General features: G+C 40.5%; 2 protein-coding genes and 4 long non-coding RNA genes across 13 annotated transcripts; all 6 read right to left on the reverse strand.

The window, feature by feature from the left end:
• Positions 1-336: 336 nt before the first annotated feature.
• LOC115768119 lies at positions 337-1,419 on the reverse strand. The gene is made up of 6 exons (XR_004018484.1): positions 1,310-1,419; positions 1,088-1,252; positions 967-1,010; positions 570-735; positions 467-515; positions 337-409 (listed from the first exon to the last, which is right to left on the reverse strand). It is a non-coding gene; the product is annotated as an uncharacterized LOC115768119 (long non-coding RNA).
• Positions 1,420-7,424: 6,005 nt separating this feature from the next.
• LOC115768117 lies at positions 7,425-8,734 on the reverse strand. Its single transcript, XR_004018483.1, has 7 exons — positions 8,625-8,734; positions 8,403-8,567; positions 8,282-8,325; positions 7,885-8,050; positions 7,782-7,830; positions 7,653-7,724; positions 7,425-7,581 (listed from the first exon to the last, which is right to left on the reverse strand). It is a non-coding gene; the product is annotated as an uncharacterized LOC115768117 (long non-coding RNA).
• Positions 8,735-14,740: 6,006 nt separating this feature from the next.
• Positions 14,741-16,029, reverse strand: LOC115768118. 3 transcript variants are annotated; one of them, XM_030712619.1, is made up of 5 exons: positions 15,449-15,490; positions 15,201-15,368; positions 15,098-15,146; positions 14,969-15,040; positions 14,741-14,897 (listed from the first exon to the last, which is right to left on the reverse strand). In XM_030712619.1, the coding sequence occupies exons 1-4, from the start codon at positions 15,471-15,473 to the stop codon at positions 14,989-14,991; spliced, it is 294 nt and encodes a 97-aa protein (XP_030568479.1). In that variant the 5' UTR covers positions 15,474-15,490; the 3' UTR covers positions 14,741-14,897; positions 14,969-14,988. The 3 variants fall into 3 exon arrangements, with proteins under 3 accessions (XP_030568479.1, XP_030568476.1, XP_030568477.1); XM_030712616.1 differs by lacking the exons at positions 14,741-14,897; positions 14,969-15,040 and adding exons at positions 15,575-15,618; positions 15,696-15,860; positions 15,918-16,029 and having other exon boundaries at positions 15,085-15,368; positions 15,468-15,487; XM_030712617.1 differs by lacking the exons at positions 14,741-14,897; positions 14,969-15,040; positions 15,449-15,490 and adding exons at positions 15,575-15,618; positions 15,696-15,860; positions 15,918-16,029 and having other exon boundaries at positions 15,085-15,343.
• Positions 16,030-22,033: 6,004 nt separating this feature from the next.
• On the reverse strand, positions 22,034-23,137 carry LOC115768120. Of its 2 annotated transcripts, XR_004018485.1 has the most exons (6): positions 23,007-23,137; positions 22,891-22,934; positions 22,494-22,659; positions 22,391-22,439; positions 22,262-22,333; positions 22,034-22,190 (listed from the first exon to the last, which is right to left on the reverse strand). It is a non-coding gene; the product is annotated as an uncharacterized LOC115768120 (long non-coding RNA). The 2 variants fall into 2 exon arrangements; XR_004018486.1 differs by lacking the exons at positions 22,891-22,934; positions 23,007-23,137 and adding an exon at positions 22,765-22,812 and having other exon boundaries at positions 22,494-22,684.
• Positions 23,138-28,132: 4,995 nt separating this feature from the next.
• On the reverse strand, positions 28,133-29,631 carry LOC115768113. 2 transcript variants are annotated; one of them, XR_004018477.1, is made up of 7 exons: positions 29,496-29,631; positions 29,274-29,438; positions 29,158-29,201; positions 28,761-28,926; positions 28,658-28,706; positions 28,529-28,600; positions 28,133-28,456 (listed from the first exon to the last, which is right to left on the reverse strand). It is a non-coding gene; the product is annotated as an uncharacterized LOC115768113 (long non-coding RNA). The 2 variants fall into 2 exon arrangements; XR_004018478.1 differs by lacking the exons at positions 29,158-29,201; positions 29,274-29,438; positions 29,496-29,631 and adding an exon at positions 29,032-29,079 and having other exon boundaries at positions 28,761-28,951.
• A 37,632-nt stretch (positions 29,632-67,263) lies between these two features.
• On the reverse strand, positions 67,264-178,375 carry LOC115768110 (ran-binding protein 16). 4 transcript variants are annotated; one of them, XR_004018471.1, is made up of 18 exons: positions 178,168-178,375; positions 177,118-177,513; positions 176,828-177,057; positions 135,204-135,303; positions 134,935-135,150; positions 134,735-134,881; positions 133,999-134,678; positions 133,646-133,938; positions 133,435-133,588; positions 132,943-133,348; positions 132,737-132,875; positions 132,604-132,681; positions 132,484-132,545; positions 120,746-120,885; positions 120,571-120,690; positions 95,109-95,179; positions 72,492-72,607; positions 67,270-67,400 (listed from the first exon to the last, which is right to left on the reverse strand). XR_004018471.1 is itself a non-coding variant. In XM_030712614.1 (17 exons), exons 1-17 carry the CDS (start codon positions 178,005-178,007, stop codon positions 67,351-67,353), a joined length of 3,291 nt encoding a protein of 1,096 aa, XP_030568474.1. In that variant the 5' UTR covers positions 178,008-178,022; the 3' UTR covers positions 67,264-67,350. The 4 variants fall into 4 exon arrangements, 1 of the variants encoding a protein (XP_030568474.1); XR_004018470.1 differs by lacking the exon at positions 178,168-178,375 and adding an exon at positions 177,999-178,022; XM_030712614.1 differs by lacking the exons at positions 72,492-72,607; positions 178,168-178,375 and adding an exon at positions 177,999-178,022 and having other exon boundaries at positions 67,264-67,400.
• Between the last annotated feature and the right edge of the window lie 99,417 nt (positions 178,376-277,792).

The following is a 277,792-nucleotide window of genomic DNA, read 5'->3' on the forward strand; positions in this document are numbered from 1 at the left end:
AAAAAAAAAAATTAACGGTTCCGGCAACAAAGGGACCAGCTCCCGCACCTCAGCGGCACACACCAGCCATATCCGCGACGCCGCCAGCCAAGTGTCGGCGTAATCCACGAGACGGACGGACGAGCCATCACGGACCGGACGCCAACAGCGAAGAAGCGGCCACAGGCGAGACCACGCCCACATCCTCCGAGTGAGTCCGTTTCATTTTTGCCCATCCTCGTTCGAGCCCATGGCAGAGATATGATGGAGGCTACTGACCGTACTCCCTGAAAAAGAACAGAGTTTTTTTGTCGTTAAATTTAGTTTTTTTGTATTTATAAATCATGTCCATACTTACATAGGCACTTACGCCGAGTTTCACTTTAGAGTGCGAACGGTGAGGGAATTTCCAAGGGTGATGCATCTGCGCCTGTAAAAGATAAACATTTAAAATTAACACTTGCGCGAACTATGCTCACATACTTACCTAATTGGAATTATCCATTTACATCGCCCCTTACCTCCCCCAGAGAGCTCTTTAGGTAGGGTAAGGTAGAATTAAGCGATTTAATACAATTCATATCACCTACCTGTTGCACGACCGATATTCGTGGCATACCCAGTTTTGCGTAGTTGTGTGGGCACATTGGTCCTAAATTGGCGCAACGTTTGCATCCAAATTTCCTTCGTGCGTGTTTTGTTTTTGCGGCGACTAGCAGTATCCTGGTAGAATTTCGTCGCCTGTTCCACTTAGTGCTGTTAAAATGAAAAAAAGAGAATTCTAGAAGATAAGAGAAAAATTTAGGCATTAATACACTTTGTCCATAAGTATAAATATAAATATGCAATATTAATACACACCCGTGTAAGAAACGTTCACGTGCATAAGTGTTAATTCATCTGGACGGAGACCTCATGCAAATCAGAAAGGAATAAAAGAAATATTAAGGCCAATAATTATAAGAATGCACAAACCATTATACGCACCTGTGAAGCTAACCAAATATCCACTTGTAAGAGATTCGAAATAGCTGCAAAGATAAATGCCATAAGCAATGCTTATAATTGTTATTCACTTTAAGAAAATTATATATATACAATTATATACCGTATCTGATGAGAGAAATGTTCGGTTAAATTTTCTTCGTTGGGGAGAATTGGCATAACAGCCGGCACAGGCTGATGGCCATCTAATGGACAAAATGAGGAAGACGAGTGTAGGTGCTCGTCTCATGGTTGGGCGGGTACGCTGGGTCCGGAACCGGGGCCCGATCTGGAAGAGTAAGGTGGATTAATTGTGTTTTTTGTAAATTTATATTGAGTGTCTCACCTTTGTTGTTTACATTTTCATAGTTGTTACAGCTGTTTATTTTGTTCATGAGTTAGAAGTTCCGATTGTTTGACGTTATCGATTTGTGGCTCGTTTTGCATAGTGCTGTGTAAGTCTGTTTTGCTACAGACGTGTAGCTTTGTTGTTATCGATTGTGCGTGCCAGGGATGGGAGTACACCCAGAGAAACCGATGAGCCAGCCGGCGCGGCCCACAGAGAAACAAGCAGTTCCGTAACAATATGGCGCCCAACTTGAAGAAGCACTCGGCTTCTTTGAAGTCGTTGCGTAATCATAGAAAAACAAATACGATATAAATGAAGGTACAGAGAAAAGGATTCCTTTGGCTTCAGGACCCACACCGCTGAAGTCTTATGTGGCACGAGTAGGGAGCTCATAATCGCGCAGCGTGACGTGGAATCCGAGAAGCACGACGAAAGTAGAGAGTATCCATAAACATGAGAAGTTTTCTCTTAGTGGTTGATGACGGTAAGTCACGTTTGCATGTTGGCGAAACGTTCGCGTTCAAGGTAGCGTTCCTTGACGAATGCTTAAGTGTTGTCCACTGTCCAGATTATGCGTAGATTAGTTAGCCTGTGTTAGGATTTCTTCCCCAAGTATTTGAAATTAATTAGAAAGAAAAAAATTTAATTTTGTAAATGTTTTTGTGGTCGATGTGTTTGAAATTATTATTCTCTATTAGTAAGATTTGTTAGTGGGTGTTTATTTATTTATAAATTTATTAGGAATATTGGTAACGTTTTGTTTAAGGGTAGCAATTTTTGTAGAAGAGAGGGGTACAGTTCTCGGAAGGGATAAGTATGGCTGAGGAACAGGTGTCTGATTGGGCTTCTGACGCTGATGGGGCGTCGGCTCTGCCACCGCCGCGCCCGGCTGGGGGACTGGTGCGAACGCCAATGAATTTCCGGGGATTTCCAGAGAGACAGATCTCAAATCGGCGGCAAAAGCGGCGATCGCTCAGGCCCACCAAACGTATCGGCATGCTCTGCCATCTGGCATCAGCGAGTCCATCCGCGAGGAGATGCGAGCTGGCTTCATGGAAATTATGAAGGGCATCATTGATGTGCTCAGGCCGCCAGACTAACACTGCGCCGAACCCGCCGAGACATGTCGAGCCGGGACCACGAACAGGCGCCATCCCGAAAGAACGGGAAGTGTTCCAGCGCGAGGCATTTCCACCACCGGTGCCACCGAAGCCACATAGACAAGGCGCACGAGGGGCGGAGTATTCGTCCAGCAGCCCAGTTTACGTCGCAGATGCTCAGTCGAGGAACTGGCGTAACTCGAATAACCGCCATTTCCGAGTAGAGGACCGGAGAGCGGATGATTTTCAACCGGAGGAGGCGTACGCCAACGTACAAGAAACGGCGTACATGAAGCTCGAGCGGTGGAACGTCTAGTTTGATGCCTGGAGTTCCTGCAGAGGCAGTATCAATGCCCGTGGAAGGAGGTCCTGCGCGGTTTCCACCTGCTCCTGACCGGCCGCGCCCGCGAGTGGTATTGGATGCACGTGCGGCATTCTAGGGTCGACAGCTGGATGCAACTGCGACATGCCCTCTTGGACAGGTTCCGGGGCTACCAGACGGAACACGATGTGATACAGGAGCTATTACAACGAGAGCAACAGGCCAGCGAAGGGGTAGATAGTTATATCCACCACATGCTTCAACTCGCCGCGCGACTCCAGAAGCCGCTGAGAGACCGCGAGCTGGTGAAGATTATAAAGCGTGGTTTGAAAGAAAGTCTGGCGAAATATATCTATGCCATGGACGTGCTCACCGTGGATGAACTGCGCCAAGAGTGCCTAGAAGTGGAGAGGCACATGGGTCGTAGAAGCCGGACGGGGTACCTGCAGCCGTCGCGTTGTCCACAAGGGACGAGGCCCGTAGTCCACGAGGTTGAAGTACCACCACAACGTACAGAAACGCCGCCGGGAGAACTGGAGGAAGCATTCGTGCGAGGCAGGAACTCATCCCGACTTGTATGCTGGAACTGCAGACAATTCGATCACGTCTTTAGAGACTGCCTGTCCAAGGAGCGGAAAATATTCTGCTATAGGTGTGGAAAGCCGGACACTTTCCAGTGCGAAAACTGTCCGGAAAACCCCAGAGGGAGCGCGGTGATGGCGGGGCAGACGCGTTCCGGGACGGCGACCGCGGGGAAGCAGGAGAGGGGTACCTACAAAAGCCAATAATCATGGAAAAGGAGACGGAGAGTTGGAATAAGGATCAGGATAAGGCGTATTATAATAATAATATAAGCAAAGGAGGAACACTTAGGGGCTTACCGTATGAAGAACGTGTTCGGGCATACATGTCGGCCCGAAATAGAATTTTTGGTGAGCGACAGGTGGAAGGGATGACACTAGCCAACCGGAGAGTGGTGAAGGCACGTGCGCGCTTCCGCAGACGCAGGATTACCCGGCGCCAGGTCGTCGAAGCGGTGAGACGGGAGGATTGTATAGACCCACGCGTATTTGCCGAAGTGGAAGTCGCCGGGGCCAAGATGAAAGGGTTGCTGGACACGGGGGCCTCAGTCAGTCTGTTGGGACGAGGATGCCGGAAGTTAGTGGAGGAACTGGGATGGGAAGCGCGGCCTTACGAATCGATGGTGAGGACAGCGGCGGGTGCCAATCGCCCAATTTTAGGTCGCGTGGTTCTGCCTGTGAAATACGAGAATAGAAAGGAAAATATCGTATTTTACATGTGCCCGGACCTGCGACAGGAACTATACCTGGGGATCGATTTCTGGCGGGCCTTTGAGATTGTACCAGAGCTGCTCGGTCCGGCCAGAAAGCCAGGAACACCACCAGAGGCATCTGAGGAAACGGTAGCGAACCCAGAGGTGGCATATTACCGGGACGACGACGACTGCGCGGCGGATTCGGAAATGTGGGACCTGGACAACGATCTGAAGAGTCAGTTGGAAAGCGTGAAGCGCAGATTTCTCCAATTTGAGAAGGATGGCCTAGGGAAAACTCACCTGCTCCAGCACCGAATTCAGCTGATCGAGGGAGCAGAACCCGTGAAGGACAGACATTATCCGCTGTCTCCGGCCAAACAAGTGATCGTGTGGGCCGAGGTGGATAAAATGCTAAAGTTAGGCATCATCGAGGAGAGTGACAGCCCCTGGAGCAACTGGACGACGGTGGTGATGAGGCCTGGGAAGAACAGGTTTTGCTTAGATGCCAGGAAACTAAACGGTGTGACGGTAAAGGACGCTTACCCGCTTCCATGCATCGAGGGCATCTTATCGCGAATCGACGAGACTCATTTTATCTCTCGACCTTAAGTTCGCGTTCTGGGAAATCGAGATGGAGGAGAAGAGCAGGGCGTATACGGCGTTTACCGTACCAGGGAGGCCGCTGTACCAGTTTCGCCACATGCCATTCGGGCTCTGCAACGCCGCTCAACAACTTTGCAGGCTCATGGACAAGGTAATCCCGGCGAATCTGAGGTCCAACGTGTTCGTATACCTAGACGATTTGCTGATAATATCGGCAGATTTTCCAACGCACCTAAAATACTTGGAACTGGTGGCCGAGTGTCTGAGGAACGCGAACCTCACCATAGGCATGGCGAAGTCAAAATTCTGCTTCCGTAACCTAAACTACCTGGGTTTCATCATAGGCGGCGGGACGCTGCGCAGGGATCCGGGAAGAGTAGAAGCGATCCGAAACATCCCGAATCCGAGGACGGTCAAGGAACTACGAAGCTTCTTAGGTACAGCGGGGTGGTATCGACGATTCATAAAGAACTTCGCCGAGATCTCAGTACCGTTGAGTGATGATGCCCTTAAGAAGAGAACGGGTCGATTTGTGTTGAGTGACGAGGCCGTGGATGCCATGGAAAGCTTGAAGTTAGCCCTCACCACTGCCCCGGTGTTAGTTCACGCGGATTTTCGAAGACCATTCCGAGCCGTGTTGTTCCAGCTAGACGACGAGCAACAGGAAAGGCCGATCGCATTCTTCTCGACCAAACTCAACAAGCACCAGATCAACTATTCGGTGACCGAGAAGGAATGCCTAGCCGCCAAGCTGGCCATACATCGATTTCGACCGTACGTGGAGATGATGCCGTTCACGGTAATCACCGATCATGCGAGCCTGCAGTGGCTTATGAGTCTCAAAGACTTGAGCGGGAGACGTCAGCTCATGGAGGCATGAGGAAAACGCTGCATGCGCTGCGCAGGCGATATTATTGGCCCAACATGGCCATACAAGTCAGGTATTATGTACGGAAATGCGAGACATGCAAGGAGACCAAGGCACAAAACTACCGGATGCAGGTCGGCATTGGGGAAGAAGTGCGCACCGACCGCCCCTTCCAGAAGCTTTATATCGACTTCTTGGGGAAGAATCCACGGTCGAAACGAGGGCATGCGTGGATATTCGTCGTCGTAGACCACTTCTCGAAATTAACCTTCCTGAAGGCCATGAGGGTAGCCACCGCGGCGGATGTCGTTTACTTCCTAGTGCATGAGGTGTTCTTCAAATTTGGCGTGCCGGAAGTGATCCATTCGGATAATGGACGACAATTCGTGTCAAAGTCGTTCGATGCCATGGTCCAGGCGTTTGGCATTACCCACCTGCGCACACCAGTGTATTCGCCTCAGAGCAACGCCGCCGAACGCGTGAACCACACAGTGCTGTCTGCAATCAGAACCTACCTGGGTCAGGATCATCGGGATTGGGACGCGTACCTACCAGAGGTGGAAGTGGCGATCCGGAATGTGGTCCACAGCGCTACGGGAGTGACTCCGTTTTTCGCGGTCTTTGGACAGCAGATGTACCTGAATGGTTCCAGTTACAAACTGGCCAGGAAGCTGAGATCATTGGCCGATCACAGTATCCTGACCTTGACGCGAAGGACAGACTGGCTGTAATCCGAAGCCAAGTCAAGGACCACCTGCACACCGCATACGAGCGAAGCCGCCAACGATACAACCACCGTGCGCGCCAGCTCCATCTGGAACCGGGACAGGAAGTGTGGAGGCGCAACTTTGCACTAAGCAGCTTCGGCAAAGCCTTCAATGCCAAGTTCGCCCGGAAATTCTTGAAGAGCCGAGTCGTCCGAGCCGTGGGCACCAATGCCTACGAGTTAGAAGATCTCCAGGGACGCATGCTAGGCGTCGTCCACGCAAAAGATATACGAACATAATCGTAGTTTGCTCACCTCAATGCCAGGCAATGGCGGCGGCAGCGCCCGTCCTCCCTGTTTTGTTTTTTTTTTTTCGGGTCGGTGCGAAATATGGATTGGCCTACGTTGGGCATCGTTATTAGCCGGCTGGGTCAATCCATGAAATGCGCACGCAGATTCCTTGTAATGGTCATTCATGTCATTACAATAATCTGCGTGGTGATGTTGCATTTGACGTTATCGGTAGCACCGAGGGTTTCCTAGTTGGTTGCGTGCGATATTATCGGCCACGCCGATATCTTTTCGCCATAGGATCGGAGTATGCGGGGTGAAGCGGCGCCCACGGCGGAGCCCAAATTTTTGAAGGGTGGCAACGCCAGACTTGCGATCCACGGCGCCAATAGCGACGATTGCTATTGGCCGCTCAGTTCGCTCTTAAAGGGAATATGAATTGAGTGGATCGCATGCCCTTGTATATGCCCTTGACCGTCATATGGGCCATTGACCCAAAAAAATGCAGCTGTGCAGATGTGCAGCAACGGTGCCCGCATCGCATATGTATGCGTGTGCCGAAATTCGGCACCGATGATGTTGCTGCCCAAATGTAATGAGAGTTCGATTTTGTCAGCGGTCCACAGCGGACGTACCGGCTCACCGTTAAGAAAATCTGAAAATTGGATATTTTATTTTGCCGGCTAAGGGCATGTGCTTAAAAAAAAAGAGGAATAGAAAATATCAAATCACACTTGTTTTTTGAGGAGGTTTCTTTATTAGTAAATCGCTTAACCCTTATGTGCTAAGGTATTGCAAAAAAAAGAACTTAAAACCTAAGTGCGACGAGACAAGCAAAAAAAAAAAAATTAACGGTTCCGGCAACAAAGGGACCAGCTCCCGCACCTCAGCGGCACACACCAGCCATATCCGCGACGCCGCCAGCCAAGTGTCGGCGTAATCTACGAGACGGACGGACGAGCCATCACGGACCGGACGCCAACAGCGAAGAAGCGGCCACAGGCGAGACCACGCCCACATCCTCCGAGTGAGTCCGTTTCATTTTTGCCCATCCTCGTTCGAGCCCATGGCAGAGATATGATGGAGGCTCCTGACCGTACTCCCTGAAAAAGAACAGAGTTTTTTTGTCGTTAAATTTAGTTTTTTTGTATTTATAAATCATGTCCATACTTACATAGGCACTTACGCCGAGTTTCACTTTAGAGTGCGAACGGTGAGGGAATTTCCAAGGGTGATGCATCTGCGCCTGTAAAAGATAAACATTTAAAATTAACACTTGCGCGAACTATGCTCACATACTTACCTAATTGGAATTATCCATTTACATCGCCCCTTACCTCCCCCAGAGAGCTCTTTAGGTAGGGTAAGGTAGAATTAAGCGATTTAATACAATTCATATCACCTACCTGTTGCACGACCGATATTCGTGGCATACCCAGTTTTGCGTAGTTGTGTGGGCACATTGGTCCTAAATTGGCGCAACGTTTGCATCCAAATTTCCTTCGTGCGTGTTTTGTTTTTGCGGCGACTAGCAGTATCCTGGTAGAATTTCGTCGCCTGTTCCACTTAGTGCTGTTAAAATGAAAAAAAGAGAATTCTAGAAGATAAGAGAAAAATTTAGGCATTAATACACTTTGTCCATAAGTATAAATATAAATATGCAATATTAATACGCACCCGTGTAAGAAACGTTCACGTGCATAAGTGTTAATTCATCTGGACGGAGACCTCATGCAAATCAGAAAGGAATAAAAGAAATATTAAGGCCAATAATTATAAGAATGCACAAACCATTATACGCACCTGTGAAGCTAACCAAATATCCACTTGTAAGAGATTCGAAATAGCTGCAAAGATAAATGCCATAAGCAATGCTTATAATTGTTATTCACTTTAAGAAAATTATATATATACAATTATATACCGTATCTGATGAGAGAAATGTTCGGTTAAATTTTCTTCGTTGGGGAGAATTGGCATAACAGCCGGCACAGGCTGATGGCCATCTAATGGACAAAATGAGGAAGACGAGTGTAGGTGCTCGTCTCATGGTTGGGCGGGTACGCTGGGTCCGGAACCGGGGCCCGATCTGGAAGAGTAAGGTGGATTAATTGTGTTTTTTGTAAATTTATATTGAGTGTCTCACCTTTGTTGTTTACATTTTCATAGTTGTTACAGCTGTTTATTTTGTTCATGAGTTAGAAGTTCCGATTGTTTGACGTTATCGATTTGTGGCTCGTTTTGCATAGTGCTGTGTAAGTCTGTTTTGCTACAGACGTGTAGCTTTGTTGTTATCGATTGTGCGTGCCAGGGATGGGAGTACACCCAGAGAAACCGATGAGCCAGCCGGCGCGGCCCACAGAGAAACAAGCAGTTCCGTAACAATATGGCGCCCAACTTGAAGAAGCACTCGGCTTCTTTGAAGTCGTTGCGTAATCATAGAAAAACAAATACGATATAAATGAAGGTACAGAGAAAAGGATTCCTTTGGCTTCAGGACCCACACCGCTGAAGTCTTATGTGGCACGAGTAGGGAGCTCATAATCGCGCAGCGTGACGTGGAATCCGAGAAGCACGACGAAAGTAGAGAGTATCCATAAACATGAGAAGTTTTCTCTTAGTGGTTGATGACGGTAAGTCACGTTTGCATGTTGGCGAAACGTTCGCGTTCAAGGTAGCGTTCCTTGACGAATGCTTAAGTGTTGTCCACTGTCCAGATTATGCGTAGATTAGTTAGCCTGTGTTAGGATTTCTTCCCCAAGTATTTGAAATTAATTAGAAAGAAAAAAATTTAATTTTGTAAATGTTTTTGTGGTCGATGTGTTTGAAATTATTATTCTCTATTAGTAAGATTTGTTAGTGGGTGTTTATTTATTTATAAATTTATTAGGAATATTGGTAACGTTTTGTTTAAGGGTAGCAATTTTTGTAGAAGAGAGGGGTACAGTTCTCGGAAGGGATAAGTATGGCTGAGGAACAGGTGTCTGATTGGGCTTCTGACGCTGATGGGGCGTCGGCTCTGCCACCGCCGCGCCCGGCTGGGGGACTGGTGCGAACGCCAATGAATTTCCGGGGATTTCCAGAGAGACAGATCTCAAATCGGCGGCAAAAGCGGCGATCGCTCAGGCCCACCAAACGTATCGGCATGCTCTGCCATCTGGCATCAGCGAGTCCATCCGCGAGGAGATGCGAGCTGGCTTCATGGAAATTATGAAGGGCATCATTGATGTGCTCAGGCCGCCAGACTAACACTGCGCCGAACCCGCCGAGACATGTCGAGCCGGGACCACGAACAGGCGCCATCCCGAAAGAACGGGAAGTGTTCCAGCGCGAGGCATTTCCACCACCGGTGCCACCGAAGCCACATAGACAAGGCGCACGAGGGGCGGAGTATTCGTCCAGCAGCCCAGTTTACGTCGCAGATGCTCAGTCGAGGAACTGGCGTAACTCGAATAACCGCCATTTCCGAGTAGAGGACCGGAGAGCGGATGATTTTCAACCGGAGGAGGCGTACGCCAACGTACAAGAAACGGCGTACATGAAGCTCGAGCGGTGGAACGTCTAGTTTGATGCCTGGAGTTCCTGCAGAGGCAGTATCAATGCCCGTGGAAGGAGGTCCTGCGCGGTTTCCACCTGCTCCTGACCGGCCGCGCCCGCGAGTGGTATTGGATGCACGTGCGGCATTCTAGGGTCGACAGCTGGATGCAACTGCGACATGCCCTCTTGGACAGGTTCCGGGGCTACCAGACGGAACACGATGTGATACAGGAGCTATTACAACGAGAGCAACAGGCCAGCGAAGGGGTAGATAGTTATATCCACCACATGCTTCAACTCGCCGCGCGACTCCAGAAGCCGCTGAGAGACCGCGAGCTGGTGAAGATTATAAAGCGTGGTTTGAAAGAAAGTCTGGCGAAATATATCTATGCCATGGACGTGCTCACCGTGGATGAACTGCGCCAAGAGTGCCTAGAAGTGGAGAGGCACATGGGTCGTAGAAGCCGGACGGGGTACCTGCAGCCGTCGCGTTGTCCACAAGGGACGAGGCCCGTAGTCCACGAGGTTGAAGTACCACCACAACGTACAGAAACGCCGCCGGGAGAACTGGAGGAAGCATTCGTGCGAGGCAGGAACTCATCCCGACTTGTATGCTGGAACTGCAGACAATTCGATCACGTCTTTAGAGACTGCCTGTCCAAGGAGCGGAAAATATTCTGCTATAGGTGTGGAAAGCCGGACACTTTCCAGTGCGAAAACTGTCCGGAAAACCCCAGAGGGAGCGCGGTGATGGCGGGGCAGACGCGTTCCGGGACGGCGACCGCGGGGAAGCAGGAGAGGGGTACCTACAAAAGCCAATAATCATGGAAAAGGAGACGGAGAGTTGGAATAAGGATCAGGATAAGGCGTATTATAATAATAATATAAGCAAAGGAGGAACACTTAGGGGCTTACCGTATGAAGAACGTGTTCGGGCATACATGTCGGCCCGAAATAGAATTTTTGGTGAGCGACAGGTGGAAGGGATGACACTAGCCAACCGGAGAGTGGTGAAGGCACGTGCGCGCTTCCGCAGACGCAGGATTACCCGGCGCCAGGTCGTCGAAGCGGTGAGACGGGAGGATTGTATAGACCCACGCGTATTTGCCGAAGTGGAAGTCGCCGGGGCCAAGATGAAAGGGTTGCTGGACACGGGGGCCTCAGTCAGTCTGTTGGGACGAGGATGCCGGAAGTTAGTGGAGGAACTGGGATGGGAAGCGCGGCCTTACGAATCGATGGTGAGGACAGCGGCGGGTGCCAATCGCCCAATTTTAGGTCGCGTGGTTCTGCCTGTGAAATACGAGAATAGAAAGGAAAATATCGTATTTTACATGTGCCCGGACCTGCGACAGGAACTATACCTGGGGATCGATTTCTGGCGGGCCCTTGAGATTGTACCAGAGCTGCTCGGTCCGGCCAGAAAGCCAGGAACACCACCAGAGGCATCTGAGGAAACGGTAGCGAACCCAGAGGTGGCATATTACCGGGACGACGACGACTGCGCGGCGGATTCGGAAATGTGGGACCTGGACAACGATCAGAAGAGTCAGTTGGAAAGCGTGAAGCGCAGATTTCTCCAATTTGAGAAGGATGGCCTAGGGAAAACTCACCTGCTCCAGCACCGAATTCAGCTGATCGAGGGAGCAGAACCCGTGAAGGACAGACATTATCCGCTGTCTCCGGCCAAACAAGTGATCGTGTGGGCCGAGGTGGATAAAATGCTAAAGTTAGGCATCATCGAGGAGAGTGACAGCCCCTGGAGCAACTGGACGACGGTGGTGATGAGGCCTGGGAAGAACAGGTTTTGCTTAGATGCCAGGAAACTAAACGGTGTGACGGTAAAGGACGCTTACCCGCTTCCATGCATCGAGGGCATCTTATCGCGAATCGACGAGACTCATTTTATCTCTCGACCTTAAGTTCGCGTTCTGGCAAATCGAGATGGAGGAGAAGAGCAGGGCGTATACGGCGTTTACCGTACCAGGGAGGCCGCTGTACCAGTTTCGCCACATGCCATTCGGGCTCTGCAACGCCGCTCAACAACTTTGCAGGCTCATGGACAAGGTAATCCCGGCGAATCTGAGGTCCAACGTGTTCGTATACCTAGACGATTTGCTGATAATATCGGCAGATTTTCCAACGCACCTAAAATACTTGGAACTGGTGGCCGAGTGTCTGAGGAACGCGAACCTCACCATAGGCATGGCGAAGTCAAAATTCTGCTTCCGTAACCTAAACTACCTGGGTTTCATCATAGGCGGCGGGACGCTGCGCAGGGATCCGGGAAGAGTAGAAGCGATCCGAAACATCCCGAATCCGAGGACGGTCAAGGAACTACGAAGCTTCTTAGGTACAGCGGGGTGGTATCGACGATTCATAAAGAACTTCGCCGAGATCTCAGTACCGTTGAGTGATGATGCCCTTAAGAAGAGAACGGGTAGATTTGTGTTGAGTGACGAGGCCGTGGATGCCATGGAAAGCTTGAAGTTAGCCCTCACCACTGCCCCGGTGTTAGTTCACGCGGATTTTCGAAGACCATTCCGAGCCGTGTTGTTCCAGCTAGACGACGAGCAACAGGAAAGGCCGATCGCATTCTTCTCGACCAAACTCAACAAGCACCAGATCAACTATTCGGTGACCGAGAAGGAATGCCTAGCCGCCAAGCTGGCCATACATCGATTTCGACCGTACGTGGAGATGATGCCGTTCACGGTAATCACCGATCATGCGAGCCTGCAGTGGCTTATGAGTCTCAAAGACTTGAGCGGGAGACGTCAGCTCATGGAGGCATGAGGAAAACGCTGCATGCGCTGCGCAGGCGATATTATTGGCCCAACATGGCCATACAAGTCAGGTATTATGTACGGAAATGCGAGACATGCAAGGAGACCAAGGCACAAAACTACCGGATGCAGGTCGGCATTGGGGAAGAAGTGCGCACCGACCGCCCCTTCCAGAAGCTTTATATCGACTTCTTGGGGAAGAATCCACGGTCGAAACGAGGGCATGCGTGGATATTCGTCGTCGTAGACCACTTCTCGAAATTAACCTTCCTGAAGGCCATGAGGGTAGCCACCGCGGCGGATGTCGTTTACTTCCTAGTGCATGAGGTGTTCTTCAAATTTGGCGTGCCGGAAGTGATCCATTCGGATAATGGACGACAATTCGTGTCAAAGTCGTTCGATGCCATGGTCCAGGCGTTTGGCATTACCCACCTGCGCACACCAGTGTATTCGCCTCAGAGCAACGCCGCCGAACGCGTGAACCACACAGTGCTGTCTGCAATCAGAACCTACCTGGGTCAGGATCATCGGGATTGGGACGCGTACCTACCAGAGGTGGAAGTGGCGATCCGGAATGTGGTCCACAGCGCTACGGGAGTGACTCCGTTTTTCGCGGTCTTTGGACAGCAGATGTACCTGAATGGTTCCAGTTACAAACTGGCCAGGAAGCTGAGATCATTGGCCGATCACAGTATCCTGACCTTGACGCGAAGGACAGACTGGCTGTAATCCGAAGCCAAGTCAAGGACCACCTGCACACCGCATACGAGCGAAGCCGCCAACGATACAACCACCGTGCGCGCCAGCTCCATCTGGAACCGGGACAGGAAGTGTGGAGGCGCAACTTTGCACTAAGCAGCTTCGGCAAAGCCTTCAATGCCAAGTTCGCCCGGAAATTCTTGAAGAGCCGAGTCGTCCGAGCCGTGGGCACCAATGCCTACGAGTTAGAAGATCTCCAGGGACGCATGCTAGGCGTCTTCCACGCAAAAGATATACGAACATAATCGTAGTTTGCTCACCTCAATGCCAGGCAATGGCGGCGGCAGCGCCCGTCCTCCCTGTTTTGTTTTTTTTTTTTTCGGGTCGGTGCGAAATATGGATTGGCCTACGTTGGGCATCGTTATTAGCCGGCTGGGTCAATCCATGAAATGCGCACGCAGATTCCTTGTAATGGTCATTCATGTCATTACAATAATCTGCGTGGTGATGTTGCATTTGACGTTATCGGTAGCACCGAGGGTTTCCTAGTTGGTTGCGTGCGATATTATCGGCCACGCCGATATCTTTTCGCCATAGGATCGGAGTATGCGGGGTGAAGCGGCGCCCACGGCGGAGCCCAAATTTTTGAAGGGTGGCAACGCCAGACTTGCGATCCACGGCGCCAATAGCGACGATTGCTATTGGCCGCTCAGTTCGCTCTTAAAGGGAATATGAATTGAGTGGATCGCATGCCCTTGTATATGCCCTTGACCGTCATATGGGCCATTGACCCAAAAAAATGCAGCTGTGCAGATGTGCAGCAACGGTGCCCGCATCGCATATGTATGCGTGTGCCGAAATTCGGCACCGATGATGTTGCTGCCCAAATGTAATGAGAGTTCGATTTTGTCAGCGGTCCACAGCGGACGTACCGGCTCACCGTTAAGAAAATCTGAAAATTGGATATTTTATTTTGCCGGCTAAGGGCATGTGCTTAAAAAAAAAGAGGAATAGAAAATATCAAATCACACTTGTTTTTTGAGGAGGTTTCTTTATTAGTAAATCGCTTAACCCTTATGTGCTAAGGTATTGCAAAAAAAAGAACTTAAAACCTAAGTGCGACGAGACAAGCAAAAAAAAAAAAATTAACGGTTCCGGCAACAAAGGGACCAGCTCCCGCACCTCAGCGGCACACACCAGCCATATCCGCGACGCCGCCAGCCAAGTGTCGGCGTAATCTACGAGACGGACGGACGAGCCATCACGGACCGGACGCCAACAGCGAAGAAGCGGCCACAGGCGAGACCACGCCCACATCCTCCGAGTGAGTCCGTTTCATTTTTGCCCATCCTCGTTCGAGCCCATGGCAGAGATATGATGGAGGCTCCTGACCGTACTCCCTGAAAAAGAACAGAGTTTTTTTGTCGTTAAATTTAGTTTTTTTGTATTTATAAATCATGTCCATACTTACATAGGCACTTACGCCGAGTTTCACTTTAGAGTGCGAACGGTGAGGGAATTTCCAAGGGTGATGCATCTGCGCCTGTAAAAGATAAACATTTAAAATTAACACTTGCGCGAACTATGCTCACATACTTACCTAATTGGAATTATCCATTTACATCGCCCCTTACCTCCCCCAGAGAGCTCTTTAGGTAGGGTAAGGTAGAATTAAGCGATTTAATACAATTCATATCACCTACCTGTTGCACGACCGATATTCGTGGCATACCCAGTTTTGCGTAGTTGTGTGGGCACATTGGTCCTAAATTGGCGCAACGTTTGCATCCAAATTTCCTTCGTGCGTGTTTTGTTGGTAGAATTTCGTCGCCTGTTCCACTTAGTGCTGTTAAAATGAAAAAAAGAGAATTCTAGAAGATAAGAGAAAAATTTAGGCATTAATACACTTTGTCCATAAGTATAAATATAAATATGCAATATTAATACGCACCCGTGTAAGAAACGTTCACGTGCATAAGTGTTAATTCATCTGGACGGAGACCTCATGCAAATCAGAAAGGAATAAAAGAAATATTAAGGCCAATAATTATAAGAATGCACAAACCATTATACGCACCTGTGAAGCTAACCAAATATCCACTTGTAAGAGATTCGAAATAGCTGCAAAGATAAATGCCATAAGCAATGCTTATAATTGTTATTCACTTTAAGAAAATTATATATATACAATTATATACCGTATCTGATGAGAGAAATGTTCGGTTAAATTTTCTTCGTTGGGGAGAATTGGCATAACAGCCGGCACAGGCTGATGGCCATCTAATGGACAAAATGAGGAAGACGAGTGTAGGTGCTCGTCTCATGGTTGGGCGGGTACGCTGGGTCCGGAACCGGGGCCCGATCTGGAAGAGTAAGGTGGATTAATTGTGTTTTTTGTAAATTTATATTGAGTGTCTCACCTTTGTTGTTTACATTTTCATAGTTGTTACAGCTGTTTATTTTGTTCATGAGTTAGAAGTTCCGATTGTTTGACGTTATCGATTTGTGGCTCGTTTTGCATAGTGCTGTGTAAGTCTGTTTTGCTACAGACGTGTAGCTTTGTTGTTATCGATTGTGCGTGCCAGGGATGGGAGTACACCCAGAGAAACCGATGAGCCAGCCGGCGCGGCCCACAGAGAAACAAGCAGTTCCGTAACAATATGGCGCCCAACTTGAAGAAGCACTCGGCTTCTTTGAAGTCGTTGCGTAATCATAGAAAAACAAATACGATATAAATGAAGGTACAGAGAAAAGGATTCCTTTGGCTTCAGGACCCACACCGCTGAAGTCTTATGTGGCACGAGTAGGGAGCTCATAATCGCGCAGCGTGACGTGGAATCCGAGAAGCACGACGAAAGTAGAGAGTATCCATAAACATGAGAAGTTTTCTCTTAGTGGTTGATGACGGTAAGTCACGTTTGCATGTTGGCGAAACGTTCGCGTTCAAGGTAGCGTTCCTTGACGAATGCTTAAGTGTTGTCCACTGTCCAGATTATGCGTAGATTAGTTAGCCTGTGTTAGGATTTCTTCCCCAAGTATTTGAAATTAATTAGAAAGAAAAAAATTTAATTTTGTAAATGTTTTTGTGGTCGATGTGTTTGAAATTATTATTCTCTATTAGTAAGATTTGTTAGTGGGTGTTTATTTATTTATAAATTTATTAGGAATATTGGTAACGTTTTGTTTAAGGGTAGCAATTTTTGTAGAAGAGAGGGGTACAGTTCTCGGAAGGGATAAGTATGGCTGAGGAACAGGTGTCTGATTGGGCTTCTGACGCTGATGGGGCGTCGGCTCTGCCACCGCCGCGCCCGGCTGGGGGACTGGTGCGAACGCCAATGAATTTCCGGGGATTTCCAGAGAGACAGATCTCAAATCGGCGGCAAAAGCGGCGATCGCTCAGGCCCACCAAACGTATCGGCATGCTCTGCCATCTGGCATCAGCGAGTCCATCCGCGAGGAGATGCGAGCTGGCTTCATGGAAATTATGAAGGGCATCATTGATGTGCTCAGGCCGCCAGACTAACACTGCGCCGAACCCGCCGAGACATGTCGAGCCGGGACCACGAACAGGCGCCATCCCGAAAGAACGGGAAGTGTTCCAGCGCGAGGCATTTCCACCACCGGTGCCACCGAAGCCACATAGACAAGGCGCACGAGGGGCGGAGTATTCGTCCAGCAGCCCAGTTTACGTCGCAGATGCTCAGTCGAGGAACTGGCGTAACTCGAATAACCGCCATTTCCGAGTAGAGGACCGGAGAGCGGATGATTTTCAACCGGAGGAGGCGTACGCCAACGTACAAGAAACGGCGTACATGAAGCTCGAGCGGTGGAACGTCTAGTTTGATGCCTGGAGTTCCTGCAGAGGCAGTATCAATGCCCGTGGAAGGAGGTCCTGCGCGGTTTCCACCTGCTCCTGACCGGCCGCGCCCGCGAGTGGTATTGGATGCACGTGCGGCATTCTAGGGTCGACAGCTGGATGCAACTGCGACATGCCCTCTTGGACAGGTTCCGGGGCTACCAGACGGAACACGATGTGATACAGGAGCTATTACAACGAGAGCAACAGGCCAGCGAAGGGGTAGATAGTTATATCCACCACATGCTTCAACTCGCCGCGCGACTCCAGAAGCCGCTGAGAGACCGCGAGCTGGTGAAGATTATAAAGCGTGGTTTGAAAGAAAGTCTGGCGAAATATATCTATGCCATGGACGTGCTCACCGTGGATGAACTGCGCCAAGAGTGCCTAGAAGTGGAGAGGCACATGGGTCGTAGAAGCCGGACGGGGTACCTGCAGCCGTCGCGTTGTCCACAAGGGACGAGGCCCGTAGTCCACGAGGTTGAAGTACCACCACAACGTACAGAAACGCCGCCGGGAGAACTGGAGGAAGCATTCGTGCGAGGCAGGAACTCATCCCGACTTGTATGCTGGAACTGCAGACAATTCGATCACGTCTTTAGAGACTGCCTGTCCAAGGAGCGGAAAATATTCTGCTATAGGTGTGGAAAGCCGGCCACTTTCCAGTGCGAAAACTGTCCGGAAAACCCCAGAGGGAGCGCGGTGATGGCGGGGCAGACGCGTTCCGGGACGGCGACCGCGGGGAAGCAGGAGAGGGGTACCTACAAAAGCCAATAATCATGGAAAAGGAGACGGAGAGTTGGAATAAGGATCAGGATAAGGCGTATTATAATAATAATATAAGCAAAGGAGGAACACTTAGGGGCTTACCGTATGAAGAACGTGTTCGGGCATACATGTCGGCCCGAAATAGAATTTTTGGTGAGCGACAGGTGGAAGGGATGACACTAGCCAACCGGAGAGTGGTGAAGGCACGTGCGCGCTTCCGCAGACGCAGGATTACCCGGCGCCAGGTCGTCGAAGCGGTGAGACGGGAGGATTGTATAGACCCACGCGTATTTGCCGAAGTGGAAGTCGCCGGGGCCAAGATGAAAGGGTTGCTGGACACGGGGGCCTCAGTCAGTCTGTTGGGACGAGGATGCCGGAAGTTAGTGGAGGAACTGGGATGGGAAGCGCGGCCTTACGAATCGATGGTGAGGACAGCGGCGGGTGCCAATCGCCCAATTTTAGGTCGCGTGGTTCTGCCTGTGAAATACGAGAATAGAAAGGAAAATATCGTATTTTACATGTGCCCGGACCTGCGACAGGAACTATACCTGGGGATCGATTTCTGGCGGGCCCTTGAGATTGTACCAGAGCTGCTCGGTCCGGCCAGAAAGCCAGGAACACCACCAGAGGCATCTGAGGAAACGGTAGCGAACCCAGAGGTGGCATATTACCGGGACGACGACGACTGCGCGGCGGATTCGGAAATGTGGGACCTGGACAACGATCAGAAGAGTCAGTTGGAAAGCGTGAAGCGCAGATTTCTCCAATTTGAGAAGGATGGCCTAGGGAAAACTCACCTGCTCCAGCACCGAATTCAGCTGATCGAGGGAGCAGAACCCGTGAAGGACAGACATTATCCGCTGTCTCCGGCCAAACAAGTGATCGTGTGGGCCGAGGTGGATAAAATGCTAAAGTTAGGCATCATCGAGGAGAGTGACAGCCCCTGGAGCAACTGGACGACGGTGGTGATGAGGCCTGGGAAGAACAGGTTTTGCTTAGATGCCAGGAAACTAAACGGTGTGACGGTAAAGGACGCTTACCCGCTTCCATGCATCGAGGGCATCTTATCGCGAATCGACGAGACTCATTTTATCTCTCGACCTTAAGTTCGCGTTCTGGCAAATCGAGATGGAGGAGAAGAGCAGGGCGTATACGGCGTTTACCGTACCAGGGAGGCCGCTGTACCAGTTTCGCCACATGCCATTCGGGCTCTGCAACGCCGCTCAACAACTTTGCAGGCTCATGGACAAGGTAATCCCGGCGAATCTGAGGTCCAACGTGTTCGTATACCTAGACGATTTGCTGATAATATCGGCAGATTTTCCAACGCACCTAAAATACTTGGAACTGGTGGCCGAGTGTCTGAGGAACGCGAACCTCACCATAGGCATGGCGAAGTCAAAATTCTGCTTCCGTAACCTAAACTACCTGGGTTTCATCATAGGCGGCGGGACGCTGCGCAGGGATCCGGGAAGAGTAGAAGCGATCCGAAACATCCCGAATCCGAGGACGGTCAAGGAACTACGAAGCTTCTTAGATACAGCGGGGTGGTATCGACGATTCATAAAGAACTTCGCCGAGATCTCAGTACCGTTGAGTGATGATGCCCTTAAGAAGAGAACGGGTAGATTTGTGTTGAGTGACGAGGCCGTGGATGCCATGGAAAGCTTGAAGTTAGCCCTCACCACTGCCCCGGTGTTAGTTCACGCGGATTTTCGAAGACCATTCCGAGCCGTGTTGTTCCAGCTAGACGACGAGCAACAGGAAAGGCCGATCGCATTCTTCTCGACCAAACTCAACAAGCACCAGATCAACTATTCGGTGACCGAGAAGGAATGCCTAGCCGCCAAGCTGGCCATACATCGATTTCGACCGTACGTGGAGATGATGCCGTTCACGGTAATCACCGATCATGCGAGCCTGCAGTGGCTTATGAGTCTCAAAGACTTGAGCGGGAGACGTCAGCTCATGGAGGCATGAGGAAAACGCTGCATGCGCTGCGCAGGCGATATTATTGGCCCAACATGGCCATACAAGTCAGGTATTATGTACGGAAATGCGAGACATGCAAGGAGACCAAGGCACAAAACTACCGGATGCAGGTCGGCATTGGGGAAGAAGTGCGCACCGACCGCCCCTTCCAGAAGCTTTATATCGACTTCTTGGGGAAGAATCCACGGTCGAAACGAGGGCATGCGTGGATATTCGTCGTCGTAGACCACTTCTCGAAATTAACCTTCCTGAAGGCCATGAGGGTAGCCACCGCGGCGGATGTCGTTTACTTCCTAGTGCATGAGGTGTTCTTCAAATTTGGCGTGCCGGAAGTGATCCATTCGGATAATGGACGACAATTCGTGTCAAAGTCGTTCGATGCCATGGTCCAGGCGTTTGGCATTACCCACCTGCGCACACCAGTGTATTCGCCTCAGAGCAACGCCGCCGAACGCGTGAACCACACAGTGCTGTCTGCAATCAGAACCTACCTGGGTCAGGATCATCGGGATTGGGACGCGTACCTACCAGAGGTGGAAGTGGCGATCCGGAATGTGGTCCACAGCGCTACGGGAGTGACTCCGTTTTTCGCGGTCTTTGGACAGCAGATGTACCTGAATGGTTCCAGTTACAAACTGGCCAGGAAGCTGAGATCATTGGCCGATCACAGTATCCTGACCTTGACGCGAAGGACAGACTGGCTGTAATCCGAAGCCAAGTCAAGGACCACCTGCACACCGCATACGAGCGAAGCCGCCAACGATACAACCACCGTGCGCGCCAGCTCCATCTGGAACCGGGACAGGAAGTGTGGAGGCGCAACTTTGCACTAAGCAGCTTCGGCAAAGCCTTCAATGCCAAGTTCGCCCGGAAATTCTTGAAGAGCCGAGTCGTCCGAGCCGTGGGCACCAATGCCTACGAGTTAGAAGATCTCCAGGGACGCATGCTAGGCGTCTTCCACGCAAAAGATATACGAACATAATCGTAGTTTGCTCACCTCAATGCCAGGCAATGGCGGCGGCAGCGCCCGTCCTCCCTGTTTTGTTTTTTTTTTTTTCGGGTCGGTGCGAAATATGGATTGGCCTACGTTGGGCATCGTTATTAGCCGGCTGGGTCAATCCATGAAATGCGCACGCAGATTCCTTGTAATGGTCATTCATGTCATTACAATAATCTGCGTGGTGATGTTGCATTTGACGTTATCGGTAGCACCGAGGGTTTCCTAGTTGGTTGCGTGCGATATTATCGGCCACGCCGATATCTTTTCGCCATAGGATCGGAGTATGCGGGGTGAAGCGGCGCCCACGGCGGAGCCCAAATTTTTGAAGGGTGGCAACGCCAGACTTGCGATCCACGGCGCCAATAGCGACGATTGCTATTGGCCGCTCAGTTCGCTCTTAAAGGGAATATGAATTGAGTGGATCGCATGCCCTTGTATATGCCCTTGACCGTCATATGGGCCATTGACCCAAAAAAATGCAGCTGTGCAGATGTGCAGCAACGGTGCCCGCATCGCATATGTATGCGTGTGCCGAAATTCGGCACCGATGATGTTGCTGCCCAAATGTAATGAGAGTTCGATTTTGTCAGCGGTCCACAGCGGACGTACCGGCTCACCGTTAAGAAAATCTGAAAATTGGATATTTTATTTTGCCGGCTAAGGGCATGTGCTTAAAAAAAAAGAGGAATAGAAAATATCAAATCACACTTGTTTTTTGAGGAGGTTTCTTTATTAGTAAATCGCTTAACCCTTATGTGCTAAGGTATTGCAAAAAAAAGAACTTAAAACCTAAGTGCGACGAGACAAGCAAAAAAAAAAAAATTAACGGTTCCGGCAACAAAGGGACCAGCTCCCGCACCTCAGCGGCACACACCAGCCATATCCGCGACGCCGCCAGCCAAGTGTCGGCGTAATCTACGAGACGGACGGACGAGCCATCACGGACCGGACGCCAACAGCGAAGAAGCGGCCACAGGCGAGACCACGCCCACATCCTCCGAGTGAGTCCGTTTCATTTTTGCCCATCCTCGTTCGAGCCCATGGCAGAGATATGATGGAGGCTCCTGACCGTACTCCCTGAAAAAGAACAGAGTTTTTTTGTCGTTAAATTTAGTTTTTTTGTATTTATAAATCATGTCCATACTTACATAGGCACTTACGCCGAGTTTCACTTTAGAGTGCGAACGGTGAGGGAATTTCCAAGGGTGATGCATCTGCGCCTGTAAAAGATAAACATTTAAAATTAACACTTGCGCGAACTATGCTCACATACTTACCTAATTGGAATTATCCATTTACATCGCCCCTTACCTCCCCCAGAGAGCTCTTTAGGTAGGGTAAGGTAGAATTAAGCGATTTAATACAATTCATATCACCTACCTGTTGCACGACCGATATTCGTGGCATACCCAGTTTTGCGTAGTTGTGTGGGCACATTGGTCCTAAATTGGCGCAACGTTTGCATCCAAATTTCCTTCGTGCGTGTTTTGTTTTTGCGGCGACTAGCAGTATCCTGGTAGAATTTCGTCGCCTGTTCCACTTAGTGCTGTTAAAATGAAAAAAAGAGAATTCTAGAAGATAAGAGAAAAATTTAGGCATTAATACACTTTGTCCATAAGTATAAATATAAATATGCAATATTAATACGCACCCGTGTAAGAAACGTTCACGTGCATAAGTGTTAATTCATCTGGACGGAGACCTCATGCAAATCAGAAAGGAATAAAAGAAATATTAAGGCCAATAATTATAAGAATGCACAAACCATTATACGCACCTGTGAAGCTAACCAAATATCCTCTTGTAAGAGATTCGAAATAGCTGCAAAGATAAATGCCATAAGCAATGCTTATAAGTGTTATTCACTTTAAGAAAACGCAACCAATTATATACCGTATCTGATGAGAGAAATGTTCGGTTAAATTTTCTTCGTTGGGGAGAATTGGCATAACAGCCGGCACAGGCTGATGGCCATCTAATGGACAAAATGAGGAAGACGAGTGTAGGTGCTCGTCTCATGGTTGGGCGGGTACGCTGGGTCCGGAACCGGGGCCCGATCTGGAAGAGTAAGGTGGATTAATTGTGTTTTTTGTAAATTTATATTGAGTGTCTCACCTTTGTTGTTTACATTTTCATAGTTGTTACAGCTGTTTATTTTGTTCATGAGTTAGAAGTTCCGATTGTTTGACGTTATCGTTCATAATATATTTGCATAGTGCTGTGTAAGTCTGTTTTGCTACAGACGTGTAGCTTTGTTGTTATCGATTGTGCGGACTGCGGGCCAGGGATGGGACTACACCCAGAGAAACCGATGAGCCAGCCGGCGCGGCCCACAGAGAAACAAGCAGTTCCGTAACAATATGGCGCCCAACTTGAAGAAGCACTCGGCTTCTTTGAAGTCGTTGCGTAATCATAGAAAAACAAATACGATATAAATGAAGGTACAGAGAAAAGGATTCCTTTGGCTTCAGGACCCACACCGCTGAAGTCTTATGTGGCACGAGTAGGGAGCTCATAATCGCGCAGCGTGACGTGGAATCCGAGAAGCACGACGAAAGTAGAGAGTATCCATAAACATGAGAAGTTTTCTCTTAGTGGTTGATGACGGTAAGTCACGTTTGCATGTTGGCGAAACGTTCGCGTTCAAGGTAGCGTTCCTTGAATGCCGTTCGTCAGTCAAACTGACGAGCTGAGCATTTGACGAATGCTTAAGTGTTGTCCACTGTCCAGATTATGCGTAGATTAGTTAGCCTGTGTTAGGATTTCTTCCCCAAGTATTTGAAATTAATTAGAAAGAAAAAAATTTAATTTTGTAAATGTTTTTGTGGTCGATGTGTATGAAATTATTATTCTCTATTAGTAAGATTTGTTAGTGGGTGTTTATTTATTTATAAATTTATTATGAATATTGGTAACGTTTTGTTTAAGGGTAGCAATTTTTGTAGAAGAGAGGGGTACAGTTCTCAGAAGGGATAAGTATGGCTGAGGAACAGGTGTCTGATTGGGCTTCTGACGCTGATGGGGCGTCGGCTCTGCCACCGCCGCGCCCGGCTGGGGGACTGGTGCGAACGCCAATGAATTTCCGGGGATTTCCAGAGAGACAGATCTCAAATCGGCGGCAAAAGCGGCGATCGCTCAGGCCCACCAAACGTATCGGCATGCTCTGCCATCTGGCATCAGCGAGTCCATCCGCGAGGAGATGCGAGCTGGCTTCATGGAAATTATGAAGGGCATCATTGATGTGCTCAGGCCGCCAGACTAACACTGCGCCGAACCCGCCGAGACATGTCGAGCCGGGACCACGAACAGGCGCCATCCCGAAAGAACGGGAAGTGTTCCAGCGCGAGGCATTTCCACCACCGGTGCCACCGAAGCCACATAGATAAGGCGCACGAGGGGCGGAGTATTCGTCCAGCAGCCCAGTTTACGTCGCAGATGCTCAGTCGAGGAACTGGCGTAACTCGAATAACCGCCATTTCCGAGTAGAGGACCGGAGAGCGGATGATTTTCAACCGGAGGAGGCGTACGCCAACGTACAAGAAACGGCGTACATGAAGCTCGAGCGGTGGAACGTCAAGTTTGATGCCTGGAGTTCCTGCAGAGGCAGTATCAATGCCCGTGGAAGGAGGTCCTGCGCGGTTTCCACCTGCTCCTGACCGGCCGCGCCCGCGAGTGGTATTGGATGCACGTGCGGCATTCTAGGGTCGACAGCTGGATGCAACTGCGACATGCCCTCTTGGACAGGTTCCGGGGCTACCAGACGGAACACGATGTGATACAGGAGCTATTACAACGAGAGCAACAGGCCAGCGAAGGCGTCGCGTTGTCCACAAGGGACGAGGCCCGTAGCCCACGAGGTTGAAGTACCACCACAACGTACAGAAACGCCGCCGGGAGAACTGGAGGAAGCATTCGTGCGAGGCAGGAACTCATCCCGACTTGTATGCTGGAACTGCAGACAATTCGATCACGTCTTTAGAGACTGCCTGTCCAAGGAGCGGAAAATATTCTGCTATAGGTGTGGAAAGCCGGACACTTTCCAGTGCGAAAACTGTCCGGGAAGCCCCAGAGGGAGCGCGGTGATGGCGGGGCAGACGCGTTCCGGGACGGCGACCGCGGGGAAGCAGGAGAGGGGTACCTACAAAAGCCAATAATCATGGAAAAGGAGACGGAGAGTTGGAATAAGGATCAGGATAAGGCGTATTATAATAATAATATAAGCAAAGGAGGAACACTTAGGGGCTTACCGTATGAAGAACGTGTTCGGGCATACATGTCGGCCCGAAATAGAATTTTTGGTGAGCGGCAGGTGGAAGGGATGACACTAGCCAACCGGAGAGTGGTGAAGGCACGTGCGCGCTTCCGCAGACGCAGGATTACCCGGCGCCAGGTCGTCGAAGCGGTGAGACGGGAGGATTGTATAGACCCACGCGTATTTGCCGAAGTGGAAGTCGCCGGGGCCAAGATGAAAGGGTTGCTGGACACGGGGGCCTCAGTCAGTCTGTTGGGACGAGGATGCCGGAAGTTAGTGGAGGAACTGGGATGGGAAGCGCGGCCTTACGAATCGATGGTGAGGACAGCGGCGGGTGCCAATCGCCCAATTTTAGGTCGCGTGGTTCTGCCTGTGAAATACGAGAATAGAAAGGAAAATATCGTATTTTACATGTGCCCGGACCTGCGACAGGAACTATACCTGGGGATCGATTTCTGGCGGGCCTTTGAGATTGTACCAGAGCTGCTCGGTCCGGCCAGAAAGCCAGGAACACCACCAGAGGCATCTGAGGAAACGGTAGCGAACCCAGAGGTGGCATATTACCGGGACGACGACGACTGCGCGGCGGATTCGGAAATGTGGGACCTGGACAACGATCAGAAGAGTCAGTTGGAAAGCGTGAAGCGCAGATTTCTCCAATTTGAGAAGGATGGCCTAGGGAAAACTCACCTGCTCCAGCACCGAATTCAGCTGATCGAGGGAACAGAACCCGTGAAGGACAGACATTATCCGCTGTCTTCATCCAATGCGACGCGTCTCACTACGGAGTAGGAGCCGTGTTGTTCCAGCTAGACGACGAGCAACAGGAAAGGCCGATCGCATTCTCCTCGACCAAACTCAACAAGCACCAGATCAACTATTCGGTGACCGAGAAGGAATGCCTAGCCGCCAAGCTGGCCATACATCGATTTCGACCGTACGTGGAGATGATGCCGTTCACGGTAATCACCGATCATGCGAGCCTGCAGTGGCTTATGAGTCTCAAAGACTTGAGCGGGAGACGTCAGCTCATGGAGGCATGAGGAAAACGCTGCATGCGCTGCGCAGGCGATATTATTGGCCCAACATGGCCATACAAGTCAGGTATTATGTACGGAAATGCGAGACATGCAAGGAGACCAAGGCACAAAACTACCGGATGCAGGTCGGCATTGGGGAAGAAGTGCGCACCGACCGCCCCTTCCAGAAGCTTTATATCGACTTCTTGGGGAAGAATCCACGGTCGAAACGAGGGCATGCGTGGATATTCGTCGTCGTAAACCACTTCTCGAAATTTACCTTCCTGAAGGCCATGAGGGTAGCCACCGCGGCGGATGTCGTTTACTTCCTAGTGCATGATGTGTTCTTCAAATTTGGCGTGCCGTTCGATGCTACTGTCCAGGCGTTTGGCATTACCCACCTGCGCACACCAGTGTATTCGCCTCAGAGCAACGCCGCCGAACGCGTGAACCACACAGTGCTGTCTGCAATCAGAACCTACCTGGGTCAGGATCATCGGGATTGGGACGCGTACCTACCAGAGGTGGAAGTGGCGATCCGGAATGTGGTCCACAGCGCTACGGGAGTTACTCCGTTTTTCGCGGTCTTTGGACAGCAGATGTACCTGAATGGTTCCAGTTACAAACTGGCCAGGAAGCTGAGATCATTGGCCGATCACAGTATTCCTGGCCTTGACGCGAAGGACAGACTGGCTGTAATCCGAAGCCAAGTCAAGGACCACCTGCACACCGCATACGAGCGAAGCCGCCAACGATACGACCACCGTGCGCGCCAGCTCCATCTGGAACCGGGACAGGAAGTGTGGAGGCGCAACTTTGCACTAAGCAGCTTCGGCAAAGCCTTCAATGCCAAGTTCGCCCTGAAATTCTTGAAGAGCCGAGTCGTCCGAGCCGTGGGCACCAATGCCTACGAGTTAGAAGATCTCCAGGGACGCATGCTGGGCGTCTTCCACGCAAAAGATATACGAACATAATCGTAGTTTGCTCACCTCAATGCCAGGCAATGGCGGCGGCAGCGCCCGTCCTCCCTGTTTTGTTTTTGTTTTTTCGGGTCGGTGCGAAATATGGATTGGCCTACGTTGGGCATCGTTATTAGCCGGCTGGGTCAATCCATGAAATGCGCACGCAGATTCCTTGTAATGGTCATTCATGTCATTACAATAATCTGCGTGGTGATGTTGCATTTGACGTTATCGGTAGCACCGAGGGTTTCCTAGTTGGTTGCGTGCGATATTATCGGCCACGCCGATATCTTTTCGCCATAGGATCAGAGTATGCGGGGTGAAGCGGCGCCCACGGCGGAGCCCAAATTTTTGAAGGGTGGCAACGCCAGACTTGCGATCCACGGCGCCAATAGCGACGATTGCTATTGGCCGCTCAGTTCGCTCTTAAAGGGAATATGAATTGAGTGGATCGCATGCCCTTGTATATGCCCTTGACCGTCATATGGGCCATTGACCCAAAAAAATGCAGCTGTGCAGATGTGCAGCAACGGTGCCCGCCTCGCATATGTATGCGTGTGCCGAAATTCGGCACCGATGATGTTGCTGCCCAAATGTTATGAGAGTTCGATTTTGTCAGCGGTCCACAGCGGACGTACCGGCTCACCGTTAAGAAAATCTGAAAATTGGATATTTTATTTTGCCGGCTAAGGGCATGTGCTTAAAAAAAAAAAGAGGAATAGAAAATATCAAATCACACTTGTTTTTTGAGGAGGTTTCTTTATTAGTAAATCGCTTAACCCTTATGTGCTAAGGTATTGCAAAAGAAAGAACTTAAAACCTAAGTGCGACGAGACAAGCAAAAAAAAAAAAAAATTAACGGTTCCGGCAACAAAGGGACCAGCTCCCGCACCTCAGCGGCACACACCAGCCATATCCCCGACGCCGCCAGCCAAATGTCGGCGTAATCCACGGGACGGACGGACGAGCCATCACGGACCGGACGCCAACACCGAAGAAGCGGTCACAGGCGAGACCACGCCCACATCCTCCGAGTGAGTCCGTTTCATTTTTGCCCATCCTCGTTCGAGCACTTGGCAGAGATATGATGGAGTCTCCTGACCGTACTCCCTGAAAAAGAACAGAGTTTTTTTTTGTCGTTAAATTTAGTTTTTTGTATTTATAAATCATGTCCATACTTACATAGGCACTTACGCCGAGTTTCACTTAAGAGTGCGAACGTTGACGGAATTTCCAAAGGTGATGCATCTGCGCCTGTAAAAGATAAACATTTAAAATTAACACTTGCGCGAACTATGCTCACATACTTACCTAATTGGAATTATCCATTTACATCGCCCCTTACCTCCCCCAGAGAGCTCTTTAGGTAGGGTAAGGTAGAATTAAGCGATTTAATACAATTCATATCACCTACCTGTTGCACGACCGATATTCGTGGCATACCCAGTTTTGCGTAGTTGTGTGGGCACATTGGTCCTAAATTGGCGCAACGTTTGCATCCAAATTTCCTTCGTGCGTGTTTTGTTTTTGCGGCGACTAGCAGTATCCTGGTAGAATTTCGTCGCCTGTTCCACTTAGTGCTGTTAAAATGAAAAAAAGAGAATTCTAGAAGATAAGAGAAAAATTTAGGCATTAATACACTTTGTCCATAAGTATAAATATAAATATGCAATATTAATACGCACCCGTGTAAGAAACGTTCACGTGCATAAGTGTTAATTCATCTGGACGGAGACCTCATGCAAATCAGAAAGGAATAAAAGAAATATTAAGGCCAATAATTATAAGAATGCACAAACCATTATACGCACCTGTGAAGCTAACCAAATATCCTCTTGTAAGAGATTCGAAATAGCTGCAAAGATAAATGCCATAAGCAATGCTTATAATTGTTATTCACTTTAAGAAAACGCAACCAATTATATACCGTATCTGATGAGAGAAATGTTCGGTTAAATTTCCTTCGTTGGGGAGAATTGGCATAACAGCCGGCACAGGCTGATGGCCATCTAATTTACAAAATGAGGGAGACGAGTGTAGGTGCTCGTCTCATGGTTGGGCGGGTACGCTGGGTCCGGAACCGGGGCCCGATCTGGAAGAGTAAGGTGGATTAATAGTGTTTTTTGTAAATTTATATTGAGTGTCTCACCTTTGTTGTTTACATTTTCATAGTTGTTACAGCTGTTTATTTTGTTCATGAGTTAGAAGTTCCGATTGTTTGACGTTATCGATTTGTGGCTCGTTTTGCATAGTGCTGTGTAAGTCTGTTTTGCTACAGACGTGTAGCTTTGTTGTTATCGATTGTGCGGACTGCGGGCCAGGGATGGGACTACACCCAGAGAAACCGATGAGCCAGCCGGCGCGGCCCACAGAGAAACAAGCAGTTCCGTAACAAATTATGATATATATATAAACACAAAATTAAAATTTTACTATTTTTCTATCCTTATTGGACTAAATGTACTCTCTAAGAATAAAAACAAGACCAGATATTAATATACATAAATTAAGAAAACCCTTTATAATTATGTTTCAAAAGGAGGGAGATGTGGTATGCACATATCGAGAGTACACTGTGCTCAGCACTATGTCCAGTATATACTTCATATATACTTGCATAAGATATATGTGTGCATACATACATATATACGCTTGCATAAGCTATATATGTGCACAACACGCTCTATTCTACCAGCGACGTTTTCGCTGCTTACATATAAGCTACATATATTCGTTTCATATGTTATATATAAAACAACCTGTATACAAAGGGCAGCGCTGCCACCAAGGACTGCTCAGCTTTAGGCTTAGTAATACTTAATACCAAAATGTAAAGACAGATTGATAAAAGTGTCCGGAGCGATAAGAACAGTCGCTCCTTCTAAAACTCGTAATATAACTGAAAAAAAACGGGTTATTTCCGACAGAATAAATAACGACAAAAGAGAACACCTGCATTTAGGTTTCTTCGCACCGAGCAAAAACACTTTTCGTTCTTTTTTTTCGCACAAGTTCTTCCACGAGCACTGAACAGAAAAAAAAAAAACTGCCAAAGTGTCTTTTGTGGATATGCATGTTTTTTTTTTTTTGTTTCTTTTTTTTCCATTAATTATTAAATGGGTGTTTGCTTATAACATAAGTATATACATGTACACATAAGCATCGTGCCATCTTTCTCTCCCACTCTCGCTATAGCTTTCATTGATCTCGTCTCACGACAACAACAAGAAAAGACACTTTTCGCTTCCACTTTTTTCGTTTTGCTCATCGAGAGACACTTATTTTCTGTGCGATCGGCCGAATGTGTTCTGTTAAGATGTTACTGTTAGACAGAACAGTGTGTATTGTTCAAGCAAAAGCAGAAAAAAAAGAACAGAGTACACAAGCGCAACGAAAAAAATATGTTCTATAGAGAGCGATGCAGATCGCATTGAAAATAAGTGTTGACTGTTATTTGCGACCTCTGCTCCTATCTACTATTGCATATAAAAGAACCAATCATTCCGTCACTAAGAGAAAACCGATAGAAATAGTGCACTCAGCCTCAATAGAGATAGAATCCAACTCCAAAAAGCCCAAGACAAGAGCCTCAAGCAATCAAATAAAAATAGGTCACATAGGGAATTCCAAACAAGAGAACGAGTATGGCTAAAAGCAAACAAACGACGGTACAAAGTCAACACCATTATGTACTGAAGAAACGATCTACTCCGACCTTGGCACGAAGGTTCTTATTAAAGAGAGGGTGGCCTATAAGGACAACCTCAAGTAGCACGATTATAGATTTCTCTATTATTTAAGCAAAAAACGTTTATTGCATTTCTTCCAAGATACATTTACCATTAACATCCCTCTAGCCTCATGTTTATTAATTCTGATATCAATCGCACTTACGACTGCGACAATGAAACTGACAAATTACACTCACTCCGACTACATACCCGTAGCAGATGGTGACGTGCCTATGTGGGACAAGTATGGTTACCTAGGACAGACTACGAACATGACAACGAACGAGACTTACGTGGACGAGACCGGGGAGAACACTATGTACTTATTCAACCAGGAACACGTCAAGGAAGTACTCACTACAGACCTTGCACTTATCGACACATTAGTAACTAAAAGTTAATCATAGACAATCTAGCAGTATAAATAAAGATCAAAGTTTGGAGTTCCTGCTACTGCTTTTAAAGCTGTTACTAAAAGAGTAAACAGCTTTAAAAGCAGTAGCAGGAACTCCAGACTTTGACCATTGGGAGCAAATAAAGTCTAGGCATATGCGGTTAATAGATTCTGAAACCAGACAAATAGAAATAAATACGAAGCTACAAACGAAACTCAACGAACTAACAAAGACCTTAGATTCGATACATAAAACTGACGGGACCTCTAAAGATCACCTCTACGAAACATTTTAAGCAAAAAATAGAATGATAATAACAGATTTAGAAAATTTAATCCACGCCATCACTCTGGCTAAAATAAACCCGATCAGCCCAGCAATATTGGATGAAATTGATATAAAAGAAATGATCTTCAAACATTTTAGAAATGCTACTGTAGCAGACATATTAGAAGTAGCTAGCATTACAAAATAACTAAATATTATATTTGCTAATTAAATACCCAAATCCTGAATTAGCCTGTAAGAAAATTAACATTTTTCCCGTCCAACATTCCAATAGAATTTTAGATCTACGCCGTCGGTGAATGCGATGCGGCGGTGAGTTCCACGTTCTGCAGGAAGCTAAGATCACCGAACTGCGTTCAGCAGCTCATATCCGGAACTCTTGCAAAGTGCAGCACTCGCCCGGGATATCTGAGCCCGCTTACCATAGATGACGGCGCGATCATCATCAACGATGCGATCGGCACTATCACAGACAATGCTGGCACAACAACAACAATATATAGTATAGTATAGTATTTCAATCCAATAGCATTATTTACATATTAATCGACTATCCTAAAGTTAAGGTAATATGTAAGAAAGCCATAATATTTTCCGTGACACACAACAACACCGTACTGCAAATGCATGACAACGTAGTGGCGGAATGCGACGATGGAATCTTGGCTGTCATAGAGTGCACTACAATTGACTATGCGACGTTCTGCAAACAGGTAACTCATGAAACCTGTGTTCGCGGAATATATGCATGTGGATCAGTTGTATGCCACAACCCAGTCACCTGGAGCCGATCACGCTAGTGGATTAGGGGATAATAATCGTCAACACACAATTCGCAAGAGTCGGCATAGCTGACGTGCTCGATCGCATAGCTATAAAAACACCAAATATTTGAACCACAACAAAGCTCCCCTAGTGTGGTAGCGGGGAGGTGGCGATAGGTATAAAATGAAATATACTTGAAATATCTATAATATTCTAGAAGCAACATATCATGTTTGGTGGCTCTAGCTCTTATTATTAACTCAATTTGCTAAAAAAAAAAAGGATGTCGATATCGATTGCTTGGAAACGGATTATCGATTATCGGAAACAAACAAACTAACGGACGGGCAGAGAGACGGACATGGCTAGATCGACTCGGCTATTGATGCTGATCAAGAATATATATTCTTTATGGGGTCGGAGATGCTTCCTTCTGCCTGTTACATACATTTGGATTTTTTATCGATTGCTAGGAAACGGAGCAAGTTATCGATTATCGGAAACAAACTCGATCTGCGCGGGAACTAGGAGCATCAACATCTAAAATTTCAAGTCTCTAGCTCTTATAGGTTCTGAGATCCTTGCGTTCATACATACGGACGGACGGACGGGCGGATGGGTGGACGGATAGACAGACGGACATGGCTAGATCGACTCGGCTATTGATGCTGATCAAGAATATATACTTTATGGGGTCGAAGATGCTTCCTTCTGCCTGTTACAGACATTTGGATTTTGCACAAATACAATATACCCTTGTACCCATTTTTAATGGGTTCAGGTTATAAAAATAATGTTCGCGTTACTCAAGGTAATTCAGAAAGCGAGCAGACTCCTTCAGGTATTCAAAGCAACTAAAATTTGTACACACAACTAATCTCAATCTCAGCATATTTATAAAAATTAATAAGAACAAGTAAGAGGTTCTAGTCGGGAGCTCCCGACTAGGGGATACCCTGAACCCTCTTCTTCCAACATCAAATGAATATATATATTCTATTTCAGAAGCTCAAGTTTGGTGACTCTAGCTATTATTGTTTACCAAAATTGCCCAAAAAACAGGATATCGATATCGATTTTTATCGATTGCTTGGAAACTGAGCAAGTTATCGATAATCGGAAACAAACTTGATCTGCGCGGGAACTAGGATCATCTACATCTACATTTCTAGCTCTTATAGGTTCTGAGATCCTTGCGTTCATACATACGGACGGATGGACGGACTTATACTTTATGGGGTCGGAGGAAGATGCTTCCTTCTGCCTGTTTTATACATTTGGATTTTGCACAAATACAATATACCCTTATACCCATTTTTAATGGGTTCAGGGTATAAAAATACAGGTAAAAATTTAACTTATAAATAGAAGTTAACGAGCGTCACTCCCAAGAAGACATTGAACTACCCTCGCACACTAGAGCGACAAAATTATAGAGCAGCCCACGCTCATATAACGTTTCGGAGTAGTCGCTTGTCATTACCTTTAAACTGGGCATTCTTAGCTTAAGTTCTATGTCTTAGTTCTTGAAGTTTCAGTTTTGTATGAATATTTGAAGAGCTCGATGCTCGAATAAAGTACTTGTTCCGCCAAATGACGTGAAATATAAATATCATTTTCTGAATTGCTGAGCCACAAGGTCAGTAATAGGAATCCAAATTCCCACCTTAATCCTTGTCTTCAACTGAAGGCAAAGTACATCCTGAAGACGGTTTACATCTCAGAGTGACACCGGCAAGGTTCTTCGCTGGATACTCAACTTCCCATAACTGGCGCCCAATGGATTTTAACATAAGAACCCAAATACTCCCAAAGAGAAACATGTAAGTGAGCGATTAGCGTTTTTTGACTTCAATATTCAAAAAGATAAAATATAAGAATTGCAAGTGAATTGTAAAGCTAATTCTAAACACTGTGTGCTAATTATTTCGGGTTAATTGATTTGCTTTGAAACATAAAGATCATATGTAAGACCATTCCTTTGTTTCTGACCACTCTGCAATTTCATGGTATTAATAGTGCTCACATTTATGCCCATGAGTTGGGCAAGAATTTGACAGTGACGATAGCGAAAAAGCAGGCTTTCGCTCTCAGCTGCTAGACAATATAGAAATAGAAATGAACCCCGAACAGATCCGCTGAACAAGAGCAGCGCTTAAGACGACAGTTTTAGTGGAACTTAGCGTAGTCAAATCCCAAGTAGTGCATTACAGATACCTGCACCTCGTGTCGAACCATACGATAAAATTACAATTGATCCGAATGTTAAATGTGAAGTGAGACTTGACATAGTGAAGTTCGTACCAACCTTCGCGAGGGTGCAGATCGAGTATGTGGCCTGGAGGCAAGCTGCCTTGGACGCATATGAGATTTCCCAACGCTGCAAGGGTAGCGAAACCCACTATCTATTCTTCGAAATAAAGTGTGCGGTGAAGCTAGATCGATCCTAACATCCCACAATACCGTACCTAACATCGCCGCGATCATCGCAGACAAGACGTCTCTACGCGTACTTAGACAGCAACTAGAAATGGTCAGGCAAGGTAACTTATGCTTGATGGACTATTATGACGAGGTTGAGAAGAAGCTCACCCTCGTCACTAACAAAATTGTCATGACACATGATGAACAAGCTGCCACGATCTTAAATTCTGAGGTCAGAGATGATGCTCTACACGCGTTCATGTCAGGTCTTCAGAGACCTCTGAAGGCGTTCGTGTTGCCAGCTCAGCCCAAAGATTTGTCGTCAGCATTAGCTTTGGCCCGTGAGGCTGAATATAGCATAGAAAGGAGCATATTTACTGCTTCTTATGCCAATGCAATTGAAGATAGGGGACAGCCTAATGAAAATAACAAACAGGGAAATCGCCAACCGGCGACACCAAACAGAGGCCAAGAAAAAAACCCACATTACGTAGGGAAACAACCTCTGTATAAGACACAACAGGGGAATAACATAAATCACAAGGGCCAAGAGGGTCAGCCAAGTCAGCCCTAACCCATGGAAGTCGACTCCTCAATGTCCCATTTCCGACAAGCAACTAACTGGGCCAAAATCCAAAACTCTTCAAATATTTGCGAATCACAAAAATGGCAGAACACGTCAGAACGAGTATCTGGTCAAAGGCGGCAACGTGTCAATAATATAACCTAACAAAACGCAAATACCGATCAGCAGTACACAGCCGCAGCTGAAGCCGCCGCCATAGAAATCGAAAACGATGTCGATTCAAATGACGGAAACGACATGATGAATTTTTTAGGGAACGTTCCCAACTGCCGTTTATCGAACGACAGTTGGCTAGCAGAAAACTAAAAATCCTGATAGACAAGAGCATAACACTTGTCGACACCCCATTCACTGTGAACTCCATTCATGGGTCCAGTGAAATAAAGAAAAAATGTTGAATGAAAATTCTTGGACAAATAGCACCATTTTTTATTTTAGACACCCTCAATACATTTGATGCCATCGTAGGTTTCGATCTGCTAACGCAGGCTGGTGTCACTTTAATTTTTTAAACCAATTATATAACCTACGGTAACAGGAGCGGACCACTAAAATTTCACTCGTGCGATAATGTGAATTTCACTCGAGTTAATGACATGGTAGTCCCCGAAAATGTAAGCGATGAATTAGGCTGATGGTAAAAAGAATTAAGGCATTTTCTACCTTGTAGCGTATATGCCTTAAAAGAACTCCCAGTATTCATATATAAAGTATGTGGCACTTTGTTGCATACAATAACAAATATACATTAAATAAGCCCAGAGCCACTTTACATATTGGCTCTGGCTCATATTCAGCAGCGCGGTTCACTAGCCCCGCTAGCTGACCGTCTGAGCGCATTCCATGAACAATACATATATGTTCACTAGTACAGGCATAAGCTAGCTACTCCCCCTCCCTCTCTTTGTAGCTGTAAATCAATAACATCATAAGAACATATATGTATCCATAGGCTAAGCTCATGACTTTAATTTTGAATAATTTCATTCTGAATATGAGCACCAAACTGCACTGACGCGCTTTGGCTTTTTATTAAATACTTATTACATGATAACACTTATTACACGGTGACCATGTTTAATTCATGAATTATTACGGAATATATTACATGGCGACCGTGACATGACATGGTCACGAATCCCTGCCTGGAGGCAGTAGACCAAGGGGAAAAGGAACTTCATGGTCAACAACGAGGCCCTCTATAACACCTGACGACGGCAGAACTTGGACATTGTGCGTCCCATATTCTGACCTGCCGAAAGTCATGAGAATGAGTCCACAGGATTGCAAAGGCTAGGCGATACTCTGAACCCTCTTCTTCCAACATCAAATGCATATATACATTCTATTCTATTTTAGAAGCTATATGTCAAGTTCGGTGACTCTAGCTCTTATTATTTACCAAAATTGACCAAAACAGGATATCGATATCGATTGCTTGGAAATGGAGTAAGTTATCAATTATCGGAAAGATTCTCGATCTGCGCAGGCACTAGGAGCACCTACATATAAAATTTCAAGTCTTTTGCTCTTATAGGTTCTGAGATCCTTGCATTCATACATACGGACGGACGGACGGACAGACAGACGGGCATGGCTAGATCGACTCGGCTATTGATGCTGATCAAGAATATATATACTTTATGGGGTCGGAGATGCTTCCTTCTGCCTGTTGCATACATTTGCATTTTGCACAAATACAAAATACCCTTTTACCCATTTTTAATGATCATAGGGAAAATTTAGAAGAATTGCAAGAATTGCAATTGCAGAAATATTCTCTACAAAAGCATCAATTTCTGCTATGATTAAAAACTGCGAACATGATAAACTCCGTATAATCTTGGAAGCAGGAAACTTCGTCACTTTCAATGAAGTCATGGGTAAATATATCCATGTCAGCACTGAAATGACTGGAAGTAGCAGTACAGTAATGTACCACAGAGGCAGAGGTAGAGGTAATAATTACCAAAGTACCCAAAGAGGTAGACCAAATGGTCGCGGTAACTATAACCAAAATTACCAGAACCATAACAGCAACAATAGAGGACATTATAGAGCTAATGCCCGTGGTAATAACAGAGGAAGGAATAATTCCAACCGAGGTAACAACCACAACTATAACAATGGCAACTATAATGGCAATAATACTGTTTGAGTTACTCAGACTAACTCGGAAAACCAGCAGAACCCTTAAGATATTCACCAAGAAACACAAAAGTACACACTATTAATTTAAGCCTCAGTATCTTTATAAGAATTAATAGTGAAAAAACAGTTAACAAATTGACCTTATTAATAGATACTGGTGCAGAAATTTCAATACTCAAAGAAAATGTCGATATATTCGACAATATAAATACAAGTAAGAGGTTCTAGTCGGGAGCTCAAGACTAGGGGATACCCTGAAACCTCTTCTTCCAACATCAAATGCATATATATATTCTATTTTAGAAGCTAGATGTCAAGTTTTGTGACTCTAGCTCTTATTATTTACCAAAATTGCCCACAAAACAGGATATCGAAATCGGTTTTATCGATTGCTTGGAAACGGAGTGAGTTATCGATTACCGGAAACAAACTCAATCTGCGCAAGCACTAGGAGCACCTACATCTAAAATAAAAATCTCTAGCTTTATAGGTTCTGAGATCTTTGCGTTCATACAAACGGACGGACGGACGCACGGACAGACAAACGGACATGGCTAGATCGACTCGGCTATTGAAGCTGATCAAAAATATATATGATCAAAAATATTTATGGGGTCGGAGATGCTGTTACATACATTTGCATTTTGCACAAATACAATATACCCTTATACCCATTTTTAATGAGTTCGGGGTATAAAAATCACTACTCAAATATCAGGAATTGGCGAAGGTTCTATATTTTCAAGAGATTTAGCATTTGTGGAGCTCACTTCAGGTAAATATATAATTCCGCACGATTTCCTTTTAGGCGAAGAAAATTTTCCAATACCTAGTGATGGCATTGTAGGAATAGACTTCATAAAAAAATCCAATAGTCAGATTTTACACAAAACTCTCTCAGGATAACTTAAATTTTCCAATAAAATTATCAACAATCCATACTTGTGACAATAATGCCACAATACTGCCCATTCTGAAGTCGTCCGTCAGATTAAAATATCAACAATAAGAAATCGTCTTTTTCAACGAGCAATGGCTCCTATCGTTTTTCACGAATTTGAAAGTTCTAAAAATAGCGCCAAATTCGTTTCAATGAATGATGACCAACGCTTTTTTTGGATTAGATCCTTCATCAGAACCTTAGATCCTAGATCAGTCATCGGTTGTTCTGAAAAACATATGATCAGAAATTTAACGAAAATGTTTGACTTATGCAGGAATCACAACCTTAAATTATATCCAGAAAAACGCACTTTATTCATGCACGAAGTGACTTTTCTAGGTCATTAGGTATTTTACCAGATGACAAAAGGTACATTAAAAATACCCAGTCCCTACGGACGCTGATAGCTTTGTAAATCGATTAAAAGAAAGTAAGATTTGAATGGTCTTATGAATGTCAAACCGCATTTGAATATCTAAAGAAAGCTCTAATAAAAGCTACGTTACTAGAGTGTCCTGATTTTAGCAAAGAATTTTGCATAATGGCAGATCTGTTCTAACCCAAACTTATGATAAACAACTTCCCGTAGCATACGCTTCACGTTCATTCACAAATGGTGAAATACCACAGAACAAGAATTAGCAGCAATTCATTGGGAAATTACCCAATTACCCAAATATATGGTCAACATTTCGCTATTAATACAAATGACAGACCAATTATTTATTTTCAATTGTAAGTCCCCGTTCAAAATTAACTACCATGAGGCGAATGAATTTAGAAGGAGTATGAATTTACTGTGGAATATCTCAAGGCAAAAGATCATTGTTTTGCAAATGCGTAATCTAGAATAACCATCAAAAATTTACAAAATACAAAACAAATGTCTTGAAAGTGTAACGAACACGACGGCTACGCTGGGCGCGTCTCGCCTAACACTCGTGTTGTGCATTGGAAGCGTAACCCGTCTACGGGTTCCGACCGTGCTCAGGGAAGTGGCGTGGGTTCTTTTGCTCCCTAACACACTCGACGCGTCAAGTATAATAAAGAAAGAAAGTAGACAGTGTTAAGGTATGACGGAATACCATGATATATAGGGAGCGACTACGATCTGCAAGCAGAATATATCATATAGAGCCGAGGAGCTAAGGTGTCGGCTACCCTCGGTCTTCACCCACCCTACCTGTAGCTGCATCTGCGACTGTCATTGCAACTACCCTGTTGTATGCGATATTATTTACCTAAGGTGCCCAAAAAGGAATTAAGATTTCATCTTATCATATAATTGTATTCAAAGAAGATTTAAATTCATGATCGTACGCCATTATACATTATGTGAGAAGAACAACGTTTTTCTGTTTGTTTTTTTTTTATTAAACTAAACTCAATCTGTGCAAAAACACACATGAATGGGATTACACTTCGAAACTAATATGAAGTTAAGTCACTACTGATCTGAATGATCCACAAAAGTTATATGTAATTACGAAGGCTGATTAGGAGTACACCCGCTGACTATAACCGCGATTCAAACAATACGTACAATTCGATATGTTGGCTTATTACCTTTTGTTCTTTCATACAGTACTCACTACTTTAGTATGATCAAACGATGTCAGCAGGCCTGTTGACGACGATGATGTGCTGTGGACTCTTAATTGAACTGTGTAACGTAGAAATATAGTAGTCAGCGACATATACATGCTAAATCAGGATCGAAAGACAATGTCAGCGATATAAAACGGAAAGAATTGCAATTTAAATTTCATGTGTACTTATGCCCTTTGCTTATACCTACGGCCAGTATGCCGTTTAACAATTATATCAGATGTTGTAAGTCCGAGTGAGGGTGCGCACTGGTTAGCTATCCACCAGATCTGCGCTCAAGAATGTCCGGGAATCGATGGGTCGAATACGTGGGCACGTTGGTCTGCCTGTCCGTGCAGCAAGAACTATTGGTTAGCGAGGTTCAAAGCTTATCTGCAGAAAATGAGACGATGCTGAAATCTTGGTTCGGCCTTAAAAAATTCGCTCTTTGGTGCTTTGGGATTTGGCTTTGGCTCCGATAAGGCCTACGCGTTATGCGTAATTTTTCTTTTTGCCAGGCAATAACGCAGCTCCGCGCTTTAGCCTGCACCTTTCTACGACTTCCACCCACAGGAAAGGCACCCCACGACTCCAGTAACGATCCCTTGGTGATGATTCTGCACTGCCGCAATTTGTTAATTGCTGGCTGTGTGAGAATATGATGCATGCTAAATGTGCAGGTCTCACTGGGCGTGATTGCGGTGGCTTGCGTTGGTCGTGACAAGAATGCATCGACAAGCAAATTGATTTCTCTAGAATGTATAATTCTGTGAGAAGTCAATTCTTAAAATTAAATAATGTGGCTAAGCAGCTCTCGAGTAATTTTGACTCGAGCTTCGAGTTGCTTGGCAAATATAAATTTGAGTCCCCAACCAATCGCCGGTTGGAGCCTCAACTTTTGCAATTGCCCTCTACGTCTGTTCAGACACCTACGACTTTGTTGTCCCTTCCTAGCAACTTGGAGGTATCTCCAATGTTGTCTTTATCGCCTTCTCCAAGCGACTGTCCAATTACCCCTGTTTCAACCCCTGTACTAGTCCCAGTAGAGCCCGTACCTGATCCCGTCCCAATTAATCAAACTGCCTCAGCCCCATCAACTCCTGGCCGCAAAGGTAGACCTGCGCGCAATTTTGCCCAGATTGTTAAAAACAATCATTGTGCCTCGTTAGCTCCCCCAACTCCTGTATTACCTACAGCCCCATCAGCGCCTACTTTAACGGTAGTTGCCCCTCGTAGGCAAGTCTTTGTGTCTCGACTTTCGTCGGACACCACTTCTGAGTCATTGGCAGCCTATATTGCTAGCAAATCTTCCGCTAGCGTGTCAATAACTAAATTTAATTTCTCCACCCTTCGTGAAATATCATCATTCAAAATAAATGTTTCACATGAAATGTTCCCAATCATTTGTGATCCCAAATTTTGGTCTCCACACATGATTGTTCACGAGTTCAAGCCTAAAAAGCGTAACCAGCCTGTCACCCTTCCAGTCCCTTCAATACAGGGTACCATTTCTGCCCCAAAAAACTAGCTTCATCTTCTGACCAAATCTTTATTTATTATCAGAATGTCAGAGGTCTCATATCAAAGCTTAAAAATCTTTTCATGGCCAGCACTTCCTTTGATCCGGATATAATAGCATTTTCAGAAACATGGTTAAACTCAACCATATCTGATTTTGAGATTTTACCGAATAACTTTATTTTGTTTAGAAATGATCGGCCGACTCGAGGTGGTGGGGTGTTAATTGCCATTAAAGCCACTCTCCAGTCTGAACTATTCTGTTTTAGTACGCCTACTGACGTCTCAGTTAAGGTGTCTTTTCCTACACGGAATATCTATGTAACATGCTCTTATGTCCCACCTTCTTCTGATATTCAAGTTTATATGAATCATATTACTTGTATTAAAGAAGTTTCTTCACACGTGCGTGATAGTGACCTATTTATGGTGTTGGGTGATTTTAATTTGCCCAACATCTCTTGGTCATTATTTACTGCCAAAAATTATCTAGTGCCCTCAGCACAGCACGATTTTATAGACTGCATGCTTGATCTTTCGTTGTTTCAAATCAATTCAATTTCTAATCATTTGATTAGAACACTTGACCTTGTATTTGTTAACGACTACCTTATTTCTAATGTGTCTAGGTCCCCTCCTTTATCTCTTCCTGAGGATGTCTATCATCCAACTTTAGAGATTGCAATGCTAAATTGCAATCCTTTCATTTCGTGCTCATCACCCAATAAGCCCCGCTATTGCTTTCGCAAAGGAAATTATTCTTTGCTGAATCAGCTTATTTATTCAACCGATTGGTCTTTCTTATATGACTCAGTTGATATGAATACAGCCATTAATTTTTTTTACATCACCCTAATCTCCCTCTTAGATGTGTGTATTCCTAAGTCAATTCCTTCGACTACTTTTGCAAAACCACCCTGGTTTACTACCAGATTATCACATCTAAAAAATGTAAAATCCAAATATTTTTAAAAGTTTAAAAAGTCTGGTTCGTGTACAGACTTGGCTAAATATTCCATAGCCAAGTCGAACTTCTTTCTTCTTAATTCTCAATGCTTGTAAAGGGCAATTTGCCCGAAATCCGAGACAGTTTTATAATTTTGTAAACTTGAAGCGTAAATCTTCAAGTTTGCCATCTTCTTTTTTTCTTGGCTTGGATAAAGCTAGCAATGACACTGATTCTGCTAACCTCTTTGCTAATTTTTTCCAATCAACTTACTCTTCAGTCTGTCCTAATACTAATGCTTACCCTTATACTATTTCTTCCGCAAGTTATATACCTCCTCTAATTATTTCACACTCCTCTCTCCTATTAGCTATAAACTCTTTAAAGTCTTCTTACTCTCCTGGGCCGGACAATATTCCTAGTTGTCTACTCAAGGAGTGTAGTTCTTCCCTTCTTTATCCATTGCTAAAGCTTTTTAATCTATCCCTTGAAACTTCTGTCTTTCCATCTCTTTGGAAAGAATCTTATATCATTCCTCTTCACAAGAAAGGTGGGAAGGCTGATATACGAAATTACAGGGGCATTGCAAAACTGTCCGCTATTCCTAAATTATTTGAAAAAATAATCACTTCGAATTTGCAGCATTTCTGCAAATCAGTTGTTTCCCCTGTTCAACATGGATTCGTAAAGAATCGGTCAACTACGACCAATCTGCTTGAGTTTACTTCCTTGGTAAACGATGCTTTCCTTTCGAAAATGCAAACTGATGTCATTTACACTGACTTCAGTAAGACGTTTGACTCTGTGCACCATGACATTTTACTTTTTAAACTTAACCGAATAGGTTTCCCCCTGTCTCTTCTGCTTTGGATTAATTCTTATTTAAAAGGTAGGACCCAAAGAGTAATGCTGAGGCTGACTACCTCTAAACGGGTTCACGTTACTTCTGGTGTTCCTCAAGGTAGTCATCTTGGACCTTTACTCTTTACTCTTTTTATAAATGATCTCCCCTCTGTTATATCACATGCCCGTGTACTCATGTATGCGGACGATGTCAAACTTTTTCTATCATACACTAATCCCCTACATCATTCTCGTCTACAAGACGATTTGAACGCTATGCAACTATGGTGTTCGGCCAATCAATTGCATCTAAACTGTTCAAAGTGTATGTTTATGACTTTTAATCGTACTACACCTTATCTTGTCAGTTATACAATCGACAATATCCCTTTGCAACGTATACTAACAGTTAAGGATCTAGGCGTAATTTTTGATTCTAAACTCTGTTTCAATCTTCACATAGATACCATCGTTAATGAGGCAAAAGGTGTACTTGGATTCATTAAACGATGGTCTAAAGAGTTTAACGATCCTTTTATAACAAAACTTCTGTACATCTCTCTTGTTCGCCCTATCCTTGAATACTGCTCTTGCATCTGGTCTCCACAGTATAACAACAGCCAGGATCGTATTGAATCTGTTCAGAAGCAATTTCTGCTTTTTGCCTTACGAGGTTTAAATTGGGACCCTAATCTTCGGTTGCCGTCCTACTCCAGCAGACTGCTTCTTCTCAACCTTCCGTCGTTAACCAACCGTAGGACAATTCTCGGTGTTGTCCTTCTACATAAGTTGATTATTGGCGACATAGATTCTCCTTTTCTGCTAGGGCGTCTTCAATTCTCTGTTCCGGCTAGACCAACCAGAAATTATCACCCCTTTTTACTATCTACGTGCACAACAGACTACGCTATGCACAATCCTTTTCGCGTGCTATGTAAAAATTATAATAGTTTGCATCACGTTTTCTCTACCGAACTGTCTCTACCCCTAATAAAATCGTTGCTTTCAGGATACCTTCGGGAAGTCGCTGACCATTCCCAGCTATGAGCAGGGGCATAGCTTGCCGGACAGGCTGAAAAATTTTCCCCCACCGGGTCGGTGATTTCCCATTACTTTTCTCTCTGTCCTATCTACTTAACACTCTTTATCTAACTTACATTGCTTTACTTTATTAACAATCTTCTTACTTTCATTTTTCCTATTTATTGTATTTTCTTTATTAATATAGCAAATTAAGATTATTTCAATGTTACTTGAGAACACTTTTTTCCTACTTACAACCTTCTGCTTAGATGTAGGCTCTAATAGCGTCACTGACAAAATTAGCTGTGAAAAGGGGCACAGCTGGCCGGACTGGCAAATAAAACACCTCCATCGGTCGGTGATGCTATTTAGAAAATTGTATCCTTTAACTAGGCTTTTAGCATAAAATTCTATTGTATAATCTATTGAATAATGAGGAAGACACTCGTTTTGTCGACCATTAATAAATAAATAAATAAAAAATAAATAAATAAAATTTGTCAGTGTCCGAATTCCGAAAATTTACTTTATTCCGGTGAAAGTTTATAACCAAGCTCTCGGGAGCGAATGATGTCTATATCACCCCTTTTTTTCGGGGACTTTGCACCTATTTTCCTTCCTTTTTTTTTCTCCGAGCTTGAGTGCCGATATACGTGGGCTTACTACGCCCACGTGAAAAATTGAATTTAATAATTTTTAAAGCAACCTAAACCAACTGTACTCGTTAGCGATTAAAATGGAAAACAATGACGCCACGCCAAAACTAAAAGAGGCAATTATGCATTCACCCAAGACACGATATTTTCATTCGCAACGGCGTCATTAACATAGGTCATGGTCACTCTGGTTATGTTATTAACCTACGCTGATCATATGTAATTGCATAAATGTTATGGTACAGTGCAGCCCATTGAAGTTGGTTGCGAACAGCTGATCATACCAATGGCAATGTATGTTTATGTTTACAGAAATAAAACTTATCACCCCATAACAACGCAGGTTTAATCGAAAGGATTAACTAATACTGAGATAAAAGCTGAAAAAGGGGTGATTACTTACATTCCCAAATGTCTTTAGCATGGTATTGACCAAGTTCTTTTCTCTTGATGTCTTCTAACAAATATATACATTTACCAATTTTTCGTTTGATACGTGCCTTAGTTCCAACTGGTGCAAATTTTGCGTTGAAATGCTTACCTTAGCTTAAAACGAAGTTGCGTTTTATTACTTTTTGAGCGACTTCAAAAGAACGAGGGCGTGTGCGTAAGTTATACTTTCGCAAATTCTTTTCATATGCCTTATCAATGTGTTTTTGAATATTGGAACGTATCAAGGGAAATTCGTCTGCTCGATCGAGTTTTAATTGCCCTTCATTCAGCATGTTGACGCTTTTGCGCAACTTGTAATCATTGCCGTGCTTAATCATATTTTGCCCAAACAGAACGAAGTATGGAGAAATCCCAATAGACTGGTGTATGGTGTTTCGTAACAAACTATTTATACTACTTATGTATACATCCCGTAGGCTTTGGTCGGACCGAATATATGTGCGCAAAGCAACATTAATCGAACGATTAACTCTTTCCACCGCGTTTACCTGTGGCGAGTATACACCGGTACACATATGCTGTATGCCATACTTCGACAAGAGTGAGGAGAATTCCAGGCTTTTAAATTGAGTGCCATTGTCACTCACTATTATCTCGGGTACGTCAAAACAGTCAAAAATATCTTTTTGCAGTATATCTACCACTACTTTGGCATTGAGCCTTTTTATGGGCTTGAGCAATGTGAACTTTGAGTAGTGATCCAGAATGACGAATATACCAATGTTTCGTTTTGTTTGATGGTGGGTCAGACCAACAAAGTCGACATATAACCTTTGGAAAGGCCTTTCACTGACCACTTGGTTTCCCATTGTAGGCTTATGGCATCGATTAGGAACTTTCGACGTTTGACAGAACTCACAGTGGCGTATATACTCGCATACGTCAACCACCATGTTCGGCCAGTACAAATGTATGCGAATACATTCCAAACATGTGGCCATCCCACAATGCGCGGATGTTGGTTTATCATGTGCTGCTTTCATAACATTTAAGCGTAATTCAGATGGCACAAATAATTTTCAACCCTTCATGTTCTCATCTAAACTAGTAGCTGAGGATTCATTTCGGAAATATATATAATCATCTACAACTCGAAAATCTGGCAAGTTGGAACGAATAATATTATCTTTTAGCCGGCAGTATTCATTGGATCGAAATGCCTCCGAAGACAAGTCCATTTCAGGGTATAGCTCTAGGTCCACCGCAGCTACTTCGTCTGCTGACTCAAATGCACGGGAAAGCGTGTCTGCGACCACATTCTCACTACCCTTGCGATGTTCGATAGAAAAATGATATCCTTGCAATCTGAATGACCATCTAGCTAGTCTACCACTTAGATCTTTTTGGTTCATTAGCCAACGTAAGCTTGCATGATCAGTCACGACTTTAAAATCGTGTCCTTCGATGTACATGCGAAATTTTCTTACATCCAATACAACGGCAAGACATTCGAGTTTCGTAACGGAATAATTTTGCTGCGCTTTATTTAGTTTTTTCGATATGTATGCGATGGGTCGCTCGATTCCTGACTCATCACATTGGGCTAACAGCCCACCTACGCCATGAATGGAAGCGTCGCATTGGACTATAAAAGGCTTTTCATAGTTTGCGTTTATCAAGAACGGTGTTGAGGGTAATTTTCTTTTGATTTCTTCAACCGAAGTTTGATCATTATCATTCCAAGCAAATGACGTGCCCTTTAACAATTCTGTGAGGTGAAAGATAATCGACGAATACTGAGGGATAAACCGTTGATACCGACCGGTCATTCCTAGAAATCGTCTCAGCTGTCTTTTTGTTGACGGCACTAGAAAATCTGCAACTGCTTGAACTCTAGCCGGATTAGGCTGCAAGGTACCTTCACCTACGATGTAACCAAGATATTCCACTTTTTTTAGACAAAAATTACTTTTACGGATATTAATGGTCAAACCTGCCCTACGCAATCGTGTTGCGATCTCAGCCAAATGAATTAAGTGTTCATCAAAACTTTGCGATAATACAAGTAAATCATCCAAATAAACCATAACATGACCTTTCATGTCGTAAGGAATTTCTTGATCCATCAATCGGCTCATGGTCTGCGGTGCATTGCACAATCCGAATGGCATTCGCTTAAATTGATATAGCGGCCTGTTCGGGATAGTGAATGCTGTTTTTGCCCGCGATGATTCATCCAAACAGATTTGGCAAAAGGCATCTTTTAAATCGATTTTCGACACACAATGTGCAGGAGTAAGTCACTTATCTAGCCATCTAAATTTTGTATAGGATAAGCATCCTTACTGGTCACTTCATTTACCTTGCGGCAGTCTAAACAAAATCGGACTTTTCCAGGCTTAACAATCAATATCGCGGGAGATGACCATGCGGAATATGGAGCTTCTTCAATGACTCCAAGTTTGATTATCCTATCTACTTCTTCGCACAAAAATTTTTTACTTGCTGGTGATAACGGATAAAACCTCTGTTTTATGGGCTTGGCATCCCCAGTATCGATGATATGCTCTACAAGAGTAGTCTTTCCTAGACCATCACTTTCAAACGAAGGAAACCGATTATAACCGTTTCTTTTAGGCTAGTGTTAACGATAACTGATTCGACTTCACTTCTTCGAAGTCCACTGAATTCAATGTATTCGAATGATGTTCTAAAATGCCAAATGCTCTCCAGAAATCTATTCCACAGAGAACGTTTTCCTTGATAGTAGGGACAATAAAGAATTCGAAATTATTTGCAATGGAGTTATAAACAATAGGAATTGAAATGGAACCTACAACATGTTGTTTTTGTCCGTCTGCGGTTCTCACATCGCCTTTTATTTTGTTAAAGTAAATTTTCGCATCGAGATTTTATTCGCTAAACTCCCTCCAATCACGCTCTTCGTAGCCCCACTATCTAACAAGGCTAAGTAATGCTGATTGAATATTTCCAAATTCGTGAACGGCCGCACATCGTTTGATCGATGATCAATTGCTGAAATACGATGCTTATTTAGCGAGCGTCGCAGAGTCCATAGGTTTCTTAGTCTCTCTGACGAACGAGGCTTAAATTCAACTTTAGGTTCTGAAGCGGAAATAGTTGCTCTACGGTCTAAATATTCGTGTAAACGGACGTGGTAAGGTTTATGTTTTGTCTGACACGGTTTTGATAAGTCTGGTGTGAAGGTAGAATCAGGTGTTAAGGTATCTTTATTTAAGTCTGGATCCGAGGCTATTGACGACGGACATTCGCGTTTAAGAGTCGACGAAGGTCCGCCGGAGAGTTTTCCGAAACAGGGTTACACTTTCTACAAGTGGGTTTGTAAATATCAACGGCACCACAGGCGTAACAAAATACGCGACGAGCTTTTAAACATTCTTTATATCTGTGTCCCTTTCCTCGCAGTTCCAGCAAATCAATTTTTCCGGATAATGTATAGCATTTAAGTCCCCAGTTTCTACCAGATTCTGCGTAACATCCGTCATTGTTGTATCTTCATGGACTATCTCGTTGACTACTCGTTGTAGTTTAATTGGTCGAGAAATTGGTTTGGAAAGGTAATTCGAATAAAACGCTTCATGCTTGTAACATTCCTTGCGTAATGTCGCAAGACTCGGAGTATTTACATGAAATAGTTCGTGTCTTAATTCTGGTTTTAGGTTGCGCTTGACATTGATCACTAACTCTGAGTCTGACATTGGATCCCGTAACGAATCTGACAAGGCAAGAATCGTATCAAAAAATTTATCAAAGCTTTCGGACCCTCGTTGTTTGCGTCTTCTAACCATGTCTTTTATGTCTTCGTATGATCTGTGATCTTTATATCTTTCTCCCAAGCATGTGGACAAATTGAACCAGCCTGTTTGGTCAGTCGTACATTGATATCTCCAAAAAAAATGTCAAAGCTGGTCCGGTAAACAGCAAATTGGCAAACTCATATTACAACCTAAAATTGCCATTTAAACATTGTGAAGTCAAGCAATTTATGTGATATATAAAGTCGTCGACTGGGATATAACTAGCCACGCCTGAAAACCGGACTTCCCAATTGGATATGACACTCGATATTTTGTCGGGCCTATCGACTGCGTATTCACGTCTCGCATCAGAGTGAACACTAGCATTCGGTAATCTCGAAGCGTTGTTCGATCGCGGTGCATCACGTGGAAAATCATTTTCCCATTCTAATTGGGGTTCCTCACGTGGCTCCTGATACAAGTTTAAGTGCGGCATTTAATTCTTCGGACAAATAGGACGCCATTTCAGCCTTATGGGCTTCCAATATCTTACTGATAAGCAACTGCACAAGCTGTTTTGACAAACCAAGCGATTCCCTTGAAGGTTGGGTGTTTCGCTATCCCGCTTGCTCCCGAGAGTTGGTCGGCCCACTAGGACGACCTCTAGCGGCTTTAGGAGTATTTCGAGCATTACCGCGGGTAATAGTTCGGGACCGAGGAACGGCCCCAGTATTTGTAGGTCTTTGTGAAGCTACTGCATTCAAGTCACTGCTATCTTCGAATAATTCTCGACTACAAACTCGTTTGCAAGTGGGATATGTCTCATTGCTTCTTAACCATTGATTTAGGCAGTTTCGATGAAATTTATGAGCACATGGAGCTTCTACAATGTCTGCATCACCAATCGATGATTCATTGCAAATAGTACACACTGCAGGTGCTTCGCTGAGAGTTAAATTTTCCTGACTACGAACGACAGCCATCATCAATAAATCGATTATAATTGGTCAAAGAGTTAAATGGGAATTGATCCCGAAAGGATTTTAATTTTAAGATCTATACAAGAAGCGCTAATGATAATTAATAATAATTTTACGGCAAAAAGAAAAGATTTAAGGCACATCGATAGTAATATAACAATATAATAACATTTTATAACATGGGACTTATCCTTAGGTAAATACATCGCCTAATCTAAATCTCTATGTTTGATATATCTCCTTACGAAAGCAAGCAAACTATTTTACTAAATTAGTGTTGAGTTGTCTGAACTAATTTGAAGAGGGACGAATCGAAATTACCCAACCAGAACAATTCTCAATTCAACTAGAACAAACGGACTGTTGGTAGAGAACCGACTCGAATTCAGATCTAAAAGTCCTAAATGAATCAAAAGTGGCGAAAACATAATAAGATTTCTCGTGGAGCAGTATAACTGATCCACCAACAAAATCGCTCGACGATTTACTTCCTGGTCTGGCTCCAACAAAAGACATCAGAATACCAGCAGTTCCAAGCGAAGATAAATGTCGGCACGGAAACTAAAATTATATGGATGGTATATTGTGATAAGGATAGAAAGAAGGGTGAAAGCTAGCATGGACTTAACGTAGGATCGTCCACATTGGCTCGTGACAAATCATGTAACGAACAATGCTATAGGCTCTCTCCTAAGTTCTTGTGGGCCAATTCCGGATATCGGGGGTGAGAAGCGGAAGAGCAGAAGCTCGGGCCGCACGTTGGGCGCCATTTTCTTATTATTATATCATGTAACGAACACGACGGCTACGCTGGGCGCGTCTCGCCTAACACTCGTTTTGTGCATGGGGAGCGTAATCCGTCTACGGGTTCCGACCGTGCTCAGGGAAGTGGCGTGGGTTCTTTTGCTCCCTAACACACTCGACGCGTCAAGTATAATAAAGAAAAAAAGTAGACAGAGTTAAGGTATGACGGAATACCACGATATATAGGGAGCGACTGAGATCTGCAAGCAGAATATATCATATAGAGCCGAGGAGCTAAGATGTCGGCTACCCTCGGTCTTCACCCACCCTACCTGTAGCTGCATCTGCGACTGTCATTGCAACTACCCTGTTGTATGCGACATTATTTACCTAAGGTGCCCAAAAAGGAATTAAGATTTCATCTTATCATATAATTGTATTCAAAGAAGATTTAAATTCATGATCGTACGCCTTTATACATTATGTGAGAAGAAAAACGTTTTTCTGTTTGTTTTTTTTTTTATTAAACTAAACTCAATCTGTGCAAAAACACACATGAATGGGATTACACTTCGAAACTAATATGAAGTTAAGTCACTACTGATCTGAATGATCCACAAAAGTTATATGTAATTACGAAGGCTGATTAGGAGTACACCCGCTGACTATAACCGCGATTCAAACAATACGTACAATTCGATATGTTGGCTTATTACCTTTTGTTCTTTCATACAGTACTCACTACTTTTGTATGATCCAACGATGTCAGCAGGCCTGTTGACGACGATGATGTGCTGTGGACTCTTAATTGAACTGTGTAACGTAGAAATATAGTAGTCAGCGACATATACATGCTAAATCAGGATCGAAAGACAATGTCAGCGATATAAAACGGAAAGAATTGCAATTTAAATTTCATGTGCACTCATGCCCTTCGCTTATACCTACGGCCAGTATGCCGTTTAACAATTATATCAGATGTTGTAAATCCGAGTGAGGGTGCGCACTGGTTAGCTATCCACCAGATCTGCGCTCAAGAATGTCCGGGAATCGATGGGTCGAATACGTGGTCACGTTGATCTGCCTGTCCGTGCAGCAAGAACTATTGGTTAGCGAGGTTCAAAGCTTATTTGCAGAAAATGAGACGATGCTGAAATCTTGGATCGGCCTTAGGAAATTCGCTCCCTGCTACCAGTGTAGATTGTCGCTTTTTGGTGCTTTGGGCTTGGCTTTGGCTCCGATAAGGCCTACGCGTTATGCGTAATTTTTCTTTTTGGCACGCAATAACGCAGCTCCGCGCTTTAGCCTGCACCTTTCTACGACTTCCATCCACAGGAAAGGCACCCCACGACTCCAGTAACGATCCCTTGGTGAAGATTTGTCAGTGTCCGAATTCCGAAAATTTACTTTATTCCGGTGAAAGTTTATAACCAAGCTCTCGGGAGCGAATGATGTCTATATCACCCCTTTTTTTCGGGGACTTTGCACCTTTTTTCCTTCCTTTTTTTTTCTCCGAGCTTGAGTGCCGATATACGTTGGCTTAATACGCCCACGTGAAAAATTGAATTTAATAATTTTTAAAGCAACCTAAACCGACTGTACTCGTTAGCGATTGAAATGGAAAACAATGACGCCACGCCAAAACTAAAAGAGGCAGTTATGCATTCACCCAAGACACGATATTTTCATTCGCAACGGCGTCATTAACATAGGTCATGGTCACTCTGGTTATGTTATTAACCTACGCTGATCATATGTAATTGCATAAATTTTATGGTGCAGTGCTACCTACATTGAAGTTGGTTGCGAACAGCTGATCATACCAATGGCAATGTATGTTTATGTTTACAGAAATAAATCTCATCACCCCATCACAAAAGTCACTACAAGACACCAAAGTAGGCAAAAATCCTGCGCAGGAAAAGAACAAGGATATTTGCCAAGGCAAAGCCATAACAATGGTTTCTCAGCCCAAAGTCATCAAAAACTACGATATACGAAAAATAGTGAAAAATAATTGCACGTAACAAATATTGCCTATTGATGCATTGTAAAAAGATTGTTGCAAGAATTGAGATTAGCGACATTTATACTAATGGAACTCTCGACTCAGGTCAATTTTTCCAAAGGCTTGAAAGAAGCCGGTGTAATAAGAATCAGCCAAATCAAAGTAGTACCGAGCGAAAAGATCTTTGAATTAATTTCCATTGATACTTTTAAACAGATGGGCAATACATATCTTAAAAAACTCAGAGTAGCTCTACTAAAGCCGATAACCCAAACAGTAAAAAACAAGTAAGAGGTTCTAGTCGGGAGTTCCCGACTAGGGGATACCCTGAACCCTCTTCTCCAACATCAAAAGCATATATGTATATATTCAATTTTAGAAGCTATATGTCAAGTTTGGTGACTCTAGCTCTTATTATTTACCAAAATTGCCCAAAAAACAGGATATCGACATCGATTTTAATCGATTGCTTGGAAACGGAGTAAGTTATCGATTATCGGAAACAAACTCGATCATCTCTAGCTCTTATAGGTTCTGAGATCCTTGCGTTCATACATGCGGACGGACGGACGGACGGACATGGCTAGATCGACTCGGCTATTTATGCTGATCAAGAATATATATACTTTATGAGGTCGGAGATGCTTCCTTCTGCCTGTTACATACATTTGGCTTTCGCACAAATACAATATACCCTTATACCCATTATTAATGGGTTCAGGGTATAAAAATAGATATTATAACATTAACAGCACACCATCACCAAACAGTTGGTACTGTTAAGAGAAGCCGTAGAATGTTCAGTGAGTATATACATACGTTCTTATATATCAGTAGATAAAACTGATTGGGACGTATGGCTTCAATATTTATTTATTGTTACAATACAACCCCATCAATGGCACATAATTATTGTTAGTTTTTAGCAAAAACCCTAACCTACCAAATTATTTTGATAGCATAGATCAAATAGAACCACTTTATAATGTCGAAGATTACGCAAAGGAATCTAAATATAAATTAGAAGTAGCCTATAAAAGAACTAGAATAATGATAGATAAACATAAGCAAACAATAAGGAACTATTTGGCATGAAAACATTAGAGCTTAATTTTAGTATATGAGAAAGTACTTTAACTTTTAAATAATTAAGTAGGTAATAAATTAGAAAATAAATGCCTAAGACCATATACGGTAGTAAAGATACAAAGGGTAAGGAACAAAAAGTTCACAAGAATAGACTACAAATTTTTAATGCATAGTATATATAAATTTACTTTATGAATTCGAATTTGGAAAGAAAACAGAGGCCTGATCAGCCAATCAAAAAATATATATGCATATAATTTTAATGACATTTTTCTTTTTAAATACTTTATTTAATTTTTAAATCCATATATTGTTTTATACATATTACAATTTTAATTAAAAAATATAACACAATTTTTGTTTTTTTTATAATTAAGTTCATTAACTAACTACACATTTATAATATTGCGTTATTTCTCTAAAAAGGGAGGTGTAGCGTATAAAGACAAGTTAACCACTTACTATTGGTATTTGCTGACCCAGTGCTCTGGGGAAGCCAATGACCAGAGTCATGATCGCGGCGGATATGTCCCAACTATGTTGCCAGCCGCGACGATCATTCGACCGCACTTTTGGGGACAGTGACGGCGGCTCTGCGACAGCGACGGCGACCCCGCGGTAGCGACGGCGACTCCGCGGCAGCGACGGCGCCTCAGGCTAGCTTTGCTTATTGAAACCAAAATGATATGTCATTAGTCAAAATTTGGATATGAATAAAGCGTAGGGTACCGCTCCGTTGCATATACAACTCGTCTTAGTTAACTGAACTGCATTTTAAATGTAAATAACCAAAACAATAAAACTGCATTTATAAATGCAATTTTTTGATAAAAGACAATAAAAGATCGCAGCAACAAAACAACAAATGAAATAAAAAAGAACTCGAGAAATAAATCTACAAAAAAACCACGCGCAGAAATAAAGCCACAATACAACGTTCAGCGAAGAATACTTTTGAGATGGGAGCGAGGGGGTTCATCGTAACTTAGATTAGCCATAGAATCATGTAAGTGACTGCGACGTAAGAAAAGACATTGGATATAATTTCAAGCCTATGCGCTAGTTCACTGCTTGAGATATATCATCTAACAGAGTTTTACAAAAAAATATATAACAAAAAAAAATTCTATAAATATCAACAATTTGTTAAACCTAGTTCGCCACAAAAGAAACCATCTATTTCGAGAATTTATTTTATAATAATTCGAAAAACTTTAAATCCCTCTATGTGATGAACGGTGCTTAAAATATTGTTTAGGTTCGAATGATCTTGATGTGACTTCGATGCACACGATCAGGGACATTACGACAGCGACGATAGTGTTTTAGTACGTTTAATAGGAGGATTTGACACTTTACAGATATCAAGGTGTGCTGTTCCGATTGAACCAAACACAAAAATAGATTAAGCTTTGGATCCGGAGAAGTTACGCATGATAATTGATGCCGCAGTGCAGAGCGCGCTCGCAGCACTAGCGCAGGAATTCGTGAATAGGGAAGCTATGCTAAGGCAGGAGCTTGAACGTCAAATTTCGCAGGTGTCAAGTAGGTTAAGAAACACACAACTTTCGGTACCGAAAGTGCAAGAGGCCGATATCATAGAGGGGGTTGAATGCAACGAGCCGCTTAGCGTGGTAAAGTGCCTTACTGAGTTATATGAAACTTAGGGCCCTTACGTATCTTGAAGCCAGGCCGTGCTTGGTGCTTACAGACTTTTCAGAAAATACGACGGAAGCTCCCGTCACTATCAAGCCATCTCAATAATTAGAAGTAAAATCAGAGGTTCAGCGGACGCAGTTCTCGCTTCATTTAACACACCGTTAAGCTTCGAGGCCGTCATAGCAAGATTGGACTTCACGTATAGCGACAAGCGGCCTATCCATGTGATCGAGCATGAAATGGGCACACTTAGGCAGGGCGACATGTGTTACTATAATACTACGATGAAGTTGAAAAGAAACTCACGTTACCCACAAACAAGGCCGATAGGACTTATTATATGACTCTGGCAACGGACATGTGTGAGAAATTTAGGAGTGACGCGCTTCATTACTCGTCTCTGGACTTAAAATACAAAAAAAAAGCCAAGAATAGGGCTCGAGGCGATAGAGCCCAAAGGCCCATGGAATCGACCCTTCTTCTTCAAAGGATGCGTAGCCCACAAACTATCAAAAAACCTAGGGCTCAGCTAAGTTTAATTGAAACCAGAGTCAGGGAAATAAGCGTCCCGCCGGATCTGACCGCACGACAGGTCAAAGGAGGCAAAGGGTGGATTGCATTCAAGTTAGCGATTCAGAGGTCGCGGAATATAACGACTCAGCACAAGAGGTGTCGGGCGAGCAAGAGGATGAACATGGCGTAGATTAAGAAAGCGATAGAGCTAATTTTTTAGGGTAAGGTCCCTGCTGCCGTTCAGAGAGCGAAGAATACCGGGACAGATATGAGATTCTTTATGGGTGCGTCCAAAAATTACATCAGGCCGCACAAACGCCTACAAGGCGTCATCCCTGTCGAATCCTCTTTTGTCGTCCATTCCATTTATGGGTCAAACAACATCGCTGAAAAATGCAAATTGTCCATGTTTAGGTGCGACACGTTTTTTTTCCTACTTGATTCCTTATCCACGTTCGATGGAATCATAGGGTTGGACCTGGTCAAGCAGGTGGGCGCAGGCGGTAAAGCAGGCGTTGTAGTACTAAAAATGAACGAAAGTCAATTACACGATGAACAGATAAATCGAGGCATCACCACAAAACAATTACCGACAAATACCCGATGACAAACATCACCATGATATTGTCTTATCTGGTAGGGCCAAATACTTTACGACGCTCGACCTGAAATCAAGTTATCACCAATGAAGTGTGTATATGACTTAAAAGAACACCCTATATACAAATATAAAGTATGCGACACTTTGTCGCATACAATAACAATTATACATTAAACAAGCCCAGAGCCACTTTATAAATTGGCTCTGGATCATATTACGCAGCGTAGTCACTAGCCTCTCTAGCTGACCGTTTATGCTCACGCTGCACATCCCACGCTCCGTCAGAGCGCATTTCATATGCAACATATATGCTCACCAACACAGGCATATGAAAGCTACTTACTCTCCCTCTCTTTGTAGCTGTTAACCAATAACATCATAAGTATATAAGTTAACACATAAGAGTTACCCGTAAATACAATACATAAGAACACCAAAACACTTTGTTTATCCATTCGCTCCAAACGCATTCCGCTGACACAGAAGTTCAGCGCCCCGACTGTTTTGTCGGCACCAGCAACGTGACACTTGACTATATCGCAAGTGGCTACGGTAGCGCTTATGCTGAATTGGCTTGCCGACTGCAACTTTGTAGCTTATGGATTTTTGTAGCTTTGGATTTCCGCCTTTAAGTTTAGCTATATGCCTTTCTTGTATTTTTGAGTTCAGTTCTGTGAAACGCGCAAACATATAAGACGCTAATTAACATTGCTCCGGCAATAAAGTCGTAATCATTATCTTTTATTATTATCGCCTAGTCCAAGACTAGCGATAGGGGGTTAAGTCACCTCCGCAACATAATAACTACAAGAGGTATCAGCGGTGGACCAGGAACAGACATCGCAGTCGCTACGTGGGACAGCACAACCATGTAAGTTTGTTGAAAACTAAGTTTTCAAATCAATAAAAAGAGCAAAAATATAAAAATATAATATATATAAAATATATAAATATAAAAGTGTAGTTGTGACAATTAAAAACGATAGCTCAAATTTAACCACTGCATTCTATCGCTTATTCGAATTGAATTTTATATATGTGTTTCATGCTCATTCAAAAAAATCAAGTTAGTGAATTGAAATAATAAAATAGCAGGCACATGAGCTTTGATATAAACAGACACATAAAGGTGGAGTGCGATAGTGATTGCGACATTGGCTTGAAAACAGAAAACAATAGCCAGGTACAGAACCACAGCTTTAGCCAAGTGCAGACTCCTGACGTGTCTCACTTTAGACAGATACGAAACCACAATCTTAGCCAAGTCCAGATCCCTGACGCTAGCCCAGCACACAACCAAACGATCATGGACCCAGACTTCATACAAGGTTTAATTGAGAATGCTGTTACCCAAGCTCTTTCTCAGCAAGAACAAAGGTTCCAGTCCCAGCTAGACGCCGTGGCATTAAAAGTAAACAACTTATGCATTGCAACGCCACAAGTGCAAAGTTATCGAAGAATTTCTGTCCAACCAGAAATCAAACGCGACATCCGTCTCGACATTATAAAGTCTGTCCCCGAGTTTGAAGGCGGCTCTGATAAATACGTGCATAGAGGCAATCAACCTGTGATGCTTACGAGCTGTTTAAGCCATTTAATGGCAGCTGCGCTCACTATCAAGCCGTCACAATAATTAGGAACAAGATCAGAGGGGCGGCAAGAGCAGTTTTTGTTTCGCACAATACAGTGCCCAACTTTGACGCTATAATAGCCAGGTTAGACTGTTCCTAGGCTGACAAGACATCGCTACGATTGTTGGGGCAGGGACTTGAGATGGTCAGGCAAGGCGATTTATGCCTTATGGAATATTATGACGAGGTTGAAAAAAAGTTAACACTTGTCACAAATAAAATTGTCATGACACATGAGACCGAGCAAGCCACATTGCTCAATTAGGTAGTTAGGTCAGATGCGCTTCACGCATTTATTTCTGGCATGAAAAAATTGCTTAAAGCGGTAGTTTTCCCGGCATAGCCGATAGAGTTACCATCCGCTTTGTCGCTGGCCAGAGAAGCTGAGGCAAGCATAGAGCGAAGCGTGTTTTCAGCTACGTATGCCAAGGCTATGGCCGAAAGAGAGCAGGTCAGGGAAGAGAACAGGAATCGCCCACAGGGTTCATGGCAGGAAAAATTCGGAAATCCTGAGCGTGGACATGAAAGGAATCCACATTATTTAAAAAAACAACAGACCAATAATGACCATGGCCCCAAGAAAAAAATAAGAGGGAGGAGTCAAGTCAAAAGCCCGAACCGATGGAAATCGATTCATCTTCCAAATTCAAGCAACGCACATCTGACCCAGGAATACCCAGGAAGAGCAAGAGCCCAATTATACAAACGCTGCAGAAGCCGCCGTAGCTGACATTAAAGATGACAGTGAGGCAGGCTACGACAATGACTCGGTTATTTTTTAGGGAACGCTCCCGGCTGCCTTTCATCAAGCGGCAGCTGGGTGGGTAAACAATAAAAATCCTGATAGACACAGGGGCGGCAAAAAACTACGTTAATCCCGTAAAGGAGCTAAAAAACGTAGTTCCTGTCGAAAAACCCTTTACCGTAAGCTCGATACACGGTTCGAGCGAGGTAAAACAAAAATGCCTCATGAACATATTTGGCCAAGTATCCCCATTTTTTATGCTAGACACTCTCACCTCATTTGATGCCATTATAGGCTTCGACTTGCTAACGGGAGCTGGAGTAGCATTAAATTTACAGGAGAGCACGCTCTGTTATAAAGATAAGTCTGAACAGATACAATATCACAACTGTGAAGGTGTAAATTTCACAGATGTAGACGATATTAAACTCTGTTAGCAAAAAGTTCAAGGCTATGATGTTAAAGAGGACAAGGGCATTTTCGACCTGTAACGAGGCACTTCCTTTCAACACTTCTGTCAATGCCACTATTCGAACCACAGACAACGATCCGGTGTATTCAAAATTATACCCGCACCCTATGGGAGTTTCAGATTTCGTAAAAACTAAATCAAACAATTGCTAAAAGACGGTATAATTAGACCATCCAAAAAGCCATGCAACAGCCCTTCTTGGGTCGTCGACAAAAAAGGTTTCGACCCCAACGGCAACAAAAACAAACGATTGGTAATCGACTTTAGGAAGCTCAGTGAACGAACGATCGATACCCAATGCCGAGTATTCCCATGATTTTAGCAAATGTGGGACAGGCAAAGTTTTTCACGACCCTCAACTTAAAATTGGGTTACCACCAAATTTATTTAGCAGAACATGATCAATGAGGGAAAATACATGTTCTGCCGATTGCCTTTCGGACTGAAAAATGCGGGAAGAATTTTTCAAAGGGCCATCGATGATGTCCTCAGAGAACACATAGGGAAGTTTTGCTATGTGTACGTTGACGACGTCATAATTTTTTCCGCGAACGAAGCTGATCACGTCCGGCACATAAACACGGTGTTGGAATGTCTGTGCAATGCTAACATGCGCGTTTCTCCCGAAAAGACAAAGTTTTTTTAAAGAAAGCGTCGAGTTTCTGGGATTCGTAGTAACAAAAAACGGGGTCAGAACCTGAAAAGGTGAAAACCATGCAGGAATTCCCTGAGCCAAAAAACTTGACCCTTTATTAAAGATTTTGCAGCAATAGCTAGGCCAATGACCAACATTCTCAAAGGAGAAAACGGCTCCGTGAGTAAACGCATGTCCAAAAAGGTCTCAGTTGAGTTCGATGAAACTCAACATGCCTTCGAAACCTTGAGGAGTATTTTGGCATCAGAAGATGTAATCCTCATGTACTCGGACTTTAAAAAAGCCTTTGATTTGACCACATACGCTTCTTCTATGGACGGCATCGGTGCCGTTTTGCCTCAAGATAGTAGGCCAATAACTATGAATTCCAAAACACTCAAATAGCGAATCTCATTACGCTACAAACGGAAGAGAGTTGCTGGCCATAGTATGGGCTTTAGGGAAGTTACAAAATTATCTATATGGGATAAGGGAAATAAATATATTCACCGACCATCAGCCCCTTACTTTCGCTGTTTTTGATAGAAATACAAATGCTAAATAAAAAGATGGAAAGCATTCATTAACGAACACAACGTCAAGGTGTCTTACAAACCGGGTAAGGAAAATTTTGTGGCCGATGCCTTATCCAGACAAAACGTGAACGCAATGCAAGACGAGCCCTTATCGGACGCTGCAATCATTCACAGTAAGACATCGTAAACCTACACGATAGAGGCAACTGACAAGCCTTTAAATTGCTTTAAAAACCAAATTTTCTTAAAAAAGGCATGTTTCCCACTACAAAGGAAAATGATAATCTTCGGCAAAAAAAATTTGCCACATCATTAGCTTCGTGGATGCAGATGCAGATGCAGATGCAGTCAACGCAATTCACTGCGATCTTCCAACGCTCGTTAGCTTTCAACACGAACTCGTGTTAAACTTCCCAGCCACTAAGTTGTGGCATAGCAAGAACTATGTGTCAGATATTACTGACAAAAACGATCAATTGGAACTCGTTACGACAGAACTTAACCGAGCGCACAGAGCCGCACAGGAAAATGTTAAGCAAGTCCTTCGTGACTATATTTTTCCCAAAATGACTAATTTGGCAAATGAAGTTGTCACAAATTGCAAAATATGCACAAAAACAAAATTTGATAGACATCCACAAAAACAAAAACTTGGAGTCTCACCAATACTTTCATATGCTGGCGAAATGTTGCATATGGACATTTTTTCCACCGATAAGAAGTTTTTCATTACTTGTGTAGACAAATTCTCTAAATTCGCTGTCGTCCAACCAATCCCGTCACTTACAATAATTGACTTAAAAATGCCCATTATTCAGCTAATCCATCTGTTCCCTAAACAAAAACAATATTCTGCGATAACGAAGCAGCATTCAATTCTGAAACAATAGTGCCACTTCTGAAAAATAACTACGACATAGACATCGTTAACTCGCCACCGTTACATAGTATTTCCAATGGTCAGCTAGAAAGATTTCATAGCACCTTGACGGACATAGCTCGGAGCCTAAAAATTGATAAGAAAGCCAACGATACGATTGAGCTAATTATGAGGGCAACAGTGGAGTATAAAAAGTCAATCCACTCGGTCACGAACCAAAACCCGCTGGATGTCATACATGCCACATCTGTCGAATTTAGACAGAAAATAAAAAAAAAATCGAAAAGGCACAGCAAGCTGTACTTGATAGATGTAATGCAGCCAGACACAACAGGGTTTTTGAGGTGGGCGAAAAGGTTCTGGTAAAGACGAACCGCAGATTGGGAAACAAGCTATCGCCCCTCTATATTGAAAAGAAAGTCGAGGCAGATCTGGGGACAACGGTCCTCATTGGGGTAAGAATTGTTCATAAGGACAGCCTCCGTTAGCACCGTAGTTTGTTTTCTCTGTTTTTTAACGTGTTCTTTTACAATTAAATTAAATTTTTTATTCTTAGGTCCACATACGTAATCGGTAGTGGAAAAGGTTTTTTTCGCCACTTCACAGGGTGGTCCATAAGACAACCTAAGGTAGCAGTCAGGAAAATCAGTTAGAATAAGAGAGAATTGAGTTCATATTACTATTTTTACAGGATTCAATCTGCAATCTTGTTAATGCTAGGTTTAGTACAGAGTCGGATCATCGACTATTCGCATTCTATTTATATTCCGATAATAGACGGAAAGGTATTGGTATGGGAACAAAGGGACTACTTGAGGCATTCAAGTAACCAGACGGAATTTAATGCCATTGCAGATGATACCGAAGAACTTATAGAGCTATTCCCACAATCTCACATGCGGAAATTATTAGATGCAGATATAGATCATACTAAGAGCTTACTGTCCGTTGTTGAAATACACCATAGAATGGCCGTAAGCCTAGATTTCCAAGGCTCGGCGTTAAAGGTCATAGCAGGCACACCTGATGCCTCCGACTTCGAAAAGATTAGATGGTCCGAGTCCCAATTAATCGATGCAAGCAATAGGCAATTGATTATCAACTCAGAGACGCAAAGGCAAGTCAACAAACTAACTGACGCAGTAAATGAAATACTAAAAGCAAAAAAGAATAATTTAGTGGACCCACCGCATTTATATGAAACATTATTAGCAAGAAATATAATATTAGTTAATCAAATATCGAATCTAATTCTCACAATTACATTAGCTAAAGCCAATATAATAAATCCAACTATTTTGAATGGACACCCAATAGAAGTCTCCATAGTTAGCCTTACAGAAGCGTCTAAAATTAAGGTCCTCCAGTCTGAAAATGTAGTCCACATATTAATAGCCTATCCTAGGGTAAAATTAATCTGCAAGACGATTACTGTCTATCCCGTGTCCCACCAACATGTCGCACTACAAATGCAAGACGACACCGTAGCCGATTGCAACGATGACATACTTGCAGTCAACGAGTGCGTGTCAACAACCTACGCCTCCGTTTGTAAGATCACAGCACACGACTCCTGCGCACGAGCATTATACACTGGCAGCCTCTTGCCGAACACAACCGAGCCACCTCGAGCCAGTCGCATTAATAGACGATGGTGCCATCATCATCAACGAAAGCACAGCTGAAGTGAGCACTGACGATGGCCCAGAGGTCGTAACAAACGGGACCCACCTCGTCACCTTCCAAATCTCCGCTACCATCAATGGCACAAAATACGCGAACGAGCGCGAGATCATAGGGAAGGCACCAGGCATCGCGGGGTCACCTGTACTCAACATCATCGGTCATGACCCGGTTTTAAGCATGCCTCAACTCCAACGGATAAATAACCATAATCTCCAGGTCATTACCAACTTTAAAAATGAGTTGGCATCCACAGACACATCCAAGCATCTGGCCACAGTCGGCGTGGCTCTCAGCATTACCATCAGCAGCTTCATTATCATCTGGCTAGTTGTAAAAAAATGGTAGACTTCGAGCAAGGTGAAAAGGATCATCAATAGCTATAAGGTGACCGAGGACGGTCAGAAACTTGAGGGGGGAGTAGTTTACACATAAGAGTTACACGTAAATACAATACATAAGAACACCAAAACACTTTGTTTATCCATTCGCTCCAAACGCATTCCGCTGACACAGAAGTTCAGCGCCCCGACTTTGTAGCTTTGGATTTCCGCCTTTAAGTTTAGCTATATGCCTTTCTTGTATTTTTGAGTTCAGAACTGTGAAATGCGCAAACATATAAGTCGCTAATTAACATTGCTCCGGCAATAAAGTCGTAATCATTTTCTATTATTATTATCGCCTAGTCCAAGACTAGCGATAGGGGGTTAAGTCACCTCCGCACCTCACCGGTGGACCAGGAGCAGACATCGCAGTCGCTACGTGGGAGCGCACAACTTCATAATTTATTCATGTATCCATAGGCTAAGTGCATTATATTTACTTTGAATAAATTCAATTCCAAAACCGAAATCAATCAGCACTGAAGTGCTTATGTTGTTATTGAAAAACATTTAATACATTTTTATACACCAGATTACTCTGGCAGACACGATCGCGAAAAAACCGGCTTTTTCGATTAACGGTGAAAAGTACGAATTTAGGCGACTTCCCTTTAGTTTCAAGAATGCAGCAAGCATTTTTCAAAGAACCATAAATGACGTTCTTCGCGAGCAGATTCGAAAGTCGTACTGCGTTTATGTCGATGTTGTCATCGTTTTTTCGGAAAACGAGTCCGATCATGTTTGGCATGTCGACTGGGTTTTAAGAAGTCTTTTAGACGCGAACGTGCGCGTGGCACACAAGAAGTCAAAATGTTCAAAAGAAAGCGTCGAATATCTCTACTTTATAGTGACTAAAGATGGTGCGAAGGCAGATCCAAAAAAAGGTACCATTCGGTAATACCGAGTACGGAGTTCGGTGTAAGATCTTTTTTGGGGTTGGCAAGTTATTACCGCTGCTTTTTCAGCAATAGCGAAAGCAATCTCCGACAAAATAAAAGGAAGCTAACTAACTAAGCATCGTCTGGGCATTGGGCAAATTGTGACACTTTCTATTCGGTATTAGGGATGTTGGATATTGGCTGCACCAGGTGCGGAGCCCCAAACTGCCCGTAGATATATGCGGTCTGCGGCGTGGTTACCAACCGAGCCGGCTTTAAGGGTTTTGCACGATTGATGGGAATGAGGAGGTTAGCAAACGAATCCCAGTTCACGAGCGGGGTTGTTCATTTTAAACTTTAACCTTTATTGAACTTAACCTAAAAAACTATAATTATTAATTTGACCTACATAGAGCATACGTCCGTTGACTAGGACTGACGCTCACAGACTTCAACATATGTCGCAAATTCCGCTGTTACTAAGTGTGCAAATTCAAAGCTCAATAGAATTACGAAATACAAGAAAATAAGATAACTTAAAGTGACAGGACTGAATGCTCGAGCGCTTGAGGGAGCCACTAAATTCAACTCAACTCAACCGTGATAGCGCGTGATCAATTGAGTGATAAGACATTACTCAAATGCGGCTGATCTAAGCGCAGGTGCATTTTCATTAATCGCTCTTTTCATGCGCTCTCTTATAATATCCGCTCTTAGGCTGGCGCAATTGCTCTTGCTGATAGGCTGTAGCCCAAACAAGGGATATAAACATTTTCACTAACCACCAGCCTAGCCTCTCACGTTCTCGGTATTTGAGAGAAATCCCAATGCAAAAATACAGCGCTGGAAAGCGCGCAGGGGCCAAGCTATGCTATAAGGCTGGTAAAGAAATTCATGTAGCTCACGCGCTGTCTCGCCAGAACGTGAACACCCTACAGAGCAATCGCGATGAGCTAGAATCTGACGCGGCAACGATTCTCAATCAATTGTCCCTGTCTTATACATTCGATTCGACGGAGAATCCTCTAAATTGCTTTCGAAACCAGATTGTATTAGCGGACGTACGCTTTCCTCTAAAAAGGAATTTCAACCTTTTCATCAATAGGGACGGCCCCTGTACAACAATAAAGACCGTCATTAACCCAAACTTACATACCACTGTACTCTTCCAGCTTTGGATAGTTTCCCACACCAGTTAAAAAGGGCCTTTCCAACTACGAAGTTTGGGTAAACATTTCGTAGCCGGCGTGTCCAGTGGTAGAAGAGAAATTATCAAAACATTAGAGCACATAGGGCGGCCCAGGAGAATGTTGATCTGTTTCGGAATACTATTTTTCTAAAATGAACAAATTGGGTAACGAGGTTGTCTTGAATTGTAAGATTTACACAAGAGCAAAATACGACAGACAACCGCCAGTCCCCTCACAAACCGTAGAAGTGTTACATATTGACAATTTTTCTACGGACAAAAAATTCTTCCTTACTTGCGAAGACAAATTCTCAAAGTTTACGGTGGTCCAGCCTACCGCATCTCGAACGATAGAAGACTCGAGACCGTCTCTGCTGGTGTTAATGAACAATGAGCTCGCATTCAAGTCAGAGACCATTAGGTCTCTGCTATTGAATAATTATGGCGTAAGCGTGCTAAACGCGCCTTCCCTTCTCAGCACGTCTAATCGGCAGGTAGAGCGCTTTCATATAGCCAGGTGCTTAACGCTTCAAAGGGGTATAGTTGGCGAGGTTAGGGGTAAGATAGTAGGGCCCAAATTCAGCAGAACGCCAGGGTTCACCAAAGGTGACAGAACAGAGTCTTTGAAGTGGGTGAAAAGGTCCTGGTAAAGATAATCCGCAGATTGGGCAACAAGCTATCGCCTTTGAGTGTCGAAAAAAGGTTGAAGTGGACTTGGAGGCAACGGTTCTTATCGAGGGGAGAGTGGTCCACAAGGACAACCTCCGTTGACGTTTTTAAAAATAAAAACAATTTTACATAACCCTTTAATAATATTAGTTTCAAAATTTCAGGATTACGTTTATCAATCTTTCAATCATGACCATGACGACGGCACGGGTGACGCACGTGCACTGCATACCAATCACGGACGGGGACACAACAATGACTGAAGAGACTATGAAACTAACGGGACTACTTCAACATTCACATAAAAGGAAATTGCAGGAAGTTGACACTGGACATGTACTAGACATGTTGTCCGCTCTCGATGTGCACCATCGAAAGGTGAGAAGCCTTGACTTCTTGGGAACAGCCCTTAAGGCTGTAGCGGGCACTCTGGACGCAAACGACTTTAGGAAAACATAACTGACGAAGAGGCAGCTGGTCACTAGAAGCAATAGACAAATTTCCATAAATTCCAGCAAACTGGAAGCTGTTAGCTAACTCAAACTGTATTTGTGAATACATATAAAAACAAATGAAAGTGCATTTATAAATGAATTAATTTATATATAATTCTTACATAGATTGTGTTGTGATAGGTTTTTGACAGGTAACACTAGTAGAAGACATCCAATTTTGCCGACATTTATACCGACATTGAGTAGCTTGTTTCAGTATAGGCCTGGTAAAAACTTTCTGAAAATAATCACAAATAAAATTTTTCTTTCAGTAAAAGTCAATATATTTATTCAGTAAAAATGCTTTTGTTACTGCCGAAAGCTGTCGGGAATGCCGAAACTACGTTTTTCGTCAAAGCCGAAAATTGCAGAACACTTGGTTTTTCGCAGGTAATGGAAATGAACACTTACTTGCGTTACAAATAAGAGATATGGGCTATCGAATTACATCCTAATAAGTTTGAGTTTACTTTTCATTTTCATTCATTTCATTCATAGCTCGCGTTCAAGCTTGACTTTGAATTACACTACTTAGTTTTCGAGCGTATTCTTTTATGATTAATAGTCATCCGCCAGCACTTGGCATAACGTTCTGTAGAACAAATTTAAAAGCAAGTACATGTAAACCGACAATGAAGCATATCACTGTAAAAAGTCCTTGCAGCAGGATTATGCTAGTGCACTTCTTGGTATATCTTTGGGTGCAGCGGTACCAACTCCTGTAACGACGTTAGCTGGTCGTGACTGAGGGAAGTGTTAACAAAGCATAACATTAACATAACAGACGTGACAGCTACAACACGCAGTACGAGTCCTCAAGACTGGCTACCAGAGTCTGGCATCTACGACGAGTACACCCAAGACAGCCACAGCCGATGAACAGTACCACAGAAATGCCAACGCCAGATACGATCTGTGCGCAGGCTAGAAACATAGCATTAACGACTGGCACGCACATAAGTTATGCTCCCTTATGGGCGCCAACAGGACCTGGGGAGCATCCTACATACCACTCCTTCGAGTTCTATACAAGCCGTGCGTAAGCTGGGGAGTCATATGTCACCAGCCGGCGATCTACTTCCCGTATAATCAACTCGGGAAAAGACAAAACAAGGCATTCGAGTGTATTGTATTTAACGAGTTCAAGCAAGTAATATTGACCGAAAGCGGGGAATCGTTTTACTAAATATGGTTAACGTTAAATCCACCAGCGGCTTCCCACATGGGGGCCGAATCAAAAAAGAAAATGTTGTATATCATCTACCCAGCAATGAACCCCACAGAGCTTTTGAGCACCTTATGTGAAGTGCACTTTATAAATAACCCACAACTACTCACGTTCGTGTCAAACCAAAGACGATGAAACCAACAACGCTCAATACGTAATAATGATCTTGCGGGCGCAAAAAGTGGCTCGCCAAACGACCTTCTGCTCGGCGGTTTCCTCCTGTTAGTCGTCAAGAATATGATACACAGCAACAAAATCAAAAACATTATTGGTGAAGGCGATCATCAGAACGTGGTGTACGTCAGGAGTATTAGAGACCAACAAGCTCGAAGCGAGAAACAATTTACCGGTGAACGAGCGGCCATGTAATGCCAAAAGTACAGGGGCTTACCGCTAAAGCCGCCTAATTTGCACATTTGCAGATTATTTTCTGCATCTTCTTTGCCGTTATACTTGGTTTGGCTCATATGCTGGAAGGTCATCAGGCTTAATTTACGCCAGCTGGTTGTCGTTCTAAAGTATGCTCGGGAATACCCTTTACCATAATTGGAAAGAGTAATTGTACTTTAACCCTAGTATCTTTTTTAAAATAAGGTGCGTAACGAAATTATTCGAAACTATTAAAATCTTACTTTAAACACCCGCCAAATCGAAAATGTTATTTTATCAACTCACACAATGGAATAAAATGAGAATGTGCAATAGAGAACCATTAATTCTATTTTACCCTGGAAAAGTCCCGTTAGATTAGCTTAGTTTTTGTTTTTTTCTTTGTTTATTCCTCAATAATGGATGAAAAATAGCATACATTTTTATTACAACACAGTTGGCTTAGGTGTAGATGTTGGCTTAGCTTAGATGTTTCGCCAAGCCTGCTTGAGTTCTCAGGCTTTATCGTTTTGAATAAGGCTTTATCGTCACGTGGGGGACTCTGGGGCGTCTCATATGTCGTGGTTTCCCTCCCCTACATGCAAAGCGGTGATCAGGATGGCCAATGTGATCCATAAGCCTTGCAAGTCGGGCGACAATCAGTCATTCCCAAACCTTCGACAAGGAAGGCAGACGACAGATCGGACGAGATGACTCAGGGTCATATTACGGCTTGCCCGACTTATGGATCATATAAATTCTCGCTAACTTCCACTGGGCAGGTAGGTGTTGCGTCCTTAATATGGCGCCTTCAGTACGAAGTGGCATATTCCATCATGGCCCGGAGCTTTAGTCCTAGGAAGGACTTTGACGACGTTGATTACGTTGATCCACGCGGATGGAACAGATAGGTGGTGACATCTGTATCGGAGTCTCCAACGCTCGCGTAGTCAAATCGAGCTCTTCTAGGGAGGCCGAATCGAATGTTGAAAACCGTTCCTCCAGGTGGCTGTCGAAGGTGTCACCGTATTATCTAGTACTGGCGTCTGACAGCAGAATTATTCAGATGGTGTGTTTTTATATTAGGACCTCCAGCTCTAGTACTTTAACTGAAATGCCATTGGCATTCCAGATTCGAAATATTTAAGCATTTGCCAAATCGAAAATGTTGTTTTATCAACTCACACGATGGAATACAATGAGAATGCAAAGGGTAATTTAATATAGAAAATTGTTACATTCTATTTGTAGCCTATGCTGGAATTAGATTTGCTACTGAAAGTCGAAAAAGTTAACGAAATTTTAGAAATTAATTGGTCGAACATGCTGCGTAATCAATTGTTTTTTTAAAAATCAGGAAGGATACGGCAAAAATAATAATACTGGACAATAATCCAACCTGTCTGGCCGCACCAAGCGTCAAATTTTGAAAAAAGGAAGTAATTCGACCTTGTCGTATCGTCAACTTGCTACATACAGCAGCATTCCAATGTCCCCAATGTGAGTTTTTCGTACTTTGAATACATCCAAATATATAGTCCAAGGAATAATGAAGAAGAAGTTAACTATCAAAAATCACCATAAAGCAGCACGACTTGAATTCACTTTCAAATACCTTGATTCGTGCTAGGACTTGGTAAGGAATTGTCTTGCAATGTTACATGCAACATAAGTTTTTTAAATATGTTTTTTATAAAAGGTTATTTTTTCCCGTTGGCGAAGCAGGTGTATTGCGACAATGAGCTCTCATTCAAGTCAGAGACCATTAGGTCTCTGCTATTGAATAATTATGGCGTAAACGTGCTAAACGCGCCTCCCCTTCTTAGCACGTCTAATCGGCAGGTAGAACGCTTTCATATAGCCAGGTGCTTAACGCTTCAAAGGGGTATAGTTGACACGGACGACCTTATCCTACAGGCCACTATCGAGTGTAATAGATCAATCCACTCAGTGTTTGATGAAAGGCATAAGGACATCTTGCTTAACTCTTCGCCTAAAGGTACCCGCGAGGTTAGGGGTAAGATAGTAGGGGCCCAAATTCAGCAGAACGCCAGGGCTATCCAAAGGCGCCAGAACAGAGTCTTTGAAGTAGGTGAAAAGGTCCTGGTAAAGATAATCCGCAGATTGGGCAACAAGCCATCGCCTTTGAGTGTCGAAAATGGTTGAAGCGGACTTGGAGGCAACGGTTCTTATTGAGGGGAGGGTGGTCCGCAAGGACAACCTCCGTTGACGTTTTTAAAAAGAGAAACAATTTTTCATTACCCTTTAATAATATTGGTTTCAAAAATTCAGGATTACGTTTATTATACTTTCAATCATGACCATGACGACGGCACGGGTGACGCACGTGCACTACATACCAATCACGGACGGGGACACAACAATGACTGAAGAGACTATAAAACTAACGGGACTATATCCACAATTCCCATAAGAGGAAATTGCAGGAAGTTGACACTGGACATGTACTGGACATGTTGTCCACTCTTTATGTACACCATCGAAAAGTGAGAAGTCTTTTGACGTCTTAGGAATATCCCTAAGGGTTGTAGCGGGCATTCTGGACGTAAATTTCCATAAATTATAAAGTGCAAGAAAAGGTTAACCAACTGACCGACTCAGTAAAATTCTCAAATCCTCAAAAGATAAGCAGGCTAACTTAGGCTATTTTTTTTAAGCCCAGCACACGCTACAGAATGATGATAACAGAAATAGGGACACTTATGCTTACTTTAACTTTAGAAAAATTTAAACGAAATAAATAACAAAATTTGATCACTTTTATTTAATGAATATTCTCACTTACGAAGTTACAGGACAAATAACAGACATTTTTAAAGTATCTAATTTTAAAGTAGAACATAAGAACAATGTAATAAATCATAAGTCAGTTCCCTATAATAAGCAAGCAACACAGAAAGATAATCATTTTCTCAGTCGCCCTCAATGGTTTCGTACGGCAATTTTAGCTGTAGCAATTTGTTCACAAACAGCAAGTGCCACATTCTGCAAGCAGTCCGAAAGGATCCATTGTGGGCAAGGTCTTCATGTAGGAGGTACGGCTCATTGTCAAACGAGTCACCGAGTCACCTCGCCCCTGTCAACATAATGGATGACGGCAATACTTAGCTAGCACGAGTGCGCTGCGATAAAAATAGATGGGACAAACCTTGTCACCTTCACGTCCCATGCCGCTGTAAATGGCACACGATACTTAAATCGAATGAACGTGCAAAATCGGTACCCGGCAGAAGCGGCATCCCCGTTACTAAACATCAGCAGTCATGACCCGGTGCTCAGCGTTCCTTACATTCATCGTCTGAGTGAGGAGAAACTTAACTACATCAGAGAGATTAAAGACAGTGTCGCAGTCGGAAACAAATCGGCAATTTTTTTCGATATATTGTTGTTTGCTTGTGCTGTGGGAGCTGGAGCCTACTGGTTTCATCAGCTGGTGATCAGAGTCTTGATCGCGGCGGATGTGTCGCAACTAAATTGCCGGCCACGAGAGTCATCCGATATACACACGAGGCGCTAACACTGCACATTTGACGACAGCGACGGCGACTCATTTCAGTAGTCCAAGTTGAGATATGAATAGAGCGAGGTGTATCGACCCTTTATATAATTCACTCACTCTAGTTAGCTAACTCAAACTGCATTTGTGAATGCAAATAATCGAACCAAATGAAAGTACATTTATAAATGAATTAATTTATATATAATTCTTACATCAATTGTGTTATGATAGGTTTTTGACAGGTAACACTAGTAGAAGACATCAAATTTTTCCGACATTTATACCGATATTGAGTAGTTTGTTTCAGTATAGGCCTGGTAAAAACTTTCTGAAAATAATCACAAATAAAATTTTTCTTTCAGTAAAAGTCAATATATTTATTTAGCAAAAATGCTATTATTACTGCCGAAAGCTGTCGGTAATGCCGAAACTACGTTTTTCGTCAAAGCCGAAAATTGCAGAACATTTGGTTTGTCGCAGGTAATGGAAATGAACACCTACTTGCGTTACAAATAAGAGATATGGGCTATCGAATTACATCCTAATCAGTTTAAGTTTACTTTGGTAACGGATAGCAACACGATTTAATTCATAGCTCGCGTTCAAGTTTGACTTTGAATTACACTACTTATTTTTCGAGTGTATTCTTTCATGATAAATAGTCATCCGCCAGCATTTGGCATAACGTTCTGTAGAACAAATTTAAAAGCAAGTACATGTAAACCGACAATGAAGTATATCACTGTAAAAGGCCTTGTAGCAGGATTATGCAATATAGGGCAATTCTTGGCATATCATTGGGAGCGGTACCAACTCCTGTAACGACGTTAGCTGGTCGTGACTGAGGGAAGTGTGTTAACAAAGCATAAGATAAACATAACAGACGTGACAGCTACAACACGCAGTACGAGTCCTCAAGACTGGCTACCAGAGTCTCGCTAGCCAGTCTGGGACTCATCTTTGGAAGCAAGCGTCTACGACGAGTACACAACCGATGAGCAGTACCACAGAATTGCCCACGCCAGAAACGATCAGTGTGCAGGCTAGAAACATAGCATCAACGACTTGCAAGCAGATAAGATGTGCTCCCTTATGGGCGCCAACAGGACCCGGGGAGCATCCTACATACCACGCCTTCGAGTTATGTACAAGCCGTGCGTAAGCTGGGGAGTCATATGTCACCAGCCGGCGATCTTCTTCCCGTATAATCAACTTGGGAAAAGACAAAACAAGGCATTCGAGTGTATTGTTTTTCCCGAAAACGGGTAATTGGGGAATAAATTCGGTTCGGATCAAAAAAAAATAAAGTGTATACATCTACCCAGCAATGAACCCCACGGATGCAGAGCTTTTAAGCACCTTATGTGAAGTGCACTTTATAAATAACGCACAACCACTCACGTTCGCGAAGGCGAGTGGTCATCAGAACGTGGTGTACCTCAGGAGCATTAGAGGCCAGCAAGCTCGAAACGAGAAACAATTTACCGCTGAACGAATGTTAATGCCAAAACGATAGATTATTTTCTGAATCTTCTTTACCGTTATACTTGTGTAGTGTGTATATGCATTAAATAACACCCTGTTGCATACAATAACAAACATAAAGCCAAAAGCGCAGAGCCGCTTGAGTTTATTGACTCAGGCTCATATTACGCAGCGTGAACTGCGAGTACTCTAGCTGGCCGTTTAGCTGACGGCGCATATCCCATGCTTGACTTATGTACCAAGAGTACCATATATGTATTCACAAATGCATGCACATACCACACACTCTCTCTCTTTTAACTATGCTCTGCTGCGACAGATACCTATACCTATATCTAAGGTTTTGAAGCGGACAGAGTTCCGAATAAAGAACATTCCAAAAATGATTATAAATCAGCATTGACGTGCATGAACTTTTTCTCTACATGGCGACCTTGACAGGACGTCACCCAACGAGGGAACAGTCTATACAATAACAACAGTAACAAGATGGAAGAGCATCAGCAATAACAACAGCTAATAAAACAAACGACAATCGGCAAGGAGCCGTCACCTGGAAACGACGCAATCCAGAAACAAAATAGTACTTGGAGCCGCAGCTACAGCAGCAGAAACAACAACAGCAACAACGTCACATGGCAAACAACGAATCGAAAACTTATGTTATCGCGCTGCTGAAGGCAAAGGTCGAGGACAAGGCCCGCCAACAGCGATTAGCGGAGGAAGTGAACGAGGAAGGTACGAAAACTAACAATTGTCTCAGTTCAAATAACTAATTAACACTTTGTAGTGTAACTTTATTCTAAGTAAAATGTTTTAAACTTGACATTTGATAATGTAAACTACAAAGTGTTCCCCTTTCGAGTTCATAAAATTCATTTATAACACAAATTGAAGTGAGATATAAAGTTTTGATTTAAATATCACAAATTGATTATTCAAACTTTTAAATTGCAAATCAATTATTCAAATTTGTATACTTCAAGCCTTTAAAACGGAGGTATTATTCACACTCCATAATCATCTCCCTTGGTCCACCATGGGATTAATAGACGCAAACACGGTGGATTATACAAAGTGCACAATAGGTGCTTAAAGAAAAAATATATGAGTGCAAACGACTTAGATAAAATAAAATAAAAAAAAACGATAATTTCTTTTTGATTTTGATGTCTCCTCAAAACACTCAATGGCTACGAACAAAGCGATAGCTGAAGTTTATTTACGAGACCCACATTTTAGGGAAAGAGTTCAGCAATTTACTGCAACTCCAATAAGTATATACGAACTTATGTGTCTATATATGGAATCTCGATCACCCATCTCTGATACATTGCTCAAAAACGCAAAAAGGAATAGTATTAAGTACTATGCTTGGTATACAAGCGAAATCAGTAATTAAAGAACACCCAATATTAGGCAGAACGTTAGATTTTGTAGCATTAAAAAAAACACACAACAATTAGAACACCCTATTTTAGGACCTCCTGACATTATTATTTTGCGTTTGCACAGATAAATTAAAAATGTCTCTAAATGGAATTGAGGCAAATCGTTACCATTCTTAGGGGACAACGTGAGTAGTTTAATAAATCTTTCAAGTGCCTTAACTAAAGCGCACCTGCCTCAAACGAGACAGAGCTAAAACACGTTAAAATGCTTGTAGATTCCTACAATATCAGCCGTCCACTTATATGTGACAATGCAACAAAACTAAAAGATTTGCATTTAACACAATCAGTTGAGGCATTAAGCACGTTGAGAGAAAACATTAAACGAATTTCGGAAAGACATAATATAACAATATTCCTTCCAAATTCTCTTAACACTTCAGCATCATTCGAGGGGAAACTACTTTCAATTCCAGCTGATACTGAACCATCAGATTCTAAAGTAAATACCCAATCAATTGACAACACAATGGCCCTAACAGCTATAAGTTTTCTCAAACTAGCCTCATCGCTCTTACCAGAGTTTGATGGAATGGCAGAAAACTTACAAAGCTTCAAAGATGCTTCGAGTCTTATGGACTCTATAAGAGAAGATCATGAAGCAACAGCTGTCAGTCTTATAAAGACAATCTAAAAAGCCATACACGAAACTTGATAAGCGATGAAAAAACAATCGCCGAAATAATATCAAAATTATCAAGAACGTTAAAAGGAGAATCAGTTGAATTATTATCAGCTAAACTCCTAAGCCTACAGCAAAAGAACAAAACTGCCAACACTTATGCACAAGAAGTTGAGTACCTGGCAAAAGCTCAAGCACCAAATAAAACACAACCCAAGCTGTAAAGGCCATGATCAAGAACTGCGCTGTAGATAGGGTAAAACTTATCATGCAGGCAGGCACATTCAATAACTAATACTGTCCTTTATTACCAAAATTACTCTCCTCGTGGAGGAAACCGCGGCAGAGGCAATTATAGAGGCCGACCATACAACAGAGGTGGCTGCAGAACTACCAATAATAATGGTAATAGAAACAAACAATGACAATAACAGAGGCAATCGGCGAAGCAGCTTATATAAAGACGGCTCAAACAGAGGACCCAGATAGCAAAACCAGATCCGAGTTGCACAAGGCAACTCGGAAAACCAACAAACCCCCTTGAGCAACGAATAATAAAAATTTTGCTATGTCTCAGTAGTCACATCAAAAAAACAATGGGAAAAATAATATTCCATTAACTCTGCTAGTAGATACAGGAGCAAATGTCTCGATTTTAAAGAACAATAAAACAGATTCAAATATAAATCAAGACTACAGAACAAGTATCACAGGAATCGGACAGGGAACAAATGAATCAATTGGACAGTCCACAATTGATCTACTTTTCGACTACTTTTTAATCAGTTACAATTTGCAAGTAGTCCACAATGAATTTTCCATACCTTGCGGTGGAATTCTTGGACTCGACTTAATCAGAAAATTCAATTGCAAATTAGATTACCAACATGATGAATTCATCATGAAACCTGAATCACTTAATTATCAAATACATGTACCGCTATTACATAATGATATTGTTAACTCAATATTATTACCAGCTAGATAAGATGTAATGAGAATATTTACGCTTCTGATAAATGAAGATACAGGAAATACACGCTTGGGTATTAATTGCAAACAGTATCGTAACAAGTAATAGCGCAATAGTCCGTATTTTAAATACAACTAGCAAAAATATAAAAATTCAAAATCCCAAAATAAAATTTGAGAATAAGAATATGAAATCAAAATAAATAACATTAATACCAGCAATAGAACAAATGAAGTCATAAATAAATTAAAATTCCCTGTCCAATTTAAAAACAAGCTTATGTATCAAATAGAGTGAAATATTTGGTCTAGAAACAGATACAATTTCAAGTCATAATTTTTATAAACTAAAATTAAGATTAGCAGACAAAACACCCGCGTATATTAAAAACTACAGAAATGCAGAAACAGAAAAACCAGAAATGAACAGGAAGGTCGAAAAACTAATAACATGGTATAGAGAACCAAAGACAATCTAAGCACTAAGATGAGTAACGCCCATACATTTGCATGCGACGAAATATTTCTAGCCTGGCTTCCTAAACTGGCTTTTACGAGTTCGCACGACATGGCAGTCGACTGCTGTTCATTTAGACGAGCAGCGAAATTAGTCGCCAGCCTGCCTTCAGCAAAGCTGGTCGATGGTGTTTTGCGTCGCTTCGTTTTCGAAGTACATTGAGCAAAAAAGTTTTGAATTTACGATCGACGCAAAGCACTTTTGGTTTATCCATGAAATACATGCTTTATTAATATGATATATTACCCTAGATACTAACGATAACTTTTACAGGAAAATTTAAGAATTAAATAATTTTTACACAAGGCGCATCTTGTGCAATAACTATGTTAAGAAAATAGCACACATAGATTGATTACACTTTTGTTTTTGGACAGTGTATTCTTGTCTCAGCCAATGGCGCGCAAGCACCTTTAGTTGTATGCGTGAATTATGCATGTATAAAAACTTTAAAATATGTATATATGTGTTGTTATTTACTACTCTAGCTTTAGCTGGCAAGAAATAACTTTTCTTAGTTTTCAACTGCTGATCATGACCTACCCCAATGTATTCACATATGAATGCATGTTGTGTACTGAGGTTGCCTCCGTAGTATATTATAATTAAATTAATATTATTTTTAATTAATATAAATTAAACAAGTAAGAGGTTCTAGTCGGGAGCTCCCGACTAGGGGATAACCTGAACCCTGTTCTTCTAACATCAAATGCATATATTTATTCTATTTTAGAAGCTATATGTCAAGTTTGGTGACTCTAGCTCTTATTATTTACCAAAATTGCCCAAAAAACAGGATATCGATATAGATTTTTATCGATTGCTTGAAAACGGAGGAAGTTATCGATTATCGGAAACAAACACGATCTGCGCGGGAACTAGGAGCATCTACATCTAAAATTTCTCTAGCTCTTATAGGTTCTGAGATCCTTGCGTTCATACATACGGACGGATGGACGGACGGACGGACGGACAGACAGACGGATATGGCTAGATCGACTCGGCTATTGATGCTGATCAAGAATATAAATACTTTATGGGGTCGGAGATGCTTCCTTCTGCCTGTTACATACATTTGGCTTTTGCACAAATACAATATACCCTTATACCCATTTTTAATGGGTTCAGGGTATAATTAAGAAATAAAAGAGCAAACTTATTTTCTTAAAGATAAATTTTATAAATTGTATTTTTTAATTGAATTATTTTTTATTCGAATTATAAAGTACAAAGTCGCCGCTAACTAAATGTTGGGTCCAAATTCATATTAATTTATACAAATTAATATTTGATTTGTATTTTTAGCACTCTTTTATTTCTTAATAATTGGGAAAATAAAAATAATATTTTAATTTAAAGACATTATATAAATATTTGCATCGACTTAGCAATACATATTTTTTATGAAGCAAACCTCAGTACAAGAGACTTTGCCAGAGCAGTGGATAACAACACATTCGTGTATGCTGTTATGTATGTATATTCACACGCATGCAAACATAATTGTTTGCACGGCCCTCATAGAGCCAAAGCTGAGAGTACATTCTATTTGCAGCTTTTTTGCTCTCTCGGCTGTGAGAGCGCAATGATACAGATTTCGTTTGCGTTTTCAAAAATCAAGCTGCATAGAAACATTTTGTTGTATGGCGTTTACTCATCTTACTTTTCATAGAACCATCTATCTCAGAATACAATAGCGCACTTCTCTTGAACCCCTCTCTCTTGGTAGAAATCTCTCCCAAATTCAAAGGAAAACAAAGATTAGTAGTTGATTATCGCCAAATTAGGACGAGCTTAATATATTTAATGTCTCGATCTTATGTCAGGTTTTCACCAAATTGAACTAGATGAAAAATATAAAAATATAACATCATTTTTAACGAGCACTGGCTCTTATCGCTTCACGCGGTTACCATATGGTCTTAAGGTAGCACCAAATTCATTTATGCGAATGATGACACTTGCATTTTCAGGCCTAGAGCCATCCCAAGCATTTCTCTATATGGATGTTCAAGTAGTTATTCGCTGCTCAGAGCAGCACATGTTCAAGAACTTGACAAACTTATTTGATCTTTGTCGAAAACATAGTTTTAAATTAAACGTAGAGAAATGTGCGTTTTTCATGCACGAGGTAACATTCCTTGGGCATATGTGCAAATTAACCAATTAGTGGCTACTAATTGGAAAAAAATATATTTTTAAGTGGGAGGCTGAAGGCTTCCGATTTATTTGAATCCAAGATTAGAACTAAAGTACAATTGTGAACTTATGCTGCAAGTCAGCTATGGTTATGATAAAGCTTATTCTCTTAAAGCTTAAAAGCTCGCGGTGATCTTATGCTGCGAATCAGCTATGTTTATGTTAGCAATAGCTTTCTAGAGACTGGGTCTTTAGTTTACGTTATGAATTGCGCATGAGAATATGAATTATGTTTACGTCAACAGTTGCATTTTAGAGACTGGGTCTTTAGTTTACGTTATGAATTGCGCATTAGAATATGAATCTTTATGTTAAGTGGTTGCGCTGTTATGTTTATGTTAGAGCCGGGGATCTGTATATTTATGTTAGCAAATCTGCAGCGTAGTGATTAAAACGGGTCTAATAAGTCTGAAAGGGCTAAGTAATTGGGATAGCGACTTATATTAAAATGTTGTTTATGATTGCAATAAGAATAGCCTTGCGGGCTGGGTGATAACTCCTCCCTTTCTTAAAAAGAATCGTCCCCGATTCTTAATGATTTCTTTTTAAAGATTCAATTTGTTCGTTTAATTGGTTTAATATGTCAAGCTCTGTTTCTGTAGTGTGAGTGTTATGGTACTTTTGATTACTTGACGATTTCAATGTCAGCATTTTGAGGGGGTTTGGATTTATTAAAGGGCAGCGTTTAAGAAGCTTTACCATAGTAAAAATAAAAATTAATATAAATAATAAAAAGGTTATTTTTGAATGATTACTTTCTAATTTTATAACAATTTTTGATAGTATATTTGTATTTTCTAATTGAAGTTCCGTATTATTAGTAACTTGATATTCACTTACTAAGTAGTTTGTGAATTTATTGTGTTTTACATAATTAAGAATTTTTTCTTTTACATTGGTGTAGGTAACATTGTTTATGGTTACTATGGTTTTAAATGTAACAAGGTAAATGCCTGTAAGCCAGGTTTCGTTAATACAGTTTGTGCCTGAAACTAAAATAGAGCCGTCTGTTATAAATTCTATTGGTTTATTTTTTTCGAATAATTTTATACAACTTGTAAATTTTTTATTAAGGAGATTTACAAAACAGTTTGGTTCAATGTTAATGTGGGCAAAACTATTATAAATTTCACTTTTAAAGTTATCAATGAGGTAAAACGTGTTATTACATTTAGCAATTTTGTCGTTAACGAAAAATTTTCCATCTCTTTGGGATATGGCTTTAGCGTGGTATAACTTACAATTGTAATTAATTGTTGGGTATTTTATAAAAACTATGATTAAACCTTGGCATGAAACGATCGAAAAAGAGGAAATGTCTAAAAGATCGATTAGAGTGATATTGAGTGTTTCGTGATTAAATATATTTATCATGTCTTGTTTATTTAAGATTTTTGGATTCAATAATCTGGCTTTAGAAAATGTGATAGTATCCAGCAGATTTTGTAGGTCAAGTAATAACAACTTAAGTCGATATTTTTTCATAAATAATTCCTGATTAAATTTAATATCTCTTAAAAGATTTGTGATTTTAGTGACTTCTTTGAAAATTGCAGAATTGATTTGATTTTGCTTATTATTGTTTTGAACAAGTTCATTGATTTTAGTTTGGATAGTTATCATGTCATCATGGTCTGGTGTTCCTGTAATCCATTTAAAAATTGTGCCTAGTTCATTGATACTACGTTTGGCAATTTTGTGAGGTGTAAGTTCAGAAAGGAGTGTTTTGATTAAATTCAATTCCAAGGTTACTTCCCAATCAATTGTATTGTTTTTGTTTTTATAAAAATTTAATTCTTTTTCAAAAATATCGTTATAAAAACTTAGATTAGTAACGTGAAAAACTTCTCCGTATGCTTCGTATAAAAAAAGATTATCTGTATCCTCAAGTAGGACATAGTCATCATTTGAATAATTAATAATGTCTGCACCGCAAAACGGCAGTAAAACAGATAAGATACATAAAATGTGCATTCTAAAAATACATTAAAAAAACAAAAAAATTGGTTAGAATTTGATATTGTCTTTGTGAATAATACGATCCCTATTGTTTATTTTGACTTTATTTCCTAAGTCTTCTTTAACTACCTGTTTTTTGAATCTAGGTTGTAGTTTGTTTCGTTCGCCATGTTTTTTTTCATAAATTATTTCACCTACTTGGTAATTTTTTGGTGACCTCTTTTTGTTATGGTACTCTAACATTTTGGCTTGGGCTGATTTTAATTTTTCTGACAATTTTGAGTGTTCCATTTTGTTAAATAATATGTCACATGGTTTTTGTTGAGTTGTCGATTGAATTGTGTTGTTATACTCTTTAACTGCTCGGTATACGACTTCGGAATGATCCATTATATTGTATTCTTCTTGAATGCAACGAGAAATTTCGATAATTGTTGAATGAACTCTTTCTACCTGACCGTTGCTTAAACTGTGTCTGGGGTCTGCATGATAAATCGCTATACCTGAACGAGACATTGACGATTTGAATTGTGTCGAAGAAAACGTAGGTTCGTTGTCCATCATTATGGATTTAGCGAAAGGAAAAGTTTGGATAAGTTCCAACACTTTGTTTGCCATATCTGATTTGTCATTGATTTCCTTAATTACTAAAAATTTAGAATATGCGTCTAGGCATGTCAAGAATGTTAATTTTTGGGCATAAAAAATGTCAATATGTAATTGTTCACCTTCTCTCTCCGAAATAGGGGCTTTAGAAATAGGAATTTGCTTAGGGTTTCTGTTATATTTATTTTTATTACAAATTTCACAATAGCGTATGTGTTGCTTAAGGGTTTTATATAGTGTTGGCCAATAATAGTGTTTGAGAATTTGCTTAAGATTTTCGTCCAAACCTCTATGAGCACGTGCGTGTGTTTCTTCTATTATAATTTCTTGGTCATTTTTGTTTTCGATGTCTAGGACAAACTTTTTAGTAAATACAAATTTGTTGTTAAAAGTGTTTTTTAATGAGTTTTGGATTTCGTATAAATCTTCGAGACTGCAATGAACTCCTGTAGTCAGGTTTGGTTGAAGAAATTCTTTAAGTATGATTATTAAATTGTGTACTGTGTCGTATTCTATAATATGTCTTGTTTTGTTAAAAACTTCATATTTTTCGTGAATTGTTATGTTGTTTTTAGAAACAAGTAATTGTTGTTTAAATTGGTTCAATGGTTTGTGTGTTTCTTCAATTACGTTTAATGTTCTTATCTCTCCTCTAATATCTGTTCTAAAAGGGAGACATGTTTGAATCTGAGAATGCTTTGTTTCTATTTGTTGACGACTTGTTGCTCAAGGATATTCAAATTATCCATTTCATTAATGGAATGATTTATTTTGCATAAAGAAGAACTTGTTGTAGAGGATACCGACATCTTTCGACGTCTGCTCTTTTTGCGTTTTAATTTCTTTAGCTTTCCTTCATTAGGAATATCGTCAACTTTAGTTATTTCGATACGTGTGTTATCAGCGTCACTTAAAGACGATGATTCTGTATCGGATACATTAAATAAAGACAATGATTTACATTTCCCACTTTGGTAGTTCAAATATGAAGCAACGTTATAGGCTTCGTCTGAACTTTTTAAATGGCCAACCGTTTCTTGGACATGTTTTGTAAAATTAATATTTTCCTTTTTGTTATTATAAAACAAAATTCCCTTTGACAAGTCGATTACTGCCTTAATCTCCTTTAGTAGATTATAACCGACTAATAGATCTGCCTCTAGATTATTAATTTCATAAAATCTGTGGCGTTTGCCAAACATGTTTATGTTATGAAAATGAGTTATGATACTGTAGCCATTTACAGTTTTAATTCTTTTTTTTATAACTAATTCTTCTGCGTTATCGTATATACCCTTTTTTATATAACAAGCGGTGGCACCGGTGTCAATTAATATTTTTAAAGTTTTATTTATTTTTTTGTCTACTCTGAAAATGTGGGGGAGTTCTCCCCCTCTTCTTCTAAAAAATGGTCTTCCTCGAGGTTATTGATACGCATGAGTTTGTTAGGTTGCTGAACCGAAGGGGGAGCGTATTCCCGTTTCTTTGGTTGAGCCGAATTTCGATTTTGGGGATACGGATAAGGTGTATTCTGTAGTTGTATGGATTTGTCTACATCTATGGGCTCCGGTGGAGGTTGAGGAGTCTTGTTGCTTTGCGCAAAAATTTGATTTTGTGGAACTTGATTGAACCTTAAGTGATTGTCATACCTTTTATTAGGTTGTTTTGGGGATTCAGCTTTCTTTTGCTGATTGTTATGCCCTGGGCTTAGATTGTTACGTTGATGGGTATTTGTGAAATGATGGTAAGCGAAGTTAGCTCTTTGGTAGTTCGCTTCCAGTTCCTGAGCTTTTGCCAACGCATTAGGCAAATTTTCAGGTTTAAGGGAGAACAAAACTTTTGATAAAGAACCGTTAAGACCTGTGATGAAAATTCTTAAAGCGTTGTCTCTGTTTTTCTTGTTCATTTCTGTAATGATGTTAGCTTTGTCACCATACGTCATAATCGTTTTGTTTATCAAAAGGGTTAGTTTTTTATTAACTAGATTGTAATATTCGAGAACGGATAAGTTACCCTGTCGTAAAATACTTAACTCCTGTTCTATTATGTAGATTGGTCGTCTATCACTGTATGCGAAATCCAACCTTGCAAGTATAGCTTCAAAATTAAGAACGGTACCGTGATTAGTCAAGGTGTCATTAGCTTTACCTGTTATTTTATTTCTCAATATTGTTAAAGCACCTACGTACTTCCTACTTCCTTCTTTATACATTCGCATGGCACAGCAAGCGGCTTCGCGCCAACTAACATATGCATTATAGCTGCCCGAGAATTCTGGTATAGACTTGATAACGTCAAAAGATTCATCGCAACGAATAAGGTCATTTATTTCAGTAACCTTATATTCTTGTTCATTATTAGACGAAAGAGTGATTTGTAATTTCAATTCTGCAATTTGCTCTTGAAGCAAATTTTTAAAGTAAATGATGATGGCTCACGTAAAAGATCTTTCTTTATGGGTGATTATATATATGTCGTTCAAGTCTTCCTTCCTTCCTTCTGGGTTTAAGGTCTTCTTTTATGGGGGTCTCAGGTTGACGTGATATTTTTTAGTTGGTTAAAAGTTTTTGATTGATGGAAAAAATGTTGTTGGCGAAAATATTCGCTTCGCTTCTTTGATCGGGTAATTTTTTTGAAATGTTTTCATTTAACTTGAACAGGAAATGTGATTTCACTTTTAAGTCTTGTGAACAGTTAATATTTCCAGCTCAGGGTATTTTCACTACTCTTCAAGTTTTCAGAAACAGGGTATTTCCGTTCGTCGGAAATTTGTAATGTTTCTTTTAGAGGCACTCACTATTTTCGTTCTTAGAAAATTTTTGATGCTCTTTTTTTTTTAAAAACAATCTTGAACTGGTAAATCGGCACTTTTGCTCACTCGCGAATCACTAAGGATTTTGTTTCTTTTAATTATCCTTTTTTTGTGTTTATAATCGCGAGCCCCACGTTGGGCGCCAATTAACCAATTAGTGGCTACTAATTGGAAAAAAATATATTTTTAAGTGGGAAGCTGAAGGCTTCCGATTTATTTGAATCCAAGATTAGAACAAAAGTACAATTGTGAACTTATGCTGCAAGTCAGCTATGGTTATGATAAAGCTTATTCTCTTAAAGCTTAAAAGCTCGCGGTGATCTTATGCTGCGAATCAGCTATGTTTATGTTAGCAATAGCGTTCTAGAGACTGGGTCTTTAGTTTACGTTATGAATTGCGCATGAGAATATGAATTATGTTTACGTCAGCAGTTGCATTCTAGAGACTGGGTCTTTAGTTTACGTTATGAATTGCGCATTAGAATATGAATCTTTATGTTAAGTGGTTGCGCTGTTATGTTTATGTTAGAGCCGGGGATCTGTATATTTATGTTAGCAAATCTGCAGCGTAGTGATTAAAACGGGTCTAATAAGTCTGAAAGGGCTAAGTAATTGGGATAGCGACTTATATTGAAATGTTGTTTATGATTGCAATAAGAATTGCCTTGCGGGCTGGGTGATAACTTGCACAGAACATGGCAGCCTTCCAGATGACAAAAAGTACGATGTTATAAGAAACTATCCAACCCCTGTAATTGCTACAGAAGATTTATACACACACGTCATTCGACTAGAATGTGCAGAAACAATGTCCAATTTGAATGGACAAAAGAATGCGAAGATGCATTTAAATATTGACAAACGGCATTAATGAAACCCACATTATTGCAATACCCTGACTTCAGCAAAGAATTTTGGATGACCACAGATGCAAGTAAACATGCATGTGGTGCTGTTCTATCCCAAGAGCACAACGGTGTGCAATTGCCAATTGCATACGCATCCCGAGCTTTCACACAGGGAGAAAGCAATATATTAACTACAGAGCAGGAATTAGCTGCTATACATTGGGCAATAAAACACTTCAAATCATATGCTTATGGAAGGTATTTCTTAGTTAAAACAGACCATAGACCCCCAACCCATTTGTTTTCGATGAAAAATCCCACATCAGGATGAGACTAGACTTAGAAGAATACCAATTTACGGTAGAATACCTCAAGGCCAAAGATAACCACTTAGCGGATGCATTATGCCGCATAAACATAGATACACTAATTGACATGAATAGGAAATATTAATGGTTCAAACAAGATCATCAAAACAACAGAAAAACATCTGCGCAGATGACAAAATAAAATTGCAAAAAAATCTAAAAGAGCCTAATGTCTATGAAGTCGTTAGTAACGACGTAAAGAAATTTGTGAAACAAAAATTCGGTAAAATAAATTGTTTACTTAAAAGAGGAAAACGAATCATTTCACAATGTTCAGTTAATGATTTGTACTCCAATGGAAAATTCGACTTAGGTCAATTTTTTCAAATTTTTTTAATTCAGAAGCCGGAATACATAAAATTGCTAACTTACAGTTGTCACCAAATGAAAAAAATTTCGAATTAGTATCATTAAATTAATTTAAAAATATGGGAAAAAAAATTTAATTACATTTAAAGTAGCGCTACTAACAAAAGTGACACAAATAGACAAAAATGGCGAAAGTCAAATAAAAGCAATACTGTCGAAATATCATAATGATCCTATAGAGGGAAGCCATACAGGGATTTCGCATACCTTGTTAAAAATTGAGAAATACTATTACTGTCCCCAAATGACTAAGACCATTACAAAGTATGTGAAAACTTGTGTGAAATGACAATTAGAAAAAACCAAAATACACACTAAAGCGCCAATGATATTAACGAATACCCCAAACACTGCATTTGATGCCGTTTTAATAGACACAATCGGTCCATTCCCTTGTACAGAGAATGGCAACGAGTACGCAATTACTATAATATACAAGTACGGTCCTATGAAGATGTTCATAACGGACATTGGTACTGAATACACAAATTCGCTAATACAGGTAATTTATTGCAAGTGTATGAATATAAGTAATATACAATCAACAGCACATTATCACCAAACAGTAAAAAGAAGTCATCGAACACTTAACGAATTTATTCGTTCATGTATTTCGATTGACAAAGACGATTGGAACATATGGTTGAATTACTTCACATATTGTTTCAACACTACACCATCGACAGTACATGAATACTATCCATACGAACTTGCTTATGGTAGATTACCAAGACAGTTCATAGAATATAATAACCAAACCAGAATTGACCCGATATATAACATAGACGAATACGTAAAAAACTTATCTGCCACAAAGTAACTATCAATATATAATTACAAATATATATATATATATAAAAACAAAAAACAAAAACTATCGTTACCAAAATTTTATTTAATAATACATTCCTTTTACAATCGGGAAAAAAGGATATATGCACATACATTTCAAATATATTATATAAAGTAAAAATCGAAGGAGTAAGAATCTAGGAATGCAAGATTAACTTTATATATTCGAGATTAGTTTGGAACACCATCGCTATTCGTTTATAGCAAGTCATCAGGCTTAATGGATGAAATATAGCATACACATACATACCAATACCAATACCAATACCAATACCAATACCAATACCAATACCAATACCAATACCAATACCAATACCAATACCAATACCAATACCAATACCAATACCAATACCAATACCAATACCAATACCAATACCAATACCAATACCAATACCAATACCAATACCAATACCAATACCAATACCAATAGCAATACTAATACTGGTCAAGATTCCTAAACAATCGGTCCGGCAAACACAACACAATCTTCGTCTGAACAATGCCGCCAGTTCATCAAGCTGTATCGCTAATCAAAATCTAGACATTTATCTTCTACAGCAAAATCAACGAGTCCACCATTCGTGCTACAGCCGTGGAAACATATCCAAGGACTCCCGTTGGCTGATCCTCAATACTATTGATATATAAACGCACCAATCAAATGCATCGAGCATATCCATTAAAAAAATACCGAAACGCAATTGACAGGCGTCACATTCGAACCAAGCACGCAGTGTTCGTGACATCCAGCAAAACGCCCGTTTATTGCGATAGAAGTAGACTATACGGTAGCAACTGAGCTTAAAGCTTCGATCGCCCCCGTTGTTTCAGGGAAAACAAAGCACGGCAGTCAAAAACGGTACATCTCAAAAATCTGTCATTTACCTATTATCGCCTTTTTTTATGTAGGGCAACTGAATGCCCTACAATTGGACGTCGGTAATCTTAATATACGAAAATGTCACATTCAGCGTGTACTGCGCTCAGCAGCCTTCAAGAAGGTATTAAGTTTTATTATAGTATTGTCATGAAATGTGTAACACATAGAAGGCGACATCTGCGACCAGACAGTACATGTGTCGGAGCCACCCTATGCGGACTAATCGCTCAGTTTTAAGGGTATAATATACTTCCCATAGCAACGATCGGTCGAAAAAAAATATAAATAATAGTTTTATTTATTTTCAAATATGTTATTTAATCAAACTAAGCATTTATCGGCTTCACTACGCTCTACACAGATGTACAAAATCTAATTTATATCAGACCAGAAACGATCGGTCCACCATAAAGTTTTTGTATTTAAAGCTTTTTTGTTTTCATGTTGTATAGAAAAAAGTTTGGATTATTTAGTTAACTTAGCTGCTTCTGTTTGAGTCAAATCTCATAAAGGCCGCACAAGTTTATTTTGTAGCTCATTAGGCCGCCAAAATATCTGTATTCCAAGATAGTTTCACCAAAGTCAGAAATTACGAGATTTTATCCTTGCACATTCTGGAAAGCCATAAGGCAAATGCTAACAAGAGCATAGGGTCCTTGGCGTGTCGAAGATTGTCGCAATATCTCGTTCCCATATAAATCGCATTCTGATATGGCTGAAGGTATGAGGCATGCATTTCCCTTGGTTGAAGAAAGTTGCTAGTTCTACATAATCAGAGATAACTATTTTTTTTTTTAAGAATGCTATTAAATTGAAATTTAAGCATACGAGAAAGCAAACCAAGCTGCATCTTGACTTGGAAGAAGAAGGTTCGGGTTATCAAGTATAAAGTATATAAAGTACTCTTACTGTGTTCTTACACAATATTTTTCGGAAAAATTACCTTCATTTACGATTGCTTTTGCATGATTGGAATATAATATGATAGGAATATAAGACACAGCTTAATTGGGAGAAGCATTCGGAATAGAGTTAAGATAGGAGTAAAAGCCACAAGTCCATTTAGAGAGGTATACGAAAAAGCCGCTAATTCAATAGCTTGTTTAATTTGAGATCAACTGTTCAAATCAATTATGAATGTCATGGAATGTATGAAGTTTGCCATCCTTACAAATAAATACGATTAGTGACATACTGGACATATACGTAAAATTCTGGGACGAATTACCACTTACGACGAACGCCTTACTTAACAGAATACTACCACATAGTAAGCAACACAAAGAAAGTGACCGAATTGTACCTGCAGACCCACATGCTTCAATTACTGCAGTTCGATTGGGGTATTTAGAACCATTGCTATTCGTTTTAAACGCGCACCCCGATTTCCACCAAGGAGAGATGGATTTTCCAAAAAGTGTGAAGCACTCCTCACACTAATGAGAACAACGATCTTTGAAAATGCGTTTGAGGCCGATCAGGTGGTAAACAAAAAGGTTTCATACAAACATTTTCGCTAAAAATGTAATGGGTGGAATTTCCCAAATCGCTGAAACACGTATTTAATACATTCTTTTATAGAGCTCTGAAAGTAAGTTTGAAGCAAACCGTATCCGCAAAAGCGATGAGCTTGCGCCTCGTGCGGGGTATTACGGGCAAGGTTGCAGACCGGTATGACGCACTGTCAGCATCATACGCCAGTTGACCGAACTGGAGTTCGTCGGCCTCGCCTACTCAGTTGGACTGCGGAGTGAATGTAACTTGTTAATTACTCCCCCCTTTAAAACAAGGGCAATCTCGACCGTTACATATGCTGCCATCACCTCCTATATATCGCGGGCTTCTCGTCATTTCTTCATGCACTGCCAGAGGAAGATTGAGCCGCCGATGAATACAATTATTCCAATTCCAACGAAGATGAAACTTCGTCCCTGATCTGCTGGATGACATGCAGATTCTGCTCATTTAGTCGGTGTAGAAGTGTAAGGCTCAGTACTGGATCGTATCCGGCAGTGTTTAGGAGCGACGTGGATGCGAATCCAGAGAATTTTCCCTCAACATTGTCGCGATTAATGAACTTGGTTCCATTCACCAACACTGTGAGGTCGAATATGATGAATATGAGGTCGACTATTGTGGACGCTTTTTTAGCCGGGAAATTGTTGATGGTGATCACCCCGTCTTCGACAATCGTAATGGGTTCCAGATGGCTGGGCTGCGATTGGCAGTGGATGACGTTTTCTGCCTGTAAGCCACGAGCGCAGGTGTTGCATGTCACAAGTTCGCACAACGTCGAATACGTTCGTGGGACGCTATTTGTGACAGCTATGGTATTACCCCCACCACATTCCACTAAGATACTGTCTAATATTTCCAAGACTGTGTGACTATGCTCTACGGTGAATATTTGGATTTGCTTGAATAAGAACTTAACTCAGGGTATTTAAAAATGCAGTGTATGATGCTATCAGACTGTAAAATCTTAATATTAGATACTTCCATTAAGCTAATTACAAGGATATCTATGAGTTGTTCATTTAGAATAGACTTCAAATCAGCGTGATCTAAGATAGTTGGATTTGTAATGTTTTCCTTACCAAGAGTTATTGTGTGCATAAGATTCTGAACTACGGTAATTTACATTCTGTTCCGGGCTAAAAGTAATTCGTAAAGATTCGACCGGAATCAATCTGATCCCAATTTTATGCTTTCATGATTTTGTTTATTATATTAGTCATACGGTTTATCTAATCGACTCAATCTGTTGAACGATAGAAAACTTAGAAAATTTGTCTATACATGACAGAAAATACTTCTAATCGGATGGGAAAATATCGGTACGGGTCCTTTCCCCAGTGTGAAGTGGGATTGGTGTTTCACCAGGCTCTTCTTTCTGTGGGTGTTCGTTCAAAAGCTTTGGGTATAGCGGATAATTTGGAAATACCTCTAAAGTTTTCGACAGCGGACTTACTCCCTTTCGGAAAATATAAAGTGTTTACGAACAATTCAAAAAGTTTTAAAACATGTTTATATAATGCTGCAGCGCAGCTTTGCATGATGTTTTTAGAGGCCAATATGTTTGAACTTGTCGAATGCATGACGTTGGGGTTCATTTAATTTTAATAGCATTTTCTTAGATGGGTGTTAACTAACTAAGCCGTTTCAGCCTTGAGGATACTAGAGAGCGGCTGCGCAATGAAAGTGAAGACTTTTACAATTCGCAAAACTTCATCAATATAAAATATGCTACCTGCGTTTTCAGTACAAATGGGAGTCAAAAGAACTCATACCTCCCTCCGTTAACAGAAAGTGAGGTCGTTTCGCGATCGCGTTCTGAAATCAGAATTTGATTATAGGACTTTAGATTCAGTGTTGCGAAACATCTGATTTTTTCCTAATTTTTTAAAATCATAGAAATATCTAGAATCGGGTAAAGTATTTTCATTTAGTTTACGAAAGTCTATAACCATCTGCTTTTTCTTATTACCCAGCTCGTCCTTTCCCTTTTAGTCGACCACCTATATTGGATTATTATAGAGGGATCGTGACTCTCTGATAATGTCGCTCGTTGGAAAGTCTGCTATCCCAGGAGTTTCGAAGTCGGCTTCTCCCATTGGGTAGGGATATATCAGCTATCAGTAAGAATATGCTTAACATTATTAACTTTGCTTAAGTGTACATTTTTGCATCTTTGGTATTGTATCTTTTCTAATACATTCCCAAATTTGATTTCAATGACCTTTAAGCTGATATAGGAGTCTATATGCGTTAACAGATCTAACTAGTGAGTTTAACAAGAAGAATGGGCTGCTTATGCTAAATACTTTCAACAAGCATTTGTGTGATATTATTTGATCCGCAAAGAAAAATAGAATCTACAGAGACTAAGTTTATTAACCCTGTTACTTCCGTTACATTTCGCTGTACGGACAGCAGTAGTGGCATTAATATCATTACTTCTTCTTGAACAACATGGTTTACCGTTTGCCAGCTTTACCCGAAGACCCGCTCTGAAGTATATACTCTTTTTCCTGCCCGTGCATTTAAATTCTGCATTCCCGAACATTGTTGTTGCTGATGGATAGTGTGCTGCCTGAACCTTGAAATGGAAACGTCTACATCCATTGGCTCCGCGGATTCTTTTTCACTTTTCTTGTGTCTTTGGGATTGTTCGGCTTGGCACTGATCACCATGTTGACTATTGAAGGAACGGCATTAACCCTGTCCGTAGTGGACCCTGTTCTTTTGAGGGAAGGAGGGAACGTATCTAAAAAGTTAAATTTTATCGATCTGTGTATACTTTACGAGAGTCATCATATCAAATTTTGTGCCTTTACCTCTGCTTTGTGCACAAAACGGGATTTCGATACCGATTTAATCAATCAATAAATTTCCTACGGCTGCAAAATAAGAAGCTACGTTTAAAATGTATGGGCTAGATCGTCGCATTTATACATACGAGGGGACGAAAGGACGTACATGTGCTGTCTGTTCAAACTACTGGATCGCATAAAAACAAACAGACGGGCGGACAGATGGACGGAGACGGACAAAGGTATATCAACTCAGAAGTCGATTCCGATCTATATATACTCTTTAACGGTTTTAGAGATTCCTTATGGACGTTGTAAATTTCATGACTATACCCCAAACAAAAGTATAAAAAAAAATATACTTATAAATACACGTATATCTTTGAAAAGGGGAATGTATTTCATGTATTTCAAACACTTTACACATGCGCTCTAAACTACCCTTCGTACATCGTACTTGTACTCTTGGAACTGCATGCAGGTAAAATATATGCATGAGAACGCCTCAAATCTAATACGATGTTAGTACTTGAGAATTCAAGGTTTGACCACTTACCATAGATGCGTCAAACACCAAAATAATACTACTATTTTGTTATGCGCAGAGAGAAACAAACTGCTGAGAGTGGCAGCCGAACGCCGGCCTCGAAGCCGAACGCTCAGTAGGAAGCCGCATCTTGCTCAGCGCTCAACATCGCTGCGGCATATGTGTGTATGCATGTGCATCGTGTGCTTCTCATTTTCCCTGGATAGCTTTTCAAAAAACCACGAGATCTACAAATATACATACATATGTTTATGTTGTGTTGATGTGCGCACAAGAAGATCAGGGCGTTTGTCGCGAGCCAGAGATTTATTCTTCAATGGGCTGGTGCTGCCTTCTGTTTTTTGGCAGATTCTTTTGTGCCTGTGGTGGCAAAATGCACACACATTTAAATGCTCTATTATGTATTCGTTCGTCCAGTCAGGCATAATGAAAAGAATCTGAATTATTTTTATTCAAAAAAATCTTAAATGACCTAATTGAAATATAAATATTTCATATTATAATTATTTTGTTTGTTTTGGGGACCTTTTTTGTTAAAATAAAAAAAATGGAATTCATATTTCTACAAGGGTAATTGATCGTTGGCTTTTCGAAGAATTCAGACAAAATACCAAAAAAGGAAACTGTTCAATACTTGCGATATGATATAAATTAGATTACTTAGAGTATGCCTTCTCTTTCGAGTGAACAGTTTTGTGAAATTATTAAAGGGTTCCTGTGCAAAATTACTATGTGCCATGCTTGTTGTTGGTAAGGGTACCTGTACGTTGGCATTTGTGCATGTAAGCATTTTGCGCCGGCGAAGCACGCACACTTACACAATTTTCTATATGGATGGAAGCAATTATGCGTTTGTGTACCTGTTGGTTTCCTGCCCGTCTGATGCAAATTTGACAGGATTTGATGTTTTTGGGCTATCTGAATTTCGAGCTGTTTACAAACACAAATGTGTGCGAATGAGCAGAGTTTGTCGTGAGTTAGAGATATTTTCTTCAATGGATGCACGGTCTTCGTTTTTTTTTAAGCATGCCTGCGCTGAGCTTGCGGCCGCAAAAGGCACATATGTATGTGTGAACCGTCAATGAAACCAGGAGAATAACACATGTCACTAGTTTGCATTTTTATATGGATGCACACGCATGCTAGACATTCTGCCCGTTAACACCCTGTCATAAAACCCTTTAACCCTTTAACATTTTTACAATTTCAATAAATTCATAGGAAGATCACTTGCATTTTTCGCATATCAAAGTGCAAACAAGTGACAAGTGTGTGCACAAGTAGAAAGGCACAAAAGTGAACATTTTCCAATTTTGGTACTTTTCAGAATTCTTCGACAAGCCAACGATGAGTTACTCTTGCAGAAATACGACTTAGATTTTTTTGTGTAAGCAAAATAGGTCGCCCAAAACAAACAAAATAATTATAATGTATAAAATATAAATATTTCATTTGGGCCATTTAAGTTTTTATTGAAAAAAAATAAATCAGATTCTTCTCATTATGCCTGACTGGACGAACAAATGTATAATAGAGCATTTGAATGTGTGTGCTTTTTGATACCGCAGGCACAAAAGGGTCTACCAAAAAACCGAAGGCAACGCCAGCCCATTGAAAAAATCTCTGGCTCACAACAAACTGATCTACTTGCTCTACTTATTCACACAACACAAAAAATGTATGTTTGTATATCTCGTGGTTTTTTGAAGAGCTATGCAGGAGCGCAAACCCATGAGTGAGAGCGAAGCACACGCTTCACATGTATACACACATATGTTTTTGGGCTGTACAAATTTAAAACTAACATACATATATTTCAAAAAGCATTAGCCGCAGCGGCGTTGTGCGCTGAGCGAGTTGCGTCTTCATACTGAGCAGTCGATCTCTCTGGGCATAACAAAACGGTCGCAAGCACCCATGGGGTCCACTTTAATCAATTTATCGTGTTTCGATTATTTTGCGGATTGAAGTATATATCTATTTTATCCATAAGTTAAATGTTGTGATGTTATTGACGTGTTTTACATACCTGTCGAATATGTTGCCGATTTTGGTAGATTAACTACGTCTCGTCGAAACGTCGATAGATTTTGTGTGAACCTAAGAATGGTATAAAAAATAGTGATTAAGACTTGCGAACTTAATATACCGATATTTCAACAGCTGTATGTGTATATATAGAGGCGTACTTTTGTAAGTGTAAGAAATGTCGTGGCCAGAAATGTCGAAGAACTGAACAGAATGGTGATCATGTCGAAATGTACACGGTTAACTAAAGTTCCGTTCATTCTTCTCTCTTTCTTCTATTAGACATCTTGTTTCCCAGTTAAATGTGGTTTTCACATATTATGCAATTATTTCTTATCTTATAAGTTTTTTTTTTTTTGTGCAACATGAATTTCCCCTAAACAAACCCCTTTAAAATTCCTAGTAGCTACAAGGACGCCAAATCCATCGTAAAGAAACGATAACAGCCCTAAAAACGTGACATTTACTGAACTCACACCAACTACAGTAGAAAATCCAAAATTATCACCATTATCACCATTTATAATTGTAAAAAAATCAGAAAGAAAATTTACTTTAAAATAATAAGTGCCCACTTATTCTTTATCAGCTTTTATTTACCGCATATAATATCCCACTATATTTTATAAAAAGTTTTCTTTCATTATTACAATGAAATATAAATTCCAACAATTACCGTGAAGTACTAGTAATTGATAGCAATATATAGGGGATTTAATAAACTATTATATTCCTGTCTATTTGGGGATTATATACATCAAAGTAATTATTATGAACATTACTTAAACGCAATTTAACACTGAGAAAACTCTTTAAATATTAAATTTAAATATTAATTTAAGTCGACTGCAGAGTGTAAAAACCGACATAAATTTCTTTGCAGACGTGTAAATCCCTCAAACGAAATTTATTTTTAAGCTTTAATTATTAAAAAGTAATATAATTTTTATTTTAAGGTAAATAAAAAGCTGCAAGCGTTGGTAAATAAATAAAATTAACCAAAAAAAAATAGGTAGGATGTAATAACTTAATATGGTGGTGCTGGAAGAAGCAGAAACGGAAAAAATCTCTCTAGCACAAACATCAACAACCAGAGTCTCATGATCAAAGATAATTGTTTGCTATCCACCGAACCTATCCTAAATAATAACTAATCATAAAAGCAAGCGGATCATTTTACAAATAAGGATTCGGTACAAAAAAGCAAATGTTTTTGTAATTAATTTTCTGTTATTAGCAAGCAAATATTGTACGTTAATATCTTATTGTACCTTTGTATATAATTCCAATTTCTCTCAGAGAGAGTTTATTATTAGAACCTGTTTTAATTATCTCTTTTTTTGGCGCTCCCCGGCGCATATACTTGTTTTTGTGTGTGTTCACTTTTGAATAACTTAATTGTGTATCGCGCACGCATAAATTTTTGTTATTGCTTATCGATCCAAACAAGCATATTTTTAGTTTGGCCGTAGTCATGTTGTGCCGTAAAACATTGCACATTCAAGCAAGCTGACGATTCTACACAGCCACATTGTAAATTACTTTCAAAACTTGTATAAAGTCTATCAAAGAAAGAATAAAATGGTTTCCGACCTTGTTAGCCCTGTGGTGAGAATCGTAAATTAAACATTTGACAAATACTTAACATTTTCAAAGATCTTCTCAGATGAGTTTGAAGCTGATCCGCTAAATTTACACAGTTGCGTGTGGAAACTCCAATATCGCTAGGACACGAACTCATTCTGATTTAATGATTCCAAAAAAACTTGATTCCAATAGAGAAAAAAATTAATACCGTACAATTAATTTAAATGATTGGATTGTTAACAAAATGCTTTCAACAACCTTTTTTTTTTTACCAATTTACTGCATTTATGCATTGAATTTCCAAAATAGCTGAAACATATTTTTATTAAGTTTTAATGAAGAGATTTGAAAATAAGTTTGAAGCTGTTTGGACCAATCTTAAAGCTTATCCTAAAAACTCGGACTCGCCTTTTCCATCCAACAGGCCTGCATTTTTTGAAAAGCAGGCGTTTCAAATTAAATTTGACACATCACCAATAAACTCTTGGCCCCCATTTCCACATAGGAAGGACAGATTTTTAAACAAGTAAGAGGTACTAGTCGGGAGCTCCCGACTAGGGAATACCCTGAACCCTCTTATTCCAACACTAAAGTTGTTGCATTAATGTTTTCGCTAGCTGCCCATCCAATTGCGCAGTTTTTGTATATTCTCAAAAAGTCAATTGCATTAAAATTGTGGCTTAAATTGGTTGGCAATATAAGATGGGTTATTAACTTGATTTATAGCTCTGGGGTGGTAGCGGGGAGATGGCGATAGGTTAAAAATGAAAGATACTTGACATATATATAATATTCTAGAAGCAACATATCATGTTTGGTTATTATTATTTACCCACTTTGCTCAAAAAACAGGATGTCTATATCGATTTTTATCGATTGCTTGAAAACGGAGTAAGTTATCGATCATCGGAAACAAACTCGATCTGCGCAGGCACTAGGAGGACCTACATCTAAAATTTCTAGCTCTTATAGGTTCTGAGATCCTTGCGTTCATACATACGGACAGACGGACAGACAGACAGACGGACAGACTGACAGACAGACATGGCTAGATCGACTCGGCTATTGATGCTGATTAAGAATATATATACTATATGGGGTCGGAGGGAGATGCTTCCTTCTGCCTGTTTTATACATTTGCATTTTGCACAAATACAATATACCCTTTTTACCTATTTTTAATGGGTTCAGGGTATAAAAATCGGAAAACACCCCTCGGAAGAATTTGAACAAAGATCTTTGAAGTCAGCCAGTTTTAAAAATTTGGGGTTAAATGTGGAGGTATTACTAGGAATAATTGCGACAAGATCGTTGACACTGCCAAGAAGGTTACTTTGACCAAAGACAATATAAACACTAAGATGAGTAACGCGCATACATTTTAATGCGACGCAAAATTTCTAGCCTGGCCTTTCATCTGGCCTTTGAGGCTTCGTACGGCATGCCTGCCGACTGGTTGTTCGTTCTCCAAAGACCAGACGAACGAATGCCGAAGTCGCGGCTTGCTGATGCTGACACGAGCTACGAAGTTAGTCGCCAGCCTGCCTTCAGCAAAGCTGGTCGATGCTGCTTTGCGTCGCTTCGTTTTCGAAGTACATTGAGCGAAAAAGTTTAGAGCTTACGATCGACGCAAAGTGCTTGTGCTTTATCCATGAAATGCATGCTTTATTTAAATGATATATTGCCCTAGATATTAACAAATAATTTTACAGGAAAATTGAAGAACTTTTATAATTTTTACACAAGGCGCTTCTTGCGCAATAACTATGTTAAGAAAATAGTACACATAGATTGATTTCAGTCTTCTTTTTGGGCAGTGTATGCTCGAGAAAAGTTCTTGTCTCAGCCAATAGCGTGCGTGCACCTTTCGTTGTATGCGTGAATTATAAATGCATAAGAACTATAAAGTATGTATGTATGTGTTGTTATTCACTGCTCTGGCTTTAGCTGGCAAGAAATTAATTTTGTTAGTTTTCTAACGCAGATCATGACCTATTCCAAATTTGTGTCGATATATGAATGCATTTTGTGTACTGAGGTTGGCTCCGCAGAAAATATGTATTTCTAAGTCGATGCAAATATTTACATAATTTCTTTAAATTAAATTAATATTATTTTTATTCTCCAATTAAGAAATAAAAGAGGGCTAAAAAATACAATTACATTTCAAGTCGACTCGAAGGTCATATTTAGTTATGACCCCATTATAATTATAATGGCCTCCTCGCGGTGTTCCCTGGGTACCGATTTTGCATCGGTAGCTAATTCGAGCGGCGACTTTGTTCTTTATAATTCGAACAAATAATAATAAAATAAAAAAAATAAAAATTACTTAAATGTATCTTTGAAAACAAGAAATTTGCACTTTTATTTGCTTAATTTTTTTGTATTACTTAAAAATAATAATAATTTAATTAATAATTTCAAATATAAAAAATTACATAAATATTTGCATCGACTTAAAAATACATATTTTGTACGGAGCCAACCTCAGTACACAAAATGCATTCATATATCAACAGATATTTTGGGTAGGCCGTGATCTGTGCTTAAAAACTACGAAAATTGTTTCTTTGCCAGCCAGAGACCGCCAGAGCAGTGGAAAGCAACACATTCAAATATGCTTCTATGTATGTATATTCACACGCATACAAACATAATTGCTTGCACGGCCCTTATAGAGCCGAAGCTGAGAGCACATTCTATTTTTAGCTTTTTCGTTCTCTCGGCTGTGAGAGCGCAATGCTACAGATTTCGTTTTCGTTCTCAATTTTCAAAAAATCAAGCTGCATAGTAGCATTTTGTTGTATGGCGTTACTCATCTTAGTGTTTATATTGTCTTTGCTTTGACTCTATCCTTAAGTTGCAAATTAAAATTTGTTATCTCCACCTAATTGACTGTCACAGAGTCTCAATTCTTTACTTAGTCTTTTAAACCTGCATAAATATCTTCGCCGCTTTTGGACGTGCTTGGGAACATCCCCAATGTAGCCGTTATCACTTCTCCAAGGGATTGTTGTAATATCACCCCTGTGGTATGAGATATGCATAAAGACCCTTCCTTGGAATCTGCCACGATCCACGAAACTGAAGCACCTTTAGTTTCTGGATGCAGAGATAGATCCGCGCGCAATACAGCCCAATCCATTTTTTCTTGCGGATCTATTTCAAAACTATATATCTCGATTCCTCATGAAATGTCTTTCAAAATAAATTAGTATTATGATTCTTTCCAAATCTTTTGTGATCCTAAATGTAATGTAATTAAGAGGCTCTAGTCGGAAACCTTTGCAATCATCGAATGCAGCTCGAACCCTTAACCAACCGAACTATATGCCACCGCTTCAACTCTACTCGACAACAATTAATTTTTAATGCAAAAACAACGAATTAAAACAGAAGCACATAGCACAGAATACTATGCAATCACAATTGCAAATCTGGTGATTTGCACCCAACAAATTAGACAATTGTAGAGGGGATTTCTAGTTCAATTTGCTGAATAAGTTCACTCGTTCATTTTCTGGCCGTGAACTAAATCGGTCATTTAGTTCACTCGTTCAGCTATTCAGTCGGTCGTGAACGATGAATTCTGCTCAGCTATTCAGTCGGTCATGAACTATTCGCTTAGCTCAGTTATGCAGTCAAATCAAAAGTGAAATTATCTTTTATGTTTATTAAGAACTGAACATCTCAAAAGAATGTATCGTTCAGGAACGGCTGAACTGCTGAGTTGCATTCAACGTTCATGACCGACTGAACGAGTATCAAGAATGTATCGTTCAGAATGTATCGTTCATGTTGTCGCGAGGGCAAGGTTAGAGGTCTTAAGCTCGTAAGCCTGTACTTAGAATCTCTTGCTTTTAATTTTCACATTATAAACATTAACTGATTGATGTCAAGAGATAGATCACTTAATTTAAACTTCATGTTGGATTCATTCGACAGTGTTGTTCACTTAATGAAATTAAAAAATGTAAAGTCGAGTTGTTATAAAAGGTTTAAGAAATCGGGTAATCATGATTTATGCCGTTATGCAGTTGCCAGATCAATCTTTTTTAGCAAAATTTCATATGCCATTAGGAGTACCTTCGCCTTTGTCGCCTCCAGTGTGCACAGAGCCCTAAGCAATTTTTTTTACTTTAACTCTAAACGTAAGACATCTAATTTGCCAGCTTCAGTTAAGTTTGCAGATGAAAGCAAAAATACTTGGCATTGCCGATTTGCTCGCAAAATTTTTTTAACGTCCTACTTTTCCTCTAAGTGTAATAAAAATCGGCGTTACCCTTATTAGTTACAGAGGTCAAACTGCATCTTAAATCCTATTATTACTTCTCAGCGGCCTTACCACAATCAAGCTGGTATACATACCAGGCACTGATATTGTTCCCGCTTCTGTGCTGCAGCACTATGTTTACCTGTCTTAAAACTTTTTGTATTGTCTGTAAACACTTTATCTTTTCGGACCATTTGGAATGAATCGTTTATTACCCGTCTCCATAAGAAAAGGAGAAAGTCCTATTTCGAAAACTATAAAGGTATTTAAAAATTATCCGCTATACCTTAAGGGTTCCGCAAGGTAGTCATCTTGGACCGCTACTCTTAAATCTTTTAATCAATGACCTGCGCTCGATGCTGTCTCACTCTCGAGTACTAATGTATGTTAATGATGTGAAGTTATGCCTTGCAAAACTGCCTTTCAGTCAAGTCAACCTGTTAAATTTCAACTATTTGAACTGCAAGGTAATGACTTTATAGAAGACTTCCCCAAATGGATTCTTACAACCTAAGCTATCCCGCTCGATTGTGTCAACAGTATCACTAATGAAGTTAGTGATCTAGGTGTCATTCTTGATCACAAACTAAAATTTGTGGCCAATATGGCCAGAATTGTTTTGGGTTTCATCAAATGATGGTCAAAGAATTTTGTACAGAAACAATTCTTGTTGTTTGCCGTTCGTTGTTTAAATTGGGATCCTCGTGAGCGGTTACTGTTATAATCCAGTAGACTCCTGCTTTAATTAATCGTAGAACCATGATTGGTGTAATTTATTCAGTTGTTAATTATGGGTGAAATTGACTTTTCTAGGTTGACTAGGCAATTAAATTTCTCTATTCCTTCTAGAATAACACGTAATTATACACCTTTATCGCTTCAATTTTGTTCAATTAACTTTGAGTTGCATTTATCGTTTAGTGATTATAATAAGCATTATAGAGTATTCTGCTCGGAGTCCTCCCTTCCTCTTATAGTCATATATTCTTAATTATTTAGCAAGTAGATAGTTCTGGCATGTACTCGTTTTGTACACGCTTTAGTCCTTTGTGGCTCTTGTCGTTGTGGTTGGGTGGCAGGTGGGACGCAGCACATTGCATCGGGATTTGCGCGAAAAAAAGGCATACAATTTGCTAAACGTATAAAATAATCTTTTATCGTTCGCTTAAAGAATTATAAAAACAACTTCAGAAACTAAAAATCAGTAACTAATTACAGACTTTTTGACAACAAAAGAACCAATTAACACCAAAAAAAAATTCAACATTTCAAACAATTATTTGTCCAGTTATTGCTAATTTCAATTACAAATTTTAAAGGTTGCACCTCTGGACTGAAATAAACATAAGTGCAGCATAAGTCTTTTGATATATTCGTATATTCTCTAAAATTCGGCCATCTAGATCATCCTATTATAGCCCGGTGTGGGTAGTAAATAAAAAAACGAACGGACGAACGTGAAAACGTGAAAAAATCGAATCGATAAAGGTTTAAGAAAACTTAACAAAGAAAAACCATCGACAATAAATATCCCATGCCGATACAAGACAATTCATACTTGTTTAAAAAAAAACAAGAGGTTCTAGTCGGGAGCTCCCAACTAGGGAATACCCTGAACCCTCTTATTCCAACGCCAGAACGCATTTCGCGCAACGCGCTCGTTTGAAGTAATAAAGCCAAATTAAAAAAAAGTTCCCTTGGCAGGGTTCGAACTCGCAACTAACCGTATTACTTGCTGACGACTCTACTCAACAGACAAACCAGCACCAAAAAAAATAGTTTCCCAGGTAGGGCTCGAACTCACGACAGACCGCAACACTTGATATGCCTGTACTTAACAGTCACACCAATAATTAAGTATTATCGAGAAAAACACCAACTAAAATACTGTTAGAATGCGATAGAATGCAAAAGAGACGCACATGAATGAGTGTGTGTACATGTATACACAAATTATTGATGTTTTCTCTAGCTGTGCCATCCGATTGCGCAGTTACATATAACTTTGGTTTTCTCTTAACTGATCTTAATGAAATTTTCTACAGTATATTTTATTGTACAATAGAATAGTTGTGTATTCTCAAAAAGTCAATTGCATTAAAATTGTGGCTTAGATTTGTTGGCAATATAAACGGAGTAAGTTATCGATTATCGGAAACAAACTCGATCTGCGCAGGCACTAGGAGGACCTACATCTATAATTTCAGGTATCTAGCTCTTATAGGTTCTGAGATCCTTGCGTTTATACATACGGACAGACAGACAGACGGACATGGCTAGATCGACTCGGCTGTTGATGCTGATCAAGAATATATATACTTTATGGGGTCGGAGATGCTTCCTTCTGCCTGTTACATATATTTGCATTTGGCACAAATACATTATACCCTTTTTACCCATTTTCAATGGGTTCAGGGTATAAAATTGCAGTTCGCGCAACGCGAAAATCACACGTCCTGGACGGCCTCTTGAAGCCGATGTGGATTAAATAAAGTCGTTCCTCGGTGCAAATCGTCGAATAACAACTCATAAGATTGCTGAATGGTTAAATTTATCTAACGCTACCGTTCACAAGCACTTGTCTAGGATTAATTTCGAAGCATGGGTTCCTCATGTTCTTACAGAACGAAATTTGCTTCGTCGCATTTACGACTGTGATTTGGTTATCAAACGTCAAAGAAGTGATCCACTTTTTAAGCGCATTATTACTGACGACGAAAAGTGGGTTGCTTACAAGAATGTAAAGCGTAAGAGATCATGGTCTAAAAAGGATGAATCAGCTAAAACCACTTCGTAGGCCTATAATCACCAAAAAAAAGGTTATGTTGTTTGTTTGGTGGGATTTCAAAGGAACCGATTATTTTGAGCTTTTGCCCGACAAACCACGATTAAATCTTAAGTGTATTGTGATCAGCTGAACAAATTGAGTGATGCAGTCAAACAGAAGAGGCCAGAATTGAGCAATAGAAAAGGTGTAGTGTTCCACCAGGATAATGCGAAACCTCATACAAGTTTGATGTCTCGCCAAAAGCGTTTGCAGCTTGAATGGGATGTGCTACCACACCCGCCATATTCTCCAGACTTTGCACCTTCGAACTATTGTTCCGGTCTCTGCAAAATTTTTTGGATGGGAGAACCATGACCTCAAATCAGGACGTCAAAAAACACTTGGATCGGTGTTGCATTGATCAAATATTTTATGAGCGGGGGATCAATCTCTTGCCCGAGAGATGGCAAAAGGTATTGGATCAAATTGGAGAATAAACAATTTCATTAAATGTTTTACACAATAAAAAAATCGTGTTTAATTTGCACTAAAAAAAACGAAATTACTTAGTGAACGACCCAATATTAATACTTTATTAAAAAATAGAGTACAACAAGACAATACACTTTTTTATGAACAAAAGAAAACTTGAAGTTATTCGCATTCCACACTAGAATTCCAAGTATAAATGCGATATTAAATGATCAAAAAAGGGTTTAATATCTAATTGGGTTCTGGATAAAAGCCTGAATTTAAGTTCCCATTAAGACAGAACGTTAACAAAAGTTACGCAAGCTTTCTGGCCTTTTGTAAGTTCAGCAAAGTTACGAGACTGACTTCACTGCGCCTACATATTAAATACGTCGTTAAACTAAATATTAACGGATTCTTTGCAACAGACTTCGGACAAGTTAACTTACTAACCACGTTTCCTGACCAGAAAGATTCAGATAACATCTGGTACTGTTAAAAAAAACAAGTACGACAAGCTAGGGTACTTTTTAATCGCTAGAGATTTTTCGAATATATAACTTAACTTGCTGTTATCCTATCTGACAGTGCACAACAAGATCAAATATTATCGCCACAAAATGCACATCTGCCTATAGGAAAACGAATCAACCTTGCACACTCTCTGTGATTGTCCAGCCATTACTTGTGATAGGACGAAATGATTTGCTTTCGTAATTTCGCTCGCTTCTTACCGTCCGATCTTTATAAAATATTCATATAGTGTTTCACAATATGGAGGAAACGGGTGGTAGCCTAAAGGTGAATTTCTGGATCTTTTAGAGATCGAATTATGCTCAAAAATTAGGATTTGGATATCGATTCCATGCAAACAGTAAAAGTTATCTTTTATTTAAAGAAACCTCTTTCTGTATGGGCATTAGGGGCATTATGGCTTCCTAGATCGACGTGTTCATACATACAGACGGACGGACCGACAGACAGACGGAGAAGGCTAGAACGAATCGACTTTTGATGAAGTTATGAATGAAGATATGAATGATAAAGTGGTCCGATATTGATAAGATTTTTCCGGTTTTGGTCAAAAAATCTCGAATAACAAAAAAATGTTTTCATACAAAAACTTGATTCAAGAATATATATACTTAACAGGGTCTGTGATGCTTCCATCTATTTATTACATATCACATATACGTTGCGGCTGTGCTGTTTTTTCCGTTAGCTCTGCACTCTTCGCATTTTTTTGATTTAACTCGGTGTTTATGTCCGATCTTTATAAAATGAGTTGGGCCGAGTTGGGCCAAGAGTTCTTAAATAACAGAAAATCTTTTCATACAACAACTTAATACTTGACAATATATACTTAATATAGTCGTTGATGCTTCTATCTGTCTGTTACATACATATCACAAGTTACGCCGCGGCTGTACAGCTTTTTCCTTTTTTCTTATGGAAATTTTTGATTTTTTTTCGGTTTTTATTTTCCGAGCTTTATATAGTTCATAAGGCATAAATATGATAGTCAAAATATTTTCGTGGAACGGAGAGAGGTATTCAAACATATATATAACTGTGTAGTCTATACGAGGGCTGACATATCAAAACTGGTGTAGATATGGTCCTTGATATGCTCAATAAGCAGGATATCGAAGAATTAAAAAAATCCTAATCTGAGAGAGAAATTCAAGCGGAATTTCTGTTTTTTTTTTTTTTGTTGGGTCTCGAAAGATCTCCGCCCTGAAACATGCGGGCGAACAGACAAACGGACATGGCTAACGAATCGGTTAATGATGCTGCCACCTTCGACATTTTCGCAAAACTGTTATGCATTTTCTTTACCCATTTTCATAGGTTCAGAGTGTCTAGCCCAATCTGAAGTCTCCTAACAAATATTTTTTTGAACTAAACTTTTACACTTTCATCCATACAGAAGGTTTCAAAACTTAATCACAACCACAAAAACAAGTAAGAGGTTCTAGTCGGGTGCTCCCGACTAGGGGATACCCTGGACCCCTTTTATTCCAACACCAAATAAATTAATAAAAAAAAGTTCCCTTGGCAGGGCTCGAATTTGCAACTGACCGCATTACTTACTGTCGACTCTATGTAATGCGACTCTCAACAGCCACACCAGCAAAAAAAAAAAATAATAATACTTTCCCCGGTAGGGTTCGAACTCGCGACAGACCGCACCACTTGCTATGCCTCTACTCAGCAGCCACACCAACAATTAAGTACTTATGATAAAAAAAGGAACTAAAATAACATTGCAAAACAAAAGATGCAATTACCATGAATGTGTGTGTGTACATGTATACAGAAATTCTTAAAGCTGCTGCCCCATTCAATTGCGCAGTTGCATATAACTTTGGTTTTTCTTAACCGATCTTTATGAAATTTTCTACAGTATATCTTATTGTACCATAGAATATTTGTGTATTCTGAAAAAATCAATTGCATTTAAATTGTGGTTTAAATTGGTTGGCAATAAAAGTTGGGTTATTAACTTGATTTATAGCTCTGGGGTGGTAGCGGGGAGGTGGCGATAGGTATGACATGAAAGATACTTGAAATATCTATAATATTCTAGAAGCAACATATCATGTTTGGTGGCTCTAGCTCTTATTATTTACCCAATTTGCTAAAAAAAAAGAGGATGTCGATATCGATTTTTATCGATTGCTTGGAAACGGAGTAAGTTATCGATTATCGGAAACAAATTCGATCTGCGCGGGAACTGGAGCATCTACATCTAAAATTTCAAGTCTCTAGCTCTTATAGGTTCTGAGATCCTTTGACTCATACATACGGACGGACGGACGGACGGACACAACAGCCGATGGAATTATTACTCACCCTGCTGTCAAGCCAACTAACCTTGTCATTAAATTTATTACACTACTCGGGCGTTCCTGAATTACAGGGTGGGGAATGTTACGGTGCGAAGTGAAAATAGCTGTTGTCACTAAGTCCTACTGGGTCTCGAATTTTTTTGTAAGCAGCGCTCGCTTCATGAACTGGAAGCGCACCGTTAGAATTAGTTTGTACAAACAAAAGTAAATTTGCTTGTTCTCGAGGTTTATTTTGTGAAAGCGATCAGAAGCGCATGCGGATTCGAATGTAAGTCTTATAAATTTGTAAAATATAAGTTGTTAAATAATGGAAAAATCGTACCGTACACCACCGAAATAGTTGTTTGTTTTAGACGCTAGGAATCTCTGCCAAGTACGCGAGCCGGTACAAGTCTCGCTGCTATCAAGATTACAATTACATTACAAAAACACCGACTAAGCGGCGTACGTTTCCTGTAAAAAAACTAAAATCAATCAATTTCGCCACCATTGTTCGACAATGCCTAAGAAAGTATAATCTAAAGTGGAAAGTCCGGAACAGCAGTACTTTGTTAAAAATTGAAGGCCCAGAAATATATTTGCTTCCGTATCGCTAATGAAGCCGACGCTTTCAATTTTTGGCACTTATGTTTAGTCTATGAGCATAATTGTAATTTGCATGCACTAATGTTAAACCGGTTTAAAGAATGTTATTATCTAGTGCTTTTGAACAAATGTTTAATTAATTTGAAAAGTTATTTGTCATTACAATTTTTAGTTTAGCTCATTCGTTGTCGTTTCCCCCCTCTTGTCATCACCCGCAATCACTGTAAATTATAGACTTGACATAGACCAAGCATTTGAGATAAGTTAACACCTAAATTACCCAAAATTCCTCAAACGCAACAACACCAATTCGATAAAAGTTTCACTAGTTTCTAATTAAGATATTAAGACCAGTTTGTATTTGTAACTCATTGTAAGCACATAGTGCTGATAAATATTTCAATAAAATATGTTCTCATAATATCAACGAGCTACTTAGTTAAGCAGACCTGGACGCTAAAATATTTTGCCATGTTTCGTTCTCTCCTTAACTGGGAAAATTATGGTGTTGCCTTATGCAACATTCTGCAGAGAAACAGGATATCGGTACTTTAGAATATCAATTTAACACGCTAGTTCAAGGCAGGGATAATATTACGCCTTATTATCAAAAAACTTACGAGATTCTTCTATTAGTCCTAGACAAAATCGACTGCTTAGATTATAACGAGGTATTGATTGCAATGACCAATTCTTATAGACATGAGGCATTAGACAAGTTCATAAGTGGGTTATACGGCAACTTGCCAAGTCTGTTAAACGTTAAAAGACCGAAAAGCTTGTCAGAAGCCTTGAATATCTGCCTTAAGTTAGACAACCTAAATTTTGGGGCGAATCAGGGTAAGACTATGCAAGTTAACAACAAATAAATTCATACAGTCCCAATAAGAAGCATTGCAACACCTCATAACCTCCTCGCGCCGACTGGCAACCGCCGAAAATACCAAGAAGAATTGCCCAACGGGCCAACAACATCAGCAGCGACGCCGCTGCCAACGCTGCTGCGCTAAGCCATAGGGTACTAGGGCTAGAATTGATTTAAGTTTATTTAGTTGCAAATTAACATCAAATAAAGGAAGTCTTGCTTCCCTGAAATTATATTTTATTTATCGTTTAATAAACTTTGGAACTAACTTGCATAACACCTTGTCGCATAATGTGGTCCGCATAAAGTAGAGGCTACGTAACCAAAACTTTTTTCCAGAAATATCTCATTTTGAAAAGGGTCATCCTAGATTCGTACAACAGCAACAACAATTTCCACCCTCATTACCACCAAGACGTCAACTTCCTCCTTTACCGAGGGAGGTAGATTATTTCTGAAGAACGCGCCAAGTTAATTATCAAAATATACCTCAAACAGCAGTTCAGCGTCCAAGTATGACACAGCAGAGTTATAGACAAACAGCACCGCCAATGAAACGACCTCTTTCTTAGGCTAAGAAGCAATAAAGAGTTTTTAATACAGAAGTTATCACTGAAGACGAACAGGATGATGAAGAAAAACTAGTTATTTACAATCTTAAGTATGCTATGATTGATAATTAAGAGAAAGTTCTCAGTTGAGAGTGTTTGACGTGTTTTATTTGTGCTCCTAGATTTTTATATATTTTTGCGCTTTGATCCTGCTTTTTGCATTTTTGGTGCTTTATTTAAAAAGCTTTTTTAATTTGTGCAAAGTGTTATGTGTTGTGCAGCGTAAGCCTTGTAATTTTTGCATTTAATAAACGCGGCGTCAGTTCCGTTTTGTTGTTATTGCCTGTTTTGATTCTTTTGCTTTGGTGCTCGCCGGTGCATACACTTGTTTGTGCGTGTGTTCGCTTCTGCATATTTCTGCTTGTGCATCGCGCTCTCGCAAAATTTTGCTGTTGCTTTTCGCTTCAAACAATTTGTTTGTGTACGAATAATTATTTTTTGAGTGTTTGGTTTCTCTATTTTTGTGCACCGTTTTCGTTTTGCTCTGCGCTCTCGCAACTTGCATACGCATTTAATAATTATGTCGTGCTGTAAGAAACTGTGCACGTTTAAGCAAGCTCATGATTCTGCACTGCCGCAATTTGTTAATTGCTGGCTGTGTGAGAATATGATGCATGCTAAATGTGCAGGTCTCACTGGGCGTGATCGCGACAAAATCGACGGACGGACGGACAGACAGACAGACAGACAGACAGACGGACATTTCTAGATCGACTCGGCTGTTGATGCTGATCAAGAATATATATACTTTATGGGGTCGGGAATGCTTCCTTCTGCCTGTTACATATATTTACATTTTGCACTAATACAATATACCCTTTTTACCCATTTTTATTGGGTTCAGGGTATAAAAAGCGTAACCAGCCTGTCACCCTTCCAGTCCATTTAATACAGGGAACCATTTCTGCCCCAAAAAACTAACTTTTTCTTTTGACCAAATTTTTATTCATTATCAGAATGTCAGAGGTCTCATTTCCAAGCTTAAAAATCTTTTCATGGCCAGCACTTCCTTCGATTCGAATATAATAGCATTTTCAGAAACATGGTTAAACTCAACCATATCTGATTTTGAGATTTTACCGAATAACTTTATTTTGTTTAGAAATGATCGGCCGACTCGAGGTGGTGGGGTGTTAATTGCCATTAAAGCCACTCTCCAGTCTGAACTATTCTGTTTTAGTACGCCTACTGACGCTGAGATTGTCTCAGTTAAGGTGTCTTTTCCTACACGGAATATCTATGTAACATGCTCTTATGTCCCACCTTCTTCTGATATTCAAATTTATGAATCATATTACTTGTATTAAAGAAGTTTCTTCACACGTGCGTGATGATGACCTATTAATTGTGTTGGGTGATTTTAATTTGCCCAACATCTCTTGGTCATTATTTACTGCCAAAAATTATCTAGTGCCCTCAGCACAGCACGATTCTATAGACTGCATGCTTGATCTTTCGTTGTTTCAAATCAATTCAATTTCTAATCATTTGATTAGAACACTTGACCTTGTATTTGTTAACGACTACCTTATTTCTAATGTGTCTAGGAGTAGTAAAGGAGGGGACCTTTATCTCTTCCTGAGGATGTATATCACCCTACTTTAGAGATTGCAATGTTCAATTGTAATCCTCTCATTTCATGTTCATCAGCCAATTAGTCCCGCCGTTGCTTTCACAAAGGAAATTCTTCATTGCAGAATCAGCTTATTTATGCAACCGATTGGTCTTTCTTATGTGACATGGTTGATATGAATACTACTATTAATTTGTTTTATAATACCCTAACTCCCTCTTAGATATGTGTATTGCCAGGTCAATTCCTTCGACTACTTCTTCAAAGCCACCCTGGTTTACTCCCAGATTGTCAAGTCTAAAAAATTTAAAATATAAATATTTAAAAAAGTTGAAAAAGTCTAGTTCGTGTACAGACTTGGCTACATATTCTATAGCCAAGTCGATCTTCTTTTTTCCGAATTCTCAATGCTATGAGAATTATCTAACTCGTTACTTTTTAAACTTGACCGAATAGCTTTCCCTCCGTCTCTTTTGCTTTTGATTAATTTTTATTTAAAAGTTAGGACCCAAAGAGTAATGCTGAGGCTGACTACCTCTAAACAGGTTCACGTTACTTCTGGTGTTCCTTAAGGTAGTCATCTTGGACCTTTACTCTTTACTCTCTTTATAAATGGTCGTGTACTCATGTATGCGGACGATGTGAAACTTATTCTATCATACACTAATCCCCTACATCAGTCTCGTCTACAAGACGATTTGAACGCTAAGCAACTTTGGTGTTCGGCCAATCAATTACATCTGAATTGTTCAAAGTGTATGTTTATGACATTTAATCGTACCACACCTTATCTTGTCAGTTATACAATCGACAATACCACATTGCAACGTATACTAACAGTTAAGGGTCTAGGCGCTCTTTCTAATTCTAAACTTAGCTTCAATCTGCATATATGTAGATACCATCGTTAATGAGGCAAAAGGTGTACTTGGATTCATTATATGATGGTCTAAAGAGTTTAACTATGCTTTAATAACGAAATTTCTGTACATCTCTCTTGTTCGCTCTATCCTTGAATACTGCTCTTGCATCTGGTCTCCGCAGTAAAACAATAGCCGGGATCGTATTGAATCTGTCCAGAAGCAAATTCTGCTTTCTGCCTTACTAGGATTAAATTAGGACCCTAATCTTCGGTTGCCATCCTACTCCAGCAGGCTGCTTCTTCTCAACCTTCCGTCGTTAACCAACCATAGGACAATTCTCGGTGTTGTCCTTCTACATAAGTTGATTGTTGGCGATATAGATTCTCCTTTTCTGCTAGGGCGTTTTAAATTCTCTGTTCCGGCTAGACCAACCAGATATTATCGCCCCTTATTCTTATATACGTGCACAACAGACTACGCTATGCACAATCCTTTTCGCGTGCTCTGTAAAAATTATAAAAGTTTGCATCACATTTCCTCTACCGAACTTTCTCTACCCCTAATAAAATCGTTGCTTTCAGGATACCTTCGGGAAGTCACTGACCATTCCCAGCTATGAGCAGGGACAAAGCTTGCCGGACAGGCTGTAAATTTTCCCTCACCGGGTCGGTGATTTCCCATTAGTTTCCCTTTGCTATCTCTTTATCCTTAACTTAACACTCTATATACATACATACCAAAGTCACCAAACATGATATGTTGCTTCTAAAATATTATATATATATATCAAGTATCTTTTATTTTATACCTATCGCCACCTCCCCGCTACCACCCAAGAGCTATAAATCAATTTAATAACCCAAGTTGTATTGCCAACCAATTAAAACCACAATTTAAATGCAAATTATCTTTTGAGAATACACAAATATTCTGTGGTACAATAAGATGTACTGTAGAAAATTTCATTAAGATCGGATTTTGTTTTGTTTTTTTGGTATTTTGACTGCGCACGTGTTTGCGACGCAAATTCCAAGAATATCTGTACATGTATACAGATACAATAAGATGTACTGTAGAAAATTTCATTTAGATCGGATTTTGTTTTGTTTTTTTTTGGTATTTTGACTGCGCACGTGTTTGCGACGCGAATTCCAAGAATATCTATACATGTATACAGATACACACACACATACGTGCGCGTCTGCTTCGAATTCTATGAACAACATTGTAATTGCGATTGTATTGTTTTCTATGGTGCTCTTTAAATTCGTTTTTTTTTCCTCACTGAGACTTAATCAATGGTGTGGATGTTGAGTAGAGGCGGTGGCATGTGGTGTGGTCTGTCGCGAGTTCGAGCCCTGCCGAGGAAAATATTTTTATTTTTTTTTTTGGCTGCTGTAGCTGTTGAGTGAAGACGGCGGCAAGTAGTGCGGTAAGTTGCGAGTGTAAACCCTGCCAAGGGAAAATTTTTTTTTTTAATTTATCTTTATTACTACAAACGAGCGCGTAGCGCGGACTGCAGTTGCTGTTGGAATAAGAGGGTTCAGGGTATCCCCTAGTCGGGAGCTCCCGACTAGAACCTTTTACTTGTTATTTATCCAATTTGCTCAAAAAACAGGATGTCGACATTGATTTTTATCGATTGCTTGGAAACGGAGTAAGTTATCGGTTATCGGAAACAAACTCGATCTGCGCAGGCACTAGGAGGACCTACAACTAAAATTTCAAGTCTCTAGCTCTCTAGACCGACAGACGGACATGGCTAGATCTTTATGAGGTCGGAGAGGCTTCCTTCTGCCTGTTACATACATTTACATTTTGCACAAATACAATATCCCCTTTTTACCCATATTTCATGGGTTCAGGGTATAAAAAAGAAATAATAATAATTATGGAGTAGACACCCAGAAAAATACGAAATAGCCGACAATGTGAATTGTTTACACGAAATCTATCCTCATTGGCTTACCTAGAGGTAGAAATAAGAAATAGATAAAATGTAACATTTTTAGTAGATACCAATAAAAATACAAATTATGTCAAACCTTTCTTTAATGACATATGTTTTGCAGCAAAATCAATGGGAGCCAAAACCAACATTACTCAATACGCAAATATTGATATTTTTGGCAGCGGGATAGGTAAAATAGAATTTTTTCTCTTATCAGAGCTAAGAACTTTTGACGAAATCATAGGTCACGACACTATAAAAAGTCTAAAAGCTATAATAAATGCGCCCGAAAGTTATTTTACCTTATTACAAAATTTCAAAAACAAAACAAAACAACTATCTATGGAACAAAGAACCAACATAGAACTTAGACTCTCGCATTCAAATCACAAAGCTAACCAAACGATAAAGTAAATAGTTATAGAATGCCCAGGTTTTTTGACATTCGTTACTTAATAAAAGGGTGAAATAAAAACAAATGTCGATAATATAGTCCATTCGAAGCCCTATACTTACCCTATGGCATTAAAATAATAAACAGCCAAATTAAGGAATTATTAGCCGACAACATTATTCGCCCGTCGCGAGCCTCATATAGTCTTTTGGATTTTATAGTACCAAAAACAGAAAACGCGTCGGACAAAAAAAATGTCGCACTGTAATTGGTTATAGGAAATTGGTTATAGAATGATTGGTTGAAAGAAATAAATATTACTGACAGGTAACCAATACCAGAGATAAAAGGCATTTTATCTTACCTCGGTGAGAACAATTTTATTACCACTATCGACCCTAAAAGCAGATTTTATCAATTCATGCTGAAAGATTCCGAGATAGAAAAGATAACTTTTTCAATAAATAGTGGTAAATTCTAATGCTTATGACTCCCCTTCGGGTTACTCAATGCTCCAGCTATTTTTCAAACTACTCTTGATGACATATCAAGATAACATATTGGAGCAGGATGCAATGTTGACATAGACGACATCCTTATATTAGGAAAAACAAAAGAACTTTTAAAAACCTACGAGGGGTTTTCGAGACGCTCGAAAGAGCTAATATCACAGTCCAACTAGACAAATGCGAATTTCTGATAGATAATTTAGAATTTTTAGGATTCATTAGCAAAGGTGGTTTAAAAACCAACCAAAAAAAATGTAAAAGCAATAGCTAATTTTTCTAAAGCAAAAACAATCAATGACCTACGTTAATTTTTAGGGATGTCAGCATATTATCGCAGGTTCATTAAAGTGTAATAATAAAACCATTAACTACGCTACTTAGAGGAGAGCCGGGTAGAGTTTCTAAAAACAATCTCAACAAGAAATGTTATAATTTTTTAGATATTGATTATTTAGTCCACTATGAACAGTACCGAAAGCTTTTTTCATTTAATAAACTCAGTATACATCCCAATAAATGCTTTTAAAAATCAAATATTCCTTGAAATTGATGAACATTCGTCATACAAGATCAAAATAAAATTTCCACCTTACCACCAACACATAATTAAAGAGAAAGAATGCTCGACTGAAAAATTTAAACATTTACTTGAAATCCTGCAGTTATCAATTGTATCAAAACAACAGAACCAAATATGCTGAAAATCCAAAGCATTTACCCATTACATTTTTCGAACTATTATGTACGCTTTACCCAAATTGTAGTAGAAGACATAACGAGCGAACAGGAGCAGCAATATATCATAATAAAACAAGTAAGAGGTTCTAGTCGGGAGCTCCCGACTAGGGGATACCCTGAACCCTCTTCTTCCAACATCAAATGCATATATATATTCTATTTTAGAAGCTATATGTCAAGTTTGGTGACTCTAGCTCTTATTATTTACCGAAATTGCCCAAAAAACAGGATATCGATATCGATTTTTATCGATTGCTTGGAAACGGAGTAAGTTATCGATTATCGGAAACAAACTCGATCTGCGCGGGCACTAGGAGCACCTACATCAAAAACTTCAAGTCTCTAGCTCTAATTGGTTCTGAGATCCTTGCGTTCATACATACGGACGGATGGACGGGCGGAGGGACAGACAGACGGACATGGGTAGATCGACTCGGCTATTTATGGTGATCAAGAATATATATACTTTATGGGGTCGGAGATACTTCCTTCTGCGTGTTACATACGTTTGGCTTTCGCACAAATACGATATACCCTTATACCCATTTTTAATGGGTTCAGGGTATAACAAGTAAGAGGTTCTAGTCGGGAGCTCCCGACTAGGGGATACCCTGAACCCTCTTCTTCCAACATCAAATGCATATATATATTCTATTTTATAAGCTATGTGTCAAGTTTGGGCAATTTTAGTAAATAATAAGAGCTAGAGTTATTATTTACCAAAATTGCCCAAAAAACAGGATATCGATATTGATTTTTATCGATTGCTTGGAAACGGAGCAAGTTATCGATTATCGGAAACAAACTCGATCTGCGCGGGAACTAGGAGCATCTACATCTAAAATTTCAAGTCTCTTTGGATTTTGCACAAATACAATATACCCTTATACCCATTTTTAATGGGTTCAGGGTATAAACACTCAATAGAGCACAGAGGAAAGATAAAGAAAATTGACATCAATTTTAGAAACACTATACATTCCATCTATGGAACAACAAACTAACAACTACTTAAACTGTGTACAATATGCAAAGAAAATAAATATGAACGTCACCCAAATAATATAAATCAGAAGAACCCCCTAAGCCTAATTTCCAGCCCAAGTAGTAGTAGCTTAGCCATTAGAAAACGAGTATTGAGGCGATCAGAAGTAGGGAAAATTTTTTTTATTTCGGACAACAAAAAGAAAAACTAGAAACATTAAATATGAAAAACTCAAGAAAAAACGCAGGACTTAGATTTCCGCAACAAACGCAAAAAAGTATGCAGAGTATGGACTAAAATATCTAAGGTTTTAAAGAAAAACTAGTAAAAGAAAACAAACATTCAACCGTGACTACACAAGCTGGAAAAAATAGTCGACAAAAATCTTATAAGAATTTAAAAATTGATCTTCCTTCCTCTGCTTAATAGGTTCAGCTCATCCTGCAATGCCACATATGAAACATTGGATTATTTCATGTCCGAGGTAGCTATCATTGAGTTCGGCGATGGTGAAGTACAGTCAGGAAATTTTCACAATTAAAATATAAAATAGATTTAGCTAAGAAGATGTAAGGTAGATTTAGTTAAGAAGATTATAGTAATGTAAATTTCGCCATACATTTGGCAAAAAATACTTTTATAATACCCGAAGAAGAAACAAGAGCTATAAGTAACATTTTTACAGAAGAGAATATTTTTAACAATATAAAAAAGAGGCTTTAGTGTTCCAAATATTACAATCGCATTGAATGCCGAAAAACTTATTTATGTTATTGACATTTTAAAACAGATAAGGAAATTTGCACACTTACAGTTCAAACTTATATACAATTAAGAGGTCCTACTCGGGAATTCCCGAATAAGGGATACCTTGAGCCCTATTCTATCAATGCTAAATTTAGTTCGCGCTAAGCGCTCGTTTGCTTTAGCAGTAATAAAAAAAAAAGGAAAAATAAATAATAGTTTCCTCGGTAGGGTTCAAACTCGCAACGGACCACATCAATTGCCGCCGCTTCTACTCAACACCAACACCAATAATTGAATCTTAATAAGAAAAAAAGAATTAAAATAGCATCACAGAAAAGAATACAATCGCAATTCCAATGCTGTTGATAAAATTCAAAGAAGAAGTGCATGGATGTGTGTGTGTGCATGTGTACGGCAATTCTTGCAATTTGCGCCAGCTGCCCCAAGCTCGTGACCAGCCAAAACCCATTTTTTATAATAGCTTCTGTATTTCTTGACCGATCTTGATGAATATTTCAACAGAAAATCTTATTGTACTATAAAATATTCGTATATTCTCATAAAGTTAATCGCATTTAAATTGTGGCTTAAATTGGTGCTACTTTCTAAATAATTTGCAATTTAATTCAGATCCCAATTAGCTTGGTAACTTCTTTGAGTTTTTTTGTGGCTTGAAAGACGCTTATTTTAAGATCCCGAGCTAAGGCGAAAGTTCTTGAAATTCATGGAAGCATATTAACGTTAGGTCACATGTCTGATCATCTAGATCAGATTCCAACTACTCCGCAATACTTCATTACGCTTCAGTGTGTCATAAGGCCACAAAGCATATCGACGAAGATATGGCTTGTTTTCGAAGTCTAATTTGATTTAGACTCTAGCTGACATAAAAAAATGCATATGCAGGTCACGGTACATAAAGCAGATCGAGATTTCCAGATCGTAGTGTAAAGAAAGAACCCATCCGAGTACGTACTGCGCCGCACTTTTCCATTTTTGCAAATACGGTATTTCTAGAGCTAAGTGAGATGAGCGAGTCAACACACCCTGAAGCTACCGACGTAATCAGGCACGATTTTTATGTTGAGGATTTATTTACTGGTGCTAAAGGCGTAGAGAACCTTCAGACGATTGAGTTTGAAGTATTGTAAATTCTACAAAACGCTGGTTTTGAACAATTCAAATGGCATTTAAATTCCCGTAATAAACACAGCCAAACCCATAACAATCTCAAGGCCTAACATAACCAAAACACTTAGCGTGATGTTGTTGCCGAATGAAGATGCTTTTCAATTTAAGCTAGACATTTCATTCATAGGTCTCAGAGGCTACTTATCCGCTTGTCCTGTGAAGGCCTCTGATCAAAAAGGATCCTACTCAAAGCGCTTTGGCTTCACAAATTACTCTGGGATGATGCCATTTCTCGGAATTCGGAAACTGAAATCAACTTTGATTGTTGCAAAGAATACCATGAAATGGGTTTACACTGCCAACTTCACCGATCGCGATACTTGGATTTGCCAACGCTTCAATAAGAGCGTTTGGCGCATGCGTAAATAAACGCAACCATTCTGCATAGGGTTCAATTCGGAAGTCACACTTAATTGTGTCGAATTGAGTGGCTGAAACCCAAGAGTAGACAGAGAACGCTGAATGGCGCCGTGAACCTACAATGCAAAACGCAGCAGATATCGTTTGTAGACGCTGAGATGTTGACGAGTTACTTGTTTCGACTCGGTTTGATAAACCTTTATTTTTAAAGGAATGAAGATAATCCCGTTAACCAACATCTGATGACAGATGAGATGCGTACCATAGAAGTACGCAAAACAGATGTTTGACTATCAGCTATGGTATACCGATCAGATATCTCTGAAACTATCGAACTATTAAAAATAAAGCAGTACAATACAACAAAATAGTTACAAGTCATCCAACGAACCAAATTTAAAGATGAAATAGATAGGATACCAACGGGCATTTTTACATGAGTATAATGGATCTTGGTGCTTGGACTTGCAAATGCTCCTCTTTCGTATGATGCCAAGCTTCCACTACTACTGAATAAAAGCTCGCAAATCGCTGGAGGCTTTATTAGATACCTACGTTTGATGAACTTTCATGCTGGCCCAAAAACACTCGGGAGTCTTCTTTGCGAGTTACTTGAACGGAAACCTCGTCTGCTTACCCAAATTATAGGAAATTTACCAGCAAATTTACCGTCGTTATGGTAGTAGAAATATGCATGGCCAGTGCTTTCAAATTTAAAAGGTAGATCCACAAGATGGTGCGACTGCGATGTTAATAAAGCCCACAAGCGCTACATGGTGGCCGGTGTTATTGCGATATGCGTCATTAATATAATTTGGTTTAATTTGATGTCGGCTTGGGGCGGAGCGAGATCGCAAAAAAGCTTTAGTCACTCACTCATTGATCGAACTCGCCTTGCTTCGCCACCGTATCTAAATGTATCCATAAGAATTTTTTTAAGACCATCTTCAGTTTTGTTATATATACTTATATACATTTTCAGTATCTAAGGTAATATATTTTTCATAAAAAAAACATATATCAATTGTTCAATGTACGTCGCAAATGAAGTGTCGAAAATCAGCATCGACCAAATTTGCCAATTGACTTCGTTGTATGTATCAGCATCAAAATATGAACTAACCCTTTTTATACACTGAACCCATTGAAAATGGGTAAAAAGGGTATATTGTATTTGTGCGAAATTCAAATGTATGTAACAGGCAGAAGGAAGCATCCGACCCCATAAAGTATTTATATTCTTGATCAGCATCAATAGCCGAGTCGATCTAGCCACGTCCATCTGTTTGTCCGTCCGTCCGTCCGTATATATGAACGCAAGGATCTCAGAACCTATAAGAGCTAGAGACTTGAAATTTTAGATAAAGATGCTCCTACTTGTTTTCTATTTGTGTTGTCAATTTCCACTTAGAGAGCTTATCTATCCTTTGCGAAAAAATGTGTTTGAAATGTCAAGCATTCATTTGTTATTGCATTTTACAAGGCGAACAAGTAAGAGGTTTTAGTCGGGAGCTCCCGACTAGGGGATACCCTGAACCCCCTTCTTCCAACATCAAATGAATATATATATTCTATTTTAGAAGCTATATGACAAGTTTGGTGATTTCAGCTCTAATTATTTACCAAAATTGCTAAAAAAAAAAACAAGATGTCAATATCGATTTTTATAGATTGCTTGGAAACGGAGTAAGTTATCGATTATCGGAAACAAACTCGATCTGCGCGGAAACTAGGAGCACCTACATCTAAAATTTCAAGTCACTAGCTCTTATAGGCTCTGATATCCTTGCGTTCATACATACGGACGGACGGACAGACAGACGGACATGGCTAGATCGACTCGGCTATTGGTGCTGATCATGAATATATATACTTTATGGGGTCGGAGATGCTTCCTTCTGCCTGTTACATACATTTGGATTTTGCACAAATACAATATACCCATTTTTAATGGGTTCAGGGTATAACAAGTAAGAGGTTCTAGTCGGGAGCTCCAACCATATTAATATTCAACGATATTCAACTCGATATTTGCATTTTTGCACATATAAATATCAGATATAGAAACAGATCAAATTCAACCACAAACATACTTTTTCTACATGTTTAAAAACATATTTTCAATATTTGCATCTTACTTTTCCTTATTTTTACTGGACACATTGCGCTCTATACCAAGCATCAAGTCTTCAAACCACTGGGCCATTGTCTGTTGTTTTTCAACAGGTTGTCCACGTATAATAGTTTCCTTCAGTGAGCTTTAACAGAGTCATTATTGGACACGTTAATTATTGTTTTAGGTTATAACCTTACCGATAATAATCCTCGTAGAGCAGTATAAGTACCAATAATGGGCGAGACATAGACCATTGGTTCCGACAGTCCTCAGCCAGTACATTGTTCAACAATGAGGACATCATGCTTTGCAGTAGCTCAGAATTTAGTTCAACTACCTGTAAACGTAAAGTAAGCCGACGAATTCGTAGTCAAATAAATACTGAAATAAGAAAGAACGGCAAAAATCGGCATGCCGAAATTTATGTATTCAAAGACTTGTGGCTTTTATACAAAAGCTTTGTTATCGACTAATTGTTTCTATAGGAGCTATATTACAAAATATTGCGATTTGATTCTGGCTTGTACATATTAGGATAATAGTGTGGCTCGCGAGTGGCAGACACGGCAATATCGACTCGACTAATACATATCAAGAATATGTATATACTTTATAAGATCGGAGAGCTTTCTATCTATGCGCTACATTGATGCTATTTGTTTATTCTGATTTTTAAAATGAACAACAAAATAACATACATTCATGTGAGTTGCCTTTTAGTTCATTTAATTGAATTTTAATCATTTTTCAATTTAATAATACTCGTATCCTAAAACTCATTAAATAGATAAAAATGAATGAATAGATAAAATAAAGTGTTCAGCTTAAGCAAGTGAGCACGAAAAATGTTCATATACTAGGTATATCCTAGTCAACTAGAGCAGTTTTACTTTTTCTTTTTGTTGTTTGCGATATTTGGCAGGGTAAACGTAGATAAGCCGTTGACTCACTAACTTGTCTAATTTAAGAGTGTTAATCGCTGCAAATCATTTATGAAAGTCATCCAATGTAAGGACTAAGCCATCCTAACAAATAAATAGAATTTGTGACAAATAGAAAGCCAAGAAGCCTTAATATCATCAGCACTTCTTTAACGGTTATAGACTTATACTTATCAAAGTTAACACAGCTTCTGCAAACAAACAATAGGCCATGGTCTGATTGTCTTAAGCAGCTTGTAGAGACAGAATTTGAACACAACACATTTGTATGAGACCCTGGTAGCGCGCAAAAGATTATTGAGTATGGAAGTTCAAAACGTCATTGTCTCCATTACTTTAGCAAAGACAAACTATATAAATCCAGTTATTTTGATTTAGATAAGAAGTTAAACAGTTGGTTCGCAAATGTTAGCGTCAATGACATGGTACAACCTAACATAAAGGTAGTTTTAGTTGGTTGTACCATATTAATGGTGTGGTAATCGACATGAAAATCAACATAGTTCCTATGCCCGAAAGGAGTCGATGACAATGCAGCTCATCAACATACCTTATGTTCTAAAAGGTGACCCAACCCAGTACTTGCGATTAACCTCTTTACGATGAAGGCGTGGCGCTTTGAAATCAATAGTACCTTCCTCGCCACGACGAGCGTTACGCTACAACAACCAGTTCCAAGTTCGCATACCGAAACGATATTACCAACGAGAAAGTAAGGATATCTTCGGCACGCTGAAGAATTAATGCCCTTATTATATTAAGTGAAACTTGAAAATGTTGAGTTTGTTGAAAATAATTTTAAAAACCGAATATTGGCCAATAGATCCTACTATTCCACCGATCCTATATGATTTAGTGCTCGGATGTTGATAAGATTTTTCAAATTTGTAGGGAACTAAGTGAAACTTAGAAATGCCAAGTGTGGGTAAGATATCTTCAAATTCAAAATTGTTTCTTATACAAGACTCTACACTTTGGACCGATCGTTCCTATGACAGCTATATGATATAGTTGTCCGACGTAAATAAGATTATGCAAACATTTAGGGAGCATACTAAAGCCTTAAAGTAAAATGCTTGGGTAAGATATCTTGATAATTAAAAAAGTTTTACTAATAAGTACTAAATTTTCTATGATATAGAAGACCAATCTTGATGAACTTTTGAATGCCAAGTTTGGGTAAAATATCTTTAGTCACCTACAGTCTGAAAGTGATTTAAATCGAGTTCCTATTTATTCAAACAGATTAGCTCTAGTATCTTCTGAATTAAAATGAAAGAGTTAGCCTGAATCAACCTCGTACTTAAAGTCATATTTGGGTTTTGACGGTGGAAACTGAATTTAAAAAGCACCACATTATATATTACCACTAACCAAACAATATATAGACTAGACATCTAGTGGATAATGCTGGAGCCACACGTTTTATAAGCGGCTGGTCGAAAATCGACTTCGTTTTTGTTCAACTTCGAGACACGCACGCACGCTCAGACAGCACCTGAGTAAGAAATACATATGACTTGTGTGATAGAACGGCATCGCTGCTCTTTTTATTTGCTCACACTACAGAAAACTGCTTTGACTTACTCTCAGTGCTCTTTCAATTTGTCTGTGTGGGTATGTACCGCACAAGCATAAATGCACACAAATTCAATTTTTCTCAAAAGTCGGTGGTTATCTTCCCTTTTGAAGGGACGATTAATATGAAATAGTGAAAGGGTTTGCCATGTCGATGCGAAATTCTTGCATTGTAGCTCGTTATCGTTGGTAAGGGTACCTATGCGTTGGCATGTGTGCATTTAAAATATTTTTGACTCGCTATTCACGCATACTTGCATATTTTGTATATGAATAAAAGCATTTATGCGCTTGTGTGCCTGTTGGTTGCCTGCCTGCCTGTCCCTTGCAAATTTAACAAGATTTGAAGTTTTTGTGATTCTGAATTTCTATCTACTTATTCCTAATGCTGTTTCTTGTACAAGCCTGGCGACATTTAACTTGATTCTAAGCGCATTATAGGACACTGAGTTCTTGTCAAAATAAAACTATATGTAAACATTGGATTTATTTTGCAGGATAAGGAGGCGGTATCGAAAAAATAAATATACTCTATGTACATACATGTGTGTATACTGTGAAGTATAGTACTAAGAGTCGAGTTTGGCGAATTTTACCGATTGAGTTTCCAAGCAACTTTCCAATGATTGAAAACAAACTCATTCTGTATTTAAAATTTTAAATCTCTTGCTACCATAGGGTCTGAGACCGACAAGTTTATTTATACGGACGGACGCGTGGAGAGACTGACAGACAGGAGGACAGTAGAAAGGCCACACGCGCTCCTGCAAATCAAAATAATATCTGTCGGGCAATTTTAAATTACTCATATATATTTATACATCAAGAAACGTGAGTTTTTTATTCACATATCCTACAATCACAATGTATTTATACCCTAAAATAATTGAAAATGGGTAAGAAGAGAATAATGATTTTGTGCAAACGAATTGAACAGGCAGCAAGAAGCATCCCCTACACTGTGTCGATCTGGCCATGTTCTTTGTCTGTCTCTCAGGCAGACTCTATTTATAAACGCGACTATCTCTGAAACCATAATATCAAAACTAAAATTTTGAATTTGGATCCACATAAAACCGCGCAGTACACTAAATTTAGGTTGTACACAAAATTAAAATGGAACAAAATTTGTAGACAATAACCACAGATATATATGGCGAAAGAATCCCATAGTGTGTGTCTAGGAAAAGTTCGGCATGGGGTTCAGGGAATCTCAAAGTCGGCGCCTTTACATATATGTATTATTTTTCGTAATGGGTTCCAGATGGTTGGGCTAAGACACATTGGGCGACGCTCCCTGTATGTAAGCTACGAACGCAGGTGTTGCGTTTCGTAAGGTCGAATAGGTTGTTGGGACGCAATTTGTGACAGCTTCGGTATTACCTCCATCACCGTTCCAGTAAGATGCTGTCTGAGATTTGCAAGACTGTCTGCTTATGTTTTACGGGGAATATTTGGAGTTCAATATACATTCAATAATGTAGTGGATGATGCTATCGGACTGTAAAATTGATTGATCACCACCTGTCTGTTATTTGACTCCATGAATTGTCACTCGGACCACTTAATTTTTTCGAAACCGGAGACTGCCACAATTTTTAGCGCTGTGCCTAAAAAGTCGAAACTTATCGCCAACCTTTTGTGCACTTGTAACTTGGACAATAAGTTGCTTCTGTGCTCGAAATCTATGTCTACGAGTTTTCGCATGTGAAACTGTGAAAAAAGTCTCTTCTTGGTAAAAATAGCATAAGTAACTGCGAGAGAAAAAAGTACCACCAGTATAAGGGTATTTATCTCAATATGTCCTTGTGAATTACCTTCCAGTTTATTAAGACAGCGGTCCCAAAGTCTACCCCGAATTTTTGTTTCACGCACAAGGGACTAGCTTATTGCCAACTCTTCTGTTTGTGTTTACTAAGGCATTGCCTCATACTTCAAATGCTCTGTTTTGTCTTGTCTGGTTTTCCATAGACCGCTGAATGTTTTGTGCCTATTGAATTCTAGCTCTAAGCTGTTCTTGCCACCCTGGTTCGGGATTGAACAATACGTCAATTGGTCTTCGATTAGTAACAGAGTGAATTGTGCGGATATATTTGACCGCGGCTAGCAAAATCATCTTAGATTTATTGTATATTCCCCTTCCTATCTTTAAACACCTTGCCAATTTTATGTACGTACTGTGCTGAGATTGGTGTTAGTTCGTTTTTGCAGATTAAAACAATTTCGATGGCTAACTTTGTCATTTTGGAAAAATAGTAATTGGGAAAAATATAGTAATGATATTGACCTGTTTAACATTCTCTTGAGCAACTCTGTGCGCTGATGTGTTCCGCCGTGAGAATCTCACGCATCTCGTTACTGTAAACAAGTAAGAGGTTCTAGTCGGGAGCTCCCGACTTTGGGATACCCTGAACCCTCTTATTCCAACATCAAATGCATATACATATTCTATTTTAGAAGCTATATGTCAAGTTTGGTGACTCTAGCCCTTATTATTTACCAAAATTGCCCAAAAAACAGTATGTAGATATCGCAAAAGATTATTGAGTATGGAAGTTCAAAACGTCATTGTCTCCATTACTTTAGCAAAGACAAACTATATAAATCCAGTTATTTTGATTTAGATAAGAAGTTAAACAGTTGGTTCGCAAATGTTAGCGTCAATGACATGGTACAACCTAACATAAAGGTAGTTTTAGTTGGTTGTACCATATTAATGGTGTGGTAATCGACATGAAAATCAACATAGTTCCTATGCCCGAAAGGAGTCGATGACAATGCAGCTCATCAACATACCTTATGTTCTAAAAGGTGACCCAACCCAGTACTTGCGATTAACCTCTTTACGATGAAGGCGTGGCGCTTTGAAATCAATAGTACCTTCCTCGCCACGACGAGCGTTACGCTACAACAACCAGTTCCAAGTTCGCATACCGAAACGATATTACCAACGAGAAAGTAAGGATATCTTCGGCACGCTGAAGAATTAATGCCCTTATTATATTAAGTGAAACTTGAAAATGTTGAGTTTGTTGAAAATAATTTTAAAAACCGAATATTGGCCAATAGATCCTACTATTCCACCGATCCTATATGATTTAGTGCTCGGATGTTGATAAGATTTTTCAAATTTGTAGGGAACTAAGTGAAACTTAGAAATGCCAAGTGTGGGTAAGATATCTTCAAATTCAAAATTGTTTCTTATACAAGACTCTACACTTTGGACCGATCGTTCCTATGACAGCTATATGATATAGTTGTCCGACGTAAATAAGATTATGCAAACATTTAGGGAGCATACTAAAGCCTTAAAGTAAAATGCTTGGGTAAGATATCTTGATAATTAAAAAAGTTTTACTAATAAGTACTAAATTTTCTATGATATAGAAGACCAATCTTGATGAAATTTTGCATATATGCAAGGAGCATAGTGAACTTTTGAATGCCAAGTTTGGGTAAAATATCTTTAGTCACCTACAGTCTGAAAGTGATTCAAATCGAGTTCCTATTTATTCAAACAGATTAGCTCTAGTATCTTCTGAATTAAAATGAAAGAGTTAGCCTGAATCAACCTCGTACTTAAAGTACCACCAGTATAAGGGTATTTATCTCAATATGTCCTTGTGAATTACCTTCCAGTTTATTAAGACAGCGGTCCCAAAGTCTACCCCGAATTTTTGTTTCACGCACAAGGGACTAGCTTATTGCCAACTCTTCTGTTTGTGTTTACTAAGGCATTGCCTCATACTTCAAATGCTCTGTTTTGTCTTGTCTGGTTTTCCATAGACCGCTGAATGTTTTGTGCCTATTGAATTCTAGCTCTAAGCTGTTCTTGCCACCCTGGTTCGGGATTGAACAATACGTCAATTGGTCTTCGATTAGTAACAGAGTGAATTGTGCGGATATATTTGACCGCGGCTAGCAAAATCATCTTAGATTTATTGTATATTCCCCTTCCTATCTTTAAACACCTTGCCAATTTTATGTACGTACTGTGCTGAGATTGGTGTTAGTTCGTTTTTGCAGATTAAAACAATTTCGATGGCTAACTTTGTCATTTTGGAAAAATAGTAATTGGGAAAAATATAGTAATGATATTGACCTGTTTAACATTCTCTTGAGCAACTCTGTGCGCTGATGTGTTCCGCCGTGAGAATCTCACGCATCTCGTTACTGTAAACAAGTAAGAGGTTCTAGTCGGGAGCTCCCGACTTTGGGATACCCTGAACCCTCTTATTCCAACATCAAATGCATATACATATTCTATTTTAGAAGCTATATGTCAAGTTTGGTGACTCTAGCCCTTATTATTTACCAAAATTGCCCAAAAAACAGTATGTAGATATCGATTTTTATCGATTGCTTGAAAACGGAGTAAGTTATCGATTATCGGAAACAAACTCGATCTGCGCGGGAACTAGGAGCATCTACATCTAAAATTTCAAGTCTCTAGCTCTTATAGGTTCTGAGATCCTTTGACTCATGCATACGGACGGACGGACGGACATGGCTAGATCGACTCGGCTATTGATGCTGATCAAGAATATATATACTTTATGGGGTCGGCGATGCTTCCTTCTGCCTGTTACATACATTTGGATTTTGCACAAATACAATATACCCTTATACCCATTTTTAATGGGTTCAGGGTATAAAAAGTCCGATACATAATGTCTGGGTTAACCAACGCTTTTACCCCATATAGAACTGGCTTTAGCACTGAACTGTATTACATGGTGCGTTTTGTTGCCGAACATAATGAAGTTGCGCTTGGAGGGGAAACGGGCTTCTACAATTTTTAATTTCTAAAACAGTTCCACGGCTTTTCATCTGCTTCGATCGTGTTGGTCATGGACAGCTCACTGTGAATAGTGGCTGCATCAGACGTTTCACACTGGTATTCTAGCACGTTGACGTTTTGTAACGACAAGTCATCAGCGACATTTTATAGCCATCACCATTGAATTTTATCAATTCGTATAAGAGCATTGTAATTTCAATTGTTACTCTATGATATTCTGTGCTGTGTATATTTTCTAATATTATAATTCATTTTTTTCTCGTCCATAATGAATTGTTACGGTTATCGAGGTATCGGCAAGTGGTGTGGCATGTTATGAGTTAAAGTCTTAATGAGGCAACAATTTTTTATTTATACTGCTAAAGCAAACAAGCTCATAACGCTAGCTGCATTTGGTGTTGGTAGAAGAGGGTTTAGGGTATCCCTTAGTCGGGTATTTTCGACTAGAAAATCATGATTGTTTAATTTTTTTATTACAGCTAAAGCAAACGAGATCATAGTGCGAAGTGCATTAGATGTTGGAAGAAAAGGGTTCAGCGTCTTATATAGATTATAGTATATTTTCACAAATTGCTTTAAATTTGTGGCTTTGGTTAGTTGGTATGGGGTGACGACGGGGGTGACGATAGCCACTATTTTAGAAGCTATATGTCATGTTTGATGACACTAGCTCTTGAAACCTAATATATTCGCCTAAACAACATAATTTTATATCGATTCTTATCGACTGTTTAAGGTATATGGCGATGGCAATCGGTTAAAGGTAGTTGTGAGTTTAATACTGGCAGAGAGAACTAACTTTTTTTATTTTAAATTTATATTTATTAATTAATGCTAGTACGTAATAAATAGGATAAGCAAGTATAAATACTCTAATGGGAGTATTCGATTAAGGGATAACCTGAATTTTCTCCTGTATATACTCTACTAGAGCCATTGTATGAATATATTTTAGTGGCTGTAGCTCTTAAAATCAAAGAGATGCTCAATAATGTAGACATCCATTTTGTATATAATGCATTGAAACGAGAAAAATTATCGATGATTTTAATAAAACTCGTACAGAGAACCTACATTCAAAATATATAGGCTTAAGCTGTTATAGCTTCGAATCGAACTTACATACGGACGCAAATGGCCAAGCGCAGCATCCACTATTGATGCCGACCAATATTGTGTACACTTTTTAGGTCAGAGATGTTTTCTTCAGCCTGTGACATATATTTGCACAAAATCATTATACCCTTTTAACCCAAGGCGGCCGCCTTGCATGTATGTATCTCGCTCAGGCCAAAAGAAGAAGAATACAGGGCAGTGAGCAGCAATCGCGGTCAAATGAAGCTCTCCCTCTTTCTGCTAGCTGATCGCCTGTGATGCCAATACGAATCACATGATATGGGAAGCTACAAGCGTCAACCAAATGGGTAAGTGCCTTCACACTACATTAATAGTAATAACATAAGCCTACTAGATCGGGATAATGACTGCTCTATCGGTCAAATCAATAAAAATAGCGGATTATATCAGGCGGCTTCATGATAACATTGAACTTTAAGAGAGTTGTTGAAAACCTAAGACGGGCAGCAAGAAAGCCGTTCAAGCAACGAAAAGATGGTACGGCTCCTTGACTCACCTAGAAATCTGCTCTAATAGATGAGGATAAATAATAGTGTTAGTCGAACGGAAACTGAAGAAGAATGACAAGTCTTCCAGAGGCGATTGTTGTAAAAAAGACTATTGAAAAAGATCACATTAAACACAAGGTAAACCAGCAAACCAGGAACCTCACTTCCCAGAGTGTATGGTTGTGTGGCCATAGAAAGATGTAGCCGATGCGTCCAACCATACTTCTTGCTTATTAATTTAGGCAAGTGCACTCAGGTTCGAGTTGTGTTTAGCATATCAGCATATGATCCCGGCTAGCATATCAGGGAGATTATTCTTAAGCAAAATCTAAAACCACACTCGAGAAGGTTTTTAGTGCTTAACAGATTGCATTGGTAGCCTTCATCGCCACATTCGGTGCCTTCCATAGTCTAAAACTATGTCTTGATCCGACCATTTCGGAGCGAATGCCAAAATTCTCAAATTAAGCTCATTGATGTTGTCATCGATAAAAGGTTACTACGTAACCTCGTCAAACTACATTAATTTGTTTCACTTGGAAGAGGTATCTTTCTCTACAGAAGCCTCACTTAAATAACCCTACTGTAAAATTTTCACATCAGGCTAGATACAGATACAACAACCATACTTATACCATGCCTGTGGAGACTTATTGGAAAGAACATGGGAGCTCCGTTTTAAAATGATGTACTGATCTCTTAATACTCTGATTATGGTACGGATGTATGCCCGACTGAACGATAATAGAGCATGTTTATAAAAGTGGGATTTTTCCTGCCACAGGTACAAAATGGATCTAAAGAAGTAAGCAGCGTCAACCCATTAAATAAAATATCTCTGTCTCGCGGCGAATTTATTGTTCGACTTGTGCGTACATCCACACAAACATACAAATGTATGTTTGTAGATTTCGGGGCTGTTTGTCCAGCTAGGTAGAACGAAATGCATTCAAGTGCACATAGTTAAGAGTGAGAGCGAGACACATATATGTCTCTGGGATGTAAGCACATTCTGCATCCTGCATTCACTTATTCCTTAGTTTGAAGCCTCTTCATATTGTTTGTTTTGTGCTTGTATACATTTGCAGACATGTGAGAATAGTAAAGCTCGTAAATGATATGTTTGATGAAAATATCTTGGAAAACAAAATAATAACATACTTAAACCTTAAATGCCGAGTTGGTCGAGATATTTTGAAAGGAAAAAAGTTCGTACAAGTAACTAATATTCGACCGAACGTTCTAATGGCAGTTATATAATATAGTCCGATTCGGACGTTATCGACATATATGCTGCCTGAAACAGAAATAAGGAAAATATGGACTTTTACAAACTACCAGGGTATAAAATTATGAACTCAAACAGGCATTTCAACTGAGAGAGTGATCGAAACAAACAGATGGCTAACACACACAAGACAGGCAGATGCGGATGTCATTACGAACCATAACAAGGTTCGCCCCCTTTTAATCCCCTTGGGTCTATCAGATCTTCCCGGTCGTCACGCAACGCTGTTTCGAAATTTTTATTTTTGTCACTTAATCCACCTACTTAGAGCGACCTTTACTTGGGCATGCATTCCACTCTTCTTGAAGAGTCAATTTGCTATTTATCTCCTAACAAGGTAATCGTGATTTTGATTAACCCAAATCCTACCGACCTAGTAGTCTCTCCTCTTTTCTCTTAAGGACAGGTCAAAGCCTGCCCCTGGGAAGAGTTTCTGTCTCCCTAACTCATCAGACCATTTTGGAGCTATCATCTTTCAATCTGAGATTCATGCCATTGAGGTTTTATCAGTTTAAATATTGGAAAATGTCTACAATGGACCATGAAAGTAGCAGATTCCTTTAACAGCTTCTGAGACACAACAAAGTCACACTTTGCTGGGTCCCTGGTTCATCCAGGTTAATGTAGCGGACGAGCTCGCCTGAGCAGGATCGGGATAGGGCTTTCTGTGGAGGGCAGATAGCTTTCAGACGAAACCATAAAAGCCTCGACACTCTAACTAAGAACTTAGCCAAGCTAAGGTGCTTATTAATCCTTCACTAGTTCATCGAATTGGCAGGTTCCAAAGAGATGACTTGAGTTAGACTTGTGATACGAGGAAACATCTAGGGAAAAGTTATGCATTACTATTATTTGAAAGCAAACCGAAACGAGCATATGCCACATTAGAGCAAAATAGGGTCCATGCTTATTAATTAATTAAATGTGAGTTTTACACTCTTAAGGAGTGTAGTAAATAAAAAAATTTGTAGATGGTATATATCAAATCAAGTACAAAATATTGAAAATACGAGCGTCTTCCATTCTATGAGAGCTACATATTTGGTATAATACGTCAATATTATCAGATTTTTGAGTTCAGTTAATTCCTAATATAAACATAGCTTGTAAAACAAAAAAATAGTTTTTGCGAAATCTTAATATTCACTTAATGCCTTTTTATACCCTAAACCCATTATAAATGGGTATAAGGGTATATTGTATTTGTGCAAAATCTAAATGTATGTAACATGCAGAAGGAAGCATTTCCGACCCCATAAAGTATATATATTCTTGAGTCGATCTAGCCATGTCCGTCTGTCTGTCTGTCTTATTATTTACCAAAATTGCCCCAAAAACAGGATATCAATATCGATTTCTATCGATTGCTTGAAAACTGACTAAGTTATCGATTATCGAGAACAAACTCGATCTGCGCAGGCACTAGGAGCACCTACATATAAAATTTCAAGTCCCTAGCTCTTATAGGTTCTGAGATCCTTGCGTTCATACACACGGACAGACGGGAGACAGACAGACGGACATGGCTAGATCGACTCGGCTATTGATGCTGATCAAGAATATATATACTTTATGGGGTCGGAGATGGTTCCTTCTGCCTGTAACATACATTTACATTTTGGACAAATACAATATACCCTTTTTACCCATTTTAAGTGGGTTCAGGGTATAAAAAGTAGTAGGCACAGAAAAATAAACATACCTTGAGAAATTGTGAATTTTCTCGTGTCAAACTTCGTAGCTTCTTGTTTGGGAATGTTGAAACTGTAACGAAAAAGAAGAAATAATAAATGTATAACGACATAGTTTTGTTTAGATATACTTTTTAGTTGAAGCTGCTTAAAGATGTACGATACAATGCTATCTAAAATAGTGCAACAGCTGATATAAATTGCCGAATCTGCAATAAAAAGAAGTTTAACACTGTACATATATGTTGAGAAAATTATATATACCTAGTGCGGCAAGGCCTTTTGTCAGACTTTCCAATACATACACAAATGCGCGTGGTTCTAAGGTGGCAAGATATGTCACATGATCCTGAGATAGGCAGTTTAATAAATTGTAATAAGCCGAGGCCAATTTCGGGTATTCCTATTTATTTTGTATATTTCCAAGTCTGTTATTTATATTTTTATTTAACTTATTAAATTTTAATTACCAATAAATCACTTTGCCGTATGGACAGAATAAGCTTGGCGACAATGTCAAGAACATTATGTAATGTATCATCACCATATAATTTAAACACACCACAGTTGACATAGTTGCCTCCAAGCGCATTTTTTAAAATCAAGAAGCAGATTGATATTCCCTTTAGTTTCATTGGGTAAAGTTGATCAGTTGACACCTCCAGATGTAGAATACGATTGCCATATATGCAAATAAGTTTTGATGCCTCGCGAAACAGCAAAATACCCATAGGGCTAGAAACGTTTCCGGCTAAACGCTGTGTGCGGCAATGCACTAACTCAGCAAATAACTTTAAGACAGGGGTAGTAATAGCAGGCTCATGCGCCCACAGTTCCACCGCACGAAGCAATATGGGTAAGTAATCAGTGTAGTAACTACAAAGAATAAAATATCAAAAGCTAGTCAACTCAGAAAAAAATGTTTAAAAAACATATTAAATATTGTTGGTTGTTACACGCACAGCCATTCAAAAAGCATAGTGTATTGGATACGAGCATTAAGCGGCAATGCTAAACCACGCAAGTCGCGGGCTAACCCAATAATCGCTTTTTTGACCTCATCATTTGGAAAACTTTTTGTATCCATTAGCACGTTTCCAAGTGATTCAAACTGATCTAAAAAAATACAGAAAATAATACATTCTTCAACATTTTTTTAAGGGGCTTATTTACTTGTAAGTGGTGTAAGAAAATTGTAGAAACGTTCTTCATCCTCGCCCAAATCAAACATTAATAAACGACTTAAGGCAGTGTAAAACATTGTCCGACAACGCATTTCGTTCAGAGATGAGCTCGTACCAAGAAAAGGAAAGTGTTCGCTTGTGTGATGTGTTAACATGAATTGAACTTCCTCTAAGCGAGCCAATTTACGCACTGAATTAAAGTGCACTGACAGATCGGATAATAACACTAAAGTTTTTGTAATTATTTGCTCAGAACGACCCCAAAACTTCAGGTTAGTTATGCTAAAAAAAATAGAAAAGGATAATGTTACTTTTTTGAAATCTAGTAAAGACAATACATACATTTTACGGTTTATAAAACTTAGCAACATTTGCTCATCATTTAGTCCAAAAACTTCATTAAGGCGCTTGTAAACAGTTGCTTTTTGTGCCTGGTCACTGCTATGCATTTTCCGAACCTGATCTAAAAAGCTCAAAATGGCCAGTTCCAGCTTCTCACAACCAGTTTGAGGAAGACGTGAGTCAGTTAAACTCATAAGTTGCAGTACACGAATAACAAGCTCTGCATCCATATTGTCATGTTCATCACTGGTGGTCACAGAAAGTCTCCCCACAATGGCCGAACCAATTATATAAACCAACCAAGTCAATTGCAACTCATGGACCGTAATATCTATAGGGTTTGCATTGAGGCTCTGTATGAGATTTTCGTACTCACGTGCCTTTTGATCAAAATGTTGTACAAGAAGGTTGCAAGTCTTATTGTACTCGCAACGCTCGATTACCGATAACTGTTCAAGCTGTTGTTGTACCATACAAAGATCGTCTAAGGGATCCTCCATATTATCACGTACAATTAAAGGCACAGCCTCTAGACGGGACTCAATGTATGCTTTTATCACTTCAGGTGTATATGTGCCAAGTAAATGCGGATCCGGCGATTTGACGTACGGTACTGAAGCAACCATACGCTGCCATAGAGTAAGTAAATAGTGCACGCTATTTGGAGCAAAGAGCCACATCTGCAAATGTGAACAATGTCCATTTTTTTTAAGCCTTTAACCGAAAATATACTCACATGTAACGATTGTACCGTAAACTTCGCGATTAATTCTATGGCTTCGGGGTAGCAAGGAACAGCAATGAGTTCCCCAAGTTGATAATTGGATTTCAGACGCGCTAGCAAACGACAAAATTCATGGTAATTATCTGGATCGCTAAGACCCTAAAATAAATATTTAAGACATTGGTGTTAATAAGAAGTAGTTACAAACTTACGTGTAAGTTTCTGAGTATATTTTTGACTCCTTCAACTAAGTTGGTCAGAAATTTCGTTCGCTCTGAGTTACTAAACAGAGATCGACGTACAGATGTCATTTGTACTAGGCACGAAAGTGAATAACTAGCTAAACCATTCGGTAAAATTTGATATAAATCGAAGAATAATTTTAATGTGTTTGTGTCAAGAAAAGCAGGACGCCAAGCTGTTGGTATCTAAGGAGTATCGATAATTATTTAAATTATATGTTTTTTAAAATGTAACATACCTGGACATTGTTCATATCATCAGCTGACTCATCAGTGGAACTACCAATAAAGTCAAAGCTCAGGCAGTTTTTTGTTAATCGTAAGACTTGGGATATTAGCCTGCACAAAAACCAAAATTCAAGCAAAATGATTTACCATTGGATATTATTTGCATAAATTAATCTTATTAGACTATTTGAAATAAGCTACTTATCAGTTCAGTATAATACAACTTAAATTTTTTAATTAATGGCCAGCCATACAGAAAAGATTTGCTTTTGTTTACATTATTCAAAAAAAGCTTTGAAATTAACAACAACCATAAACATCATGTGCTTGTGTCTAATCCAAGCGCTTAAGATTCGTAAAGCCCCTGGATCTGATGAACTGGACAGCAGAACAATAAAGCTGCTCCCCACCAAAGGCATACTCTTCATTGTGCTCTTATATAATTCAATGCTTCGAGTCGGACACTTCCCAAGGCAATGGAAAAGCGCTCTGATTGCCATGATTCCAAAACCCAAAAAATCGCTCACGCAAGTCGAATCTTATCGACAAATCAGCCTGCTTCCGACCCTCTCCAAAATATTCGAAAGAATATTAATGGCCAGAGTGTCGGAACTGGATTGTGTTAAGCGCAACAAGCGTTTGACCGAGTGTGGCACAAAGGACTCCTGTTCAAAATAAAAACTTTGCTTCCCCCCTCTCTTTTTCATATAATCCACAGCTTCCTCAAAAACAGAAAGTTTTTAGTTGTAGTCGACGGCACGTTCTCTGCAGTGCAGTGTCCTTGCTCCGTGGCTCTACACTGTTTATACAGCCGACATGCCGACGGTGGACCCGACGACACTGGAGCATCCCGATAGCTTCAACCTCGCCACGTTCGCCGACGATACAGCAATCCTCTCAAAAGCCAGCTGTGTTTACCAAGCCACTGACCAACTACAAGAATACCTGCACGAGTTTGAGACGTGGGCAACAAAGTGGCGAATTGCCATCAACAGGCAAAAATCAATATGCTGCACATTCGCGATCCGGAGAGATACCTCGCCAGGAGTAATCCTCCAAGACGAAATTTTTGATCATAAAGACGGCCATCGCTACCTGGGAGCCTACCTTGATCGCAGGTTCACTTGGAGCAAACACATCGCAACAACATGCCACAGCGTACGTCAAAAACTAAAAAGTATGGCTTGGCTCCTTAAGGCAAGCAGCAAGCTTTCTCTGAGCTATAAGGTGCTGCTTTATAAAACCCTCCTGGCCCCAGTCTGGCGCTATGCAAGCCAAATTTTCGGCACGACAGCATAATCTCACTTGAGGCAAATAAGTGTCTTCCAAGCGAAGGTTCTCAGACTGAGTGCTGGGGCTCCCTGGTACATCCGCAACCGGGCCCTAGCAAGAGACTTAAAGATCCCCTTGGTGGGCGACCTTCTACGTCAGCAGTCCACCAGCTACATGGCCCGTCTTTCTGCCCACCCCAATATATTGGCTAGAAGACTTTTCAGTAGAAAGCGACGGAGACTGCGCAGAATCCACCCCATCGACCTCCCAAACCGCTAGGTTAGCTAGGTTAAGATGCTCATGTATAGTATCAATAAATTAGCTAATAAAAAAGAAAAAAAAAAAAAAAAGCTTGTGTCTGGTTTGATGGAAGGCCTTTCCGATGTACTGTTTTCGGCCCAACCTCCGAACTTGCTATCAGCAATCACAATTGCCCAAGAAATGAAGTTAAATTAACAGGTACGCCTCTATGGTAAGCTATACTATCAGCCTAAAAGAAAACGTTACTGATAAACGTTACAACGTTACTGATAAATTGACAATAAAACCAAGATTTAACGAAATATGTGAATAACGTTTTCGCCTTAACGGACAAAACAGAAGTACATAATATTCTCAAAGAACTGAACTTTCATAAACACATTAAAAGTAGAAGTGATCTGGAGAAATATGAGAAAATGACAGATTAAGCCTCTATAGGATTTAAACTTGACCTTTCACTTAAGATTAGGTGTCCGTTTCCTCTGGACAAATACTTAACTATAACTCAAACCAACGAAGTATAACAATAAATACAGAAATTAGCTGTATGAGAAAGATGGCCAACGTAACGTACACAACATACTACAAACAAATCGGGTAAGAATGTAATTAAAACAGAATGTAATTATTAGACAAGACAACAAATCACAACACGAAAACCTACAGAGCCTACGAAAATATACAAATATCAGAACGTCTGAGGAACTGCTTCAAGAAACAAGAAATAAAAGAAGCACACAAGGCTAATACTTTCTTCAACAATAAAGAAAATAAGACAAAAATTCCAATAATGGACAAAAGTCATGTAATTACAAAATACCATGTTGGGGGAACAACAAAAATTACAATATCGTGTACATCGGCACAACAAATCAAAACTAAAAAAAAAAAACAAGGATAACCCAACACAAATCGGACTTTAAGTCATCACAATTATATAAAAAGCAAAACTAATGACCCACTGTATGAAAAGTAACCACACAGCAAACTTTGATGCAACAACAATACTATTTTACGAACAACACTACAACAAGCGATATACATTAGATATATTACTCAACATAAACACACCAAAGAACAAACGACAAATTATACACAGAAAATTGCACTCATTTGTATCAAAAATAAATTTAAAAACTGTTCCCGCAATAGGACTCGAACTCGTAACAGACCACACTATTTGCTACCGTCTCTACTCAACAGCCATACCAACAATTAATTGCCTATTAAAATAAAACGAGTTAAAATAACAGTATATACACACAGCCCAGAACACAATACAATTGCATCTGCAACGCTGTCTGTCAAATGTATACAGAAATTCTAGCAATTTGCGCTAGCTACCGTAAACACGTTAGTAACTTTTGTGTTTCTTACCTGATCTTCATGAATTTTTCGACAGTAGATCATCAAAATGATGAAATCAAACTTCAATAAAATTGTTGCTCGAATCGGTGGGCAATGCAAATTACTTGAATTTAGCTATGTGGTGATAGCGGGGTGGTGGCGATAACCATAAAATAATAGATACTTGATATATAGTTAAGAAGTAACCCTCGCTTAGTTGTTAAGGTAACCCTCTGTGTGTTGACACAAAACTCTTGAGTTCAGAGCTCTAGCTGCAACAGTCAGTGGCGGCAACCATAAACTTTTGCTATGTCGCAAGAGATTTCGTTATCGCCTGCGATTATGCTTCAATTCATTGTCTTTAGCTTGCAAGCAATTGCGTAATTGGCTCCCAACAGTTATAGAAACAACACTCTAAGTTAGTGCTAATACACTAACCAGAACATGTAAGTTCAACAAAGTCTCTTCAAATCAAATTGCAAATTAAATTCAAGCTGACAGAAGCAGAGTGATTGAGAAAATCAAATTAAATTATATAAAAGCAAGTAAGAGGATCTAGTCGGGAGCTCCCGACTAGGGGATACCCTGAACCCTCTTATTCCAACACCAAATTCAGCTCGCGCTACGCTTTTTTTTGCTTTAGTAGAAACAAAGATAAATTTAAAAAAAAATGTTGCCTTGGCAAGGTGCGAACTCGCAACTAACCACATTACTTGCCGCCGTCTCTACTCAACAGCCACACCAGCCACAAAAACAAAAAATAACAAGTGAGAGGTTCTAGTCGGGAGCTCCCGACTAGGCGATGCCCCGAACCCTCTTCTTCCAACTTCAAATGCATATATATATTCTATTTTAGAAGCTATATGTCAAGTTTGGTGACTCTAGCTCTTATTATTTACCAAAATTGCCCAAAAAACAGGATATCGATATCGATTTTTATCGATTGCTTGAAAACGGAGTAAGTTTTCGATTATCGGAAACAATCTGTGCAGGCACTAGGAGCACCTACATCTAAAATTTTAAGTCTCTAGCTCTTATAGGTTCTGAGATCCTCGCGTTCATACATACGGACGGACGGACGGACAGACAGACAGACGGACATGGCTAAATTGACTCGGCTATTGATGCTGATCAAGAATATATATACTTTATGGGGTCGGAGATGCTTCCTTCTGCCTGTTACATACATTTGGATTTTGCACAAATACAATATACCCTTATACCCATTTTTAATGGGTTCAGGGTATAAAAATTTCCTTGGTAGGTCTTGAACTCACGATAGACAACACCACTTGGCACCGTCCTACATTGAGTAGCCACACCCATAATTGAGTCCTGTTGAGAGAAAAACGAAATAAAATAGCAGCACAGAGCGCAATACAATCGCAATACAGAAATTCTTGCAATTTGCGCTGGTGCCGCAAACACGTGTTTCCTAACCGATCTTCATGAAATTTTCTACAGTATATTTTATTGTACCATAGAATATTTGTGTATTCTCAAAATGTTAATTGCATTTAAATTGTGGCTTAAATTGGTTGGCAATACAAGTTGGGGTAATAAAGTTATTAAATTTATAGTGCTCTTGGGTGGTGGCGGGGAGGTGGCGATCGGTATAAAATGAAAGATACTTGATATATATAATATTCTAGAAGCAACATATCAAGATTCCGATATCGATTTTTATCGATTACTAAACGGAGTAAGTTATCGATTATCGGAAACAAACTCGATCTGCGCATGGACTAGCTCTTCTCTCTTCTAGCTCTTATAGTTTCTAAGATCCTTGCGTTCATACATACGGACGGACAGACGGACGGACGGACAGACAGACGGACATGGCTAGATCGTCCCGGCTGTTGATGCTGATCTAGAATACATATAATTTATGAGAAGAGAAGCTTCTGCATGTTTTACATTTTGCACAAAAACATTATACCCCTTCTACCCATTTTTAATAGGTTCAAGGTATAATAAATAAAGTGTCAGATTGTTTCTCTTGCCGACTTTGAATAATCGGTCGCCATCAAAAAATTATAACCATACGTGAAGTGTCCACTAATAGGCATTTGCGACAAGCTAATCAGTTGGTCCCATACAGGGAAGTACAAGTTGAATACGACAGTGATGACGGTTGGGACGGAGAACCCATTAATAGTAATCAAACACACAAGCAAATAGAAACAATCATGTACGCAAGCCAAGTACAGCCTTTCAGTTCCGTTCAGTGCTGTGGAAACCCAGATAAACGTGTAGAAACACCCCAAATTAAAACATACCAAAAAATATCAGTGAAATTGTACATAAGATGCGACATACCACTAGATATTTTAAAGTCAATCGCCGACTTTGACGACACCCACGACGAATATGTGGCGTGGCGGCAATCAGCCACTGACGCTTACGAACTGTTTACGCCATTTAGCGGCATTAATGCACATTCATAGGCGGTAGCTATTATTTTGAATCAAGTCAGAGGGTCTGCGAGAACATTGCTAGTTTCGCACAACACAGTGCTAAACTTCGACGCTATAACAGCAAGGTTGGACTGTATGTTTGCGATAAAACACCGATACACCTCCTGCGACAGGGGCTTGAGATGGTTAGGCAGGGCGACTTAGGTCTAATGCACTACTACGAAGAGGTCGAACGAAAGTTGACCCTCGTAACTAATAAAATTGTAACGTCACATGATCGAGTAAGCGCGGAGTTACTCAACAAAGAAGTTAGTCCCTGAACGCAATTGTATTTTCTGCACAGCCGAAAGATTTGCCATCCGCACTAGCTCTAACAGAAGCAAGCATTGAACGAAGCATGTTTTCGACTTCGTACGCCAGAGCCATCAAGGAAAGAGCTCTGGCTACTAAGCACAACAAAAATCGCACACAAAATAGGCAGGGGAAGAGAAAAAAAGCTAAAGCTTTTTAATCCATCCCTTGAAACTTCTGTCTTTCCATCTCTTTGGAAAGAATCATTCATCATTCCTCTCCACAAGAAAGATGGAAAGTCTGATATACAAAACCGCTGACCGCTATTCCTAAATTATTTGAAAAAATAATAACTTCGAATTTGCAGCATGTCTGCAAATCAGTTGTTTCTCCTGTTCAACGTGGATTCGTACAGAATCGGTAAACTACGACCAATCTGCTTGAGTTTACTTTGACTCTGTGCACCATGACATTTTACTTTTTAAACTTGACCGAATAGGTTTCCCTCCGACTCTTTTTCTTTGGATTAGTTCTTATGGCTGACTACCTTTAAACAGGTTCACGTTACTTCAGGTTTTCCTTAAGGTAGCCATCTTGGACCCTTACTTTTTACTCTTTTTATAAATGATCGCCCCTCTGTTATATCACATGCTCGTGTACATCATTCTCGTCCACAAGAAGATTTGAATGGTAAGCAACGTTGGTGTTCGGCCAATCAATTACATCTGAATTGTTCAAAGTGTATGTTTATGACATTTAATCGTACCACACCTTATCTTGTCGACAATACCCCATTGCAACGTATACTAACAGTTAAGGATCTAGGCACTCTTTTTGATTCTTAACTTAGCTTCAATCTGCATATAGATACTATCGTTAATGAGGCAAAACGTGCACTTGGATTCAATAAACGATGGTCTAAAGAGCTTAACGATGCTTTTATGACGAAACGTCTGTACATCTCTCTTGTCTGGTCTCCGCAGTATAACAATAGCCGGGATCGTATTGAATCTGTTCAGAAGCAATTTCTGCTTTCTGCCTTACTGGGTTTAAATTGGGACCCTAATCTTCGGTTGCCATCCTCATCCAGCAGGCTGCTTCTTCTTAATCTTCCGTCGTTAACCAACAGTAGGACAATTCTCGGTGTTGTCCTTCTATTCTGATTGTTGGCGATATGGATTCTCCTTTTCTGCTAGGGCGTCTTCAATTCTCTGTTCCGGCTAGACCAAACAGAAATTATCGCCCCTTATTCCTATATACGTGCACAACAGACTACGCTATGCACAATCCTTTTCGCGAGCTATGTAAAAATTATAAAAGTTTGCATAACGTTTTCTCTACCGAACTTTCTCTACCTTCGCACGGGATGTAAATTTTCCCTCACCGGGTCGGTGATATCCCATTACTTTCCCATTGCTATCTCTTTATCCTTAACGTAACACTTTATATATCCAGTATACATTTCTTTACTTTATTAACTATCTTCTTACTTTCTTTTTACCAATATATTGTATTTTCTTATTATAGCAAATTAAGATTATTTTAATTTTACTTAAGAACACTTTTTTTCTACTTACACATTTCTTCTAAGATGTAGGCTCTAATAGTGTCACTGACAAAAAAAAATAAAAATAAAAAAATAAAACACCTCCATCGGTTGGTGATGCTATTAGCAAATTGTGTTCTCTAACTAGACTTTTAGCATTTAATTTCAATTATGTATGTATAATCTATTGAATAGTGAGGAAGACAGTCGTTTTGTCGACCATTAATAAATAAATAAATGAAATGAACTAGAAGCTGACCCCGAAAAAGTAAGAACCATACAAGAGCACATAGAAACAAAAAACTTGTACTGCCTAAGATCATTTATGGGTTTTGTCAGTTACTACAGGATTAGAGATTTTGCAGCCATAGTAAGACCATTAACAGACACACTGAAAGGCGAAAATGGGTCAGTCAGCAAGCACAGGTCCGGAATGGTTGCAGTTGAGTTTAATGAAATGCATGAAATGCACGATGCATTTGAACGCCTACGAAATATTTTGGCATCACAAGATGTCACACTCATGTACCCAGATTGCAAACTCCCTTTTGAGCTAACCACAGATGCCTCCGCAAATGTCATTAGAGCGGGTTTATCCCAAGGAGGTCGACCAATAACCATGATTTCCCGAACTCTAAAACAATGCGAGCTAAGCTATGCCACAAATAAGGAGGAACTACTAGCAATAGTTTAGGCTCTGGGTAAACTACAGAATTTCTTGTACGGTACGAAAGAAATAAAGATCTTCACTGTGACCGTCAACCCTTCATCTTTGCAATCTCGGACAGAAACATAAACGCCAAAATAAAGATGTGGAACACGTATATAGGCGAGCACGATGCAAAAATGTTCTACAAGCCAGGGAAAGAACATTTTGTAGCAGACGCCTTATCGCGGCAGAACACAAGTCTGTAAACTGCTTCAGGAACCATTAAATTCTGGAAGGGGCACGCTATCCGCTAAAACGAAGCCTCATACTCTTTGGCAGCAAGACCCGCCATTTCATCAGTTTCATTGACAAAAACACTCTATTTGAGACTCTTTAATAAGTTATTAACCCAGATGTTGTAAATGCAATGCATTGCGATTTACTAACTATGCTTAGCTTTTAACACAGTTTAGTGTTAAGCTTCCCGGCAACCAAATTTTAGCACTGCAAGAATGTCATATCAGATATAACAGACAAAAACGAACAGTTAGGAATAATAACTGCCGAGCACAACCGTGCACATCGGGTCGCTCAAGAGAAAGTCAAACAAATCAATCCATGACTACTACTTTAAAAAAAGAGTAAGTTGGCCAATGAAGTCGTTAAAAAACTGCATAGTTTGCACCAAAGCCAAATATGACAGGCATCCAAAAAAACAGGAACTTGGGATAACACCAGTTCCTTCATATGCAGGCGAAATGCTGCATATTGATATTTGGTCCACTGACAAGAAGCAATTTCTAACATGCATCGACAAATTTTCCAAATTTGCGGTTGTGCAACCAGTGACGCCACGAACAATAATTGACTCAAAAATGCCCATCACCAGTTGGATGGTGAATTTATTACCAAACATCAAAACAATTGCCATAACGAGGCCGAATTCAACCCGGAAACTATCACTTCGCTTCTTAAGAATAATTATGGTATAGATGTTGCGCCTCCACTCAACAGCACCTCAAACGGACAGGTAGAGCGTTTCTACAGCACCTTGACAGAAAACGCAAGGTGCCTAAAAATCGACAAAAAAAAAAATTGAAGACACAATTGATTTGATCATGAGGGCGACAGTAGAGTACAATAGGACACTACACTCAGTCACAAACTAAATCCCCATCGATGTCATACATTCAGCAGCCAAAGAATTCCGGCAAGTCATAAAAGATAAAAAAACAAAAGCACAATTAACTAACATTAATAGATTCGAAGTAGACGAAACGGTGTTCCACAAGGACAGCCTCACGTGAAGCTTGCCTTTCGAAACTTCAATTGAAACAGTTTAATGTTAGAACTAAGATGCACAAGAGCCTAACCTCTTTCCGTTACAGGTTTGGGGGAACGATCTTCTTTATAACAGGAATAGCGAACGCTAGGATTGCCGACTATTCACACTCCAACTATATAGTTTCAAATAATCTCGCTGTTCCCATACCAGTGCATTCCCGCCTAATATGGGTATATACCCATGGTATGGGATCAGCGAGATTGTTTGAAACATTCAAACAACTTAACGGATTTTTCGAACATCGCAAATGATACGGAAGAGTTGTCCGAATTATTTCCACAGTCGCACATGCGAAAATTATTAGACGTAAAGGCAGATAAACCAGCTCACGAAAATACAAAAATTGATACTCACAATCACTCTCGCCATAGTAAGCCCAACTGTTTTCGACCATAACAATCTGAAGTCGCTGGTTGAACACACCATAGATGTCTACATAGTTAGTTTAATGAAGCAGCCACCATTAAAATCTTTCATTCCGAAAATATTACACAAATAATAATCGCAAACCCCAGATTTAAGTTTATTTGTAAGAAACTCACTGTATTTCCAGTATCTCACCAGCACACTGTTCTACAACTACAAGATGATACCGTGGCTAAATGCGAGGATGACACCTTAGCAATTACATTTTGCAAGCTGGCGAACCATGACACCTGCGCACGGGCCCTGCAACGGGGGGCACAGTCGTTTGCCACTGGCAACTCAGCTATCTACGGCCGATTGTACTGGTGGACAAAGGCGTCATAATCGTCAACGAGAGCCCGGCCCAAATCAGCACTGACGACAGCTCCTTAATATCAACAAATGGCACACATCTCGTCACCTTTAATCAACGGCACTAAATATGTGAACCACGATCCAGTTTTGAGCATGCCACTCCTCCATAGGATGAATAGTTAGAGCTTACACACCATCTAGGAGTTCAAGGAAGAAATGGCGTCGGCTGGGCCACCCAAGGTTTGGTTCGCCGCTGGAATAGGGGTCAGCCTCATTTTCACCAGCTCTCTGCTCCTTTTCCAAATGTTAAGGAGAAAACGAGACTCAAGAGAAATACAGGAGGTCATTGATAAGTTTAGTACGACCGAGGACGGTCTTAACCTTGAGGGGGAGAAGTTGACAAGTAACCCTCACTTAGTTGTTAAGGTAACCCTCATGTGTGTTGACACATGTCGCTGAGTCGGCTTTCCGACCATGAGAGTAATGCTTTAATTAAGTGTCTTTAGCTTAAGCTGCACAAATATTGTAATAGCAATTCCGTTCTGTTCACACATTCAACAAACGCACTGCTTCTGAAATACATTACTCCGGCATTGCCGCATTTTATATCATATTATTTTAATATTTAATATTATTTTACGCCATAATGCCAGCGATTGGAAAGCTTCAAGCCACAACCTTAGATTCCAGTATAAATGTGGAGGACTTAATCTTCGGAGACTCAGCCACTGGACTGCCTCCGAATTCCTTCAATCTCGCCAGCGACGCCGATACCTAGAGGAAGTGACGGCGCACGCAGGCAATTGCGTAATTGATATACTATTATAGAACCTACAAATCATGTTTGGTGACTCTAGCTTTTATAATTACGAGATTTGCTCAAAAAACAGGAATCCGATATAGATTTATATCGATTGCTTGGAAATGGGGCAAGTCATCGACTACCGGAAACAAAGTCGCACTGCACGGGCACTAGGAGGACCTACGCTCAAATTCAAGTCTCTAGCTCTTATAGGTTCTGAGATCCTTGCATTCATACATACGGACGGTCAGACACACGATGCTGATCAAGAATATATATACTTTATGGGGTCGGAGATGGTTCCTTCTGTTTGTTTCATACATTTGTACAAATCTTACCCATTTTTAATGGGTTCAGGGTATAAAAATGGAATGGTCGCCAAAACCAGCATTAAAAAAAATATTAAGCAGTATCTTTAAGGTCCCAAAATATTAAACGGATAGTCGGAGGAATTTCGGGGAATAAAGTTAAAGAATGCAAATCTCCGGTAGTCTAATTGGGTATACTACAAATATTATTAGTTTCACATTTTTAAACACATTTAAATCTTAATATTACACATTTGCACCTTACGGCATTGAGTTTATACCTGGTCAGCTGATTTCATGTAAACTGGCTTGTGTAGCACATATATCTAAGTCAATTTTATCGTTGACTCGAATTTACCCGTGTGGCCACTCCCAATGTATTGCTTTATTTTTCATACAATCATATGATTTGTTACATAAGTTGATTTCGCCAACATTGCCGGGTATTTTGTAAATTAATTAATTTTGTCTATAAATTATACTGGCTCCATTGCAAATATGTAAAAGCTGTTTAAAGACAGTATACAAAAAGGCAGAAGGAGAAATATATATATATATATATATATATATTAGGTATGATGCATATATAGATGAAGTTAACATATATATATTCTTGATCAGAATGAACAGCTATGTCGATCTAGATATGTAGGGCACTTCGTATATTAACGCGTCCACCTTGAAAATTAAATAGGTTAGAGAGTTGAAATTATAATAGAGGTATTTATTAAAGGAAGTTAAAATGTTTGTAGAGCCAAAGGCAATATAAACACTAAGATGAGTGACGCCGATATATTTCAATGCGAAGCAAAATTTGTATCCTGGCTTTTCATCTAGTTTTATGCTCTTCAAACGACTTTCAGCCGACTGACCTTTTGCTCGCCAGACGAACGAGTGCCGAGGTCGCATCTTGTTGATGCTGACACGTGTAACGAAGTCAGTCGCACGACTGCCTTTAGCAAAGCTGGGAGATGGTGCTCTGTATCGATTCGTTATCGAAGCACATTGAGCGAAAAAGTTTTGTACATAAGCTTTGATTAATTCAAGCTAAGCATGTTTTATATGAGAACCTTGGCAACAACTATCTTCATACAATGAATAAATTGACTTTATTTTATTTTTGCACAGTATATGCTGGAGAGTAGTTCTTGTCTCAGCTAAAGGCGTGCAAGCACGTATGTTTGCATATGTGAATTGTAGTGTATATATGCCCTAAATGGACACCCTGTATGTATTATCGGCACTTTCTTGCATACAATAACAATTATACATATAACAGCCCAGAGCCACTTGAATATATTAGCTCTGGCTCATATAAGCAGCGCGTCTCGCCAGCCATTCGCTGACCGTTTATGCATACGCTGCATATCCTCGCTCCGTCTGGAGCGTGAGCAATACATATGCTCACCAATACAGGCACATGCACACTATACTCTCAAACATAAGAACTTTCTGTTGCGACAGAGCTATACATAAGTATACGCCACTTAAGTATTAGGCTAAGCGCTTCTGAATATTAAAATAAAAGAACATTCCAAAAACCAAAGTTAGAGAGCACTGACATGCTTCGTTATTATTTTCAAAACATTAAACAACCCGGATATTACATGGCGACCGTGACAATGTGCATCAATTATAAGAAGTGAAAATTCAACAACGGCGCAGATGCAGCGACGCATATAAGACAATATATTACAACTGCGCAGATGCCGAAGATAAAATAAGTTTATGTGTAAGTAAGGTGTGTGACTTAAGTGCATTATATGTCCGTACGCATCACTCTTGATGAGAACAGGGCGCGCCAACTTTTAATCAGAGAAACGGAAACGGAAAGAAGTTGAAGATACATTAAAAAAGTAACCCAAGAATATAATATATCAGTGGCCACTATGGCCATATTAGAAGCAAAGTCGGTGGATTCCACCGCTAATGTTATAAATAACGTTCAAGTAGAAACTCCAGATCAAAAGCTAATTATAATAATAATAACAGTAGTTATAAAATTTATAAATTGCACAATAAATATCTTAAAAAGAAGTATTTAAGCAGAGCAACAGATCTGTATAATATATAAAAATATGAAAGTAAAGTAAAGACAGACAAGAGAGATCAAAAATAATAAAGAATATAACTTAAAAAAAAGCAATATATATATATCAGGCAAAATAATGAAAAAAGAACTAGAAGAAATAGAGCAGAGACAAGATACAACAATTATCCACAATTTCGAGTAAGAGCAATTAGCCTCTTACAAAAACATAGAGAATACATTTCTATAAATGATTTCGAAAATGAATATATAGAAACCTTTAATTTTATTTTTTTATACCCTGAACCCATTAAAAATGTGTATAAGGGTATATTGTATTTGTGCGAAAGCCAAATGTATGTAACAGGCAGAAGGAAGCATCTCCGACCCCATAAAGTATATATATTCTTGATCAGCATCAATAGCCGAGTCGATCTAGCCATGTCCGCCTGTCTGTCCGTCCGTCCGTATGTATGAGTCAAAGGATCTCAGAACCTATAATAGCTAGAGAAATTTTAGATGTAGATGCTCCTAGTTCCCGCGCAGATCGAGTTAGTTTTCGATAATCGATAACTTACTCCGTTTCCAAGCAATCGATAAAAATCGATATCGAAATCCTGGTTTTTTTTAGCAAATTGGGTAAATAATAAGAGCTAGAGCCACCAAACATGATATGTTGCTTCTAGAATATTATAGATATTTCAAGTATCTTTCATTTCATACCTATCGCCACCTCCCCGCTACCACCACAGAGCTATAAATCAAGTAATAACCCAACTTTTATTGCCAACCAATTTAAACCACAATTTAAATGCAATTGATTTTTTTCAGAATACACAAATATTCTATGGTACAATAAGATATACTGTAGAAAATTTCATAAAGATCGGTTAAGAAAAACCAAAGTTATATGCAACTGCGCAATTGGGGCAGCAGCTTTAAGAATTTCTGTATACATGTACACACACACATTCATGCGCGTCTGCTTCGCATTCTAATAGCATGGTAATTGCATCTTTTTTTTGTAATGTTATTTTAGTTTTTTTTATCATAAGTACTTAATTAATTATTGGTGTGGCTGCTGAGTAGAGGCATAGCAAGTGGTGCGGTCTGTCGCGAGTTCGAGCCCTATCGGGGAAAGTATTATTTTTGTTTTTTTTTGCTGGTGTGGCTGTTGAGTAGAGTCGACAGTAAGTAATGCGGCCAGTTGCAAATTCGAGCCCTGCCAAGGGAACTTTTTTTTATTAATTTATTTGGTGTAGGAATAAGAGGGTTCAGGGTATCCCATAGTCGGGAGCTCCCGACTAGAACCTCTTACTTGTTTATATTTAATTTTTCTAATTTTAAAGACAAATTTGAAAAGTCTTATAAATTGTCGAACAGAGCAATACTTCTCAACAAAAACTAAAAAAAAAAATTTATTTTTTCTGACACAAAACATTCCTTTATTAAAACAATCGCCTATTAACCGCCAACAGCCAACAGCCAACAAAAAGCTGATTTACAATACCAGTTTGCATCGAACTTATTACTAAGCTCTTCAATAAATGCCTCAAGTTCGGGCATTTTCCAGCGCAATGGAAAAGAGCGCAAGTAGTCATGATACCTAAGCCTAAGCGACCCCGAAGCCAATCTCGCCTCATACCGCCCGATTAGAGTACCGACAATACTCTCAAAAAATTCTGGAATGAGTATTCCTGCGTAGAGTACTGCCAGTCTTGGACGAGGCTGGCTTAATTCCCGATCACCAATTTGGTGTCAGGCGCGGTCATGGAACCCCTGAACAATGCCATAGAGTTGTGCAACGCATCTTGGAGGCGTTTGAAAATAAAAAATTCTGCTGCGCCGTAATGCTTGATGTTAAGCAGGCATTCGACAGTCTGGCATCCTGCGCTTTTACTCAAAATCAGGAGCAACCTACCGCAGGCACACTATGCATTCTTCGCCTCATACTTGCAAGACAGGTAGTTCCAAGTCAAATGTGGAGAAGCTATCTCTCCAATTAAAGTCATTAGAGCGGAAGTTCCCCAAGGCAGCGTGCTACTATATAACATCCCCCTACTATATAACATCTATTCTGCAGACCTTCCTTATTGGGAACCCTAATCTTCTAGTCGCCACATATGCTGATGACGCGGCATTCCTCGCCACTGCTGATACACCTGAAGAGGCTTCTCACGTTATACAAGGCCAATTGGACATACTTAACGAATGGCAGAGGAGATGGAAAATCTTGGTGAACAATGAAAAGTCCACAGCCACTACTTTCCCTCTCAGGACTGGTAACTGCCCACCTGTCTACCAAGGCGGAGCTGCTATACCAGAAGAGACGACGCCAAAATACCTTGGCATGACTCTCGACAGTTTAACTGGGAGATCTCACCTTTTAAAGAAAAGAAAACAAGCTGAAGTCAAGCTAAAGTCCTATTACTGGCTTATCGGCTGTAAGTCCAAGCTAAGTACTCGGTCAAAGCTCCTTGTCTACATGGAAATTATTAAACCGATTTGGACTTTCAGTTATGGGGTACTGCCAGCCGAAGCAATCTAAAATTAATTCAGGTTTCCAAAACAAGGCACTGCGCATCGTTTCCAATGCACATATCTATCATGACAATGCTTTCATCTACAGTGTTCTCAAGATCCCATGGGTCAGTGACGAGATAGCCAATAGCAGCAGTAGATACCTGTATAGGCTCCACCTGCACAACAATAACCTAGCAGTTGGCCTGCTGGATGACAGCAACACCATCAGAAAACTCAAGATACTACACCCTCTGGATCTTCCAAGGGAATAAAATAATTCAATCATTCACTCCCAACACTCACCAACCACCAACCACTAATTAAAAATCGACATATATAAGAATAGGAAATATCTACAAATGAAACACTAGTTAAGTACCCTTCAAAACATTTAATAATTGTCGACGCGTGACAGATTTCAAACAAAATGGTTCTTTCATCCCAAAAAAAAAAAATGATTATAAAAAGTTATGGAATTGCGAGACAAATATATAGTTTTAAAGACAAATTTGAAAAGCCATATAAATGCGTCAACAAAGATATAGTAATTAAAGTCGACACACTGTTACAACACATTACTATACTCATAACAGAGTATAATAATGTATTACAGACCATAAATAACTTCCAAGATAGGCTAACAAGCTAACATTTTAAACAGTGTCTCAAAATTGTATAATCTCTTAACATGAGATTAGTAAATATTGGCATTAGACACAACATTGACATATATGTACCAGAAGATCTACTTTTACCAGCAAAGTTTAAACCAAACCAGCTGCAAAATCTAAATGACTCGAGTCCCTGAATTTGAAGGTAAAAAACTGTCATTAATTCGTTTTTTAACAGCCTTAAGGCTTGTTGAACGAACAAAAGGCAATCAAGAGGATTTGGTTGCAGAAGTTATAAAATCAGAACCAATTGGCCCAATACACATTATTAATATATTAAAAGGTAGCGTCAATGGTGAATCTAATGACGTTATTAAGGCAAAGCTGTTTAACGCCCAACAAAAAGGCAAAACAGCAGCTCAATATACAGCTGAAATCGTTAACTTGCGTAAGCAACTCGAGGCAGCTTGTATTGACGATGGCCTAGACCCTGATAATGCAGAGAATTCTCGGTTAAAGCGTCAATATCTGCAATGACCAAAAATTGCGACTATGGAAAACTTCGCATAATACTAGAAGCAAGACATTTCAACACATTTAATGATACAATGGGTAAATATATTCATTGCAGCACTGAAATGACTGGAAGTGCCAGCACAGTATTATATCAGCGAGGCAGACATAATTGAGGCAATAACTATCGCAATTACCAAAGATGTAGAGGCAATGGCCGCGGAAATTATAACACAAATTAAATTACACTAACAATAACAATGGCAGAGGACATTTCAGAGGAAATGCCCGTGGTTACAACCGAGGAAGAAATAATTCCAACCGAGGCAACAACCAAGCCAAAAGCAACCGAAATAATAATGTTCAAGTTACTCAAAATAATTCGGATAACGAGCAGACCCCTTCAGGTATTCAGAGCAAATAAAGTCTGTACACACAATTAATCTCAATCTCAGCGTATTTATAAAAATTAATAATGAAAATACAGGTAAAAAATTTACCTTATTAATAGATACTAGTGCAGATATTTCGATACTTTAAGAAAATGTCGACATATTCGACAATTTTAAATACAAAAACCACAACTCAATTATCGGGAATTGGCGAAGGTTCTTCATTTTCAAGAGGTTTAGCATTTGTAGAGCTCACTACAGATAAATATATTATTCCGCACGACTTCCATTTAGTCGAACAAAATTTTAAAATACCTAGTGATGGCATTATAGGAGTATACTTCATAAAAAAACGAATCCATACTTGTGACAAAAATGCCACAATACTGCCCATTTCGAAGTCGTCCGTCAGATTAAAATATCGTCAATAACAAATCATATTCTAATTTCCAATCAAGAAATTGAGGAAGGAATTTTGATAGGAAATACAAAACAACAGGATCAATTAAAATTGTTAACCTAGACCAAATAAAGTATGGAACATTAAATAACTATGAAATCGTCAACGAAATTAACGAAGAACGATACAATTTAGTAATGAACAAGAGGTTCTAGTCGAGAGCTCCCGACAAGTTGATACCCTGAACTCTGTTATTCCAACACCAAATAAATTTTAAAAAAAGTTCCCATAGCAGGGTTCGAGCTCGCAACTGACCGCATTACTTGCTGTCGAATCTACTCAACAGCCACACCAGCAAAAAAATACTTACCCCGGTAGGGCTCGAACTCGCAACAGACCGCACCACTTGCTATGCCTCTACTCAGCAGCCACACCAATAATTAAGTACTTATGATAAAAAAAAGGACTAAAATAGCTTTACAGAAAAAAGTCGCAACTGCCATGCTGTTAGAATGCGAAGCAGACGCGCATGAATGTGGGTGTGTGTGTACATGTATACAGAAATTCTTAAAGCTGCTGCCCCATTCAAGTGCGCAGTTGCATATAACTTTGATTTTTTCTTAACCGATCTTTATAAAATTTTCTACAGTATATCTTATTGTACCATGGAATATTTGTGTTTTCTGAAAAAGTCAATTGCGTTTAAATTGTGGCTTAAATTGGTTGGCATTCAAAGTTGGGTTATTAACCTGATTTATAGCTGTGGGGTGGTAGCGGGGAGGTGGCGATAGGTATAAAATGAACGATACTTTACATATATATAATATTCCAGAAGCAACATATCATGTTTGGTGACTCTAGCTCTTATTATTTAGCCAATTTGCTCAAAAAACAGGATGTCAATATTTTTATCGATTGCTTGGAAACTGATTAAGTTATCGATTATCGGACACAAACTCGATCTGCGCGGGCACTAGGAGCACCTACATCTAAAATTTCAAGTCTTTAGCTCGTATAGGTTCTGAGATCCTTGCGCTCATACATACGGACGGGCGGGCAGACAGACGGACATGGCTAGATCGACTCAGCTGTTGATGCTGATCAAGAATATATATACTGTATGGGGTCGGAGATGCTTCCTGCTGCCTGTTACATACATTTACATTTTGCACAAAGACATAATACCCTTTTCACCCATTTTCAATTCGTTCAGGATATAAAAATATTCATACAAACGTTTTCGCGATTTTCGACACTTGCGGATGGAATTTCCCGAAACCCCCTCTTAACGTGCACCTTCATCACATAAGATAACTACAGTGAAAATTTCAGCTGCCTAGCTCTTACGGTCTGAGCTGTGCATTGATCACCAATCAGTCAGTCAGTCAGGGCAAACAGTTTTATTTATGGAGAAGATATATACATTTTTTATTCACTTATGCACTTAAGCTTTGTTGGTAAATGTATATTGGTAGAGGCCAAATTTTTTTCGGGGCGATCGGTGAGCTATTCAATTTCAGCAACACCCAGAAGCGGACATCTATTAGAATTGGGTGCTTGAGATTGCGCTTAAATTGATGTATGCCGGACCCGCTATTTGTATTTGTTTAGGTTTATGTGCTCGCAAGTTTGATGTTGTTATTGTATTATGTAGTTCCGCTGAAGTGGCTGAAAACCGTTCCAGTTGTTGCTGCTGCGGTGGAAGTAGTTAAGGAGGTCATTGTACTTGATGTGGGTACGATGTGTGTTGTAGATGATGTATTCACCGTTGCTGAAGGGCTATATTGCGAGCTCCTTGGGAATTTCAGAAAGCAGACCGAGAGAGCAAGAACGTGCCTTCTGGCTACGAGCAGTTAAGAGTGCTGAGTTGCTCTGCTTTGTTTTTTTTTTCACTTTGCTATTACGGATTAGCACTTTTGCAGTTTCATTAAAGTATTTGGTCGGCACAAGGTGACATGTCTCTGCTTGAATCTGGACTTTATTTTCATGTATATGTCATTTTTAGAGAAGTTCTATGATTTTTTTTTATTCACTAATGCACTTGAGGATTCAAGCAATTTGATCAATATATTTTGATTACGCATGAGTATTGCATTGCTGTTTTCTTAAGCGTCGTGAAGTCATTCATGCGTTGCTATAGTGATAGCATTGTTGATTGTTGCTGATCGTGGTAGCATATACTTGGCAGTGTTTGCTCTGCAATATAGTTGCTTCCGCCTCGTTGTTGCAGGTTGAAAAGTAAGAATAAAACCATTTCTATGTTCTATGTAGTTCCTAAGTTCTTTCGTTCATGCGCTGCTTATTTGCGCTTTGACTGTCGTTTTTGTATTCGCCGATACTTTGAATTTAAGCCCGAATTTAAGTTTTAAAAAGTTGTGCGTTCAAGCATCCATACAATGGCATCTTAATGTAAACATGTAAGCTTACAATACCGAACTCATAAACTATGACAATACCATACAAACGATTTGGCGACTACTTACTTTCATCAATAATTCACTATAAATAATTAAATAACTAAAAAGTTCTAGCTTAAGCTTTAGATTTGGCCAAAAGGGCCAAAGGGCCAAAGGCCAAAAGGGCAAGCAAAAAGGATATACTACTTCTTCTTCTATCAAAACCATTCAGCTCCATCTACGCTCTCACTTTTAGGCTTTGGCCAAAAAATTCAGCATATTGACTTTTACCTATTAAATGGGTAAAGTATATAGCTAGCATTATTAAATGTTAATTTAATTTAAAAAAAATTCTTCTGCTGGTTCCAAAACTCGCCTCCCTTTAAACCCTTCAATGGAAGCACAGCACAGCATACAATATGATCACAATTACATTTTTGTTTTTGTGATTCAAAGGAATTGCTAGTATAACGTGAGTGCAGTCAATTCTCATTAGGTATATATTTAATTTTAACTGGATCAGAAGGCACTGATCGATCCCAGTGCAAATTAAATAAAAAATACAAAAAGAATGTTAAACCGAATAATGAACATAGATAAATTACCAGGAGACTACTACAAAAGGAGACTACTTTAAAGGAAGAGTTTGTTAATAACATCAGATATGTGGAAGTGTAGTTAGGCGGAACAACAAGTGCAGCCGAAGTGGCTGTGTGGACAAAATATGATATGGTGAGAAGGCCACGTTGAAATGCATAACTTTGTTGTAGCAATAGAATATACAGATCGATTGCCATAGGTGACCATAAAGAGCAGGGGAATCCAAATGGATCCGTCCGTCATCTGGTCATGGCTATACCAAAACAAGTAAGAGGTTCTAGTCGGGAGCTCCCGACTAGGGGATACCCTGAACCCTTTTATTCCAACACCAAAAAAATTTATAAAAAAAATTCCCTTGGCAGGGCTCGAACTCGCGACAGACCCCACCACTTGCTATGCCTCTACACAACATCCACACCAACAATTAAGTACTTATGATAAAACAAGTAAGAGGTTCTAGTCGGGAGCTCCCGACTAGGGAATATACTGAACCCTCTTATTCCAATACCAAATAAATTTTAAAAAAAATGTTCCCTTGGCAGGGTTCGAACTCGCAACTGACCGTATTACTTGCTGTCGACTCTACTCAACCGCCACACCAGCAAAAGCAAAAAAACAAAAATACTCTTCCTGTTAGGGCTCGAACTCGCGACAGACCGCACCACTTGATATGCCTCTACTCAGCAGCCAGACCAATAATTAAGTACTTATGATAAAAATAGGAACAAAATTCGCAATTACCATGCTGTTAGAATGCGAAGCAGACGCGTATGAATGTGTGTGTGTGTACATGAATACAGAAATTCTTAAATCTGCTGCCCCATTCAATTGCGCAGTTGCAAATAACTTTGGTTTTTCTTAACCAATCTTTATGAAATTTTCTACAGTATATCTTATTGTACCATAGAATATTTGTGTATTCTGAAAAAATCAATTGCATTTAAATTGTGGTTGGCAATAAAAGTTGGGTTATTAACTTGATTTATAGCTCTGTGGTGGTAGCGGGGAGGTGGCGATAGGTATGAAATGAAAGATACTTGAAATATCTAAAATATTCTAGAAGCAACATATCATGTTTGGTGGCTCTAGCTCTTATTATTCACCCAATTTGCTACAAAATAAACAGGATGTCGATATCGATTTTTATCGATTGCTTGGAAACGGAGTAAGTTATCGATTATCGGAAACAAACTCGATCTGCGCGGGAGCTAGGAGCATCTACATCTAAAATTTCAAGTCTCTAGCTCTTATAGGTTCTGAGATCCTTTGGCTCATACATACGGACGGACGGACGGACAGACAGACGGACATGGCTAGATCGACTAGATGTACCATAGAATATTTGTGCATTCTGAAAAAGTCAATTGCATTTAAATTGGTTGGCAATAAAAGTTGGGTTATTAATTTGATTTATAGCTCTGGGGTAGTAGCGGGGAGGGTGCGATAGGTATGAAATGAAAGATACTTGAAATATCTATAATACTCTAGAAACAACATATTATGTTTGGTGGCTCTAGCAGTTATTATTTACCAAAATTGCCCAAAAAACAGGATATCGATATCGATTTTTATTGATTGCTTGGAAATGGAGTAAGTTATCGATTATCGGAAACAAACTCGATCTGCGCAGCCCCTAGGAGCACCTACATATAAAATTTCAAGTCTCTAGCTCTTACAGGTTCTGAGATCCTTGCGTTGATACATACTGACGGACGGACGGACAGACAGACGGACATGGCTAGATCGACTCGGCTATTGATGCTGATCAAGAATATATATATTTTATGGGGTCGGAGATGCTTCCTTTTGCCTGTTACATACATTTGGATTTCGCACAAATACAATATACCCTTATACCCATTTTTAATGGGTTCAGGGTATAAAAAGATGCAATTACCATGCTATTAGAATGCGAAGCAGACGCGCATGAATGTGTGTGTACATGTATACAGAAATTCTTAAAGCTGCTGCCCCATTCAATTGCGCAGTTGCATATAACTTTGGTTTTTCTTAACCGATATTTATGAAATTTTCCACAGTATATCTTATTGTACCATAGAATATTTGTGCATTCTGAAAAAGTCAATTGCATTTAAATTGGTTGGCAATAAAAGCTGGGTTATTAACTTGATTTATAGCTCTGTGGTGGTAGCGGGGAGGGTGCGATAGGTATGAAATGAAAGATACTTGAAATATCAATAATACTCTAGAAACAACATATTATGTTTGGTGGCTCAAGCAGTTACTATTTACCAAAATTGCCCAAAAAACAGGATATCGATATTTTTTATTTTTATCGATTGCTTGGAAACGGAGTAAGTTATCGATTATCGGAAACAAACTCGATCTGCGCAGCCCCTAGGAGCACCTACATCTAAAATTTCAAGTCTCTAGCTCTAATAGGTTTTGAGATCCTTGCGTTGATACATACTGACGGACGGACGGACAGACAGACGGAAATGGCTAGAACGACTCGGCTATTGATGCTGATCAAGAATATATATACTTTATGGGGTCGGAGATGCTTCCTTCTGCCTGTTACATACATTTGGATTTCGCACAAATACAATATACCCTTATACCCATTTTTAATGGGTTCAGGGAATAAAAAACATAAACACTAAGATGAGTAACGCCATACACAAAACCGAGAACGAACATGAAATCGGTGCCCTTGCGGTCTTACAGTTTAAAGAACCAAAACGCTAGAAATAGATTGTACACCCACAATATAGTCTCTAGTGGACTTCTTAAACATGAAAAATCTATCCTTGCTACTCTGAGAACAGCGACATTAAAAAATGAAAGGACTGTCTGGAAGCTCTTTCAGTCCACGTTGAATTTAAGTTTTAATAGGCTTAATGTTAAAAAGGGCTGGAAACCTTAATAACAGAACTCAATGACGCAATCTTATGCTTACAAATTATCTGGAAATGAACAACATCCACAAGACATAATGCTCGGGGGAACAAGAAGCAAGCGCAGTTAAAGCAAATAGCTAGAAGGCTGCTTCGTTCAGCAAAGAGAACCAGTGATAGGTTAATGTGAATATGCCAATTTAATGTGAGCTGACTGGAAATTCGAAAGAGTAAGCGAACTTCTGGAACTACTGTACCAGTAAAGACTTTTACTTAATGATATATCTAAAAGGACAGCAACAACAGAACTTTGCCGGCAGACTAATTTTGTAATCTAAAAAGTTTTTCGTGAAAAACGTAGTTTTCGGACTGAATATTTGATGGGCTTTTAAGTGATATAGGTCATATATTTGGGTGCATACGGTATAAGTACTGTTTACAAGTAAAATACGGAACAAAGCATCGTTTCGTGACGAAAGCTTTAGATACTGAATAAAAAAAAATTATAGGTAAATAAGTGATAACAGCTTACTTAGAAGGCAGATGCCACCACAATTTTGTTGTAATACTTGCTAACAGATGATTCCGAATCGTAACCGAAGTCGGTCATCGCCCAAATAAATTCTTTAGAAATGTTTTGAAGCAGTAACAAACAATAAATTAACTCACTGATTTTTTGATTTTGAATCTTTATTGTATTATATACGAAATTTTAATACTAGGAAGGCATTAGATACCGAAACTCGAATACGTTTAGAACGAAGTTATAGAAACAAAATAGATTGAAAGGTATTAATAGGTGCAGTGCTTAGCTTAATATACAACAAGTAAGAGGTTCTAGTCGGGAGCTCCCGACTAGGGGATACCCTGAACCCTCTTCTTCCAACATCAAATATATACATGTATATATATTCTATTTTAGAAGCTATATGTCAAGTTTGCTGACTCTACCTCTTATTATTTACCAAAATTGCCCAAAAAACAGGATATCGATATCGATTCTTATCGATTGCTTGGAAACGGAGTAAGCTATCGATTATCGGAAACAAACTCGATCTGCGCAGCCCCTAGGAGCACCTACATCTAAAATTTCAAGTGTCTAGCTCTTATAGGTTTTGAGATCCTTGCGTTCATACATACGGACGGACGGACAGACGGACATGGCTAGATCGACTCGGCTATTGATGCTGATCAAGAATATATATACTTTATGGGGTCGGAGAAGCTTCCTTCTGCCTGTTACATACATTTTGATTTTGCACAAATACAATATACCCTTATACCCATTTTTAAAGGGTTCAGGGTATAAAAAATACAGAACTCTTCCATCCTTAAGAATTAAATTAAATGACTATAAAAAAATTCCAAGATCAAAGCTAGAATTTTATTGAGACATATGTGTAAAGTAACGGACAATTGGTTGCAGATTTCGGTAAATTAACAGATTGCTATTTTATATTCCTAGGACATCAATGTAACTATTTCCGTTCGTCTTCCCGCGTGTATGGACATGTAGATCTCCAAAACAAGTAAGAGGTTCTAGTCGGGAGCTCCCGACTAGGCGATACCGTGAACTCTCTTCTTCCAACATCAAATGCATTCATATATATTCTATTTTAGAAGCTATATGTCAAGTTTGGTGACTCTAGCTCTTATTATTTACCGAAATTGCCCAAAAAACAGGATATCGATATCGATTTTTATCGATTGCTTGGAAACGGAGTAAGTTATCGATTATCGGAAACAAACTCGATCTGCGCGGGCACTAGGAGCACCTACATCAAAAACTTCAAGTCTCTAGCTCTAATTGGTTCTGAGATCCTTGCGTTCATACATACGGACAGACGGACAGACAGACAGACGGACATGGCTACATCGACTGCTGATCAAGATGGGGTCGGAGATGCTTCCTTCTGCCTGTTACATACATTTGGATTTTGCACAAGTACAATATAACCTTATACCCATTTTTAATGGGTTCAGGGTATAAATATAAGAGCTAGACACTTGAAATCTTGATTGACGGTTCTACTTATTCCCACGCAGGCTAAATTTATTTCAAATTATCGGTTATTTGTCCCAAATCTACGGAACTGCGGAACTTTTTTTTGGAAAATTTAAATATTATCAGGGCGCCAAGGAACGAGAGGTGGTAAGTAAATCAAACTTTTTTCAAAAATGCTTACCGAGGCAACAACAAAAATTCCTTCGAAATATTACTCTCTTCCAAAAAATTTAATTTTCTTGAGCGCAAATAATTTTCATATAAGCTTTTGGAGACTTTGCAAAACATGTAAGGCTTAGAAGGTATAGACTTTGGTGAAATGTTGCCCTGCTTCTACAGCATTGTCCACTTTGCAAGTGATTAAGTTTAGTGGTACACATTCTGACGTGCATCCATTCAATCTTTACATTAATCAGATATTCATATTGAAAAGCTGCAATATTTTCGGTCGTCCATAATTCAATGCTGGACGCAATTCAATCGTTGGATATCTTAAACGATAATTATGTCATTGCGCTCAATTAACTGGAGAAAAGATTTATTAAAAAGCGTTTATTTCTTGATGCACACATGATTGAGACACTGGGGCTCAAAAGATTGGTAAAAGCATATTCTTGCAGATTATTCTGCAAAAACTGGACCAATAAATTTCAGCAAGCAAAGTGAGAAGTTAGAGGATTCCTCTTTCGTCAAAGGTATACCTACGTGGAGCCACATAGCTATACATCTGGAACAGCGATGTCGGACTGTAAAAATCATTAACTTTGTTATGGCAACCTGTACACCAAGTTCGCAGACGAAAAGAATATAGCTCTTAAATCAAGTAGACCGTCTTTCGAGAAACTAGCAACTAAGGCCTTTGTTGCGTTTAGGAGACATCCCTGAATATGTTATATATTATTGTTCGCATTTTCGAAACGTCTAAATGATGTTTGAAATGCCACTTCCTAATCTACTACTACATAGAGTAACAGGATACCAGATCTAGAAATAAACAAAATTTAAATTTAAAAAAAAAAAAAAAAAAAAATCATCTACTGCACCCGCCAGTTTCACTTTTCCTTCGTCATTTGCATTAAACTCTCTTCTTTCCCAATTCCTTAGCAGTAGTGTTGTTCTGCTAGGTACCGCTATGCTGATTGAAACACCTCGGTACATTAATTCTCTGTCGAACCTTTTTTAACTCAAGTTCAGTAAGCCATCGATTTGCTAACCGACTCCAACTTCGAAAAACTAACTTCGGTTTGAATCTTACATTACTGAGGTCATTGCACAAACAATAACAGATAATATGCCTAGCTGTTCAGTAAACACTGATAATTACCAGCACAATTGTGCTGTTTCGTCGAACAAAACTTTAGCTGACTTTTCATTTACGTGTTACAGCAGAGATTTACCCATGGGAGTAGATCATGTTCTTAATGTTGCTCGATTGAAAATCGTAGAATTTTTTGTCCGTCTACGCACTAAAAGCGGCATGATTTATTGCGGCCTATGGTGCGTGGACTTCTTAACGCTCTTAGGCGCTGCAAGTGTCGTGCTCCACAGCCACATATACAAGAACATGAATCAACGACAAGAATCCGTTTAAGCCCATAGAGCAATATTGTCACTCAATTGTTGCTAAATGCACCTCCCTCACTTGTAATCAGTTCAATTTGCCTATTCGCCAAACTTATCATTCGTATCGATTTCGGCGCGTCCCATTTATGCAAGAAAGTGTAATTTCACTGCAACTTGCACGTACCGTTTGTGGTTCGCTTGTCCGGCATATAATATAAAAGTTGTTAAATATAATCGATAACATATCAATATGAAATATTTTGCATATTCAAAATACGACTAATAACTAATTCTACAGCTAATCAAAAAGTTTAATACCTCAACATTTGTTGACCTGGGATTGACCTTTTTATACATTGAAAGTGGAATAATATATATTCTTGGTCGAGAACAATAACTGCGTTGAACCCATGGCTAGCCGTCTATTCCTCAGTCCATCTGTCCGTCTAACATCATTTATGAATGTAAGCCCTTCCAACTACTTCATTATTTGACATAAAAGGAACTATTGCAATAAATTTCAGCAAGATCGGTTAAGAAACACAGAAGTAATTAAAGGACACTTTTTTTATATTGTCTCCCCAGCGGACCGATACACGAGCCTTCAGGGAGAGTCTCGCAAAATGATAACTGCAAAACACTCGCGCACAAGCGTTGCAGTGAAATCTTTGCGATAAAAATTCAAGTACAATAGAGAGAATGGTGTGTTGTTTTTGTTTCAAATTTTAAAAGCCGACGATATGATAAAGCCGACGCGGAATTTCTCGTACTCGTGCTTAGAGAGTGCAACATCGTCGCAAAGAGAGAGTAAATAGAGAGAGAGTGAAAATTATGCGGCATTAGGATGCTGTGTTGTTTTTATTTCCTTGTCTTGTGTATATATTTAGGGGTTGAAAAATTCAATTGTTCTTTCTTTTATTATAAGCCAAAGCGTGCAGACACGTAGATCTTAGTGAGACTATATGTACGTTGTTTGCCTTGTCATCACAAAATCGGATTTAGTGGCTTTAGCGGAAGGCAAAGGTCATATGTGAGGTGATTCGGCACTCCCCAACTTCTCTTAATAATAAACTGATATATTTAAAAAAATGTTTACCTAGAGAATTCAATAGAGAAGTAAGATATTTAGACAATCTCAATATATTTAATGCCACACAGTTTCATACTTTTTATCATATACTAGACCCTTTGTCTTTAAAAACATTATAGATTCAAGTTTATACAACCATTTTATATTAATTAGGAATTAAACTTATTCTACACAAGGAGTATTATCTCACACAAAACTCTCTTGCATCCAGTTTGCTAAATAAATATTTTCCAATGCTTACATTTAATTTCCATTGCTTAAAACATTTAAGCAAACAAACTTTACAATATCGTTTTCTGCAGACAAAAAGCTCCTTTTTTTTCGAAAACTTTCTGAGGCATCTAAATAAAAATGGTGAAGAAGTCGGACTACTCCTTGCAGCAAAAGTCGTCCTCATAGAAAAACCTTCAAGTTTTAATGGGTCCAACGGTAAAATTTCATAAAGGCACTGGTATTTTTATCTCAAAGATCGCGATACATTTTTTCGTAGATGGAAACATATATACATTGTAGAAAATTATTAATATTGAAAATAAAATGTTGCGTAGCCGATTCCTGACCTAGAGCCTTTCTTTTTTCTTTTCTAATAAACTCCACCTTTGTAGGCATATTCTCTTCAATTTCGACTCGAAAGTAGTGCTTCATAATGTTGAAAAAATATCAGACAAAATATTTCATTTTGTGTATGACAACACTCACTCTCCTTAAATTGACTAAATTCAGATAATAATGAGTTCGTCGTACAACTTGGTTTTTTCGCAGCGAAAGTGGGGTTAGCTACAAAAACAGTCAAAATTACAGACTTGCAGGTAACATATTGACATAATTTTACATTTTATATATATTTTATTCATTTCTATTTTATCTATTTTCAGACTTGTCTAAAATTGCATCAATTACTCAAGGAAATTGTATTTACAAAACCATTAAATAAAATTGTTTCACTGTTTGTTTTTACAAGCCCGGACCTCAAACAAGCCAACAAATTTTTTTTTTTTTTTTTTTTTTTTAATTTATTTGCCTATTTAGGCAAAGCATAGAAAAAATGATAGAGGTGATGACGAAAATTGATCGTCAACGAGCAGAAATTTTTTGATTAATAAATGAAATTTCTCTTATAAAGGGACGAGTTTGACCAGAGCCAAATGCACCAAACCAAAGAATGTCTTAAAGAAGAGAGGTCAATGTTCGGAAACAACACGATATTTTCATCAGGAGCTCCTGGTGCCAGATACTAACGATGTTGCAAGATGTTGTAAGACGATGTTGCAACAAAATGCTAATGGCGTGGGACGGAGAAAAAAAAAGGATGTTGGAGACCTTCGAAGCACATAAGCAATACAGAGCAAGATACTTTTGTAAGCTGTATTTGTGCAAATTAATATTATTTTTTTACTGTCCACGCGCAGAAGTTTGCGCTGGAAGACGGCGACTTTGACCGCGTAACACATAAATGTTTTCAATACGCCCAGGAAAGAATGTCGCGCGTAGTAAAGTCTCTTTTAATAATAGTTATCAATAAAAATATTTCATAAGTATATTAACTTTTTTTTATAATTTTAAAGTTGCTAAAGAATTGCGTTTAAATTATTAGTTAAATAAAATGTTATTTATTTGTAAAACAAAATTTGAAAATTAAATATTAATATTAAAACAAACCTTTTTATGGAAACAAAATGGGCATGAAACAAAAAGTAATCGTAGGCCATATTTCATACGAGCTGTTTGCCATATCTTTAATAAACTTTAATATTGCTGCCAGTTTACATAATATTTTTTATAATGATATTTTGAATCAAAAACGTATCACAGAAAATATTTAATCAGACTCGTTAGAAACATCAAAAAAGGATCTCATAACTACCAAATGCTCGCTATTTCTTGCAACAATCCCAAATAAAACTTTTACTGCCACAACATATGAATCATATTCCTATCGGTTCCCCGATTCGATTGCGAGAGTTTTGTCGGGTAAAATCTGGCACTTCACCAGTATGCAATAACATTTACGACGGTTTGGTCGGCAGACTCTCTTTCTCTCTTTAAACACAATTGCAATTGGAATTGTCGTGTATGCTGTGACTTAGCTGTTAGTTAAGCGTTTTTCCTTAAATAGTCCAAATGTTAGTATTACATTAAGGTATGAGGCGATGGCAATTAGTTTGTTCGTATGATGAGGGAACGAGTTGAAACCCAGTAGAGGGAATTAATTGTTTTTAAACTCTTGTAGACATATTCGACCCCATAAAGCAGATAGATTCTAGGTTAGCATAAACAGCAGCGTTGATTTAGCCATGTCCGTCTGTCTATCCGTGCGGCCAACAAGCTCATTTATTAGTTTTACTATAATCCTTGATTGCCATAGTAACAAACGGTCGAAAAGAAGGTTTTGGTATGGAAACATTTTTTATTAAGATAACTTGACCAAACTCCGAATATATTTGGACCACTATGTCATGTAGATGCCATGGGAAAGATCGAATGAATTGTGGGTTCTTGTGCGGCAAAAATTATGTTTTCCTAGATATTTTCATTAAACTCAGCATTTACGAGCTTCACCATTACAACATATTTGCAGAAGAGAAATGACTACAGAGATATTAAATCTTCGGCATGCCAAAGATATTCTTACTTTCTCGTTTTAGTTTGTATTAATAATACACATCAAATAGATAAAAAACAAATAATTAAGTTTTTCGCTAAAGCCTGGGCACGGTAAAGCTCAAGCTGTTTATGATAGGTGATTATATGTAGCGTGTGTGCATGAGTATTCATATAAACATAGCATTAGTATGTAAGTTTATATTTATATTTTATATTTATGCGAAACATCACTTGATATAATCCAAGCTATTTTGTTAATTATACACTAAACCCATTGGAAACGGATAAAAAGAGTAAAATCGAAGACAATATAACACTAAGACGAGTAACGCCCATACATTTTGAATGCGACGCAAAATTTATAGTCCGGGTTTTTATCTGGATTTTTTCACTTCAAACGACACGACAGCCAAGGGCGTGTCTCCAGACGAACGAATGCCGAAGTCGTGGCTTATTAGTCGCCAGCCTAGCTTCGGCAAAACTGGTCAATGGTGCACAGCATCATTTCGTTTTCTAAGTATTGAGCGGTATAGTTTGAAACTTTCGATCGACGCATAGTACTTTTACTTAGTCCACGATATGCATGCTTTATATGGAAGATACACCCTAGATACTAATGATCACAAAGCTCACCTTGGCCAATAACTATGTTCAGAAAATAGCACATATAGATTGATTTTACTTTTGTTGTTGGACAGCGTATACTGGAGAGAAGTTCTTGTCTCTGCCAATTGCGTAAGTTACCGTATCTCCCAGCGAGGGTATCGCAGAGTCGATACTTCCAACTAAATCACCAAGAAGCAGGTAGAGTTTGCACATTCCCTTCTCCTTACATCTCGCCTCACACTCAATTTTATGTGCATTTTATCAAATTTCAAACTTCGCAGTTAACAGAATGTGGTTGCGACACTTCTTTCGCTAGGAATTGAAAACAGCTAAAACAGCAATTTCCCAGACTTATGTTGAGAAACAATTGCAAAATATATTGTAAATATTAAGTTAGCATAAGAATGTAGGATTATTCCTTCAACCACGACACAATTGTAATCTCCCTCGGCTAGGGAAGATAACTCATACAAGCACCTAATTTTGTATGTATGAATTATAATGCATGAGTACATCAAATTATGTGTGTATATATTTGCTGTTATCCATTGCATTGGCTTTTCCTTACCATAAATTTGAATTTTAATATGAATGTATGAGGTAATCTCGATAGACAATCAGTATTTTTAAGTCGATGCATATATTTATAAATTTTCTTTAAATAAAATTATTATTATATCCCAACTAATAGAACCTCATAGATTAAATTGCTATCTTCGGCACGCGGAAGATCTTATACCCTTGCAGCCCCAACCTTTTCATAATGCTTATAGTGCTTTGCCCGTATCTAAGAAGCACAGGGAAAATAGTTAATGCCGAGTTTGGGCAAGATATCTTGAAAAACACAATGTTTTTTCAAACAACAACTTAATTTTCGACCGATTGTTCCTATGGGAGCTATATGATATAGTGGTCCGATCTTAATAGGATTTTGCATATATATGAGGAGTAAAGTAAAACTAATAAATGTCGAGTTTGGTCAAAATATCTTGAAAAACAAAATGTCTTTTCATACAAAAACTTAATTTTCGAACGATCGTTCCAATGGTAGCTATATGTTATAGTGTTCCGATCTTAATAGTATTTTGCATATATATGAGGAGCATAGTAAAAATAATAAATGCCAAGTTTGGCCAAGATATCTTGAAAAACAAAATGTTTTTTCATACCAAATCTTAATTTTCGACCGATCGTTCCTATGGCAGCTATATGATATAGTGGTCCGATCTTAATAGGATTTTGCATTTATATGAGGAGTAATGTAAAACTAATTAATGCCGAGTTTGGTCAAGATATCTTGAAAAACAAAATGTTTTTTCATACAAAAACTTAATTTTTGACCGATCGTTCCAATGGCAGCTATATGATATAGTGGTCCGATCCAGCTGGTTTTCACATATATGCTGCGTGCAACAGAAAGACGGACTTCTGCAATATGTCATTAAGATAATTTTAAAACAGAGAGACTAGTTCGCATAGAAACAGACAGACGGACATCGCTAAATTGACTCGGCTATTGGTGCTGATCAAGAATATATATGCAGTCGGAGATGTGTCCTTCTATGCGTTACACATTTCACGACAAAATTATAATACCCTCTGCAAGGGTATAAAAAAACACTCGGATCTATATTTAAATACGGAGGTCATTACGGTTTGGCTGCTGCCCGCTAAAAAAATATACATAATATAATATATATTCATTGGAAAAAATTATATTAGAATCGCCTTAAAATATATATTGAGTTTCTACCAAACCAACATATATATGCAAATACAAATTTGGGATGGATGGATATTTGCATCGACTTAGAAATACATATTTTCTATGGAGCCAACCTCAGTACACAAAATGCATTCATATATCAACACAAATTTGGGATAGGTCATGATTTGCGCTAGAAAACTAACAAAATTAATTTCTTGCCAGCTAAAGCCAGAGCAGTGAATAACAACACATTCATACATAATTTAAAATTCTTATGCATGTATAATTCACGCATACAACCAAAGGTGCTTGTTAATTTAATTAATCGTTAATATCTAGGGTAATATATCATTTAAATAAAGCATGCATTTCATTGATAAAGCACAAGCACTTTGCGTCGATCATAACTTCTAAACTTTTTCGCTCAATGAACTTCGAAAACGAAGCGACGCAAAGCATCATCGACCAGCTTTGCTAAAGGCAGGTTGGCGACTAACTTCGTTGCTCGTGTCAGCATCAGCAAGCCGCGACTTCGGCATTCGTTCGTCTGGTCTTTGGAGAACGAACAACCAGTCGGCAGGCATGCCGTACGAAGCCTCAAAGGCCAGATGAAAGGCCAGGCTAGAAATTTTGCGTCGCATTCAAATTCATGGGCGTCACTCATCTTAGTGTTTATATTGTCTTTGGTATAAGGGTATATTGTATGTGTGCAAAATCAAAATGTATGTAACAGGCAGAAGGACCCCATAAAGTATATATATTCTTGATCAGCATCTATAGCCGAGTCGATCTAGCCATGTCCGTCTGTCTGTCCGTCCGTCCGTCTGCCCGTCCGTAAGTATGAACGCAAGGATCTCAGAACCCATAAGAGCTAGAGACTAGCTAGGATGTAGGTGCTCCTAGTGCCTGCGCAGATCGAGTTTGTTTCCGATAATCGATAACTTACTCCGTTTCCAAGCAATCGATAAACATCGATATCGATATCCTGTTTTTTTTGGCCAATTTTGGTAAATAATAAGAGCTAGAGTCACCAAACTTGACATATAGCTTCTAAAATAGAAAATATATATGCATTTGATGTTGGAAGAAGAGGGTTCAGGGTATCCCCTAGTCGGGAGCTCCCGACTAGAACCTCTTACTTGTTGTGCTTAATTTAAAAAAAATTAAAGTTACATGTAGTATTTTGCTGTATGGTGTTACTTTTAGTGTTTATCTTGCCTGTGGTATAATAGACCTTTCTAAATCCTCGAAAGCTTGCCGAAGACAGCATTTTGTATAAGGGCTCTTGTATGTTCAATTATTAATATTCACACTTTAAATATTATTTATAGCACATCCTGGCCCTTGCGTGTATCGTGCGGGAGATATGTAGGTACAATCACCACTCATTATGCATAGCTCTTGCACATAACTTTGTTTAACCATTACAAAGCAAGAACAAGAAACGCTTCAAAGTATTGGCAAGCACCACAAAATCTGTTAAGCAATGCATCTCTTAGTTCTTTTTATGAATTCATTAGACTGATTCAAATCAAGAAGTTTTAGTAATCGTTTCATTGACTCATAAAAGCCCAGAAGAGCTATACTATTAACTTAAGTGGTATCCAACTGAGTAAAGATATAACGATTTGACATGGCACCCAACTGCCGCGTACCATTTTGGCTTCGCCTGCCTTGCATATAATTTTATGTTGCAAAATAAAACAAGTAAGAGGTTTTAGTCGGGAGCTCCCGACTAGGGGATACCCTGAACCCTCTTCCAACATCAAATGCATATATATATATTTTATTTTAGAAGCTATATGTCAAGTTTGGTGACTCTAGGTCTTATTATTTACCAAAATTGGCCAAAAAACAGAATATCGATATCGAAAGTACTTTATATATATATATATATATATATATATAAAATATATATATAAATAAAATACTTTCCCCGGTAGGGCTCGAGCTCGCAACAGACTGCACCACTTGCTATGCCTCTACTCAGTAGCCACACCAATAATTAAGTACTTATGATAAAAATAGGAACTAAAAAAACATTACAGCGCATGAATGTGTGTGTGTACATGTATACAGAAATTCTTAGAGCTGCTGCCCCATTCAATTGCGCAGTTGCATATAACTTTGGTTTTTTCTTAACCGATCTTTATGAAATTGTCTACAGTATATCTTATTGTACCATAGAATATTTGTGTATTCTGAAAAGTCAATTGGTTGGCAATAAAAGTTGGGTTATTAACTTGATTTATAGCTCTGTTGGTAGCGGGGAGGTGGCGATTGCTTGGAAACGGAGTAAGTTATCGATTATCGGAAACAAACTCGATCTGCTCAGGTACTAGGAGCACATACATCTAAAATTTCAAGTCTCTTATAGGTTCTGAGATCCTTGCGTTCATACATACGGACGGACGGACGGACAGACGGACATGGCTAGATCGACTCGGCTATTGATGCTGATCAAGAATATATATATACTTTATGGGCTCAGAGATGCTTCCTTCTGCCTGTTACATATATTTGCATTTTGCACAAATACAATATACCATTTTACCCATTTTCAATGGGTTCAGGGTATAAAAAAAACAGCTCAGTTCTCAATAACGTCCTATGCGGAGTAATACCGGTGCAGTAAATTCGGACTGTAGGGGCAAATCTATTTTTAAAAATAAAAAAGAACTTTCAGATGCTAGAAAATTGGAAAAAATTATGTTCCAAAGAGTTAATTTTGGTAATGAAGGCAGCCGTGCGCTCGGCACTCAGTAACCAGCCTGTAGAAATAGAAATGTGATCGAACAAAATTTTTTAACTTTTAGAGAGCAGATTATCGACCTAAGAACTACAGTGTCAGAGGTAGAACCCTATCAAAACGAATAATTATAAAGCGTGTAATATGTGATGAAACATAGGCATTGAAATATATCTGCGTAGCGCGCTGCATTAGCACTCACCTAGGTTTTTTTTTGGAGTATAATGGCAGTTCAGCTACAAACATGACCTTGTTCTTGCTTAATACTGTGCTAAATTTTTATGGGCACTCAATGCCTCACTCAATTTAAAACATATCTTATTAATTATTGGACAGAACGGCAAGAAAATTAAAATTACAATTTCTGTTCACACATGAACACGTGACACCGAGTCTCACTTTGACCCTCGGTAAAATTATATCTTACACCATATTGTACAACTGCAGCCAGAAGTCTAAAAATAGATAGCGCACATTCTATAAGTGACCTACGCTAAGAAGTATCATGTTAGAATAATAAGTAGTAAAGGTAAAAATAAGACACTCTGTTAGTATATAAGACCTAGGATTCGAATAGACCAGTATCTTACAAGTACTCAAACCGAACTGTCTAGTTCATTTGGTCCTTCGAGCAGTGCACTGTAAACAGCACGCCGAAAAACAAAAATTCGAGCAGTGTAGTACTAACAGCACGCCGAAACAACAAATTTTTTCCTGCAGTGCAGTACTAACGGCACGCCGAACAAAAAAATTCGAGCAGTGCAGTAACAACGACACGCCGAACAATTTTGAGCAGTGCGGTAACAGCAGCACGCCGAGCAAAAAAGAAGTTTCGAGCAGTGCATGAGCACGCCAAAACTCCAAAAAGACGAGCAGCCCAGAAGACCAGATTGGGAGAGCCCTGTAGATGTGGATCAAAGCCCATACAGAGGGGACTTCTAAACGGGACGTCGCAAAACCAAGAAGGGGTCCAAGCAACTAAGCAACGCCTACATCCGTCGTCAATAGGCCATTAAGTACAGCGAAACCAACATCTTGGCGGCCACTAGGTAAAATCTTGTGCCAAGGGCTCCAAAAAAGACGAGCGGTCCAGAAGACCAGACTGCAAAGGAGAAGGACAGAGCCCTGCGGAAGATGATCAAGGCAGATTCTTCAAGGAGTACACATCCCACTACCCACTCCGTCAGCGCTCCAAACGTGAGGCCCAAGCAAAAATTCGTGTTAAGAAATTTAAAAATTTTTAAATTACAAATAATTTTGTAAAACACATAAACAATAAAATGAGAGTGCGATATATATATATATATATATTTTTGTGTTATTGCGAGGCGACCTTGCCGCCGTTTTCGTATGGGTGCGTCATAGATCATATATATATATATATATATATATATATATATATATATATATATATATACATACTGTATATGTACATATCTATATATATGTATATAGGCTCATAACATTGTTTATATATATACAGTCCATTTAGGACAAAATTAAAAATAACAAAAATCATTTTATTAAAAATAATTCTGCAAACAAAATAAAATAAATTTGTATGTATTTAAATGAGCCAAAAAATAACAATGTTTAAATCAGGGATAAGAGATCAGGTGATTTAGACAGTCAGGTAGATATGCTGATCAAATTTTTAGAGGAAACGCAGGTAGACATTAGGAAAAACAATAGTAAAATGTTTAGGCTGAGAAAAAGAAAAATAGTTTATCTTGTAATGTAATTTTTGCACACATGATTATATGAATATCATGTGAAAAGAACAAAAAAAGTTCAAAAATTGTCCGATGTAATGGAGTACTTAGAGCAAACGTTGAATGCTATAGGCTCATCGAAGGATGAGGAGAAAAAACCGAAACCCAATAGAGACTTTGTGAAAATTGCCCAATTAGCAAAGTAGCAGGGCATTAAGCATTACAGTGCTTTAAATTTAGAGGCATGAGCCCAGTAGAAAGGGCAGAAGCCGCAAGAAAGGCACAATTATGTTTAAAGGGCTTAAAACATATAGGTGCCAAGAGGTGCGCGAGTGAAATTTTATGTGCAGAATGCAACAAATTCCATCACACAATGCTTCACATGGAGAGAAGCAAAAGTGTGAAGACATGCGTGGCTGAAAGGCACGAGCTATTAGCGACAGCACGTATCATCTTAAAATCAAATACCTGGAAAAACGAACAATAGCGGGCACTAAGTGATAGTGGGCCGCAAACTACAACCCTCGCAGCTTAAGAAAAGTCAAAGTAATTTCTTAAGAGAGTATATGAACGTAGGAAAGATGGAGAAAGCAAAGAAAGCATAAAGCACAAAAAAGAACATTTAGAAAATACTAAGGAAAATAAAGTTGTAGCTATTGAAGAAAATGAAAAAGTTCAGTGGGATTTTATCCCGCCGGCAGGACCTAATTTCGGAGGTATTTGGAAGCCCGGAGTCAAGTCAGTAATATATCATCTAAAAAGAGTAATAGGCAACTTAGATAGTGGGAAACTGATTCAAAGAAGGAAGAGATTTGGGCAAAAACGGAATGAAGATTATTTGTATGCCTTACAGCAAAGCAGTCAACGGAAACCTTTGAAAGATGTATTCAAATTTAAGATCATTTATAAGGAACTCGGAATAGCAAATTTAATGTTCCTCAAGCAAAAACAGACAATTCAACTTATCATAGATAAAAATTGCATACGTCAGAAAAAAAGAAAATGAGACAAAGTGTAAAATAGTAGGACGAAACTCATTAGATCAAAATTGGATATCAAGTGTCGGAGGTAGACTTCAAAATCCATTAACAGAAATTACGGAGATTTACTCAGAAAGACAAGAAACCATTATGCCCTCTCACATAGGTAAAGTAAAAAACTATCACGTTAAAATAAAAGATTGTTAATGATTGTATTAATTTTAGTCGAAATTATAATTGTATATCTGATAAGAAAAATAATTGTAACTAAAAAACTACAGGCCATCACTTTTGTCGGCCCTCCGCACAATGTTCACACATGTGACACCGAGTCTTACTTTGGCCCTCGGTAAAAATATAACTCACACCATATTGTATAACTGCAGCCAGCAGCATAAAATATACAGCGCACATGTGGTCGCCTAAGATTCTATAAGTGACCTACGCTAACAAAATATCATGTTAGAATAATAAGTAGCAAGGGTACATCACACGTGTAGTAGTAGTGCTATTGTTGCCCGAAATTTTAGAGCCGGTGGGAATCCAATTGGAGTTTATCCCATCCAATCTATTTTTATACCCTGAACCCATTAAAAATGGGTATAATGTGCAAAATTTAAATGTATGTAACAGACAGAAGGAAGCTTCTTCGACCCCATAAAGTATATATATTCTTGATCAGCATTAATAGCCGAGTCGATCTAGCCATGTCCGTCTGTCTGTCCGTCCTTTCGTCCGTATGTATGAACGCAAGGATCTCAGAACCTATAAGAGCTAGAGACTTGAAATTTTAGATGTAGATGCTCCTAGATCGAGTTTGTTTCCGATAATCGATAACTTACTTCGTTTCCAAGCAATCGATAAAAATCAATATCGATATCCTGTTTTTTGGGCAATTTTGGTAAATATTAAGAGCTAGAGTCACCAAACTTGACATATAGCTTCTAAAATAGAATAAATATATGCATTTGATGTTGGAAGAAGAGGTTTCAGGGTATCCCCTAGTCGGGAGCTCCCGACTAGAACCTCTTACTTGTTTATTTTGAAGGCCTCGATCTGCTGAAAGCAGTAAGCGCAAGTATCAATTTTACAATAGATTTAAACAATGCAATAGCATAACTTTTGTAAAGAATTGATTATGAAGATGTACCCTTTGCTTTTAAAAATATATGGAGATATATATATGGTGAATGTAACGAAAAGTTTTGCATGACTTGTTTAGTGTGAATCTTTAAAACCTAGTAACTAGTTTGCAAAAGTACAAAACAAAACAAGTAAGAAGTACTAGTCGGGAGTTCCCGACTAGGGAATACCCTGAACCCTCTTATTCTAACACCAAATAAATTTTAAAAACCAGTTCCCTTGGCAAGGTTGGAACTCGCAACTGACCGCATTACTTGCTGTCGAATCTACTCAACAGCCACACCAGCAAAAGCAAAAAAACAAAAATACTTTTCCCGGTAGGGCTCAAACTCGCGACAGACCGTACCACTTGCTATGCCTCTACTCAGCAGCCACACCAATAATTAAGTACTTATGATAAAAAAAAACTAAAATAGCATTACAGAAAAAAGTTGCAATTACCATTCTGTTAGAACGCGAAGCAGACGCGCATGAATGTGTGTGTACATGCTTACAGAAATTTTTAAATCTGCTGCCCCATTCAATTGCGCAGTTGCATATAACTTTGGTTTTATCGTAACCGATATTTATGAAATTTTCTACAGTATATCTTATGTACCATAGAATATTTGTACATTCTCAAAAAGTCAATTGCATTTAAATTGTGGCTTAAATTGGTTGGCCATAAAAGTTGGGTTATTAACTTGATTTATAGCTCTGTGGTGGTAGCGGGGAGCTGGCGATAGGTATAAAATGAAAGATAATTGGCATATATATATTATTCTAGAAGCAACGTATCAACATATCATATAATTTACCCAATTTGCTCAAAAAACAGGATGTCGATATCGATTTTTATCGATTGCTTGGAAACGGAGTAAGTTATCGATTATCGGAAACAAACTAAAATTTCAAGTCTTTAGCTCTTATTGGTTATGAGATCCTTGCGTTCATACATACGGACGGACGGACGGACAGACAGACGGACATGGCTACATCGACTCGGCTATTGGTGCTGATCAGAAATATTTATACTTTATGGGGTCGGAAATGCTTCCTTCTGCCTGTTACATACATTTGCATTTTGCACAAATACAATATACCCTTTTTACCTATTTTCAATGGGTTTATTTAACAGCATTTAACGGTAGTAGTCTTTTCGAGATCGACGCGTTCACACATACGGACATGGCTAACGTAGGTCCTTCTATTGCCCGCAAAGTACAAGTTTGTTTCCGATAATCGATAACTCCCCTGTTTCCAAGCAATTGATATCGAAATACAATTTTTGAGTTAATCTCTTAGTACTAGCTTCTTGAATAGTATATATATCAAGTATCTTTAATATTAGAACTTTTGAAACCCCCCACCACCACGTAGCTATAAATCAAATAAATAAACCAATGGGAAATACCCACAAATTTAAGCTACAATTTTAATGAAATTTTGTTTTTCAGAGTATTGTGTATAGTATATAATATAGTGTTTGCGGCAGCAAGCGCAAATTGCAAGAATTTCTGTATCCATGTATACACACATTCATGCGCGTCTTTATTGAATTCTATAAACAGCATTGCAATTGCAATTAGATTGTTTTCTGTGCTGTGTGTCTCGATTATGGGAAACAAACTCATACTGCGCTGGCACTAGAAAGACCTACGTTAAAAATTCTAGCTCTTATATGTTCTGAGATCCCTGCGTTTATACATACGGACCGACAGGCGAACAGGCAGAGGGACTAGGCTAGATCGACTCGACTATTGACGCTGATCAAAGAAAAGTATACTTTATGGGGTCGGAGATGCTTCCTTACGCCTGTTACAATTAAAATGGATTCGGGGTATAACAATGCGTGTATAATTTTTATCAAATTGGTTGAGAATGTCATACGTTTTTGGCGAAACCACGGACCATATGCGCTACAAAGGACTTGCTGGACAGCCGCTATTCTTCATTTAATTTTTAGAGAACTTTATGTTTATTAGACCTTAGACGATGTAAAATAAATCATTATTATTGTATTTGACTTTTTATAGGTTCTAGAGTGTCATAACCCCATAGGCTGGAAGCAATTGTGTATGGTAGCATTTAATTTCTTTTTGTTAAAACAAACATACACTTCTCAAAATTTTTAAGTTATAATATCGAATTTTGGCCGTGTCTATCCCGATGACCGGCCAGTCTTACATAACGTCTGAAAGATTACATTAACTTACGCCTGTTGCGATTCGTCCAAAAAATTTAAATTCTTCCTGTTGTCTCGTGCATTAATCAACAGAGAGCAGGAAAGTAGAAAAGTATCGTACAGTTGCTGATCTCGGTAAGATGTAGCTATCTTTCGATTTTTTGAAAATGATAAGTTAGCATCTAATTCCACAATTGAATTCATTTCTGATACCAGCTGTGAAAGGATTTGCACGCCGATCGTACAATGCTCAACTGAACCCTAAACATAGAAAACATCAGAATAAAAATGTTGATGTAAATATTTTAAGTATTTACATACCTGTAAAAACTTTTTCACGTCCTCAAGTATGTTTTGAAATATAAATTCGCCCTTGTATGAATCAAACCACCCATATTTTGTGATTTTAGCTAGAAGTGTTACAAGCGCTTGAACTACAAAGTGCTGCAAATTAAGCCTGGTTGCCAAGTAGTTAAGGGCATAGCTGCGAATATCAATGCGTTGTCCAAGAGTTATCCCCTGTATAAGTTTTGATAGGGTAGATGCGGCAAGTAGTTGTGCGTAGCTGGAGTCAGCTCGATCTAATAATAGCTGACACTTGGATAAGGCGTCCTGGCTATTGACGAAAGACACAAGTCTCTTTTCAGCATCAGCGCGTATGCTAGCATCGGTTGCTTCGTACAGCTGCTTGCACAATGTTTCTAATTGTTGTATTTCCTATACAAATAAAATTCTTATATAAATGTATATAAATGCAAATGAGTCCAAATATATGTATATTTACAAAAATAAGAAGGAAAATCAGTAATGTCCCCTAGTCGGGAATGCCCGACTGGTATATACCCCGTATTCAGCGACAAGAATCCGGTCCCAAATGTTCGAACTTCCTTCTATACATATGTACAAACATCCACAAATCAAACATTCTCAAGCACGCACTCTGATTGCTGCACAAAAATGCAGCAGCATTAGCCCAACATTAGGGGAATCGCAATTGAAATTTTTAGGAAGCGGGGACTTTGAGCGAATCAACATACCAACTTGAATATCCCTAGCTCTTGAGCTCCAAGATATGCTCTGAGCACGACGCATTTATAGAAAATCGGACAAACCGGGACGGACGTGGCTAGCTCAATACATTGATGCCGAACAAACATATGTATATGTCAATACTCTTTATGTTCGGAGATATTTCCTTCTACCTTTTCCATACATGTATGCAAATCCCTTTTATCCATTTCAATGAGTACAGGGTACAAAATTTATATGTACACCACATAAGCTTGTATGCATAGAGCACTGGTTTTAAAAAATATTAAATACAGAAAACATAATACTTATATTTAAGAACATAAATGTGGAAGCTTATACCATAATGTTTTATATGTATGTTTGTTATTTGATAAGCCAACTTTTTTGTTTTATTATTATTGTGTGCACACAAGGGTTCTAAACTTTAAGAACTAAGTACTCCGGAGCGCTCCACTGTTTCGACAATGCAACTTTAGCTAATTAGCTTTTGCAGCGGTAATAGTATATTCAAAATCTAAACTAAGAATATAAACAAAAACTGAACTAGGGAATATAAGGCAATTTAAACAGGAGTGTTGGCAATTTAGCTTTTTTTAGGTCAAATCTAGCCTTTTGAAAAGGCAGTACTGAAAACTTTAATAATTTGATATGTCTGCAAAAAGTCAGAATATTCAAGAATTATTCATGACCAGCTTCTGATTATTTTATAAAACAAATGCAACAAAATCGCTTAGTATTTTTATTTTAATTGAACATCACTGTCATCGCTGATATAGATACAGGGAATTAAATTAACAGATAACATTAAGTTGTAGACACGCTAAAAAACTATCGCTAAAATCAATATGATTCTTACTACGTTTCGCGTCCACTCTCATATCCGTCAGTAGCTTTGTTTTTAATGTCCCCAAAATTGTATCAATTTGTATATTATAGGATAAAAAGTAACATCAACTTTTTGTATTCACGATAACAGCGCTAAGTGGTTTTAAAATATAAAATTGTGCACACCTAACTGTCACAGACATCCCTGCATGACATCGACCGAAAAGGTCTGTGACAACGACCTAGTACTGGTACTATGCTCCTATATCTAACCTAATATGGGACTTTATTTATTATCAATACTGTACAAATTTAATAACATAACATAATAGAGATTTCAGGCCAGAATTTAGTCAGATGGGATATGGATAACTTTACTTATGGTAATATAATCCGGCTTTTAAATTTATCATCTTCATTGTCGCTCTAAACCAATTCTGCATCGATGTTGTCAAACAGTCTTCGGAGCTACTTTTAGGTTATATCATTTTTATTTTTTTGAAAATTTTGTGTTTTTGGAATATTTTGTTCCAATAAATGTAGACCAAAAATAAGATCTGGAGACTGCATTTATAAATCAACCAGGATTGAGCTATACCCGCTTAATAGTTGGCGTATTTATAATGATAAGCCCAAAAGTTCACGAGTTTCACCAGATCGTCGGCAACTTTGCAGCAAAAGATCTTTTAAAATTTAAAGAAACATATGTTTGTCCTCTGCAAAGTATCTGTTGCAAGACCGGCCCAGGCCACGACATTCTCAACGTCATGTACAACATTTGAGTTTTCTTTGTAAAGTAATCGGGCGCTTTCAAACGTAAGACATGCTATATAAAAATGTTGGATATCGAGATCATCTTCGACTGCGACTCTAAAGTCTGTTCTTTACATTGATTAATGGTTAAAAAGATCGTAATCAGGCGGTACTCAGCGAATAGTTTTTACGCAATTTTGCTTGCCTAGATCTTTTCTTTACGAGGCTTGCAAGCAATTATCTATGGTCAATGTTTGCTCGCGAAGCCAGTGTAAGAACTGTTATCAAAGCCATAGAAAAATTGACCGTTAAAATGCGGAATTTACCTGTGAGCAAACATTTTTATTTTTCTTGTATTATTCTTTGGTGCAGTTATTTTCCAATTTTTTTAATTATCACTTACACACAATCGTTTCTCATTGATGCTCGCATAAGTCAGCGCAAAATTATACAATAACTATCTATTATTTTTATAAAATGTTTTTCACATTTCGCTTTTTGCATTTTACTGTGCAGTTGAATTTTTCTATTACCATTATATGTTTTGAATTATAGCTAATTTGTTGGCTACATCTTATTATATATAGCCTATTTTAGCATTTGAAGTCACTACTTCCGATTTTGTATATCGATTATTGCTAACGTCACAGTTCGGAAGCAGTGAACCATAATAGCGACTTAATTATACCACCTTCTACTATCATTCAGCTTCGCGTTTGTATCCACGATTATCGATACATCTTTAAATGTGTTTTGTGATGAATGCATCCACTTCTACATCCAATCAATTAGTGAACTTTACAAATAATCATAGAATCGGAGAATTCTCTATTTATCTCATTTTCGCATTTGGATTGAATAAATTGAATGAAATAGCTTGTTGGATTTCGGTTGCGATATGTGTGCATCCCAAAACTGCCCATAGATAAGTATGATGAGGCCTGCTGCTAGTTTACTAGGCGAAGCGGCTTTGAAAGTTTTGCACAATTGTTAGGATTAGAAATGGTCCCAGCAGATTTCTCAAACGAGTTCACGAGCGGGGTTTTTCATTTTAAAAAGGACTTCATTTTTTTATCTTAACCTAAATATTTTAATTATTATTCTGACTCTTCAACATATGTCGCAAATTCCGCTGTTAATAAGCTAACAAATTCAGAAGCTCGATAAAATTACAAATTCAAGAAAGATAATTTAAAGTAACAGGACTTGAGAGGGCCACTAAATTTAACTCACTAAGTCGTGATAGCGGCTGATCCATTAAGTGATAAGACATTACTCAATGCGGATGTTCTAAGCACAGATGCTCTTTTTTTATGCGCTCTGTCATAATATACGCTCTTAGCGACCGGAGCGATTTCTCTTGTGGGTTAGATGTAGCCCAAACATAGCTAAATATTATAAGTCAATAAAATGATTAATATTATAAATATAAAATCGCTTCTATTTTGTATTTGGTATATTTAAAGATTTTATTTTTTTTGCAAATATTTCGGCTGGTCATAAAATCGTTAAAATGATCAGTCACTTGACCAACAAATGCAAGGGCAGTTGCTTGCCAAGCCTTTTCGGCCCAAAAAGAGTGGTTCACGTTAGACGCGTGCCAATAATAAAATTTTCTTTTGCGCTCTTTCACATATTTCATATTACACGTCCCTCCAAAGGCAAGAAATGAGAGAGCAATGAGAGCAGTGAGAGTAAGCCAAGCTAGTTTCCTGTATTGGGAGCAAAATAAAAAGTACCGATTCGTTCTATCATACAAATCATATGTATTTCTTATTCTCTTGCTCTTTGAGCAAGTGAGCGAATCTCGGACCCGAAGAAAAACGAAGGCGACTTTGGACCAGAATTAAAAAAAAATGCATGGCCACATGCATTTGTGCTAGCAGTGAAGTCTATATGTTGTATGTTTAGCGGTATTAGACTTAAGCGATGTATTTATCGACATATAAAAAACGGTGTACATATCGCAATATGAATTAGCGTGTTGTATCGATGTGAGATAGAAGAAAAAATCGATACTTAGAATTTCGAGATTTCAATTAATTTTGAGCGTTCGATCTGAGCTAATGGATTTCCGAGTGTTATAATAAGGATATATAAAAAATAAGAAAAGTCTGTAGACCTTATATATTAAGTGTTGGGCTTGTCCAGAACTTTCGGTGATCATTTAAGCGGTACTATATGGCGAAGTCGTGTGTAAGACCAAATCAGACCTAGTTGTATATTAAATAGTTTTGGCGGGTAAATAAGTAAAAATGCGTCAATGCGACTATTGCGTGAGTCACAAAAACCAATTGTTAATATAGAATGGGTGGATAATTTGATCGATGCGGAGATTAAAAAACCATTTTATAAAGAGCGTGTAACCATATATTGAGACAAGCGACGCCAACAACTTGGCGCCGGCCTCTGATAAAATTCTGCGAAGACTTTGAAATTTATTTTTATTACTCCCAAAGCAAAGGAGCGCGTAGCGCGAGCTGCATTTCGTGTTGATGGATAAGGGTTCAGGATATCCCCTAGTTGGGTGCTCCCGACAAGAGCCTCGTACTTGTTCTAAAATATATTCTGTGTGTCTTAACCGATTTTTATAAAAATTATAGTAGTAGATCTTATTGTGCTATAGAATTTTTGAATATTTTCAAAAAGAAGACAGCTTCAAATATGTGGCTTTAATTGGTGGGTAGATCCAATCGATTTATTTATTTGATTTATAACTATTTTGTGTAAGTATGGGAGTGGCGATATCTATAAAATAAAATGATAAATATACACTATTCAGAAAGCTACATGTAAAATTTGGTGACTCTAGCTCTTATGATAAACAAAATTTGCTTAAATAACAGGTTGTCGATATTGATTCTTATCGATTGCTTGTAAACGGGACAAGTTATCGATTATCAGAAACAAACTCGTACTACGCGGATACTATGGTGCGGCCGTCGTGAGCCCAAAAGCCTGTACTGCCCAACAAATCATCCGGCAGAGCCACCTTACACTTGAATCCCGAGCATTGTAGCCCTACTCCCAATGCAGGAAAACACAAGCCTTCTTCAATTTCTCCCCCGTGGATTGTCAATCTCTCCCTACTACTGGACCTGCTCAAAAAAAAACAACGTCGACCTCAGCAAAGTCGAACCAACTTCAGTAGGTATAACCTGCTTATAAGCCCAGGTCGCAGACACATTTAGAGCAGTTCAAAAACTCTTCGAAGCTGCTAATATAGAGCTCAACACGTATCATCTCAAAGAGGAGCTGCCGCACAAAATGGTTATAAACGGGCTAAACGATTCACCATCTCACGCCAAGATCCGCGACTTGCTCTAGGGCACGAAGTTACACATATCCACTGCTAAGAGAACTCAAAGATATCGGACAAGCTAATTCACCTGTTACTCGTTAACCTAGCCCTTCGTGGCAACAAGGACCAATGCTGCCAGGGATGCTTCGTCGAGGACGCTCACAAAAAAGCAATCTCAAACTCATTGCAGCCCGTGCAAAGCGGCAAATGCGGAGAACAACATAAATCCGTGCACTGCACACGACCCGACTCGGTTCGAGCGACCTGTGCCCGCTGCGAACTGGACCATCCCGCCAACTACAGAGTTTCGTAAAAACGAAACCAATGCAAGCCTTTGATCCTAAGCAGCACACTAGCAGCTTGGCAACCACTTAGCCTCCGCACCCACCGCCATCAATCAACGGCAACCTTTTTAGGCCTTCTGGCCCCAACCTCCAGCATCACAATAAGTCACACATAAGCCAAAGTTGCCGGTGGCAAAAGCTCCATGCAAGACAAATGGCCTAATCTTGCATAGCTTATCGCTTCAACACAGCGCCCACAGCAAAGACAACTGCACAGCAGCAATACCAAAGCCAACAACAAACGCCTCGCCACCGCTAACGTGGTGCTCAACAACAGCCTGGCCCACAAGAGTAACCCACAAACAACACCGAAAACTATCCTCCCATGAACCGAGTTCTCGAAGCAATCGAACTCTTAGTACTTTGATGCAGAGCTTTTTCAAGATGCAAGAGGCGAACATGCAGATGCAAAATCGTAAGCTCAAAGTCCTCAGCGCGCTTCTCTCAAAATGAGCACCCTCAGGGCTCTGTGCTGCTCCGACCACTTGCCACTGATAATTTTAATCAACACCGCCGCCAGATACTACCCAAGGCTGGAAAAGATCATCGACAGGCAAACCAATATCAATGTCTTCAGCCGCAAGCTAAGCGATACCATCTATCCGGACATGGATATAGCTTCCGCAGAGGATATCGACGACGCTCTCAACGGATTGCAGCGGGCAGCAGGAGCTGAAGCCAAGCGTCCACTACCGAGCCAATGCAGCCACCGCGACGGGATATACAAACCCCCGCCGGACCTGTTAATCTTACTAAGAGAAAGAAGAAGACTACACAAGATCTGGTCGCGCGCTAGACACCCCACCGATAAGGCGAACTGGCGCAGAATCGCTGACGAGATGCATCGGGAGCTACAAGTGCAAGTCATTTTTCCAGGCTCCCCTCAAAAGAAGTAACGGCGCCTATTGCCGCTCGGACGCAGAGCAGGCTGCAACCTTTGCTGCCTACCTCGGCAAGCGATTCAGCATCGCCATAATGAGCGTAAAATACTTTCCGGAAGCGTGGAAATTTTCCATCGTGGCCATGATTCACAAGTCTGGCAAGCCGCAGGACGAGCCCGAGTAATATCAGCCGATTAGTCTCCTGCCTGCAGTATCTAAGGTCTGTGTAAGACTTATCGCAGCAAGACTTATGCCATTGCAGTATGGCGAAACGGTCAGCGCCAGGTCCCTACTGGTTACTGCTGTTGCTGCGCAGAACTACCTAGATTTTCTTAGCATCTGGGCTTGACGCTGGAACGAAAAACTAAGCCCTGGCAAAGCACCACTTTGTGCTTCACAATTAGAAGAGTAGTACCGCCAGCGCTGAGGCTAAAAGGACTAACGCTAGTCCAAATGAGCGAAACAAAATACTTGGGCGTCACCCTTGATAAGCTCTTAACTTTCGCCAGCCACATTAGAGGAATTGTACAACGCTGCCGAAATAAACTAGCTTACTTACAAGCTGTGGCACCCATCTGGCGATACGCCATGCAGATCTTGGGCTTCTAACCAAAAAAGAGTTCAATCTTTTTAATGCAACACTCTTCGCAGGATGGCAGGAGCTCCATACTAACTGCGCAAAGGCGTTCTGCACAAAGATCTGAGAATTCCCTGGGTTGAAAAGTAAATTAGGCCCCACTGCACCCTATATAACAACTGGCTGGTTGGTTTATTAACTTCATTTATAGCTTTGCAGTTGTAGTGGGGAGGTTGCTATAAATAAACAACGAAAGATATTTGATATATACATATATATACATATATATGTATAGTGACATATCCATAGTCGCACCCACCCTTTAATATAACTTAGCGCATAAGCACAAGTACAAACATTTCCAATTCTTGTAAACAAAGAGCCTGGTGATAGCATCGACATTGGGCAAGATCAAACTGTCCCCCTTTGGTAGACATAAACAATTCATCGTAAAAATCACGCCACTGTCAATGTTCTCACCAGAGCATTATCCCACGCATAATTGCTGACGAAGCTCAAACTTCACTCAATTATGAGTCGAGCGAAGTTTGCTAAGCGACGGCAATGGTTAGATAAATTAGTTCAGATTCGGTAAGCAAAGCGGATTGTACTCAACAAAGGTAACCTTCAGTGAAAAAAATAAATTGAAATATATTTTTTACAATAACTGAACGCTTAAAACTTAATTATATATATTATTCTGGAAGCAATATATCTATATGGTTACTCTAGCTCTTATTTACCAAAACTGCTAAAAAAAACAGGATTTTAATATAGATTTTTATCGATTAAAGGCAAACTCGTTCTGCGCATGGACTAGAAACACCTACCAGCTAAAACTGCATGTCTCTAGCTCTTATAAGTTCTGAGATTGTTGCGTTCATACATATGGACGGACGGACGGACAGACGGAAAGACGGACATGGCTAGATCGACTCGACTGTTGATGTTGTTCAAGAATATATGTACTTTATGGTGTCCAAGATGCTTCCATTTGCCTGTTACATACATTTGCACAAAAACATTATACCCCGTTTACCCATTTTCGATGGGTTCAGTGTATAAAAATGGACCAACTGTTGGACAACATTACTGATTAATTGACAATAAAACCAAGACTTTTGTCAAACTATGTAAATGACGTAACAGCAGCTCATATAATCCTGAAATGTACAAGAAATCTGGAGCAATATGAGAAAATGCCAGTTTTAGATTCTGTAGGATGCAGACTTGACAATACACTTAAAATTAAGTGGTTTAAGAAAATACAGCACTTTATGTATGAGAAACATATAAGAAGGATGATCTACGTATCGGACACAACACAAAGAAACTGAACACGAAATCATAAAACTCTTGTCCCAAAATGACTTCCCACAGAATGTCATTAAAACTTTATTAAAAAGACAACAAATTAGAACAGAACCAACAGAACCCACGAAAATATAAGAATCTCTAACCACGATTATCTGAATGGCTCACTAACTCAGACAGCTACAAAAAACAAGAAATATAAGTAGCACACATACCTACAACAACTTTACAAAAACTTTTCAACAATACAAAGTCACAATTCCAAAAAAACCAAGTACAAAAGTAAGGTAATTTACAAAATACCATCTTGCGGAGACAACAAGAATAGTTGCAATAGAGTGTACATCGGTATAACAAAATCTAAACTAACAAGTATGAGGTTCTAGTCGGGAGCTCCCGACTAGAAATACCCTGAACCCTCTTATTCCGACACCAAATAAATTTTAAAAAGAAAAGTTCCCTTGGCAGGGTTCGAACTCGCAACTGACCGCTATAGTAGCTGTCGACTCTACTCAACAGCCACACCAGCAGAAAAAAAAATACTTTCCGCGGTAGGGCTCGAACTCGCGACAGACCGCACCACTTACTATGCCTCTACTCAGCAGCCACACCAATAATTAAGTACTTATGATAAAACAACTAAGAGGTTCTAGTCGGGAGCTCCCGACTAGGGGTTACCCTGAACCCTCTTCTTCCAACATCAAGTATATATATATATATTCTATTTTAGAAGCTATATGTCAAGTTTGGTGACTCTAGCTCTTATTATTTACCAAAATTGCCCAAAAAACAGGATATCGACATTGATTTTTATCGATTGCTTGGAAACGGAGTAAGTTATCGATTATCGGAAACAAACTCGATATGCGCGGGAACTAGGAGCATCTATATCCAAAATTGCAGTATCTAGCTCTTATAGGTTCTGAGATCCTTGCGTTCATACATACGGACTGACGGATGGACAGACAGACGGACATGGCTAGATCGACTCGGCTATGATGCTGATCAAGAATATATATACTTTATGGGGTCGGAGACGCTTCCTTCTGCCTGTTACATACATTTTTATTTTGCACAAATACAATATACCCTTTTTACCCATTTTCGATGGATTCAGGGTATAAAAACCAAGATCAGACTTTAAATTAAGACATAAAAATAATATTCTCAAAACCGCTCTTATGACCCACTCTATAAAAAGTAGCCATGAATGTGTGTGTGTACAAGTTAACTAGAATTCATTCACAACAGCTCAACAACTTCGCTCTTGTGAAAAATACATTGGCAGAAGTGAGGGAAGGCGCTATAACACAAGTTGTACACCGAAGCCGCAAGTTATCTGGACAGCGAAGACTGCGGCGTTGGAACTGAGAAGTGATAGCTGCACCAGGAAATAAATTCCCCATTAGCATTTGTCTTGAAATCATCTAAGTGGGCTTTTCCCTAACTCTTTTCAAGTCGATACAAGACAAATATAATAAAAAAGACAAAAGAAACAAAAATCAATTCTTTTTAAAACACATTATATTTTGCATTACCTATTATCTAATTATAAATCTATTAAAAAAAGGTTTGATTGATAATTAGGCTAGATATTTGTCATTTGTATTTAAAGTTAATTGCAAGAAAGTTTGTCGGCATGCTACCCACTCTATTCGTAAGTTGTCTTTACGTAACTTTGTAGTTAAGCGCTCTGGAGTAACATAATACGCCAGCGTCACTGAACTCACGCTCAGTCATCAAAATTGTTTATCTGTAGCGAAGGCACATAAGCTCTTCATTCTCACAATATAGAACGCCCGGCCTCTATTCAAGTGACTCAGAATCTGACTGTGACACTCTAGCCCGAATTCGCAGACCAAGACTGGCACCCGCTATTCCCCCAGCGCCTAGCAACATGGACGCTGAACAACTCAGGGCAATAATGCAGACGGCCATCGCCAGCGCCTTAGCTGAGCAAGCTGCGACAAGCCAATAGAGAGAACAAGAGTTAATTCGAAGAATTAACCAAATGTCTGAGCAGATAACGGATGCGCGCATTACTACGTCAGGATTGCAAACATATGCGGCCATGGAAATGAACAATAAAATACGCTGCGACGAGCCTCTTGACGCCGTCAAATGCTTGCCCGAGTTTACCGGTGCACAAGAATCTTATGTGTCGTGGCGGCAAGCAGCGCTGGCAGCGTGTCAGGATTTCAAGCCATACAATGGCAGTTTACGCCACTAACAGGCGGCTATCATTATCAGAAGCAAGGTCTGGGGCCCAGCTGATGCAGTACTAGCTTCGTTTAGCACAGTACTGAACTTTGATGCGATTATAAATCGCCTCGATTTCTCGTACAGTGATAAACAACCCATCCATGTAGTAGAGCAGGAGTTAGGCACCTTGAGGCAGGGGGGCCTATCGCCACTTCAGTATTACGACGAAGTAGAGAAAAAACTGACTTTACTGACCAACAAGGCCAATATGTCATATGAGCAGAGTTCGCAAATTTCGGTCCTCACTTTCTGGTTGTCTGCAAAAAAACGGTTTATTTCCGACAGAATCAATAACGGCCAAAAAGAGAACACCTGTATTAAGGTTTCTATGCACCGAGCAAAAACACTTTTCGTTCTTTTTTTTCGCACATGTTCTTCCACGAGCACTGAACAGAAAAAAAAACTGGCAAGTGTCTTTTGTGGATATGCATGTTTTTGTTTTTGTTTTTTTTTTTTCTATTAATTATTGAGTGAGTGTATGCTTATAGCTTTAAATACATACAAGTACACATATACATCGTGCCCTCTTCCTCTCTCTCTCTCTCGCTCTAGCTTTCACTGACATCGTCTCACGACAACAACAAGAAACAAGTAAGAGGTTCTAGTCGGGAGCTCCCAACTAGGGGGTACCCTGAACCCTGTTCTTCCAACATCAAATATATATATATATATATATATATAAGGATTTAAATAATACGTCCTCGCGGATTATTTTGATAGAACTTTATTTTGATAATGATTTATAAAACACTAGGCCGACACGCCGTAGTGAGTGATGTGCTGCAGTGTACCGCAGTCGAATTAAAAACTAAATTTACAAAAGATTGATCAAAAATACGTAAGCTATTGTGTGCTTATAATAATGACCGCCAGGTAGTGGCGTGAGCTGCCGTCGTATGGCTTGTACATTTTATATGCCGCTATCGCAGCTTGTCTCCAAGAGGCGTACGTCTCTGGCACCCCCGTAAATTCTGGTAAGCATTTAACGGCGTCCAATGGTTCATTACATTGGACGTCGTTTCTGATTTCCACCGGCTCAAATGCCTGGACCGGCGGTGTTTCTATACTACTGGTAGATATTCTGCCTACCAATTCTTGTATCTGAGCGTCTAAGCTCAGCTCTACATCTCTTTGCCTCAATATTGCGCTCTGTGCTTCTAAGGCGGAGGCCACTACGGCCTGCACCAAGGCCCTAAGCTGCTCAGGCTCCATTCCTATTTTACACCTGTTGTCAGCGATTTTTTGCGGGACCGCTTCCCTATCTAAGGTGGTGGAGTCGTCTGACTCAGATTCCCTCGCAGAGCGGTCTCTGTACCTGAGAAACGAGCTGTTCATGGACTATACTTGTCAACAATAATAACAACACAATTTCAAGGGCAAATCAACAAGGGTAAATTAAATGAATGCTGACAGAGGAGAGTTTATTGAAAATGGCTGATGGACGCAAAATTGTGTTACTCAAGGTTAGTTGGGAACACAATTACTGCAATTTTAATATTTCTAATTTTTTTACGTTTTTGCACAATTACTGCAATTTTAATATTTCTAATTTTTTTACGTTTTTATTTTAAATAAATCACGCAAATTGAAAAAAGTTTGTGCCAAATGATGGCCCACTTACACTTTATTTGATCCTAGAAAGGTTGTATGTTCTACGTATAAAACTACTGATTCCCACGCTGCAGTCGCGAATGCTTTTTTTTTTATCCCTCGCTGAAGTCTGTGGTGTTGGTTTACGTCGCTGCCCAAACCCGCTTGCGCGCTGGTTTGGTAACAAGTCACTGGCCGAAGAGCTCCAGTGGCTTCGGTGTATCAAATGGTTTTTATTGTGCTTGTGCCGCTGACGTAAGTTGATGTAGGTCAGGCACAGCTTTTATTGTTTGCACTGGTAATGTAGTTCTTTACACTGCACAGCACACAAAATAATTATGGAACAAAATGGTCCGAAAAGCGTTGGGCGCCAATTAGATTTTAAATAATTAGTCCTCGCGGATTATCTTTATTGAACTTTATTTGGATAATGATTTGTAAAACTCTAGGCCGACACGCCGTAGTGAGTGAGTTAAATTATACACGAAGTCGCTGGGCCGATGTGCCGCAGTGAAAGTCGAATTAAAAACTAAATTTACAAAATATTGATCAAAAATACCTAAGCTATTGTGTGCTTTCACAACGGCCGCTAGAATGCTTAGCCTGCGCCTCGTGCGCTGCCGTCGTGCAAGAACATCCGGCCCAGAGCTATGTCAGCATCTGCGGCTGGTGTTACGTTGCATTTGCTGACTGCCTCTGTTAACTGCTCCCCTTTTAAGTTAAGGCCGCCCTCGGCCGTTCCTATCTCGGCGATCACCTTCTTAATCTCCTTGGCCGATGCCATGTTTTTGGTGAACCGACGGTAGGTGACTCCGACGCAAATTATGGTGCAACACACAGCACCCAACAAGAAGGCTATTACCACGCTGTCGACGCTTCCAATTTCGTCCTTGACTTCCTTGATGATCTCAAGGTTGGCCGGTGACGGAAGGGGAGATGCCGCGATGCCGGGGAACTTACTCTGGATGTTGTTGCGATTCAAGTACTTAGTTTCGTTGATCAGAGCCCAATTATTGAACGTGATTAGATTCGTTCCGCGAACCCAAGTCTCAGTACCGTTGTCAACGCAAACTTTAGCAGGCCGGTTATTGATGATCAGAATTCCGTCATCGACCCATGTGATCGGGTCTAAGTGACTCGACTGTATTTGACAGTTTGCCAAGCCACCAGCATGCAGCTCTTTGGCACAAGAGCTGGTCGGTGAAAGTTGACAAAAGGTTCCTCCCGGCAAGGGCAAGCACTTGATCTCCGCACTCAGCTATAATGTTGTCGTCAATATGTAGCACAGCATTCTCATGTGCAGCTGGATACAGCATCACCTTTCTGCAAGCCATTTTGATTTTCGGGAACTTAATGATAAAGTGAAGGGCATTAACAGATTGTAATACTTTCACGGACGCAACGGACATAAGGTCAGCTATTGAAGTACCTGTGGGTTCATCGACCCAAACAGATTTCAAATCTGCGTGATCTAATATATTTGGGCTTATGATATTAATTTTTGCAAGGATAACAGCGAGCATCAAATTCTGCATTTCCATCAGCAACATTCTATTCCGAGCTAAAAGAGTTTCGTATAAATGCCCGAAATCTATCTGATTCTTTTTTGCAGCTTTTAGTAATGTGTTGACACTTGTAGTGAGTTGATTGATTTACTCCTGAACTTTTGTGTTGATAGCTACCTGTCGGTTGTTAGAGTTCACCAACTGTAACTCACCAACTGGCGTCAGGTGTTCCCGCAACTACTTTGAGGGCTGTGCCCAAGAAATCTAAACTTCTTGCCACCCTGTGGTGCACGCCAAGAGCTTCTAATAGATCTCTGAGGTGGGACGCATCTACGCCTAGAAGCTTTCTCATGTGTGACTGCGGAAACATTTCACATAGCTCCATTGTTTCGTTTACCATTTTCTCGTACTCAGAGATGTTTGCTGTGTGCCTGACGAAATTGAATTCCTCCCAGACCAGACCTTGGCCCTCAACAATGGGAATATACTTGGCGTGTGAGTAATTAGTCACACGCGCCTCCGCGTGCAGAAACTCGAACCTGCGGAAGACAGACAAAACGGACCAAACTATTACAACGTGTTTTCCTAAAGGAAATGCCAAGTGGCGTAAATATTAAAACTTGAAGGTGAAGCTTAGTGGCACAAATGTTGAAACTTATAGTTAAATTCAAGATGCATATAATCGATGTTTTATTTCAGCTCTCGCCCTACTTAAGGTTGTCCTTGTGGACCACCCTCCCTCCAATGAGAACGGTCGTACCAAGGTCTGCCTCTACGATCCGTTCTTCACATAAGGGCGTGAGTTTATTGCCAAGCCTGAGGTTTCTTTTTACTATAACTTTATCGCCTACTTCAAAGACTCTATTCTGTCGCTGGTCGTTCAAGCTAGCACGGAGCGCATCTTGTGCACTTCTTAACTTTGCTGATATTTCCCTTTCGGGTTCGCCTCAGGGCACATGGAGGGCATCAACAGGTCTCTTGTTGATGACCGAATGTATTGTCTTGTTATACTCAATTGTGGCTAGCATTATGACTTCGACTGAGTCACTGATGTTTCTCTCCAGCTTGAGACAACGTGCCAGCTCGGCTAGAGTGCTATGGAAGCGCTCGACTTGGCCATTGGAGGTGCTATGCAGCGGCGGCGCATTAACAGTATGTATTCCATAGTTGTTTAACAACAGGGTCTTTGTCGTTTGAGAATTCATCGAAGGCTCGTGTCGCAATAAATTGTTCTGGCTCGTGGAAAGAAATTCGTGAGTCCCAGGAGTCTCAGGGATCGGAGTTTCTCCCAGCTCCTGTCTTTTGGGGTGCCTATCGTATTTGGCTGCTGAGCAGATTCTACAACTTTCCGCAATTTCTTTAGCTAACTTCGCCATTTTAGGGAAATACTATTCTGATAACACTTGCTTAACACTTTCTTAAGCTGTTCTGTGCGCTCTATTATGTTCGGCAACGAGAATTTCTCTCCTCTCATCAACGTTGAAGACATCTGCAACTCGGTTTTTGCAGTGCCAGAACTTTGTGCCTGGAAACATGCGAACTAAGCCATCCTGCACCTGTGCTAGTGTGTGCAGGTTGCAATAGAGGGCATTGACCGCATTTGGAATAATCAAGTCAAGCAGTTCATTTAAAAGGGCTGTGTGATCAGTAAAGCCCACTTCATGACGCCTCTTGGTGGGGACGCGTGCCTCTTCAATGACAATTTGATTTTGGAAACAATTAAGTGGCTTTTCGGCCGACTCAATTGTATAGGTCAAGGACTGCTCGCTGTGGACTGTGGCTGCGCAGGAATCAGTATTTAGCTCGTCAAGTGTGTTGAGCTCTTGTCGCGATAGCGCATCAGCAATTAAATTCTCCTTGCCTGGCTTATAAAATATTCGCGCAATCGTTTCCTTAATGCGCGCCTTCCATCTTTTAATTTTGGCGTTCGGGTTTGACTCAGAAACGGCAAAAGTTAACGGTTGGTGGTCCGTGAAAATGTTAATGTCTTTTACTCCATATAGGTAGTGACGTAGCTTGCTAAGGGCCCAAACTATAGCCAACAGTTCCCGCTCGTTGGTGGCGTAGTTCACCTCCGGGGGTTTCAATGTTCTGGAAATCATTGAGATGGGGCGATCCTCTTGAGAAAGCACTGCCCCTATGCCGTAAGCTGAAGCGTCTGTCGTTAGATCAAACGGCTTCTTAAAGTCAGGGTATCTGAGCATGACGTTTTCTGACGACAAAATGTTGCGTAGCTTTTGGAATGCGTGACGCTGAATCTCAGAGAATTCTTCCGGGATGTTTCGCAATCTATGTTTACTTACTAACCCATTCTCGCCCTTTAGAAGATCAGAAATGGGTTTTGCTATTGAGGCAAAGTCTTTGATGAAACACCTATAGTAACTAGCCAGTCAAGAAAGCCTACGCTTTTCTAAGAAAACGCGATGTTTCCTTGGAGATTCTCATATTTGCCACGTACAGGCTCTTTAAGATCCACTCTACATGTTGGACATGAGAACTTTCGTCTTTTGAGAAGACGATGACATCGTCATCGTAGACATAGCCAGATTTGCCAATTTGTTCACGCAGTACGTCGTCGACAGTTCTTTGGAAGATGCTGGCCGCATTCTTCAACCCAAAGGGAAGTCGACAAAATTCGTACATCCCCCCGTTTACTGTAAAGGCTGTTTTTTCACGGTCACGGTCTGCTAGCGTGATCTGGTGATAGCCGGATTTTAAATCCAATGTCAAAAAGTATTTAGCTTTGCCAAGATTACCTAAAATCATTGGAATGTTAGGCATAGGGTATCTGTCTGCGATGGTTTTCTCGTTAAGTTTGCGAAAATCCATTACTAGGCGCATATTCTTGTTACCAAACTCATCCGTCCCCTTCGTGTCCACCACCCAAATGGGGTTGTTGTAGGGGGAGACAGATTTTTTTATGATACCGTCCTTCAGAAGGCTTTGAATCTCTTTATTAACGAATTCCGCTGCTCCCATGGGATAGGGGTACAGTCGGACATATGCTGGTTGTTCATCAGTGGTCCTGATGGTTGCCACAACTGATGTGTTATAGGGAAGTGCTTCTTCCGGATCTGCGAAGGCCTTATGTTTGCTTTTTAGCATCTTTAGAAATGCATCTTTTACAGCATCGGGCGCGTCGGCGCAGTCAACATTGGTAAAGTTAACATCCGCGCACCTGTGGAATTCGATTTGTTCAGTTTCTGCGCCACATTTGAGTTGGCCAGAAGAAAGACAAAGCGAAACTACTACTACTACTATATAAGGCACTTATGAGTGATCTTCGTGGTGCCGTGTATAGAATGGGTAGAGAAGGGAGAATTAACTGGGCACACACCTTTTGGATTTTTATGTGGTCTGATATAATTCTTGGAAGCGCCCGTGTCGATGAGAAACCTCATATGGATCCCTGCTACTCTTCTACTGATGAAGGGCAGCAGGGAGCTTCCCCTAAAAAATTGAGAGTGTCTGAGTCGTAACCGCTACCATTGTCGTCGGCAATTTGCTGTTCTGCTGAGCAGCAGAGCTAGCATACGAACCTGAATCTTGATCCGGCTCGTGAGCTGTGTGATTGACTCTCTGCCTCCTCTGTCCGCTTAAACGCCCAGACGTGGCCGTTCTTTTGTAGGCTTGAGGAGCGCTAGAGTTAACGTAGGCTGGTGCTTGCGATGGTTGTAGAATTTTAGACACAGATGGATCGACGTCCATTGGTTCCTGTGACCCGCCACCTTTGTTCCACCTGCCACTCTGTTGCTCAAATTGACTTTGTTGCTGTTTCTGTTGTTTAGCCTCGGGGTCACTTTTCGTTCCCTATCTTCTTGTCCTTTAGCAAAGTTAGCGGCAAAGGCGTACCTCTCATGGTTTGCCTCTACCTCTTGCGCTAGCGCTAGGGCCGACGGTAAGTCCTTAGGCTTTGCTGCGAACAGGACATCCGTCAGGCTACGCTTTAGGCCTGAGACAAAAACACGCAACGCATAATCTCTAAACTTTGTACAGAGCTCTTGTGCCATGCTTGGTTCATAAGACATGTTGACCTTATTGGTGAGAAGAGTTAGCTTTTTCTTAACCTCGTCATAGTATTGTAAAATTGTTAACGAGCCCTGTCTTAGGGTGCTCATCTCTTGCTCTATGACGTGAATGCCTCTCTTATCCCTGTATGTGAAATCGAGACGGTTTATTATGGCATCAAAATTCATTACTGTGCCAAACTGACCCGAAACGCCGTCAGCTGCCCCTCTAATTTTGCTCTTTATAATAATGACCGCCAGGTAGTGGCGTGAGCTGCCGTCGTATGGCTTGTACATTTTATATGCCGCTATCGCAGCTTGTCTCCAAGAGGCGTACGTCTCTGGCACCCCCGTAAATTCTGGTAAGCATTTAACGGCGTCCAATGGTTCATTACATTGGACGTCGTTTCTGATTTCCACCGGCTCAAATGCCTGGACCGGCGGTGTTTCTATACTACTGGTAGATATTCTGCCTACCAATTCTTGTATCTGAGCGTCTAAGCTCAGCTCTACATCTCTTTGCCTCAATATTGCGCTCTGTGCTTCTAAGGCGGAGGCCACTACGGCCTGCACCAAGGCCCTAAGCTGCTCAGGCTCCATTCCTATTTTACACCTGTTGTCAGCGATTTTTTGCGGGACCGCTTCCCTATCTAAGGTGGTGGAGTCGTCTGACTCAGATTCCCTCGCAGAGCGGTCTCTGTACCTGAGAAACGAGCTGTTCATGGACTATACTTGTCAACAATAATAACAACACAATTTCAAGGGCAAATCAACAAGGGTAAATTAAATGAATGCTGACAGAGGAGAGTTTATTGAAAATGGCTGATGGACGCAAAATTGTGTTACTCAAGGTTAGTTGGGAACACAATTACTGCAATTTTAATATTTCTAATTTTTTTACGTTTTTGCACAATTACTGCAATTTTAATATTTCTAATTTTTTTACGTTTTTATTTTAAATAAATCACGCAAATTGAAAAAAGTTTGTGCCAAATGATGGCCCACTTACACTTTATTTGATCCTAGAAAGGTTGTATGTTCTACGTATAAAACTACTGATTCCCACGCTGCAGTCGCGAATGCTTTTTTTTTTATCCCTCGCTGAAGTCTGTGGTGTTGGTTTACGTCGCTGCCCAAACCCGCTTGCGCGCTGGTTTGGTAACAAGTCACTGGCCGAAGAGCTCCAGCGGCTTCGGTGTATCAAATGGTTTTTATTGTGCTTGTGCCGCTGACGTAAGTTGATGTAGGTCAGGCACAGCTTTTATTGTTTGCACTGGTAATGTAGTTCTTTACACTGCACAGCACACAAAATAATTATGGAACAAAATGGTCCGAAAAGCGTTGGGCGCCAATTAGATTTTAAATAATTAGTCCTCGCGGATTATCTTTATTGAACTTTATTTGGATAATGATTTGTAAAACTCTAGGCCGACACGCCGTAGTGAGTGAGTTAAATTATACACGAAGTCGCTGGGCCGATGTGCCGCAGTGAAAGTCGAATTAAAAACTAAATTTACAAAATATTGATCAAAAATACCTAAGCTATTGTGTGCTTTCACAACGGCCGCTAGAATGCTTAGCTTGCGCCTCGTGCGCTACCGTCGTGCAAGAACATCCGGCCCAGAGCTATGTCAGCATCTGCGGCTGGTGTTATGTTGCATTTTGCTGACCCCTGTTAGCTCGTAAGAACATCCGGCTCTGTGCTATATCAGCATCTGGAGCTGGTGTCGTTGGCTTCTGTTAACTTATATATATTCTATTTTGGAAGCTATATGTCAAGTTTGGTGACTCTAGCTCTTATTATTTACCAAAATTGCCCAAAAAGCAGGATATCGATATAGATTTTTATCGATTGCTTGGAAACGGAGAAAGTTATCGATTATCGGAAACAAACTCGATCTGCGCGGGAACTAGGAGCATCTACATCTAATTTCAAGTCTCTAGCTCTTATAGGTTCTGAGATCCTTGCGTTCATACATACGGACGGACGGACGGACAGACAGACGGACATGGCTAGATCGACTCGGCTATTGATGCTGATCAAGAATATATATACTTTATGGGGTCGGAGATGCTTCCTTCTGCCTGTTATATACATTTGGATTTCGCACAAATACAATATACCCTTGTACCCATTTTTAATGGGTTCAGGGTATAAAAAGACACTTTTCGCTTCCACTTTTTATACCCTGAACCCATTAGAACCCATTCTAAAATATTATAGCTATTTCAAGTATCTTTCATTTCATACCTATCGCCACCTCCCCACTACCACAGAGCTATAAATCAAGTTAATAACCCAACTTTTATTGCCAACCAATTTAAGCCACAATTTAAATGCAATTGACTTTTTCAGAATACACAAATATTCTATGGTACAATAAGATATCCTGTAGAAAGTTTCATAAAGATCGATTAAGAAAAACCAAATTTATATGCAACTGCGCAATTGAATGGGGCAGCAGCTTTAAGAATTTCTGTATACATGTACACACACACATTCATACGCGTCTGCTTCGCATTCTAATAGCATGGTAATTGCATCTTATTTTTGTAGTGTTATTTTAGTTCCTTTTTTTATCATAAGTAATTAAATGTTGGTGTGGCTGCTGAGTAGAGGCACAGCAAGTGGTGCGGTCTGTCGCGAGTTCGAGCCCTACCGGGGAAAGTATTATTTTTTTTTTTTGCTGGTGTGGCTGTTGAGTAGAGTCGACAGCAAGTAATGCGGTCAGTTGCGAGTTCGAGTCCTGCCAAGGGAACTTTTTTTATTAATTTATTTGGTGTTGGAATAAGAGGGTTCAGATTATCCCCTAGTCGGGAGCTCCCGACTAGAACCTCTTACTTGTTTCGTTTTGCTCTTCTACTGACACTTATTTTCTGTGCGAGCGGCCGAATGTGTTCTGTTAAGATGTTACTGTTAGACAGAAAATTGTGTATTGCTCAAGCAAAAGCACGAACAGAGTAGACAATCTCAACGAAAAAAAGTGTTCTATGGAGAGCGAAACCGAATCTGCTTCGTTTTTTCGATTTTTTGGTGTGCAGATCGCATTGAAAATAAGTGTTGACTGTTATTTGCGACCTCTGCATATGAGCCAATTATGGCTAAAGGCTTATGCGAAAAATTCCGCGATGACGAATTGCGAGTTTTTATATCAGGCTTTTCGCGGCTAAACCAAAGGACTTACGATCGTCTCTCGCCCTTGCACAGGAGGTTGAATCTAACCATGAGAGATATGCTTTTGCGGCTAACTACGCTAGAAGTCTGGAGGAAAAAGAGCGTAGACAAAGCACCAAAGTGCAGAATAACCAGCAGGGGGAGCCACAGTCAAATGGCCAGAAAAACCCACACTACAATGAGCAGGCCAGGACGCAAAGCCAAGCCGATCAACAAAGCGGCAGACAACAGAACAACAATACGGCGACAGTGCCCATGAAAGTTGACCCTTCCATATCGAGGATGCTACAGCCCTCACAAGCCCCAGCTTATGTAAACAACATATCAGTTTCACCTGATCGCACAAGTAGTCAGAGAAAGCAGCAAAGGGTAAAGCATGTTGCGCAGGGCGCACCAGGGGGGGAGGGGCCACAGCCGCTAATAGCGCGGTGTCGCAAGTTGACGACGATGGCAACAGCGATGCTGGTTCGGATGCGCTCAATTTTTTAGGAGTAAGTCCTGGTCCCTCTCATCCGACGAAGAGTAGTGGGGACTGAAATGAAGTACCTCATCGATATGGCCGCGTCAAAGAATGTCATTCGACCATACGAAGGATTAAAAGGCGTTTGCCCGGTTGACAAAAATGTCACAATTTATTCAATCCATGTCACGACAAACATCACACAGAAATGCTTATTGTCGATGTTTAATACAAAAGTTACATTCTTTGTTTTACCAGATTTGTCAACATTTGATGGCATTACAGGCCTTGACCTGTTAACACAGGTAGGAGCCTCGCTTTATTTAGCTTCAGGACAACTTAAATGGGGTACTGAAGTCGAAAAAATCATCTTCCACCACCTTGTGCCAATGTAAATTTCACAAAAGTAAATTTTGCAGAGGCACCCCATTAGTTAAAAGTTCTTTCTTAAACATGCTTAAGATCAGACAAAAGGCGTATGCAGACCCAGATGAAGTGTTGCCGTATTACGCATCAGTCGTGGCTACCATTAGGACCACAGATGAGCAACCCATCTATGCCAAGCTTTACCCATATCCAATGGGAGCAGCTGATTTCGTTAATAAAGAAATCAAAGATCTGCTAAAGAATGACATAATTCAAAAGTTCGTCTCACCCTACAATAACCCAATATGGGTAGTAGATAAAAAATGCAACGATGATTCAAGTAATAAAAAAATGAGATTGGTAATAAACTTTCGTAAATTTAACGAAAGAACGGTACCTGACAAGTATCCTATGCCAAACATCTCGGTGATGGGAAATTTGGGCAAAGCCAAATAATTCTCAACATTTGACCTCAAGTCTGGTTCAAAGAACCATCGACGACATACTGCGAGAGCAGATTTTCAAGTTTTGCTATGTCTATGTCGATGACGTAATTATCTTCTCAGAAGATGAGGAGTCCCACATTAAAAATGTGGACTGGGTCCTAAAAAATTTGCACGAAGCAAACATGAGGGTCTCAGTCGAAAAATCGGGTTTTTTTAAGAAAAGCGTGAGCTTTCTGGGATTCATAGTCATCAGCGAAGGTGCCAGGACAGATCCAGAGAAGGTAAGGGCAATACAGAAGTTTCCAGAACCTAAAACGCTGTTTGAGGTCAGATCATTTCTAGGCCTCGCAAGCTATTCCAGATGTTTCATTAGGGACTTCGCTGCAATAGCAAGATCCATCTCGAATATTCTGAAGGGTAAACATAGTTCTAGAAACATAAAGGTCCCACGATGGGACCTGAACTTGTAACATTCCGTACTACTTGCCACCGCTTCTACCACTAATCAAACAACATATAGAGTGGACAACCAGTGGACAGCGATGAGGCTTATCGTTATTTGTGCGGGTGGTCCAAAGTCGCCTTCGTTTTTCTTTGGGCTTAAGACACGCTCGCGCTTTCAGACAGCAAGAGAGTAAGAAATACATATGACTTGTGCGATAGAATGGCATCGATGCTTTTTTTTATTCCCTCGCACTATAGGTCTGTGTGTGTATTTGTCCGCATAAGCAAAAATGCCCACAAATTCAATTTTTCTCAAAAGTCGGTGGCTGTCTTCCCTTGTGAAGGGACGATTAATATGAAATAATGAAAGGGTTGGCCACGTCGTTGCGAAATTCTTGCATTGTAGCTCGTTATCGTTGGTAAGGGTACCTATGCTTTACCATGTGTGTATTTAAAATATTTTGGACTCGCTATTCACGCATACTTGCATATTTTGTATATGAATTTATGCGCTTGTGTGCCTGTTGGTGGCCTGCCTGGCTGTCCTTTGCATAGTTGATAAGATTGTAAGTTGCTCTAGTTCCACTGTAAATTTGATGTGTTTGTGAAACGAATTTAACTCAATTAGAATGTTTTATACTTCAGTTTTGTCCGTTACAGCAAAGTGGTCGGGTACATATTTTGTCAGAAGTTTTGGTTTTGTAGTCAATTTATCTGTAACATTGTCCAAAAGTTCTTCCATTATTAAGTCAGCTATTATTGGAGATGCCGGTAATCCCATTGGCATTCCTTTTAATTGTATGTATATTCTGTCTTCATATTTCAAATACCTGTTCCCCTTTAATTTCTGTTTTATTGTATCCAGTACAAGTTCTATTGGTATGCTGGGAAACAGGGATACTATGTCAAAAGATACTAATATATCGTCTTCCCTGTTGACTCTGTATTTTATCTCTAACGTATTCTTAATGTTATACTAAGAGAAATTTGTCAAGTTTCTTTATATTTTTGAAATATACTTGCATAGTCCCTATGATGCGGAACCGATAGAGGAGCATATTGGTCTCAGAGGTGTTCCTTTCTTGTGAATTTTCGGTAGTCCATATATTCTTGGTGGTCCCGATGTGGTAGTAATCATCTTATTTCTTTCGTCCTTTGAAATAAGTCCCATCTTAAATAATTTTGTCACAAGACTGTTAGACAAAGAATGTATGTAATCTTGATGTCAGATCCTGTCTTAGTGTTCTATACGCACATAAGTCACTTAAAATATTTGTCATTTTATTTTTGTAGTCGTCGGTTTCCATTGCTACTGTTTTTGACAGAAGGTAATATTTTGATGTTGTTATTTTCTTGAAAGAATTTACACTGTTCCTGTGTCTGTGTCCAGTATTGTTCAATCCCTTGTGTTTTGGTTGTTATTCGTTTGTATTCTTTAACTAATAAAGAAAGTTAAGTGAGTGCCGTTCGTTTATCATCTTTACCAACTCTTCTCTGTCCGCAATGTATTTTAAGAGGGGGCATGCTTTCTTATTAATCGGGAAAGCGAATTTAAGACCTTTTGCAAGTAGCGTTTCTACGTTAGACGGGAATGCTGTTTTCGTTTTGTTTGCAACCCATTCTTTGAGTCTTGTTGTCCGCTAAGTCGAGGATTCGTTTATTTCGTAGCATGTCGTGTTTCGTTTCTTGTCTTTTCTTCAGTGTTATTATTTTGTTTTCTGTGTTCTTCTCGCTCTCAACAAACGCTTTGAAGTCATCTGTGGTCACCAGTTGTTCTATGTTTGTTTTTGCTGTTTCCATCTGTTTGGTTTGTTTATACCTTGAACCCATTGAAAATGGGTAAGAAGGGTATAACGTTTTTGTGCAAATGTATGTAACAGGCAGAAGGAAGCATCTCCAACCCCATAAAGTATATATAGTTGATCAGCATCAACAGCCGAGTCGATTTAGCCATGTCCGTCTGTCTGTCCGTCCGTATGTATGAACGCAAGGATCTTAGAACCTATAACAGCTAGAGAGAATTGAAATTTTAGCTGTAGAGCCTCCCAGTCCATGCGCAGATCGAGTTTGTTTGCGATAATCGATAACCTACTCTGTTTCCAAGCAATCGATAAAAATCGATATCAACATCCTGTTTCTTGAGCAAATCTGGTATATATTCAGAGCTAGAGTCACCAAACTTGATATATTGCTTCTATTTTTTATTGTTTTTTTTTTCTCAAATACATTTATTTTCGTTTTTTTTTAAACTCTGGTATCCTGTTATTCCATGTTAGCAACTTTTATCAGAGTGACATCATTACTTAGCTTAGCAAAAATTGTGGATTAACAATTAGTTTAACAGATTAGACATATATACATATGTAAACAGAAACGTATTTAGTGGTATTTAATTCATTTTTTGACCTTTATATAACGATCGACCAAGTCAGTTGGGTAGGTCCTCTTCAGACGCCTTCTTCTTCACCTCCTTAGCAGGTTCCTTGCTAGTAAGTTAGGATGGTTGTGGAGCTTTGTTGAGTAGCTAGCTGCTTGCCTGTTAACTTGCCCACCATTGGTAACCTGAGGTCCTTTGCGATGTCATGTGTGCGGATATACCATTCGGCTCCAGTTATTTTGCGCAAGGTTTTGGCCTGAATGATGCGAATTTTGTTCAGATGTTTTTTTGCAGCCATACCATAGACTTGGACCCCATAGCGCCACACAGGGGCAAGGATTGCCTTGTAGATGAGGACCTTGTTTCGGAGCGAGAGTTTGTTGTTGGAGTCCAGGAGCTAGCTCATTCGCGTACAGAGACGTGCTTACTAAATGTAAGTCGTCTGTCGAGAGTGACTAATAGATACTTGTGTTTACGATTTTGCTCAAGAAGTTTAGGGCAAGAGACCTTACGTAGAGAATGGGTGACCGTGGCGCATTTTCCAGGGTTCACTGCGATGTTCCATCTACCAGCCCAGTTTTCAAATCGCTTGAGGTACTCCTGCAGGAGGTATGTTGCCAAGTACACACATTTGTTTTTTGCAAGGATTGCCGTGTCGTCAGCAAACGTGGCCACCAGAAGGTCCTGCCGATTATTCCATGTGCTAGCATTTACAGTGGGCATGTCATGTGTAAACAGGCTTTATAAAGTGGGACTCAAAACGCTGCCTTGCGGAACCCCCCATTTTATGCGTTTGGATTGAGAGGCTACGCCATCTTGCACCACTTGAAATGTTCTCTCAGTTAGAAATCTCGCAATGATGCTAAATAGCTGCGGATTTAGTTTGTCCTTGATTTTGGGGAGAAGACCTGCGTGCCACACCCGGTCGAAATCTTGCTGGATATCGAGATATGCTGTCACCGCATACTCTTTTCTGTGGAAACCGCTTAGTATGAAGTTAACTACCCGATGAAGTTGCTCAGGTGTGTCGTGCCTGAGTCGGAATCCAAACTGGAGCCTCGGGATTGCATGTCTTATCTCCGTACTTTCCAGGATCCTTCTAAGGATACATCTCTCCACAATTTTCCCAAAGGCAGGCAGGAGGCTGATGGGGCGACAGGATTCCAGCTGGTTTTTAAGATTCTTGATCTACTGCTTCACTTCGTGTACTGTGATTGGTGCCACAGGGAAGGACATTTGGAAGGGCTCCTCCAGGGCTTGCGCGACTCTTTGTTGACTGTTTTGGTGTGCGATCTCGAACGGCGTGAAACGCTCCTCCAGATTGCTGGCGAAGGCTTCTGCTCTATCCGTGGCGATCTGGCCCAAGTGCCGTTGGCATGACGGATGGAAAACTTTGGTGCAGCATGCCGTTTATACTGCCTGGTGAAAATTCGAGTTCACATCAGCTGTTGTTTCCTCCAGCATGGTGTCTATGGCATTTTTTTTCAGGATAAGCAGCCCCTTCCTGACCCTGTTAGCTATACGACGATAAATCCTGTCAAACGTGGGGTCCTGTGTACGGACCCCTCCTCAGTCGCTTTATTAGGGTGAGAAGACCTTCCAGAATGGGGGAAAACATCGCTGAGCGCTGGTTTGTAGGGACTGGGTACATATGTGCTGGCGCCGCGTTGGCGGCTGCGGAATGTACATGGTCCAACAGGGTTTGGACTGCAGCGTCGACATCCTCGGCTGACAGAATCTGTGTGTTTAGGTTGATCAAGCTATTTAGATCGGCTTTAAATCGTTGGATGTCTGACCCAGGGGGGACAAGCCTTCGCTTTTTTGGAATCCTTTGTGCAGCCGTATTGATTGTTGTAAGGAGTGGCAGGTGGTCGGATTATAGGTCGTACTCTTGGTGAATCGATAGTACGCTGTTAAAAAGTCAATACAAGAGGGCGTACTTTGCCGGTTGTACGGAAAGTGGGTAGGTCTACCGGTGGACAGTACCTGGGCTGAGCAGGGAGTGAGCGCCTCATGCAGCGCAGTGCCTCTGCTGTCAGCTCTGTAGTTTCCCCACAGTCTGTGCTTTGCGTTGAAGTCACCACCAACAATGAATTTGGGGCCAAGCTGGTCAAACAGAGAGTCAAATTCAACTCGGTTCCAGGTGATGTTAGGTGGTAGGACTGCTGCCGCAACGAGGATTTCGCCCAAGCAAGTCTCCACCATGATAGCAGTCAGCTGTGTCTCACTGGAGGTCACTGTGTGTAGTTGGTAGTGTGCTAAATTATGTTGTGTTAGCACTGCAGCACCGCCTCTGGCTCGTGGTGATCCGCACGGTAACAGACGTACCCCTCCACTGTTAGGCACAGGTTTTGTGTGTAAAACCAGAAGTTGCGACTTGGCGAGTCGTCTGCAGTGACATCACTTGTGGGCTGTCTGGCGCCTAGGTTGCATAAATTCGTCACAGTGTGGCCGTGCGACGTGAAACCAGCTTCAATCTGGCTTCTGGGAGTAGAAGCGGCCAGATTTTTAACCACGACGCGGTATGGTCTGTCTTCCTTCAGGCAGAAGTGGGTTAGTTGCACTCTCACTTTAGTGAGCTTGCGGACAATTGCTCTGTGGGTGTCGGCGTCTTTGGCGAATATTCTCAGATAGCCAGAGGGAGAGACCTTGAGCTCGTAGGCGTCTGGGCCCACTGACTGATCTATGGTTTTCTCCATTGCGACAATATCGCTGACTTCAGAGACTGTTATCGGCCTGGGTTTGGAGATCTTCTTCGCTGCTTGCTGTTCGCCTGGGGCTGGGGGCGCTTCGTCGGCTGTGTCCATCTCGTTGTCATCGAAGACATGGGCATCCTCCTGAGGCTCAAGGAGAGCATATCTATTACTCGTTGAAGCGGTAAAAGGAGATACGTGCTTAGCTCCTGCGTGGCTGGTGTTGCGGTTATTAACCGGCCTCCCCTTTTTTTAACGGGTTCGGCCAACAATGTAGTCCCACCAGCCGTTTGTTTGAGGCAACCGTTCGTCATTTCACCAGTGACTCTTGGAAGGCTGGCGTAGCACCTACGTTCTTTACTGGAGGCAGAGGCGGGTTTGTGGCACAAGAAGCAGCTGCCAAGGAGGGACACTGGCTGCCAGAGGGGGTGGGCTGCAAGTTCGGATTGGTGGCGGGTCCCGAATGGCTCTACAGCGGCTCGTGCTGTGCCTGTTGAGGCAGATGTGCTGCAGCCGCTGCTAAATGACGCTGAGGTTGTAGTGGTTGCTGTGATCGTGCTGGCAGAGCCATGCTGTTGCAGTATCCAAGTTGAGGATTGCTGGGTACCGGTTGACCGCGAGGTGTAGGCGCCTTTCCGGTTTGCGCTACTGGAGAGCATGTTTTCGTAGTACCGGTAAAAATCTTCCAGTGGCCTGCTTCCATCGAGCCGATCGACAGTAGTGGCGATGTTAGTAGGGGAAGTTGCTGAGTTGTTCGACAGCGGGTAGATTGGCGAATGAATTTGCTCGCCTTGAGGTCGGTTGTTTGTAGCCATTGTTTTTTACTTCGTTATTTTTTTCCCAGCAGGGAGAAAAAAAAAAAAACTAAAAATAGAAAACAAAACAAGTTTTTTTTACACTTAATTTAAAAAACATCTTGTATTTTTGAAACAAGCGATTATTCACAAACTGTGAGTTAAGTGTCAGCACTGTCACTGCAGCGTCTGTTTTGCCAACACTATTGCAGCTGGCAAGCGAACTTTGGCGAGAGCTCTCTCGCGAATGCTTTGCTGCACTCGCGCTCACACATACGCACTTGGGTTGCGAGCAGCCGAGCGCAGCTTCAGTTTTGCAAGAACTTGTTCGCTCGCACTGCACGCGGTAATTTTTTGTTAAGATAATTGTTTATTTTTTGTACAGTCCGGCTGCCAGAGGCAGCACTTGCGTATAGTTGACCCACTATAAGCGAGATTTGTATGGATTGCCCTGTGGCTGGCTTTACTCAGTGTCACTGTCACTTTCTTTGTTTATGACTGCTGCCAGCGGTGCACTAACGCGCAACACATACTCGAGACTGCAATTTTCTCGTCCGATCTCCAAACAAACAAAAACGTAAGTCGTGTTGCTTCTAGAATATTATATATCAAGTATCTAATATTTTATACCTATCGCCACCTCCTCGCTACCACCGCAGAGCTATAAATCAAGTTAATAACCCAACTTATAGCGGCTAAGAAAAAACCAAAGTTATGTGTAACTGCGCAATTGGATGGGGCAGCTAGCGAAAACTTCAAGAATTTCTGTATACATGTTCACACACACATTCATGCGCGTCTGCTTCGCATTCTATTAACAGCATTGCAATTGCGATTGCTTTCTGTGCTGCTACTTTAATTCGATTTTTCTCAATAATACTTAATTATTGGTATGGATGTTGAGTAAAGGCATAGCAAGTGGTGCGGTCCGTCGCAAGTTCGAGCCCTACCGGGGAAATTATTTTTTCTTTGTTGGCTGGAAAAATGTGTTTGGGTAGTTAATACCTTAGTTGTGTCAGGGTGGATTTTGCTGTCAGTGGTCAGTATGAGCAACTGTTTTCTCAAACTCTTTATAAAATTAGGTATAAGGAATGATTTTCTGCATTTTAAAAGGAACTTTAAGCTATACTTAAGTTTAACTAACTTTACCAATGTAATTTGAAGTTTGTGGATTGTTTTTCTTGAGTCTTTGTACTTAGTTCTTATTTTTGCATAACTTATGCTCTTATGTTCTCATACAGCTTTGTGCTGTATTTATAATCATATTTTTTGGGTGATTAGGGTTGAATTTTAGTATTTGTCCAGAGGCTATGGACGAATTTACTTTTATTTAATGTATCTTAATGTTAATTGTTTTTTATTTTTGTGTTAGTGCCTAGAAAACAGTTGCCGAAGGACAGGCGAAATATATTGGTTAAATTCAAAATAAATTGCATACTAATTTTGTCTTAAAAAAAAAACCATCGGACCTCGACCCAACCAAAAAACCTATTATTAAATGGAAAAGTCGCCAAATACAACACAACGCCAAATACAACACTTGACAGCTTATAGAATTGTACATATATATATATATATATAAATTAAGATTTAAATAATAAGGTCTTCGCGGATTTTCGTCACAAGACTTTGTTTTGGTTATTTATAAAACACTAGGCCGATACGCCGTAGTGAGTGAGTTAATTTAAGCGCGAAGTCTCTGGGCCGATGTGCCTCAGTGAAAGCCGCATTAAAAACTAAATTTACAAAAGATTGATCAAAAATATCTAAGCTATTGTGTGCTTTCACAACGGCCGCTAGAATGCTTAGCTTGCGCCTCGTGCGCTGCCGTCGTGCAAGAACATCCGGCCCAGAGCTATGTCAGCATCTGCGGCTGGTGTTATGTTGCATTTTGCTGACCCCTGTTAGCTCCTAAGAACATTCGGCTCAGTGCTATATCAGCATGTGGAGCTGGTGTCGCTGACCTCTGTTAACTTCTCCCCTTTTAAGTTAAGGCCGCCCTCGGCCGTTCCTATCTCGGCGATCACCTTCTTAATCTCCTTGGCCGATGCCATGTTTTTGGTCAACCGACGGTAGGTGACTCCGACGTAAATTATGGTGCAACACACAGCACCCAACAAGAAGGCTATTACCACGCTGTCGACGCTTCCAATTTCGTCCTTGACTTCCTTGATGATCTCCAGGTTACGTTCATTCAGGCGATGAAGGTAGGGGAGACTCAACACGTCTTGGTGGCTGGTGACGTTCAGAAGGGGAGATGCCGCGATGCCGGGGAACTTACTCTGGAAGTTGTTGCGATTCAAGTACTTAGTTTCGTTGATCAGAGCCAAATTATTGAACGTGATTGGATTCGTTCCGTGAACCCAAGTGATCGGGTCTAAGTGATTCGTCTGCATTTGGCAGTTTGCCAAGCCACCAGCATGCAGCTCTCTGGCACAAGAGCTGGTCGGTGAAAGTTGACAAAAGGTTCCTCCCGGCGTGGAAGTGCAATTCTTAAGGGCAAGCACTTGATCCCCGCACTCAGCTATAATGTTGTCGTCAATTGTAGCACAGCATTCTCATGTGCAACTGCATACAGCATAACCTTTCTGCAAGCCATTTTGATTTTCGGGAACTTAATGATAAAGTGAAGGGCATTAACAGATTGTAATACTTTCACGGACGCAACGGACATAAGGTCAAAGGTCATAAGGTCTTATGAAATATCCTATAGGATATTTCATAAGTTATAATCAGCCCTCGCTATCGCGTGCTTCATAAGTTAAGGAACAGCCCCCGCAATTGCGACACTGCATACTTTGTAAAAATTTTTGTTGCCAAAAGTTTTCTTCAAACACAAATTTTTTTTTTTTTTTTATTCCATAAAAAATTAGTTAGTACACGTGACAGTGACTGCTTCGAGAATTTTAGTTGAAACAATTTATCATCCAGATCGTTAATAAAATTACTTTGTGTTTCTTTCTATGTGTCTAAAATTGTGCTATAACAATACATACAGTTCTCGTGGTTCAGAGCTGCGACCTAATTCGACCCATCTTTTGACGGCCCGTTTTATTTTTCACGGCCACTGGCCTGCGCATGTCACGGTTCAGCCAATATAGTAACCCTCGCAAGCAGTCTAGTGACTCAGATTCCGACTGTGACATTCGCATCAGAGTCCCGGCTACAAGACTTCTCCCTGTAGTTCCCCCACCATCAGGTAAAATGGATCCAGATCAGCTTAGGGAAGTAGTAAGGATGGCTATCAGCAATGCTTTAGCCGAACAGGCCGCTGCAAACCAGCAGAGGGAGCAAGCGTTGACTCAAAGAATTAATGAGTTAGCTGAACAAATAGCAGCAGCAAACGTTGCCGCCCCTCAAGTAGTAGCATATGCTGCTATAGGAATTAGAAACGACATTCGCTGTGACGAGCCGCTAGATGCCGTCAAGTGCTTACCTGAGCTTGCAGGAGTACAGGAATCTTATGTATCTTGGAGACAGGCAGCATTAGCCGCTTACGAGATCTTCAGACCACATAATGGCAGTTCTCGTCATTATCAGGCTGTTATCATCATAAGAAGCAAGATTAGGGGCCCCGCAGACGCGGCGCTGGCCTCATTTGGTACTGTTTTGAATTTTGATGCGATAATAAATCGCCTAGATTTCACATACAGTGACAAGAGACCAATTCATGTCATTGAACAGGAATTAGGTACCTTGAGGCAAGATGGCCTGTCCCTGCTTCAATATTACGATGAGGTAGAGAAGAAACTCACTCTTCTCACTAACAAAGTTAACATGTCATATGAGGCGGCTTTAGCCAAGGGCCTATGTGAAAAATTCCGCGACGATGCGTTGCGTGTGTTCATATCGGGTCTCAAGCGCAGTCTTACAGATGTGCTCTTTGCAGCAAAGCCCAGAGATTTGCCTTCAGCGCTAGCTCTCGCGCAAGAAGTCGAGTCAAATCATGAAAGGTACGCATTCGCGGCTAATTTCGCAAGAAGTCTAGAAGACAAAGAGCGCAAGCCGCATGGAAAAGCGCAGGGTCACCAACAGGAGAGGCATTCGCAACAAGCCGAAGCACAAGCTAGCGGTACAAAGAATCCGCACTTTAGCAAGCAAAGCAAGGCCCCAGTGCAGACTGACCAACGAAGCAGCAGGCAGCACAATAATAATGGCGCACCGGTGCCCATGGAGGTCGATACTTCCTTCTCAAGGGTCTTGCAGCCCACTCAGGCCCCTGCTTACGCGAATAGGAAGCACCCCGCATCGGACCGCACAGGCGGTCAGAGAAATCAACAGAGGTTGAATCACGTCACGCAAGACGCGGGACAGGGGGCAGAGGCGTATGCTGATGCCGCCTCCAACGCAGCGGCACAAATCAATGACGATTATAGTTATGACTCTGATGCCCTCAATTTTTTAGGAGCAAATCCCTGCTACCCGTCATCAGACGAAGAGTAGTAGGGACTCACATGCGATTCCTCATAGACACGGGCGCGGCCAAGAATTTCATTCGGCCACATGAAGGGTTGACCGTCCCCTCGGTAGAGTCCCCCTTCAAAATTCATTCCAGAGACACAAATTACACACAAATGCTTTGTTTCAATGTTTGGGTTAAAGGCAACCTTTTTTATTCTGCCGGACTTGTCAACTTTTGATGGGATTGTAGGCCTTGACCTGCTAAAGCAGGCAGCTGCTTCGCTTTGTCTAGCTTCAGAACAACTTATGTGGGGTACGGAGGTCGAACAAATCACCTTCCACACGTGCAAAAATGTAAATTTCACAAATGTAGACTGTGCAGAGGCATCCCCATTAGCTAGAAGTTCTTTTTTTTAAAATGATAAAGACCAGACAAAAGGCCTGATGCCGCCTCCAGCGCAGCGGCACAAATCAATGACGATGATAGTTATGACTCTGATGCCCTCAATTTTTTAGGAGCAAATCCCTGCTACCCGTCATCCACCGAAGAGTAGTAGGGACTCACATGCGATTCTTCATAGACACGGGCGCGGCCAAGAATTTCATTCGGCCACATGAAGGGTTGACCGTCCGTTCGGTAGAGTCCCCCTTCAAAATTCATTCCATTCACGGCGAGACACAAATTACACACAAATGCTTTGTTTCAATGTTTGGGTTAAAGGCGGAGGTCGAACAAATCACCTTCCACACGTGCAAAAATGTAAATTTCACAAATGTAGACTGTGCAGAGGCATCCCCGTTAGCTAGAAGTTCTTTCTTAAAAATGATAAAGACCAGACAAAAGGCCTTTGCAGACCCAGACGAGGCGTTGCCCTATAACACATCAACACTACAGATGAGCAACCGATCTATGCCAAGCTTTACCCATATCCAATGGGAGCAGCTGATTTCGTCAATAAAGAAATCAAGGAACTGCTAAAAAATGATATAATTCAAAAGTCGGTCTCTCCCTATAATAACCCAATATGGGTAGTAGACAAGAAGGGCACTGATGAAGCAGGCAATAGGAAAATGAGGTTGGTAATGGACTTTCGTAAACTTAACGAAAGAACCGTGCCTGACAAATACCCTATGCCAAATATATCAATGATATTGGGGAATTTGGGGAGAGCCAAATTCTTTTCAACATTAGACCTCAAGTCTGGTTATCACCAGATCATACTCGCTGAACGCGACCGTGAAAAAACCTCATTCTCTGTGAACGGGGGGAAACACGAGTTCAAAAGACTCCCCTTTGGATTAAAGAATGCAGCAAGCATCTTCCAAAGAACCATCGACGACATACTGCGAGAGCAGATTGGTAAATCTTGCTATGTTTATGTCGATGACGTAATCATCTTTTCAGAAGATGAGGAATCCCACATTAAACACGTGGATTGGGTCCTAAAAAGCTTACACGAAGCAAACATGAGGGTCTCCGTCGAAAAATCGGGTTTTTTTTAAGAAAAGCGTGAACTTTCTTGGTTTCATAGTCACCAGCACTGGCGCCACGACGGATCCTGAAAAGGTTAGGGCAATACAGGAGTATCCAGAACCTAAAACACTGTTCGAGGTCAGATCATTTCTAGGCCTCGCAAGTTATTACAGATGTTTCATTAGGGACTTCGCCGCAATAGCAAGACCCATCTCGAATATCTTGAAGGGTGAAAATGGAACAGTCAGTAAGCATAGGTCCAGAAATATAAAGGTTCAATTCTCTGAAGTGCAGCAAAGGGCGTTTCAGAAGTTGCGCGATATTTTGTCATCCGAGAATGTAATTCTCAGGTACCCCGATTTTAAGAAGCCATTCGATCTAACGACCGATGCTTCGGCTCACGGCATAGGTGCAGTTTTGTCTCAAGAGGGTCGTCCTATAACAATGATTTCAAGAACATTGAAGGACAGCGAGGCTAACTATGCAACAAATGAGAGAGAGTTATTGGCCATCGTATGGTCACTTGCCAAGTTAAGGCACTATTTGTATGGGGTGAAAGACATTAATATCTTCACTGACCATCAACCCTTGACCTTCGCAGTTTCGGAATCCAATCCAAATGCGAAGATTAAAAGGTGGAAAGCGCGCATTGACGAGTCTAATGCACGTATCTTCTATAAACCTGGCAAGGACAATCTGGTTGCGGATGCCTTGTCAAGACAGCAGCTCAACGCTGTAAATGAACAAGAAGTTGAGTCCTGCGCTGCAACGATCCACAGTGAGGTATCTCTCACCAACACCATTGAGACAACAGACAAACCCTTGAATTGTTTTCAAAACCAAATAGTGCTAGAAGAGGCGCGTTTCCCCTTAAAACGAAGTTTATTTCTTTTTGGAAATAAGAAACGCTACTTGATCAGCTATACTTGCATCGAATCGCTGCTAGACGAGCTCGAAGATGTAGTTTCACCCAAATGCGTAAATGCTCTCCACTGTAATTTACACACGCTTGCAATGATACAAGATGCATTGGTTCGAAGATACCCGGCCACAAAATTCTGGCACTGCAAAAATCGCGTAGTGGACGTATTTGCGGTTGGAGAAAGAAGGGAAATCCTCACAGCCGAGCATAATAGGGCCCATAGGTCTGCACAGGAAAATATTAAGCAGGTACTCTCGGAGTACTACTTTCCAAAGATGGCAAAAATAGCCAATGAAATAGTACAAAATTGCAAAACATGTGCTAGGGCTAAATATGATAGACACCCCAAAAAACAAGAGCTTGGGGAGACACCGATCCCCTCACATGTAGGAGAGATGTTACACATAGACATTTTCTCCACTGACAGGAAATACTTTCTCACTTGCATCGACAAGTTCTCTAAGTTTGCTATTGTCCAACCGGTCCCTTCAAGAACCATTGTGGATCTGAAGCCAGCTTTAATGCAACTAATGAATTTTTTCCAAAAGCCAGATCCATTTACTGTGACAATGAACCGTCATTGAATTCAGAGACCATCGTGACTTTGCTCGCAAACAACTATGGGGTCAGCATTTCAAATGCACCACCATTGCATAGCATCTCGAATAAACAGGTTGAGCGCTTTCACAGCACTCTGTTAGAACTAGCCAGATGCCTAAAGATCGATAAATGCATAAGTGACACCGTAGAAGTCATTTTACTGGCTACAACGGAGTACAATAAGTCGATCCATTCGGTCATCGACCAGAGACCAGTCGATGTGGTTCAGGCGCACCCAGATGAGCCACAAGAAAAGATACAAGAAAAGATCAGAAACGCTCAGACGACGCTCAGAACTAGGGAGAACGCAAATCGGCAGAATAGGGTCTTCGACGTTGGTGACAAAGTTTTGGTCAAGTCCAACCGACGGCTCGGAAACAAACTCACACCTTTATGTGATGAGAAGGCCGTGGAAGCAGACCTGGGGACCGAGGTCCTCATTAGAGGGAGGGTGGTCCACAAGGACAACCTAAGGTGATCCCCTTGTTTTTTCACACCTTTTTTTTTAGCCACTTGGCATAGTTTTTATAAAACATTTTTGGTGGGGGGCAAACCTCTTTAAAAAAAAAAAGAAAAACAAAAAAGTTGCTAAAAAGAAAGAAAACAACTTCATTTCACAGGTTTGGATCCATATTACTCCTTTCCTTATCAGTGGCTTCGGCACATGTCACCGACTTCTCGCGTGCCAAGTACATTCCCATCGTCGACGGTGAAATCTTTGTATGGGAAGAATACGCCTAAGTTAGGCACTCGGCAAACCTCTCAGAGTATGTGCGAATGGTGGAAGAAACGGTCAAATTAATTGACATGTTCCCGCTATCCCACATGAAAAAACCTCTATGTGTAGACACGGCACATCTACAAAACCTAGTAGAGGCGTTAGGCACACACCATAGAGTCGCCAGGAGTTTAGATTTCCTAGGATCCATACTGAAGGTTGTGGCGGGTACACCCGATGCCGGTGATTTAGAGCAGACTAGGTTCACTGAAAGGCAACTAATAAATGCCAACAATAGACAAGTAGAAATAAACACTAGAGTTCAAGACCAGCTTAACCAGTTAACAATCACTGTCTCAAGATAACCAAAAACTCACAAGTTGACACTCGCCATTTATTTGAAATACTACTGACTAGAAACAGAATGCTGATGATGGAGTTGCAAAATTTAATGCTTGCTATTACTCTTGCGAAGGCTAACATTGTTAGCCCAAACATTTTGGACCACTCAGATTTGAAATCCATTTGGCTAGAGGAACCCACCAACACGCCCATAGGAGATCTTATGTCCATTAACACTATACATTTTATTATTAAATTCCCAAAGATTAAAAAAGCTTGCAGAAAAATTACGATTTATCCTGTCGTCCACAAGAACTTCATATTGCGATTGTTTGACAACGTCATAGCCGAATGCGATGGAGAAACCCACACACTGCAGAGTTGCGCCGCTTCACCTGGAGCCACATTTTGTCGTCTGGCATTAGAGAGTTCATGTGCCAAAGAGCTCCATGCAGGTGGCACGGCACACTGCGAGATCCAGCCGAGCAACCTGGAAATAATCACCCATGTAGATGACGGAATCATCATCCTCAACGACGGGTCCGCAAGGATTCAGGTGGACAACGGCACTGAGATCCAGGTACAAGGCACGCATCTCATCAGCTTCGGAGACCGAGTCGCAATTAACGGGACTCTGTTTTACAATCACAACAACGTACGCAATAGAGTCCCGGGTATTGCCAATTCTCCCTTGCTGAACATCACTGCCAGCCAAGATGTCCTCAGCCTCCCTTACCTTCATCGTTTGAGTGAACGTAATTTGGAGGTGATACAGCAATTCAAGAAAGGCGCCGGAACTGATCAAGCTTATCGTGTGGCATTCATCATTGGAGCCATATGCTGTGCTTTAATCTGCATTGGCCTCATTCTTTGGCGGATCATCGACGCAAAGAAGTCTGCGAAGCAGTTACGAGAAGTCGTCGCCGGGATTGGGTCGGCCGAGGACGGCCTTATAATTGAAGGGGGAGTAGTTAACACATAGTAACACACTTAATATAGGATATTTCATAAATTATAATCAGCCCTCGCTATCGCGTGCTTCATAAGTTAAGGAACAGCCCCCGCAATTGCGACACTGCATACTTTTTATCAGCGCGCAATAGCTGCAATGGTCAGCGGTGGTAACCGGACACTTTTGTTTTGCTGCAAGAGTTTCCGTTATTGCCTAAGATTTTGCTGAGTCGGCTTGCCGACCATGACATTGTGGCGTGATGCGAGTTTTGGCTTAGCTTAAGTAAAATTTTCTGTGCATTAAGTTTTTTAGTTTTGTATTTGACGTTTAAGAATAAACTTGCACTACTCCGGCACGCTGCCGTAAATATCATTTGTTATATATTACAAAAACATTGCTGAGCCACAAGGCCAGTAATTAGCAAAGAGAGTGAAGTCAAACTCTCCACCATAATCGTCCTAAATATCACTGGACTAGGCATCGCTGGACGAGAGACGGATCAACTATCGCCTCATTGGACCAGCAGATCGATTTAATTTATATATATATATATATATATATATTCTATATATTCTATAAGCTGTCAAGTTTGGTAAATCTAGCTCTAAAAACTTAAAGGATTTGTTCAAAAGACACGATTTTGATATCGATTTGTATCGTACCTTGGAACGGGGCAAGTAATCGACTATCGGAAACAAACTCATACTGCGCGGGAACTAGGAGGAACTACATTAAATTAAATAAAGACAAGTAAGACGTTCTAGTCGGGAGCTCCCGACTAGGGTATACCCTGAACCCTCTTATTCCAACACCAAATAAATTAATAAAAAAAAGTTCCCTTGGCAGGGCTCGAACTCGCGACAGACCGCACCACTTGCTATACCTCTACTCAACAGCCACACCAACAATTAAGTACTTATGATAAAAAAAGGAACTAAAATAACATTACAAACAAGTAAGAGGTTCTAGTCGGGAGCTCCCGACAAGGGAATAACCTGAACCCTCTTATTCGAACACCAAATAAATAATTAAGAAAAAGTTCCCTTGGCAGGGATAGAACTCGCGACAGACCGCACCACTTGCTATACCTCTACTCAACAGCCACACCAACAATTAAGTACTTATGATAAAAAAAGGAACTAAAATAACATTACAAACAAGTAAGAGGTTCTAGTCGGGAGCTCCCGACAAGGGGATAACCTGAACCCTCTTATTCGAACACCAAATAAATAATTAAGAAAAAGTTCCCTTGGCAGGGATCGAACTCGCGACAGACCGCACAACTTGCTATACCTCTACTCAACAGCCACACCAACAATTAATTACTAATGATAAAAAAGGAACTAAAATAACATTACAAAAAAAAGATACAATTACCATGCTATTAGATTGCGAAGCAGACGCTCATGAATGTGTGTGTGTACATGTATACAGAAATTCTTGAAGCTGCTGCCCCATTCAATTGCGCAGTTGCGTATAACTTTGGTTTTTCTTAATCGATCTTTATGAAATTTTCTACAGTATATCTTATGTACCAAGAAATATTTGTGTATTCTGAAAAAAGTCAATTGCATTTAAATTGTGGTTAAAATTGGTTGGCAATAAAAGTTGGGTTATTAACTTGATTTATAGCTCTAAGGTGGTAGAGGGGAGGTGGCGATAGGTATGAAATGAAAGATACTTGTAATATCTATAATATTCTAGAAGCAACATATCATGTTTGGTGGCTCTAGCTCTTATTATTTACCCAATTTGCTAAAAAAAACAGGATGTCGACATCGATTTTTATCGATTGCTTGGAAACGGAGTAAGTTATCGATTATCGGAAACAAACTCGATCTGAAATCTAAAATTTCAAGTCTCTAGCTCTTATAGGTTCTGAGATTCTTGTGTTCATACATACGGACGGACGGACGGACAGACAGACAGACGGACATGGCTAGATCGATTCGCCTATTGATGCTGATCAAGAATATATATACTTTATGGGGTCGGAGATGCTTCCTTCTGCCTGTTACATACATTTGGCTTTCGCACAAATACAATATACCCTTAATGGGTTCTAGGTATAAAAATTGAAAACCATAAAGAACGAGAAAGAAAGGCTATCTCCGGCACGCCGAAGATCTAATATCCTTGCAGACCTAACCCTTTCATAATGCTTATAGTGTTTTGCCCGTATCTAAAAAGCACAGGGAAAATGGTGAACGCCGAGTTTGGTCAATATATCTTGATAAACAAAAAAGGTTTTTAATCAAAAACCTAGTTTTCGACCGATCGTTCCTATGGCAGCTATATGATATAGTGGTCGGATCTTAATAGGATGTAGCATATATATGAAGAGTATAGTAAAATTAATAAATGCTGAGTTTGGTCAAGATATCTTGAAAAACGAAATGTTTTTTCATACAACTTAATTTTCGACCGATCGTTTGTATGGCAGCTATATGATATAGTGTACCGATATTAATAGGATTTTAAAAATATATGAGAGGCAGAGTGAAATTAATAAATGCCGAGCTTGGTCAAGATATCTTGAAAAACAAAATGTTTTTTCAAACAACTTAATTTTCGACCGATCGTTCGTATGGCAGCTATATGATATAGTGTACCGATCTTAATAAGATTTTGCATTTATATGGAGAGCATACTATAACTTATGAATGCCGAGTTTGGTCAACATATCTTAATAAACAAAAGAGGTTTTTAATCAAAAACCTAGTTTTCGACCGATCGTTACTATGGCAGTTATATGATATAGTGGTCCGACCCTGGTTTTGGCATATGTGCTGCGTGCAACAGAAAAAGGGACTTCTGCAAAGTTTCATTAAGAAAGCTTTAAAACTGAGAGAATAGTTCGCATAGAAACATACAGACGGACATGGCTATATCGACTCGGCTATTGATGCTGATCAAGAATATATATACTTTATGGGGTCGGAGATGCTTCCTTCTGCCTGTTACATACATTTGGATTTCGCACAAATACAATATACCCTTTTTAACCATTTTCAATGGGTACAGGGTTTAAAAATAGAAGACAACGATAATACCATAATATCAGAAGTTAAAAACAAAAGACAAAAAGGAAATAAGGATAGATTTAAAACTTTTATTTCTTAGTGACGTAATGTGGTCATACATAAGTCGTAATTTGGTATATACGTAAAGCTTCAACACAAAACAAACAAAATTTTTTTTTAAATATATATACAGAAAAGAACAAAAAAAAAATTATATCATTAAATCGTTTATTAGTTTACCAATTATTTTATATAAAAAGAAAAGAAATTTAATTTTAAGTTTCAGTGCATTTAAAAATATATTCGCACTAACTAATATATAACGGCCTGATCAGCCAAAACAAAACAAAACAATTTCCAAATACTTCATTTTTAAATTTTATATTTTCATATATTAAAATATTAAGATTTTACACTTTTTCGAAAATTACAATCAATTAAAAACAACTACATTATATGTGTATATGCCTTAAAAGAACACCCGGTACATAAATATAAAGTGTGCGGCACTTTGTTGCTTACAATAACAATTATACTTACATTAAACAAGCCCAGAGCCTCTTTATGTATTGGCTCCGGCTCGTATTACGCAGCGCGGTTCACTAGCCCTCTAACTGACCGTTTATGTTTACGCTGCATATCCCACGCAGAATGGTAGCTTCCCGTCTTGCTCTAGTTCCACTGTAAATTTACGGTGTTTGTGAAAGAAATTTTACTCTATTAGAATGTTTTATACTTCAGTTTTATCCGTTACAGCAAAATGGTCGTCTACATATTTTGTCAGAAGTTTTGGTTTTGAAGTCAATTTATCAGTAATGTTGCGCTATTGAGCTTTTTCAATAACTTTCACAAATAGAAATAATTAATCTTATTTTATTTTTTGTGTTCCAATTTGTTTCTATATTTCTTAAAAGTTACGAAAAGCAGGCAGACACGAATTGGTCTGTGCTTATTAATTAAGAACAATTGTTTTATATAGGCAAGCGAACCCGAATTGGTACGTGCCAATTTTAGTGAAGCGACAATTATTAGCTATAATTTTGATAATTTCTCCCCCGTTGAAAGGCATGGGCTTTCAACAGATTCCCTGATGGGCAATAGGCACACCTTGTTTGCAGCTCTTCTCGTTTCTCCTGTTGCGGTGCGCAAAATGGCTACGCGAGTGACTCCATCCTTTCCCACGATTAACTCCGTGATTCTCGCCAGTGGCCACCTTAAAGGCGGCAGATTTTCATCCTTTACGAGGACTATGTCGTTGACGCCTGGTTTCGGAGTACTCCATTTGGAGCGCTGCTGAAGCAGTGTTAAGTATTCTTCACGCTAGAGAGACCAAAACAGTTGTTGGAGGTACGTTACGCGTTGCCAGCCATCCAGACGATTGAATTGAAGGTGCGTCACATCAGGCTCAGCCATGAAAAATTTATGCACTGAATCAATATGATTGCTACTGATGAATAGACGCTTGAGATCCAGAAGCTCGTTCTTGGCGCCGACAAAGTTGGTAGCGTTATCCGACTATATCTGAGATGGCCTGCCTCGAGTCGATATAAACCTCTTAAGCGCATTCAAGAATGAAGTTGTCGACAGATCCTTGACCTGTTCCAGGTGAACCGCTTTAGTCGCGAAGCAGACGAAGATAGCCATGTAACATTTGACTGGAGCTTTATTTCGTACGTCTGGCTTATAGAAAAATGGTCCACAATAGTCAACGCCAGAGACTTCAAAGGCTTGACAAACAGTCAAACTTTCTTTGGGCAGATCAGCCATTATATGCTCTACTAATCGAGGCTTGGCACGAAAGCATCTCACACATTTTCCCTTGGATACGGTCTTCCTTCCGGCCAATACTGAAACCGAATATGAGCAAGAAATGCCCGTGGACCAGCGTGTAAGTCCCTATTGTGAAACCGTGTGATGTCTGAATCTGTGATGGGATGGTGACACGGGAGAATTATTGGATGGCGAGCTTCGAAATCCAGCGAAGAGTTTTTCAAGCAACCATCAACTCTAAGAATGCCGAAATCATCCAAAAAAGGGTTAAGTGATGCGATACAAATGGACGGTTTAACAACGCTTCTCGATTGCAATGATTTGATCTCTTCCCACAGGTGTGCTCTCTGGACGAGCATTAGTAAGAGTTGGGTCCCATATTGTATATCACACACTGTTAGTCCAGGATGCCTGCTTTTGTGTATGAATTTATAAATATATCCGAATATACGCTGCATTGTATCAAATGAGTTGACGTTTTTACAAGTGGCAGTTATATCAACGAAGGAAAATGACGCATGAAGGACCTTTTTTCTAAGTTCGAGTTCTGTCTTTTCTGATAAGCAAGAAGCAGGCCAGCCCAATTTGCTTTTAACTAGAAATTCTGGGCCGTTGAACTACAGTGACGATTGATCTAATTCACTGGGCGTAGATCCTCTCGAGAGTATATCTGCTGGGTTGAGTGAAGTAAGCACGTAGCGCCATTCCATGCCATTAGTTAACTCTTGAACTGCTGTGACGCGATTAGCCACAAACACATTGAGCTTGCAGGGCTCGGTCCTTATCCAGGAAAGGCATACAGAAGAATCCGAAAACCGGTAGAATTTTCCATCGAAGAGATTCATCTTAGATACCTTAAGCATGAGATTAGATAATAAGACGGCGCCACAGAGCTCTAGCTTTGGAACTGTGATTGTTTTCAGAGGAGCTTCGATGCTGGCGTCGCAAAAACCGTGAACTTCTAACTCTGCTGCAGGTATTGACAAGAGACGAGGAAATTTAAGAAACTGTGCCTTCTCAAAACGGCAGCAAAGATCATGCCAAGCTGTTGCTAGTGATGATGGCAAGCTCACGTCTCACTCAAGCTTCTCCTTCCAGAACTGCTGCAAAAAGATTTTAGCCTTGGCGATTACCGGCACTATGGGTCCAAGCGGGTCAAACAAGCGAGCTATGGTCGATAGTATTGATCTTTTGGACGGTTTGGATCTCAGCTGAATGGACGAAAAAGAAAACAGCAACCGATCCGACGCTGAGTCCCAAGCGAGTCCAAGAGTTTTGGTGATGTCGCTACCATCATCAAACTTTAGAGAAGATTCTCTGTCCTCTTCGGGTAACCCTTTCAGTACAGCAGCATTGTTTGAGCATCACTTTCGCAATTTGAAGCCCCCACTTGCCAAGATTCCAGCCGTCTGATTAGGAAATTCCTTTGCTTCTTGAATTGAGTCACCCCCTGAAATGAGGTCGTCAACGTAGAAGTCTCGCCGCTGAACCCGAGATCCAATTGGAAAATTAGTTTCCTCATCCATAGACTGATGATGCATAACACGGACAGAGAGGAGTGAAGCTGGCTTTGTTCCGTATGTAACTGTATCCAGCTTAAAAATCTTTATATCCTGTTCTGGCGAGTCTCGCCACAGAATGCATTGGAGAGAATCGTTCGGTGCTGAAACGCGTACGCATCGAGACATTTTTCCAATATCTCCTGTTAAGGGGATCGGGAAATTACGAAAGCGAAGAAGGATATGAAACAGCGAGCTTTGAATAACAGGTCCAGCCATCAATATTTTATTTAATGAATAACCTGACGAGGTAGCTGCTGAGTCGTCGAAAACGACTCGCAACTTTATCGTTGAACTGTCTTCTTCAAAGACACAGTGATGAAGAAGAAAGTATTGACAAAGTCCTATAGACTCTGGAGCAACAGGCGGCTTATGACCAAAATCCAAGTATTCCTTTAGAAAGTTTGAATATTGAATCTTCAGATCTGGACGATTTTGTAGTTTGCGTTCCAGGGTCAGGAAGTGACGAAAGGCTTGTTGGTATGACGTCCCCAGACATTCCAAACTTCGCTTGAAGGGTAAACGAACTGAATATTGGCCACTAGGGAATCTGATATAAGTCATTACGAAATGTTCTTCACAAATATTTTCTTCCTTTGAAGTGGTAGGTGTAATTTCCAAGCAGGATTCTATCACCCAAAATCTTCGCACCAATTCATCATCACGTTCTTCAGAACTTGACTCAAGGTTGCCCGCAGTATGTTTTGCCATTAACGAAGAACTACTCAAGCGTGGTCCACCTCCAGAAACTACCCAACCAAGCCGTGGTTTTTGAAGACACGGTAGTCCTGGGAGAAGCCTTATCTGGCCGACGCTGAGAAGGTCGTAAAACAGGCTAGTTCCAAGCGTTGAGGTTTAAAGAAAATCGGATCTGCAAGTTTAATGTTATAGGGAATGTTCCAATTCGTCGTGTTGATAGTAAAACTCGGTTGACTATCAGTTATGTGAGGCGCTACCATAGCTGTGAGGCATGTTGAGTATTCAGAGACTTGAGACTGTATTGTGATAGTGCTGGTATTTCCTTATGTTTGAAAACGAGAATCTCCCAGACCAGAGACAATGGCTGAGGACTTGTGCTTCTTTAGCTGAAGCTGTTGAGCGCGACGTTATAAGGTGAAGCTGAGAACCGGAATCTAAAAGGGCACGACAAGGTATCAAAGTGCCGGAGCGATTTTTAACAAAGATCATTGCCATAGCCAAGACGACAACATCACTACTGAAATACTGGGCAACAAGAGATGTGGAGAAAGATGGCGACGACTTAGCGAAAGAGGCATGGGCTATCGGGAACAATTAAAAATATATTATGACCAGGGCTGTCACAAAAGACGTAGACAGGGGCGTCGTGGCTAGTGGCGATAAATGACGATCTACTTGTGTTAATTGCTCTAGTTTTTCTCACCTGATGGCTAGGGGAATAGCTTGCCATAGCAAAATTTACTGTTTCCATTGTTCGGCATCTCTGCTCAAGAAACGCAACCATATGCTCCAACGATAGTATTAAGTTGACGAACGACGAATCCGCTAGCCTTCTTCCCACTTGGCTTGTGATGTTGGGTTCAGCTTTTCTAAAATAATCTGCACAATGATGCATCCAGCGATCTGTTCGGAGTTGCCCATGCTTTAACGCGCGAATATGTGCGTTGAATTGGTCGGATAACTCTCTTAGCGACACGGCCGATCCACCTGCCACCCTCTTGAGCCCCAATATCTTAAGTTTGTGTGCCTGAAAAACCAAACGTCTATTATAAAACCTTTTCTCCAATAAATTAAGTGCTATGGCAACTTTATTGAGGGTAGTGCCGGCGGTACCTTAGCTCTAACTGTCTACGAGGGCAGCACAGATTGGTCGCGAAATGTTGAGCAGGGCAATATTGAGACACGTTTCGCAATTTCACTCCGTGCCGAAATTTCCATAGAAACTGCTAACTCGTCGAAGTCCTCACGCAATTGGTTACCGATTTCATCAAAGTCTAGTTCTTCTTGGCTATTGTGAGCAATATCAAGTGAGGTTTGAAGCCGTTCGATTTGTTTCAGCCTAACACTAAGACCGCACTCATCAATTGCACTAAGTGGCGAATTAGTTAGAGCATTTCGAAGTGTTTGCAAACTGTCATAAATTGAAATGGCTTTGCGCTTAAGAAAAGTGTACCCTGATTGCAGAGGGCACTGCACTACAGGCATTATTTTCGGTTGCGAAACTAGCTGAGTAACTAATAACGGTGATCGCTAGTGCGTGCGAACTGTTCAAAGAACAATAGCTGTAATAACTTCGGCGAACGCAAGTGTCAAGCTTTGTAACGATGCAAAGCCAATAGATTTTACATAATTACCGCACGAATGAGCAAATACTTTAAGCGAAAGAAAGAGTAGGCAAAGCGACGGCGATCGCTTATATGTATATAAAGTGCACAAAACGAAATGTCAGGTGGTGTCTTTTAAGATTATTGCTTTAATCTAAAGCAAATAATCTTACAACAACAAATTCACGTCGGGGTCACCAAATGTTGCGCTATTGAGCTTTTTTAATAGCTTTCACAAATAGAAATATTTAATCTTATTTTATTTCTTGTTTTCCAATTTGTTTCTATACCGAATTGGTACGTGCCAATTTTAGTGAAGCGACAATTATTATACCCTGAACCTATTGAAAATTGGTAAAAAGGGTATATTATATTTATGCAAAATGCAAATGTATGTAACAGGCAGAAGGAAGCATCTCCGACCCCATAAGGTATATTTATTCTTGATCAGCATCAATAGCCGAGTCGATCATGCCATGTCCGAATGTCTGTCCGTCCGTCCGTCCGTATGTATGAACGCAAGGATATCAGAACCTATAAGAGCTAGAGACTTGAAATTTTAGACGTAGGTGCTCCTAGTGCCTGCGAAGATCGAGTTTGTTTCTGATAATCGATAACTTGCTCCGTTTCCAAGCAATCGATAAAAATCGATACCGACATCCTGTTTTTTTTTAGCAAATTGGGTAAATACTAGCTCTTATTATTTACCCAAACCAAACATGATATGTTGCTTCTAGAATATTATATATTTGTCAAGTATCTTTCATTCTATCGCCACCTCCCCGCTACCACCCCAGAGCTATAAATCAAGTTAATAGCCCAAATTTTATTGCCAACAACAACAATTTAAGCCACAATTTAAATGCAATTACTTTTTTCAGAATACACAAATATTTCTTGGTACATAAGATATACTGTAGAAAATTTCATAAAGATCGATTAAGAAAAACCAAAGTTATACGCAACTGCGCAATTGAATGGGGCAGCAGCTTCAAGAATTTCTGTATACATGTACACACACACATTCATGCGCTTCTGCTTCGCATTCTAACAGAATGGTAATTGAGACTTTCTTCTGTAGTGCTATTTTAGTTCCTTTTTTTATCATATGTACTTAATTATTGGTGTGGCTGCTGAGTAGAGGCATAGCAAGTGGTACGGTCTGTCGCGAGTTCGAGCCCTACCGGGGAAAGTATTTTATTTTTTTTTTGCTGGTGTGGCTGTTGAGTAGAGTTGACAGCATGTAATGCGGTCAGTTGCGAGTTCGAACCCTGCCAAGGAAACTTTTTTTTTTATATGGTGTCGGAATAAGAGGGTTCAGGGTATTCCCTAGTCGGGAGCTCCCGACTAGAACCTCTTGTTTTATTTTTGTAGTCGTAGTTATCCATTGCTCATGTTTTGTTACCCTTGTCGGAAGGTAATATTTTGATGTTGTTTTTCTTTTTTGTAAGAATTTACGTGTCTGTTCCACTGTATAGTATTGTTCAATCCCTTGTGTTTTGGTTGTTATTCATTTGTATTTTTTAACTAATAAAGAAAGTTTAGTGAGTTCCGTTCGTTTATCATCTTTACCAACTCTTCTCTGCCCGCACTCTATTTTAAGAGAGGGGTTTCTTTCTTATTAATCGGGAGAGCAAATTTTAACCGTTTTGCAAGTAGCGTTTCTACGTTAGGCGGGAATGCTGTTTTCGTTTTGTTTACAAACCATTCTCTTTGAGTCTTGCTGTCCGCTAAGTTGAGGATTCGTTTATTTCGTAGCATGACGTGTTTCGTTTCTTGTCTTTTCTTCATTGTTATTATTATGTTTTTTGTGTTCTTCTCGCTCTCAACAAACGTGTTGGAGTCATCTGTGGTCACCAGTTGTTCTATGTTTGTTTTTGCTGTTTCCATCTGTATGTTTATACCCTGAACACATTAAAAATGGGTAAAAAGGGTAAAATGTTTTTGTACAAATGTATGTAACAGGCAGAAGGAAGCATCTCCGACCCCATAAAGTATATATATATTCTTGATCAGCATCAACAGCCGAGTCGATTTAGCCATGTCCGTCTGTCTGTCCGTCCGTTTATATGAACGCAAGGATCTTAGAACATAAAACAGCTAGAAATTTTAGCTGTAGAGCCTCCCAGTCCATGCGCAGATCGAGTTTGCTTGCGATAATCTACTCCGTTTCCAAGAAATCGATAAAAATCGATATCGACATCCTGTTTTTTGAGCAAATTGGGTATATATTAAGAGCAAGAGTCACCAAACTTAATATGCAGCTTTTAGAATATTATATATATATTAAGTATCTTTTATTTTATACCTATCGCCACCTCCCCGCTACCACCGCAGAGCTATAAATCAAGTTAATAACCCATTTTTTATCGGCTAAGAAAAAACCTAAGATATATGTCATTGCGAAATTGGATGGGGGAGCTAGCAAAATTTCAAGAATTTCTCTATACATGTACACACACACATTCATGCGCGTCTGCTTCGCATTCTATTAACAGCATTGCAATTGCGATTACTTTCTGAGCTGCTATTTTAATACTTTTCAATAATACTTAATTATTGGTATGTATGTTAGGTAGAGGCATAGCAAGTGGTGTAGTCTGTCGCAAATTCGAGCCCTACTGGGGAAACTATTTCTTTTTGTTGGCTGGTGTGGCTGTTGAGTGGTATGAAGAAATGTTTCTTCATACAACAACTTTATTTTTGACCGATCGTTCCTATGGCAGCTATATGATATAGTGGTCCGATCTTAATAGGATTTTGCCTATAAATGAGGAGTATAGTAAAACTAATAAATGCCAAGTTTGGTCAAAATATCTTGATAAACAAAATGTTTTTACATACAACAACTTAATATTCGAAGGGAGCATAGTGAAATCTTTAAATGCCATGTTTAATCAAAATATCTTGAATGACAAAAATGTTTTTTCATACAACTTAATTTTCGACCAATCGTTCCTATGGCAGCTATCTGATATAGTGGTCCGATCCACTTTCTTAATGAAACTTTGCAGAAGTCCCTTTTTCTGTTGCACGCAGCACATATGTATGTCAAAACCAGGGTCGGACCACTATATCATATAACTGCCATAGAAACGATCGGTCGAAAATTAAGTTGTTGTATCAAAAAACATGTTGTTTATCAAGATATCTTTACCAAACTCGGCATTTGTTAGATTTACTATACTCCTCATATATATGCAAAATCATATTAAGACCGGACCACTATATCATACTATATTTGCCATAGGAACTGTTACGGCTGCCTTGTAAAATACGAAAAGTATGTTTGTTTATTTTAACGTAGTCAGAAAGTGTCAGCTGATTCTTAATAATTTACATTTAAGTGGCAACCTTATCTGGTAAGAGAAAATTGTAAATCGGTTGATGTGGCAACGCTAGATGTCAAAAGCATTGGAAGGATCCCGTTGATTGGAGAGTTTTTTTTTGTATACCGATGCTGAGACCAAACCAAAGCGCGTGGCGTGATTTCTTTTTAATTTCGGCGGCACTACGAAGCAGACGTGCATTTAAGAGCTACATCAAGTAATCTTTTGCAAGACGAGAAGACCGGTTGTCTAAAGACACGTGGAAATTTACCACCAATCGAATACTGATCAGTAGGCCAATATAACAGCCGGCGAAGTTTAGGCCGTGTGGCCATAGCCACGGGTGTAAAGTCCACCGTGAGAGTCTGCCACCACGAGTGTGGAATTCTAGAAGAACTTTCTCTATCCACGGAAAGCCGAAAATTTCGACGGAATGCTGTTGGCATAAGTAGCTTCGACGGCCATAGTAACAGCTTAAATTGCACTGTGAAAGGAGCAACAAGCACGTATGGCCTCGCATATAGCCTCAATGCTCAGATGTAGACTTTTGGTGACCACGCGTGGTTCTACATAACCTATATCTTTGGAACGCCAATGTGAAAATGGACTCTGCCAAGACATCTACATATATATAAGCAGCAGCCCTGCCTTCGTTATGAAATATGCCAAAGAAAACTAATAGCGATTTCAAAATAAGATTTTCGTAAATCCAAATTCTTAGTGGTGCAGCGTGGACCGACCAGACAGTAGATCCCGAAGAACGAATGACGGGATGTAATTTTAATTGGAGCGCTCCCCTTGACTTATTCCTAGTATATATAATTTTTTTTTTTTAAGCCAAGTTAAACAAATATTAACTGATCATGTTTTTTTTTTTCTTACAATGATTTTTGCAAGGAACGGTATACTTGCTTTTGGAATATAAGCTAATTCATATATACGAAAACTAAAGTCTTATTCATTTACAGATGGTGCTGATTTGAGCTCAAACATCACTTTCCTAAATCATCTTTCACCGACATCATTTAAAATTCATCCTTCATCATGTGTAAAACGCTTTATTCGCACGTAAGTTGTATCGTATCCTCAATGAGCAAAAACAAGTTAATTAAAGACATGATCAAGATAGCATGCTCTTCTAGCATATCAAGTTTCAAAACTTTAAAAACATCAGTTCGTTTGTGAAAGAAAACATATATTGTTAAATATAATAGTCGGTATAAGCGTTGATATAATGATCAAGAAGAAGATCATTAATATTTCATTAAATGTATCAGTAATGTAATGATATTCACTTTGATGTAAATCTCATTTGAGGCATGCAGATGTGGAAGTATAAAGACGGGGTAGAAGTTTAATATGTAACTAAATAGCACTAAAAGGGACAATCTCATATAATTTTACACACGAGGATTGTCATGGCGTTGCTTTGATCAGAGCAATTTATAGGGAGGGAAAATTAAGTGTGTAGCATCAGTTATGCCATCCAACTGAGCCAAAAACTATCGTGAACGATAACGTCTGTCCGCTTTTCAGTTAGTACCGCTTTATAAGCATCAGTCTTGACACGTGTATTTGTTATTTATTGTTTCGGTAGCAGTAGCATTCTTGGGCTATGAGTTTTGTTAGTTTCAAAATCTCACACCCCATCCAGCGAGCTAAGCAACGCAACCAGACGTGTCAAGCAGGAAACGAACACTCATAAGAATAGAGCATCAATAAGTTAAACAGCCCTAGGTATCATGTATATATCAGTGCACTATTCTAGCCGCCTACCGCCGCCAGCGTTACAAAAAGTATGGCGCCCAACGGAATGGCCAAAAGAGAGTCTGTTTTAGATTTCTTATAAAGCCAACTTCAAGTGTTTGTTTAGGTTATTGTCAATAGCTTTGACTCTAAAAGTTATTCCAGGCCGTTTACTCAGAAAATGAGTTCGTCTGTTGCAACCGTAAGTGTTAGAGCTAACCCAAACCTCCATTTCGCAGCAAATTTTGTAAGTCTAGAGCCGATAGTGTTAAACGCTGTTACTATATTGCTACAGATACAGTTGTAGAAATGCTGTATGTGTCTGTAATTGAATATGTCCAAGAATGGCTAAATATTTAAGTCTTCTTGAAGCGATTCAATTTAAATTACTTGGTGTTGTCATATGAGTCCCTTGTCATTTGAAAGAAGCAGAAACAAGGTTGCCATAGTGACAGCTCAACCAATTTGTAATCGTCAAGTATAGTAATTCACAGAAATAATTATTGTCACGATAGAAGATTTTTAAACTGCGAAACCAGTCTGTACGGAAGTATTTGTATGCCTCTAAAATTATGAATTGTAAGAAAATTGTTAGTAATATTAACAGTATTTAATAATATAATTATATTAAGAAAATAAGCATTAAAAATCCAAGGCAAACAAAATTAGAGTATGAGATCAAGAAAGCGTAAAACAAAAAGTACTCAGACCAATCAATCACAGGTAGAATACACGTTTGACGAGGAAGGAAACGCGCAAGGTAGAGGAAGACGGCGCACATATAGTCCGACCTCAGCAGAATTGCCTACAGTCGAAGTAGAAAGTTTTCCAAACATTAATATGGCGGAAGGTCCAGAAGCTAGTGGCTTAGGTGAAACTCTAAGCGCAGGGTTAGAAAGAGTTCTTACAATTAACCACAATACGATGATGAGAGAGATTGCTAATATGCAACGTAACTTAGTAGAAGCCGTACGCGAAGGAAGAACTAGACCTTCATTAGAAAATTTTAACAATCATCTTGAATTGCCTAATGAAAATGGCACTTCTAGTCGTAACCAGTCACGTAATTTGAATAATTCCAATAATTTTCCTATAGCGAGCAATGACAAAGTGCAAGTGGATAAGTGGAGTATTTCTTATGATGGAAGTGATGATGTAGAAGAATTTTTATTCAAAGTAGCTACATTAGTAAAAAGGCACAATTGCTCGGAATCTCGATTGTTAGCAGAGTTTCATGTACTGTTACGAGGGAAAGCCGAAAAATGGTATTGGTTCTATCTGAAGCAAGAACCAGAAGCTACTTTCAAGGATTTAAAATTAGCTATTACTCACAAGTTCAGAGAGACAGACAACGAATCTGAAAGATTGACGCGTGTTATTGGGAGACAACAGCAATTTAAGGAAACGTTTGATGAATTTTATATGGATGTAGTCACAAAGAATTGTAACATACAACGTAGGATAGTTGCAGAGTCGCGCTAGTTTTCCGGCTCTATCTCGTCGGCGATGGGGGGGTTCAGAAAAAAAATTCCGAGATGTCAAATGCTCGTTTGCAAATTATTAATTATTAAAATTTCGCGTGTTGTTTTGGGGGAACAGGTCGCCTATCAATCGGTTGAAACGACAGCATAGACAAAGAAAAGAAAAAGTAGGTCTGCACTTATTTATGAATGGATAGTGTACGATAGCTACCCCAGGTATGGAAATTGGGAGCAGCTTATGCCCACCCTACCATGATCGTCCAAGGGCCAAGACATGTTTGAGACGATCCCTTGTACACCCTTGTTATTGTTTACATTGACTCAAGTCCGCTTTTCATAAATCCCGGAATGGGAAAGGCTCTTAGTTAGAATTCATTGTCACTTCTTTATTTATGCCGATTAGATCTTTCATTTAAGTTGTGGTTATTCCTTAACATTCCAAAAACTATTACAACATATAAATGAATTAATTTTACTTTAAGTTAGAAGCAATGATCATTTATTATATGATATTATCTTCCCTACCACTAACCAAATTTAACATATCTTTTGCTTACTCTAGGAAAAAAAACTAGTTGATGTATTTTATTACTATACCGAAGCGAAAAGTTGCTGAAAACAGTAACGGTTAATATGTATATTTTATATATGCAAATATGGCAAAAACGAAAATATATGTCGTTATAATAAAAGTAGGATTAAGCCATGCAGATTATATTATGCGGCTAAAGACCATTTTAGATGTTTAATGAATTAACCGGAGGTGTGCGTAATATTTAGTGCCACTACTGTACGGGGCACAGCTGATATGCATTGCATGCGACTGAGCAAAAGCTCGCCAATTTGTTATCAATTTTATTTTTACAGTTGTTTACTCAGGTTTCACATAGGCTCGGTTCACGCTTTGGCACAACAAGACGATAAAACAACAACAACTGTTTAAAATTGTCGTACGCATGCTCATTTGGCTGCTGAGAAAAAAAAAACTTATTTTTGGTTCGTGAACCTGTCAAGTAATACCCTGGGTAAACAGATTTTTTTTTATTATTTTTTTTTTATTTTTGTTTATTAAGAAATCTGGTATCCTGTTACTCTATGTTAGCAACTTTTATCAGAGTGACATAATTACTTAGCTTAGCGATGATTGTGGTTTTACAATTAGTTTTACAATTAGGTTAACAGATTACAGAAACATATTTTGATGTAATTAACGAAGCTTGTCACATATACATAACGATCGATTAGCTCGGTTGGGTAGGTCCTCTTCAGTCGCCTTCTTCTTCGCCTCCTTAGCAGGCTCCTCGCCAGGATGTTTGGATGGTTGTGGAGCTTTGTTGAGTAGCTCGCTGCTTGCCTGTTGACTACGTCGCCCACCATTGGAACCTTGAGGTCCTTGGCGATGTCGCGTGTGCGAATATACCATTCGGCTCCAGTTATTTTGCGCAGGGTTTTGGCCTGAATGATGCGAATTTTGTTCAGGTGTGTTTTTGCAGCTATACCGTAAACTTGAAGCCCGTAACGCCACACTGGGGCAAGGATTACCTTGTAGATTAGGACCTTGTTTCGGAGCGAGAGTTTGTTTTTGGAGTTGAGGAGCTAGCTCATTCGCCTTATCTTAGATTTGATGTTGCTCGTTACTGCAGAGACGTGCTTACTAAATGTAAGTCGTCTGTCGAGAGTGACACCTAGGTACTTGTGTTGACGATATTGCTCTAGAAGCTCACCATGAAGAAAAAGTCCGGGGCATGAGTCCTTGCGTAGAGTGTTGGTAACCGTGGCGCATTTTCCAGGGTTCACTGCGATGTTCCATCTACAAGCCCAGTTTTCAAATCGCTTGAGGTATTCCTGCAAGAGGTCAGTTGCCACGTACACACATTTGTTTTTTGCAAGGATTGCCGTGTCGTCAGCAAACGTGGCCACCAGAAGGTCCTGCCGATCATTCCGTCTGCTTGCATTTGCTGTGGGCATGTCATGTGTAAACAGGCTATATAGCGTGGGACCCAAGACGCTGCCTTGTGGAACGCCCGCTTTTATGCGTTTGGTTTGAGAGGCTACTCCATCCTGCACCACTTGAAAGGTTCTCTCAGTTAGGAAGCTCGCAATGGTGCTAAATAGCTGCGGATTCAATTTGTCCTTTATCTTGGAGAGGAGTCCTGCGTGCCACACCCGGTCGAAGGCTTCTTGGATGTCGAGGTATGCTGCCACCACATACTCTTTCCTGTGAAAGCCGTCCAAAATATAATTTGTGACCCGATGTAGTTGCTCAGGGGTACCGTGTTTGAGTCGAAACCCAAACTGGAACTTCGGGATCAAGCGTTTTATTTCCGGGGTATTCAGGACCCTTCTGAGGATGCACCTTTCCAGAATCTTACCAAAGGCAGGCAGGAGGCTGATGGGGCGATAGGATCCCAGTTGATTAGGGGGCTTTCCGCTCTTGTGCAACATGATTATATGTGCCTTCTTCCAAGCCACTGGAAAGTAACCTAGCCGAAGAGCTGCATTAAAAATGGCGACGAGAAAAAGCACCGCCTTGTATGGCAGTAGCTTGATTGTCTGGTTGTCCAACCGATCTTCCCCAGGGGCTTTGCTGCTTTTTAATCTCTTCATCTCCTGCTCTACTTCTTGGAAGGTGATTGGCGATACAGGGAATGACATTTGGAGTGGCGCCTCCAGGATTTGCGCGACTCGCTGTATCCTTCCATGCGATGCGGTCTCAAACGGCTTGAAGCGCTCCTCCAGGTTGCAGGCAAAGGCTTCGGCTCTGTCCATTGGTGATCTGGCCCAGGTGTCATCGGGAAGTCGAACGGGGAACTTTGGCGCAGCTTGCCGCTTGTATCGACTGCTAAGTTTCCACAGCGCGAATTTGGAGCTCTCGTCTGCCGTTGCTTCCTCCAGCATGGTGTCTGTGGCATTTCTTTTCGAGATAATCAGCTCCTTCCTGACCCTGTTAGCAATACGACGATAGATCCTGTCAATCGTGGGGTCCTGGGTACGGACATACTCCCTCCTCAGTCGCTTTTTTAGGGCGAGAAGACCTTCCAATATGGGGGAAAACGTCCTTGGCCGCTGGCTTGTAGGGGCTGAGTAGATATGTGCGGGCGCAGCGTTGGCGGCTGCGGCATGTACTTGGTCCAACAGGGTTTGTACTGCAGCGTCGACGTCCTCAACTGACAGAATCTGCGTGTTTAGGTTGATCAAGCTATTTAGTTCGGCCTTAAATCGTTGGATGTTCGACCCAGGGAGGACAAGCCTGCGCTTTTTTGGGATCCTTTGTGCAGCCGTGTTGATCGTTGTGAGGAGTGGCAGATGGTCGGAAGATAGATCGTACTCTTCGCGAACCGATAGTACGCTGTTGGGGATGCCCTTGAATATAAAAAAGTCGATACAGGAAGGCGTACTTTGCCGGTTGTACGGAAAGTGGGTAGGTCTACCGGTGGCCAGTACCTGGGCTGAGCAGGGAGTGAGCGCCTCATGGAGCGCAGTGCCTCTGCTGTCAGCTCTGTAGTTTCCCCACAGTCTGTGCTTAGCGTTGAAGTCGCCTCCAACGATGAATTTGGGGCCAAGCTGGCCAAACAGAGAATCAAATTCCGCTCGGTTCCAGGGGATGTTTGGTGGTAGGTATGCTGCCGCAACGAGGATTTCGCCCAAGGGAGTCTCCACCATGATAGCAGCCAGCTGTGTGTCGCTGGAGGTCACTGTGTGTAGATGGTAGTGTGCTAAATCCTGCTTTGCCAGCACTACAGCACCACCTCTGGCTCGTCCTGTAGGGTAATCCGCACGGTAGCAGACGTACCCCTCCATTGTTAGGTACAAGTTTGTGTGCAGATGTGTTTCTGAGATGAGCATGATGTCTACATCATGCTTTTTCAGAAAAAGCTTGAGCTCGTTAGCATTTTGGAGGATGCCACGAGCGTTCCACGATCCGAGACGTAACTGGGTAGCCATTATTTGCGGCTTTTTGGGAATCTAAGCTGCGGGGAACCTTGCGCATCCTTTAGCTCTTTAATGCTAACCAGAATGGTTGCAACTGCGGCATTCAGTGCTGCAATGGACTGCTGGAGGTTTTGAAGGATGCCTCCAAGGGAAGCGTCTTGCTCCTGAGGTCCTTGCAGTGGTTGTTGGAGCTGCATTGGATTGACGGTGGGCTGAAGAGTGCGCGCTGGGGGTTGGCGGACTTGTACATGATGGCCTGGCCGTAGCGCATCAGCATACGACAGGCCCTGTTGCACAATTCGGGAAGGTACGAACTGCTGAGTGGTTCTTCGTGTATTTTGAGGATGGCTATATCGTGTAGGAGGGGAGACATTGATGGCCGGCTGCCTGGCATTTAGTCTCACCTGATAGCTTTTGCATCCTTTATAGGAAGCAGCATGGTTTCCCTCGCAGTTGGAGCATCGCAGGTCTGCCACTGTTTTGGCCTGGCACTGCTCGGAGTTTGTCCAATGGGGCTGACCGCACCTACCACACTTGGGCTGTTTGAGACAGTAGTTTTTGGTGTGGTCGAACTCGAAGCAGCGGAAACACTGCCTTATACTATTGTTCTTCCTCGGAAGCTCAATAGTGACCCGTTGGCGGCCAACCTTGTTGAGCCGCAGCGCTTCCCTGTTGTTGAGAGACTGCTTGAGATCGACAAACCAGAAGTTGCGACTTGGAAAGTCGTTGGTGGAGTCTGCACTGGCATCACTTGTTGGCTGTCTGGCGCCCGGGTTGTAAAGGTTCGTCACAATATGGCCGTGCGATGTAAAGGCAGTTTCAATCTGGCTTCTGGGAGTGGAAGCGGCCAGATTTTTAACCACAACGCGGTATGGTCTGTCTTCCTTTAGGCAGAAGTGGGTAAATTGCACTCTCACTTCAGTGAGCTTGCGGACAATTGCTCTGTGGGTGTCGGCATCTGTGGCGTAAATTCTTAGATAGCCAGAGGGAGAGACCTTGAATTCATAGGCGTCTGCGCCCACTGCCTGATCTATGGTTCGCTCCATTGCGACAATATCGCTGACTCCAGGGACTGTTATCGGCCTGGGTTTGGAGATCTTTTTCGCTGATTGTTGTTGGTCTGTGACTGGAGGCGCTTCGTCGGCAGTGTCCATCTCGCCGTCATCGATTACAGAGGCGTCTTCCTGAGGCTCAAGGGAGGCATATCTGTTGCTAATTGCCGAAGCGGTACTGGGAGTTGCGGGCTTAGCTCCAGCGCGGCTGGTGTTGCGGTTATTTAGTTGCTTCCCTTTTTTTACGCCTTCGGATAATAATGTAGTCCCACGCCGTTTTTTTGCGGAAACCGTTTGCCAATCTACCACTGGCTCTTCGAAGGCTAGCGTAGCACCTGCGTTCTTTATGGGAGGCAGAGGGGGGTTTGTGACACAAGAACCAGCTGCCTGGGTGCCATAAGGGGTGGACTGCAAGGTCGGATTGGCGGCTTTGGGGCGGGTCCCGATGGGCTCTAAAGCGGCGCGGCTTGTGCCTGTTGAGGCAGATGTCCTGCAGCCGCTGCTGGATGACGCTGTGGTTGTGGTGGTTGTTGCTGTCGTTGTGCTGACAGTGCCGTGCTGTTGCGGTTGCCAAGTCGAGCATTGCTGGGTACCGGCTGACAGCGAGGTGGAGGCGCCGTTCCGGTTTGCACTACTGGCGAGCATGTTGTTGTAGTATTGGTAAAAATCTTCCAGTGGCCTGCTTCCGTCGAGGCGATCGACATTAGCGGCTATATTTGTAGGGGATATTATTGAGCTGTTCGGCAGCGGGTAGATTGGCGAATGAATTTCTTCGTTATTTTGGGGTCGGTTGTTTGTAGCCATTGTTCTTTACTTTGTTATAATTTTTTCCCCACAGGGAGAAAAAAGAATAAAAAATAAAAACAAAACAAGTTTTTTACACTTAATTACAAAAATAACCCGTATTTTTGTAACAAGTGATTGATCACAAATTGTGACTTTAGTGTCAGCACTGTCACTGCAGTGACTGTTTTGCCAGCACTATCAGTGCAGCTGCAAGCTGAAAGCTCTCTCGCGAAAGCTTTGCTGCACTCGCGCACACACTCACGCACTTGAGTTGCGATCAGCTGAGCGCAGCTTAAGTTTTGCAAGAACTTGTTCTCACGCACTGCACGCGGTAATTTTTTTGTTAAAATATTGTTAATTTGTATAACACTCCGGCTGCCAGAGGCAGCAGTTGCGTATAGTTTACCCACTATAAGCGGGATTTGTATGGATTGCCCTGGGGCGGGCTTTATACAGTGTCACTGTCACTTTCTTTGTTTATGCCTGCTGCCAGCGGTGCACTAACGCGCACACACACACGAGACTGCAATTTTCACGTCCGATCTCCAGAGAAACACAAACGTAAGTGTGGGTAAACAGAACAATTGTAAATTATAATGGGGTGCTCCAGCTTACCATTTAGCAGATCCAGCGACGAAAGTACTTTCGGCGGTGTTCATACGAGTGGTATTTACAAATATGTTTAAGGGCAGTGTTTATTTTTCTGACGCATTGTTTAAGATGAATTAAAGTTTTAAATTTTCATTTGCCGACAAAAATCACTTTGATTGTCACTTATTGTTAAATCGGCAACTTTTCGCTTTAGCACATTATACCCAACGCAAAAAAAAAAAACAATTAAAAAAAAATAAAAGAGAATATTATCAAAACCCAAAACAAAAAAATATGCAACTTCCTCGTCGCTAGGTTGGCCGCTCGGTAATTAACTATTATAACTTATTCAATTAAATTATTCGAGCATAGCAAACTTGTTAAATCAAAAATATTTTTCACTGCGGGTTATGGCTCGGAATATTACCAGCGGCGACACTTTCTATTGCAAACTTATAACATTTTTTTTTTTTTTTTTGGTTTTATGTGCGTCGATCCGTGCTCGTTTAGCACATGCCGAACACTACTGAGTCAGGTGGCGATGATCTGCAATGATCCCTGTGCCCGTAATTCCGCTTCTGCTCGTTTATTTCAGTGAGAAACTGAGCTTAGGGGTTTCTGTATAAGTGCCAATCTGTGTACACCAGAAAATGCTAATTAGAAAAAAAAGTACACAGCGCAAAAGCAATGAGCGGCTGGTCCGCAAGAGAAGAGAAATATTTACCCTTTTTGGATTGGCACTAAAATTAAAACTTGGAAAGGTTGTTCCATCCGACTGTGGGCTTTGCTTTTTCAAACTACGATCAGCTCTGCACCAATTGATAGCTGCCTGCATGGACTCAAGCCAATGGGAGTTAGCCTTGTTTATTTCCGCAACAAAAAGTTTCTTTTTTTTTTTTGTTTTGTTTTGTAGTGGCAACTTTGTGTTAATTATTTATTTTTAAATTTAGCACAAAAGATACAAAAAATACAAACACGTGCTTGCAGGTTAGGCTAAGCTTTGCGCCAAATTATTAGATGCGACTGCTCTGGTTGACAATCAATGGTAGAAAAGGTCGAGTCTGGCTTGCGGAAGTGTCATCTAACCTCACCGTGTCGAGAATTCGCAGACACGCATTTTTCTTGTAGATCGAACACAAGTGTGCAATTTCCAAGTGCAATCGAATAATTTTATATTTCAACTAACATTTTAAATAAATATAAATCTATTTATATTATTATATACATTATATTATTTTATATTTATATTTTATTTTTGTTGTCATATGCTGCGTAGGTAGGCAAACTACAATAACTAACAAGAATACTACTAAAACTAAAAGAAACCTACTACTAAGTGTCAAACCAATTGTTAGTCACAACTGCATTAACGAAAATTCCATTGCCTACTTTTGGGCACAAAAAAAATAGTCAACTAATTTTTTTTTTGGTAACAAGCGCCACTACAAGCCCCCGGACCAAAATCGCACTTGGGGGTACCACAAGGGTGATAAGCGCTTGTGACAAGGACTGAAAGAAAAGTTATTGTTTAATATCTATTGCATGATATTTTCCAATTAGATTACCCTGCATATCTTTAATCTCATAATAACTGTTTCCTAGCTTATGACGAATTCTAGCTTTTACGAATGTCGGGGCGAGCTTCGCATTAAACCCCTTGACAAAATTACTTTGTTGAAAGTTTCTACGAAAGACTTCCTGTCCAACGACATAGGAGACCTCTCGGCTTCTCAAATTGTAAAGCTTTTCGTTTCGTGAATGTTGATTGTGCATCACGTTGACCGCTTTGTTCCTCATTAAATCGAAAGAATCGTCTCTGTTGAATGACACGGTACGATCTTCGAGTAAGTTTAGGTCACGTAAAAGCCGATAAGTAGAACCATTTGTTATCATATGTTGACCAAAGACAAGTCTATACGGAGTATTATTTACTGCTGTATGTAGGCTTGAGCGAAAGGAGCAGCAAATTTTACTCAAATTTTCGTCCCAGTTTGATTGATTGGGATGAATATACGCTTTTGTGGCCGAAATTACAGACCTATTAACACGCTCGGAGGCATTAGCCTGTGGTGCGTAGACCGCTGTATAGGCATGGTTTATTCTATACTTTTGCATTAAATTATTAAAGGCATGCGACTTGAACTGTACTTCATTATCAGAGACTACCGTTTCGGGAACGCCAAAACAATGAAACAGGTCCTCTTCCAAAAATTGTATAATGGCGTCTGCAGTAAATTTTTTTTACGGCTTTCAGAAATGGAAATTTAGTAAAGTGTTCGAGTACAATAAAAATTCCCTGTCTCCGCTTTTTGCAAGTGGGGGTCTGAGTACATTATTTGGACTTTTAGTAGTTTTGCAGATCTCGCACTGGTTAATGTATTCTTTAACTGATGTCACCAAATTGGGCCAATAGTAATACCTTCGCACTCTTTCTAAAGTTTTGTTGATTCCCCCATGAGCGGAAAGTGGATTGTCATGAGCCATTTTTAATGCTATAGGCACTAATTCTAAGGGAAGCCATAATTTCCAAACTAAATCATCGGCAACTTTGTCTCCTGTTGCGTGCTCAGTTCGCCTATAGATAAAACCATCCACTATTTTGACGTCAGGTAGCTGATTTTGGTTTTTCTCTATTTTTGTCCGCAGATCCTGATAGCCAGTCGATTGGAAACAAGGCGATTGCAGGTCTATAAAGGTAGAGGCGTCGATGGCCGATAAGTCCTCAGTGTAAGTTCTTGATAACGCGTCGGGCACAATATTTTTGGATCCTTTACGATGTTGAATCGAAAAGGTATACCCCTGCAGCATCAACGCCCATCGTGCCAATCGGCTGCTTAGGTCTGTTTGGCCCATCAGCCATTTTTAGGACGTATGATCCGTAATCACAGTAAAAGACTGACCCTCAACATATGCACGGAATTTTTTTATACATACTATTGCGGCTAAACACTCTTTTTCGGTAACAGAGTAGTTTCTCTGACATTGATTAAGTTTTCGTGACATATAGGCAATGGGAATCTCATCGCCCTGTTTATTTATTTGCATAAGGACTCCTCCAACACCGGTGTGACTAGCGTCACAGTGAATATAAAATGGGGCCTCGAAATCTGGTGTATGCAATACACGAGCTTTGCACATCGCCCTTTTCAGAGATTGAAAGGCATTTTCAGCTGGCTCCGACCATTCGAAACGACGTTTGTGCTTGAGGGCATCGGTGAGCGGTGATGCTAGCGAAGCAAAATTGCAAATAAATTTTTGGTACCATCCAGTCATACCCAGAAAACGACGAAGCTGTTTTAATGAGCGGGGCGCTGGATAGTTATTTATTGCCGAAATTTTTTCAGTGTCCATAGCTATTGTTCCATAGCCGACCACATGGCCCAAATACTTCACTTCTTTTACGCAAAATTTACTTTTCTCAACATTTATTGTCAATCCTGCATTAGAAAGGCACATGGCTATCTCTTTCAATACAACAATATGTTTCTCAAAAGATTCAGAAACTATCAGTAGATCATCCAAGTATATAAAAACTTCATTTTTCAATCTAACAGGGATTATTCTATCCATTAGCTTTGACATCGTCGACGGTGCATTGGTTAGGCCAAAAGGCATGACAGTAAATTGGTAGAGGGCTCTACCTGGCACTGTAAAAGCTGTTTTATCCCGAGCACTTGGTTCTAGTGGTATTTGCCAATAGGCATCTTTTAAGTCAAGGCTAGTTATGTACTCAGCCTTCGGAAGACGGCTGAGTATCCCGTCGATTAGCGGCATGGGATATGCGTCTTTTCGTGTTACTTCATTGACTTTACGACTATCAATGCAAAGTCTGACTTTGCCGGGCTTGCGCACAAGTACCACTGGCGACGACCATGCACTGTCTGACTCCTCAATTACTCCGAGTGCAATCATGCGATCAAGTTCATCGAACATTAACTTTTCGATCGCTGGAGAGACGGCATAGTGTCTTTGTTTGATTGGCTTTGAATCGCCAACATCAATCACATGCTCAAGAAGGTTTGTCTTTCCTAAGCCATTTTTCGTGAAGGATGGAAAACACTGAATAGTCTTATTCAAAATTATTCGTTGCGATTCCGTCAATGGTCGATATGCACATATATCTGGACCTTCGATGCTGTCCAAATTGGCAGTATTCGTCAAGACGGACGGCAGTAAATCGAATTCGGCCCAAAAATCAATACCTAAATAAAGATGCTGAACTAACGATGGGACTAGATAGAAGGTCAAAGTCTTGGTATTTCCTCTATACTGTACTTCGGTACGTAATTTTCCGACAACTCTCTGTGTGTTACCATCTGCAGTCCGTATAGTAGAGCACATGAGTTTGTGAGGTATTTGATCTTGTAATATGTTTTTAGCAAAGCTCCCACCAATGCAACTAATGGAAGCACCCGTATCCAAAAAACCAGATACATATCTGCCTAATATTAACACCTCTGCGTACGGCCGAATATCGTGGCCTACTATAGCGGATAGTTTTCGATGTTTATAATAGGCATTTCTCCGAAACTTGGAACGTGTCATTCTCTTACTATGGGGGCTGACGACTTGATTATTAGTATTTTGAAGACGATTGTGTAAAGGTACCTCTGATAATTCTGTAAAGTCCGGTAGATATATATTAGAAGCACTAGAAGCTTCTAATCTGTGTTGGTCGCTTTCGATACTAATAGTCTGCGTGCACTTTTCGGCGGTGCACGCGGCAAAGAGTTTTTTGCATGACTGCATCTAGCACAACTTGGTTTATATGTGTCTGCTTGACCACAGCCATAACAGAAAACGCGGCGATCGGCCACGCAGTCTTGATAACGGTGGCCGCTGCTGCCACAATTCCAACAGGTCAGATTTATGGCTGCTACATCGTTATCGCTTGTAACTGATTCATTATCAGAATTGGTATCAACCTCGTGTACAAGTCGGGGTGCTGGCCTTGGAGCAGATCGTGGTTTCGCCACTTGAGGCTTCTGTATTGTCTGGAAAAACACTTCTCGCTTCCTAACAACGCTTCTCAACTTAGTTATGCTTTCGATCTTTTCATATAAAAGCTCGTGTTGGATTTCAGGTAATAGATTTGATCTAATAGAGGCCAATAAATATGCTTCTGGCAAGGGTTCAGATCATTTATCTGCTATTGCAACAACAGCTTCGTAAAACTCATCGAAGGATTCGTTGTCCCTTTGCTTGCGACGGTCGATTGCAGCTCGAATGTTTACATCTGTACGCTCTTCCCTGAACTGAACTCGCAAGGCGTTTTTCAATTCTTCCCATTTTATTTCATGTACGCTTTTGTGATAGCGCCAAAACCACTCGGTTGCGCTTCTCTCAAATAAATTACTAACATAACGAGCTAATAGTTCGTAATTGCCGTCTAAAGTTTGGATGGTTAATGCCTCTACGCGATATATAAAGTCTTCAACAAATATGCCTGACCTACCGGAAAACTTCAGTTTCCAATTGGCGATTATTTGGCTTATCCGATCTGGACGTAGCTCGGTTCCTAATGAAGAAAGCCTGGGCATTAGATTTTGGGGCCTTACATTTTGATTGTTGGCATCATTGGCCGTTCGTGGCAACACAGATGGGTCAGCTGTTTGTGCCACTAAGCCTTGAGACGTAGTAGGTGGACTGGTTGGTAAGGATAGTGAACGAGATTGCGAAGAAGATGCTACTTGACTGTTAAAAATCGTCATCAGGTTTCTAAATCCTTCATTTAGCGACTGAGTAATTAGCTCAGTTTGTTTAACTGCCTGCAAGGTCAGGACATCGGCCAGTGTTTGCTGCAGTTCGCTAATAATCGGAGAAGTCTCCCTATTGGCTAAGTTGGAGGTTTCTTCAGAGTTCTGTGGAGCGTTGTCCATATTGCTTCGCTCAGCGGCTGTATTGCTTTTATGAGCTCTAGTGACGGTTGGCATGTTTAGAGATGGTAGACTTTGGGTCGACTGACTCAAATCGGAGTTGAAAGTTAAATTTAAGGTAGAGGATTGTAATGATGCTCTACAAACAGGACAAATGTTTCTGTTGGAAACCTTCCGATTAAAACATACCCAATGAAAAGTATGATTGCAGCTGGTCGATAAAAGTTGAGCTCTGTGATCAATATCTTTAAGACAAATGTAGCACTGAACCTCACCAGCTAAGTTTTCACAACTGCGGGCTACGAACATGACCAATTTGCCACAGTTTCATAAAAGCAGTTATATTTAACATTCGTAATTAAGCTTAAAAATAATATCAAAAATTTTTTTTTTTTTTTTTTTTTTTGAAAAACTTTAAAATACTTCAATAATATATCCGGAACTTATGAGCCACTTTCCTGAGTAATAATAACACTGTTCATAAATGTGCAACAAGTAAAGGCATTTATAATATACGGTATCTACAACATATTGTAAACGATAGTTTCTTTAGGATATGTTGATAAAGCAACGATCAGCCGCATAGCAAACGGCAGTATGCCTGATCGCTAGAATTATCAAGTATCAGATAAGGATGCTACCGTCTTTCACTGAAAATCAGCGGTATACTGTAATATGAAGTTAATCAATCCAATTGCCTGCCTAGTTAAGAAAACGCACCAGCAACACTAAGACGACCAGGATCCTTAGTCACCAGTATATTATCCAGGAAGATTTTAACAGGTAGCAATGAAATAGGGAACAAAATGTTGTAATCTATGCCTGAAACAAGGTGAAATAACACAAAGAAGAGGAAGGGATGTGTGGTAACTGGGTGGTGATCATTTAAACATTCACGTATCCAGTGGACCACATAGGGTATCTTAATACCTTGTTTCCATTTAGCGGTAGGCCGTAGAACTTGTCCACGTTTTAAACCAGCATCCAGAAAAAAATTCCACAAAATAATTAAGAATACAAGGATAGTTCACAATAGTTACTGTTGATTGCGGAGTTAGCTTTAATTTGAAAACCTTATCCAGCAATCAGAACGAATGGACATGTGTTTATTTGTTGTTTTATAGGCTCGGACCTGAGCTATTTAGAAATGCTAGGTAATCCATAGCCTTTTAACAATAAACAAGGACAAGGGAAATGGAACCATGTTCCAACTGATTGAGTAAAGTCAGAAGTTATCGACTGAGAAAGAAAATTGCTCTATTGTATTTAAGATCGGGGCTTGCCGGATCGGGCCCCACACGTTTGGGCGCCAAAAATAATTAAATAAAAACTGTAACATACAACGTAGGATAGTTGCAGAGTCGAGCTGATGGGAGTATAGACACCTTACGGAGCACGCGCTAGTTTTCCGGCTCTATCTCGTCGGCGATGGGGGGGTTCAGAAAAAAAATTCCGAGATGTCAAATGCTCGTTTGCAAATTATTAATTATTAAAATTTCGCGTGTTGTTTTGGGGGAACAGGTCGCCTATCAATCGGTTGAAACGACAGCATAGACAAAGAAAAGAAAAAGTAGGTCTGCACTTATTTATGAATGGATAGTGTACGATAGCTACCCCAGGTATGGAAATTGGGAGCAGCGTATGCCCACCCTACCATGATCGTCCAAGGGCCAAGACATGTTTGAGACGATCCCTTGTACACCCTTGTTATTGTTTACATTGACTCAAGTCCGCTTTTCATAAATCCCGGAATGGGAAAGGCTCTTAGTTAGAATTCATTGTCACTTCTTTATTTATGCCGATTAGATCTTTCATTTAAGTTGTGGTTATTCCTTAACATTCCAAAAACTATTACAACATATAAATGAATTAATTTTACTTTAAGTTAGAAGCAATGATCATTTATTATATGATATTATCTTCCCTACCACTAACCAAATTTAACATATCTTTTGCTTACTCTAGGAAAAAAAACTAGTTGATGTATTTTATTACTATACCGAAGCGAAAAGTTGCTGAAAACAGTAAGGGTTAATATGTATATTTTATATATGCAAATATGGCAAAAACGAAAATATATGTCGTTATAATAAAAGTAGGATTAAGCCATGCAGATTATATTATGCGGCTAAAGACCATTTTAGATGTTTAATAAATTAACCGGAGGTGTGCGTAATATTTAGTGCCACTACTGTACGGGGCACAGCTGATATGCATTGCATGCGACTGAGCAAAAGCTCGCCAATTTGTTATCAATTTTATTTTTACAGTTGTTTACTCAGGTTTCACATAGGCTCGGTTCACGCTTTGGCACAACAAGACGATAAAACAACAACAACTGTTTAAAATTGTCGTACGCATGCTCATTTGGCTGCTGAGAAAAAAAAACTTATTTTTGGTTCGTGAACCTGTCAAGTAATACCCTGGGTAAACAGAACAATTGTAAATTATAATGGGGTGCTCCAGCTTACCATTTAGCAGATCCAGCGACGAAAGTACTTTCGGCGGTGTTCATACGAGTGGTATTTACAAATATGTTTAAAGGCAGTGTTTATTTTTCTGACGCATTGTTTAAGATGAATTAAAGTTTTAAATTTTCATTTGCCGACAAAAATCACTTTGATTGTCACTTATTGTTAAATCGGCAACTTTTCGCTTTAGCACATTATACCCAACGCAAAAAAAAAACAATTAAAAAAAAATAAAAGAGAATATTATCAAAACCCAAAACAAAAAAATATGCAACTTCCTCGTCGCTAGGTTGGCCGCTCGGTAATTAACTATTATAACTTATTCAATTAAATTATTCGAGCATAGCAAACTTGTTAAATCAAAAATATTTTTCACTGCGGGTTATGGCTTGGAATATTACCAGCGGCGACACTTTCTATTGCAAACTTATAACATTTTTTTTTTTTTTTTTTGGTTTTATGTGCGTCGATCCGTGCTCGTTTAGCACATGCCGAACACTACTGAGTCAGGTGGCGATGATCTGCAATGATCCCTGTGCCCGTAATTCCGCTTCTGCTCGTTTATTTCAGTGAGAAACTGAGCTTAGGGGTTTCTGTATAAGTGCCAATCTGTGTACACCAGAAAATGCTAATTAGAAAAAAAAGTACACAGCGCAAAAGCAATGAGCGGCTGGTCCGCAAGAGAAGAGAAATATTTACCCTTTTTGGATTGGCACTAAAATTAAAACTTGGAAAGGTTGTTCCATCCGACTGTGGGCTTTGCTTTTTCAAACTACGATCAGCTCTGCACCAATTGATAGCTGCCTGCATGGACTCAAGCCAATGGGAGTTAGCCTTGTTTATTTCCGCAACAAAAAGTTTCTTTTTTTTTTTTGTTTTGTTTTGTAGTGGCAACTTTGTGTTAATTATTTATTTTTAAATTTAGCACAAAAGATACAAAAAATACAAACACGTGCTTGCAGGTTAGGCTAAGCTTTGCGCCAAATTATTAGATGCGACTGCTCTGGTTGACAATCAATGGTAGAAAAGGTCGAGTCTGGCTTGCGGAAGTGTCATCTAACCTCACCGTGTCGAGAATTCGCAGACACGCATTTTTCTTGTAGATCGAACACAAGTGTGCAATTTCCAAGTGCAATCGAATAATTTTATATTTCAACTAACATTTTAAATAAATATAAATCTATTTATATTATTATATACATTATATTATTTTATATTTATATTTTATTTTTGTTGTCATATGCTGCGTAGGTAGGCAAACTACAATAACTAACAAGAATACTACTAAAACTAAAAGAAACCTACTACTAAGTGTCAAACCAATTGTTAGTCACAACTGCATTAACGAAAATTCCATTGCCTACTTTTGGGCACAAAAAAAATAGTCAACTAATTTTTTTTTTGGTAACAAGCGCCACTACAGAATTCCCGTCTGAAAGAACCGTTAAGTGATGCGAAACTAGCAGATATTATAAAAGGAAATGTTAGAGAATCTTTAGGCAACCTATTGTTTGCCCAAATCATTTTTAGTTTAGATCACCTTTTGTCGGAAGCTCGTAAGGCCGAAAAGTTTATGGCTCGTAAACAAATTAGACGCTTGCAGCAGACAACTGGTAAATTCGCAAATGAAATAGAAGTATCGGATCTAAAGGCAGAAGAATCTGACAGCGAGAAAGAAATTGAATTATCCGCTTTTAAGAAATTCGAGAAAAGTTATGAAAAGGCAGTAGATAAGTCCAAGTATAGGTGTTGGAACTGTGATCAAATAGGTCACTCGTTTTATGACTGTCCGTCTGCAACAAGCATTCTTTTCAGTTACCGATGTGGAGAGAAAAATGTAACCTCGATTACTTGTCCTAAGCATAAGGGAAACAATTAGCCGAACGTGTGATTAAAGGGGCTACCTCGTTCGAGAAAGAAACCCCAATCAAACAATTAGATAAATCTAAAACAGAGAAATTAAGTGAATTTAAAGTGAATGAATTACATACATTACGTTTAGAGCAGCTTAAGTGCAAGTTAAGTCTAAGAAAAATATCATCTAAAATATTAAAATGTAGAGAAAGATTTAAAAATAGAATGCATTTACGAAAGGAATTAGAAACTATTATTTGCAGCAAGAGCAATGATAATAGGCCATATGCAAATACTCGGATAGGCGATGAAGAAGTATATGGTTTATTAGACTCAGGAGCATCAGTTAGTGTATTAGGAAAAAATTGTTTGGAGAGAATGGATAAAATGCCTTTATCAATCAAAGAATTAAAATGCTCAATTAAAACAGCTGATGGAAAGTTACAAGACATTTTGGGAACGGTAGAAACAGGGGTTTCTTATAACGGATTAGAGAAAAACATTTTATTTTATTTAGTACCCAGTCTACAACAAGAAGTTTATTTAGGAGTTAATTTTTAGAAAGAGTTTGATATAGCTCCAAAATTGATTTCTGCATTAGAAGTGCAACCAGATAATGTTCCAATGATTAAAAGCAAATCGTTGTCGAATACTCAAACCAGACAACTTAAGGAAGTTATTGAAGAATTTCCATTGTTTACTAAATTAGGACTAGGTCGTACCAATCTAGATATCCATGATATTGATACGGGGACATCAGAGCCATTTAAGCTCAAGCACTATCCTTTGTCACCACCCAGACAAAAAGAAGTTTATTCAGAATTAGATCGTATGTTAGCTTTGGGAGTAATAGAAGAAAGCAACTCTCCTTGGTGCAGTCCCATGGTATTAATAAGAAAACCTGGAAAGGTCAGGCTGTCTATTGATTCTCGTCGATTAAATTCTATTACTAAGAAAGATGCATATCCACTGCCACACATCAATGGATTACTCAGTCGATTGCAAGATACGCACTTCATCTCAGCTATAGATCTGAAAGATGCTTATTGGCAAATACCGTTAGATGAAGCATCGAGAGAAAAAACGGCTTTCGCTATACCAGGAAGACCTTTGTACCAATTCACTGTTATGCCCTTCGGCTTGTGTAATTAAGCACAAAGAATGAGTAGATTAATGGATAAGGTAATACCAGGATCGTTGAGAGAAAAAGTTTTTATTTATCTTGATGATTTGCTAGTATGCAATTCGGATTTTGATAGTCACCTTAAAACACTTAGACAAATAGCGGATTGTTTGAAAAAGGCGCAATTAACTATTAATGTCGAGAAGAGTAAATTTTGTCAACAAGAAATTAAATACTTAGGTTATATTGTGGGTCAAGGAACCTTGAAAACTGACCCGGGGAAAGTAGAGGATATCGTTCGTTTTCCAGTACCATCAACACAACGGCAAGTCAGACGATTTCTAGGCATGACTGGATATTATAGACAATTCATCCCAAATTATGCTGAATTAGCAGCACCATTAACGGATTCTCTGCAGAAATCATTGAAGTTCGCATTATTGCCTGAAGCAGCACAGGCAGTTGCAAATTTTAAACAAGCACTGATAACCGCCCCAGTGTTGGCCAGACTTTAAGAGTTTACTATTCAATGTGACGCTTCGCGAGCAGGAGTAGGTGGCGTTTTAACGCAATGCGATATAAACGGCAAGCAACACCTATAGCTTACGTCTCTCAGAAATTAAAGAAACGAGAAAAAAATTATACAGTTACGGAACTAGAATGCTTAGCAGCTATAGTGTGTTTAAAAAGATTTAGACCCTATGTAGAAGGCTTACCATTTAAAGTGATAACTGATCATGCCAGTCTTAAATGGCTTATGACACAAAAAGATGTAATAGGGAGACTAGGCAGATGGAGCTTAAAATTGCAGCAATATGATTTCAAAATTGAGTACCGTAAAGGCTCACTTAATGTAGTACCCGATACTCTGTCTAGTGGATATTTAGATTGTTTAGATGCACCCCAGAAGCTATCAGAATCACCCGAGTATGACAAATTGAGAACGCTAGTTAGTAAAAATGCTAATTCGTTGCCAGATACTTGTGTTTCGGGCAATTTCGTATACCAAAGAGTTCAATTTCGAAAAGGCGAATTTGAAGATGAAGTCAGCTTATGGCGATTGTGGTTACCTAGTGAGTTACGAGCTCAAGTTATTGCAAGTAATCATGAGGACTCATCGTGTCATGCAGGTTTTGGTAAAACTCTCGCGCGAATTAGAGAAAAGTATTATGGGCCCAATATGTGTAAGGAAGTTAAGGTATTTGTAGAGCAATAAGAAAAATTGTAAGATGGCAAAGCCAAGTAACATAATTCAAAGACAGCCCATGGGAAAACAAATAATTACTGAGAGACCTTTTCAGAGAATATATATGGATTTGTTAGGACCGTATCCGAGAACTAAACTAGGTAATTCTATGGTATTTATTGCTATTAACCATTTTACGAAGTACATATTCTTAAAAGCACTAAAAAAAGCCAATAGCATAAATATTATGCAGTTTTTAGAACACATATTTCATACTTTTGGTGTTCCACAATATATTCATAGCGACAATGGTAAACAGTTTGTATCTTCTCAAATGGTAGAGTTTTTACATAAATATGGGATTACACAAATGCGTACAGGCTTATATTCTCCTCAAGCAAACGTAAGTGAGAGAGTAAATAGAGAAATTTTAATTAAACTAAGGATTTTGCTTTAGAAAAAAAACGATCAGTGGGATAAGCATTTGTCAGAAATTTGTGGTGTCTTGCGTAGCGATTATCACAGCTCTCTAAAATGTACTCCATATTTTTTAGCTTGTTTGGTCAGCCGATGTTAAGGCATGGAAAAAGTTATAAATTGTTACAACAATTAGAAGCGCTGCGAGATAATCAGGTGAATGTAATGCCCCATTGTAATAAAATGCAACTGCTACATGACAAAATAAAAGACAATCTATTGGAAGCACATTTAAAAGCAGAAAAATGTTATAATCGAAGATCGAGATGGGTGAATTACATAGAAGGACAGGAAATTTTAAGAAAGAATTTTACTCAAAGCAATGCAAAACTTTTACTAGCGTATATCAAATGTCGAATTAAAAAAAAATAGGAACAGCACTATATGAAATAGAAAATATGCAAGGGAAATTTGTAGGAAAATTTCATGCTAAAGATCTAAAAGCTATGTAAGGTGCCCGGTTTTATCTCAGGTTGTGGTCGAGCCCCACGAGAGAAAAATTGTAAAGGAGGATAAGTCAACCGTTTCTTCCGGGTGTGAAGTCCACCGTGAGAGTCTGCCACCACGAGTGTGGAATTCTAGAAGAACTTTCTCTATCCACGGAAAGGTGAAAATTTCGACGGAATGCTGTTGGCATAAGTAGCTTCGACGGCCATAGTAACAGCTTAAATTTCACTGTAAAAGGAGCAACAAGCACGTATGGCCTCGCATATAGCCTCAATTATCAGATGTAGACTTCTGGTGACCACGCGTGCTTCTACATAACCTATATATTCGGAACGCCAATGTGAAAATGGACTCTGCCAAGACATCTACATATATAAATTAAGATTTAAATAATAGTCCTCGCGGATTATCTATATTTAACTTTATTTGGGTAATGATTTCTAAAACACTAGGCCGATACGCCGTAGTGAGTGAGTTAATTTAAGCGCGAAGTCTGTGGGCCGATGTGCCTCAGTGAAAGCCGCATTAAAAACTAAATTTACAAAAGATTGATCAAAAATACCTAAGCTATTGTGTGCTTTCACAACGGCCGCTAGAATGCTTAGCTTGCGCCTAGTGCGCTGCCGTCGTGCAAGAACATCCGGCCCAGAGCTATGACAGCATCTGCGGCTGGTGTTATGTTGCATTTTGCTGACCCCTGTTAGCTCGTAAGAACATTCGGCTCAGTGCTATATCAGCATCTGGAGCTGGTGTCGTTGGCCTCTGTTAACTGCTCCCCTTTTAAGTTAAGGCCGCCCTCGGCCGTTCCCATCTCGGCGATCACCTTCTTAATCTCCTTGGCCGATGCCATGTTTTTGGTGAACCGACGGTAGGTGACTCCGACGCAAATTATGGTGCAACACACAGCACCCAACAAGAAGGCTATTACCACGCTGTCGACGCTTCCAATTTCGTCCTTGACTTCCTTGATGATGTCCAGGTTACGTTCATTCAGGCGATGAAGGTAGGGGAGACTCAACACGTCTTGGTGGCCGGTGACGTTCAGAAGGGAAGATGCCGCGATGCCGGGGAACTTACTCTGGAAGTTGTTGCGATTCAAGTACTTAGTTTCGTTGATCAGAGCCCAATTATTGAACGTGATTGGATTCGTTCCGTGAACCCAAGTGATCGGGTCTAAGTGATTCGTCTGCATTTGGCAGTTTGCCAAGCCACCAGCATGCAGCTCTCTGGCACAAGAGCTGGTCGGTGAAAGTTGACAAAAGGTTCCTCCCGGCGTGGAAGTGCAATTCTTAAGGGCAAGCACTTGATCTCCGCACTCAGCTATAATGTTGTCGTCAATTGTAGTACAGCATTCTCATGTGCAACTGGATACAGCATAACCTTTCTGCAAGCCATTTTGATTTTCGGGAACTTAATGATAAAGTGAAGGGCATTAACAGATTGTAATACTTTCACGGACGCAACGGACATAAGGTCAAAGGTCATAAGGTCTTATGAAATATCCTATATTAAGTGTTATGTGTTAACTACCCCCCCTTCAAGTATAAGGCCGTCCTCGGCCGACCCAATCCCGGCGACGACTTCTCGTAACTGCTTCGCAGACTTCTTTGCGTCGATGATCCGCCAAAGAGTGAGGCCAATGCAGATTAATGCACAGCATATGGCTCCAATGATGAATGCCACACGATAAGCTTGATCAGTTCCGGCGTCTTTCTTGAATTGCTGTATCACCTCCAAATTACGTTCACTCAAACGATGAAGGTAAGGGAGGCTGAGGAGATCTTGGCTGGCAGTGATGTTCAGCAAGGGAGAGTTGGCAATACCCGGGACTCTGGATCTCAGTGCAGTTGTCCACCCGGACCCGCCGTTGAGGATGATGATTCCGTCATCTACATGGGTGATTATTTCCAGGTTGCTCGGCTGGATCTCGCAGTGTGCCGTGCCACCTGCATGGAGCTCTTTGGCACATGAACTCTCTAATGACAGACGACAAAATGTGGCTCCAGGTGAAGTGGTGCAACTCTGCAGTGTGTGGGTTTCTCCATCGCATTCGGCTATGACGTTGTCAAAATATCGCAATATGAAGTTCTTAGGTTGTCCTTGTGGACCACCCTCCCTCTAATGAGGACCTCGGTCCCCAGGTCTGCTTCCACGGCCAGCCACGTTTGCGAGTCCAACGCCGCAGTCACGCACTTGTTATTCGTAGTCGCTCCCTTCGCCGCAGTCTCCGCTGCCCGAAGAGCTCCAGCGGCTTCGGTGTAAAAATTTATGTAAATCGCACTGCGCTTGAGCGCACCTTTGTGAATCACGAGATTATGATCGCTAATTCACTGTTACTGCAGCTTACTGCTTCTTGTTGTAGTGTTCACTGCGCAACTACATTTGTTAACTCACTGTCACTATTATTATTATTAGTGATTAGCTTATTATTTTTATTATTTTATTTTTGTAATGTTCACTGCGCGGCACTATTGGTGTGACCGCGACTTAATGTTCACTTTGTAAGAATTATTTTCTTTGCAATCGCGTGGGTAATCGTAACTACCACTAGTTGGGCGCCAATTAAGATTTAAATAATAGTCCTCGCGGGTTATCTATATTTAACTTTATTTGGGTAATGATTTCTAAAACACTAGGCCGATACGCCGTAGTGAGTGAGTTAATTTAAGCGCGAAGTCTGTGGGCCGATGTGCCTCAGTGAAAGCCGCATTAAAAACTAAATTTACAAAAGATTGATCAAAAATACCTAAGCTATTGTGTGCTTTCACAACGGCCGCTAGAATGCTTAGCTTACGCCTCGTGCGCTGCCGTCGTGCAAGAACATCCGGCCCAGAGCTATGTCAGCATCTGCGGCTGGTGTTATGTTGCATTTTGCTGACCCCTGCTAGCTCATAAGAACATTCGGCTCAGTGCTATATCAGCATCTGGAGCTGGTGTCGTTGGCCTCTGTTAACTTATATAAGCAGCAGCCCTGCCTTCGTCATGAAATATGCTAAAGAAAACTAATAGCGATTTCAAAATAAGATCTTCGTAAATCCAAATTCTTAGTGGTGCAGCGTGGACCGACCAGACAGTAGATCCCGAAGAACGAATGACGGGATGTAATTTTAATTGGAGCGCTCCCCTTGACTTATTCCTAGTATATATAATTTTTTTTTTTTTAAGCCAAGTTAAACAAATATTAACTGATCATGTTTTTTTTTTTCTTACAATGATTTTTGCAAGGAACGGTATACTTGCTTTTGGAATATAAGCTAATTCATATATACGAAAACTAAAGTCTTATTCATTTACAGATGGTGCTGATTTGAGCTCAAACATCACTTTCCTAAATCATCTTTCACCGACATCATTTAAAATTCATCCTTCATCATGTGTAAAACGCTTTATTCGCACGTAAGTTGTATCGTATCCTCAATGAGCAAAAACAAGTTAATTAAAGACATGATCAAGATAGCATGCTCTTCTAGCATATCAAGTTTCAAAACTTTAAAAACATCAGTTCGTTTGTGAAAGAAAACATATATTGTTAAATATAATAGTCGGTATAAGCGTTGATATAATGATCAAGAAGAAGATCATTAATATTTCATTAAATGTATCAGTAATGTAATGATATTCACTTTGATGTAAATCTCATTTGAGGCATGCAGATGTGGAAGTATAAAGACGGGGTAGAAGTTTAATATGTAACTAAATAGCACTAAAAGGGACAATCTCATATAATTTTACACACGAGGATTGTCATGGCGTTGCTTTGATCAGAGCAATTTATAGGGAGGGAAAATTAAGTGTGTAGCATCAGTTATGCCATCCAACTGAGCCAAAAACTATCGTGAACGATAACGTCTGTCCGCTTTTCAGTTAGTACCGCTTTATAAGCATCAGTCTTGACACGTGTATTTGTTATTTATTGTTTCGGTAGCAGTAGCATTCTTGGGCTATGAGTTTTGTTAGTTTCAAAATCTCACACCCCATCCAGCGAGCTAAGCAACGCAACCAGACGTGTCAAGCAGGAAACGAACACTCATAAGAATAGAGCATCAATAAGTTAAACAGCCCTAGGTATCATTTATATATCAGTGCACTATTCTAGCCGCCTACAGCCACCAGCGTTACAGAACGATCGATCGAAAACTGGGTTTTTGATTAAAAACTTTTGTTGTTTATCAAGATATATTGACCAAACTCGGCATTAACCATTTTCCCAGTGCTTCTTAGATACGGGCAAAGCACTATAAGCATTATGAAAAGGTTGGGTCTGCAAGGATATTAGATCTTCGGCGTGCCGAAGATAGCCTTTCTTTCTCGTTGTAATTAATTATCTTTATTACTAAAAGCGAGCGCGTAGCACGGAGCTGTAATTGTGTAGGAATAAAGGGGTTCAGGGTATCCCCTAGTCGGGAACTCTTGATACTTGTTTTGATATATAAGTATCTTGCGCACATACCATTTTTTCAGCGTGGTTATACATATCTATATACGTGTGGGGAGCCAAATCGCTCAATTTAATATTTAAAAATTTATTTCCAACGTGTTCTCGGTGGCAAATGGTCGTAACTTTCGGCGGCGTCGTATCTTTATTGACGTTCTCCAAAAAAAAATTAAGATTTGAAAAATCAATATTAATCGTCACTAATTCTAAGAAAAATGCAATTAATTATACGCACCTGCGAAGTTAACAAAAGATTGAAGGATAAATAAGCAATTGAAGATACCCTGTAAAAATAGAAAGACATAAGAATGAGATTAATTGTTATACATTTTAAGAAAACACAATCAATTTTACGCACGTACTGAAAGAAAACAATGTCCGGCTAAATATAAATTGATGGGTAGAGGGGGCATAGCAGGCCCACGGGATAATGCTCGGGCTAATGCAGACCATCTAGTGGTTAAAATATGGGGTACGAGTAGGTGATCGTCTCATGGTAGATTGGGTACGCTGGGTCCGGAACCGGGGCCCGATCTGGAAAATTAATGTGGATTAATAGTTTTTTTTTTGTTAATTTATATTATCGTCCCACACTTGGTGTTTACTTTTCTTGTCGTCCCAGCTGTTTATGTTGTTCACTTGTTAGATGTTCCGACTGTTTGGTGTTATCGATTCATAGTTCGTTTTGCATAGTGTGGGTCTGTTTTGCTACAGACGTGTAGCTTTGTCGTTATCGATTGTGCGGACTGCGGGCCAGGGATGGGACTACACCCAGAGAAACCGATGAGCCAGCCGGCGCGGCCCACCGAGAAACAAGCAGTTCCGTAACAATATTACTTTGTATTGTATTGTATTGTATTGTATTTGAAGACAGTGTGCAAATCAAAGACAAATAAATAAGATATTAATGAAGGTACAGAGAAAGTGACTCCCTTGGCTTAAGGAACCACACCGCTGATGTCTTATGTGGCACGACTTGGTGGACAATAATCGCGCAGCGGGTAATGAAATCCGAGAAGCAGCGACTTTCAGGATGTCCAGTATCCAGCATAAGAAGTTTTTCTTGTAGTGGTTGATGGCGGTAAGTCATGTTCGTATGTTGGCGAAACATTCGCGACCATCCATCATAGCGTGGTGGTAACGTGACAAAGGCATCTTGTGATAAAAAAAAAAAACGTGATATTACGGTAGTTTTTGTTAGAGTTGTTTATTGTTTACTATTTGTATTGTCTCACTCTGTGCTTACGTTTGGTGTGTGCTGGCCGTAGCTAAAGGAGCTTCGGAGGCAGGGGACCCAGGACGATATACTTTCGAGCCTGCGCTGCACCTGTCACACATGCCCTAAAGGTGCCCACATGCGCGACAGAAGCCAATTAGACTTTAAGGTAGCGTTCCTTGAATGCCGTTCGTCAGTCAAACTAACGAACTGAGCACTTGACGAACGCTAAAATGTTGTCCACTGTCTAGTGCGTAGATAAGTTAGCCTGTGCTAGGATTTGTCTTCAATCCCCCAACTATTTGAAATTTATTTATTATTCATTATTAGTAGGTTTTGTAGTGGGTGTTTATGTATTTATTTATTTATTTTATAGGAAGATTTGTGAAGAAGAGATGGTTATAGAAGAGATGGATACAGTTTTCAATTGTCGTAAGAGGTTAGTATGGCTGAGGAAATACGGATGGGCTTCAGACTCTGACGGAGCGTCGGCACTACCACCACCGCATTCGGCGGGAGGTCTAGTGAGAACGTCAATGAATTTCCGGGGCTTCGCTGTGCGACGGATCCCAGCGGAGAGTCATCTGGTAGACTTGGAGAAGGAATTGGCACAACAAGATAGACCTCCACGGAACCTGGAATTCCCAAAACCGCCGAACTCAGTGCTCAAATCGGCGGCAAACGCAACGAGAGCTCAAGCCCACCAGACGTATCTGCATGCTCTGCCGTCGGGCATCAACGAGTCCATCCGTGTGGAGATGCAAATAGGCTACATGGAGATGATGAAGGGATCATTGACCACTGCGCCGAAGCCACCGAGACATGTCGTGCCGGGGCCGCGAAAAGGTGCCATCCCACCACCGGTACCACCAAAGTCTCATAGACCGGGCGCGCGAGGAGCGGAGTACTCATCCAGCAGCCCAGTATACGTTACTGATGCTCAGACGAGCAACTGGCGTAATCCGAATAAACGCCACTTCCGAGTAGAGGAATGAAGTATGCCAACGTACAAGAAGCAGCGTACCTCAAGCTCGAGCGGTGGAATGTCAAGTTCGATAGCGAGGACGCCATGAATTCTGTCGAAGACTTCGTGTTTCGGCTGAGGTTCCTGCAGAGGCAATATCAATGCCCGTGGAAATCCTGCGCTGTTTTCAACTGATCCTGACCTGCGTGCCCGCGTACTGGTACTGGATGCAAATGCGGCATTCTAGGGTTGATAGTTGGATGCAACTGTAGCATGCGCTGTTAGACAGGTTCCCGGGCTATCAGACGGAGCATGATGTGATGCAAGAGCTTCTACAACGAGAGCAACAGACCAACGAAGGGGTGGATTGCTATATCCACCAGATGCGTCAACTCGCCGCGCGATTCCAGAAGCCGCTGAGAGACCACAAGCTGGTGAAAATTAATTTAAAAGCGTGGTCTGAAGGAGAGCCCGTCAAAATACATCTATGCTATGGATGAACTCACCGTGTATGAACTGCGCCAAGAATGCATAGACTTGGAGAAGCACATTGGTCGCAGAAGCCGGACTGGGTACGTGCAGCCGTCGCGTTACTCGCAATCGTTCCTTGACTGCAGTTCACGAGGTTGAAGTATCAGCACATCGTGCAGAAACCCCGCCTAGAGATCTGGAGGAGCCTTCGTGCGAGGCAGGCCAAGTTTCCGGCTAGTGTGCTGGAATTGTAGGCAGTTCGACCATGTCCTTCGAGACTGCATGTCTAAAGAAGAAGGAAGAAGGAAGATATTCTGTTATAGGTGCGGCAAGCCGGATACATTCTGCTCACAATTCAGAAATTGTCGGGGAAACTCCAGAGGGAGCTCGATGATGGCGGGACAGACTCGTTCGGGGACGGTAACCGCGGATAAGCAGGAGAAGAGCACCTACCAAAGCCAATAGCAGAAGAAAAGGAGAAGAATATAGACCATAAGGACCAGGATAAAGCTATAAATAAAGATAAAAATAAAGGAAAAACATTAAGAGGCTTACCATATGAAGAACGTGTTCGGGCGTATATGTCGGCCCGAAATAAAAATTTCGGTGAGCGATAGCTGGATGGGATGACACTGGTAACCCGAAGAGTGGTGAAGGCTCGTGCGCGCTTCCGCAGACGCCGGATAACGAGACGCCAGGTCCTCGAAGCTGTGGGACGAGAGGATGGCATACACCCTTGCGTATTCGCCGATGTGGAGGTCGCTGGGATAAAAATGAAAGGGTTATTGGACACAGAAGCCTCAGTCAGTCTGCTGCAACGAGGCCAAGAGTTAGTGGAGGAATTGGGATGGGAAACGCAGCCATACGTATCGATTGTAATGACAGCGGGGGGTGTCATTCGCCCAATTTAAGGCCGCGTTGTTCTGCCTGTTAAATACGGGAGTAAAGAAGAAGTGATCGTGCCCGGACCAACGACAGGAACTATGCCTGGGAATCGACTTCTGTCGAGTCTCCGAGATTGCCCCAGAGTTGCTCGGCCCGGACATAAAGTCCGAAGTACTTCCAGAGGCATCTGAGGTAACGGTAACAAACATAGAGGAGGCCTATTACCGAGACGACGACGACCGTGTGATAGCTCCGGAAATGTGGAACCTGGACATCGAGTCAGTTGAAAGGCGTGAAACGCAGATTTCTCCAATTTGAAAAGGATGGCCTGGGGAAAACTCACCTGTTGCAGCATCGTACACAGCTGATCGAGGAAGCTGAACCCGCGAAGGATAGGCATTATCCGTTGTCACCGGCCACAACAGGAGATCGTGTGGACCGAGGTAGATAAAATGCTAAAATTAGGCATCATCAAGGAGAGTGATAGCCCCTGGAGAAACCGAACGACGGTGGTGATGGGGCCGGAGAAGAACAGGTTTTGTTTAGACGCCAGGAAATTAAATAGCGTGACGGTAAAGGATGCTTACCCGCTGCCCTGTAACGAGGGCATCTTGTCGCGCATCGACGAGATTCATTTTATCTCAAGCGTCGAACTTAAGTTTGCCTTTTGGCAAATCGAGATGGAGGAGTAGAGCAGGGCGTACACGGCGCTTACTGTACCAGGGAAGCCGTTGTAGCAGTTCCGCCACATGCCTTTCGGGCTCTGCAACGCCACTCAACAACTTTGCAGGATCATGAACAAGGTGATCCCGACGAGTCTGAGGTCAAACGTGTTCGTATACCTGGACGATTTACTCATAATATCGGCAGATTTCCAGACGCATCTGAAATACTTGGAATTGGTGGCCGAGTGTCTGGGGAATGCGAACCTCACCATAGGCATGTCAAAGTCGAATTTCTGTTTCCGCTACCTATACTACTTGGGGTTCATCATAGGCGGCGGGACATTGCTCATGGATTCTGGAAGAGTGGAGGCGATCCGAAACATCCAGAACACGAGAAGGGTCAAGGAACTGCGAATCTTCCTAAGTACGGCGGGGTGGTATCGCCACTTCATAAGGAACGTAGAAAGCTTGAAGTTAGCCCTCACCACAGCTAAAATGTAAGTTCACGTGGATTTTAAAAGACCTTTCTCTATCCAATGCGACGCATCTCATTACGGAGTAGGAGCCGTGTTGTTCCAGCTGGACGATGAGCAACAGGAAAGGCCGATCGCATTCTTTTCGGAGATGGTCTCTGGTCCCGGTCAGGTGGTCTTTGGAACTGCAAGCGTTCCCTTTCTCCATGCAGTACCGCAAGGGAGCCGACAACGTCGCCGCCGACACGTTGTCCAGAAGCGTGGAAGAGGTTGAATTGGCACCGGAGGATCTTTTGGGATTTCAGACCGTGGAGCTCGAGAGCATCGGGTACCAAGGGCTGGTGAAGGAGGTCATGAGTAAAACGCTGCGTCAGCGATTCAATTGGCCCAACATGGCTATACAAGTCAGTGACTACGTGCGGAAATGCGACATTTGCAAGGGGACAGCGCTACAGGAGTGACGCCGTCCTTCGCGGTGTTTGGCCAACACATGTACCTGAATGGTTACAAGCTGGCCCGGAAGCTAAGGTCATTGGCGGATCAAAGCATTTCTGACCTAGATGCGAAGAACAGATCGGCTATAATCTGAAACCAAGTCGACGAGCACCTGCACACCGCGTATGAGCGGAGTCGTCAACGCTATGATCAACGCGCGCGCCAACTCCATCTGGAACCGGGACAGGAAGTGTAGACGCGCAACTTCGCACTCAGCAGCTTTGGCAAAGCTTTCAATGCCAAATTCAACCGGAAATTAATGAAGAGCCGCGTCGTCCGAGCCGTAGGTACCAACGCCTACGAGTTAGAAGATCTCCAGGGACATGTGCTAGGCGTTTAGCACGCAAAAGATGTACGGGCATAAGCGTAATTTGCTCACCTCCGCGCCAGGCGTTAACGTCGGCACATCCATCCTCTTTGGTCAGCGGTGCCAATACAGAGTATTTGTCGTGGGTTTGGCCTAAGTTGGGCATCGCATGAGCACGCAGATTATTTGCAATGGTCGGGCTCACGTTTATATATTATATACGTGGTGATGCATTTGACGTTATCGGCAGCATCGATAGTTTGCCTAGCTGGGTGCGTTCTTTATTATCGGCCACGCCGATAGCTTTGTCATAGGGTCAGAGTATCGTAGGTGAAGCCTGGAAAAAAAAAACATTTTGTTTTTCAAGATATCTTGACCAAACTCGGCACTTATTAGATATACCTTACTCCTCATAAATATGCAAAATCATATCAAGACCGGACCACTATATCATATAGCTGCCATAGAAAAGATCGGTCGAAAATTAAGTTATTATATCAAAAAACATTTTGTTTATCAAGATATCATTACCAAACTCGGCATTTGTTAGATTTACTATACTCCTCATATATATGCAAAATCATATTAAGATCGGACCACTATAATAAATAGCTGCCATAGGAACGATCGGTAGAAAATGAAGTTGTTGTATCAAAAAACATTTTCATTATCAAGATATCTTGACCAAATTCAACATTTATTAGTTATACTATGCTCTTCATATAAATGCTAAATCCTATTAAGATCGGTACACTATATCATATAGCTACCATAGGAACGATCAGCCAAAAATTAAGCCAAAGCCAAAGCACTATAAGCATTATGAAAAGGTTGGGTCTGCAAGGATATTAGATTATCGGCGTGCCGAAGATAGCCTTTCTTTCTCGTTGTAATTAATTATCTTTATTACTAAAAGCGAGCGCGTAGCACGAGCTGTAATTGTGTAGGAATAAGGGGGTTCAGGGTATCCCCTAGTCGGGAACTCTTGATACTTGTTTTGATATATAAGTATCTTGCGCACATACCATTTTTTCAGCGTGGTTATACATATCTATATATATACGTGCGCGAACGTGTGGGGAGCCAAATCGCTCAATTTAATATTTAAAAATTTATTTCCAACGTGTTCTCGGTGGCAAATGGTCATAACTTTCGGCGGCGTCGTATCTTTATTGACGTTCTCCAAAAAAAAATTAAGATTTGAAAAATCAATATTAATCGTCACTAATTCTAAGAAAAATGCAATTAATTATACGCACCTGCGAAGTTAACGAAAGATTGAAGGATAAATAAGCAATTGAAGATACCCTGTAAAAATAGAAAGACATAAGAATGAGATTAATTGTTATACATTTTAAGAAAACACAATCAATTTTACGCACGTACTGAAAGAAAACAATGTCCGGCTAAATATAAATTGATGGGTAGAGGGGGCATAGCAGGCCCACGGGATAATGCTCGGGCTAATGCAGACCATCTAGTGGTTAAAATATGGGGTACGAGTAGGTGATCGTCTCATGGTAGATTGGGTACGCTGGGTCCGGAACCGGGGCCCGATCTGGAAAATTAATGTGGATTAATAGTTTTTTTTTTGTTAATTTATATTATCGTCTCACACTTGGTGTTTACTTTTCTTGTCGTCCCAGCTGTTTATGTTGTTCACTTGTTAGATGTTCCGACTGTTTGGTGTTATCGATTCATAGTTCGTTTTGCATAGTGTGGGTCTGTTTTGCTACAGACGTGTAGCTTTGTCGTTATCGATTGTGCAGACTGCGGGCCAGGGATGGGACTACACCCAGAGAAACCGATGAGCCAGCCGGCGCGGCCCACCGAGAAACAAGCAGTTCCGTAACAATATTACACCCAAAGTTGAAGAAGCACTCGGATTATTTGAAGACAGTGTGCAAATCAAAGACAAATAAATAAGATATTAATGAAGGTACAGAGAAAGTGACTCCCTTGGCTTATGGAACCACACCGCTGATGTCTTATGTGGCACGACTTGGTGGACAATAATCGCGCAGCGGGTAATGAAATCCGAGAAGCAGCGACTTTCAGAATGTCCAGTATCCAGCATAAGAAGTTTTTCTTGTAGTGGTTGATGGCGGTAAGTCATGTTCGTATGTTGGCGAAACATTCGCGACCATCCATCATAGCGTGGTGGTAACGTGACAAAGGCATCTTGTGATAAAAAAAAAAACGTGATATTAGTTTTTGTTAGAGTTGTTTATTGTTTACTATTTGTATTGTCTCACTCTGTGCTTACGTTTGGTGTGTGCTGGCCGTAGCTAAAGGAGCTTCGGAGACAGGGGACCCAGGACGATATACTTTCGAGCCTGCGCTGCACCTGTCACACATGCCCTAAAGGTGCCCACATGCGCGACAGAAGCCAATTAGACTTTAAGGTAGCGTTCCTTGAATGCCGTTCGTCAGTCAAACTAACGAACTGAGCACTTGACGAACGCTAAAATGTTGTCCACTGTCTAGTGCGTAGATAATTTAGCCTATGCTAGGATTTGTCTTCAATCCCCCAACTATTTGAAATTTATTTATTATTCATTATTAGTAGGTTTTGTAGTGGGTGTTTATGTATTTATTTATTTTTTTTATAGGAAGATTTGTGAAGAAGAGATGGTTATAGAAGAGATGGATACAGTTTTCAATTGTCGTAAGAGATTAGTATGGCTGAGGAAATACGGATGGGCTTCAGACTCTGACGGAGCGTCGGCACTGCCACCACCGCATTCGGCGGGAGGTCTAGTGAGAACGTCAATGAATTTCCGGGGCTTCGCTGAGCGACGGATCCCAGCGGAGAGTCATCTGGTAGACTTGGAGAAGGAATTGGCACAACAAGATAGACCTCCACGGAACCTGGAATTCCCAAAACCGCCGAACTCAGTGCTCAAATCGGCGGCAAACGCAACGAGAGCTCAAGCCCACCAGACGTATCTGCATGCTCTGCCGTCGGGCATCAACGAGTCCATCCGTGTGGAGATGCAAATAGGCTACATGGAGATGATGAAGGGATCATTGACCACTGCGCCGAAGCCACCGAGACATGTCGTGCCGGGGCCGCGAAAAGGTGCCATCCCACCACCGGTACCACCAAAGTCTCATAGACCGGGCGCGCGAGGAGCGGAGTACTCATCCAGCAGCCCAGTATACGTTACTGATGCTCAGACGAGCAACTGGCGTAATCCGAATAAACGCCACTTCCGAGTAGAGGAATGAAGTATGCCAACGTACAAGAAGCAGCGTACCTCAAGCTCGAGCGGTGGAATGTCAAGTTCGATAGCGAGGACGCCATGAATTCTGTCGAAGACTTCGTGTTTCGGCTGAGGTTCCTGCAGAGGCAATATCAATGCCCGTGGAAATCCTGCGCTGTTTTCAACTGATCCTGACCTGCGTGCCCGCGTACTGGTACTGGATGCACGTGCGGCATTCTAGGGTTGATAGCTGGATGCAACTGTAGCATGCGCTGTTAGACCGTTTCCCGGGCTATCAGACGGAGCATGATGTGATGCAAGAGCTTCTACAACGAGAGCAACAGACCAACGAAGGGGTGGATTGCTATATCCACCAGATGCGTCAACTCGCCGCGCGATTCCAGAAGCCGCTGAGAGACCACAAGCTGGTGAAAATTAATTAAAAAGCGTGGTCTGAAGGAGAGCCCGTCAAAATACATCTATGCTATGGATGAACTCACCGTGTATGAACTGCGCCAAGAATGCATAGACTTGGAGAAGCACATTGGTCGCAGAAGCCGGACTGGGTACGTGCAGCCGTCGCGTTACTCGCAATCGTTCCTTGACTGCAGTTCACGAGGTTGAAGTATCAGCACATCGTGCAGAAACCCCGCCTAGAGATCTGGAGGAGCCTTCGTGCGAGGCAGGCCAAGTTTCCGGCTAGTGTGCTGGAATTGTAGGCAATTCGACCATGTCCTTCGAGACTGCATGTCTAAAGAGAGAAAGATATTCTGTTATAGGTGCGGCAAGCCGGATACATTCTGCTCACAATTCAGAAATTGTCCGGGAAACTCCAGAGGGAGCTCGATGATGGCGGGACAGACTCGTTCGGGGACGGTAACCGCGGATAAGCAGGAGAAGAGCACCTACCAAAGCCAGTAGCAGAAGAAAAGGAGAAGAATATAGACCATAAGGACCAGGATAAAGCTATAAATAAAGATAAAAATAAAGGAAAAACATTAAGAGGCTTACCATATGAAATGAAATTTCGGTGAGCGATGGGATGACACTGGCAACCCGAAGAGTGGTGAAGGCTCGTGCGCGCTTCCGCAGACGCCGGATAACGAGACGCCAGGTCCTCGAAGCTGTGGGACGAGAGGATGGCATACACCCTTGCGTATTCGCCGATGTGGAGGTCGCTGGGATAAAAATGAAAGGGTTATTGGACACAGAAGCCTCAGTCAGTCTGCTGCAACGAGGCCAAGAGTTAGTGGATGAATTGGGATGGGAAACGCAGCCATACGTATCGATTGTAATGACAGCGGGGGGTGTCATTCGCCCAATTTAAGGCCGCGTTGTTCTGCCTGTTAAATACGGGAGTAAAGAAGAAGTGATCGTGCCCGGACCAACGACAGGAACTATACCTGGGAATCGACTTCTGTCGAGTCTCCGAGATTGTCCCAGAGTTGCTCGGCCCGGACATAAAGTCCGAAGTACTTCCAGAGGCATCTGAGGTAACGGTAACAAACATAGAGGAGGCCTATTACCGAGACGACGACGACCGTGTGATAGCTCCGGAAATGTGGAACCTGGACATCGAGTCAGTTGAAAGGCGTGAAACACAGATTTCTCCAATTTGAAAAGGATGGCCTGGGGAAAACTCACCTGTTGCAGCATCGTACACAGCTGATCGAGGAAGCTGAACCCGCGAAGGATAGGCATTATCCGTTGTCACCGGCCACAACAGGAGATCGTGTGGACCGAGGTAGATAAAATGCTAAAATTAGGCATCATCAAGGAGAGTGATAGCCCCTGGAGTAACCGAACGACGGTGGTGATAGGGCCGGAGAAGAACAGGTTTTGTTTAGACGCCAGGAAATTAAATAGCGTGACGGTAAAGGATGCTTACCCGCTGCCCTGTAACGAGGACATCTTGTCGCGCATCGACGAGATTCATTTTATCTCAAGCGTCGAACTTAAGTTTGCCTTTTGGCAAATCGAGATAGAGGAGTAGAGTAGGGCGTACACGGCGCTTATTGTTCCAGGGAGGCAGTTGTACCAGTTCCGCCACATGGCTTTCGGGCTCTGCAATGCCACTCAACAACTTTGCAGGATCATGAACAAGGTGATCCCGACGAGTCTGAGGTCAAATGTGTTCGTATACCTGGACGATTTACTCATAATATCGGCAGATTTTCAGACGCATCTGAAATACTTGGAATTGGTGGCCGAGTGTCTGAGGAATGCGAACCTCACCATAGGCATGTCAAAGTCGAATTTCTGTTTCCGCTACCTATATTACTTGGGGTTCATCATAGGCGGCGGGACATTGTTCATGGATTCGGGAAGAGTGGAGGCGATCCGAAACATCCAGAACACGCGGACGGTCAAGGAACTGCGAATCTTCCTAAGTACGGCGGGGTGGTATCGCCACATCATAAGGAACGTAGAAAGCTTGAAGTTAGCCCTCACTACAGCTCCAATGTAAGTTCACGTGGATTTTAAAAGACCTTTCTCTATCCAATGCGACGCATCTCATTACGGAGTAGGAGCCGTGTTGTTCCAGCTGGACGATGAGCAACAGGAAAGGCCGATCGCATTCTTCGCGGTCAAACTCAACGAGGATTAACTATTCGGTGACCGAGAAAGAATGCCTAGCCGCCAAACTGGCCATACATCGCTACCGGCCATACGTGGCGATGATGCCGTTCACAGTAATCACCGATCATGCGATCCTGCACTGGCTGATGAATCTCAAAGACTTGAGCGGTAGATGGTCTCTGGTCCCGGTCAGGTGGTCTTTGGAACTGCAAGCGTTGCCTTTCTCCATGCAGTACCGCAAGGGAGCCGACAACGTCGCCGCCGACACGTTGTCCAGAAGCGTGGAAGAGGTTGAATTGGCACCGGAGGATCTTTTGGGGTTCCAGACCGTGGAGCTCGAGAGCATCGGGTACCAAGGGCTGGTGAAGGAGGTCATGAGTAAAACGCTGCGTCAGCGATTCAATTGGCCCAACATGGCTATACAAGTCAGTGACTACGTGCGGAAATGCGACATTTGCAAGGGGACCAAGGCACAAAACTACCAAATTAGGGAGAAAGTGCGCACCGATCGCCCCTTCCAGAAGATAAACGTCGACTTCTTGGGGAAGGTCGAAACGGTCGAAACGTGGGTATGCGTAGATATTCGTCGTCGTGGACCACTTTTCAAAGTTTACCTTTCTGAAAGCCATTAAGGAAGCCACCGCGGCGGAAGTCGTCAACTTCCTAGTCAACGAGGTGTTCTTTAAATTTGGCGTGCCGGAAGTGATTCACTCGGATAATGGGCGGCCATTTATTTCCAAATCATTCGATACAATGGTCCAGGCGTTTGGCATGAAGCATTTACGTACCCCGGCTTACTCGCCTCAGAGTAACGCCGCCGAACGCGTGAGCTGCGCGGTGCTGTCTGCGATCAGAACTTACTTGGGACAGGATCACAGAGAAGTGGCGATCCGGATTGCGGTGCACAGCGCTACAGGAGTGACGCCGTCCTTCGCGGTGTTTGGCCAACACATGTACCTGAATGGTTACAAGCTGGCCCGGAAGCTGAGGTCATTGGCGGATCAAAGCATTTCTGACCTAGATGCGAAGAACAGATCGGCTATAATCTGAAACCAAGTCGACGAGCACCTGCACACCGCGTATGAGCGGAGTCGTCAACGCTATGATCAACGCGCGCGCCAACTCCACCTGGAACCGGGACAGGAAGTGTAGAGGCGCAACTTCGCACTCAGCAGCTTTGGCAAAGCTTTCAATGCCAAATTCAACCGGAAATTCAACGCCTACGAGTTAGAAGATCGCCAGGGACATGTGCTAGGCGTTTAGCACGCAAAAGATGTACGGGCATAAGCGTAATTTGCTCACCTCCGCGCCAGGCGTTAACGTCGGCAGCGTCCATCCTCTTTGGTCAGCGGTGCCAATACAGAGTATTTGTCGTGGGTTTGGCCTAAGTTGGGCATCGTTATTAGCCGGCTGCGTCAAGCTAGGAAATGCGCACGCAGATTATTTGTAATGGTCGGGCTCACGTTTAAATATTATATACGTGGTGATGCATTTGACGTTATCGGCAGCATCGATAGTTTGCCTAGCTGGGTGCGTTCTTTATTATCGGCCACGCCGATAGCTTTGTCATAGGGTCAGAGTATCGGAGGTGAAGCCTGGAACACAGCGGCTCCCAATTTACTGAAGAATTTATACGCCAAACTTGCGATTATCGGAAACAAACTCGATCTGCGCATGGACTAGGAGGACCTACAGTTAAAAAATCGTTTTTTTCTCAATAAGACTCAATTGTAGGTGGCAAGTGGTGTGATCTGTCGAGAGTTCGAGACCTACCAGTAGGTTGCGAATTCGAACCATGCCAAGGGAACAATTTTTTTTTTTAATTTATCTTTATTATTACTACAGCAAAAGAGCGCTAGCTGAATTTGGTGTTGGAATAAGAGGGTACAGGGTATCCCCTAGTCGGGAACTCCTGACTAGCACCTCTTACTTGTTTTTGTCTGTTGTTAGGCCTCTTTCACTTTCTACAAGATCCGCCAGGCAATTCATGGTCAACGAGACATTCTGGCTCTCATCGTAGGTTTCAAGAAGTCGCATGACGTCCATCACTTTAGCGAGGGAGGAGTTAACAAGATTTCCCAATAACAGAGCACTAGCCAAGCGGTTTTTGCGGACATTGATCGACAAGAAAAGTTGCCATTACGAGTATACTCGAATAAATCAATCAAAAGGTGAAAAATAATTCTGAGCAATTCTTTGAGCCAGCAAACATTTCAAGTCATATCTATTTGGAAGAACATAGTAGACCCTTAGAGTTCATAAGCCATTCATCTGACTAAATAATATTAAAGAATCTAATATGAAACTACATCGGTGGAAACAGATTTACAAAATGATGTAAAGTTTAAAGAAATAATATAAAAAGCTCATAAAGAACTTTGCTCCCAGGTATAGAATAACTATAAAAAGGGTTAAATAAAAATATTTTTATCACAGTCACAAACGAGTTTCAATACCTCCTAATCTCCTCAATTCTTCAGTGTTCATGTCTCTCTAGACAATTCAAGTTATCACCATTCGCAATCAAAAAATGACTCCTGAAATAAACTCAAAAGCAAACTGCCAATAAAAACAAAAGATTTGCAGCAAGCCAACAATCACCTGAAGACGACCCATATTGAATTTTGGCAAATAATTGCCTCGAAATATCTGTTTCTTAACTACAGTAGGAGCGTTACCTACTCGAACGACCTGGGCGACATATCTAAGGTGGAAATACAATCTGAGCGTAAAGATCTCAAATATGAAGAAAGTTGAAGTTAATTTAAAACGATTAGAGTTACTTATTTAAAGTTTTGCTTCACCTAACCTTTTGAAATATATCATGATTGGCAATAAAAGAACTAACATTCGCCCATATCTGCAAAAACCACTGAGCTGCAACAACTGCCTTCATCTCGAACATCCTTTCAAAGTATTCAAAAGCCAAAAAACATGCTGTGGTGAAAACATGCTTTGAAAACATAACTTTGGTTCTCGGTACCATACGAACGTAAATGAAAACAAAACATGTGGAAACAAAATCGTCTGCATCAACTGCAGCATTAATTAATTACAAACAAGTAAGAGGTTCTAGTCGGGAGCTCCCGACTAGGGGATACCCTGAACCCTCTTCTTCCAACATCGAATGAATATATATATATTCTATTTTAGAAGCTATATGTCAAGTTTGGTGACTCTAGCCCTCATTATTTACCAAAATTGCCCAAAGAACAGGATATCGATATCGTTTTTTATCGATTGCTTGGAAACAGAGTAAGTTATCGATTATCGGAAACAAACTTGATCTGCGCAGGCACTAGGAGCACCTACATCTAGAATTTCAAGTCTCTAGGTTCTGAAATCCTTGCGTTCATACATACGGGCGAACGGACAGACAGACGCACATGGCTAGATCGACTCGGCTATTGATGCTGATCAAGAATATATGTACTTTATGGGGTCGGAGATCCTTCCTTCTGCCTGTTACATACGTTTGAATTTTGCGCAAATACAATATACCCTTTTTACTCATTTTCAATGGGTTAAAAAGCGGTCACTCGTCCTCCAACAAGAAGTGTCCAAAATATGACAACAAAACGGCCAAGACACGAATAAGAGGAAACACCAGCTCGGCAATGTAACCTATGACGATGCACATGATGACATAACAAAAATAACAACTATTATACTTATAACCAATACCAGCACTAGCCCCGGTACCGGTTGATCAAATTAAAAACAACGAGAATAAAAGGCTATCTTCGGCGTGCCGAACCGTTGCAGACCCAACCTTTTCATAACTTTCATAGTACTTTGCCCATATCTAAGCACAGGGGAAATAGTTAATGCAGAGTTTGGTCAAGATATCTTGATAAACAAAAAAGGTTTTTAATCAAAAACCAGATTTTCGACCGATCGTTCCTATGGCAGATTTATGATATAGTAGTCCGATGTGAGTAAGATTTTGCAAAATTGAAGGAAGCATAGTGAAATCTTTAAAGGCCGTGTTTAATCAAAATATCTTGAATGACAAAAAGTTTTCCATACAACAACTTAATGTTCGACTATGGCAGCTTGTTTTGTTAAGATATCTTGATAAACAAAATTGGTTTTCATACAACAACTTAATTTTCGAACGATCGTTTCTATGGCAGCTATATGATATAGTGGTCCGATCGTAACAGGATTTTGCATATATATAAGGAGCATTGTTAAACTAATAAATGCTGAGGTTGGTCAAGATATCTTGATAAGCAACATTTTTTTCATACAACAACTTAATTTTCGATATAGTGGTCCGATTTTAATAGGATTTTGCATATGTATGAGGAGCATAGTAAAACTAATAAATGCCAATTTTTGTCAAGATATCTTGATAAACAAAATTGGTTTTCATACAACAACTTAATTTTCGAACGATCGTTTCTACGGCAGCTATATGATATAGTGGTCCGATCTTAATAGGATTTTGCATTTATATGAGGAGCCTAGTAAAACTAATAAGTGCCAATTTTGGTCAAGATATCTTGATAAACAAAAATGTTTTTCATACATTTTGTGTTCATAATTCATCTTTATTTAAATTAGGTAATTTCATAAGTCGTGTGCTAAGCTATTTCATCATAAGAACGAGATGCTAGAGATCGCAATTCAATCGGGCGATAACTTACAGGCTAAGAATATATATATATATATATTTCTTCCCCTTCTTAGGGACTGGTTAGAATATCATTCTTGGTTTAATTACTCGAGTCGGACGACGTTCGCTTTACTCTGTTCGCATTAGTGTTTCTATAGGTATTGACGATCCCCGTACCAATGGCAATCCCGTAGGTGCTGACATCAGTACATCTTGATTTATTGAACTATTATTTTCAGTTGTGCGCGAAGCTTTCGGTGTTCTGAAGCTGTAATTTTCGTCGGCCTCACCGCCGTGTCTATTGTCGGTCGTTAAATCTAATCCCATATTGTACTATAAGCAGGTGGTGAATTTCTAGATTTGCTGATGTTCACTGCTGTGTAGTAAGGTGTAGTTTCTAGGTTCTTTCCCTGTATTTTTTGTTGTTGTTGTCTTCCCTTCTCCCACCCTGTGCCTTGATCTGGTTGATATGTCTTTTATGGATTTTATTGTTGTGTCGAATTTCATAATGCCAAACGTCTTAGGATCTCTCCTCGTATCCACTTATCAATTCTCGGGTTTCCAGATATAGAGTAAACTACATCCTTAATCTCAAATTGGCGCTACGATTGCTTGCATTTTAAAAATTGTTTTGCTGATACCTTTTCCTTGGTGGTTTCGGTCTGATCAAATCCAGTCATGTACGTAATTTTCGACCCAAGAAAAGTTACGCTGGAGTTTCGCCAGTTGTACATTTCTGTATTGCTGTAAGAATTCGTTTACGTTTCTTTTAAGTGTGTTGTGTGTCGTTCCCATTGCCTTTAGCACTTTTTATTGTTTGGACATTTCTTTCTACTTGACCGATCATTAAGGGGTGGTAGGGTGCTGATAGCTCGTGGTATTTGACGCCATCAGATGTGAGGTCCCGTTATCGGACACTACAATGAGGGGGACGCCATACATAGCAAATATGTTTTTTAGTAATTCGCTTGTTGTTGTTGCCGTAATTGACTTTGTAATCTTAACGTTCAACCACTTTGATTATGAATCCGTAACAATCAAAAGCATCGCACCTGAATGCGCCTCCAAGGCGACTTAGGGTATTCCCAATAGTGATCGAAGCATTTTGGAGGTCGATTCGCATGTTATGCACAGAACTCGCATGTTCTTGCCGCATTCTCGATGTCCTTATCGATTCCTGGCCAGTAGACAAAAGAGCGTTCAATAACCTTTATTTTCCAAGTGGGCCCTGTGTGGTTCGCCCAGGATCAGCTTTTGAAATTTAGTCAGGATAACCACACGATGTTCGAAGGTAGTGCAGCCAGATGATATCTCATACTTGCTCTCTGGTGATTTATATCCATTTCTTGTAAGACATTGCCCGCTCTCCAGTACTTGCAAGATTTTGCCCAAATGCTGGTATTTTCTGGTTTTTCGAGCAACAAGCGATGCTTTAACTGGAAGCTGATTTATTTGTCGTATTATAAAATTATGGAATTCGTCCCGATTTGCTGTGTTAGAATGGATACCATTACTCGCGTTGAGTGGTAATCGAAAAAACTAGTCAGCATTTACATTTTCCTTTGATGTTTGGTAATTACAAAAAATCTGCATAGTTTGCCATCCTAGAAATGCATCGTGTCGGTAGTGATTTGGTAGGGTGTAAAATTTGTACGAGTGGCTTGTTATTGGTATCTATTGTCCAACTTCTGGCGTATAAATATTTGAAGAATCTTTGTTAGAGCTTAATTGTCGATTTGTGTATATCGCTGTTCTGTGGGACTCATTGTACGGCTTGCGTATGCAATTGTCCGTTTGCCATAATTTTCCAAACGATGCGATAGTAAGGCGCCTATACCTATTTTGCTGGCATCCGTTGCTAGCACTAATGGAAGTGTTGTGTTCCAAAGCTGACAGATTTGGTATGAGTTATGAGTAGTAAGCTGCTTTCCCAAGAAACAGCTGCACGTGTTCGATTGTAGATGGTTTCGGTGCTTTTAAGATGGCCTCAATGTGCTTAGTTGATTTACGTTTGACTTCTGTGTCAATCTTGTGTCCCAGAAACTCAACCGAAGATGCGGCAAACACACATTTTGATTTGATCAATTTAAATACCAGGCTCCGTAATTTTTCAAATGTTGCTTCTAAGGTTCTTAGCAACTCTCAACATTTTTTGCAAATATTAGAATATCGTCAAAGAACTTACATACGTTAGGAATATTTTTCAATGTGGCCTCCTTTGTTTTTTGCCAAATTGCTGGTATGTTCGCTGCTTCGTACGTTGCACGAGTTGATCGAATGATCCGTGTGTTGCCGTTCTTAATGTCACTACGTATGCGAATTCGTCATCAATGCGCAAATGTGAATATTTGGTTTAATATATCCTCTGTCCTCGAAATCGGATGCTCATTAATGGTCATTTGGACATTTAGAGTCGGTTTGTAGTTAACAGTAATTCGTATACCTCCCGTTTTCTTCGTTACATATGTTGTGGATGGCCATTCTGAAAAACCAACTCGTTTGTAGAAGCCTGAAGCAATTTTCGCGTCGATCTTTTTGGCATAAGCATCATGCAGCACGAATGGTACATCTTCTGCGCGAACAAAAATCGCGTCCGATTTTAGGTGCACCTTAATAGCTGGTCCTTTGAAGGCTCCTGCTGCATAGCCAAGTACCGAATCAAATTTTGGGGATCCATTCTCGCCGACACAGTGTGTCCTTCTACTACATACAGATTCAGTTTACGTGTAGTCTTTCCATAAGTAACGTTAACAGGTGCCCGTCCACAACAGTTGATCCTGTGCCTTGCATAGCTCGAAAATTTGCGGTCAGTTTTCTTTAATCGTAGTTAAGGCTTAATTTTCCGAAGGGTCTTTTCATTCATTATGCTGCACGGAGCACCTGTGTCCAGTTCCATTGGTATTTTTATTCCATCAATCTTCATTGTTATGAATTTTTATACCCCGAACCCATTAAAAATGGGTATAAGGGTATATTGTATTTGTGCAAAATCCAAATGTATGTAACAGGCAGAAGGAAGCATCTCCGACCCCATAAAGTATATATATTCTTGATCAGCATCAATAGCCGAGTTGATCTAGCCATGTCCGTCTGTCTGTCCGTCCGTCCGTCTGTCTGTCCGTCCGTCCGTATGTATGAACGCAAGGATCTCAGAACCTATAAGAGCTAGAGACCGAAATTTTAGATGTAGGTGCTCCTAGTGCCTGCGCAGATCGAGTTTGATAATCCGATAATCGATAAAACTCTATATCGATATCCTGTTTTTTGGGCAATTTTGGTAAATAATAAGAGCTAGAGTCACCAAACTTGACATATATGTAGCTTCTAAAATATAATATATATATATGCATTTGATGTTGGAAGAAGAGGGTTCAGGGTATCCCCTAGTCGGGAGCTCCCGACTAGAACCTCTTACTTGTTCTACCTTCTGACTTGATAGCGTTGGTATAAGATTGTTGTATAAATTGTTTTTCTTCCGGGGCGTCTGAATCTGTTGACTCGGAGATCTGTTTCGTATTGGCTTTACATACCTAATAGCCTCTGTCCACATTTCTGAAAATGTGACATTTTTGCAAAATGTGTGCGTTTCCCCATAAGAAAACACATTTCAAACATCTTTCAAAAAAGGCGAATTTTTGAAAAATGCGTAAATTCCCCGCGAACCTTTCGTGTTTTTTGCGATGATTATTCGAGATTTCTATCAATGTTGTGAAAAATGTGAAAATATCGTAAACATAAACAGCTGATATATCAGCGAAGGCAAGCGGCAACTTTAAATAAGACATTTTAAATTAGAATAATCCCACTGTTTCTTGAATTTAAACATGGCGAAATGCCGAAAAGAGTACCCAAAATGGAGCCCTTACGTCAAGAGCGCAATTTTTGAGTTTTAGAGCAAAAACTTTGCAACGCTTTTGCAAATTAAAGCAACTCGATCAGCTGTTTATTTAAAGAAGCGGTACTTTTGCCACTCACATGTTACCGCTAACCGGTGGAACACCAATATGTGAAATTGGAAAATGTGACATTTCTTAAACCAGTGGACAGAGGCCTTATTTATTATTTGCAATCTTTGCTCAAGTGTTGGCCTCCACATCCGTAGCATTTGCTTCCCTGCTTCACTCCGCTTGCCGGCTTCCTCTTAATTGGAGGGAGGCCCAGTTTGCATGTAGGCTCTGTATCTGCAGCTTGGTTGTCAATAATCATGTTTGCTGATCGTAGTAACAATTTCCTGGAATATGAAGCCTCGTATGCGTCTGCAAAAGTTGTTGGCTGTTTTGCCATTATCTCATCACAAGTGCTGCGATTTTGCATGCCGAAAATCATTTGTTCTGTTCGCATTCTGTCCAAAAACGAGTCGTACTTGCAAAATGATGCTGCCTGTTTCGAGCGTAGAACAAACGCTGCTAGTCATTCCTCTGGTTCCTGGCGTAGTTGGCGGAATTTGAAAGTCTCTGCGTAAATGTTTCGTTTTCCATCGAAGTGATTAATTAGCACTTCCTTAATCTCGCTCAGTTGTAGTGTCTGGTTTCCACGGACTTATCAGTATACGTAGCGCTGAATTCAGTTTAGCTCCCATATGCACCCCTGCATAATGGTGGTGGTCACCATCAGGAATTTTACTCAGTTGCAGTGCTCATTGGAATCGTTGGAATGCACTGTACAGTCTTCTCCGCCCTTGAAGTGTGGCATAGAGAACGGCAGTACGTTCGTTGAGATTGCCGCCCCACTTGCATTTTGACCTGCTTGTTGCACTGCTGACTAAATGCAGCTAGTCTGTGAACTGATGACGTCTCGTAGTTGATCGTTAATAATGCTCATTTTGAACACTTCTGACACCACTTTTGTGTTCTTAATTCATCTTTATTTAAATTTGGTAATTTCACAAGTCGTGTGTTAAACTATTTCACATAAGAGCGAGATGCTAGAGATCGCAATTCAATCGGGCGATAACTTACATGCTAAGAATATATATATCGATAGTAGATTAAATTAAAGTCACATATAACAATACAACAACTTAATTTTCGACCGATCGTTCCTATGTCAGCTATATATAGTGGTCCGATCGTAACAGGATTTTGCATATATATAAGGAGCATTGTTAAACTAATAAATGCTGAGGTTGGTCAAGATATCTTGATAAGCAACATTTTTTTCATACAACAACTTAATTTTCGATATAGTGGTCCGATTTTAATAGGATTTTGCATATGTATGAGGAGCATAGTAAAACTAATAAATGCCAATTTTTGTCAAGATATCTTGATAAACAACATTTTTTTTCATAGAACAACTTAATTTTTGACCGGTCGTTCCAATGGCAGCTATATGATATAGTGGTCCGACCCAGCTAGCCTTGACATATGTGCTGCGTACAACAGAAGAAGGGACTTCTGCAAAGTTTTATTAAGAAAGCTTTAAAACTGAGAGACTAGTTCGCAAAGAAACAGACAGACGGCCAGACGAATAGACGGACATGGCTTTATTGACTCGGCTGTTGATACTGATCAATAATACATATTCCCTATGGGGTCGGAGATGTCTCCTTCTATGTATTACATACTTCACGGCAAAATTATAATACTCTCTGCAAGGGTATAAAAAATAACCAAGAAACCTAAAATCACTAACTAGAAATAAGAAAATTAACACTTACCTTGATAACGTAGCTGAAGATAGCTCCGATACCATGAAACTATCACTGATTTAGAAGGAAGTTTCTGCAAAACTAATACAGTAGAATATCCGTGGTAAGATAATTACCTACAAAGATCTTCTCATTCACCCCAAATAATATATTTGCAAGAATCTCATTAAAATTCTTCTTCCACCTTTCCAAAACACAAAAACTATAATATTATTATTGGCACACACAATTTTGGAGGGCAGGACTGCTCACATACAAATCAGTTCAATGAAAATTAATTATAATTAATGGCGAGATCGAAGCAGGTGCCGATAAAGTCAATTCAGAATCAAAACTTACCATGTTCCCTATATACATGTAGGATACGATAATCAACGTCTAACACGTAGTGGCTATCAGTTCTGATCGTGTTGTCTGCAAATTAGCAGAGGTCACTCGTACGATTACAGAATGTTATCGAATTAGAGTCAGTCGATACCAATAACGCATAAGCATCGCAACTCTTTATAGTTTAAAACTATATCTAAGCCGCATTCATGTTCGACGTTAACGCTGAACATTTGCGTTATACCGAGACCTGGAATCGTACAAATTTGGGGCTCAACCGAGATTTTTATTGAATTGACAAGCAAACAACGAATGCAGGGCTATGTGTGGAAACGTGCGTGGAAAACGCAGAAGGCTCAATGCAGAATTTCATGGGATTGGGAAGCAGAGGCAACGTCGAAGGCAACGAGTGCGAAGACGCAGCAAGCACAGTGCAGAATTTTATTGTGTTGTGAAATTCAGTGACAGCAAAGGCAGCGAGTGCGAAGACGCAGCAGCTCAGCAGAAGCAACGAACAGGCAGCGAAAACGACGAAGGCAAGAGGATTATGCACCGTGGTGTGGTAAGTTAAGCAACGCAAATTCGCATTAGAAACGGGAGAAACGTTCGATAGTCGACAGCGCGGAAAAACAACGAGAGGCAGCGAAGTAAATTTTGCATGTGCCGAAAGTCGATGTTAGCAGAAGCGGTGGCTGTTCACTTAATATTTAAAATATTGAAACGGTGCAGGTTGATGAGATAATGGTATTGAGAGTCGCGGACATGCGACTAAAATTATTCGAGCTTGGTTTGCAGACGACCGGAGTAAAACGCAACTTACAAAATAGATTGTCACTTCATTATGGCCATTACGATGAGGAAGACGATGATGAGTCTGTTATAATAGCTTTAAGCAACCCTGGATAGAATGTTGCACCAAATGAAGAACGAACTGAAAACAAATCGTGGTTTACGTTAAAGTCTGTAGAAGGCAGTGTTGCACAATTCTCTGGCTCTGATAGTCTAGACATTAATCAATGTTGATGATTTAGAGCAGTGTGCGATAACAGCGCAGTGGAACAGACTCCAACTTTTTTAATACGCTAAACAGTTATCAACTGGGGCTGCAAAATCATTTGTTCGAAGTTTGTTGGAAGTTA

Source organism: Drosophila novamexicana, unplaced genomic scaffold (assembly GCF_003285875.2).
Source record: "Drosophila novamexicana strain 15010-1031.04,08,12 unplaced genomic scaffold, DnovRS2.1 tig00001639-arrow-arrow-pilon, whole genome shotgun sequence".
NCBI lineage: Eukaryota > Metazoa > Arthropoda > Insecta > Diptera > Drosophilidae > Drosophila > Drosophila novamexicana.

Excerpts from the sequence above, each read along its gene's own strand:
- LOC115768118 (XM_030712616.1), bottom strand. The coding sequence starts at position 15,751 with ATGCCAATTCTCCCCAACGAAGAAAATTTAACCGAACATTTCTCTCAT. Across the intron at positions 15,488-15,574 it reads ATATTTGGTTAGCTTCACAG|ATGAATTAACACTTATGCAC; the intron begins GTGCGTATAATG and ends GTCTCCGTCCAG. Across the intron at positions 15,369-15,467 it reads ATGAATTAACACTTATGCAC|AATTCTCTTTTTTTCATTTT; the intron begins GTGAACGTTTCT and ends CTTATCTTCTAG.
- LOC115768110 (XM_030712614.1), bottom strand. Across the intron at positions 134,679-134,734 it reads TTACGGTACAATCGTTACAT|ATGTGGCTCTTTGCTCCAAA; the intron begins GTGAGTATATTT and ends TCACATTTGCAG. Across the intron at positions 95,180-120,570 it reads TCCAGTAAAAATAAGGAAAA|GTTCACACAAAATCTATCGA; the intron begins GTAAGATGCAAA and ends TACCATTCTTAG.